The sequence below is a fragment of the Xenopus laevis genome, chromosome 9_10L (assembly GCF_017654675.1).
Source record: "Xenopus laevis strain J_2021 chromosome 9_10L, Xenopus_laevis_v10.1, whole genome shotgun sequence".
Taxonomy (NCBI): domain Eukaryota; kingdom Metazoa; phylum Chordata; class Amphibia; order Anura; family Pipidae; genus Xenopus; species Xenopus laevis.
In genome coordinates this window covers 6,637,735-6,885,099 of record NC_054387.1, presented here as the reverse complement: position 1 = coordinate 6,885,099, position 247,365 = coordinate 6,637,735, and the positions used below count along the sequence as shown (strand labels likewise).

General features: G+C 41.9%; 5 protein-coding genes across 14 annotated transcripts; 2 read left to right on the top strand and 3 right to left on the bottom strand.

Moving 5' to 3' along the window:
• Nucleotides 1-27,872: 27,872 nt before the first annotated feature.
• MGC82392 (protein) lies at nucleotides 27,873-38,741 on the bottom strand. 2 transcript variants are annotated; one of them, NM_001093321.1, is given in 8 exon segments: nucleotides 28,286-28,721; nucleotides 28,844-29,186; nucleotides 32,645-32,762; nucleotides 33,354-33,563; nucleotides 34,602-34,720; nucleotides 35,681-35,792; nucleotides 35,926-36,084; nucleotides 38,534-38,741. In NM_001093321.1, coding segments are annotated over 7 exon segments (1,029 nt in total). In that variant the 5' UTR covers nucleotides 38,672-38,741; the 3' UTR covers nucleotides 28,286-28,721; nucleotides 28,844-29,013.
• LOC108700862 lies at nucleotides 38,733-40,145 on the top strand. 3 transcript variants are annotated; one of them, XM_041575868.1, is made up of 2 exons: nucleotides 38,733-38,869; nucleotides 39,249-40,145. In XM_041575868.1, the coding sequence occupies exon 2, from the start codon at nucleotides 39,377-39,379 to the stop codon at nucleotides 39,821-39,823; it is 447 nt and encodes a 148-aa protein (XP_041431802.1). In that variant the 5' UTR covers nucleotides 38,733-38,869; nucleotides 39,249-39,376; the 3' UTR covers nucleotides 39,824-40,145. The 3 variants fall into 3 exon arrangements, with proteins under 3 accessions (XP_041431802.1, XP_018090370.1, XP_018090369.1); XM_018234881.2 differs by lacking the exon at nucleotides 38,733-38,869 and adding an exon at nucleotides 38,921-39,015; XM_018234880.2 differs by lacking the exon at nucleotides 38,733-38,869 and adding an exon at nucleotides 38,953-39,107.
• Nucleotides 40,146-45,925: 5,780 nt separating this feature from the next.
• On the bottom strand, nucleotides 45,926-144,064 carry LOC108700861 (potassium voltage-gated channel subfamily H member 6). Of its 6 annotated transcripts, none has more exons than XM_018234878.2 (16): nucleotides 143,863-144,064; nucleotides 136,254-136,353; nucleotides 100,924-101,154; nucleotides 74,950-75,108; nucleotides 72,912-73,126; nucleotides 64,959-65,384; nucleotides 60,875-61,274; nucleotides 60,063-60,262; nucleotides 56,515-56,562; nucleotides 51,105-51,357; nucleotides 50,481-50,674; nucleotides 49,317-49,416; nucleotides 48,877-49,164; nucleotides 47,749-47,929; nucleotides 47,159-47,357; nucleotides 45,926-46,802 (listed from the first exon to the last, which is right to left on the bottom strand). In XM_018234878.2, exons 1-16 carry the CDS (start codon nucleotides 143,926-143,928, stop codon nucleotides 46,533-46,535), a joined length of 3,330 nt encoding a protein of 1,109 aa, XP_018090367.2. In that variant the 5' UTR covers nucleotides 143,929-144,064; the 3' UTR covers nucleotides 45,926-46,532. The 6 variants fall into 6 exon arrangements, with proteins under 6 accessions (XP_018090367.2, XP_041432416.1, XP_041432417.1 ...); XM_041576482.1 differs by having other exon boundaries at nucleotides 48,877-49,167; nucleotides 143,863-144,059; XM_041576483.1 differs by lacking the exon at nucleotides 56,515-56,562 and having other exon boundaries at nucleotides 48,877-49,167; nucleotides 143,863-144,057.
• Nucleotides 144,065-157,762: 13,698 nt separating this feature from the next.
• Nucleotides 157,763-244,382, bottom strand: LOC108701765 (angiotensin-converting enzyme). Of its 2 annotated transcripts, none has more exons than XM_041575978.1 (25): nucleotides 244,361-244,382; nucleotides 190,695-190,862; nucleotides 188,625-188,718; nucleotides 188,135-188,278; nucleotides 185,259-185,450; nucleotides 183,998-184,095; nucleotides 183,739-183,911; nucleotides 176,071-176,294; nucleotides 174,860-175,004; nucleotides 173,523-173,621; nucleotides 173,178-173,300; nucleotides 172,172-172,383; nucleotides 171,549-171,685; nucleotides 171,069-171,227; nucleotides 170,660-170,750; nucleotides 169,671-169,814; nucleotides 169,220-169,411; nucleotides 167,972-168,069; nucleotides 166,733-166,902; nucleotides 164,365-164,588; nucleotides 163,133-163,277; nucleotides 160,595-160,693; nucleotides 160,076-160,198; nucleotides 159,431-159,612; nucleotides 157,763-158,306 (listed from the first exon to the last, which is right to left on the bottom strand). In XM_041575978.1, exons 1-25 carry the CDS (start codon nucleotides 244,361-244,363, stop codon nucleotides 158,092-158,094), a joined length of 3,654 nt encoding a protein of 1,217 aa, XP_041431912.1. In that variant the 5' UTR covers nucleotides 244,364-244,382; the 3' UTR covers nucleotides 157,763-158,091. The 2 variants fall into 2 exon arrangements, with proteins under 2 accessions (XP_041431912.1, XP_041431911.1); XM_041575977.1 differs by lacking the exon at nucleotides 244,361-244,382 and adding an exon at nucleotides 196,760-197,042.
• LOC121397894 lies at nucleotides 178,455-182,727 on the top strand. Its single transcript, XM_041575981.1, has 2 exons — nucleotides 178,455-179,914; nucleotides 182,250-182,727. Exons 1-2 carry the CDS (start codon nucleotides 179,043-179,045, stop codon nucleotides 182,251-182,253), a joined length of 876 nt encoding a protein of 291 aa, XP_041431915.1. The 5' UTR covers nucleotides 178,455-179,042; the 3' UTR covers nucleotides 182,254-182,727.
• Nucleotides 244,383-247,365: the final 2,983 nt, after the last annotated feature.

Sequence of the window (247,365 nt, the reverse complement as noted above, 5' to 3'; positions counted from 1 at the left end):
GGCTTTCCTATGTTGCAATGGTTTGTAGAGTTTTTTGAGTTGAAATATCTCTTTTATTGTCCACACTTGGCCAAGGCCTCCCTTAGTTCTCAGACTACGGATATATGAAAACTTTGCCCTATCAGCCAAACATAGGGCAAATTAGATGTCTTTACCCCAAACCTTACTTCAAGCTGGGCTTCCAATAGTTTCAAGAATCTCACCCTAAGTGGACTTCAGGTTGTCTTCCCCCAACCACAGCTTTGGGCCTCTTAGTGGAGCCCACCCTATGTTTGGGAACCACTACCATAGAAATACAATGGAGTTCTCCAAGGAAAAACAAACCTTTAATTAAAAAAAAACCTATACCCCCCTACCCTACATAGACCCGCCTCCCTCCCAGCGTAGGTGCTACCCAGGGCAAATGCCCCTTACTCTTTACTTATCCCTCAGTGCAGATTCTGTCCAGCAGAGTTCATGGGCGCCATCTTCAGCCGCTTTGGAATGAGACCGGCGCTTTGGCAATTTTCTCGAGTTTCGTTGCATGCGCAGTTGTCGCAAAGATTTCCGAAGAGAAGAAGACGACGTGTGGGGTGGGCTCCACTAAGAGGCCCAAAGCTGTGGTTGGGGGAAGACAACCTGAAGTCCACTTAGGGTGAGATTCTTGAAACTCTTGGAAGCCCAGCTTGACGTAAGGGGCATTTGTCGGGGTAACAGCTAGGCTGGGGGGGAGGAGGAAGGGAGGTCTATGTAGGTTAGAGTGAAAGGGTTTTTTTTTATTAAGGGTTTGTTTCTCCTTTAAATTCAACCAGCATTTGTATGAGTGTCAGGAAGAAGCATGAATGAAAGCCTAACACTAAACATAGCTGCTTGTTGCCAGGGTCACAGACCCAGAAATGAAAACCAGTTGCAGAATTACTTCCTTGAACTTCATTTAAATGTCCTTAACGTTAACCACGTCATCCTGCCCCTGTATTGGGCTGCTGGGAGTTGTAATACCAACATTTGTCATATTTGTTGGATGGTTCCCTGGAGCATATTTATAGGTGAGACCCCATAAGCCTCAGGTGTTACTTGTCAGGATCCCAAGTAAGAATCTTCACTCTCCACATTAGTAGATGTTTTTCCTACATCAGCACCGATTTCCTATCGTATCCAGGCAACGAGGTGTTTAAGTTACCTTTAAAAATGATGTATGGAATCACGCAGGGCTCAATCCCTGCCCACCCAGGCTGCAGAACATTATCTGTGCCAGACGCAGGCGAGTTCCCTTTACAGGAGGATTTGAGATGATTGGCCCATCATCAGATCAGAAGCAGCTCCGAAAATCCATCCCTGATACCTGGGAGGAAAGTGCCTGTAATGTCACATTAGAACATGCCGGCTGTGCTGATGGCTCCCCTATGGGGGAACTCGGAGGAAAGGAAAATTAATCTTGCGGAGAAGATCCATCCCCAGACACACGGCGGTCTCTCCGCTCTCCAACATATCCAAAAAACACGTTCTTTTTATTACTATTTTCCACCATATAAACATATAATCCCATTGTTAAGTGCTTAATTTTTTATCAATTTCCCTTTATTCTTTTGATTCCCTCTTCTGTTATATCAGGCAGAGATGGTGTAAGACGCTTATTTATTTATTGCCCTTATTTATTAATTGCCCTTATTTATATAGCGCCCACAAGTCTATGCAGCGCCTTACAGGGACATCGTTTTGAGTTCCCACCAGCCCCAGTGGAACCAATATAATAAACATAAATATATATATATATATAGTATAAGAGACACAGATGGGAGACCTGCCCTGCAGAGCTTACAATCTAAATGAAATGTTGCTCATTTTCATTTGTTAAACAATGTTCCAATGGTAGACTATTCTGACCCGCGCCCAAATTTTTTCAACGCGGCAGATTTTTTGCCGTCTAAATTTATTCACTGGTGGAGAAATGCGGAAATTTTCCGCAAACTTGCGCCCTCCGAATTTATTCGCCCATCAATACACAGGTCCCATTGCTCTCTCACCCAGGGGAGGAGGAACGTGAGGGTGTTGTGCAACTACATCTCTTATGCTGTAGTGTATTAAAAAAAGACATGCAAGTTAGGGAGTAGTAAGAGGCCCTGGCCACCCTATGGCAGGGAATAAGCCCCTTCTAATGCTGCTCTCCCAGGTTTCCATGCCCCAGGGAAATATAAATACTCCTTTAGTGTCTTCTCTTTACATACAGTCATCTCTCCTCCCGTCCATTTCTCCTATTTGATCTCATACACAGACCTACAAGGCCAAATGGTTGGTTGAGGAGGAGGAGAGCCCAGTGCCACCCAGTATCCCAGTGGGCCAGTCCAATACTAGACAGAATGGTAGACTGGGCTTCAGTAAGAATCCAGGGTGAATGCCTCTAAACTAGGGTTGCCACCTTTTCGGTTTTGACCCGAACAGTTCGGCTTTACTAAGGCCTGTTCGGGTCTCAAGTTCAGCCTAGTGAAAACCGAACAATAATCTGGCCAATAAAGGAATTATCAAGTAAGATTAATTTCTTATTGCAAAAAAAAAAACCCAAATCAATCACAAATATTATTTTTCTAAATTAGCATTTCTGTATTTCAGAGCTCTCTGGATAACCGATTTCTGTATAATAGATCCCATACCTGTAATTAAAAGGTTACTCATATGGCAGAATATAGATAAGAGATAGGGTTGTCCGGTTTACAACATTGAGAAAACTGGATGGAAATCCAGCCAGTTGCATCAAAGTGATACAATCACCCCACCCTGGCATCATCATGGTGGAACTGGGCCGACGGGACACTGGAATGGGCCCCCGATCAGCCGGAACTAAAAGAAAAATAAGTGTATCGCGATGTAAAAGGCCCCAAACGCGCCAGTCCGACACTGGGCATCAAAACTCCACCTACTTCATTATGCCTGCCTCTTGTGTCATCACTGCTCCACCCCCAATGCTGTCTGCCCCACCCCTTTGTTTGGGTTTAGGCGCCGGCAAAGGTGGCAACCTTACTCTAAACCCCTAAAAAAAGGGGTGAAATCAGCCAAACTGGCAGATATAATGCAATTAATGTATTTAAAGAAACAGGCTTAATGCCTCCAGTAGCCAAAGGCAAAGTTGCTTTAATACTCAACCCTAATGGACTACAGCTCCCAGCATGCATTGCTTCTTGATAACCGGCTGGGATTTGTAGTCCTGTGACATTTCGGTGGAGTAACCCTTCCTTTAGTTATTCAACAGTTTAAACAAGATAATTAATACCACCGAAGAGGCGCGGGACCCCCATTAGTAATAAACCCCCTGAGTGCTATGGCTCTAAACGGTGATTATTTCATAGCGAGATCCAGGTCATAGAATTAGTGGGGGTCAATTAGGGACACTTCGGGCGACCAGTTCAGCTCATTAAATGGCAATTATCTGCTTAAATAGCCCTCATCCTCTCCAGTGAAGTGTAATAAGCGCATGAAGAGCTCAGATACAAGACCTGGTCAGGACGGCTCTTCAAAGGCATCAATTAGCCTGAGCCAATTATTCAATTTGGTGGCCAGAAATGGATATTACACCCCTCCACACACCGCGCTGAGCTGACATTTACCCAGCGGCACATTTGGAAACGATAACTTTTTAATTACTAGGAATGTGATGAAAATTAGAAATACACAGGTATCTGCCCAACCTGTAGCCTGACAGCTGTTACTAACTGCCATCTCTCAGCAGTCCCCAACAGGCTGTGTTATCCCCTGTGCATAACACAGCACCCCCCCCCAGTACATGATCAAACACCTTAGGGACCCCTAGCAACAATTTCCAAATGCCAACAAACCCCCAGAACAAACCCCTACCAGGCTCATGTCCCACACGAGGGCACAGGGCAGGCAGAGCATGGCACACACAGGGAGCAATGGACAGACAGAGTATGGCACACACAGGGAGCATAGGACAGGCAGAGTATGACACACACAGGGAGTATATGACAGGCAGAGTATGACACACACAGGGAGCATAGGACAGGCAGAGTATGGCGCACACACAGGGAAGGCAAAATACAGCAGGAGACTTCTAAGGACCATTCTAAGCTGAACAAACCCTGGGCCCCATTCCTCTGTTCATTGACTTAACAACAGTATCAGACTCCCCTCTAAGTGCCTGCACAGAGGGGTACCAATGGGTTATCTCAACCACCACTACTACCTGGAGAAAAACCTGTGCCTCCTCATTCTTGCCATTCCTAGTGTGGGTGTTGGGGTGCCCAAGGGTGTAGGTCTCGGGGCCAGGGCAGTGTGCTGGTGACTGTGGCGCATTTGTGAATAATGGGGGCCACATATTAAAAGTTATTGCCTTCCTTTCCACCTCCTCCCAATTTACCCCTCCCACTCTCTATTATATTCCACCTACTTTCTCTCCCTTCCACTACTTCTTGTATCATCCTCTCTTTTCTTTTCTCCTTATTGCACCTTTTCTCCTTCTTGTTTTTCAGTATTCTCTCTATTGTGCTAATAAAACAGTCTTTTTTTCCTTTTCCCTTTATTTTCTGCTCATATCTATTCCACCCCTGGGTTCTTCCATTCTTGTCTTTCCTCTTTCCCTTTTGCTACAGCTTATTTTCCACCCCTTATCCCATTCCCGTCCCACTCCCATTGCTGTCCCCACTCCCATCCCATCCGGCACAAGGACAAACAACATCACTGCAGTCTCAAAGCTCAGCCTTTTCTTATTAAAGCAGCGGCAGTTCTCTCAGGTGCAAGGAAATTATATATTACGGAGTCTCTTTACAGCATCCCCAGGGAACTCAATTTATGACTGCTGGCAAATATTTCAATATATGTCATTTAATGGGAGAGGTATTTCTGGGGAAAAAACAACCGCAATCTGCAATAAGAGTATACATTTTCTTTTTCATTTTGTCCTTCTGCATTGATTTACCGAACCTCCACCTTGGTTTTACTTTGCCTTCACTGTATGTCGGCAATCGGAGTCATTAGTAAATCTGTGCTATATTTACTGTCTGCTTTTTTTCTCTCCTCTCCCATCAGCTAATTCTAATCAGAGTCTGGACAACAGTTTCCCGGCTGTGCCAGTTTGGGTCTGTGCTGGAAATAATGGGTATTAGCCCTTTGGTTTTTAATAGAAAAACAGAAGTATTGGATTGCTCAGGGCACATTATACTAACAGCAGTATTTAATGACAGCTTTCTATTCTTAGCCAAGGAACAGTTTATTGGTACTTAATGAGCTGCACAACAGACAAGTGATTGACCTTTTCAATGAGGTTTTCACGCTACAGATTTCTCACCCCAGGCTCATAGCAATGTCTTCAGTCATGTTCTCCTAGTTCTCTACAGGTGCTTCAATAGGACATCTGGGTCCCACTGAGCAATGGTTGATTGGAAGAATATATGAAAGATTAGTAATGTCCTCAAATTTGCCTCTGCTTGTTGTCTCACATCCACACTCCCTTCCCAGAGACAATTATCCACTGTTACTATAGACACCATCTCTCCCTACTATACCTGCTATCCCACAGTCACACTCCCTTCCCAGAGACTATTATCCACTGTTACTATAGGCACCATCTCTCCCTACTATACCTGCTATCCCACAGTCACACTCCCTTCCCAGAGACTATTATCCACTGTTACTATAGGCACCATCTCTCCCTACTATACCTGCTATCCCACAGTCACACTCCCTTCCCAGAGACTATTATCCACTGTTACTATAGACACCATCTCTCCCTACTATACCTGCTATCCCACAGTCACACTCCCTTCCCAGAGACTATTATCCACTGTTACTATAGGCACCATCTCTCCCTACTATACCTGCTATCCCACAGTCACACTCCCTTCCCAGAGACTATTATCCACTGTTACTATAGGCACCATCTCTCCCTACTATACCTGCTATCCCACAGTCACACTCCCTTCCCAGAGACTATTATCCACTGTTACTATAGACACCATCTCTCCCTACTATACCTGCTATCCCACAGTCACACTCCCTTCCCAGAGACTATTATCCCACTGTTACTATAGGCACCATCTCTCCCTACTATACCTGCTATCCCTCAGTCACACTCCCTTCCCAGAGACTATTATCCACTGTTACTATAGACACCATCTCTCCCTACTATACCTGCTATTCCACAGTCACACTCCCTTCCCAGAGACTATTATCCACTGTTACTATAGACACCATCTCTCCCTACTATACCTGCTATCCCACAGTCACACTCCCTTCCCAGAGACTATTATCCACTGTTACTATAGGCACCATCTCTCCCTACTATACCTGCTATCCCACAGTCACACTCCCTTCCCAGAGACTATTATCCACTGTTACTATAGACACCATCTCTCCCTACTATACCTGCTATCCCACAGTCACACTCCCTTCCCAGAGACTATTATCCACTGTTACTATAGACACCATCTCTCCCTACTATACCTGCTATCCCACAGTCACACTCCCTTCCCAGAGACTATTATCCACTGTTACTATAGGCACCATCTCTCCCTACTATACCTGCTATCCCACAGTCACACTCCCTTCCCAGAGACTATTATCCACTGTTACTATAGGCACCATCTCTCCCTACTATACCTGCTATCCCACAGTCACACTCCCTTCCCAGAGACTATTATCCACTGTTACTATAGACACCATCTCTCCCTACTATACCTGCTATCCCACAGTCACACTCCCTTCCCAGAGACTATTATCCCACTGTTACTATAGGCACCATCTCTCCCTACTATACCTGCTATCCCTCAGTCACACTCCCTTCCCAGAGACTATTATCCACTGTTACTATAGACACCATCTCTCCCTACTATACCTGCTATTCCACAGTCACACTCCCTTCCCAGAGACTATTATCCACTGTTACTATAGACACCATCTCTCCCTACTATACCTGCTATCCCACAGTCACACTCCCTTCCCAGAGACTATTATCCACTGTTACTATAGGCACCATCTCTCCCTACTATACCTGCTATCCCACAGTCACACTCCCTTCCCAGAGACTATTATCCACTGTTACTATAGACACCATCTCTCCCTACTATACCTGCTATCCCACAGTCACACTCCCTTCCCAGAGACTATTATCCACTGTTACTATAGACACCATCTCTCCCTACTATACCTGCTATCCCACAGTCACACTCCCTTCCCAGAGACTATTATCCACTGTTACTATAGGCACCATCTCTCCCTACTATACCTGCTATCCCACAGTCACACTCCCTTCCCAGAGACTATTATCCACTGTTACTATAGGCACCATCTCTCCCTACTATACCTGCTATCCCACAGTCACACTCCCTTCCCAGAGACTATTATCCACTGTTACTATAGACACCATCTCTCCCTACTATACCTGCTATCCCACAGTCACACTCCCTTCCCAGAGACTATTATCCCACTGTTACTATAGGCACCATCTCTCCCTACTATACCTGCTATCCCTCAGTCACACTCCCTTCCCAGAGACTATTATCCACTGTTACTATAGACACCATCTCTCCCTACTATACCTGCTATTCCACAGTCACACTCCCTTCCCAGAGACTATTATCCACTGTTACTATAGACACCATCTCTACCTACTATACCTGCTATCGCACAGTCACACTCCCTTCCCAGAGACTATTATCCACTGTTACTATAGACACCATCTCTACCTACTATACCTGCTATCCCACAGTCACACTCCCTTCCCAGAGACTATTATCCCACTGTTACTATAGGCACCATCTCTCCCTACTATACCTGCTATCCCACAGTCACACTCCCTTCCCAGAGACTATTATCCACTGTTACTATAGGCACCATCTCTCCCTACTATACCTGCTATCCCACAGTCACACTCCCTTCCCAGAGACTATTATCCCACTGTTACTATAGACACCATCTCTCCCTACTATACCTGCTATCCCACAGTCACACTCCCTTCCCAGAGACTATTATCCACTGTTACTATAGGCACCATCTCTCCCTACTATACCTGCTATCCTACAGTCACACTCCCTTCCCAGAGACTATTATCCACTGTTACTATAGGCACCATCTCTCCCTACTATACCTGCTATCCCACAGTCACACTCCCTTCCCAGAGACTATTATCCACTGTTACTATAGACAACATCTCTCCCTACTATACCTGCTATCCCACAGTCACACTCCCTTCCCAGAGACTATTATCCACTGTTACTATAGACACCATCTCTCCCTACTATACCTGCTATCCCACAGTCACACTCCCTTCCCAGAGACTATTATCCACTGTTACTATAGGCACCATCTCTCCCTACTATACCTGCTATCCCACAGTCACACTCCCTTCCCAGAGACTATTATCCACTGTTACTATAGACACCATCTCTCCCTACTATACCTGCTATCCCACAGTCACACTCCCTTCCCAGAGACTATTATCCCACTGTTACTATAGGCACCATCTCTCCCTACTATACCTGCTATCCCTCAGTCACACTCCCTTCCCAGAGACTATTATCCACTGTTACTATAGACACCATCTCTCCCTACTATACCTGCTATTCCACAGTCACACTCCCTTCCCAGAGACTATTATCCACTGTTACTATAGACACCATCTCTACCTACTATACCTGCTATCCCACAGTCACACTCCCTTCCCAGAGACTATTATCCACTGTTACTATAGACACCATCTCTACCTACTATACCTGCTATCCCACAGTCACACTCCCTTCCCAGAGACTATTATCCCACTGTTACTATAGGCACCATCTCTCCCTACTATACCTGCTATCCCACAGTCACACTCCCTTCCCAGAGACTATTATCCACTGTTACTATAGGCACCATCTCTCCCTACTATACCTGCTATCCCACAGTCACACTCCCTTCCCAGAGACTATTATCCCACTGTTACTATAGACACCATCTCTCCCTACTATACCTGCTATCCCACAGTCACACTCCCTTCCCAGAGACTATTATCCACTGTTACTATAGGCACCATCTCTCCCTACTATACCTGCTATCCCACAGTCACACTCCCTTCCCAGAGACTATTATCCACTGTTACTATAGGCACCATCTCTCCCTACTATACCTGCTATCCCACAGTCACACTCCCTTCCCAGAGACTATTATCCACTGTTACTATAGGCACCATCTCTCCCTACTATACCTGCTATCCCACAGTCACACTCCCTTCCCAGAGACTATTATCCACTGTTACTATAGACACCATCTCTCCCTACTATACCTGCTATCCCACAGTCACACTCCCTTCCCAGAGACTATTATCCCACTGTTACTATAGGCACCATCTCTCCCTACTATACCTGCTATCCCTCAGTCACACTCCCTTCCCAGAGACTATTATCCACTGTTACTATAGACACCATCTCTCCCTACTATACCTGCTATTCCACAGTCACACTCCCTTCCCAGAGACTATTATCCACTGTTACTATAGACACCATCTCTACCTACTATACCTGCTATCCCACAGTCACACTCCCTTCCCAGAGACTATTATCCCACTGTTACTATAGGCACCATCTCTCCCTACTATACCTGCTATCCCACAGTCACACTCCCTTCCCAGAGACTATTATCCACTGTTACTATAGGCACCATCTCTCCCTACTATACCTGCTATCCCACAGTCACACTCCCTTCCCAGAGACTATTATCCCACTGTTACTATAGACACCATCTCTCCCTACTATACCTGCTATCCCACAGTCACACTCCCTTCCCAGAGACTATTATCCACTGTTACTATAGGCACCATCTCTCCCTACTATACCTGCTATCCCACAGTCACACTCCCTTCCCAGAGACTATTATCCACTGTTACTATAGGCACCATCTCTCCCTACTATACCTGCTATCCCACAGTCACACTCCCTTCCCAGAGACTATTATCCACTGTTACTATAGACACCATCTCTCCCTACTATACCTGCTATCCCACAGTCACACTCCCTTCCCAGAGACTATTATCCCACTGTTACTATAGGCACCATCTCTCCCTACTATACCTGCTATCCCACAGTCACACTCCCTTCCCAGAGACTATTATCCACTGTTACTATAGGCACCATCTCTCCCTACTATACTTGTTATCCCACAGTCACACTCCCTTCCCAGAGACTATTATCCACTGTTACTATAAGCACCATCTCTCCCTACTATACCTGCTATCCCACAGTCACACTCCCTTCCCAGAGACTATTATCCACTGTTACTATAGACACCATCTCTCCCTACTATACCTGCTATCCCACAGTCACACTCCCTTCCCAGAGACTATTATCCCACTGTTACTATAGGCACCATCTCTCCCTACTATACTTGTTATCCCACAGTCACACTCCCTTCCCAGAGACTATTATCCACTGTTACTATAAGCACCATCTCTCCCTACTATACCTGCTATCCCACTGTCACACTCCCTTCCCAGAGACTATTATCCACTGTTACTATAGACACCATCTCTCCCTACTATACCTGCTATCCCACAGTCACACTCCCTTCCCAGAGACTATTATCCACTGTTACTATAGGCACCATCTCTCCCTACTATACCTGCTATCCCACAGTCACACTCCCTTCCCAGAGACTATTATCCACTGTTACTATAGGCACCATCTCTCCCTACTATACCTGCTATCCCACAGTCACACTCCCTTCCCAGAGACTATTATCCACTGTTACTATAGACACCATCTCTCCCTACTATACCTGCTATCCCACAGTCACACTCCCTTCCCAGAGACTATTATCCCACTGTTACTATAGGCACCATCTCTCCCTACTATACCTGCTATCCCACAGTCACACTCCCTTCCCAGAGACTATTATCCACTGTTACTATAGGCACCATCTCTCCCTACTATACTTGTTATCCCACAGTCACACTCCCTTCCCAGAGACTATTATCCACTGTTACTATAAGCACCATCTCTCCCTACTATACCTGCTATCCCACAGTCACACTCCCTTCCCAGAGACTATTATCCACTGTTACTATAGACACCATCTCTCCCTACTATACCTGCTATCCCACAGTCACACTCCCTTCCCAGAGACTATTATCCCACTGTTACTATAGGCACCATCTCTCCCTACTATACTTGTTATCCCACAGTCACACTCCCTTCCCAGAGACTATTATCCACTGTTACTATAAGCACCATCTCTCCCTACTATACCTGCTATCCCACTGTCACACTCCCTTCCCAGAGACTATTATCCACTGTTACTATAGACACCATCTCTCCCTACTATACCTGCTATCCCACAGTCACACTCCCTTCCCAGAGACTATTATCCACTGTTACTATAGGCACCATCTCTCCCTACTATACCTGCTATCCCACAGTCACACTCCCTTCCCAGAGACTATTATCCACTGTTACTATAGGCACCATCTCTCCCTACTATACCTGCTATCCCACAGTCACACTCCCTTCCCAGAGACTATTATCCACTGTTACTATAGACACCATCTCTCCCTACTATACCTGCTATCCCACAGTCACACTCCCTTCCCAGAGACTATTATCCACTGTTACTATAGACACCATCTCTACCTGCTACTACTATTAGTTTCTTGAGAAATATCAGTCAGGACTATGGCATTTACACTAATTGGACCTCAGTAAGGGGAATGGGCACTTTAAGTGCCAAGTAAAAAGAGAAAATGTAATGACACACAATTGTCTGTACACTAAATATTTCACATCCATTTCACGTCTCATTTTCATTCCTGTCCAGTCAGGGCTGGGAAGTGGCAATATCTTCTGACAAATACAAAAAAAAAAAAATCAAATGTTTTGCCAGTGTTTTTCAGCTGTTAATAACATTTCTCTTTCTCAAAAGTCAGAAGAAGATGATTTAATAGATTGTCAGGAAACCAAACAGCAGCAGAAACAAGAAGCGCAAGACAAGATGTCAGTGTTGCAGGAATGCAATTACCAGCTGCGCCAATGATTCGGTTATAAAGGTTATAAATATTTTTCTGTTTTTTACACTTAATTGAACTACCTGACTTAGTTTAAAGTAACACTAAAGGGTAGAACTCCACGGGTGACTTTCAATGCGATACCGTCCGCTCCAACGTGCTGAGACTAATCACAGGCGTCATGTGATGCGCCGAATCTAAAATAAGTAATAGGAATGTTGGATGTTACAACTGTCGGATGAAGACGCAACATGCAGCGTTCACATCTGACAGTCGCGTTCTGTCTAGTGATGGGCGAATTTGTGTAGTTTCGCTTCACCCGAAAACGGTGAAAAATTCTCAAAACGGCGTCGGCGTCTCGTCTTTGACGCCGGCGTCCGTTTTTTACGCCAGCGGCACAGTCGTTGGCGAAAATGTGCCAGCGTCCATTTATTTTTACGCCGGCGAATTTATGCAGCAGTTTCGCGGGAATTCACCGCAAAATTAGCACCTGGCGCATAAATTCGCCCATCACTAGTCGTGTCAGATGCAGCGACAACATCCGACATTCATATTACTTACCTTCGATTCAGCGCATACGACATGAGTCCTGCGATTATTCTCAGCAAGTCGGGAACGGACGGTATCGCATCAAAAGTCGCCCGTGTACTTGTGCCCTAAAATGTGGCATTGACTCAAAGTGCTACTTTAACTTAAAGGAGAAACAGACCTTTCATATCAGTGTCACTCCCAGCATTCTCCGGTGTTTTTTAATGGTTAAAGCATAATGAGTGCAAAAATAGAAATACATTCGGAAAGCAACACTGCACCTTAAAACGTATAGCAAGGGGCATGCTGGGAGCTGTAGTCCAATAAGATATTGGAGAGGCGGTGCTGCTATGGATAGTCTGTTCCCAATGCTCTCCATGGTGCTGAAATGTTCACATCACAAGCCAATATTGGGTTTATTTTAGTTATATAGACAGTCCAATATGGGGGGGGGGGGATGAGGGTAATTTACTGTGTGGGGGAGGTACCGCTTACAGCCCAAATTCTGGCTACTCCCACATTTAGGCAGGGACGATGCTCTTCATTCTATTTAATAAGCACAATACAGAGCCATGAGCAAAAACTGCTTCTACTGGTTGTAGAAACAAACACCATCGGTGGTGAGAGACAAAGCCGGTCCATTATATAGTGAATAAAGTACCCCCTCTTGTAAAATATAAAGATATTATAAGTTACAGAGGAGTTTCATGACCATATAAAAGTACGAGGCTGAAGGCCGAGTGTTTTTATACAGATCATGGAACTCCGAGGTAACTTCCAATATCCTCATATTTTGCAACTGGGGGTACTTTATTTATTATAATACACAAATTTCAGTCATGTGACAGAAATGACATCAGAACTCACCGTTTATAACTGATGACATCAGAACTCACCGTTTATAAGGATATAATTTACAGGATATTCATGGCTTTTGTGTATCATAAGATATATCTCTATATATATATATCTCTATCTATCTATCTATCTATCTATCTATATATATATATATATATATATATATATATATATAGATATATATATATGTCCAGAAGGTACCCGCACTCTAACTCCAATATCCGTTTGTGGGTGCTGGGTCAATGGAGATTGTATAATTCTTATAGAGGGACCGGCACTCCAGATTCTCGTGTTGAAAGAACTCTTTTATTTATTCATCACTGGTCCACCACATCAGGATGCACCAGTGATGAATACATAAAAGAGTTTTTTCAACACGAGAATCTAGAGTGCGGGTCCCTCTATAAGAATGACGCTTGTTGTATGCAGAAGCTCAATTAGACAAGCCATGGGCGAGGTCCAATACGGTTCACTTATAAGGCTTGGGAACCACAAGCTGTTCTGGTGTCGGCACCCAACACCAGAACAAATGGCAAGCACCCTGGTCTCGGCTCGTGCCGACCACCTCCCACTAGACCACCAGGGTGAGTCATCAAACCTTTTTAGACATACGACACAACAGATCTCCCTTAAGTGCAAAATAAGGAAAACAGACGCCATCATTGGGCTCAGTAGGCTTACCATCATTCATTAGAACATTTTCCAGAGCCCTAACAAGGGTGGAATCTTTTAGCTGTTCAGATTTTATCTATGGGACCTTAAATCAGGGAAATCCAATGGGAGCTCTAGAGAGTCTTGTCTCCCGCTACCTGGACTAGGCCCTGGAATTTCCTCAGTATCTGTCCCAGAATCTCCTGCCAACACAGAGAAAGGGAAAACCAAGAGCTCCGTGATCAAGTCACTGGAAGTATTACTCTCGAGCTTGCAACTTTAGACAGATCATCAACCCTATTACGGCATCATACAAGAGCTTAGGTACAACCCCAGCAGGATAAGTTATGGCCCCCACGGGAGTCTGGAAGTTCATTGTCACCAAGAGATACTCCCTGGAGTCCCCATGTATTCATTACACAGTAACTTTTCCTTCCTGACCACTCACACCAGAAGTGACCAGATTGGCTTTCACTAGGGTAACGGAACTTCCAGAATCCAATGAAGCCTTAATTTGTTTATCATCAAGATACATTATACACATTGGTGACTCCTGAGTTGGTTTAGACTGAGAAGTGGAAGCAGTACAAGCAAAGGACTTCTGTACCTGTGGGAAAGAAAAATCACACTGCACCGGTTCATCAACAACAGGACAATTTGCAGCAATAGGTCCCACATTTTGACAATGAAAACATTTTATAGCCTCCAGATTGTCTTTTAACGGGTACCTGACCCCTAAGCTTTTCTGAGTCACCCCAGATCCTGTACCCATTCTTTCTGCTCAATCCAGCAACAGTCTATTCCTCCCAACACCTCTCTCCCATAAGTCTTACTTGGGGTCACGGGAGTCCGGATCTTTGCTGTTGGGTTGTGTAGCGACGATCTTGGATCTACCATATCCTCAAGCTGCTAGTATCTCTCAACCACTTCCACCATCTGGGATTCAGACTTTATATCAACATGGCTCACCTACATGCGAAGTGGTCCCAGTAGGGCCCTCAGGAACCTGTCCATGACGACTCTCTCCACAACCTCAGAAGCTGAAAGGATCTCTGGCTGCAGCCATTTCTTTACCAGCCCAGAGGTCATGCATTTGGTCGACTTGTAGATCCAATTGTGGACTCTTTACGCTTGTACCAACGTGGTAACCCCTAGGCATACCAGTATTTCAGCTTTGAGGTTATCATAATTCAATGAAGTCAAAATAGACCTTTTGGGGTTCACCTATGAGGAATTTCACCAGAAGCCCCATCCACTGCTCCTTTGGCCATGACTCTCTCTCTTAAGAAGTATTCAGGAATCGCTCCACATCATCCAGCGGTGTCATGTTCTGTAAGAAGGGGCTAGCTCTTATATACCCCCTGAGGTTACTAGGGGAAATGGCCAAACCACGGAGGTTCTGGAAATTAGCTCAGCCACAAGCTGCTGTTGAACTTCCAGTGCATCTTTCAAAGGAGCAACCTGGGCATTTGTAGCTACTCTTTCCACTTGCATTTGCTATTTGTTTCTCTCTGGGCAATAGTCGCTTGCTGAAAGGCTCCATTTGTCTCTCTCTCTGGATAGTATTTGCTTCCAGCAACTGCATCACGACTCCCATCATGTGTACAACAATGTGTTACAAGACTTAGTCCAGAAATATTGTACTGGCCCTTTAAGACTCTGTGCTTTAAATTTTGTCTGTGCCGGTGCATTATCCACCATATGTGAGATTCAGGATAGCCAGGATCAGTAGCCCAGCACAAACGCTAGTCAAAGGCCACCTTGAACAGTTTTATACAGCTTGGCTGGCTTTTATTGCAAACAAAAATAAACAGGCTCAGCCCACTTGTTTCAACACAGGAATATCAGTCTCACTTAAACACTGATGTTGGTGTATCCAAAAATAAAAATGTCCGGCACTTACAGCATTAGTAGTATTTAGTCCCAAGTTTGGACTCACTCCACAGTCTCTTAGGAGGGTTATTATCAAGTCCTTCCTCCAGTCACTTGGTGATATTTCCAATTGGTGTAGCTCAGTATTAAACACTCAGTCTGTTCCCCGGCTCCTACACAAACACACACAGTCCCACACTGGGAAAGCTCATTCAATCAGCCCACCTGAGTGCAAGAAAACCTGGACCGGCTACACGGCCTGGAACCATTCTGATAGAAACCTGGGACAAACATAAACTGTGTCCAGGACTTTCCCAGGTGTCTGTCAGTCATTCTGTTACAATATATATATATATATACAGTATATATGCACAGGATGAATGGGAATTGTCCCATGCTGTTAACAGGTTCCTAGCGTAATAATCCAGCCTTGCAGTCACCATGTCCTTTTGTTATCCCTAGAGATCTGCTAATGAAACGTTCCTTCTACAGAGGAAGCAGACCCTATGGCTGCAGGGGGGCCCCAGGAGGTATAGAGGGCCCCATGATGCCCTAATTCATATAGAACTGGGATCCCCAATAGTGATGGCCGAATTTTTCCCCTTTCGCTTGATTGAAAGATTTTGATGCCGGCGTCAATTCGCAGGTGTCAAAATCGACGCCGCCGACCCTAAAGTCAATGGGCGTGCTTTTAATTGTCGCCGATGTCGAAATTGTCGTAGGTGAATTTTCACTGCAGTTTTGAGAATTTATTGGCCGTTAGCGAAATACCTCGCAAATTTGCGCCTGACAAATAAATTCGCCCATCACTAATCCCCAACCTTTTGAATCCATGAGCAACATTCAGAAGTAAAAGGAGTTGGGGGAGCAACACAAGCATGAAAAAATGTTCTTGGGGTGCCAAATAAGGGCTGTGATTGGCCATTTAGTAGCCCCTATGTGGATTGTCAACCTGCATTGAGGCTTTGTATGGCAGTACATCTGGTTTTTATACAACTAAAACTTGCCTCCAAGCCTGGAATTTAAAAATAATCACCTGCTTTGAGGCCACTGAGAGCAACATCCAAGGGGTTGGAGAGCAACATGTTACTCATGAGCTACTGGTTGGGGATCACTGATATAGAAGTTAAATAAATATTGGGAAAACAGGGACAACCTCTTGACATAAAGGTTGCCTGAAAAAGAATTTGCTGTGGGGTCCAGTAATATCCAGTTACACCACTGAACCCTACTCTATTCCTCATACTGAGTCCTTGTTTCATTTCATTTCCGCATCCACCCGCCCCAGCCTTTTATATGCTGAGCCCCATGTATGTCCCTTCCAGGGTCTATTCAGCATAACGTCTCAACATGACAGAACAAGCGGTAAGTAGGATCCTCCCAATCCTTCCAGCTGACCTGTAAATGTCTTCATAAATGTCTATATCTTCAGAAAGAGCAGCATCAATGGAAAGACTCAATGGTGCCTCCTCTGAGCCTGATCATGGATAAGCTTTCAGGACTTAAATATGGCGGGTGGTGGTATTGTCGTACACAAGGACAACCCGCCCTCTCCTATATTTCATTTGTATGTCTTGGGATTGTCAGTTCTTCATCTACATTGAGAAGAGTAACAAGTGCAACCAGAGGCAGATTAGGGAGATTTCCTTTCTACCATCACCCACTGTATGGAAGAATTAAATTGGGCCAAATCCGGATAATCTGATAATTTTGTCCCCGGGTCAATGATTAGATCATAATGGGAAGGCAGGGAGAACATCAGGAGAAGACATCATTGCGTTGGTCCTACGGTATTTACTGATCTGTCTAATAGATTTTTAGCTGTTGGACAGGCTGTCGGAGGGGCAGAAAATGCCAACTTGGTCTGGAAGGGTCAAGTCGGCTGGTTTTATTGGCCCAAGTCTAGTGATGGCCACAGAAGGGAGGAGAGGACATTATCAGACAGGGGGTCTGGGCCCACCAGGCTGCAGCATCAGGGCCCCCCAGCCTCCAGCCCCAGCTGCAACCCCCATCCACCAGCCCCCTGAACCTGAGCATACATTTTGGAAAAGATGCAACGTGATCGGGGCCAGTAGTGGAGGTCAGGGAATGGGCCAATTTGACCCTGAAGGAAGAGAGAAATGGTGCTGGTCTCACAGTAATCCCTAAACCTCTACTGCCTCTACCTCCAATCCCTAGATCCAACCCTGAGACCAACCTGTTATTTCAAGGAGTTCTGGCACACGAACTTGAACTTTGCATCACTTTTTCACATTCTCACCTTTTCCCTGTACGTTTCTCCCACCCCCGCCCCAAATCTGTGCAAATGTGAAGCTTCCTGAGGCTCCAGCACCCGCCGGCTCATTTAATCCATGTACAACTGCATAATTGAAACATTTCATCTCCCAAAGGGCAGACGCCTTGTCGACTCACATTTGCCACATCCCGGTGAGTGCGTATGTGAGACCCGAGTCACTTACACTCGTATTCACCGTCTCATACGCTTCTCACTGCTTTTCACTTTCAGCCGCTCCCTCAGGGGCAATGCAGCGCGGGTTGGTGCCTATTCTCGTTATTATTGCCATTGGCATCAAGGTTCATATTTACCAGGCAGGCGGTGGCGCTTCTCATCTTGGCACAGCAGGTTCTATGAAACGCCAGGAGAATATAACTGAGAGGTAGAGCTTTCTGGAGGGTACTGATATCAATCTTTATATGGGATAATACAGGTCTAGTAACCCATAGCAACACATAGGCAGCATTTAAAAGCAAGAATCTGAATGGTTTCCATGGGTCACTAGACTTGGGTAAGCACTCCCCAAAACGAAACTCAAGCGGCACAAAGACGACAATGGGGGCGATTGTGGGTACATTTGGGATAGTCATCGAAAAGCTCCCCCTAGAGCCACCTGTTATAAAGCATAAGTGCTGTCACCTGCTCTTGCTAAGCCCAGGGCAGAACCCAGGGACCACCGAATTAATGGGTTTAATATAAATACAAGGTTATAACATACAATTTCCTCTATGCAGAAAACTGGCTCCACTTCTTATATCCTTGCAGCGCCCCCTTGTGGTTCAGTAGTTTCCGAACTACATTTTTCTTTTTCATCTGTAATAAAATTTGCTCTTTGCTCATTAAAGGAGTTGTTTGCCTTTAAATTAACTTTAAGTATGATGTAGAGAGGGAAAGTCTGAGATAATTTGCAATTGGTTTTCATTTTTTATTATTTGCGGTTTTTGAGTTATTTAGCTTTTTATTCAGCAGCAGCAATTTCAGCCGTCTGGTTGCTAGGGTACAAATTAACATAGCAACCATGCGCTGATGTGAATAAGAGACTGAAATATGAATAGGAGAGGCCTGAATAGAAAGATGAGTAATAAAAAGTAGCAATTACAATACATGTGTAGCCTTACAGATCATTTGTTTTTTAGATGGGGTCAGTGACCCCCATTTGAAAGCTGGAAAGAGTCAGAAGAAGAAGGCAAATAATTAGAACACTATAAAAAAAGAAGGAACAAAGACCAATTGAAAAGTTGCCTAGAAATGGCCATTCTATAACATACTAAAAGGTGAACCCCACCTTAAACAAGTGAAAACCATTATTTCCTGTGCAACACTTTAGGTTTTATTTTTGTCAATTTTATTATTATTTTTGCCTAAAATAAAATATAGCATATATATATATATATATATATATATATATATATATATATATATATATATATATATATTTATAGTAAAGTAGATCCCTAGATACTTGCCTGACACACGGCTGGGTCAATTAACATCATTATCTGACTGGTTAATAGCATAGATGCCAACTAACCCCACGTCATTAGGGAGATAGTGATCCGTTCTGGACTTTATTTCATGTTCCCATTTAGGGCAGAGACACACAATGCGATTTGGGAGATTAGTCGCCCCGGCGACAAATCTCCTCTTCTTCGGGGCGACTAATCTCCCCAAACTGCCTCCCGCCGGCTAGAATGTAAATCGCCGGCAGGGTATCAATTGGAGCGCTTCGTTTTCCTCGTTTCCTCGTATGGCAGTTTTGGCGACTTCAGAAAAAGAAATGCTCCGAGTGCCATCCTGCTGGAATTTACATTCTAGCTGGGGGAGATTAGTCGCCCGAATCTGAGGAGATTTGTCGCCGGGCGACGACTAATCTCCCGAATCTGAGTGTGTGTCTCTGTCCTTAGAATGAAGAGGAATTTAGGCTTAGGGCTCTTATGGACGTTCGGTTTTTCTGCGTTCAGCCGCAGGGGAGCGCAGGAATAGACGCATTACATTTTTTCCAATGGGGCTGTACTCACACAGGCGCATGTAGGTGCCGAACGCAGGAAAAATGCAGCATGTTGTGTCTCTACCTGTGTTTGGCGCCTACACGCGCCTGTGTGAGTACAGTCCCATTGGAAAAAAACGTAATGCGTCTATTCCTGCGCTCCCCTGCGGCTGAACGCAGAAAAACAGAACGCAGGGGAGCGCAGCTACAACCGCCCGTCAGTAAGAGCCCTTAACGATATCCAAAATTATCCCCCTAATGACATGGGGTTAATCGACATCTCAGCTATGGTTTAACCCCTTTAGGTACAGATGTTCCGACAATGGCAAGTCATAACAATACAAAGATCGGGGCTTTAGTTCCCCTTTAAATGCACGTGTCTGTGGCTGAGCTGTCGGCAGCAATAAGATGAACATTGAGACGGGGCTCGAGTCTTTTTCTGCAGCGACAGCACATTTGGAAAGGGCAGCCGCAAGGAAGGGGGTCAAGTTTGCTTTTAGCAGCCGACCCTGCCACCCAGTGAGTTTATTCAGTAGATTCGGGGGGGACGTGATGTGAATTCCAAACCCACGACTCTCCCATTGCTCTTATCAAGTACCACATTGACATTTACCCTGAGCTGCTGCTCTTCTTGCTCCTCATTATATGTCCTCTTCTGTACAGCTATGGGACCTGTTATCCAGAATGCTCGGGACCTGGGGTTTTCTGGAAAACGGGTCTTTCCATTATTTCAATCTTCATACCTTAAAGGAGAACTAAACCCTAAAGTTAAAAAACCCTCTCCCCCTACCCTACATAGTCCCCCCTCCCTCCGGCCTAACTGTTACCCCGCGCAAATGCCCTTTTGGGTTTTTTTTACTTTAAGGGTTTTAGGGTTTGCTTCTCCTTTAAGTCTACTAGAAAATCATATAAACATGAAATAAACCCAATAGGCTGGTTTTGCCTCCAATAAGGATTAATTATATCTTAGTTGGGATCAAGTACAAAAAGGAAACCACTTTGATTTATTTCATTAAAGTGGAGACTATATGGGAGATGGCCTTCTGGTAATTTCGGAACATTCTGGCTAATGGGTTTCTGGATAACAGATCTCATACCTGTATATACTAGTGGCTTACCTGCTTACAGTACTTCGTACAGGTATGGGGCTTGTTATCCAGAATGCTCGGGACCTGGGGATTTCCAGATAAGGGATCTTTCTGTAATTTGGATCTTCATACCTTAAGTCTACTAGAAAATCATATAAACATGAAATAAACCCAATAGGCTGGTTTTGCTTCCAATAAGGATTAATAATATCTTAGTTGGGATCAAGTTCAAGCGACTGTTTTATTATTACAAAAAATTTGGATTATTTGGATAAAATGAAGTCTATGGGAGACGGCCTTTCCGTAATTTAGAGCTTTCTGGATAACGGATGTATTGCTTTCTACTCTACTGTTGTGTTGCAAATCTGGGGCAAAAGTTGCATCATGGGAATTTTGACACCGACAAAATTGGCACCGGCGTCAAAATTCATGCTTTGCGAATTTTCCTCCCGTTTCTCTGAAAATTCGCGAATTTCGTGGCAAAGCAAAACAGGACAAATCAGCCCATCACTACTCCCCAACTTTTTTTAGTTTTGAATGTGGCTTCTTCTTTAAAGGAAAACTATAACCCCAAAATGAACACTTAAGCAACAGTTTATATCAAATTAAGTGGTATATTAAAGAATCTTACCCAACTGGAATGTATATTTAAGCAAATATTGCCCTTGTACATCTCTTGCCTTGAACCCTCATTTTGTGATGGTCTGTGTGCTGCCTCAGAGATCACCTGACCAGAAATAGTGCAGCTCTAACTGTAACAGGAAGAGATCACCTGACCAGAAATACTGCAGCTCTAACTGTAACAGGAAGAGATCACCTGACCAGAAATACTGCAGCTCTAACTGTAACAGGAAGAGATCACTTGACCAGAAATACTGCAGCTCTAATTGTAACAGGAAGAGATCACCTGACCAGAAATACTGCAGCTCTAACTGTAACAGGAAGAGATCACCTGACCAGAAATACTGCAGCTCTAACTGTAACAGGAAGAGATCACCTGACCAGAAATACTGCAGCTCTAACTGTAACAGGAAGAGATCACCTGACCAGAAATACTGCAGCTCTAACTGTAACAGGAAGAGATCACCTGACCAGAAATACTGCAGCTCTAACTGTAACAGGAAGAAGTGTGGAAGCAAAAGACACAACTGTCTGTTAATTGGCTCATGTGACCTAATGTGTATAGTTTGTTGGTATGTTTGTGTGCACCGTGAATTCTACGATTCCAGGTGGCGGCCCTTCTTTTTTAAAATGGCAGTTTTCTATTTAGGATTACCCAATGGGACTTACTACTAAAAAGTATATTATTATGATAATGGTTTATTTACATGAAGCAGGGTTTTACATATGAGCTGTTTTATGCAATATCTTTTTATAGAGACCTACATTGTTTGGGGGTATAGTTTTCCTTTAAACTACCCCATGATTTCACTACAGATCCCCCCTGTATAAAGTCACATTGTGGCCCTAGTGCTTCTCTAGAATGAAGTGCATGTCTCCCTCATATACTCCAGGCAATGAATATTTTCTTACAGCTCCTGTTGGTTTTGCTCAAGCTCCGCTGTCACCTTGTCTCTCCTGCTGACACTTTATCAGGCTGGAGGCATCAGACTATAATAGCACATGGCGTAATACTGCAGTTTAATGGAAAGCTTTGCCGGCTGAATATACATCACACAGACAAGTAGTTATTGCACAGCACAGGGCTCTCTTCTACCCCATCAATCTTTTTTTAATGGGGAGAGAGCAAAAACTTGCCCAGTATATCTACATAATACACAGCGAGATCTTCTCTTCTTAACTATCAAACCTCCACCAGTCAGAGTCAATCAATCCCAGGAAACTGCTGTTGGGCCCAGTGTTATTTGCTCTTCTTTCCTTTTCAGGCAAAGTCTCATTTTATCGGCATCTCCAGTGCAGAACACTCAGTGGGAACAGAGATAGTTGCTCCCCTTACACTTTCCTTCCTATAGGAGTAACCTCTGCTCTGCCACTTACTCCAGTGTGTATCTGTATAACAGAACATTCTGTCCCAGTGGCTGCACAGATCCTATCTGATCCCCATTGTAAGCAGCAGTCCTGTCCTGCTTTATGGCAGCTGAGATTCTAGCTATCTGTATAACAGAACATTCTGTCCCAGTGGCTGCACAGATCCTATCTGATCCCCATTGTAAGCAGCAGTCCTGTCCTGCTTTATGGCCGCTGAGATTCTAGCTATCTGTATAACAGAACATTCTGTCCCAGTGGCTGCACAGATCCTATCTGATCCCCATTGTAAGCAGCAGTCCTGTCCTGCTTTATGGCAGCTGAGATTCTAGCTATCTGTATGACAGAACATTCTGTCCCAGTGGCTGCACAGATCCTATCTGATCCCCATTGTAAGCAGCAGTCCTGTCCTGCTTTATGGCAGCTGAGATTCTAGCTATCTGTATGACAGAACATTCTGTCCCAGTGGCTGCACAGATCCTATCTGATCCCCATTGTAAGCAGCAGTCCTGTCCTGCTTTATGGCATCTGAGATTCTAGCTATCAGAAAATCATGTAAAACCAATGTTATAATTAGTATTGTGTACAAATGAAATACACTGCATATTTGTAAGATTCATATTTACGGCAAGTGGATGAAGAAGACTTTTATGTCCTGACACAAAGAAGAATAATTCCTGGGCCGACACATCATTAATGTTAGTTGTGTGGGATTGTGTAGCAATAAAGAGCCTGAATGCATTTCCAGAGAGGAGAGGACAATACACATCTCATTATTCACACACTCACACTTTGCCCTTGGAACAATTACATTGTCGCTGCCGATGCTCCAGCAAGTGAAAGAGGGAATAAATCACACGAGCTGTTCATAAAACGGAGAAAAAAATGAAATGATTTAGATAATGATTTAGTATCGCTGTGTAAGGGCGCCCTCTTGTGGTTTTATATGTAAATGCAATAGAGAGAAACTTAGAATCAGTGAAATACCCCCTAATCCTCCTTTATTCTCCCTTCAGACTGTTATCCTTCTCCATTTCCTTCTATAAAGGCTAAGAAAATAAAAAATAATAAGATAATTAGCTATTCTAATCCCTCTATACCCCCTAATCCTCTCTAGCCCCCCACTTCTAACCAGAACCTTGTCCGACCTGGGGAGCAATCAGTCTGTCCCTATTTATATTTTACACTCTCTGTATTGAGCTCAATCACTTGTTTTCTACCATTGGTGCTTTTAACTGTCCCTCTGAGCTCCTAACCAATAATCTGTTTAGGGCTCCTAGTGGGCGGGACTATATTCAATTATATGTTATCATGGGGGTAGATTTACTGTACTCCATATTCTTAGGACAGCAAATATCAGCAGAAAATCACATTAAAGCAGTAGGTTTGGGTTTTAGGTTCCTAAAGGGACATTATTGACGTGGAGAAAATACAGAGAAGAGCAACTAAGCTAATAAAGGGAATAGAACGACTCAGGAATGGCCAAGTTGGGGTTGTTCATAGTTACATGATAAATAATTATAAAGATACAAGGGGTCCTACAATAAACACTCTAATGATTTACTCACCAGCTGATCCTTCCAGCAGACGCGAGGGATCCATTGAGATTAGAAGAAAGAAGGTTCATCTTTAATATTCGGGAAGGGGTTTGTTACGAGAGCTGCACGGTTGAGGAATTCTCAGTTGTAATGGCGGATACATTAGACAGCTACAAGAAAGGGTTGGAGAAAAGTGAGAAAATACAGCGTTACCGACTAGCGATGGGCGAATTTATTCGGCAGGCGCGAATTCAATGCGAATTTCCGCATTTCGCGGATTTGCCACAAAAATTTGCCTGCGTCAAATTTTTTCGGACGCCGGCGACATTTCCGACGCTGGCGACAATTAAACAGACACCCATTGACTTTCATTTTTCGCCCGTAACGGGACAAATTCGCCCATCACTGTTACTGACATTAGCTCAGTACAGTTGATCCAGGGTCTGATTGCCCCATATGTAATAAAAAGCACTAAGTTTGCCGAAGAGCAGTAACCCATAGCAACCAATAAGATGTTTGCATTTAAACAGGTGACCAGCAAATTCTACCTGCGAATTGGTTGCTATGGGTTACTGCCCTGGGCAAATTTAGTGCCTTATATTTCATAATCCCCTCTCGAAAGCAAATTAAAATGGCTTTGGATGTTTTTTTACATCCCTTTGAATCATGTAGCACTTAAGGAGCCTTCACCTTGATTCTGGTTAAAGGGGAAGTAAAGTGTAAAACAGAATAAGGCTAGAAATGGTGTATTTTGTATACTAATCATAAACATTAACTTACTACACCACAAGCCTAATCTAATAAATGATTTATGTTTTCAAAGTTGGCCACAGGGGGTCACCATCTTGTAACTTTGTTATACATCTTTGCAAGACCAAGACTGTGCACATGCTCAGTGTGGTCTGGGCTGCTTAGGGATCGTCATAAATGATCAAAACAGCACAAGTCAAATAATAACTGCCAGAAGCCGATACAACAAGACTGATTAATAATCAGAATATACAGACTGCACTGGGTCCTGTGTTGTCATGTAATCTAATGTGGGTTTTATAGTTTTTGTATTGTTTAATACAAACTTTCTCCAACTCTGCAGAACCAGTGGCTGCAGCAAAATAATCCTCCAAATAGAATCCCAGTTTATCTGTTTAAATCTGGCTCCATGATCTTTCCAACTCCAGCTGCAGGGACAAACAGTAAAGGGGATGTAAAGACAAAAATAAAATCCAATACAAATCTCTACACAGTCACCGACTGCTCTACAGGGAAACAAACAAAGCTGCTTGAGTTCTGCATGGCTGGGAAGTAAGGCGGGGGCTCCCCCTGCTGTACATAAGTATGATTGTTTCCCTGCAGAGCAGTTAGGGACCGTCTGACAATTCCTATCCACAGCAGTAAATGAAGGGAGAATTTCACTGCATACAGTCAGGTTTCTTATAAAAACAGTACACATTTTTTAATTAAAGTATATCAGAGATAGGTTTCTTTTTCATTAAAGAATGTAAAAATTGGATTTTATTTTTTTGCCTTTACATGCCCTTTAAGCCCTATTTTAACTGCATTCAGCATTGGCGCTTTGAATGTAAAGAAGAAGAAAAAAGGACCAATTGCAATTAGTCATTTTCATTACTGATCAGATAGAGCTAGCTTTCCAGTTCTCGGGCAAGAGAAGGTTCAGGGTTGTACCTGTACCATTTACTCTTTTCAGGTTCCTTCCCATCCAGCTTGTCAATCAACTAACCAATTGTAGAAAGGAAGGAGTGGGAATGGTAAGTTGATTGACACCAAAGCTCTTTCAGCCAATGAGAAGGCTTAGATTTCTGTTCCTCTCGAGGCCAATGTTCCCATCTCATGCGCTTCCCACCAAGTCTTTATTGAGATACAATTTGTACTGGAAGTTGTAGTTGCAGAAATGCTGCATTAGTTATCAGGGAATCTGCAGTAGGAATAGAGATGGAGGGATCCCTAATAAAAGGCACTGTTTGCCCGGGGCAGTAACCCGTAGAAACCAATCAGGATGAAGCATTTACTGGTCACCCGTTTCAAAGCAAAAATTCAAAAGAGGGATTTCACACTCTAAATCAAAATAGAAAGTATTTATTACATAAAAAAAATAGTAATGAGTATGTAATAAATATTTTCTATTCTGATTTAGAGTGTGCAATGTCTATACTAATTTTGGAGACTCACATGGGGAGTCTCCGGAGGATTTGCACCTCTTATTGCATTTCTACCTGTTTAGAAGCAAATATCTTATTGGTTGATAGGGGGTTACTGCTCCTGTGCAAACTTAGCGCCTTTTTATTACATATGGGGTTGTGTTTCTATTACTTCATCATTCCTACCCCTTTTTATCCCCCACTTGCAATAGTTTCCCTTTAAAGAGATTCTTTAAAGTAATAATTCCCTCTACAATATAAAATGTCATTCCTGAACCAGCAAGTGTATTAGTTGTAATATTGGTGTGTAGGTGCATCTCAGCTCATTTTGCCTGGTCATGTGATTTCAGAAAGAGCCAGCACTTTAGGATGGAACTGCTTTCTGGCAGGCTGTTGTTTTTCCTACTCAATGTAACTGAATGTGTCTCAGTGGGACCTGGATTTTACTATTGAGTGCTGTTCTTAGATCTACCAGGGAGCTGTTATCTTGTGTTAGGGAGCTGCTATCTGGTTACCTTCCCATTTTTCTGTTGTTAGGCTGCTGGGGGGGGTATGGGAAGGGGGTGATATCACTCCAACTTGCAGTACAGCAGTAAAGAGTGACTGAAGTTTATCAGAGCACAAGTCACATGACTGGGGGCAGCTGGGAAACTGACAATATGTTTAGCCCCATGTCAGATTTCAAAATTAAATATAAAAAAAATCTGTTCGCTCCTTTGAGAAACGGATTTCAGTGCAGAATTCGGCTGGAGCAGCACTATTAACTGATGTGTTTTGAAAAAAAATAAATAAATACATTTTTTGTTTTCCCATGACAGTATCCCTTTAATCTCTCCACCAGGTTTTCATAGGGTCCCTCATTCATTAGGGATGTGTTTTATCCAAAATACAAGCAAGAAACAGCCTCCCAAGCCCAACCAGGAGTACAGAGTCCATATCGAAAAAGGCAATATGTGAAATCATTGCTCTGCCAATCACTGTAGGGAACCTGATTGTCCTTTAATATCAGACAATATAAAGAAACAGCATGTCAGCACTACAAATACACACATATATGTGGATAATAAACTAGGGATCCACTTTTTTGGATTTGGCAGGTACCCCCTGAATCCTTTGTGAAAGATTCGGCCGTATACGGAACCCTAATTTGCATATGCAAATCAGTGAGGGGGAGGAAAATAGAGGCGCGCACGAAAGTTTTTTACTTCTTTGTTTTGTGAAGGAAATTCATATGATTTGAAGGATTCGGTGATTCAATGCATCCCTATAATAAACACGTCATATTACAGGACAATAGTCACCATCCCACCCACAATCCCCTCAAACAACTGAAATAAACTCTGGGCAAAGTACAGCTAAGTGACCAGAGAAGGGAACCGCCCACTTTTTTTTATTTTTTATAATGTCGGTTAGAAAGCAGGGGCTGATTTACTAAGCAGCACTAATTCCTTCATGTAAAAGAGTTGCATCATATACTGTAAAAACAGACAGACGGACTCAGTTAATCTGGACAATAACGTTTAGTAGTGAGAGCCAATGAGCTCCTGGAGTATAATGAGGATCTTCTGGTGTAGACCAATGAGAGGAAGGAGAGCCAATGAGCTCCTGGAGTATAATGAGGATCTTCTGGCGTAGACCAATGAGAGGAAGGAGAGCCAATGAGATCCTGGAGTATAATGAGGATCTTCTGGCGTAGACCAATGAGAGGAAGGAGAGCCAATGAGATTCTGGAGTATAATGAGGATCTTCTGGCGTAGACCAATGAGAGGAAGGAGAGCCAATGAGATTCTGGAGTATAATGAGGATCTTCTGGCGTAGACCAATGAGAGGAAGGAGAGCCAATGAGATCCTGGAATATAATGAGGATCTTCTGGCGTAGACCAATGAGAGGAAGGAGAGCCAATGAGATCCTGGAATATAATGAGGATCTTCTGGCTTAGATCAATGAGAGAGGAGAGCCAATGAGCTCCTGGAATATAACAAGGATCTTCTGGCTTAGACCAATGAGAGGAAGGAGAGCCAATGAGTCCGGATGTATAAAAAGTGAGGGGCTCGAGGTGCGGAAGATCCTGTAGTAAAGGGGCAGGAGGAGGAGGAGTGGGCTAGAAGCAATAAATAAAGTCAAACTCGCAGGATCTCCAGGCAGTTGTTATAACAAATGGCAATCCAGTCAGGCTGGGTACTAGCCCACTGCACGTTGTTGATTTCACCCTCGGCTGTGTAGGCCAATATGGGGTCCTCGATGGCTCTTGGCATCTGCTGAATGTCCCAGATTAGGGCCTGATGATCGTCCGCTGCAAAGAGAACAGGGAATATTTCTGTTAGTCAGGATGAAACTGGAACCTGATTGGATATCACATAAGTAACAGGACACTGGTCAGTTCATGGCTATACCTCATTTATCCCTAATGTTCTTAAAGGAACAGTAACACACTTAAATTAATGTTTTAAAGTAATGAAAATATTATGTACGGTTGTGCTGCACTGGTAAAACTGATGTGTTTGCTTCAGAAACACTACTATAGTTTATATAAACAAGCTGCTGTGTAGCCATGGGGGCAGCCATTCAAGCACAGGATACACAGTAGATAACAGATAAGTACTACTATAGTTTATATAAACAAGCTGCTGTGTAGCCATGGGGGCAGCCATTCAAGCACAGGATACACAGTAGATAACAGATAAGTACTACTATAGTTTATATAAATAAGCTGCTGTGTAGCCATGGGGGCAGCCATTCAAGCACAGGATACACAGTAGATAACATAAGTACTACTATAGTTTAAATAAATAAGCTGCTGTGTAGCCATGGGGGCAGCCATTCAAGCACAGGATACACAGTAGATAACAGATAAGTACTACTATAGTTTATATAAACAAGCTGCTGTGTAGCCATGGGGGCAGCCATTCAAGCACAGGATACACAGTAGATAACATAAGTACTACTATAGTTTATATAAACAAGCTGCTGTGTAGCCATGGGGGCAGCCATTCAAGCACAGGATACACAGTAGATAACAGATAAGTACTACTATAGTTTATATAAACAAGCTGCTGTGTAGCCATGGGGGCAGCCATTCAAGCACAGGATACACAGTAGATAACAGATAAGTACTACTATAGTTTATATAAACAAGCTGCTGTGTAGCCATGGGGGCAGCCATTCAAGCACAGGATATACAGTAGATAACAGATAAGTACTACTATAGTTTATATAAACAAGCTGCTGTGTAGCCATGGGGGCAGCCATTCAAGCACAGGATACACAGTAGATAACAGATAAGTACTACTATAGTTTATATAAATAAGCTGCTGTGTAGCCATGGGGGCAGCCATTCAAGTGTCGGATTTTCAAATAAGATGATTATTAACTATAAGAATATTCAGGTTTATTAATGATAACGTATGATTATTTTACTCAATAGAATACATATTCATGATTGATATTATGCACATTTGATTAATCATATAGTGGTGAGAAATGAATGTTATATTTTGTTTTATATAAATTAATGTTTAGTTGGTAAGAAACTTCTGCTCTGAAAAGGATGTTTTATCAGACTCCTAACACAGGTGTATAACCTTTGTGCTTAAAGGTTGTATAATCCTTGGTGTCTGTGTGAATAAGATGAGAACACCTTGAAGGATTTTACAAACTATCCACAGTATAGAGCACACCTGTATGAGAGGGTAATAATTAATTAAAGACCAGACCAACTTTGAATGGCTAGTGTGTTCACAAGTATATTGTATGTGTACTGAAGGTATTAAGGAATCATAAAGTATTGTTTCAGTCTCAGACAATGTCAACAATAATGTGTAACATCAAATTAAGAAAGGTCAAAGGCTATTATGTATTTTTTAGATATTTTTAGGTCACGATGTTTGAGGCAATAGTGCCATCTACAGGTAGTGTAGGACATCACGCCCAGGGGTAAATGATTGACATTTTACAAAATATTTAGATTAGATCAGGTGATAGTTTAACTTTTGGAGACTACCCTTCAATTCCAATTGGTTAATTAATCCCAGGGGTTGAGTTTTAGACAGAAAGGAGGGATAAATTAGGAGACACTGGGATACAGAAAAAAGGAAAAAGAAAAAAAAAGAAACTAAAGAGGATAAGAAAAGGAGGGCTGACTGAAGAAGAAAAACTCTACATCTGAAAGAAAGAGAAGGAAAGAAATCTAAAACTACTTGGAGACTCTCAACTATAAGAAGACTCATTCTCCAACTAAAAAGAAAAGAACCAGTGGGTTTTAAAGATCCAGAAAGTGAGATCAGGGTGACATCACAGGCCAGTGAAAACTCTACATCTGGTAAATATACATTTTTGTTATACTTTTTCTCGATTAAGTTGTATGCTTGGATATTTATTATTCCTATGTGTATTATAGTCATACCCTAAACATTGACTTTCCCAGAATTGCAAACTGGGAATAATCTGTTTAATTTGGGTCCATTCTATTTTTTCATTAATATATATATCTATATATGACATCCAAGTTAACGATTTAATGGGGAAATAGGAAAATTTAAGGACAGAATTCCTTAGCAAATCAGAATCAGTCACATATTCCTCCTTTGATTCCAATACCTTATTATTAATAAGAGTGTATATTGTCTTGTGGATGCTCGCCATATTAATGATTTTGGTCTTATCAATTAATATCTGTTGATAAATTTTATCTTGTGTTTATATTAAGAAGTATTTGGTGAATTTTAAAAGAAGTGATAATTTGATTTGTTATCATTATATATAAATAAATTAATTATTTTGTTAAATAGTTGTCCTGATTTTTCACCCTTTGTACCAATTGATTGGGAAAGCTCGATATCGAATTCAGAGTTGGGCATATATTATTTAAGACTCCTCCTGTTTATTACTTATAAGGAGCCTTAAATTCTTTTAAATAATTTTATATAATTTCATTAAATATTCGCACAAATAGCCCGCCACAAGCACGGGATACACAGTAGCTAACAGATAAGTACTACTATAGTTTATATAAACAAGCTGCTGTGTAGCCATGGGGGCAGCCATTCAAGCACAGGATACACAGTAGATAACAGATAAGTACTACTATAGTTTATATAAACAAGCTGCTGTGTAGCCATGGGGGCAGCCATTCAAGCACAGGATACACAGTAGATAACAGATAAGTACTACTATAGTTTATATAAACAAGCTGCTGTGTAGACATGGGGCAGCCATTCAAGCACAGGATACACAGTAGATAACAGATAAGTACTACTATAGTTTATATAAACAAGCTGCTGTGTAGCCATGGGGGCAGCCATTCAAGCACAGGATACACAGTAGATAACAGATAAGTACTACTATAGTTTATATAAACAAGCTGCTGTGTAGCCATGGGGGCAGCCATTCAAGCACAGGATACACAGTAGATAACAGATAAGTACTACTATAGTTTATATAAACAAGCTGCTGTGTAGCCATGGGGGCAGCCATTCAAGCACAGGATACACAGTAGATAACAGATAAGTACTACTATAGTTTATATAAACAAGCTGCTGTGTAGCCATGGGGGCAGCCATTCAAGCACAGGATACACAGTAGATAACAGATAAGTACTACTATAGTTTATATAAATGGTGGCTAAACAAAATAAATGATGAATGTAAATGATAAAAGTGCTCATCAATTTTACATTCACTTATTTTTAAGGTTTACTTATGCTTTAAATAACCCCCCAGTTGAATTTTGAGTATATCCCCATCAAACACTCACCTGCAGTACAGATGTGGCAGGATGAATGTGGGGCCCATGCAATGCCGTTGACACAAGCCCGGTGGTTGTTGAGTCGGGCTACTGGGGTGCAGGGCACTCGTACATCCAAGATGACCACCTGAAAAAAGAACAAAAATGTATGTTTAATACAATACACACTGGCAAGTACAGATAATGTCCCTTTTGGTTTAGCCCAAACTACACAGCCCCTCCCACCATAATGTATCACAATGGTACAAACCAGACTGAGTAAGGGACTCTATGTCCTATATGTCAGCAGCTCCCTGTGCCAAAGGGGTGGTTCACCTTTAAATTAAATTTAAGTATGTCCTTCTTCTTCTGATTCTTTCCAGTTTTCAAATGGGGTCACTGACCCCTTGAAAAAGACAAATGCTCTGTAAGGCTACACATTTATAATTATTTCTTGTTTTTAGTCCTCATCTTTCTATTCAGGCCTCTCCTATTCATAATCCAGTCTCTTATTCAAATTATTGGGTCATTAGGATTCTAGCAACCAGATTACTGAAACTGCCAACTGGAGAACTGCTGAATAAAAAGCTAAATAACTCAAAAACCACAAATAATAAAAAATGAAAACCAATTGCAAATTGTCTCAGAATATCCCTCTCTACGTCATACTAACAGTTAATTTAAAGGGGAACAACCCCATTACACGTTACGATATACTGTATAAGTGGCCCCTCCTCACTTCCATTCCATCCATAGCCATGGTGGCCAGATAGTTGGGGTCCTGCTTGTTCCAACACAGTCGAAGTAGTGGGTGATGCTGGGGGTCCTCGTAGATGATCGTGCTGTGCTCCAGGTGCCGCAAGTCAAACATTCGCACGGAGCCGTCGGCCCCCACTGAAGCAAACATGTCTCGACCCCCTCCGGCACGGCTGAATGCGATGTCATACACCTGTCACATGCAGAAGGGTGAGATATTCATATTAAAGGCACAGCGAGAAATATCTAATCGTTCATATGAGGCGTTTGGGTTTCCTCTAATGCTCCTTCTTTTACTGCTCTGATGTCGTATTAGCTCCTCCCCTAGTGGTGCTATTAAAGGGATACTGTCGCGGGAAAACCTTTTTTAAAGGTTAATAGTGCTGCTCCACTGAAATCATTTTTTCAAAAGAGCAAACCGATTTTTTTACATTTAATTTTAAAATCTGACATATTGTCAGTTTCCCAGCTGCCCCCATGCATGTGACTTGTTCTCTGATAAACTTCAATCACTCTTTACTGCTGTACTGCAAGTTGGAGTGATATCACCCCCTCCCTTTTCCCCCCCAGCAGCCAAACAAAAGAACAATGGGAAGGTAACCAGATAGCAGCTCCCTAACACAAGATAACAGCTGCCTGGTAGATCTAACAACACTCAATAGTAAAATCCAGGTCCCACTGAGAGACATTCAGTTACATTGAGTAGGAGAAACAACAGCCTGCCAGAAAGCAGTTCCATCCTAAAGTGCTGGCTTTTTCTGAAATCACATGACCAGGAAAAATGACCTGAGATGCACCTACACACCAATATTACAACTAAATACACTTGTTGATTAAGGGATGCAATTTTATATTGTAGAGTGAATTATTACTTTAAAGAATCCCTTTAAAGGGAAACTATTGCAAGTGGGGGATAAAAAGGGCTAGGAATGGTGAAGTAATAGAAACACAACCCCATAAGTATGACCAATATTACAACTAAATACACTTGCTGGTTCAGGAATGACATTTTATATTGTAGAGGGAATTATTTGCAGTGTAATTTAGAAACAAAAACGAAATCATAAGGGTATCCGTTTAAGATGTCACCATAGCAACGCATCCAGTGGAAAGAATGGAATAAAAGCAGTGAGATTTATATGAGGAAGTAAATGAGAAGACATTACATTATAGGATATCCCCTAAACACTAACTATCATATTTCCCACCAATAAAGCGAGGGGCTTCTCACCTCTTTGTCGTGGGCAATGAGCTGCGTTTTCACATGTCCCGACACCAGATTAACTCTCCCAAGGACCTGTCCCGTCTCCAGACCCCAGATTGTGCAGGTCGTGTCAATACTCGAGGTACCTGAAGATCAAAGGAAATCCTCTTATTCTCTGGTCCAATGAAAACTCCTAAACCCACAACTAAATCCTTCACTGGAGACCTGAGTGCTGGAGGGATCGTTTGATATTCCCTGACATGGACACTAAAGTCTGTTGGAATTGGACTGTATTAAAATATACCGGTATGGGACCGGTTATCCAGAATACTCAGGACCTGGGGGTTTTCGGATAACAGATCTTCCCCTAATTTGGATCTTCATACCTTAAGTCTACTAGAAAATCATATAAACATGAAATAAACCCAATAGTCTGGTTTTGCTTCCAATAAGGATTAATTATATCTTAGTTGGGATCAAGTACAAGGTGCTGTTTTGTCCCTACAGGTATGCGATCTATTATCCAGAATGCTCTGAATTACGGAAACGCCGTCTCAAATCGACTTAATTTAATCAAAAACTTCTAAAACCATTTCCTTTTTCTGTGTAATAATAAAACAGTTGCTTGTACTGGACCCCAACTAAGATAAAGGTATGGGGACCTGTTATCCAGAATGCCTGGGACCTGAGTTTTTTTCATAATTTGGATCTTCATACCTTAAGTCTACTAGAAAATCCTTTATGAAATCATAAAATAAACCCAATAGGCTGTTTTTTTTTCCTTTAATTATATCTTAGTTGGGATCAAGTACAAGCGACTGTTTTATTATTACACAGAACAAAGAAATCCTTTTAAAAACGTTTGGATTATTTGATTATAATGGAGTCTATGGGAGACGGCCTTCCCGTAATTCCGAGCTTTCTGGATAACGGGTTTCTGGATAACGGATCCCATACCTGAACTATTGTTCCAGGACAAACGAGTCCCGTGTGAATGTCAATATTTGGCCATAGACATGGCAACTCCGGCTGACTCTACTAACTGTTTGGCTATCGTCCAACTGTTTTACTCAGTCTCTACTTGGCGGCTCTTGGATTTTCCTCACCCAGCAGGTTGGGATCGACTTCATTCCAATCAAAAGAGGTGAGGGGGGCACAGAAATCCGAGTTCTTGTTGTTGTTCAGCAGACACTCTAGACGGGTCTCGGTCTCCCCGACCTGTGATTAGAGACGGAATCAATTAAACATGGCTGCCGGGGTCTCTCCCAGAATTCATTGCTCGTTAATTAACAATTCATTAATTGTCGGGTGCCGTATCTTGGGTCTGTGATCAGTCCCGGCTATTACTTACCCTCCAGATGCGCAGGTAGTCCCCGCTAGTCGCTAGCAGATCCGGATAAACTCCTTTGGTGTCGGGGATCCACATAAGTTTGGTCGTGGGATACGGGTGATCGAATGTGTTCCTGCAGATGAACTCAGAGCTCTCCTCATCCAGTCCTACCAGCTGCACCTAAAATATCCCGAGACAGGTTGGTAAATACTGGGGATGCACCCAATCCACTATTTGAGATTCGGCCGAATCCCCGAAACTCTTTGTGAAAGATTCGGCCGAATACCGAACCGAATCCTAATTTGCATTGGGGGCAGGAAAGGAAAAGGGTGAACAATTGTTACACTTCCTTGTTTTGTGATGAAAAGTCACGTGATTACCCTCCCCGCCCCTAATTTACATATGCAAATTGGAGGTGGGGAGGAAAATCGGGACTTTTTGTCACAAAACAAGGAAGTAAAAAATGGTTTCCCCTTCCCACTCCTAATTTGTATATGCAAATTAGGATTCGGTTCTGCTGGCCAAATCCTGCTGAAAAAGGCCTAATCCTGGCCAAAACCTGAACCAAATCCAGGATTCGGTGCATCCCAAGTAATCCACTATTTTGAACTCGACGGAATCCCCGAATCCTTTGTGAAAGATTCGGCCGAATACCGAACCAAAAAGTCACATTTTTCCTCCCGTCTCCAATTTTCATATGCAAATTAGGATTTGGTTTCGGCCAAATCCTGCTGAAAAAGGCCGAATCCTGGTTTTAGTGCATCCCTAGTAAATACAGACAGTGGCACGAAGCAAATCAAAATGGGCAGGACCTGAGCCACTAGCCACTCCCACTGCCAATCATTTCCATTTACACAGCAAGCATTTATTAAAGGGGTTGTTCACCTTTAAATTAACTGTTAGTATGATGCAGAGAGGGATATTCTGATTCAATTTGCAATTGGTTTTCATTTTTTATTATTTGTGGGTTTTGAGTTATTTAGCTTTTTATTCAGCAGCTCTCCAGTTTGCACTTTGATCCAAATTCCCCTAGAAACCGTGCATTGATTTGAATGAGAGATTGGAATATAAATATGAGAGGGACTTGTAAATAAAAAGTAGCAATAAGTAGCAATAACAATAAATGTGTCGCCTTACAGAACATTTGTTTTGTTTAGATGGGGTCAGTGACCCCCATTTGAAAGCTGGAAAGAGTCAGAAGAAGAAGACAAATTACTAAAAAAGAAAAAAATGAAGACCAATTGAGAAGTTGCTCAGAATTAGTCATTCTATCACATACTAAACGTTAACTTAAAGCTGAACCACCCCTTTAACTGATAAAACCTGCCGACAGCCTCTAATAAATGGGGGTCACCTGAAGCCTGAGATTTGCCCAAATAAAGGGATGAGAAATCCACTGGGAGTGCGACATGATCAGGAGCAGAGAACATTGGAGCAGCTCATAGACCTGAATTCTGATCTAATCGTTGGCGCAGGGGGCGGAGGCTTTCAGACATTTTAGCCTCCTGTCAACAAAAGTCATTTACCTCTAAATCCTCATTTACAACTCCCCCCCCCAGCAAGAGGATTTGAGGCCCCTGCTTGGGAGGGCAGCAGTTTGGGGGGGACCCTGTTTGGGAGGGCAGAAGTTTGGGGGGACCTTGTTTGGGGGGGCAGTAGTTTGGGCGGACCCTGTTTGGGAGGGCAGAAGTTTGGGGGGGCAGTAGTTTGGGGGGACCCTGTTTGGGAGGGCAGTAGTTTTGGGGGAGGGCAGTAGTTTGGGGGACCCTGCTTGGGAGGGCAGCAGTTTGGGGGGGACCCTGCTTGGGAGGGCAGCAGTTTGGGCGGAGGACCCTGCTTGGGAGGGCAGCAGTTTGGGGGGGACCCTGCTTGGGAGGGCAGCAGTTTGGGGGGACCCTGCTTGGGAGGGCAGCAGTTTGGGGGGACCCTGCTTGGGAGGGCAGCAGTTTGGAGGGGACCCTGCTTGGGAGGGCAGCAGTTTGGGGGGACCCTGCTTGGGAGGGCAGCAGTTTGGGGGGGACCCTGTTTGGGAGGGCAGAAGTTTGGGGGGGCAGTAGTTTGGGCGGACCCTGTTTGGGAGGGCAGAAGTTTGGGGGGGCAGTAGTTTGGGGGGACCCTGTTTGGGAGGGCAGTAGTTTTGGGGGAGGGCAGTAGTTTGGGGGGACCCTGCTTGGGAGGGCAGCAGTTTGGGGGGACCCTGCTTGGGAGGGCAGCAGTTTGGGCGGAGGACCCTGCTTGGGAGGGCAGCAGTTTGGGGGGGACCCTGCTTGGGAGGGCAGCAGTTTGGGGGGACCCTGCTTGGGAGGGCAGCAGTTTGGAGGGGACCCTGCTTGGGAGGGCAGCAGTTTGGGGGGACCCTGCTTGGGAGGGCAGCAGTTTGGGGGGCCCTGCTCTAAAACAAACACAGAGTCTGTAGGAGGGACAAATCGCTGCATAAATAAAACTAATTTGTGTGCGGGTTTTACTTCCCCTTTAACAAATGGCAAAGATCTGGTCTGATCGTTCCCAAGAAGCAGGATCAATCCATGTTCCACTCGCAACGTCCATAGAATGACAGGGCATGCTGGGAAATGTAGTCCCCCCCCCCCGAGTGTTTATCCCCAGACACTGAGCGCAGATTTCTCTTCACCTTATTGTTATATTCCTCCACAAAACTCCCCAACGCCAAGCGGAACCTCTTGTCCGGCCTCACGCTCCAGTTCATCGCATAGACGGTCCATGGCGCCTCGTACTTATAAATCTCCTTCCGTTTCCCGTGCAGGGACATGTCTGCAGCCGCTCTGTACAAACCGACACCGGGAAACAGTCGTAAACGAGCTCTCCGTCCCCGCCGCTTCTTGGGATCAAAACAAAAACACCAGCCAATCGGAGCATTCAGACCACAACAATCACTCTCTCGGTACAGCGCAGGGTGATTGGCTGCTTCTATCCCCTTCCCACGCTTTGATTGGTTAGGGCCGCAAACGTGAGTGTTTTTCCTTTCCCGAGAGCTGATTGGATCATGCCACTTGTCTATACGTCATTTCCTGTGCGTCCGGTTTCCCGTGCGTTTTGATTGGTGTATGCGAGCGGACATCCTGTATCAGAAAGAGGCTTGAAACGCGAATAAAAGTATTTTCCTTCATAAAAACCCTCTATGGAAAGCGTAGCTGATTCTGTCTTTACATTCCAGGGACTGGCTGTCCTGCACAGTTTGGGTTCTGGTAACAGCCCCGTTTTTTTGTTTTTGTTCCTAATTATGACAAGAAAGTTAAAGATGACCAATTGCACAGAAGAATTATAATGGATTGATGTGGGACTTTATAGAGAGTTACATGTATTCACTGCTCTGTGTGTTTCTGCAGGTCGGTGTCAGGACAGCGGTTTTTAGGAGCAGGAGTCGGATATAAGAGTCTGTTGTCCCTGTAGAACTTTGGAAAGGAAAAAAAAATCTAAGTCTGATCTAGAAAACATATCCTTGTGGAAGTGCCTCATGCCTCGAACAAAAGAGATTCCCGAGGACCTCCGACAAACTGTTATTGAAGCTCACCAGGCCGGAAAAGGCTATAAAACTATTTCCAAAGAGTTTAAACTCCATAAATCCACCGTCCGGCATATCGTGCACAAATGGAGGCAATTCAACACCATCGTCACCCTTCCCAGGAGCGGCCGCCCGGCAAAGATCACACCAAAAGCAAAGCTATTAATACTCCAGGAAATCTCAAAGGACCCGGGGCTAACGTCTAAGGAACTAAAGGCCTCTCTTGAATCGGCCAATGTCAGCGTTCATGATTCCACCATCAGGAGAACACTGACCAACATTCGCATGCATGGAAACGTTGAACTACAACCCGAGAAGAACACCGCTGCCCCTCTGCGGTTTGCCGAAGACAAGGTGGATACGTCATGGCTGTCGGAAGAATGTTCTGTGGACGGATGAGACCAAAAGGAAACAATTCAAATTCCTCCAAGCTGAAGAACAGAACTGATCAGCAATTACCGGAAGTGTTTAGTTGCATAATTGCTGCCCAATAGAGGGCTATGTGTATATACAGCCTTGTGGGGGGTTTTTTTCAAGATGTTATTCAGGTTGTACATAAGGGTCTTTTCTCACTCTGTAACCTAAAGATATTGACGGTATCAATAGAACTGTAATAATGATGATTGTTAGATTTATGATTATCTTAGGTCAAAGTTGTCTATCGAAACATTAAATCACTTGCAGTTACTAAACATGTAGGGTTTATCCCACTTGTAACAGCCTTGTTGTGCTGGTTTCCATTCTCCTTGATCATTATCTTACCCATGCACTCTTTGCTAGATTAAATATATCTGTGTGTCTGTAGATGTAAGATCTTCCCTGTTTACAGAGATATCAACATATGCCATGTCATCAGGGTTATAATGGCCAACTGCAGACATTTTTGGCGACTTTTATGTCATCTTATTGTGAAAAGGCAAATGAACTTGGATCTGTGTGTTTAATACCGGCACTCACCTCTCCTTCATAGCACAAGCCGGTTGCTAATGAAAGGAATAGTATAGTGAAAGGAATGCTTTACTGCATTATAACAAACTCAGACCTCGGCGCATTTCGGTCCACTAGAGCCCGTTATCAGGATAGATATATATATATATATATATATATATATATATAGATTAAGGATGCACCGAATCCAATATTTTGGATTCTGGCGAACCCCCGAATCCTTTGCGAAAGATTTGGCCAATACCGAACTGAATCCGAATCCTAATTTGCATATGTAAATTAGGGGTAAACATTTTTTACTTCCTTGTTTTGTGACAAAAAATCACACAATTTCCCTCCCCGCCCCTAAATTGCATATTCAAATTAGGATTTGGATTCGGTTCAGATGGGCAGAAGGTTTCGGCTGAATCCAAATCCTGCTGAAATATATATATATATATATATATATATATATATATATATATATATATATCTCCTTGAAAAAGGTCCCATTGAGGACCGAAACGTTGGAAATGCATTTGTGAATAAAGCACATCAAACTTCTTCTTGATAAATAAGGAGTGCGAGTCCATTTACTACTATATATATATATATATATATATATATATATATATATATATATATATATATATATATATATATATATATATATATATATATTCAGGTATGGGATCCGTGATCCAGAAACCCGTTATCTAGAAAGCTCCGAATTATGGAAAGGCTTAAGAGGATGACACTTTGCTCAATTAAGTTTTATTGTGATAAACAGGTTTATTTTATATTGTGCATTTTAGAAACGTTTTCTATTCTCTATCCCATGGCGCTTGACATTGTCACTTACCTAGTTTGTTAATAGTCTCCAGGGAGAACATAGGTAACAAGTGAAGGAAGCAATATTATCATTAGTAAAATGCACTATTAACTAAAATAAACCCCATACCCCTGAACATTTAAAACCTAAATCAGGTGTCTTGAAATGGTCTTTTTTTGGGTGTCTTCGTGCATTGTATCTGATAAAGTCCCCAAAAAACATGACTACTGGACTTGTCACATACAATCACACACAAACACAAATCCACGCAGACAAAAAGGCTGAATCAGCACGTGCCACAGCATGTGAGCAGTAACCGCACCAAGGCTTCAACCCGTGTTACTGACCATTCACTCGCCATTCATAATTTGGGGTTGATTCGATTGGGAGTTGAAAGGCAATGGCTTTCTCAAATGGGGAGCTCTCTCATATGTTGGGGGACTAATTGAATCAACCCACCCCTTTCACTTACACATTCACAACATGCCCAGTTTACTGCTGCCTAATTAGGTGACCTCGCCTCCTAACCAAAGCCTTAAAATATCATTTTTAAAAAATTCTTACCCCACTACAGACCCTAATCCTCTCTATGTATATCCTAAAATATTCTAATATTTGATAATAAAGTATTCTAATACCCCCAATCCCCTTCTATAAATCATAAAAAATGTGTTTTTTAATAAAAATGTAATAAATAATAAATTAATAATAATAATTTATAATAATAATAAACTAAACATTTAATAATATAAATAAATAAGATTATAAAACATTCTAATCCCTCTATATCTCAACACTGAAGGCGTTCTCCGATGTTGCCATTGTGCCAGAAGTTCTAGGCGTTGTAAAGAGTTTTGATTTCATATGTGTCTATAGGGAACTCTTCAACCAAGGCAAGTAGTATAGCAGCTCCCATGTATGTGATATTGACATTATGTCTCGTGCTTATAGCATGTGATATCCTTAGGTTACTGTCTAATGGGGAAAGGTATAATTGTCTTGCGTTGTCCTCTATCTTAAATGAAATAAATACTGCAGCCCGGTTCAGAGTAGCAATGTATTAAGAGAATGTTGGAAGAGTTCCTTAAAGGAAAACTATACCCCCAAAATGAATACTTAAGCAACAGATAGTTTATATCAAATTGAATGACATATTAAAGAATCTTACCAAACTGGAATATATATTTACATAAATATTGCCCTTTTACATCTCTTGCCTTGAACTACCATTTCGTGACTCTATCTGTGCTGCCTCAGAGATCACCTGACCAGAAATACTACAACACTCAGGGCTGGTCCTATCACATGTGGGGCCCAATTGGGACCATGTTGGCGGGGCCCCTAGACAAAGTGTTGCTGGCTACTGACACACCAAGTATTTAGGAAAATAAGGGCATACAGGCACAAAATAGAAAGGAAAGGGGCAGACAAGGTAACATAATAGGGGCACACAGGGTAAGAGAGAGAGGGAGGAAATAGGAGAGTGGACTGGGCCAATTAGTTTGGGGCTGGGCCGATTCAGCTTGGGAGCAGGCTTGGTTGGATTGGGGGCAGGCAGGGCCTATCAAGGTTGGAGGAAAGCTGGGCCTATGAGAGTTGGGGGCAGGCTAGACCTATGGATTTGGGGATGGGCTGGACTCTCAAAGTTGGGGGCAGGCCAGGCAGCATCATGTGCTGAGGGAAATATTATCTGTGCTGCCCTGTGGTGCGGGGCCCCCAGAGGTGCGGGGCCCAATTGGGCCCAATTGGTCCAATTGGCCTAAGGCCGGCCCTGACAACACTAACTGTAACAGGAAGAAGTGAGGAAGCAAAAGGCAGAACTCTGTCTGTTAATTGGCTCATGTGACCTTACATGTGGTTTGTATGTGAGCACAGTGAATCTTACGATCTCAGGGGGCGGCCCTTATTTTTTAAAATGGCAATTTTCTATTTATGATTACCCAATGGCACATACTACTAAAAAAGTATATTATTATGATAATGGTTCATTTACATGAAGCAGGGTTTTACATATGAGCTGTTTTACTCAGTATCTTTTAATAGAGACCTACATTGTTTGGGAGGTATAGTTTTCCTTTAAAGAGTAGTGTTTACAGTGACTGCTGTAACTGTTGAAGGGTAGGGGCGGGGGAGTATGTTATACAGAGTAGGGGTGCACCGAATCCACTATTTGGGATTCAGCCGAATCCCCGAATCCTTGGTGAAAGATTTGGCCGAATACCGAACCAAATCAGACTCCTAATTTGCATATGCAAATTAGGGTCAGGAAAGGAAAAAGTGGGGAAAAAATCTTCTTTTGTGACAAAATGCAAATTAGGATTCAGATTCGGTTCGGCCAGGCACTAGGATTTGACCGAATCCTGCTGAAAAAGGCCAAATCCTGGCCGAATCCCGAACCGAATCCTGGATTCGGTGCATCCCTAATAAAGAGCACTTTGCAGGCTGAGCTATTTCACATTAACCTCTTGCTAGGGAGTCCTGTACCTTCCAGCAGCCCAAAGCGGAGCTCAGTAAAACATACAGCCCTGTTAAAAGAAAAAAAAAACAGACTTCCATTTGGCAAAAATGCATGTTTATTATAAGTATTTTTTTTTTCTCTCTCTAAAACTCCAAAATAAAAAGTTTCACAGTTTTTTTTTCTAAAATGTTGGGTTGACTGTGGGTGGATGGAACCATATGAACAAAACAGCTGCGATCTGAAGTGGCTACAGTCACAAAATATGCCCGAGATCCCAATCACAAAAGCAATGCATTCTGGGAACTGTTATTAGCATCACTATTATCCCAACACTCTCGTTGAGTCGGAAGTAACTCTGTTTTTGTTTGTGTTTTAAATCCAGACCCCACAGATCTCACTGCAATTTTTATTCCAATAGTGATCCGGGTCGCAGCAGCCAATTATATTACCCTACATAATCCAAATCGTATCGGATGCCTGATGAAGGGAAATGATAGGAAGCCGCAAGGGAAGTGGTTCTGTAGAATTTATTCCTTTGTAGCAATAGGATCAGACAGTTTGATGATGTCTGGACAACCCATGAGCCTGTGTCCAACCTCTCTGCGTCTAAACTTCAAATTACTGCAACAATTCTCTCTTTATATTGGCGCCTATGGAGATCAGCATCTACCGACTCAGGGAAAAACACTCGAAAAGTATGCGCCTAGACTGGTTATAGAATTATGACTGTATTTTATACTGGCCACGACAGCTGCATGGCTGATTTCTGACTACGGCTATGGGATCCGTCGTCCAGAAAAGCTCAGAATTACGGGAAGGCCGTCTCCCATAGAATACATGTTAATCAAATAATTGACATTTTTAAAAATAATTTCCTTTTTCTCCGTAATAATAAAGCAGTGGCTTGTTCCTGATCCCAACTCAGATATAATTAATCCTTATTGGAGGCAAAACCTATTGGGTTTAATTAAATATTAAAGTAGACTTAAATTATGGGGATTTGAATTATGGAAAACCTCAGGTCCCCAGTTTTCTGGATAACAAGTCCCATACCTGTACTTGTCAGCCACGTGGAATGTGGATTTTATCTTTGAGAGCAACATCCAAGGGGTTGGAGAGCAACATTTTGCTCACGATCATTGGATCACTGGTCTAGTGGGAATAAGAAATTGCAGCAAACCAGTTAGGGTTGCCGCCTGTTTGGTTTTGACCCAAACAGTTCAGTTTTCAACCTTAAAACCCGAACAATAATGTGGCCAATACATGAAAAGCATTTAAATACTAAGATACTCACCTAAACATGGCTTAGTTACTATCAAGTACAGTTCATTTCTTTTTTTTCTAAATTAGCATAGCTGTATTTCAGAGCTTTCTGGATAATTGATTTCTGTATAATAGATCTGATACCTGTAATTAAAGCATTGGGTTTAATCACCGAGCAGAATATATCAAGAGATAGGGTTGCCACCTGCGTGGTTTTGAACACTTATTTATCAAAGTCCGAATATATCTCAATGTTTTCTGCTACAAACTCCGAACAAATCCGCCTGGGTTTTTTTTACTCTTATTTATTACTTCATTTTCCAGGGAATTTGCTTTGCAGGAAAAACTCAGATTTTCATTTTTTTGTATTTTTCAACCGAAAATTCAGATTTCTTATGCTTTTTGCCCCCAAAACTTCGGGGTATTGCAGAAAACCCAGCGCACATCAAAAAATCATTGGGACTTCTCCCATTGACTTATGTGCAACCTCACAGGTCTGAGATGCCGGATTTTCTGATTTGGACTTTTCCATCCTTGGGTTTTAATAAATTCCGAAAAAATTTTGATTTTTTTTTTTTTTTTTTTTAAAAATCACAACTTTTTCGTGATTTTTGCATTCGGGGATTAGTAAATAACCCCCTAAAACATTGAGAATACTGGATAGAAATCCAGCCAGTTGCATCTAAGTGATGCCCTGGTGTCACAACTCCACCAACACCATTGTGCCCACCTCTGATGTCATCATGCCTGTTCCTACATCACTGCCCCACCCCCAATGATATCTGCCCCGCCCCCTGTGTTCGGGTTTAGCCATCAGCAAAGGTGGCAACCCTAAACCCAGTTATTAGACTGAAACTGCATTAGTGGTACCATATTTCACCCCCAGACAACGGTTGCCATCTTGTACCCTTTCATAGCAGACACATACTGAATCCACATTTTGCATGATGAATAAGTATTTAATGTAGATACAAACTGTGCAGCTTGTATCCGAATGAATTGCTCATTAGCCAGGCCAATCTGGAGTCAGTATCTGTTCTCTTTTAATGGGGTGAGGCAGCAGCTCTATCCACGACAGCCAGGGATATAAACCTGTGAAGGCAAATATATGGCTTTATCTTTCCATATATTTCCAACATGCAGTTACACATATCTTAGATTTCCAAGTAGCAAAGAAATATTTTCATATATATATATATATATATATATATATATATATATATATATATATATATATATATATATATATATATAATCTATAAATGCGATATTATGTCATATAACATTTTAATAGGAGTGTCCTTGTGTGGAACCGAATGCTTTTTTCTGTAGCCGGATTTCTGTACTGACCAGTAGCTGATTGTTATGGCATTGGCCAAGAGCCAAGATCATTTATAGAAGTCTAGCGCAGGTATCTAACATCATTTAGGAGGTGGGCATGTATTGCCCCGTCGTTCTTCATCACCCAACAGACATGGCCTTTAACAAAATTCTATTCTATGCTTAGACTGTTGGTAGTTGGGAAGGTGGGGGATCATTTCATGATGAGACTTATCTTCTCTCTCCCTCCTTCTTTCTCCAGCACAAGGGAAAAGCTTTAATTCAGTAATAATCAGCTTCAAGTGGCCCTAACTTCCTGGAAGTCCCGGGTCTGAAAGGTGTCTTTGAAACTCCTGATCCGGAGAAGAGGAGCATTCCAAGTTCTCAGGCAGAGAAGGAAATCGGAAGCCTCCATGCATTGGCTGTGAAGTGTTTCCCGGGGGTTGACCAATATGGGCTGGGGAATGTCCATTCCCAGGGGGGGAAATTGAGGTTTCTTGGGAACCGGTGTGAAGATTTAAAGTATTGGGTTTAATATTCAAAGGCTCCACGTCAATGTAGTCAGTCAAACAAGGGCTCTGGCGGAGACAGAAAAACAGCAGCTAAATACAAGAAACTGCTACAAAATGGGCCAATGTGTTCTTCATACAATGCACCTAATTTTAAGGTTTATTTTAACAGCCATCTAAGCTAGGATGACAGCCTAGAGGGCAGAAGTGCCGAAAAAAGGTAAATCAGGATCTACCATTAGATTTTGAGCTGGTGATCAGTAGATCATTGCCTCAGTTAGACTGTAATCCCTTACAGTGCTGTAGCAGTGCTAGATTTTTATGGGGTTGCTCGTTAGTAATGTCTGGGCACCCCTATCATAGTGTAATACATACTCAATGTGGGAAGATGCAGAGCACAAAATGTGAATGTGATGAGCACTTACCTGAAGAGAAGATACAGGGGACTCTGGGGGTATTGAAGGACTGCTCTGCACTGGCTCGACGCTCTTGGATGTTGTTTGATAGAGCCCCAGGTTCTGGGTGCTGGGGGAGACTGAGCTGTATGCAGGGGGTATCTGGGAAAGTTGTCTTTGCAGCAGCTGCAGAATGATACTAATATCAGAGGACATCCTAGTCTCCAACCTGCAAAAGAAACAAGCAGGATTCAGTGCCATACCAGTTTCTGGTAAACTGTTCATAACACAAATGGAGGAACTGTAGGAGGTGATAAAGAAGCTAAGCGGATAGACTATGGCAACATAAGCTGGCCATACAAATTTACCAAAAATATGGTCACCAACAACGGGACTACGAGCCAGCGAGGACTGCATCAACTCGTCTATGTGGTAATCAGGAGGGCCCACTGGAGGTCTCCATACATGAGCAGATAAACTGCCAAATCCTAAAAAAAACCTAAATGGCACGTATCTGCAGATTAAATATATACCCATGTATGGACATCTTTAGTTAAGCCTGAAACTGCAGGATGAGCCACTAACAGAAGCTTGAGAAGAACTAGCCAACACTGATTTACCTCTCTAATTGCGTTTGGAGGAGCTCTAGACGGGATTCGAGCTCGCTTGGTCGGTCGTCTGGGCTAAGTGGGGGTTCCAAAGAATTGTGCACCAGTGAAATGTGCTGATGGGTCTCTGAGCATCCTGCCGAGTGTCTTTCACCCCAAAAACTAAACAAATTGGGAACTTCAATAGGGGCGGCTGCAAAGAGAGAGATTGTTGGAAGAGGAATGAAATATTTAAAGGGGACCTGTCACCCACAAAAAATATTCCAAATCCTATTTTATCACATTAGTCAAGCAGCATGAACTTTAATTACACTGTATAAATTATTTAAATCTTGTTTCCTTTTGTCTGGGAACTCATAATTATAACAAGCAGGCAGGAGCCATTTTGTGGACACTGTTATTAAGACAAGTCTTGTATCATCTCAGAGTCTTGTTTGTGCACCAGAATGGGGGACCTGATGTCCATCCCCATGTCCTGGTTACACAATTAAACGGTGAAGAGAACAGGGGAATGTGGGGAGATCAGTGACATCTAGGAAGTGCTGAATGGAAAGTGAAAGTAATTTCCAGCCTAAGGCATAGAGGAGGGGCAGATACTATTTGATTGACAGCTGAGATTTTTAAATGAGTTTACAACAGCTACGGATGCTTTAATAAAAAATAGAAATTGGATAGAATCATATAAATCGAGTTTTTCTCCCGAAAAAAACCTTGAATGCCAGGAAGGCCATTGACATCTCCAAATGGTTTAACGAACTTCTGCCATTGACTGGTCCATGAACTCGGCAGGTTTTAGGTGGGCGAATATTCGAATTAGGAATGTTTCCGTGGTTGAGCTGTGATCAATCTCACATTTGAAGAAGGGGATTAAAACTTCAAATGTGTTCATTTGGATACCCAAAAATGAAAATTCTAATTTACTTTTCGCCCCTTAATAAATCTGTCCCTTAATGTTTGAGTTGCCCAATGTAAAGTTTCCTGCTGCAAACACCACATTCAATTCCTGCTGGTCTGAAAAAAGTGATTTGAGGAATATTTTTTTAGTAAACACCCGCTATATTCATTAATATTGATAGCGAAGATAGACACAATATGATATGGTGAAGAACACAGAAACAGCCCACCCACCATAAAACGTACCTGAATATGTCTCCACACTATCCAAAACTTTCCTGCCCCCTTCCCTGCTACTAATATTGGCTGTGACTAAATTCACCACAGCAGGAATAAACTCTTGCTTCTCTGCAGCGGGTTCTATGTCCCCTCGTGCCGAATTGAGAGGCTTGGTCTCATCATCACTGTTCTGGGAGCAGGGTGTGGTGCTACTGGCCATATCCTCCCACTGCTCCCGACTCATCGGCCTCTGCATGTTGGCGAGTTCTGAGAATGTATGGTACGGTTCTGCATCCGAATTCACCTCATCCACCCCTTCTGGGAGAAGAGAAATAAAGAGAAGTGACAGGGACCCTCTATGTTTTGAGTTCAAGTTTCAGTGCTGAATGGAGAAATGACTCAGTCTTTAGTAAACCTGCTCTAGTGAGTGTGAATATGAGTGTATGAGATAGCTGCTTGTTTCTCACCATGCTTCTTCTGGCGCCGCCCTGGCTGCTTGCATCTGCGATTGCGCCCGTAGGTACAGTTATACTCTTCACTTTCAGGGGATCGGGGAATGTTGTCCGTCTGTAGAATGACGGTAGAGAAACAAATTTACTGCAGTGCAATGCATGTACCTAACTACTCCCTTCCTATGACGCCAATGATGACTACACTACTACTACTACTAGTAGTAGTAGTAGTAGTAGTAGTAGTAGTAGTAGTAGTAAAACACTGTACGTGCCTAGGCTCAACCTCTGACTACATTGCTTGTAACATGGAGGTAGGTAGAAGACAAGATCTCCCAATACAATTTTCCACATCCCTACTGTTTGGCCTCTTAAAGGAGAAGGAAAGCTACCAAGGCAGTTTATTGCCAATTGATTAGCCACAACAGTGCAAGCTAGAACACCATTTTTTCAAAAAAAATTTCAGTAGAATGCATGTACCTAACTACTCCCTTCCTATGACACCAATGATGACTACACTACTACTAGTAGTAGTAGTAGTAGTAGTAGTAAAACACTGTACGTGCCTAGGCTCAACCTCTGACTACATTGCTTGTAACATGGAAGTAGGTAGAGGACTAGATCTCCCAATACAATTTTTCACATCCCTACTGTCTGGCCTCTTAAAGGAGAAGGAAAGCTACCAAGGCAGTTTATTGCCAATAGTTTAGCCACAACAAGCTAGAACACCATTTTTATTCTTTAGAATGCTTTACCATACCTGAGTAAACAGCTCTAGACACTGTCTCTGTTTGTTTAGGATAGCAGCTGCCATATTAGATTGGTGTGACATCACTTCCTGCTCATAGCTCTGAGCTCAGATTACAGCAGGGAGGGTGGAGAGAGCAGCAAACTGAGCATGCTCAAGCCCTAGCCCTGGAGGTTTAAGCTGAAAACAGGAAGTCTGATACAGAAGCCCATGAGTACACAATAGAAGGAAAGAAATGTGCTGTTTATTTTGACAGGGGACTCAGAGCAGCATTACTTTGAGGGTTTACTGGTGTATTTATATAGACCTTTCTGATAAAGCTTACTTAGTTTTAAACTTAGTAAGTAATATCAGTCTTGCCCTAAATTCCTCCTCTTTAGTACCCTGCCTGATCAGCACGTCTATACCGCTTGATCTTCCCCCAACCTCCTCACATCTCTGAGGTTGAAAGTGATCTCCAGGTTACTCCAGAAGCTGTCGGAGAAGATTGGGTACATATCCAGGACCTCCAGAAGGTCTTCCCTTTGGATCTTGTGAAGGTCACAATATGTCAAGGCTCTCACGTCTGCATTGGACTTTCCAGGACGGGCATACAGGTTAATTGGCTCACCAAAGATGTCGTTCTTTCCTAAAACAATAAAAGAGAATCTCGAGTTTAAGAGATGATGTTTCCTGAAACCTGTCCTTCGAATACGTTTTTATTAGACTTCCATCAAGGGCTACAGGACATCCTTACAAAAATATTGTGCAACTCAATAATCCAAAGCAGAACTATATATTCAAGGTAAGTTCTGACTGTAAATTGCTGAGGGTTAGTGGCAAGGAGGAAGGAAATAAGACCAGGAACTTTAAGGATTTAGATTTGGTTTGATTGAACTTTAAACTTCTGGCCAAATCCAACTCCTTTTCAAAGTTCTTGGCTACTGTGCATCCCTTATTACATTACAGAAAACCAATGTGGACCTTAAATAAGAGGCATCACTAAATGTTCATGTTGCTAGAACAATGTAGGCAGGTTTCAGTTTTGTCATGCATGGAAGAAAACTGGACTTTAGTACCCAAAATTGCCACCACAATGTCATCTCGGAGGATCTCTATGGAGCCACGGGAGATGAAATAGAGAGTGGTCAGCACATCTCCGTAGTGGACCAATGTGTCTCCAGGAGGGGCATGTGTAGTTCTGAATTTCATGGCCAGTGACCGTAGGCATCCCTTTGTGGCACCACGGAATGCTTTGCAATGCTGAAGCAACGTGCGGTTGAGATGCAAACAAATGTCTGCTTGGAGGCACTCGGGGAATCCTTTCAGCACCTGGAGGAACAGGAAGGGATGAAGATATGGAACAGGTAAGAGAGAGATGGAGCAAGAGGTGTGGGGAAGAAGACAATATGCAAAGTTCAGGCTGATTTACCATTGCCCCCCCATGTTCAAGTTATGTTGCAGTATCTTCATGCTAAAAAAATCAGTATAAAAAATATGGCCCTCAATGCAGAAGATCATGCGGCACAGCTGCTTTATGGGACATCTCTACCAATTTCACCCTTTTTCAATTTCCCTATCTAGATATAATAGGAGCTCACAAACATGTAGAAATCCTGACAAGCAAATAGATGTATTTCTATCTTGCACTGGATGCTACACCATGTGGCACCAGCAACCTATTGTAAAGTGAACCAGATGCAACTAAAAAAATATATTATGGCTGCTGCAAAATTCAGGAGGACCAAGTAAAGAAGAGCTTGGTATGAAAAAGTATAGAGAGAGATTGGAGAGCTAGAAAGAAACAAGTGAAAATGTAAAAGAATAATAATAAACGGTATACAATACATCATGCATCAGTGAAATAGTGGCAAATAGTGAAAGAGCAAGTGCAAATTTTTTGACAATTCATCTCCATCTTTAGAAAGTGGGACAGGAGACAATATTTCTGAGATAACGGGATCCTCTGATAGGAAAATATGGCAATAGCAATAATTCGCTGCTTACCAAGAATCTAATATGGATTCCAATACTATTTATACAGCTAGAGGCACATTTCTCAAAGGTCGAATTTCAAATTCATGTTAGTTTATTAAAAACTGCAATAAATTTCGAAATTCGACCGATCGAAATTTATTTAAAAAATCAATTTTTTTAAATTTGTTTTTTTTTTAATTTTTTTAAATTTGGTTGAATGTAAGCGACCCGAAAACCCGAAAATTCGAATAAAAAAAAACTCGAAGGCTGCGAACAACTGTCTCCCATTGACTTAAACAGCAATTCGGCAGGTTTTAGGTGGCAAATAGTCGAATTTGAGTTCTTAAAGGGACAGACTATGATTAATTTATAAAATCGAATTTGAATTATTTTAAAAAATCAAATCTAATTGGAATAACTCTCTAGTGGAATTTGACAGTTTTGACCATAAAAAAAAAAAAAATGAAAATTCAATTTTCGAATTTTCAATTCGACCCTTGATAAATCTGTCCCCTAATGTACATATCCTTAAAAAAAAACACAATGTTAAGAATAAGTAGCACTTTATGCATAACATCAACTTCATGTGAGAATTGCAACAGGGACAACACTGAACAAAGACTGCCGACCCAGGGCTGGTTGGAGCCCAAGAAGTAAAGGGCATCTCACTGATGTGGATCCATTATCCGGAATCCCAGTATCCAGAATTACGGAAAGGCCATCTCTAATAGACTCAGTTTTAATCAAATAATCCAAATTTAAAAAAAAAAATATTTATCTGTAATAATAAAACAGTATATTGTACTTGATCCCAAATAAGGTATAATTAATCCTTTTTGGAAGCAAAACCAGCCTATTGGGTTTATTTAATGTTTACATGATTTTTTTAGTGGACGGAAGGTATGGAGATCCAAGTTCCTAAAAGATCTGTTATCCAGAAAACCCCACGTCCCAAGCATTCTGGATAACAGGTCCCACACCTGTTTTATATAAAGATGTTTGTATATATAGATATTTTGGGATGGGGGCTGTGAAAAGGCTACTAAGATTGTTGTAAACACAAACCTTATGCGTGCTTTGCACCCTTTAATCCTCTAAAGCCATTTCCAGCTTTTCTCTAGCCTAGTGATCTTCAAGTTGGTCTTCACCTAACAGAACATTCCTCATTCCCATTATTCATACCAATCTTCAGTCTAATACTAACAATAATTTCCCCAACTGATCCTCCAAAAGATTTGTAGTCAGGCTATTCAACAGATTAGTGAGTAGCCATCTCCACAGCAGTGTCATGTATAATTAAAAGTGGCTTTCCAGACCTTTTCATTATACAATCTTCAGTCTAACTGGTTTCCAGTTTGAGTTCTTTTAACCATTACTTTAATTTTGTGGTCGCTGGTAAGTCCTCCTTGAATGTCCAACATTTTCTCATATATTAAAATACCAATGTATCAGCCATTTAGTTCCACCAATGTATATAACTCACCCAAATCCCACTTTAACTTCTGTGCTAAGCTTCCAGGGCTCTCTAGAAGAACAGACACTTTCCCTAAATTTTATTGGCCTTCTAGCTGAGCCCCCTGGACTCTGCTCCAGCTTTCCAATGAGATCCAGTTCCACAGTTTTCTTCCAGTTCCACAATTTGTTATAAGAATTCCTGCAGAGCAACCTCAAGATTTTGGCAGGGGAAGAAGGTGTCAAGACAACAACTCATCTAAAAATTCTCATGTCTTTCTGGGTTGGGAATATTTTTTATGAGAATTTTGGTGAACATTGTCTACTCATGCTTTGGCAAGCATGACCTCTTGTGTGTACGAAGCCAATGAAACTATTCTATTTGTGCCTGGTGTACATCCAACCTCAAACTATTTAGATATAGATGTAGCCATGGGGACATCTATACATGGAGCATTAGTGCTCACTAAGCTGAATTAGTTTGGGCTAATGATGAGTCAGTTAGCATTAACAGATACCTGCAATGGGCAAGATAAAGCAATGTGCAAAAATGATTATGCTTTTCTCTGTCATTTCGTCAATTGTATTGACAATCAGCTTCACACCCTATGCTACTTCTGTCTGGTCATTATAGTTTTCCTTTGTTAAAACAATAAATCCCTAATATTTGTTCATTGATCTTCATTCGATGTCCCGAAAACCATTGTCATCTGCAGATTCCAGATGTCTACTGCATTGTGCCATTGTTATCTGAATATAATCATGCTTATTCTCTAAAAAGAATCTATTATTTCAGAAAATGCAATTGACTGGGGAGCAGATGAGATGGGAACATGTGCCTCTTGAGGAATAGAAATCTGCGCCTTCTCATTGGCTGAAAGAGCACAAATAGGGCTTGACCAGAACCAAGGCAAGTGAATGGTCAGTAACATGGGTTGAAGCCTTGGCTCACATGCTATGTATTTAGTGAGCTAATTCAGCTTTTTTTCTTTGTGGATTTGTGTTTGTGTGTGAGATTGTGAATTGATGACACATCTAAGTCTAACTCTGTGGTTTTTGGACCTTGAGGTTCATTTGGTCCCCTTAGAACAGTGATCCCAACTAGTAGCTCATGAGCAACATGTTGCTCTCCAACCCCTTGGATGTTGCTCTCAGGGTCCTCAAAGCAGGGGCTTATTTTTGAATTCCAGGCTTGGAGGCAAGTTTTAATTGAATAAAAACAAAGTATACTGCCAAGTAGAGTCTCCTGTAGGCTGCCAGTCCATATAGGGGCTACCAAATAGCCAATCACAGCCCTTATTTGGCACCCCAAGGGTCTTTTCCATGTTTGTGTTGCTCCCCAACTCTTTTTTACATTTGAATGTGGCTCCCAGGTAAAACAGGTTGGGGACCCCTGCCTTAGAATATAACAAGCCACAGTTCCCCAAAGTACTAATACTTTCTGACTTTCCTGCTGGATATTCAGAAGTAACTTCACCGTTTATTTACATAGAGTTACAGAATAAGAATAGGATTAGAATTACCAGCTCACAATAGCTTACAATCATGATATACATAGATAAGTAATGTCTAGCATTACATCAGATCATTAAACAGGTTTTTCTTTTTCCAGATGGACTATTTTACTTAAGAAATATCTCTCTACCAATGGAGTTGTTGCTTGCTGATATAAAATGTGAGAAGGGACAGGTATAGTAGGCATTTAGAGCAAGAAAAGTAGTTCTAAAAACCATCAAGCGAGTCGGGGGTAAAAAGAGCAGACAGGATAGAATGAAAGCAAAGGGAAACAGTGGAAGAGGAGCCATCATAAGTGAAAGGAAAACGGGGAAAACCCCAGAGAAATGGTAGAGTGACAAAATTTAAGCAAGCGATATTTTTAAAAAAATTAGAGCACATAATATAAAGTATATAAAAGAATACACAGAGTTGGAGAGGAAAACAAAGTTGGATATACAGTGTTGGGATCCATTATCTGGAAACCCGTTGGCCAGAAACCTCTGAATTACAGAAAGGCCGTTTTCCATAGACTCCATTTTATCCAAATAATCCAAATTTTTAAAACTGATTTCCCTTCTCTATGTAATAATAAAACAGTCGCTTGTACTTGATCCCAACTAAGATATAATTGATCCTTACTGGAAGCAAAACCAGCCTATTGGGTCTATTTCATGTTTAATAGATTTTCTAGAAGACTTAAGGTATGAAGATCCAAATTACAGAAAGATCCGTTATCTGGAAAACTCCAGGTCCCGAGCATTCTGGATAACAGGTCCTACACCTGCAGTAGAAGAAGAAAGGAGCAGCAGGAAGAACTAAAAAAAAAGAAACGGAAGAGCAGGACACAAAGTACAAGAAAAGTAAAAACAGATGAGAGACAAGTAGGTATGGGGCGAATAGTGGGACAAGATGTGAAAATGAAGGTGGGCAGCATATGTATTTACTACGAGTAATTGCTTCTCTGATTACTTTCATTAACATAAAGTATACAAGGAAGTCTACACTAACAATATATATATATTGAGATAAATGTTTTATTATCCCTGGTTACCATGTATGTTAATATCTTATATTAATCTCGAATATTTATACCCCACACTCACTTCCACCCTATTGTTCTGCAGCTTGCTATAGTTATTATGAATCGATATATTTATATATATATATATATATATATATATATATATATATATATATATATATATATATATACTGTATATGGAACATGGTGGATCACTCACCAAACAAAAACACAGCATGCCTGGGTGCAGGTAAAATGTATACAAAATAACAAAAAAATACCACAATCAACAGGCTCAGAGTAATTGATTTTAATAGATAAGCAAAAGGAATCCCATTCTTCTTTTTTTGCTTGTCTAATCAGTTACTCTAACTGAGCCTGTTGAGTGCTGTACTTTTTTGTTATATATATATACTGTATATAGAGGTCATCAATGTTGTGAAGACCGTGACCTCGCCTGAGGCATCATACCATTATATCAATCTACCCTGCCCCCCACCCCCAGAGTCCCATGGAGAAGGGAGGAAAGTTTATGCCCTTGCCTGGCAGATGATCTTGGCTTGGGATCCGGACGGAAGTTGCATTTTAGCCTTTCAAAGGGAAGAGAAATCATGAGGTCTGTGCATGATCCCAAGAGAGAGAGAGAGAGAGCACAACATCCAACATCCAACACAATGCAGACACGATTCCTAAGGAAACTGCATGAATTCAATGAACACAGGAATCCTGTAAAGACAAGATCACAGCACACACACACACACACATACAACTACTACTACTTCTACTATCACTATTACTCACACAATTCCATCAAGTGATTCCTGCACACACACACACATATAAGACATGGGTACACAACTCTCTTGAATATCACATCAGGGTTAAATGATTACACACACCCAAATGACAAAGGCCTATTCGTTTGGAGCAACTCATTCCCACTCAGATGTCTATTTACTATAAAAATCGTTTAGAAAGAGTTGTCTAAACATTTATATACACAACTGGTACACATCCAGACACAAAACTTTCCTTCAGGCATAGTCCAGACACACGTTGGATGTTTATGCAGTAAAACAGTTCTTATACACACCATATAATGGCCAGGCTGAGATTGCAGCCTCATTGGGCGTTTCTCATAGACCTGATGCCCAAGCAAAAATTATTGTTATACAGTGATATTATTGTGACACAGAAATACGGTTTCCAATCACATGCAAGATTCCCAGACATACCATAGATAGGATTCCATTGAATGTGGTGATGGTTCCCTATGGAATGTTAGACGAGGGCAATGGAGGTGCAACGTTTGCTCCAGGTCTAGAAAGCCACAGCAACCAATGGAGATAAAGCTTTTATCCTTTTAGCTGCTGGTTGCTATGGGTTTCTGGAAGTGTGGCAACTGTTATGGCATTGTTAGTATGAATGGCAGTCATCTACTTTATGTGGATCTCCAACTTAATGCAACTTCCATCGCCTCCCAGCTCCACAATCCAGATCTGCAAAGAGTGCTAAAGATTCTAGACTATACTTTGCAAGCAAAGGTTCCCTTGAGAAGATTTAGATAGTGAGAGACTGATAGATAGATGATAGATAGATGATAGATAGATAGATAGATAGATGATAGATAGATAGATAGATAGATAGATAGATAGATAGATAGATAGATAGATAGATAGATGATAGATAGATAGATAGATAGATAGATAGATAGATAGATGATAGATAGATAGATGATAGATAGATGATAGATAGATGATAGATAGATGATAGATAGATGATAGATAGATGATAGATAGATAGATAGATAGATGATAGATAGATGATAGATAGATGATAGATAGATGATAGATAGATAGATAGATAGATAGATAGATAGATAGATAGACTGTAGATAGATAGACTGTAGATAGATAGATTGTAGATAGATAGATAGATAGATAGATAGATAGATAGATAGATAGATAGATAGATAGATAGATAGATAGATAGACTGTATATAGATAGATAGACTGTAGATAGATAGATAGATAGATAGATAGATAGATAGATAGATAGATGATAGATAGATGATAGATAGATGATAGATAGATGGATAGACTGTAGATAGATAGATAGACTGTAGATAGTTAGATAGACTGTAGATAGATAGATAGATAGATAGATAGATAGATAGATAGATAGATAGATAGATAGATAGATGATAGACTGTAGATAGATGGATAGATAGATAGATAGACTGTAGATAGACAGATAGATAGATAGATAGATAGATAGATAAAGTCAGATCAATAGAAAGACAAATCAAACACATTTTAGTACTATTTTCGTGAACCATATTGAATTCAGTAGCTAACCTGTTTCGATTCTTAGGGCAGAAGCTTCAATATAAACCATCTGAAACAATCCACTATACAAAGTTCTTCAGTTGGAAGAACTTTGTGTAGTGAATTGTTTCAGATGTGTAGTGGATTGTTGTGCCGATTAACACTGTTGTTATCATCACAGCTCATGAGAGGACCACACATTGACCAATGACTACACAATTTATTTTAAAAAAAAAAAAAGCTTTATGAAACCATTGTGGGTCACCAGCATTGGGCAAACATATGCTTCCTGATCATATCTTTCAATGCTACCTAAAGAATAATAATAATAATAAATGCATTCACAAGCCATTTTGCAACACAGTCAACATTGATTGACTTCACCCTTGTCTAAACCTGTCAACGTTCTCATGCTCTGATTGGCTGCATGAATGGTTCTATAAAGCACAGTTTCACAAACTGCTAAATAAAGGCAATTTAATCATGGTCGGAGTGCTGTCATTGGGATAGCTGTATAGAAGGGTTCTTGTCCTGAACAACTGAAGTTGAATACTCACAGCCCAAAAACCAGTTGCAACTGGCACTCAAACCCCTGCCTAAAAATCAAGAAAGTAATACGGGGCACATTTATCAAGGGTCGAATTTGATTCTATTCGAATATTAGACTATTTATTAATCGAATATTTAAAACTCGAACAAATTTTACCGACTCGAAAATTAGAATCAAATTCGATTTGAGTTTTTTCTCTGAAAAAAACTTGAATATCAGGACAACCATCACCAAATTGATCCCTGGACCTCTTCCAACTATTTATACAGTAATTCGGCAGGTTTTAGGTGTCGCATAATCAAATTTGAATTTTTCAGGTATGATAAATCTTGAAAATCGAATTTAATTTTTTTTTAAAGAACTCAAATCAAATTAGGATAATTCCCTAGTCGAATTTGACCATAAAAAAATTAGAGAATTCAAATTTGAAATATCAATTCGACCATTAATAAATCTGCACTCAGTGTGGTGTAGGGTAGTAATGCCACTGGCCCTTTCAAATATCGTTCAAACCACATTGTAAATCCCGGTTCTAAATGAGACAGCTCAGAGGAAGTTAATTACAGAATTTCCTAGAACGGAGAGGCGTCTCTGTGGCACACGGAACATAAGTACCTGGATGTCACATATTGAGTGCTTCTCCCCAGGCGCCCTCTTTTTTTATTGATTCCTCCAGCTTTGCTATTATTGGGCTGCCCTAATTGAAATGGATTGGTCCACTGCCTCCAGAATGTAATTCCTTTCAAACCCCGTTGGTTTGAGTTCAGGAAGTTGATCAATAGCAGCCCTTGGGGCAGCAATGTGCCACTCACTTTGGGAGAGTGCTGTGACCCATAACATAGACATTCACTATCTTTGCTGTACCGTACCCAGTGCAACACATTCACATCTCCTAGGACATGAAATCTTATCTGCACCCGAAAATGGTTCTGCACCTCCAACTGGTATGACTGCGGTGCAACTATACAACGTAGATGTGTTTGATAAGGCAAAGTTTAAAGTATAGAATGAAATGCAATTTTTTGTTGCCTAATGTTGAACAGAGGAAAGGAGCACAGAGACCTGCGGTGATATAAATAAAGCAGAATGCATTGACATTTCCATCTGCTACCCCTTTTCTGATGCAGGATTGTAAATCCCAGCAGTAATACTACATTCTTGCTCACAGGTTGGAGCAGAGCTTGTAGTAAGCCTTTGGGGCCATTGAACTTACCGCATTCATATCAATCCCATTGGTGTATGACCAGGCATGCTGAAAGTACTCTTCCAGTCGCTGCCGTAATGGGTTGGGGATCTGGTGGAAACGTATAAACTCCTTCACACGCAACATCTGAGTGTGGTATCGCGCCGTGCCCGAATAAAGACGCTGGATAATGGCAGAGACGTTCCCAAAGATGCTGGCGTACATAAGGGCTGAAAAAGTAAAGATAAAAAAAAAATATTATATGTTCTAACTACCAGAACTAGGTTTTATCATAGGTCCTTTCAAATGCTTTAAAATTCTATATGATCACCCTTAAAGGAATAGTTCAGTGTAAAACTAAAAACTGGGTAAATAGAGAGGCTGTGCAAAATAAAAAATGTTTCAATATAGTTAGCCAAAAATTTAATGTATAAAGGTTGAAGTGACTGGATGTCTAACATAATAGCCAGAACACTACTTCCTGCTTTGCAGCTCGATTGGTAACCAATCAGTGACTTGAGGGGGGCCCACATGGGTAATAACTGTTGCTTCTTGATCTGAGCTGAATTGCTCAACTGCAAACTCACTGAACAGTTATGTACCATGTGGCCCCCCGATAAGTCGCTGACTAACTCAGAGTTAGAGAGCTGAAAGCAGGAAGTAGGATTATGGCTATTATATTAGACATCCAGTCAATCCAGCCTTTACAGATGAATTTTTTGGCTAACTAACTATATCAGAGACGTTTTTTATTTTGCACAGCCTCTCTATTTACCCAGTTTTTATTTCCACACTTTACTGTTCCTTTAAGATGTCATACTTCATGCCTCCGAAATACTTACATCCAATGAGCATGACGCAGATAGAGAAGATCTTCTCTGAGTTGGTGTTGGGAGAGACGTTGCCAAATCCGACGCTGGTTAGACTGCTGAAGGTGAAGTAAAGGGCAGTCACGTACTTGTCCTTGATGGAAGGCCCCGAGCTAAGGTCTGTATCGTTGTAGCTCTTTCCAATTTGAGCTGCGAGATTGTCCAGCCAGCCAATTTTGTGCACCATGAGAGGGCGCTCTACGTTCCCAATGGCATACCAGATACACGCCAACCAATGGGCAATGAGTGCAAAGGTGCACATAAGAAGGAATAACACAGCTGCTCCATATTCGGAATACCGGTCAAGCTTCCGGGCCACACGCACCAATCGCAATAGTCGTGCTGTCTTCAGTAGACCAATCAGAGTGGTGGTCTAAATGTATAAAGATAACATATAGATTTGTGGTCTTAACAATCAACCAACTGAATGAACTTAAAGGTGCACTGTCACTTTTCTCTGCTATTGGCTTCAAGGAGATATAAGTTATACAAATAATATATAGTGAATAAAGTACCCCCTCTTGTAAAACATAAGGATATTAGAAGTTACCGAGGAGTTTCATGACCATATAAAAGTACGAGGCCGAAGGCGAGTGTTTTTATACAGGTCATGAAACTCCGAGGTAACTTCTAATATCCTCATATTTTGCAACTGGGGGTACTTTATTTATTATAATACACAAGTTTCAATGAGTCATGTGACTGAAATGACATCAGAACTCACCGTTTATAACTGATGACATCAGAACTCACCGTTTATAAGGATATAATTTACAAGATATTCATGGCTTTTGTGTATTATAAAGTGTTAACATATAATAAATATAAATAAAATCCGACTGTCTGCTAGATATAAAACTAGAGATACTAATATATTAGAAACTTAATTTAGACAATGGTCTGGCATATACAGTACTAACCCAGCATGGGATTCAATGTCTTAAAAGTTTGGAAGCTGTTTAAGACTTGCTGGAACCAGGGCAGCAACACTGAACTGCTTTAGAGCAGCTCCAAAACTTTAGCAGAGGCTCTTCCAGCAGCCTGGAACAAAGTGTTTGAGAGTGTTCAGTAGCCAACCTAGAGCCAATATTAAATAGCCGATAAACCCAAAGCCAAGGCAACCCTAGTCTCTTGGGCAGCAAACTACACATTACTTCTAAACAACAGCCTTGTATTCTCGGCTATGTATCCAAGAAGGTCTCCTAAAGGTCTTCATGTAAGGTCCTCCTTACACAAACCCAACTTAGAAGATGATACAATGTGATCTATTATAAATGTTGAAATACACCTTCCTCCATTTTCTGAAAGTCCTTCTCAATCCTTCGCCATCAGGAGTTATTCTCATGGAGTCTGATTACGTTCCTAATTGTATAGTTTAAAGTTCATAATCCTGCATTTATCTACTGCTGAGATGCCAAAACAGCTCAACTGTTCAGGTCTCCGTTACAACATTGTGTAATCTGTAAGTACTAAGGCACTGCCTTTAAAGTCATTGATACAAAGTGACTCCAGAGTAGAACCCTGCGTTTACAATAGTCCAACTAGACAATAAAGACTATGCTTTGTGCATACCGTATATACTCGAGTATAAGCCGAGTTTTTCAGCCCCCAAAATATGCTGAAAAACGCTACGTCGGCTTATACTCGGGTCAAGCGCAAAAATGGCATCTAAGAATAGTCGCCGGCGCCTAGGAATAGTCGCCGGAGTCCAAGAATAGTCACCGGCGTCCAAGAATAGTCTCCAAGAATATTCGCCGGCGTCCAAGAATGGTCGCCGGCATTCAAAAACGAGACGTCGGCACCTCCAATGGGAGCAGAAACCCTCAATTTTTTGATTGAAACTTACCAGAAGCTGCTGCATTTCTCACCCTCGGCTTATACTCGAGTCAATAAGCTTTCCCAGTTTTTGGAGGTAAAATTAGGTACCTCGGCTTATACTCGGGACGGCTTATACTCGAGTATATACGGTATGCTCCTTTATCTATAAACCTTTAGAAACCGGACCCAACTGGAAACCCTTTTCTTCATAATAATCAAGTGCACTGGATTGCCATTCTAGTTCTAGTCGCTGCACCCTATAAAGTCCCTATGAAATGAAAGAGAGTTATATAGTGCTACTCATCTTCATGGAACAATCAGAAATAATAAGTTCCATGTATTCAGCTCATTTTCTGTGCTGCCTGTGCTTTCATGCACAAAAAGAGGGGATTTGGCAATACAGATTTTGCATTGAAATGAAGAGTTGGGCTCTGTTGCCTACAGTAATCAGTAGGGGGGAGTTCAAGCTACATGTGATCTGAAAAGATAAATTAAAAACAATAGGTGGAAGCCAATATAAAAATCTATACCAGCCTCAATAGTTCTTTAATGTACTTGTCATGGTATACGAGTCCTATGGGGTTGGATCTAAATTCAGCTCTTGAAGTACCAACATCCTGATTCAAATTGACTGGTGTTAATGAAGCCGAGTCACGGAATGCAGCTAATTCTAATAGGACATTGTGCCATATATAGTGTAAAACCACCGCTGGAAGTAAAAGCTGCCTTCACATAGTTGGAATAAATAGAGATTGTGATGGTATGGGTGATGTGTATGTGTGTTAAAGGTGATACTAAACTGATTCAATTCCTGGCACAAAATAATACTAATTATATTAAGATGAAGTCACTTTTTTTGCAATTTGCCGTCTCTGTGTTCTACAGAGACATGACTTCTTTTTCTGCATTGTCTATTCAACAGACACAGGGGTCATTGCAATATGAAATACTAGTGGCCTATGAACTGGCCAACCTGTTGTGACACAACTCCCAGGGGCAACTATGCAGAACAGTTGCAGGTATTAAGCATGATGGATACAGTATATAGTAGGGAAAGATAGTAGAGGTATGGTGACATGGAGACATTATGGCAGAATGGTGACAGCAGAGCAAAACTGCATTGCCCAACCTTCAGCCCTTCAATTGTCATTAATATTGGCAGCTCCCAGAACTCATTGTGGGTTGATGTTGTTTTAGTTTAAAGGGATACTGTCGGGGCAAAACATTTTTTATTTAAAACACATCAGTTAATAGTGCTGCTCCAGCAGAATTCTGCACTGAAATCCGTTTCTCAAAAGAGCAAACTGTTTTCTTTATATTTCATTTTAAAATCTGACATGGGGCTAGACATATTGGTAGTTTCCCAGCTGCCCCCTGTCACTTGACTGATAAACTTCATTCACTCTTTACTGCTGTACTGCAAGTTGGAGGGTTATCACCCCCTCCCTTTCCCCCCAGCAGCCAAAAGAACAATGGGAAGGTAACCAGATAGCAGCTCCCTAACACAAGATAACAGCTGCCTGGTAGATCTAAGAACAACACTCAATAGTAAAATCCAGGTCCCACTGAGACACATTCAGTTACATTGAGTAGGAGAAACAACAGCCTGCCAGAAAGCAGTTCCATCCTAAAGTGCTGGCTCTTTCTGAAAGCACATGACCAGGCAAAATGACCTGAGATGCACCTACACACAGTAGCGTCACTAGAGGAGGCGGGCCCTGGTGTGTGATGCGCAGCCGGGCCCTGCCCCCTCCATACGGCCACATTTGGCCGCATTTGTCAGTGGCGCATGAGCTGCCGGGGGGCCCTGAGGGGGCCTGCTCCCCCGGTAGTTCCGCCACTGCCTACACACCAATATTATTACTAAAAAATACACTTGCTCATTCAGGAATGAAATTTTATACTGTAGAGTGAATTATTTGCAGTGTAAACAGTGTCATTTAGAATTAAAAACGACACAGTGAAAATCATGACAGAATCCCTTTAACAACTTTAGGCCATTATAACTTAGGTTGTCTCTCAAATCCGTTTTGCCCAGGGCTCTGACACTACTGAAGACAAGCCTCCCCATGCTCATCCCTAGAAGGGAGTAAAACATGTAACCACCACCACTGCTCAGCAGAGCAAGTAGTAGTTGATATCAGGTCACTGTATGACATAGAAGCTAATTTGAGCTGCATGCTTTCAACCATGCTTTTGAAGATAGATATGGGGGATTACACTAGGACTCACTACTCACCTCATCTGACCCAGTCCTGTAGATGAGCAGGTCAAAGGGTATAGCTGCCACCATATCAATGAGGAACCAGCCTTTGAAATAATGGATGGCAATCTTAGCCGGGTGGCTGACCACCTCATCATTTATGTTAACGTAAGTGGTGCGGAAGTTTATGATAATATCCACAATGAACATAATGTCCACAATCAGGTCCACGATGTTGAGCGGGTTGCAGGAGTAGCCGCACTCCCAGCTCCTCTCTTCCTCCTGGTTGTTTAGAAGGAAAGCGGCTGAGTAAGGGGTGAAGACAGCGGTGTAGATGACCAGCAGCAGGATTAGCCAGTCCCACACTGCTTTGAAAGGGCTGTAATGGAGGATGGTCCATCGGTGAATCCGCGGCGCCTGCAGCTTGTATTCCGGCAGCACGTCAGCCCCCAAGGAAAGAACCTGTAGATGAGAAGGGGTCGTTTATATCAAGCAATCTTTTATTTTTTTATACAAAAAAGTGATTACAAATAGGGACAAGTGAATCTCTACCATTTCGCTTTGCCAAAAAACTCACAAAACTTCGCGAAATGCATTGAAGTCAATGGGTGTTTTTACGCCCAACATTTTTTCTTGCTCCAAAAGCATTAGGGTGGTGGCACACATGAAGATTTCGGGGAGATTAGTCGTCCAGCGACAAATCTCCCCTACTTCGGGTGACTAATCTCCCCAAAATGCCTTCCTGGCGGCAGGATGTCATACATTTCCGAAGTCGCCTGAAGTTGCCTCACAAGGAAACTTCGGGCAGCTTCGCAAATCCGAAGCGATTCGTATGCCATCCCACCGGCGATTCTTATTCTTGCGAGCGGGAAGGCATTTCGAGGAGATAAGTTGCCCGAAGAAGAGAAGATTTGTTGCTGGGCGACTAATCTCCCCGGAATCTTCACGTGCGCCAACCCCCCTTGAATGTCAATGGGTGTTTTTTCTTATAGCGACTTTTTTTGTCCTAATACATTAAAGTTAACGGGCGTTTTTTTTTCTTATGATGACTTTTTTCTCCTAATGCATTAGGGTGGTGGCATACGGGGAGATTAGTCGCCCAGCAACACATCTCCTCTACTGTAGGCGACTAATCTCCCCAAAAGTCTTCCTCATTTGCCTCACGAGGAAACTTCGAGCAACTTTGGAAAACCGAAATGATCCGTATGCCATCTACCTGGAAAGTCACATTCTTGCCAGTGAGAAGGCATTTCTGGAGATTAGCCACGCGCAGTAGAGGAGATTTGGTGCTGGGCGACTGACTAATCTCCCCATTTGCCACCACCCTAATGCATTAGGACAAAAAAAGTTGCCATAAGAAAAAAAACGCCCATTGATTTTATGGCTTCAGATTTCTGAAGTTGCCCGAAGTTTCCTCATGAGGCAACTTTAGAAATGTATGCCATCCCTTATCTCCCCAAATCTGTGCCACCCCCCTTAAAGTCAATGGTTTTTTTCCTTATGGCGATTTTTTAGTCCTAATGCATCAAAGTAGATGGACTTTTTTATCATGGCAATGGGCGTTTCTTTCTTATGGGCGTTTTTTCTGAGCGAATTTTCCTGCCGCAATTTTTTGCCACAATTTTGAAAAGAAATTCGCACTTGGGGAAACTTGGAATTTCGCCGTGAATACATGGCTGGCGAATAATTTTGCTCATTACTAATCATTGCGTCAGAGGCATGGAATTCCCATGAATGGCACCTTCTTCAGTTCTGCAGAATGGCATTTCCTTTCCTAGATACACCTGAAAGCCCATCTTGAAGTCTATTTTGAGATTTGGGACGTATTTCATGTCCTAGATGTTCTTGAGACTAGTGATACGTTGATATTTTCTCATGTCATGAGCTATGGAGGGTCGAAGGTTCAAGTGGGACTTGAACAGAAATGTTTGGAAACCAATGCTGTAAAGCTTCCCAAAGGATGACAATCAATAAAGGGGATATCACTATTATATAATCATTGCGTCAGAGGCATGTGCTAAATTGGGAAGTTTTGATGGCCGGGTATTGCAGTGGGTCAGTATATACTGTGCATATTGGCCAGGTTGCGGGTAATAAATACTAATGTGGGCATGGATCAATCAGCAGGTCAAAAACAAAACAGGCTTGGTGCCCAGTAGAGCAAAAAGCAGAATTTTTTCCCTTCCAGAACCTATTGTTCCTGAACGCCCTCTCTGGCCCAGTCGCGGCAAAAAAATAGGTACGCACACGCAGCGGCGGCAAAGGAGGAGGGGCAGTCTGAAGGTGGGTTGTGGCTGGTGGCCTGGAGTGGGCTTTGGAGCAGGGGCGACCCTGTGCACACTCAACTGTCAGAGGTCTGTCTCATCATGCCCCTTCTCTACCTCTCCCCACCTGTCTGCATGCTGACTTTTTTTTTTTTGTGAAGGGCAGGGAGTTTAAAGGAGAACCACACCCTAAAAAATTAATATGGCTAAAAAGTCCATGTTTTATATAGTGAACTTATTGCAACAGACTATAGTTTCAGCTTGTCAATAGCAGCAATGATCCAGGACTTCAAACTTGTCACAGGGGGTCACCATCTTGGAAAGTGTCTGTGACACTCACATGCTCAGTGGGCTCTGATTGGCTGTTGAGAAGCTAAGCTTAGGGCTCGTCACTAATTATCCAGCAGAAAATGAGCTTCCCTGGCTGTAATATAAGCTGATGCTACAGGTTTGCTGATTATTAAATTCTGATGCTAATTGCACTGGTTTCTGTGCTGCCATGTAGTAATTATCTGTATTAATTACTAATCAGCCTTACATTGTGACATTTCTATTCTATGTGTACTGTATATTGTGAGTGGGTCCCTAAGCTCAGTAAGGGACAGCAGCACAGAGCATGTGCAGTGGATCAGCAGAAAAGAGATGGGGAACTACTGGGGCATCTTTGGAGACACAGATCTTTACTGCTAAAGGGCTGTGGTTGCCTTGGGCTGGTACAAAAGCACAAAACATAATGTACAACATTTCTACCTCCCTCTTTAGTTAGGCTTTAGTTCTCCTTTAAAGAGGTGGAAGGGCATGGAAAAAGCAAACCATAAAAAAAGACCTCCCCGCAATAGTCTGAACCCCCTGTTGCCATGTGGTGGTGGGGTCTGATATATACAAGATGATAACAGGTCACGGGAGCGCTCTAGAATCCAAGCCATAAAGCAAAGCAATACTGCCGTCTTTCACCAGAAAGAATACAGAGACAGTGCAAGTAATAGGAAATATGCACCCACATACTAGAACATGAAGTAATTATACCCCCTTTTCTCAACTAAATAGATAGTAACACCTAAGGGCACCGAATACTGTAAGCACAGTGGGAGCTGCTATGCTGCTTGCTTTGGTTGAGGAGATCTATGTAGGCAGCTATAGAGAAAAACCTCTAGATATGACCATTAGATGCAACAAAAAAACACAGCAACATGTGTCCATATAAAAGGCTCGGGGCTTATTCATAAACACTGGGCAAATATGCACCTGGGCAGTAACCTATAGCAACCAATCAGTGATTAGCTTTTTTCAGGTTTTTTCTGCAGGTTAAAACAGTGAAAGCATCATCTGATTGGTCGCCATGGGTTACTGCGCAGGTGCAAATTTGCCCAGTGTTTATAAATGAGCCCCAGAGGGTCTCATTTACTGTTAGCCGGGTACAACATCACTCACAAACATTTGCATGTAAAAACGCCATGAAATAAACTTTACTCGCTTTTTTTTTTTTTTGCATCTCATGGCCATTTGCACATTTCTCCCTGAATAAGACGGGGTGCACTGCTGGGCAAGTAGTTGTTCTTTGCACCCGCCATTGCCCAAGAGTTGTGTTCAGTTAGTCCTTGGAGCGAGGATGAGCGAGGATGGACACTAAGGGCTGGGTGTGCCCTGGTACCTACCTTTACACTCAGTTTAATGGCTCCTACCGCAGTCCAAAGTCAGGATCTGATGAAGGCAAACACTTTCACCCCAAGCTCATCCGAGCACCCCCTCCCACCAGCACAATAAATGAGCACCTCAGTGGAGCGGAATTGTCTGTGATGCTCAGTCAGATGATCAGAACAATAAACAAGGGGACACCAAACTCTCGACGCAAGTGTGAATGTGTCACAGCTAATGTGCAGCGCATTATTTTAACCTTACTTGACGTATAAAAAATAAATCACCCTCCTGCAGTTTTTGCAAATTCTGAGTGTCACACATATACCCCCCCAACCCTTGCCCCACCGTGCGCTCACTTACCGGCTTCAGCTGAGTTCTCAGGCTCATTTCAGATGTGTTCCTCCGAGATCCATTCATATCTCTGCCCTACATGACTTCACTGGATAAAATACACTTATACCTCTCTCTACAGCCCCAACCCCTCCTGTCATTTATGTAACCCCATGCCCCTCCCTTACATCCCTTCTCTCCTGTATACATCCCCCCGGCACACAACTTTCTCTCTCCCCTCCATCATATCTAAAAGGGCCAGTAACACCCAAATCAAAATAAAGAGTATAAGCAACTGGTCTTCGGTATTTATATATTTTTTTTTAATAACTTGCCTTCTTCTGACTCCAAGTTTGAAGGGTCACTAACCCCATCTAAGGCTACAAATGTATTGTTATTGCTGCTTTTTATTACTCATATCAGGGTCGGACTGGCCCAGCGCGACACCGGGAAAAAAACCCGGTGGGCCCCGCGGGGCCAGACCACCTCTCCCAATCTCCTGACCCTACAAAAAAAGATAAAATTTCGGCACCGCGCAGCGCAGTTCACGCATTCGCATGGCTCCTTTTGCGTATTCACTGCATCGCAGTAGGGGGTCCGGAGGGGTTGGCCCTGGGCCCCTCAGTCCAACTCTACTCATCTTTCAATCCAGGCCTCTCCTATTCATATTCCAGTCTCTTGTTCAAATCAGTGTGCATGGTTTTTAGGGTAATTTGGATGCTAGCAACTGCTGAAATTACAAACTGGAGAGATGCTGAATAAAAAGCCAAATAACGCAAATACCACTAATAATAAAAAATAAAAACCAAAAAAAAAAACTGAATTTGAGGCCGTTGCACCCAAATTGGACGCCGGCGTGATGAATTGAACGCCGGCTTGCCCAAGTTGGACGCCGACCCCTCCGATCCCCCTCCCCCGACCCCCCCCAGTCCTTGGAAAAAAAATTGGCTCTTTTTTGGTCCCTGGGCCAAAAAAAGTTGGGGACCCCTGACCTACATCATACTAAAGGTTGAAGGTAAAAAAAACCTTTAACAGAAAGTCGTACACCATAAAAATAAACGTAATATTATGCTTTCTTATGGTTTTACTGTTCCTGGTACTCAGCACTGTATATATGGGATGGCAGCAGCCTGGAGGTGCAGGATCGGACTGAGGGGGTCCACTGGGGCTGTTGCTTTGGGGTCCCCACACCCCCGCAGGCGATTCTTCATTCAAGCAGATGGAAGGCAGACCGGAGGCAGTTCGAGGAGATTGTCTCCACGCAGAAGAGGCGATTAGTCGCCAGGCGACTAAATCTCCACGAATCTGGCCATCTGCCCCAACCCTTAGGGTCAGGGCACATGCTCAGATTCGGGGAGATTAGTCGCCCGGCACTTCGTTTTCCAAAGTCATCTGAAGTGGACTTCTGAAAACGAAGCGATCTGAGTGCCACCCCGTCAGCGATTTACATTCTAGCTGGCGGGAGGCAGTTCGGGGAGATTAGTCGCCCTGAAAAAGAGGAGATTTGTCGCCAGGCAACTAATCTTCCCGAATCTGAGCGTGTGCCCTGACCCATAGAGTTTTTACGATTTATAGAGGGGGATAAGGGTCTGTGGGGGAATGTAGGAGATTAGTGATATATTCCCTATAAATGTAGTCTCTTCAGTCAATATTATTATAATAAAATGAAGCAATGCACCATATACCCCAAATTACCTTGCCCTTCCACTGATCCTGACACAGAAACACACTCTAAATCCCATGTTAACTTTGTGGTGTGGGGTTTGGGAAGTCATGTTCTTATTTCAGAAGTTCATTCTAGACCTATATCCCCAAAATTAAAGGGCTTCTCAATCATATCTCAAACTGTTGAGTTGTAGCTGTTTAATGAGGGGCAGTAGGTCTGAGCCAGACTTGGTCACGTGAACAGACACTGGGATACAATACAGCAGCCCAATGTACAAAAGAATATTTTTGAACATGGACTTTATTTCTTAAATAGTTGGGAGGCATGAGGCTAATTTTATTTAAGCTTTAGTAGATGTTGGTTATATTTGGCAATGCATATGGTCCTAACTATGATATCTCTGTACCTTTGTGTTCCCCTAGGTTGACCTGAAGATTGGGTTGACTCTTTTCCCCCAACAAACTCTGGGGGGAGCCGGTACTGTGACGTAACAGCGGTGGGGCCATGATGTTATTGGGAAGGACTGTGATGTGGTGGGGCTGTGACATCAGGGGCGGGGCAATGACGTGGCATTCAGCGATTGGCCTGTCGCCCCATCAATCTCAGGAAATTCTGCCCGGTTTTCCTAATTTGGAAAACCAGGCAGCCAGTTTTGACCGGAATAGTCCTTCAAAAAACCGGGCTGTCCGGGTCAAAACCAGACAGGTAGCAACCCTACCTGAAGACTAGTAGGTAAATATCTAATGCAACATGGGATAGGTGTTCTGGAGAGACCAAGGTTGTCCACAATGAACTTCCATTGAAATAGAAGCAGATTTAACATTCCTAAAAAGTGGAGCATTGTAATCCACACCATACCTCCCAACATTTTGGAAACATAAAGAGGGACAAAAGTGGAGCTTAACAAATTGTTTTCAACCACGCCCATTTTTATGGCCACACCCCCTAATTACCATGTCCATTATTTAAAATGTAGTAGGTTATGAAAGTTTGAACACATTTTTATGGTTTTTATATGTTATTACAGTTGTGCTATGAAGGTGAATTGCCCTTTAAGCTGTGAGCCTTCGTTCTCATCTTACAAAAGTATCTCAAGTATGTGTTCTGGGCTCTCTGCCAAGAGCCAATTAAGTTAGAAACTTTGTATCATTTTCTGGCTGTTCGGTGCAGCAGATCAAAGAGAAACCCAGTACAAATCCGGGACTGCGGGTTGAGCGGTCAGAAGCGGGACAGCTGGGAGGTATGCTACACAGTTAACCAATCAGTACTAATCAGGGTCGGGCTGGGCGTCATGGCCGCGCTTGTCCAGACCCGTTCCCTGCTCAAATATGTCATCACTGACCCTGATGCCAAATGAAAAAAAAGGTATAAGCGCACGGGGTGGGGAGTAATTGGGAGGCAGGTTGCAGCACAGACGGGGGACCAGAGGGGCCCCCTAAGAAAACAGCCCTTGTGGGCCCCGGGCCCCCCATTTTGACCCTGCTATTAATTCCTTTGCATTTTTGAATGCATCTGGTGAATACCAGCAAATAATAAATGCCGTTAAATACAAAACCACAAGAGGGCACCCTCACACCGCGATGCCCCAAATAATAATCGTATATCAGTCGTGATATATATAAATCAATAAATCTAGATTTACATCAGATCATTAAAGGGTTTATTTCATATAAACTGTTTTATTTCTGAAATATATCTATCTATCTGTGGAATTGTTGCTTGCTGATATTACACTGTAATTAAACGCCAGAAGGGCAGAGATAGTATATAGTATATAGTTCTGTTCAAATTAGGGATGCACCGAATCCACTGTTTGGCCGAATACCGAACCGAATCCGAACCCTAATTTGCATATGTAAATTAGGGATGGGAAGGGGAAAACATTTTTTACTTCCTTGTTTTCTAACAAAAAGTCATGCGGTTTCCCTCCCCACCCCTAATTTGCATATGCAAATTAGGATTCGGATTCGCTTCGGCTGGGCAGAAGGATTCGGCCGAATCCGAATGCATCCCTAGTTCAAATAGCTGTAAAACCAACCAGAGGGTTAAGTGGGAAAAGAGCAGGCGGGATATAACCAATAAGGTTCTTACCTGGGTGACTTTCTCTGTGACATTCTGGGTCCTCTCAAAGGCATTGCTGGGGGCCACAATCTCAATCTCCGTGGTGGAGGCAGAACGATGTTTCTCTAAATTAAATTCTACAAAGTTCAGAGTGAACTGTGGGATCTGACTAATGGTCCTGTACTTCATGAAGTCGGACTCTGATGTGGAGGAGTTTAGGAAGTTGGTCTTCGTTTTGGATTTCTCTGTAGAAAACAGACAACAGTTATTTTAAAGGGGTTGTTCCCCTTTGATTTAACTTATAGTATGATGTAGAGAGGGATATCCTGAGACAAGTTGCAATTGATTTTCAGTTTTTTATTAGTTATGGGTTTTAAGTTATTTAGCTTTTTATTCACCAGCTCTCCAAGTTTCCACTTTCAGCAGTCTGGTTGCTAAGGTCCAAATAACCCTAGCAACCATGCACTGATTTGAATGAGAGACTGGGATATGAATAGGAGAGGCCTGGATAGAATTTGAAAGCAAGAAAGAGTCCAATTGAAAAGTTGTCTATTCTATAACATACAAAAAGTTAACTTAAAGGTAAACCACCCCTTTAAAGTAATTCAAATATAATGTTCTGTTTACCTGCACTAGTTGCCTTCAGAAACACTACTATAGTTTATATAAATTAGCTGCTGTGTAGCCATGGGGGCAGCCATTCAAGCACAGGATACACAGTAGATAACAGATAATTACTACTATAGTTTATATAATCAAGCTGCTGTGTAGCCATGGGGGCAGCCATTCAAGCACAGGATACACAGTAGATAACAGATAAGTACTACTATAGTTTATATAAACAAGCTGCTGTGTAGCCATGGGGGCAGCCATTCAAGCACAGGATACACAGTAGATAACAGATAAGTACTACTATAGTTTATATAAACAAGCTGCTGTGTAGCCATGGGGGCAGCCATTCAAGCACAGGATACACAGTAGATAACGGATAAGTTCTACAATAGTTTATATAAACAAGCTGCTGTGTAGCCACTGTATATTGTGAGTGGCTCCCTAAGCTCAGTAAGTGACAGCAGCACAGAGCATGTGCAGTGAATCAGCAGAAAAGAAGATGGGGAGCTACTGGGGCATCTTTGGAGACACAGATCTTTACTGCTAAAGGGCTGTGGTTGCGTTGGGCTGGTACAGAAGCACAAAACAAAGTACAAAATTTCCAGCTGCTCTTTTGTTAAGCTTTAGTTCTCCTTTAAGGAGAATTTGACCCCAAATCACTGGGGGGCGGGGGCAATTTGTTAGACACCCCAAGTTACCCAACCAGCTAACCTTCTATCTAACCAGGGCCGGCATTACTGTCAGCTGCCCAAGCAGAAATGAGAGAACAGGGAAAACGCTGGAGTTCAGCAATGAAGAGAAAGCAAATACAGAGTAGAACAATTGTCTCCGGATACTGGGGAAATACGAGCTGGAGAAGTGACTGATAGATAAGCTAATACTATGAGACTGAGAGAATGGAAACTGGCAAGAGAACCTCGACAGGGAGTTGTCTTATATAAAAGCAGATCCAAGTAGGACACAGGACTCCGGCAGAATCGGATCCTCACAAACCCTTTATATGTGATAATTACTCTGTTAATTACTGTTTTCTCTTAGATGTATCCTCCAGACCCTTTATTTCTAAACCCTAGAACAGTGATCCCCAACCAGTAGCTCGTGAGTAACATGTTGCCCATTGACCCCTTGGATGTTGCTCCCAGTGGCCTCAAAGCAGGTGATTATTTTTGAATCCTTGGCTTGGAGTCAAGTTTTAATTGCATAAAAGCCAGGTGTACTGCCAAATTCAACCTCCTGTTGGCTGCCAGTCCATATAGGGGCTCATATTTGGCACCTCCAAGAACGTTTTTCATGCTTGTGTTGCTTTCCAACTTTTTTTACATTTGAATGTGGCTCACAAGTTATTAAAGGTTGGGGATCCCTGCCCTAGAGGCATGTTGTATACATTGCTACCTTTACAGAGATACAGTAATAGTTGACGTTTGAATCCAAAACATCAGCACCTCTAGGAGTTTACCTGAGCGCAAGGCAGCTCTTGTCAGTCGCTGATGAAGAGTTCTGTTGGCCTTCCTCGCCAGGAGCAATGCCAGATCCTCAAAGTTCAGGATGAACATGATGACATCTCCCTCCTCGTTCTTCACTGGAACGACATCCACCAAACATCGCAGACAGGAGCCTACAGAGAACATGATCGGAAGAATTACTAGTAAGCAACGCCATAGCTACGGAGTCATCAGATGGTCCAAAACAAGGGCACAGCTCATGATATACTGCCACCAAAGAATACAAGATATATAACTAGTCTATTAGGTGACTGAGCTGCATTTCAGTCTATAGTTATACACACTGTGCCCAGATCTTTTTGCCACATATTATCCAGAGAACCTAGTGTACTAAGTCAGCAACTGCCATATTTCTATGTATATACAGGTATGGGACCTTTTATCCAGATTGTTTGGGACTTGGGTTTTTCTGGATACTGAATCTTTCCACAATTTAGATCATCTTCCCTTAACTAGAACATCATATAAACATTAAATAACCCCAATAGACTGGATTTGCCTCCAATAGGGATTAATTATTTCTTATTTGGGATCAAGCACGAGCTACTGTTTTATTATTACAGAGAAAAAGGAAATCTCCCTCGTCTCCACCACCTCCTGGGTCCACCCTCCCTCCCACCCTCTGCCACCTCCTGCGTCCACCCTCCCCAGGACCGCCATCAGAAATCGCAGGGCCCCATATGACAACATTTCCTGGGCCCCCTCGGCTGCGCCCACCGCAAACCCCACCCACAGGTCCGCCCCACCACACAGTAAAAAAAAACAAAAAAGATATTGGTGGCCACAAAAAACATTTGTGGCCAGGGCCCCCCCATTTAAAAATATTGGTGGCTAGGACCCCACATGAGGGGAAAAAATTGGTGGCCAGGGCCCCCCCTCCACATTATAAGAAAATTGGTGGCCAGGGCCCCTTAAACATCCATGCCTTCCCAAAGTCAACATCTCTCATAAACACGGGGGGCCCGGCTAATCAAGTAAGTGTGGCATGGCCGGGCCCCCTTACCCTCGGGCCCCCTACAACTCTCCCCTGATGGCAGCCCTGACCCTCCCTCCCACCCTCTGCCACCTCCTGGGTCCACAACTGGGTCCACCCTCCCTCCTCTCCCCCTGGGTCCCCCTCCTCTCCCCCTGGGTCCCCCTCCTCTGGTCACCTTCTGGCTCCACCCTCCCTCCTCTACGCCTCCCCCTGGGTTTTCCCTCCCTCCTCTCCACAATCCCCAGGGTCTGCCCTCCCGTCCGCCACCCCCACTGTCCCCCAGTAACTTTGAATATACTACTCTCCAGATCTGTTGTTTCCCTGTGTTTTCAAGTATGAGAGGTGTATCCACCCAGGTAAATTAATAAAATAAATGGCTTATAAACTTCTCACCGGAAAGTTTCGTTAATTAAGCTAATGACAACACAGAACCTGCAGATTATAACATAACCAGCCCCTGGGGGGACAGAGGTGTTTCACGTCCCCTGGTTACGCACATATAAAGTGGCTCCCTGATGTGTGTACCTAACAAACTCTGCTGACACTGCACCAACACGATGCCCAGCAGCTGCGGAAAGGATGTTTTTGTGTGTTTAGGTTTATTAATACACAACAGTGAGCCCTAAATGGCTACAAGCTTAACTGGAAGAAAAAAATCATCATCACTTCACTGATTAAAAAGAACATTATGCTCTCTTTATAGATTTTTTTTAATCCATCTATTTTGCTTTAAATCTATTCTGGCATTCTATATAGACTTCCATTGCATGGCACCATCTAGTGGTCATCAACAAGAATCGCCATTCTCATATCCCCCTATATAACACAAGGCACCAAGTTTGCCCAGTAGCAGTAATAATAATATATTAGAAATAATAATCACAATAATTTAATTTTTTAATGATTTCCTTTTTCTGTGTAATAATAAAACAGTCGCTTGTACTTGATCCCAACTAAGATATAATTAATCCTTATTGGAAGCAAAACCAGCCTATTGGGTTTATTTAATGTTTATATGATTTTCTAGTAGACTGAAGGTATGGAGATCCAAATTACAGAAAGATCCATTATCTGGAATACCCCAGGTCCCAAGCATTCTGAAAAACAGGTCCATACATGTACAGTCTAATTAGGATTAGTTAGATGAGTAGGCATCGCTTACAACAGCCATGTTTGCAAAATTCATATAGTTGACCAACCTATTGGCTCATGAGACAGCTAGCCAGATATTGTGCCATTTAGCCATCTATACATAGCTATCAGCCCTTACATACATATAGGAAGTAGAGGAGGAAGAGGAAGAGGAAGGCAGGGGAAGGTAGGGAAGACTGCAAGAGAATGACCAGGAGAGAGAAGGAAATACAGAGGAACTGGACTGGAGAGGGGACTTCTGCTGATGTTGGGAGTCACTGTAGAGAGGACAACGCTGTGATGAAGGTGAGCTGCATGGGGTCAGTATATATATATATATCAACACGTTTCTTTTAAAAGTCATATAATTAGTAGGGAGCAGCTGGCAGAGAAATTACAAGGTTCATGCCAATTTACTTGTTTACTCCATAAGAATTGCTATTAATTTCCCACAACTGTGCCCACTCCAAGTCATTTTTCAGTCTGGTAATAAGCACGATGAACTGTGTTTATTACCAGAAGGCGACCAAACTTTTGTTTTTGTGATCTTGCAGACTTATTAGGGCTCGTTTATAACCCCAAGTGCAATGTGAAAAGTGCATGGAGTTTTTTTCCCCAATTTCCAGTGTAATTGGGGTTGCAAGGGGTAACTCTAGGGTCTCCCTGTTTAAACTGAAACTCTTGCAAAAAAATTCACAGAAGAGCCACAGCAGCAGCATTGAGTGCAAATATACAGAAGTGGCTTTGCAACAGTCCCCTAAGTTTGCTCATAGTCTGTACAGAGAGATCCCATAAAACTATGGCAGCATAGGTATTCCCCTGTACTAAGCACAATTCAGCAGGAACAGTCCCCTACGTTTGCTCATAGTCTGTACAGAGAGATCCCATAAAACTATGGCAGCATAGGTATTCCTCTGTACTAAGCACAATTGAGCAGGAACAGCCCCATACATTTGCTCATAATCTGTACAGAGAGATCATATAAAACTATGGCAGCATAGGTATTCCCCTGTACTAAGCACAATTCAGTAGGAACAGCCCCTTAGTTTGTTCATAGTCTGTACAGAGAGATCCCATAAAACTATGGCAGCATATGTATTCCCTGTACTAAGCACAATTCAGCAGGAACAGTCCCCTAAGTTTGCTCATAGTCTGTACAGAGAGATCCCATAAAACTATGGCAGCATAGGTATTCCCCTGTACTAAGCACAATTCAGCAGGAACAGTCCCCTACGTTTGCTCATAGTCTGTACAGAGAGATCCCATAAAACTATGGCAGCATAGGTATTCCTCTGTACTAAGCACAATTGAGCAGGAACAGCCCCATACATTTGCTCATAATCTGTACAGAGAGATCATATAAAACTATGGCAGCATAGGTATTCCCCTGTACTAAGCACAATTCAGCAGGAACAGCCCCTTAGTTTGTTCATAGTCTGTACAGAGAGATCCCATAAAACTATGGCAGCATATGTATTCCCTGTACTAAGCACAATTCAGCAGGAACAGTCCCTAAGTTTGCTCATAGTCTGTACAGAGAGATCCCATAAAACTATGGCAGCATAGGTATTCCCCTGTACTAAGCACAATTCAGCAGGAACAGTCCCCTAAATTTGCTCATAGTCTGTACAGAGAGATCCCATAAAACTATGGCAGCATAGGTATTCCCCTGTACTAAGCACAATTCAGCAGGAACAGCCCCCTAAGTTTGCTCATAGTCTGTACAGAGAGATACTAATTGTAGTATGAGGGCAAGCATGCAAACACTCCTCTTTTTGACACATTCTTTTAATCAAATATTTTGAAAGACAATTACATACATATATATATATATATATATATATATATATATATATATATATATATATATATATATATATATATATATTCCCAAACAATTCAATGTAACAGCACTGCATTATTTCCCAGCAGGGCCAATAGAAAGGTCTCTCTTTAGAAATGGCTAAGAACTATCTCCATGCATCATCACAGCAGGTAACGGCATAAATAGCAGCCTACAAACCAGGACCGAATAAACAAAATTAAAAAGATGGAATATCTAACGTTGCAAACGAAGGATAAAATTGACAATTACTACAAAGTCTGGCAGGCAAGGACAATATCCCCTGGGGACGCATAACTAAGTATCATAAATAATCCAATAAGCTCACGCTGCAGGGATGGAAGGTGTTTTAACTCGTTGCAGATTTGTTGAATTCAAAACAGAACTGTTTTCCAGGACTTCCAATGTATTTTTACTGCACTTCTGCCCTGCTGAAGGGATTCTGTAAAGTTCTTTGTATATTATTATTCTAATAGGAGCCAACCGGAAGACATGGTTTTACACATCTCTTACACATGGAGAAGGAAAGGTTAAAACTAAGTAAGCTTTATCAGAAAGATCTATATAAATACACCCGTAAACCCTCAAAGTAATGTTGCTCTGAGTCCTCTGTTAAAAGAAACAGCACATTTCTTTCCTACTATTGTGTACTCATGGGCTTCTGTATCAGACTTCCTGTTTTCAGCTTAAACCTCCAGGGCTTGGGCTTGAGCATGCTCAGTTTGCTTCTCCCCTCCCTGCTGTAACCTGAGCTCAGAGTTATGCGCGAGCAGGAAGAAGACTCAGGCAGGAAGTGATGTCACAGCAAGCTAATATGGCAGCTGCTATCCTAAACAAACAGAGAGAGCTTCTAGAGCTGTTTACTCGGGTATAGTAAAGCATTCTGCAGAATAAATATAGTGTTGTAGCTTGCACTATTGTGAGTAAACTGGTTTGGTAGCTTTCCTTCTCCTTTAACTTCCCCTTCCCCTGTTTGGAGCTAGTTTCCTATACATATGAACATTGTGGGTACAAAATTAGGACTGGATTAGCAGCCCTGTTGGCCTTCACACACCCCAGTCCGACCCTGCAGTGATCCCGCCCAGTGGCGTAACTATAGGGGAAGCAGACCCCTATCTCCGAAAAAACTCAAATAGTCGAATTTGAGTTCTTAATAGGCCAGGGTATGATAAATCTCGAAAATCCAATTAGAATTTTTTTAAATACTCTAATCGAATTTTAACAATTCCCTAGTCCAATTTTAGAGCTTTGGCCATAAAAAAAAAACTTGAAAATTCACATTTTCAATTCGAACCTTGATAAATCTGCCCATTGTTCTCCTCAACACCTAAAGACATTTTTCTTGGGGTATGTATTTCTGTATATGTATATATATATATATATATATATATATATATATATATATATATATATATATATATATATATATATATATATATATATATATAGATAGATATATATATATATATATAAAGTATATATATATATATATATATATATATATATATAAGTATATATATCTATATATATATATATATCTATATATATATATATCTATATATATATATATATCTATATATATATACAGTATATATATATATAGATATATATATATATAGATATATATATAGATATATAGATATATATATATATATATATATATATATATAGATATATACTGTATATATATATATATATATATATATATATATATATATATATATTTGGATTAGCGATACATTTTAAACTGATGAAATAACTTTCCATTTGGAACTTTTCCTACTTGGCATGCTACCGTAATTAAAAAGGAACTTGTTTTCTGTTGAATCCACAGCCAACAGGATTTGCACCATTGGTCCCCTGACACATTTATCACAGATCTTTGCACACCAACAGCACATGATAAATGATGGTGCATTGGGGCGCACTCTCAGACAAACAATAAATCCATCATTGATGTACACTTGAGTGCAGATGTGAATAGAGGAGAACGCCCACTTAAACATTTAGATGCAAATCATACCCAAGGGACGTATCCATGCACGACTGTCACTTGCTTACACATATGGACTGCAGTAAAAGTGATGACGCAGACCCGTGTTGCAACAAAGATCCAACACTAGGGGGCAGTTTTATTAAGGGTTGAATTGAAAATTCTAATTTTTACATTTTTTGGTCATAACTCGAATTGCAAAGAGTTTTAATTCAATTTTGAATTTCGAAATTTATCATACTCTGGCCCTTTAAGAGCTCAAATTCGACTATTCGCCACCTAAAACCTGCCGAATTCATGGAGAGGTCCAGTTACATAGTTACATAGTTAAATTGGGTTGAAAAAAGACAAAGTCCATCAAGTTCAACCCCTCCAATTGAAAACCCAGCATCCATACACACACCCCTCCCTACTTTTAATTAAATTCTATATACCCATACCTATACTAACTATAGAGTTTAGTATCACAATAGCCTTTAATATTATGTCTGTCCAAAAAATCACCCAAGCCATTCTTATAGTCATTAACTGAATCAGCATCACAACATCAGTGACCAATTTGAAGACGTTTGCAGTCTTCCTGACAAGTTTAATAGTCTGTAAAATTCGTCCGAGTTTTACACATTCGATTTTTTTAATAAATAATCGAATATTCGAATTTCAAGTAAAATCTAATTCATGTGAGTTAAAAAAAAAACTTGGGAATTTGAAATTCGACCCTTGATAAATATGCCTCTAGAAGTCTTCCCCAGAGGCACCATCAGAAATTTTTTTTATAGAAAAACTCCATCTCATGAACCCAAAAGAACAAGGTCACTTGCTTCTAACCTGCAGGACAGATCTGCCCCTAAAAGAATGTTGTTTTAATACTTTAGAGGGGAAGTATACATCTTTATTTTAACAATGTGGGTTCTAAGAAATGTAAAAATGAATATTTATTAGGGATGCACTGAATCCAGGATTTGGTTTGGGATTAGGGTTACCACCATTTGAAACGGTGGAGACTGGGCAGGGGGGCGGGACCATGACATCAGGGGCGGTGTCTGTGTGAGGGGGCGCGGCTATGATGTGGCAATTGGCCAATTGCCATGTCAATCAAGGGAATCCTGCCCAGTTATTTATTTTATTTGGAAAACTGGGCAGAAAGTTTTGACCCGGCAGCCCTTCAAAATACCAGGTGGCAACCCTATTTGCATATGCAAATTATGATTCAGTTTAGGTTTGGTATTCGCCCGAATCTTTCATGAAGGATTCGGCTGAATCCAAAAAAGTGGATTCGGTGCATCCCTAATATTTATGTTGATTTAAAATGTGCAAATGATAGACGATTTAACGGCATTTTACCTACTATGCCCACCCAAGCAGGATCTGCAGAGTCAGTGTTAGTAAAGATAATGAGCTCTCAATAATGAGCTTCTCCCACCCCCGCTGTCTAAGACAAGACAGATAAGCAGGAATTCATTAAGCAGGAGGTGCAGCCCAATTAACTGGACTTGCATTGAAAAAATATGATCTGACTTTTTAGTTTAAGAAAAAAAATTGTTGAATGTGAAAAAAAAAAAAAGACGTAGGGCAATAGAGGAATGGTTTTATCCTTTAGGGCAGAGAATCACTGGAAGATTCAGAGAGATTTAGTTGCCCGGCGACTCATCGCCTTTTCTCCGGGAGACTAATCTCCTCGAAAAACCTTCCCGCCGGCTACAATCGAAATCGCTGACGGGATGACACTCTAAGCACTTCATTATCCCTAGTCGCCCATAGTTTCCTCGTCGGGCAACTTCGGGCGACTTTGGAAAACGAAGCAATGCGAGTGCCATCCCGACGGTGATTTCGATTCAGCTGACGGGAAGGCTTTTCGGGGAGATTAGTCGCTTGAAGAAGAGCCAATTTGTCGTCGGCCAACTAAATGTCCCCGAATCTTAGCGTGTGCCCTTACCCTAATGAGCATGTGCCCCAGGTCACTCATTGGTGTCATTTATAAACCGGGTGGTAATCCATGTCAACCTATCAGATGTTTGCTTTTACTATTTAACCTGCAGCTGTCTGAGACAAGCTAATCACTGATTGGTTGCTATGAGTTATTGCCCAGGTCCAATTTGCCCAGTGTTTATAAATGAGCCCCAAAGAGCAGGGCCACTCTTTGATAAATAAGCCCTTACAATCACACAACCCCATAATGATTTTCTGGCTGTTCCCCCAACCCCCAACGTTGCAGCATCCCAGGATTCTTCAAGCCCTATTTTAAACACAACATGGCCCGGCTTAGTTATCCTAAACCAGTCGCTAATCCCAGAGGGCTGAGTGGATTCTCCGCTGTATTTCCAGCTGTCAATTATGTTTATTCATTAAGGAGGAATTTCCAGGCAAATGTGCTTGGAATCTATGCAGGGAATCGGGCCGGGCAGCGCAGTGACAAGGGGGGGGATAAGGCAAGAAAGCTCGGCATTAGACTGGAAAATGGAATGGACTGAAATGGGTAAGGGGTAATAAAAAATAAAATAATATAATATGCTTTTGCACTTCATCTTTAGTATTTACCCCTCTTTTGCTAGTGGTAGGGGAATAAAAGTGCCAAATCTGCAATATCCTAAAAAATATCAATGCTATGCTTCTGTACAGGTATGGGACCTGTTATATGGATGACGGATCTTTCCGTAATTTGGATCTTCATAATCTACTAGAAAATCATATAAACATTACATAAACCCAATAGGCTGGTTTTGCTTCCAATATGGATTAATTATATCTTAGTTGGGATCAAGTACAAGCGACTGTTTTATTATTACACAAATAATTTTAAAAATGTTGGATTATTTGGATAAATAAAATGTAGTCTATGGGAGACAGCCTTTCCGTAATTGGGAGCTTTTTGGATAATAGGTTTTCCGGATAACGAATTTTTAAGGGTAAAAGCATTATAGAACATAAACAATGTAAGACAATTCAAAATTTTGATTTTTTTTCCGACCTGCTGCCCCATGAGCAATGGATAGAATGTTTTAGAGGTCACGTGACCCTCAATATCGTTCAGGACCTGTGTGACCCCTCCCACAACGCTGTAACGACCTATGAGAAGGTGCGAATGAGCCAGGGGACATACTATGACCGATGTGGAAAATCTGTCTCTCTCTCTGTCTCTCTAACCTCATCATCTGATTAATTTTTCATATTAAACCAAAACAGATGGGCCTGAGATTAAAAAGAAGGTACAGAAGGATTTAGCTGAGCTCGGCTCTCACTCCCGTCATATCTCAGCAGAGTTAAACCAGCAGGGTGGGGTGCTCCTCGTCTTGTTATGGGTTTAACTCTCTCTCTCTCTTTATTAGAATAATGCAAAGCAGCGGAATGAGGAAAAAGTAAAAAGGTAATGCATTAAGCCTGCAATCTGCAAAGAAACACAGGCCAAGCGGAAATGACATTGTGCTTGGGCTGTAACCCTTTCCTGATCCTGAATGGTTGGCAAGCAATGGGTTGATGTCCCCAGATCTTTATTAATTCTGGGTATTTGGTGGCATCCTGAGGCTTAAATCTTATAATGAGTTACCAAAAGCAAAGCCGTGGCTTTATATCCTCCGAGTGGACTCAGGTCTTGCGGCATAAAGAAGATTTAGTAACGAGAGTGCAGGCAACTTTCACCTTTTATTATAAAGCCAATCGGATTAGTTCCGGAGATGAAGCCTCCTAAGCACATGAGCACAGTCGCTGCCCTTTGTATTGTTCTGTCATCTCTTCGGTACCTACACTGACTGCCTGGTTATTCGTCTCACATTCTGCCCAGCACTCCTGCTATAACTTTGTATATACATAAACAAGACCAGTAACAAACACTTTTTACAGGATACTTATTTTTTATGCCACATCTTCTTTGCTACCTCTTCTGGGTAGGACTGGCTTTGGTTATATGGTGTCACGGCCGGCACCCAATACCAGAACAAATGCCAAGGACCCTGGTCTCGGCTCGGCTTCAGCAGTAGTGTGACCACCTTTGGGCTTCGGGAGGAGCCCTCAGCTTAATTGGGTGCCACCTGGACTTAACGAGGGGTACAAGGCGAGGAGTTCTGGCAGGCAAAGGGGCACGACCGGATAGCAAGAGTCTTTGGGCAGAAGGTCAAGGACAAGGCGTCTGGTGGAAACGGAACAGACCGGATCAGGACAGGCAGATAACAGAATCGTCAGGCAGGCAAGGGGTCAAAACCAGATAATCAGACAGACCGGATAAGGCAGAAGGATGGTCAGACAGGCTGGGTCAAGGCCGGCGGATATCAGAATCGTCAGGCAGGCAAGGGTCAAACCAGGTTGTCAATCAAAGGGTTAAGCAGGAATCGTTGTCGTAGGCAGGCAAGGGTCAGAATACAGAATGCAGAGTAGACAGGAACAGTCAGGGTCAAACACGGATAATCAGTCAGGATAGCCAATTCAGGAACAGGTAGCAAAAAGCTCAGGAAACCTCAGGATATGATCCTATAATGGGCACCAGCTACAGGTCTGAATGGGCCTTAAATAGGGATCTAATTGGCGCCAAAACGTGAGCAATTTCGCGCTGTTGCGCGCCCTAGGGATCCAAAATGGCGCCGGCAAGGACAGGAGCGGCGCAGCTGGCATCCACCCCAAGGAGAAGGCGTGGACCCCGCTGCCCACTAGACCACCAGGGTAAGTTTCTTACATATGGCCCCTAGTTTACCAATACAGTTCTCCTAAATTTCTTGTACAGTGGTTCTGCTGCTTTGCCTTCAGCCAATGGAAGAGTTTCAAAACTAGACTTCTTGTTCATGCAATTTGTTCACTCTTCTGGAAAGGACTGGCTCAATAGGGTGCCACAAAATCTTCCAGTGGAACCAGGCTTCAGTGGACCCTCTAGTCTACCAAACCAGTTGCCTTCAATTCCCTGCTCCATGGCTTTGCACCCTTACCATAAGCCAATGGAGGACACTCAAAACCAGACCACTTGTTCAGTCTATCCAACTCATCTTCAGGGTAGGACTGGCTCACCAGGGTGTCACAAAATCTTCCAGTCGAACCAGGCTTCAGTGCACACTCAAAACCGAACCTCTCTTTCAGTCTATTTAACTCATTTTCTGGGTAGGACTGGTTCACCAGAGTGCCACAAAATCTCTCCATGGAACCAGGCTTTATTGCCCCCTATAGTCTACCAAACTACTTGTCTTCAGTCTCCTGCTTCATGGCTTTCCACCCTTACCATAAACCAATGGAAGACACTCAAAACCGGTCCTCTTGTTCAGCTGTTTAACTCATGTTCTTGGAAGGAGTGGCTTGCCAGGGTGCTACAAGATCTCACAGTGGAACCAGGCTTCAGTGGCCCCGCTAGTCTACCAAACCACGCGTCTGCAATATCCTGCCCATAGGCTTTGCACTAATACCTTAAGCCAAATGAAGGACACTCAAAAATACTGCACTGCATTGTGTGGTTTGCAGTGCACTTGAGCATCATTGGACGCGGGGTGCACCCCTCTTCCAGCACCCCCCATCCCAGCCGCACCACCTCTTCATCCCCTCCCCAACCAGCATATACCTTCTTTTCTCTGCTGTTCTTGATTGGGGTGGGTGGGAGCGGGTCTGGACTAGGAGTCAAAATAGGCCCTGTCATTGCAAGTAGAGAGAGGCCCAATCAGCTCCCCACCAGCCCACTAAATAGTGACATTCTATGGCATCTTATGGCATTTGCCAGAACCCACAGATTGCCAGTCCAGGCCTGGGTGGGAGTGTCAGGGAGCACACAATCTAATGCGACCATGGGGATCGGGTCTGGACCGCCTCAGCCGAACCCTACTCTTGAGCATGGTTACTTTCAGAAATGCATCTAGGGTCGTACAGTACCAATCATGGGCCCCTATAAGATATGAGTTCATTAGTCCCCCATGTAAACTGATTAAAGCTGTAAAGAAATGTATGTAGAAGACATGGAGAAAACTATGACAGAAAATTGATCCCTGGACAGATATTGGTAGGGCGGCAGGAGGTAAGAAGAGAAAAAAGGGATACAAGGAACAAAGACTGACTCATATTATAGTGTACCTTTAAATAAAATTACCTATTGGGGTTTAATTTTCATTAAAGAGTATTTTTGCTTTCCAGTAAAATTGCCTGTTCCTAAATCCCTATACAGTACATTTCTACACCACAGGCAAATAGGACTGAATTGTACATTTAGCTTGCTGGGCTCAGTCCGCTGGATTTGGGACAAGCCTACAAGTCTCCATGCATTTTTCATATTCCAATTTGTCAACTGCCATTCCTCAGTCTAAATCAGGAGCTGGTTAGTTTCCCAGGGGCAAAAAACGCTTTAATGGTTTAAAAAAAGATGAAGAAGAAGAAGGGAGGAAAAGATGGATGACAGTGTGAATATTTTTAACTATTTAGTAGCCAGAGGCCATTATTTACAAACTCTCACAAAGACTATAGTAAAGTAGAGTAGGTGGGGGGGGGTGAAAGAAATGTGCTAAAATGTCAGAATGGCCACTAATTGGGCCTGTTGGGACTTCTAAGAGGAGACAGGCCCAGTGCGCCTGTCTTTAAAGAACAGATACACTGGGTCCTATTTACTATACAGATGATAAATTGCACTGGTTTGGATCAGACTACTACAACTTACAAGACAGATACTCGTAATATAGATTTTGAGTATTGATACTTACGTGTAATTACATTGTCCAGTTTTGCATCTATGTTGGTAAATCAGCCCCACTACGTTATATAATCTACCTGCATTAGATCTTAAAGTGCAATATTTTGGTGCCCAGTAACTAAGGGTTATTATAATCCTTTAAAAAAAAATAAAATTAACTTATTGTGGAACTTTACTGAGAGCTTTTAATTATTCATGTCTGTTTCTGCCCTAGTGGAGTTTACAATCTATTTTGCCTGCTTCAGAAACCAGGGCAGATATTATCAATTGATAGGCTATGGCACCCACATTTAGCAATTCCAGCCATCTTCTTCCCCTGCTCAAAACATGAGCGGGGTGGGAGTAGCCAGGGGGAGGTGGGGAGTATTTGCTGGTGGAGCAGGGGGATAGGGAGAGTTGTGGCTGGGGAGGGGCCTGGAGGGTTGTGACTGAGGTGGGGAGGGGTCCAGGAGTAGTTTCGGGTGGAGCATGGGGCCAGGAGCGAGGTTGTGGCTAGGTTTGGGGACCTGGGAGGAGGGGTTGTGACCAAGGCTAGTTGCAGGTGGCCGGGGGGGTTGTGGTTGGGGTGGTGGGCTTGGACATAGGAGCAAAGGCAAAGGCCAGGATATGCTGAGGAGTTATTTATGAAATAAGGATCCATTATGCTGGGACAATTGTAGAACCCACTTGAAATTAACTGAACCAAAGCCACATTCCCCTGGTGGTTCTCGCTACCCATATTTACCTTACCAAGCGCCTTCTTAAAATTCTTGGAAAATGGAAGTGGCATTGCAAATTCTCCTGCACCCTAATTGCTCCTCAGTCTGGTCGCACTCTCTTTAATGAGTTGGGCACTGCCCACTTGCCAAGTCATATGAAAATGAATTACTGATCTAACTTTGATTTTCATATTTTATATATACCTGGTAAGAATGGGGTGCACAAGGACCACCAGGGCTGCTACCCCAGGGGCCAAACATCCCAATCTAGGGCCCCTGACAGCCCCCCTTCCCTCTGCGCACCTTTATACTAACTTTCCATGCAATAAGTGGAGGGCAGCAGCAGGGAGCTATGGTGGAAGGCAGGCAGGGATCCAATCTGGGTCGACGGGGCCCATGAAGCCCAGAGCCCATCTTTTTTTTCTGCTGGCCCAGTTTGACCCTGTATATATATATATTTTCTTTTATTTTTTTTATTTTGTAGGTTCATAAGCTCAGGTAAGTGCTAGCAGCCCAGAACATGTGCTGGGAATCAGCATTATCATACCTCCCAAATGTCCCGTTTTCAGAGGGACAGTCCCTCTCTGGACAGCTCAACCCGCAGTCCTGCATTTTTACTGAAAAGCCTGACTTTCTCTGCACTGAACAGCCAGAAATAGAATAACGTTTCTAACTTAATTGGCTTTTGGCAGAGAGCCCAGAGCAGTTAACAGGTGCAAATATGATACTTTGTAACAATTTTGAGATAAGGAAATACTAATGCACTGAATCCACTTTTTTGGATTCGGCCGAATACTGAATACTTTGCAAAAGATTTGGCCGAATATGAACCGAATCTGAGTGGGAAGGAGGAACCATATTTTACTTCCTTGTTTTGTGACAAAAAGTCACATGATTTCCCTCCCTGCCCCTAATTTGCATTTGCAAATTAGGATTCAGTTCCGATGGGCAGAAGGGTTCAGCCGAATTACAATAACAATTTCTAGATAAGCAAATAAGTAACAATATAAGATAACAGGTCCCTTGGGAAAAGTTAGACTCACAGCTTAAAAAGGGCAATTCACCTTCATTAGCAAAAAAAATCCACAGAAATATGCTCAAACTTTCATAACTTGGCAAATTTTGTAAAATGAACATGGTAATTAGGTGTGTGGCCACAAAAATGGGCATGGTCAAAAATGTCACCGCGGAAATTTTTTCCCGACTTTTTATTTCCAAAATGTTGGGAGGTATGCATTATCAAAGGTAGTGGCGTAACTATAGAAGAAGCAGACTCTGGACTGCAGGGTATAAGGTATATTATGTCTAGACATTGTTTTTAGCTTTAGCTCTCCTTTAACTTTATCAAGCAAACAAACCCGCAACACTTTAAAGTACAGTATATCTTTTTATGAACGCCGGATCTGTCCTGTAAAAGCAAGCATCCCTGCTCCATTAATGCCTTTGTCAGAACAGAAATGGAATTATAATAAAAGCAACGGGCAACGACAGTATCAGCTCTCACAAATTACACGCGCGGGCGGAAACAATCAGTCTTTTTAAAAAATAAAAAAAAACACACAGCGGGTGATACTGCAAAGAATGTTAAATAAGGATTTTTTTTTCTTAAAGTATTTTCTGCAAGACGGCTGGATAATGATGAGGAATTTAATTAAAACTAGCCTAATCTTTGTATAACACTTCCCTTAAATGTCACTCTCGCTGGCAAGCCGCTGAACATACAGTATAACAAGTAGAATAATGCTAAAGTAATAATAAATAATGGAAATGAACAGATCCAGAATGCTCGGGACCTGGGGTTTTCCGGATACCGGATCTTAACGTAATTTGGATCTTAATCCTTTAAGTCTACTAGAAAATCATATAAACATTAAATAAAGCCAATAGGCTGGTTTTGCCTCCAATAAGGATTAATTATCTTTTAGTTGGGCTCCAGTACAAGCTATTGTTTTATTAAACAAGAAAAAGGATTATTTGGATAAAACGGTCTATGGGAGATAACTTCTCCGTAATTCAGAGCTTTCTGGATAATGAGTTTCCGGATAACAGATCCAATATCTGCAATACTAAAAATATAGCCTCACAATGAATGGGAGATGGGAAAGTTATAGGTAAGGCTTGCTTGCCCTTTAATTGCTACCCACAAGACCTCACATAGAATATGTTTGATAGCATGTGGAGTTTACTTTAGGGAAATCTAAACAGAAGCAAATGCATCTCATTTACAATGTGCATGCCTCCTAATTAGCGCTGTGCATCTCAATGAACATCTTGTATCACTAAGTCTGATTTAAAGGGAAATGCACCTTAAAATTCACATTTGGTAAGTTCTAGGGCGGTGGTTTCCTTTTTTATTGAATATTATGGGGTGCTTTTTGTCACTGCTGTTAAAACTGAACGCCCTGGTTTTTCAAGGGGGTGTCCTGTTCAAAACATTCTGTCTGGCTCTCAAACTACACCAAAAATAGTTGGTTTTTGAAATTTTAATTAAAGTTTATCTTTTATCTAAAGTTTATTTTACTCACGAGTATACTTCGAGCGACTTCGGAAATGGAATCGCCGCGAGTGCATTGGCGCAGGCTCTTTTTCATTAAAGCCGGCAGAAGACACAGGGAAACAGTTCTGGGAGATCAGTCGCCCCAAAGAAGAGGCGATTAGTCACCGGGCGACTAAATCTCCCCTATTTCCAGGTGTGCCCTTACCCATAAAGAAAGGGAATACAGACAGAAAAGCGCAGGGCAGGACACGAGCATGTGCAGAACACATGGCAGATTGCACCCATATGCACTGAAATATGTAGCGTCTAAAGCTGGCCATACATCCCAAAATTTGGCAAGCCAGTCTGGACAATTGCGCATTTGCCGGCGTCTAAACCCAATCAAAGGGGGTGGGGCTGATAGCATTGGGGGTGGAGCAGTGATGACATAAGAGGCAGGTACAATGAAGCAGGAGGAGTCATGACGCCCAGGGTCAGACTGGCACATTTGGGGCCCAACTACGCAAATTCACTGATGCGCATTTTTCTGAACGCTACCTTTTTCGCTAGACTTCTTTCGCCACCTCAGACCAGGCGAAGCGCAATAGAGTAGATAGGGATTGCTTCAAAAACAGTTGAAGTCCCAAAAGACGCTGGCGTTTTTTATTTTTTTTCATGGGTGATAGGCTGAAAAAGATCGAAATTTTTTTTGGGGCTCCCCTCCTTCCCCCCTACATTTCCTAACTCATGGCACCTTAACTATACAGTGGGCACATGTGTAGGGCAAAATAAACATTTTATTTGATATTTTGATGGTTTCCCAGGCTTGTGTAGTGCTGCTACGTATACTTCCATTGTAAATTCAATTTGGCGCCGTATGCAAATTAAGCATTGCTAGCGTAACTTCGCTTTGCCTGGCGAATTAACGCTAGTGCAACTTCGCAACCTTTCGTTTTCCCCTGATTTTTGTGAATTTGCATAGCGCTGGCGTGTACCTTCATCTTCTCATGGCTGCAATCGAGGCCCAGGTGGGAGGCCAGTGGGCAGCACCATGCAAGGCTTCAGTAGTGGAGGGGGTCTGGGTAGGCGGGACCCGCCAGGTTTTTTCCCAGTGTCCTGCCGGGTCCAGTCTTACCCTGTTTCAAGTCACCACATAGGAAAACAAGAATACTCGCCATATGTAAGGAAACCATTATTCCATTAGGAACATTGATCCATAACCAGGGCTTCTGCTGAACTGCAATACCCACCACTTCTCAAATACCAACAGATATTGAATTACAGTTGGAGATGTACATGGAGCAAACATCACACGGTGCAGCCAATATTCATTTTAAAGGACAAGGGCATGCTAATTCTCTAATTAAATGGAATGGTATGATGGAACATGGTGACCCATAACGGACGAGCCATCAACAGCAGGAGAAAGTTTGCTCCACCTGTAATTTCGGAGGAAATGGGAACCTGGAAGTTTCCTGCCCACACTTGATTAGCTGTGTATTTAATAGGCAATCATACTATTTTTAAATCAGTTTTTGTTGATTAATTGAGTGAGACGATAATGCAATCTACCCAAGGACACAGTCATTTTTCTCCCATAGCGCAAGCTGCTCAGCATTTAATTTGCATCCGTTAATTTGCTCCTCCATATTCTGCTCATTTTTCAGGTTTCGGAGAGATGTTTCTCAGCTGTATAACTGCATTGCCGGAACGACTCATGAACCAAATTCAATATCTTGATAGCCGCTTGCTCCCTGGGTCGCCTATAATTCCCATCTGTTGCTGCGCGACCATGTTATAGTAATCATTATGTAAGAGGGAATTATCTTGTGTATATAACATAACAGATGCCCTTGAAACAGCAACTGGGCCAGACGAGGCAAATCTGTTGTCCATATCATTGCCCCGAATTGAAGGCACATATTGAGACCGTGGCACAGGATTGGCTCTTTATAAACATTGAAACGTTCACGCTGTGGCACCCCCTCTCCCTGGGATTTGTTGCACTATCACGTATTAGTGAGGACAAGTCCTTGATAGGAATCAGCAGTACATACTGTAAATGTCAGGTCCTGTTCTCACAAAGCAGAGCTGCCATGCTTATCCGCAAGAATATACTTTATATTCAGAAGAAACAGTAGCTTAGTGGCACCAAGAAAAATCACTGTCATAGGCGACTCCTGAAGCATAAGCCTGATCCCATAGACTAGTGGAATCAGGGTAACGCAAGGTGGTCCTAAAACCCATGGCATGGCCAACTAGGAGGACCCTTTTCAGATCACTGAATGCTCACTGCACATCTTACTTGAAGGGTTAAGTTGTAAAAACTGGGGGAATGGCATATATTGATGGGATTGTGTGGTCCTAAACTGGGTAACTACTGTCTAGAGCAGGGATCCCCAACCTTTTGAACCCATGAGCAACATTCAGAAGTAAAAGGAGTTGGGGAGCAACACTAGTATGAAAAATGTTTTTGGGGTGCCAAATAAATGCTGTGATTGGCCATTTGGTAGCCCCTATGTGGATTGTCAGCCTACATTGAGGCTCTGTTTGGCAGTACACCTGGTTTTTATGAAACCAAAACTTGCCTCCAAGCCTGGAATTCAAAAATAAGCTCCTGCTTTGAGACCACTGGGAGCAACATTCAAGGAGTTGGAAAGCAACATGTTACTCACGAGCTACTGGTTAGGGATCACTGGTCTAGAGTAAGCCTGTATACAGGTGCTAAGTTAAAGGGATACTGCCATGGGAAAAACATTTTGTTTTGAAATGAATCCGTTAATAGTGCTGCTCCAGCAGAATTCTGCATTGAAATCCATTTCTCAAAAGAGCAAACAGATTTAAATAAATTCAATTTTGAAATCTGACATGGGGCTAGACATATTGTCAATTTCCCAGCTGCCCCAAGTGTGTTTGTGCTGGAGCCGACACAAGGGTGAAGAAGGAGGATACTGCTCGCGGTAGAGGCTGAAATCAGCTGATTTCGGCCTCATCTGGCCCTTGCCCAATAACATATCTCTCAACTGTCCCACTAATATAATTAGCTGGCCTGGTAAGATAATAGCCAATGGACAACCCTAGGTGCCTTAGTAGTGTTTTTACATTACAGGGAGGACTATTTTTCTGTCCCTATAGTTTATAAGAGTCATTAGGGTGGTGTTTTAGCAGGGCAGGGAAAGTACACAATCAGTAACATGATGATGATGATGATGATGATGGGGAAGAGCAGCAAATCTATGAGTGAGTTAAACAAGGTCACCCCAATGTTATTGATTGGTAAAGCCCAGCAAGCATTCTGCCACTCTATTCAAGGTAATGAAGTCATCTTGGGGATGTTTTCACTAGATGTGATATTGCCTTTGTAGTATGGCTGCTCCCTTTTTATATAAACTCAAGGCCGCCCTGGCTGCCGCTGAAGTGTTAATGCAATTGTTTCTGTAAATTGAGGGAGATTAGATAAGCAGCTTTATAAATAGGAAGCTGACAGGTACTGTTCTCCATCAATTGACTCCTTTAGATGCTGTCACACGTTACAGGCCTCCCGAAACAAAGAGAGAGCTGAATGGGGAAGGCAAATGCTTGATTGCACAAGATTTAAAGGAGATGTGAGATTGTAGATACACTGGCGTGCATTTAAATGCAATTTCTTCATCTTCCCGTGATGCAGCAGATAAGATATCTCAGCATTTCAATGTGGATTTTCAATGTTAGTTGCTGCGATTCAGGGAGATTAGTCACCCGGCGACAAATCTCCTCTTCTTCGGGGCGACTAACCTCCCCGAACTGCCTTCCCGCCGGCTAGAATGTAAATCGCCGGCGGGATGGCACCCGAAGTTGCCTCGTGAAGAAAACGAAACACTCCGAGTGCCATCCCACCAGCGATTTACATTTTAGCCGGCGGGAAGGCAAGTTCGGGGAGATTAGTCGCCCCGAAAAAGAGGAGCCTAATCCCCTAAGAGAAGACATTGGCATTAAAGTGGTTGTTCACATTTATGTTATCTTTAAGTATGATGAGAGTGTAATAAAGAGTAGCAATAATACAATACATTTGTAGCCTTACAGAGCATTTGTTTTTTAGATGGGGTCAGTGACCCCCATTGGAAAGCTGGAGAAGGCAAAGAATTTAAAAAAAACTATAAATCATACAGTTGAAAAGTTGCTGAAAATTAGCCATACTAAATGTTAACTTAAAGGATAATCACCCCTTTAAGAACCAAATAGTTTAGGGAGTAAATTTTTTTTTGGAAACGCTACATACTGAATTGCTGTTATCTTATGATCGATATCTGCATTCTGTACAGGTTCCCGTATTGACGGAGGATGTTATGTGATAGCCAATTTCGTATTCATTTATTAAGCGAGATTCTTCCATTTGCAACTCTGGATCACTGAGAGACCGGACTTGTGTGATTATTATTGTGTTTATTATTAAGTTACCAGGAGCTTTACAAATGGGATGGCAGAATGCACGATAATAAATGCAAATTCAAACAAAGCCGAGTCCCTTGCCGAGGCCTCTCACCGAGTGAGATATAAAGTAATTATGTTCTTGGATGAGAGCAACGTGGGACCTGTTAGAGGGATATAGATAATATTTTCCCTACAGTAACGTAACTAGAGGGGGGTGGGTCCTGGTGCGTCACGCTCAGCCAGGCCCCCCGCCGTGCGCAATTTTCCACCCAGATTCCAGTGGCGCGCGAGCTGCCAGGGGGCCCTGAGGGGGTGCCGGTTATGGCCCGCTCGCACCCCCTGCTCCCCCGGTAGTTCCGCCACTGTTTCCCTACAGGCCCGGACTGGCAATCTGTGGGTTCTGGCAAATGCCACAGGGGCTGCTATAAGGTGCCATATTTAGCGGGCTGTTTGGACCTCTGTGTGGCCTGATTGGGCCTCTGTGTACCTGAAATGCCAGGGCCTATTTTAATTCTCAGTCCGGACCTGTTTCCCTATGAATGTTTGTTTGTAATGTGGCTTTATTGTGTCTTCAACAGGACCATGGTTTTTACTCTAGTGCCGTTTGCTTAACCTTGGGTCCCCAGATGCTTTGGACTACAACTCCCAATGTGGATAAAAATCATGGTTTCTGTAGGATGAATCCACAACTCCACAATCTGAAATGAGGTCAGATATAGCCAACCTGCCCATTCACTCATTAACTGCTCAGGCTCATTCTCCCCTACTTGATACCTTTTATCTTCCTTCCTAATTCATCTGCCCCCTACTCACGCTTTATATCTAACACAAGGAAGAACATGGCTGACATTTCACACGTAAAGGTTATACCCTTCTGTGATCTTTCCACCGAAGGACAGATTTTGTGTTCTGACTATTCAAGTGCCCCTCGTTTACCGACAAATGCCTCTGACATTATGAAATCGGTTATCTATGGGCTGAGGGTGTGTAGAGACGCATTGGCCTTTTCCATGTAGTGGCAAAATGAAAGAGAACATAATTCTGAGAAAGTTCCCAATATATATTTATTAACAATTTCAGTGGCTGTATATGTTATATGTAATTGCAACAGAAGTTTTTGTTTCTCCCTTTCTGCACTGCTGGGTCTGACTTTTGATACTATATCAGATACCAGCTCTACGTTGTTTGAAGAGTCAGAAGTAGCTGTGCAAAAAATAGAAGGTGTCAAATAATATATGAGGGAGTGCTGACTGCTTATCTTTGATGGATGGATTTGTTTTCAATAGAAACTCTGGCCCCAGTAGAGGGGCATTAGGCACACACCTCTTCTACCTACACTTTCTGGCCTGTCTTCAATTCTGGAGGATGATAGTGGGGCCAATGGGAAATACTTCTGCAGGTTGCTAGTGAAGCAGGGGGAGAGGAAGCGATCAGGAGTGGGTCAGGGGGATATACCAGTGATAGGTGTCAGGGGACGATGGCACCAGGGGGCTTGCCTAGGGAGATGTTCACTGTTGGCCCCCCACTGGGTGGGGAAATGGGCAGCCTGAGTGGAGAAATGGGCAGTCTGGGTGGGGAAATGGGCAGCCTGGGTGGGGAAATGGGCAGTCTGGTTGGGGAAATGGGCAGCCTGGGTGGGGAAATGGGCAGCCTGGGTGGGGAAATGGACAGTCTGGGTGGGGAAATGGGGAGTCTGGGTGGGGAAATGGGCAATCTGGGTGGGGAAATGGGGAGTCTGGGTGGGGAAATGGGCAGCCTGGGTGGGGAAATGGGCAGCCTGGGTGCGGAAATGGGCAGTTTGGGTGGGGAAATGGGGAAATAGGACCTCGCACACCCTGCCCTATAGGTGGTTCAGAGATGCCTGGTGCACACAGGTAGAGGTTGGCCACCTCCTAGTAAAAGTCCAACAAAAGCAAAATCCAATGGCACACATGTCTGCTGGAACACCAAGTGTTTATTGCAGAGTGCAGTGCCATTGGCTTTTGCTTTTTTTGTGGGGAAATGGGCAGCCTGTGTGGGGAAAGGGCAGATCTAGGGGCACATTTACTATTGGTCGAATATCGAGGGTTAATTCACCCTCGATATTCGACCATCGAAGTAAAATCCTTCGACTTCAAATATCGAAGTCGAAGGATTTACTGCAATTACTTAGATCGAACGATCGAAGGAAAAATCTAACAATTTGAAGGATTTTAATCCATCGATCGAACGATTTTCAGAAATTGCAGAGAAAGCTCATGGGGAAGGTCCCCATAGGCTAACATTGGTGCTCGGTAGATTTTAGGGTGCAAAGTAGGTGGTCGAAGTTTTTTTTAAAGAGACAGTACTTCGACTATCAAATGGTCGAATAGTCAAACGATTTTTAGTTCGTAGTCGAAGGTCGAAGTAGCCAATTTGATGGTTGAAGTAGCCAAAAATATACTTCAAAATTCGAAGTATTTTTCATTCTAATCCTTCACTCAAGCTAAATAAATGTGTCCCCTAGTGTAAGAAGACAAGTCTGAAAGGGTTTTAACTGCAACTAAATTGTCAATATATTTCTAATACCGGTGCTGGCCCAGCTGGTGATTTACCGTCTACTATGTACTATTGGCTATTATTTTCTCAGTTGGGATTGCAACATTTACTGTTGAACTGTTCTAGGGGAATTAGATTGCAAGCTCACATGGGGTAGACCTGATGAACAATCTATGTAAGGTACCATATATATGCAAGTATATTAAGGATAAAAATAACCATGATCCCATCCCCTGGTTATTACCTTATAGCAGGAGTGCCCAACTGTTGAGATACATTCAAATATAAATAGATTTGGGGAGCAACACACACGAAAATAGTTCAGTGAGTGCCAAATAAGGGATGCGATTGGCTATTTGGTAGCCCCTATGTGGACTTTCAACCTACAGGAGACTATGTTGGCAGTATACCTGGTTTTTATGCAACCAAAACTTGCCTTCAAACCTGGAATTCAAAAAAACACCTGCTTTGAGGCCACTGGGAGCAACAGCCTAGGGGTTGGTGAGTAACATGTTGCTCACAAGTCGCTGGTTGGGGATCACTGCCTTAAAGAGAAAGTTTTTAGACGAAAGGGTAAATTTTATTGACTCCTTTTCCTCCCACAGTTTCTTTTTAATTGCACTGTTCTGCCCTCTTTAAAAAAAACAGGGATTCTCAACCTTTTCCCTCTGAGGAACCAAATGAAAAGGGCAGTTTCCATAAAAATGACATCTTTGTATGGTGAAGACAGTGATATCTATCAGCCTGCTCACTGTGCTTAGATATTCAGCCTTGTGGAAGGTAATAAATGAGTCCCTTTTTTAAAAAGGGCAGATTTCTAAGCACAATTTCAGTTTTGCTGTTTCTCTGAATTTCTAGACAGCAGCGGGAGCAGCAGGGACGGTTCTTCTTTATCACCCACAGTTGGGAAGTTTCGGCAGGAGGTGGGGTGCGGGGAATCAGACCTGCTTAATAGTTCTGTGACACCGTAAGCCTCTGTACAAAGGCAGACAAAGAAGGGAGCCGCTCTCTGTGCCTTTCCTAAAGACATATTGAGGCTGAAAGATGGAGTACCAACTTCACCCACAGATCTCTGTGTTAAAGGCAATTATTTTATGCTAATTTTACCTAACTGGGAAATCCATCAAGAAGCATGTCTCCGTCTCTCCATACTATATATAGATATGTTTCCATTTTCTGCGGGGAAAGGAATTATGCATTTCTTTATGTAAAGCCACCGGGAAGCTTGTAACTCCTACCCATTTCGTTTTTAAAGACTGTGCACCCTTTAATACACATTTATTCCATTTATTTATCCTTTATAGACAGGGGATAGACAAGTGGGTGTAACATGTTACATATTTATTTCATTCTGTAGAGATTTGTCAACTTTCCTCCCGTGATTACATTACCCAAATACTTTCAACGGGTTGGTAAAGTCAAAGCCCACTGTGTTTCCTGATGAGGTGTCCACCAGAGGTCAGTGTTTCATTTAAGTCTTTGGTTTACGGGTTCCCCTTTAGAGCAATTTTGGCTTCTATACAAATATTAACAGCTACTTTGAACTGTGTATTAAACTATTTATAGGTACAATATCTGCCATGTACATGTGGGTTTACATTTACTGAATGCTTCTGTCCATAACTAATAAGTAATCGCATTAGCATCTGTAAGCAATAGAGCTTAATTATATCTATAAGATGACTTTGCATATATCATCATTATCTGCTACCTTTTCCTACTTTTATCAGGAATTCCTCCGCTTTTCTTCCTGGGCCCCAGAGCTGGTTTTAGGGTAGGAGATCTGAATTGTGTCCCTCTCAGGATTACTTGCTGTCCTTTTCATCAAACAAGCACTTTGTTAATAATTTAGCAGTGCGTTCCATATGTAATGGCTTCCTGACATTGTCAGCATAAACTCTAGGACAATGACTCTGATCTACACCCAGAAGTTACTGTCCAACCACAAGTTTCAGTTTTACAGGAGAAATAACGTCTAAATTATAATATGGCTAGAAATGTTGAAGATAGAACTTACTGTACCAGCAAAAGAGATTTATCAGCCCTATACCGGTAATGATCTAGGCCTTTAAAGTTGTCCATGGCAGTTCCCCATCGTTGGCCATCTTCAGGCCATCTTTTGAGTGTCAATGACATTGCACATGCTCAGTATACTCTGGGCAGCTTTTTAACTTAGGGGTTGTTAAAAATAAAGAATAAAATAAGGTTATTACAATGCTGCATAATACAAGGTACTCAGTGTACAAATACCCAGCACCCTGGAACACCCACATGTGATGTACATCTCCCAGGATGGTTTAGAGATGAAGGGTTGCACCACAATATCTCAGCTAGTGAAACTTCAATGGCGTTGGGCTTTTTCTAAGCCTTATGGGCACCAGAGGCTTGGGCACCACTAACATCTTATCAAGCTCTGAAATGCATGCACTCAATTCTTCTCAAGGCCATGTGAATAAAGAGATCACTTTTCCCATTTGCACTTTTTGTAGTTCGGGTTGCTTTCTAGGAAAACGGTCTCAGGAGAGTTTACTTAAAAGCAGGCATGACCTTGGCATGGAATCTCTTATCCTTTTAACATCATATGTGTGCATACGCAAGCCGCAATCTGGCTTTTAAAGACAAATGTGTCAAATGTGAAAATGCCATTGCTTGTTTGCGTATAGTGCTCAGATCTCCTAAGCTACCAACCGGCATACATTACAATGAAAGTCAATGTATGTGCCGTAGAGCTATCATCTATATAAGCCCCTTTTATGGGAAGCTTAGAAGTGTTTAGCTTTATCTACTGTGACTAGATAAAGTCCTAGGAAATTACGTGAAATATCGACACAATGCCCAAGTTGGCAGCTTTATATCTTCTACCCAAAGGGGAATTATTAACATTACTGTATGTTACAGTATGTAGGGAATAATATGCACCCATCCCCCTTAAAATATAAGGATATTAGATGTCCATGGTACAAGGTCCCAGTGCTTTTAACAGGTCATGGAACAACTACCATTTACAAAATGGTACATTATTTTGTATGAGTCTTCTGACATGTCATATCACCGATTATAACATCACCATGAACTGATGAAGACTCTGGAATCATAACACTAAAAATAAACCTTCTCTATTTCCAAAAGCCTACTTCGATGGAGACATCAGGAGAAGGACATATCTGTGATTCAAGGTTGATGCCTTTCATTGATATATTGAGCTGTGTGCTCCTAAATGGGGCAGCCAAGGTTCTCTTACCTTCTTTTCTGTAGTAGAGGATCTCCAGCTTGCGCTCCTCCGACCCCAGCAGAGCCTCAGTAAGTTGGGTGATGCTGTTGTTTGTTGTCTCTGGGCCGGTCAAAAAGTCACATGTGCAGGGTCTCTGCATGACTTCCACCCTTGAGTACCCAAACATGTCGCAGAAACCATCATTGCAGTAAATAATGGCACAATTGTCCATTTGGGCATTGGCAATCAGAAACTTGCGACCTGCAAGAAGAAGGGGACATTCAGAACACTTTATTGTAGAAAGAATTTCGATAACACACTGTGCATTAGTTGATAACTGATGGCAAGGGTATGGATATAGGCAGTGTTTTATACTATGTGGATATTATACAGTGATATCCCCAACTAAACCAGATAATTATCTATCTATATATTTACTAAACGTCATTCCTAGTTTTTATTAACATGAGCTAGATAAAAAAAAAAAAAAAAAATTTATTCTGGGAATAACTGTGGCTTCATCTGTATTTTCCTATCATGGTGAGCGTTGAGCACAATTTCTGCCCTCATTTACCCTTTGTATGGTGAAACTCTATTCTCTCTGATACACAAAAGAACTGCTTGGAGCAGCTTGAAAACTTTACAGGTAGCAAACACCATCTGTCTTTTATGCAGAGCCCATTTTTCATACAGTACGGACTTGCTCAGAAATACAGAATCACGCAGTCCACACCTGAGGAGATTGTCTCAGAATAAACCTAGTCGGGAGCATTGCCGTGAAAGCTAACAGAACCAAAACCAGAACACAACTGTAATATAGATTAACCCCACGGCTCAATTGCCTTGCTATTGTGACTCTTTCAGTTTGGTTGCTGGTGACCCCACCAAAACCTGAATCAGAACATGTTTTGGGTTAATGGCCACCTACACGTGGTGAGGCAATACTTTATTGCTATCAACCAGTGTACTTATATTTATCCATTTTTCCACATAACTGGTTGACTCTTAGCTTAAGGCTTGACAGTGGCATGCTTGGACTCTCATGAGCCCCAGTGCAATGCCTGAGCCCATACCTTCTCTTTATCACCCCAAAGACCACCAGTTTCCAAATCCCACCTTCTCTATCTACCGCACTACTCAACCAGTACCAATTCATACTCTAAGAAACCCACTATCACTTGCTTAGCTGGCTGTCAAATTCATGAACTCAAATGGGGTGCCTATCTATACCAGCTCTGATCTCCAGGATATTTTGGATACAGAGCAGAAAATGGATACAGAACACAGGACTTCTGCTCTACAGCTATAGTCAATTGCTACAAAACAATAGCGGTCCCACAAGCACCATGTTGTGTCCATTTATGTGCCTACAAATCTTTGTTTGTAGAATGGTGCCAAGTCTGTCAATATTATAATAGTCTAATACGGATCTTTTATCTCATTGAAATGCTAGCTAATGAGCACTTTAGTTATTACAATCGCACAACATAGTGTAGATTCTGGGACCCAAGTCTACAAATGTCAAATGAGAGGCCGGAACATGTAATTTTTTGAATTCTTTGAAGAAGGTTCAGCGTAGTAGAGGACAACCTGTTATATGAAGATCTCTGTGCTGATGTGGTATAGGGTTCCAAATATCAACTTTAAATAAGTTATTTTAAAAATTATTTTTGCTTAACTGCCCTTGGTGTTATGATATTTCATGTGTAACTAATGGAAGGCAAGTCTTGCCAATCATAAGGGTGTGATGCCATGAACCAAAGCAGATAAAGCTGAGAAACCTGAGGAGCAGAACTCTGCTGCACAGTGGGTTTATTACATGACTGTATTACTGTACAAGGTACACAGCCCCTGTACAATAAAACGCCAATTACCAAGAGCTAAGAAGACAAGACAATTTATTGAAATGGATATAATGATCAATTTAAAAGCAAAGATGGTAGAATATTAGCTGGGTGTCAAGCATGCCTACAAACATTGAGCCAACAACTAGATTAAAAAAGCTAATTACTAGAAGATGGTCTCATTCTGATACCACATTCCTTGTTGCTATTTGGGCCACTGTGAGTCGCTGACAATAGGAAAGAATTGCGAGTGACAGCAGAGGGCTGTATTTTTTTATTTTTTTTTATTTGTTGTAGAATTATGGAAATTCTCCTGAGGTGATGTGCTAACCTCTGACCAACTGTCATCGCCAATTTACTAACTTATTTATGAAGTTTCCAGTTAGGAGCAAAACAATGTCCATTGAAGTCAGCCTCCGTTCACCAGCCTACAAAATTCTGGGAGATCATCCCAAGCTATCTCGGGTTTCACCTAACATATAATTTTTATGGTTTTCATAAACTCCAATGTTTTATGCAGAACTTCATTGACAATGGGAAGTAGGAGAAAGGGACTGAACAGCTAAAGAAATAACTTTTAAAATACCGTTTGTCTAAGAAAATCATCTGTAATTTTTAGTAAATTGAGCTAGTTTTATAGAAAAATAGTTAAAGGGATACTGTCATGGGAAAAAAAAAATTTTTCAAAATGAATCAGTTAATAGTGCTGCACTGAAATCCATTTCTCAAAAGAGCAAACAGATTTTTTTATATTCAATTTTGAAATCTTACATGGGGCTAGACATTTTGTCAATTTCCCAGCTGCCCCTGGTCATGTGACTTGTGCCTGCACTTTAAGAGAGGAATACTTTCTGGCAGGCTGCTGTTTCTCCTTCTCAATGTAACTGAATGTGTCTCAGTGGGACATGGGTTTTTACTATTGAGTGTTGTTCTTAGATCTACCAGGCAGCTGTTATCTTGTGTTAGGGAGCTGTTATCTGGTTACCTTCCCATTGTTCTTTTGTTTGGCTGCTGGGGGGAAAAAGGGAGGGGGGTGATATCAGTCCAACTTGCAGTACAGCAGTAAAGAGTGATTGAAGTTTATCAGAGCACAAGTCACATGACTTGGGGCAGCTGGGAAATTGACAATATGTCTAGCCCCATGTCAGATTTTAAAACTGAATATAAAAAAAACTGTTTGCTCTTTTGCAAAATGGATTTCAGTGCAGAATTCTGCTGGAGCAGCACTATTAACTGATTCATTTTGAAAAAAAAATTTTTTCCCATGACAGTATCCCTTTAACAATGTTTTTAAAGTGTAGAAACATTTGCACTTACATATGAAATGAAAATACTTAAAGGTCCTTCCTTTCTCTCAAAAGGTCATGGCGGAAATGGGTAGCTCTAAAACAGGGAACTGAGACCAAAGTGGACAGGGGTCCTATCTGAAACCCACCACATCACTGTGGAAGCAACCTTAAGTAATAGGTATGTTCCATTATATTTCCCAAGCCTGACTAATTTTGAACATGCCCATTTATGCCTAGACACCACCTTGATATAATGGAAACCCCACACAACTTACTGTAAGCCCTGTTGGTTTAGGGCCCCATGATTCTGGACCAGTCCACCTACAAGGAGACAATTGGGATGCATGCAACACATGTGTAGAGGCAGGTCTTTAGTGCATAGGAGCTGATGTAAGCTTCCATAGACTGTTTTATATTGGCCTTGTGTGGGCCTTTATATACTTCAAATGCCAGGATCTATTTTCAATCTCAGTCCAGACATGGATAAAATAAAGATAATCCATTGTTGATGCCTGGCACTATATTGTACAGACTCTCTCCCCACCAGATAGGAAAGTTCTTTCCATGTATTCATCTTACCAAGGTAAGAAGAACTTCCCAGAAGCCACAGAATGAGCTCAGTCAGTTTCAGTCTTTAATGGTATAATACAAGCCTTTTATTGCTACAAAATATTTGCCCGGCTGTCCATTTTTAGGATGGTAATTGCGTTTGTTTCAATTTTGCATCAATAGCTGTTAGAGCTTTTATTGTTATCAGAGCTTTTTGTCAGAAATTGCTTGAACAAAACGTTCGTAAAATGGTGATGAGAAACGTTGGGGAAGAACAAGGCTCACCAGGGACAGTGAAGGTGGAGGATAATGAAAAATAAATGCGAGAGTTCTTAATGATCAAATATGTGGGAATAACAGTATGCAAAACACTTAGATATACTAATGCTGTTTTTCGAAGGCATATTTTAATGTTTAACATACATAGAGATCTATTTATAAGCTTTGACTCTGGTCAAAGTTTCCAGATTTTTACGTTTTTTAACTTTTCTCATTATAAAACATCATGTTTTATTCCAATACAACTTCAGCCATCTTTTCTCACTTCTCGTTAGTAATCGAAAACAGTGACTTCCCTAACACATATAAATCAATCGTTTTTTGATGGGTGGTTGCATAATTTTGGAGGCATTTGCACATTTTACAAGTAACTCTAAATTTCCATTACTATATCATAAAGACTTTATGACCACAAATAACTCCAACATCACCAGAAACTTCCTTGAAGCTTTAGAAATAGGCATTTCCAACATCAATATATCTCAGGCTATACCAGAGAGTTAATCCACATAGTTCTTAAGTAATTAGGAAGACATGGATCAGATTTTTACATTTTATTTCAAAAGTGGTTGCATCTTTTGGTCTTCTCGGGAAGAAGTGTGGAATCAAAACACCCTTCATTAGTGGCATCTACTTCCAATCGATGGTGAACAAACCAGCATTCATTTCCCAAGCTGCCCATATTTGATGACCATGGTTTAACGGAGAAGTCAAGGGTGATCCAAAATGGTTGCCCTTCTGTTCTCTTCTGATCCTTCAGCTTTAACAAACAAGCACTTGTTTGACTGGGAGATTGTGGATGACGGAGAGTCTGGGAATTTCACAGGCAACTAAAAACTATGTTTTCTGAACAACTCAGCTGGTCAACAGTATAGAGAATAGATTGTGTTGCGTTGACCTGAAGACCTGGCTGAGAAGGATATGTAGGGTAAAAACAGATTCAGAGTTGGGGAGAATCCAGTATTGTATGTAGTATGTATTTGAGATCAAGCAAGGTGACAATGAAGAATAAAAGGTTTCTGAAGAAGGTAAGATTATGCGTGGGGCTATAATGAAAACAGAATGTAGTTCACTGAGGCTTACAATGTAATAGAAGATGCAAAAACTCAACCTGGCATCTTACAATTGGTAAAAAAATGGTTCCTATGGTTTACCGTGTTTTAAAGGTTTTCCTCAGGGGAGACAAATAATGTGATGACCTAAAACTTTGTGTAGATTCAGTTATGGTCATCAAGAGGGATCATAGGGACCCATATCTAGGTCCTAGCCCGCAGGTTAAGAATTCCTGGTGATGTCACTCTAAATATTGAGCTGAAACCACTTTCACGGAATACTTGGACAGATGGTCAGACACAAGTGATGAGACACTTTCCCTAAACTCAATAACAAGCTATAAAAATATAGTCTAAAGAGGGTGAAGGCCTGAATGAGTGGTTGCCAAAGGTTGGGCAGAGGAAGGAATATCTGGTTTTCAGAAGAAACATATTTATGGGGACTAAGGAGCTGGGCATACGTTCAGTGTGATAATGTGTTTGAGAGATATGTTGCTGTGGTGTTCTTCACTGCAATGTAAAATGGATTTGGGAGCAACAATATTTTATTCTGCTTTAGACATATTTTGTTTAAAATAGCCAGAAGCCGTCCGAGATGCAATTACAGATCTGGTCAGAATATCAGGATTAAGTTCAGGACAAGTGAAAAAGATATACTGGATATGTCATAAGCACAAATGTGGTAAGAGAAACAGAAGGAGAGAGCCAAAAAAGGCAATATAAAAAGAGAGTGGAGAAGCAGGCTCAAGACTAACTCACAGGGCAGATCAATAACTGGAGGAGGCATTGTTTAATAAAAGTGACACTTAAGGTGGAATTGGAAAGAGAGGAGAAGATGTTTAGAGTTACAAATAGGTCTGGGAGGTAGGAATATGAAATAACACACTAAGGGGCAGATTTATCAAGGGTCGAATTTTGAAGTAAAAAATACTTCGAAATTCGACCATCGAATTGAAATACGTCGAATTCGAATTCAAAGTAATTTTCACCGAATTTGGCCATCGAAGATAAAAGTAAAATCATTCGAACAATTTTAGCGTACGATTTTACTTCAATGTGTGAAGACTTAGAAAATGGTTGTAAAAGGTCCCCATAGGCTAACATAGCACTTCGACAGGTTTAATTTGGCGAAGTATTGAAGTCGAAATTTTTTTTAAAGAGACAGTACTTTGATTATCGAATGGTCGAATATTTGAGCAATTTTTTCATTCAAATCGAAGTCAAAGTAAATTCAAAGTCGTAGTATCCTATTCGATGGTCGAAGTATCCAAAAAAATTACTTTGAATTTTGAATTTTTTTACTTTGAAAATTCCCTCGAATTCATTTCGACCCTTGATAAATGTGCCCCATAGTGTTTTTCAGAGTATTTGGAACCTTGGGGGTTTTATAAATACATGTTAAAGGGGTGGTTCAACTTTGAGATAACTTTTAGTATGATGTAGAGGGGGATATTCTGAGACAATTTGCAATTGGTTTTCATTTTTTATTATTGAAGGTTTTTGAGTTATTTAGCTCTTCAATTTGCATTTTTAGCAATCTGTTACAGGTATGGGACTCGTTATCCAGAATGCTCGGGACCTAGGGGTTTCCAGATAACGGATCTTTCCGTAATTTGGATCTTCATACCATAAGTCTACTAGAAAATCATGTAAACATTAAATAACCCCAATTGGCTGGTTTTGCTTCCAATAAGGATTAATAATATCTTAGTTTGGACAGTTTACAAGCTACTGTTTTATTATTACAGAGAAAAAGGAAATCAATTTATAGATTCATTTATTATAATGGAGTCCATGGAAGATGGCCTTTCCGTAATTCAGAGCTTTCTGGATAATGGGTTTCCTGATAACAGATCCTATACCTGTACTAGGGTGCACATTTCCCTAGCAACCATGCACTGATTTGAATAAGAGACTGGCATATGAATAGGAGAGGAGCAGGAATATCAAGTAGCAATAACAATACGGGGCCCATTCACCAAGCTCGAGTGAAGAAATAGAGGAAAATAGAGGAAAAATAGTTCGATTTTCAAATGTTTTTTTTGGCTACTTCGATCTTCGACTTCGAATCGAACGATTCGAACTAAAAATCGTTCGAATATTCGACCATTCAATAATCGAAGTACTGTCTCTTTAAAAATTTCTTCGACCCCCTAGTTCGCCACGTAAAACCTACCGAGGCCAATGTTAGCCTATGGGGAAGGTCCCCATAGGCTTTGTAAGGTTTTTCTGATCGAAGGATAATCGTTCGTTCGATTCGAAGGATTTAATCGTTCGATCGAACGATTACTCCTTTGATCGTTCGATTGAACGAATTGCGCTAAATCCTTCGACTTCGATATTCGAAGTCGAAGGATTTTAATTTGGCAGTCGAATATCGAGGGTTAATTAACCCTCGATATTCGACCCTAGGTAAATGTGCCCCTACATGTGTAACCTTACAGAGCATTTGCTTTTTAGAAGGGAGTCAGCGACTCCCATTTGAAAGCTGCAAAGAGTAAGAAGAAAAAGACAAACAACTATAAAACTATATATAAAAAAAATTAAAACCAATTGAAAAGTTGCTTAGCATTTGCCATTCTATAACATACTAAAAGTTGCCTTAAAGGTGAACCAGCCCTTTATTAATAATAATAATATCTGCTATAATGATAGCTGAAATCATGGCCAAATAACACCACAGTAGTGCTGCTTTTTTTTAAATGTATTTTCCACAATACAATATATAACCATGAAAGCTTTCAGATCTCCTGTTAGTGTAAAGGTGGCCATACACCATACACTGAGAGATCTGCTCGTTTGGCGATGTCGCCAAATGAGTGGATCGCTCCCCGATATGCCCACCTTGAGGTGGGCAATATCGGGCTGATCCGATCGTGGGCCCTAGGGCCCAACGATCGGATCCTAATGAATAGCAATGGGCGGTAGGATCGCGGGACCGCATCAACGAATAAATGTGGCTGCGATCCGACGGGATTTTTGGTCCCATCCGATCGAGATCTGGCCGACTTTCGGCCAGATCTCGATCGGTGAAGCCCGTCGGGGGGCCCCATAAACGGGCCAATAAGCTGCCGACACGGTCTGTCGGCAGCTTTTATCGGCCCATGTATGGCCACCTTTAGTTACCTTTCGGTGTCCTTGGACCCTGTTTACAGAATATCTGTTTTGGCTTGAAAGTCTTACTCTGCTTGATTACTGACTGGAAGCAGCATCGTGCAATTGTATGCAATTTTCATTTACTGAGATCGGACCCATTTTATAAAAGAGAATTGCAATTGCAATATCTGATTGCATCCCTTTTAAGACAATAGTGCAATAGTGCCCCCAGTGGTGAATTCATCGCAAGAGTAGGATACTTGTCCTGCTTTTAGAACATCTGCCTTTCAGACAAGACAAATCCATTGTGTTACTTGGCAAGAGAAGCCACTTACAAGTTCCATTGTATTAAAAAGCCATAATCGGGCTATAATGTCTCTTCAAGGTGCTTTCTCCAGTTACACATTCGTACATAAGGGGGATCACTTATAACCGACAGCAGGACCGGTCGTAGAAACAATAACATCAGCCGCTGGCATCAGGTTTTACTTGGGGACATCATGAGATTATAGCATTTGGCTTCTGATTGGATGAAGCCGGTAAGATCGCCTCAGCCGGATGTCTGTAAATTTCACTTTGAAAACGGGGCTGGGTATTACAATTATCCAATTTCATCTAAAAGCTCCTTACTGCTCTATTAGGTCAGCGGTGCTTGAAAAGAAATTGCTTTCATATTAAGGAAACACGTGTTTCTCCGAAGCTCAGAAATAAGTGTGGCTGCCATCGAAAACCCTTCCCTCGTATAATCCTTTATTTATACTGCCCCAACATATTTTGTGGCATATTGGTCACTGCCCCAGTGGAGCTTACAATCTAAAGTCCCTATTGTGCAGGTTGGGTTTCCATCACTCTCCAGGTTTGTTCGACTATTCTAGAGATTTGCAGTGTGTCTTTAAAAGTGATATTCATGTAAGCACGGGGTACAATGTCAAGGTTTCCCCCATAGATAGAAAGGGAAGATAGGAACAATAGAGTAACAATAGAAAAGTTTAGGACTGGTGGTAGCAATGGCGTAACGGTTACTGGGCCCCGCAGCACCATACCCGAATATCTTGTGAAAGATCATTTGCAAAACACCTGCATAAGAAATGGCCAATCAGTCAGTACCTAGAAGTTCCAATTGGAAGAATTTGAAGGGGTGAAGCCGATTGTAGAAGATTTATCAGATAATTATAAAGATAATTATATAGATAATAATAGTAGTAATAAAAACAAAAAAATTTGCACCTTAATTTGACCTATTCTCTATCAATTTTCCTAATGGAAATATTAAGATTTGATCGTATAACTATTTACCAGCTTTAGCTTCTCTGCAGGGCTGATACTACAGATGCCTCCTTACTAGTGATGTGCGGGTCAGGGTTTTCCTGACCCGCACCCGACCCTAACCCGCCCTGCTCCAGCCCACCCGCACCAGTGCTTCCGGGGTCCTTTTATAGACCCACGCCAACCCGCCCCGCCAATGACGTCACAATGACATCACAAAAGGGGCGAGCAGACGCAAGACTATTAAACCGGAAGTCGGAAGACGGCATTTGAAGGTGGCGCGAGGAGCAGTGCAAGGTCGACCCGAACGACCCGCGTGTCACTACTCCTTACCACCTCTGTCTTTCCCTGCCATGCCTAAATAGCCAGTGGTTCGCAGGTAGGCTGGTTGCCATCTCCCATCATCTTCAACAGAGATTCTATTGTGATTAAAATGTCATAACAAGCAGCCAGAAGTGGGCCTGGCCTAGTCCAAAGGTGTGATATTAAATCAAATAGGGGCGTGATCAGTCCATAAATGGAACTTTCCTTACCAGGGAGAATTTTCATAGATTTTCTCATAACCTGTAGTTAAGAGTCCATATATATCTGTAGCAACGTAAGTAGAACCCTGTACACAAGAGAATTCCACTGCAAAACATGAGGACTTCAGTGGTCCTTTAAGGATCACTGACATCCAACAAGATGAGCCCACCACACAACGATAATGCACCCTGATAATACACATGCACGAAATTCGTCAGGCTCTTTGTACTTGCATATGTTCCTCTTACAAAGTCTACTACTTTTTCACAATGCCTAGGGGGTTAATTATCAAAATCCAAAAATATCTAATTATTTTCTGAAATATACTCCGACCAACTCCCCTTATTTAACAATACATTTTCCCGAAAAATTCCAGTGCAGGAAAAAACTCAAAAAAAAAATTATGAAAATCGTCAGAAAATTCAAATCACATGAATTTTTCTGATTTTTGCCAGAAAACCACAAAATCTTCAGATTATTGCACGAAACCCAGCAAAGATATCTTCGAGACTTCTCACTTTTGATGTAAAGGGATACAGTCATGGGAAAACATGTTTTTTTCAAAACCATCAGTTAACAATGCTGCTCCAGCAGAATTCTACACTCAAATCCAAACTGAAATTCAAAAGAGCAAACAGATTTTTTTTATATTTAATTTTGAAATCTGACATGGGGCTAGACATATTGACAGTTTCCTAGCTGCCCCCAGTCATGTGACTCTGATAAACTTCAGTCACTCTTTACTGCTGTAGTGCAAGATGGAGTGATATCACCCACAACCTTCCCCTCTCCCCAGCAGCTTAACAAAAGACCAATGGGAAGGTAACCAGATAGCAACTCTCTAAAACAAGATAACAGCTGTCTGGTAGATCTAAGAACAGCACTCAATAGTAAAGCCAAGTCCCACCGAGACTGATTCAGTTACATTAAGTAGGAGAAATAACAGCCTGCCATAAAGTGTAGGGACAAGTCACATGACTGGGGGCAGCTGGGAAACTGACAATATGTGACAATATGTCTAGCCCCATGTCATATTTCAAAACTGAATATAAAAAAAATCTGTTTTCTCTTTTGAGAATTGGATTTCAGTGCAAAAGTCTGCTGGAGTAGCACTTTTAACTGATGTGTTTTGAAAAAAACATGTTTTCCTATGACAATATCCCTTTAAATACAACCTTGGCAGGTCTGCGATGCCCGTTTTTCGTGTTTGGACTTTTTCCATCCTCGGAGTATAATTAATCTCAAAAAAGTTGAATTTTATAGTAAAAAAAAAAACTTGAATTTTCGAGTTTTTGGCATTCAGACTTTAATAAATAACCCCACTAGTCTCTGAGAATGCCTGGCCAGTCTCATTACGACAAGAGCTTAATATGCATATTGGAAAGTAAGAGTTAACTCTCTCTCTCTGTCTGAGCAAGTGTTGGAGAGGTTAATGTACAAACACAGCTGACAAGAGCTATCATCCTAGCTGGGTAAAGCACCCGGTCTGATCCTGCCGAGATCCCTGTGAGTGCAGGGCCAGCCATCTGTTCCCTTTACCGCTGGTTGTAATTAAACGGACAACTGAAACAGCAGCGGTACTTCAGCTCGGTGCTGTATTAGCGGCTGTCACCTGTGCTTTGTACAGAATCCTGAGAGGGTCATCCATCAAGGTCTCCGCGCTGCTAAACCAGCACAGTATTACGGCATTCGCTTGGCAGAAGAGAGGTGCCCTGCCAGCAGAGAATACATTCCTTCCACCAATTTATAAGCTGGTGCTGTGAGAGGTCATTTAAAATAATTACGCATGCTTAATGAGGAGGTTCAGATTCAAATATGACTTTTGGTATGTAAAATAGCTTGTTAGGCCTGCACCCATAGGAATTTATCATCCATTATTTAACCCCTTAAACATCAGTTACATAGTTAGTTACATAGTTAAATTGGGTTAAAAAAAGACAAAGTCCATCAAGTTCAACCCCTCCAAATGAAAACCCAGCCCCATACACACACCCCTCCCTACACTCACATAAATTCTATATACCCATACCTATACTAACTATAGAGTTTAGTATCACAATAGCCTTTGATATTATGTCTGTCCAAAAAATCATCCAAGTCCCTCTTATAGTCATTAACTGAATCAGCATCACAACATCACCCGGCAGTGCATTCCCCAACCTCACTGTCCTGACTGTGAAGAACCCCCTACGTTGCTTCAAATGAAAGTTCTTTTCCTCTAGTCTTCGTCACCTCTGGTACGTTGATTCTCTTTATGGGTAAAAAGGTCCCCTGCTATGTGTCTATAATGTCCTCTAATGTACTTGTAACGTGTAATCATGTCCCCTCACAAGCACCTTTTTTCTAGAGAAAACAACCCCAACCTTCTCCCCTCTAGTCTTCCCTCCCTCTAACCAGTTTAGTTGCACTTAGTCTCTGCCCTCTCTCCAGCTCATTTATATCCCTCTTAAGGACTGGAGTCCAAAACTGCCCCCATACTCCAGATGAGGCCTCACCAGGGACCTATAAAGAGACATAATTATGTTTTCATCCCTTGAGTTAATGCCCTTTTTTATACAAGAACTTTATTTGCTTTAGTAGCCACAGAATGACACTGCCCAGAATTAGACAACATGTTATCTACAAAGACCCCAAGATCCTTCTCATTTAAGGAAACTCCCAACACACTGCCATTTAGTGTATAACATTTATATTATTTTTGCCAAAGTGCATAACCTGCATTTATCAACATTGAACCTCATTTTCCAGTTTGCTGCCCAGTTTCCCAACTTAGACAAATCCCTGTGCAAAGTGGCAGCATCCTGCATGGAACCTATAGTTCTGCACAATTTAGTCTCATCTGCACAAATAGAAACAGTACTTTCAATGGCCACCTCCAGGTCATTAATAAACAAGTTGAAAAGCAAGGGACCTAGTACAGAGCCCTGCGGTACTCCACTAACAACACTGGTCCAATTAGAAAATGTTCCATTTACCACCACTCTTTGTAGTCTATCTTTTAGCCAGTTCTCTATCCAGGTACAAATACTATGTTCCAGGCCAACATTCCTTCATTTAACCAGTAACCTTCTGTGTGGCACTGTATCAAATGCTTTAGCAAAGTCCAAGTAAATCACATCCACTGCCATCCCAGAATCGAGGTCCCTGCTTGCCTTCTCATAAAACAAAAATAATAGATTTGGGAAAACTAAGAAGCAGAGATCAATGAACCTCTGCCTTAGGAGTGGAAAAGACAGCACAGAACTAGACATCACAACACCACTGCCTAGTTAAATGATTATTTCCATTCACATGAACAGAACGCGCAAAAATAGTGGCTGGTACTTTGTAACTTATTTAACAGTGCTGTGGATTCTACATTGCTGCCATTTAAAGGGTTAAACACAGTTGCTGCAGGGGAATGCAGGACACTTATACAAAGGGTTAAGAAATCAGAGGGTGTCAAGTCAACTGGACAAAGTTCATGGTTTTACCTTAAACAATCCTCAGCCACAATGTACCAACTTTTGATATTAATGAGCCTTCAAAATTTTGTCCACCATTATTGAGGAGATCATCCTGGTCTGGATTTGAGACAGGACCCCTCAAATCGTAGCTTCCATCATGCTCGTCCACCCCCCCCCCAATTTGTTGCTCCCATCCTGAATATCCACTTGCATGCACCACATCTACAGCCACCACAGACTGCTAAGAAGGTAAAAGGAGTAGCACAAGGACTCCATATTAAATGGGGTGAAAAAAGTTGAAATGGTGTATTATATTGCGGTTCAGCTGTAGCTACCACCATTACTAGTCTTTAGGCATATTCAACTTTATGGTTGGGGGCTTCCCACGTGATTAGGGTGGACCAGGGGCATATCTATTCATGCAAGGGGCTTTCTTCTACCATTGGAGACCAATTTTACTTGCTGGAAGGGCCCACATCCCAGGTGACCAGTGGGCTAATAATTGGGGTTCCCTGGGGGTGGCCCTGCTAACCTAGCAGAATGGGGCCCCAGGATTACAGACAGTGGCACTAGTGCAAAAGGGCCCAGATATTACCTTGCTTGTTCCAGAGCAGGGGGGCTGATATTAATGCATGAAAATTTTTTGCTGTCTAAAATTCGCTCTGCCCCATACAACAGTCCCCAGCCCCTTGATGTTGGCGCTGACCAACGGGTGCTGACAGCTCTGCCTTTTAAACCTAATTTAAGCAACAGTCACACCCAGACAATTGGCCCACCTGCTATAATGTCTCAGATCTTGCTTAATCCATTGCCTTTTATTTCCAGGCGTAGAGCGGAGCACTCAGAGGTTACACCAAAGAGACTGCTACACAAGGGAATCAGTGATGGAGCTACCATCCCATTTGGGGACATGCAGTGTAGATACCAATGCTGCGCTCTTATGTTTTAGCCATCTATTTTTGGTTATCCATTGTGTTTTTACTAGAGGCCTGATTATATGGATATTTCCAAGAAGAATGAAGAGTGGCACAAACTTGTTAATGATGAATTCTTCACTCTGATGAAGGACTGGCTCTTGTCCCCAAAAATGTGCTCTTGTAACCTTTGCTGATAAAAAAAAAAAACTAGGACTTGTTCACACACAGGAGTTCTAGTAGTCTATAGTAACTAATAAGCAGACAGCAGTCCTGTCCTTCTTTGTGGCAGCTGAGATTCTAGCTATCTGTATTACAGAGCATTCTGTCCCAGTGGCTGCACAGATCCTATCTTATCCCCATTGTAAGCAGCAGTCCTGTCCTGCTTTATGGCAGCTGAGATTCTAGCTATCTGTATTACAGAGCATTCTGTCCCAGTGGCTGCACAGATCCTATCTGATCCCCATTGTAAGCAGCAGTCCTGTCCTGCTTTATGGCAGCTGAGATTCTAGCTATCTGTATTACAGAGCATTCTGTCCCAGTGGCTGCACAGATCCTATCTGATCCCCATTGTAAGCAGCAGTCCTGTCCTGCTTTATGGCAGCTGAGATTCTAGCTATCTGTATAACAGAACATTCTGTCCCAGTGGCTGCACAGATCCTATCTGATCCCCATTGTAAGCAGCAGTCCTGCCCTGCTTTATGGCAGCTGAGATTCTAGCTATCTGTATAACAGAACATTCTGTCCCAGTGGCTGCACAGATCCTATCTGATCCCCATTGTAAGCAGCAGTCCTGTCCTGCTTTATGGCAGCTGAGATTCTAGCTATCTGTATAACAGAGCATTCTGTCCCAGTGGCTGCACAGATCCTATCTGATCCCCATTGTAAGCAGCAGTCCTGTCCTGCTTTATGGCAGCTGAGATTCTAGCTATCTGTATAACAGAACATTCTGTCCCAGTGGCTGCACAGATCCTATCTGATCCCCATTGTAAGCAACAGTCCTGTCCTGCTTTATGGCTGAGATTCTAGCTACAGTATCTGTATAACAGAGCATTCTGTCTCAGTGGCTGCACAGATCCTATCTGATCCCCATTGTAAGCAACAGTCCTGTCCTGCTTTATGGCTGAGATTCTAGCTATCTGTATAACAGAGCATTCTGTCTCAGTGGCTGCACAGATCCTATCTGATCCCCATTGTAAGCAGCAGTCCTGCCCTGCTTTATGGCAGCTGAGATTCTAGCTATCTGTATAACAGAGCATTCTGTCCCAGTGGCTGCACAGATCCTATCTGATCCCCATTGTAAGCAACAGTCCTGTCCTGCTTTATGGCAGCTGAGATTCTAGCTATCTGTATAACAGAGCATTCTGTCCCAGTGGCTGCACAGATCATATTTGATCCTCATTGTAAGCAACAGTCCTGTCCTGCTTTATGGCAGCTGAGATTCTAGCTATCTGTATAACAGAGCATTCTGTCCCAGTGGCTGCACAGATCATATTTGATCCTCATTGTAAGCCGCAGTCCTTCCCTGCTTTATGGCATTTGGACCTATATACAGTGTTTACTTTGCTGCTGGAATCTGAGTGCTTCCCATGCTTATTTATGAGTAAGGCAAAGTAAAAATTCTATTACAGCTAGGGTTGCCACCTTTTCTTGAAAAAAATACCGGCCTTACTATATTTTTACACATTTCCCCTATTAATAACATTGGGATCAAGCTTAATTTTTACTGGCCAGGCCGGTAAAATACCGGGCAGGTGGCAACCCTACTTACAGCTTTAAAATATATATATATTTTTTTTTTAATATAGATAATAACATAAAACAGCACTGATAAAAGGGAATCTGAATTAACAAAAATATAATTAAGGAAAATGATAGGATGATTGAAAGCCTTTATCATCAATCGCAATAAAAAAAGGTTCATTAAAAAAACCCACATAAACGCATGGCTCTTTCGTGCACTGGTTGAAACCGAGATAGAAGATGTTGCACATATGTTTTAAAATGCCCATGTGAACGAGCAGTAAGGATTCCTCATTAACAAGCTTTGCATTCTCTGGATTCTCATGAACAGACTGGGATTATGGCCGGTGGCCAGGGGTGATTGCACAGCGATGCTGAGAGGTCTCACTACAAGCTACAAAGATCATGTACCAAGCACGTTTGTAGCTGTAGTTCAACTGGGCGAGTGTATGAAAGGCTTTTAGGGGATTCCTCTAATAAAAGTGACATTACGGGTCTGGATACGGTGAATTCATGATGGGTAATGTATTTACGAGATTTTATGGCCACTGGGCCTCTACCTCTACAGGTATGGGACCTGCTGGAATGTTAAGAACACAGGGATTTCCGGATAATGGATCTTTCCATAATTTATTCCTTATAAAGGGGCTGTTCAACATTGAGTTAACTTTTAATATGATGCAGAGAGTGATGGACAATTTGCAATTGGATCTCATTTTTTATTATTTATGGTTTTCGAGTTATTTAGCTTTTTAATTCAACAGATCTCCAGTTTGCAGTTTCACCAATCCAGTTGTTAGGATCTGTTACCCTAACAACCATGCACTGATTCGAATAAGAGACTTAAAAGGTTAAGTATAAGTAATAAAAAGTAACAACAACAATAAGGGGCACATTTACTTAGTTCAAATGAAGGATTAGAATAAAAAATACTTCGACCATCAACTTGGCTACTTCGACCTTTGACTATGACTTCGACTCGAACGATTCGAACTAAAAATAATTCGACTATTCGACCATTCGATAGTCGAAGTACTGTCTCTTTAAAAAAAACTTCGACCACCTACTTCGCCAACTAAAACCTACCGAGCACTAATGTTAGCCTATGGGGAAGGTCCCATAGGCTTTCTAAGTAATTTCTGATTGAAGGAAAATCGTTCGATCGATGGATTAAAATCCTTTGAATCGTTCGATTCGAAGGATTTAATCGTTCGATCAAACGATTATTCCTTTGATCATTCGATCAAACGAATTGCGCTAAATCCTTCGACTTCGATATTCGAAGTCGAAGGATTTAACTTCGAGGGTCGAATATCGAGGGTTAATTAACAATTGATATTCGACCAATAGTAAATGTGCCCCTAAATGTGCAGCTTTACAGAGCATTTGTTTTTTGCCAGGGTCAGTGACCCCCATTTAAAAAATGGAAAGAGTCAGAAGAAAAAGGCAAATAATTAAAAAAAACTATAAAAAAAATAAATTACAAAGACCATCTAAAAAGTTGCAATCTGTGTGAAACAGGGCAGAAGGTAAGACTCAATGCAGGCACCTGTACATTAAAGGGTAAGTGGGCTACTTTTACAAAAATACAATCCCTCTGGTAGCCCACTCTTCTAGTGGAGGTAATCATTTTTTTGTGATATGTGTCCTTTAACCAAGTTTCTTGACAGGGCTGTGAATAATGGGATCCAACCATTTTGGGAAAGGGGTGGGGTTAATTTCAGAATCAATTGCAGAATAAATCAGTGTAATTATATAAATTGTATATATGCTATGCCAATAACATTGCCAGACAAAAAGCAGTCAGCACAGCACCTGCATTATTTCATCTCTCTCTTTATGTCAGCTAGCTCTGACAATGATAGTGATAAAGGTCTGGTGATACCCTGGAAAGGAGTGAAGATTGACACTCGGCACCAAAGTTTCTTGGCTCAGCTCTGGGGGTCTGTACAATGTAACATGAACAGAAAGAGAACGTCTGTGCAATGATGTATGGTCATGTAGAGATGTCTGAGCATTGTAACCAAGGAGGACTCAGAGGGGAGTAATATTTTTTATGAAAATAAATAAAATCTTGTTGTTGAATATATTATTGCTCTCAAAAGCCTTCTGCCCCCAAATGGGTATCTAGGTTATCGAATCCTAGGAATAGTTATTGAGATATAGAATATCGAGTTTATAAGTGTAGAGGTTTGTTACATGGATCACCAGGCAGGAGTTGGGAATGATTGGGATGATGATTGAAATGGCCCTATATATGAAATGTGATTCACATACACTTTTAAAGTGTATGATAATGACCCTATATACAGTATATGATTGATGTAAGGCATTCAAATGTACGGGAAGGACCTGTATACAGTATATGATTGCTGTAAGTTATAACGATGTATGGGAATGGTCCTATGTACCATATAAGATTGCTATAAGGTATTATGGTATATGGGAATGGCTCTATATACAGTATTTGATTGCTATAATGTATTATTGTGCATTGGAATGTCCTTATATACAGTATACAATTGATTTAAGGTTTTACGGTGCATGAGAATGGCCCTACATATAGTATATGATTGCTATAAGGCATTAAAATGTACGGGAATGGCCCTGTATACATTATAGGATTGCTATAAGTTACAATGGTGCATGGGAATGGTCCTATATACAGTATATGATTGCTATAAGGTATTATGGTTCATGGGAATGGCCCCACATACAGTATATGATTGATATAAGGTATTATGGTGCATGGAATTGCCTTATATATACAGTATATGGTTGATATAAGGCAATATAGTGCATGAGAATGGCCCTATATACAGTATATGATTTATATAGTGTATTAAGATGTATGAAAATCACCCTATATACAGTATGATTGCTATAAGTTATAATGGTGCATGGGAATGGTCCTATATACAGTATATGATAGCTATAAGGTATTATGGTTCATGGGAATAGCCCTACATACAGTATATGATTGATATAAAGTATTATAGTGCATAGGAATGGCCCTATATACAGTATATGATTTATATAGTGTATTAAGATGTATGACAATGGCCCTATGTAACTGCTTGACAAAAGTTATTGTTATAAGGTATTATGGTGTATGGGAATGGCTCTATATACAGTATTTGATTGCTATAATGTATTATTGTGCATTGGAATGGTCTTATATACAGTATACAATTGATTTAAGGTTTTACGGTGCATGAGAATGGCCCTACATATAGTATATGATTGCTATAAGGCATTAAAATGTACGGGAATGGCCCTATATACAGTATATGATTGCTATAAGTTACAATGGTGCATGGGAATGGTCCTATATACAGTATATGATTGCTATAAGGTATTATGGTTCATGGGAATGTCCCTACATACAGTATATGATTGATATAAGGTATTATGGTGCATGGAATTGCCTTATAAATACAGTATATGATTGATATAAAGTATTATAGTGCATGGGAATGGCCCTATATACAGTATATGATTTATATAGTGTATTAAGATGTATGACAATGGCCCTATGTAACTGCTTGACAAAAGTTATTCTGTATCCGGAAGTAGTGCTATAATCCAGCACTTTGTTCATAACCAAATAACTCTTCACATTTCTGTGTTGTGTCTGCACTTCCAAAGCTGCAAAGAATCTGAAAAACATTATTTTCAGTTGGCCTTATAAAGAAAATGGCAAGAAATGATACTAAATATGCAAATAAAACACATCATTGTGTTATTTATATCCCAGATCTCCTCTAGTTGTTTCTTGGAGCAGCTGTCCCAGCTGTCTGTTTTTAATGTATAAATGATTGGTTTTTTTTATGGTTTAATGTGCGCAGGAAAGAGGGGGGGGCTTATCAAAACCTCAATATATTATCACCCATTTAGGGAGTAATGTATTCATAGGAGAACCCATAAAATGTCAAGAGGATTTAACGCCCACAGAAGCCAAAATCCTTGAAAAGTTTTAAGGGGACGATATAGAGATCAGTCATGTATTACAGTGACTAAAGATTATCTAAAGAGATGGGACAACAGATGGTGACAGTAAGTGCTGTCTAGCCTGTGGCCTTATAGTTATTGCTGAAATACAACCCCCAGCACCAAAGGGGAGTCATTTATTAAGGGTGGAAAGTGCAAAAAACTGTGCAAAATGTTGTGCATTGGGCAGCCAAACCTTGCTGCAGGTGCAGAGTGCAGCTAGACTTAAGGTGGCCATACACTATAAGATCCGCTCGTTTGACAAGGTCGCCAAACGAGCAGATCATAACCTGATATGCCCACTAACGGCTGGACGTAATTGGATGAATCCGGACGTTGGGGCCGAATGATCGGATTACAATTCTACGAATGGGCTCCGAAGGGTCGCAGGACCACATCAACTAGCCAATGCGGTCCTGGATCGTACAAAAAATCAAACTTGACCAATTGATACATGGCTGATTTTTGGCCCGATATCGATCGGGAGGACCCATCGGGAGCCACCACACATGGGCAGATAAGCTCCAGAATCAGTCTAAGTATAGCCACCATTAGTGTGAGCACTTAGCATCTTAGCTTTGCACCCCTAAGTGTCTAGCATTTGTGTCTGGGGTCAAAGTAAATGACCTCTGCTTCTCTAGCGCAGAGAGCTCAATTTTGCTCTCTGCGCTAACGAACCCGTTGGCAATCTCTAGGTAAGTGCGATGGGCGGGGGGCGATATTCCGAACTCAGTCGGCAGTAATAGCTGAATGCGTCTGGTTCCCATTAAACTTAACCTGTAATAAAAGTTTAAAATTTAAAGCCAAAGCCCAGGATTATGCTAATCACAACCAGACTCTCCCACAGCAACCTTATGAGTTAAATAATTATCAAGTTTATCAAGTATCATTGGCCAATCAGGTTGCTTATCAGCAGGGAACTGAAAACTGTTGTGATTTTCTGCCCTCCCAATGTTGGAGTCAAAGGGCAGTTCTAAACTGTTCTCTTAAGATGGCCATACATGATAAGATCCACTCGTTTGGAAAGGTCGCTAAAAGAGGAAGGGTGATATCAAAGGAAGGGTGATATCAGTTAATCTGATCATTCACCATAGTGCCAAACAATCAGATTACAACAAAAGAAAAGGTGCCAACGGGATGAGGACCACATAAACTAGCCGATGCGCAAAAAGCCGATCAACAGAAAAAAATCAAACTTGCTCAATCGATATCTGATATCAATCAGGGAGACCTGTCAGAACAGCCCCTACACAGGCAGATAAGCTGCCGAATCAGTCTAAAGGACTGGCATCGGCATCTTTAATCTGCCCTTGTATGGCCACCCTTAAGGTCCCCATACATGTGCAGATATAAACTGCCGACAGATCAATTCAACATATTAATTCGGCAGTTTATTGAGCTATGTGTGTGGTACTCCGACGGGCTTCCCCGATCAACATCTGGCCAAAAGTCTAGGACCCATGATCTTATCAGTCCAATATCTCCCCCCTCAAGGTGGACATATCGGGGAGAGATCCACTCATTTTGCGACGTCGCCAAACAAGCAGATCTCTACATGTATAGCCACCTTTAAGATGGCCATAGACGTGCAGATTTACCCTCATATTGGACAAACGATTGTTCGGTGCCAACTAACCATTCAGATCAAATAAAGTAGTAAAAGAACAGATCAGCTGATGTTCTGCCCCTGACAGCAATCGTACGAAAGTTATGTCCGACCAAAGCTGGTGACAGTCTCCCACTGATGTCGTCAGATCGGCAATACATGCAGAGATATCGGTAGCCTGCAGAAATTTTCTAACCTATCCGTTTGTCTGAACCATCAATCTCCATGGGACGAAAAATGTCGGGACACTCCACACACGGCCTGAAAAACGTACGGAATGGCCATTTAAATCTGTTTTAACTCTCAAATGTGCAGTGGTGCAAACATAGCAACTCAATTGAATTGCATCTCAAATTAAATCTCATCCATGACTTTTCATGAGATAAACCTTTTTCTCGCTGAATTGAATCTGGACCAATAGATGAAGCAACGGTGATATTTCCATAGGAAGGTTCCCCCTGACTATCAGGGAAGATAGCTCTTAGTGTAAGTTTAATTATTAGCATTTATTATATAGCCCTGACATATTACACAGCACTTTGCAGAAACACTCACATCAGTTACTGTCCCAGTGGAGCTTACAGTCTAATTTCCCCATCACAGCCAAGAACACATGCGCACACTAAGGTCAATTTCATCATCAGAAACCAAGTATTCTGCCTGTATGTTTGTGGACATAACAGAATGATTACAGGCAAAATCACATTTCCTGCTCACATTGAGCCGATTCCCCAGGCAGCAGTGTTGCTTGGTGATTCACTGGAGTGATTACATTATACATTTCTGGGAGGCAGTAGATTCCCTCTGTGGCTGCCAGTATTCTAAGAACTGGTTTGTGCTTTGCTATATTTGGGAGAAACAAGTCAGATATTTAGTGTACTTTGTAAACAAACTGGAAACTCAAGAGCAATATTACCAGGGAGGTTCCTCACCGCTTATTGGTATCAGACAGAAATACAACTGTTGCAATGACACAGTAATCCTTTAACAGATAATGTAAAACTAATTGTTAGGGATCCACTACTGCTTTGTGGGGTTTTACGTGTATTGCAGCTCCCCTATAATCAAAATGTCGTAATAATTTGACCATTATCATTATTTAAAAGGATACAGTCATTAAAATAAAAAGGGTAATAACTGACCAAAAAACTGTGTTGTTATAAGTTGTCCTTGAATATGATGATTATAATGCTCATCTTGCAGTGTTGTCTTGTTTAAAGGCTGAATCCTAGATATATTTGTGGTGTCAGAGGTATAGTCACACAAGCTGGTCTCACGGTTCTGGAACGAGCTAATTTCCGATTACACCCAGTTATGCCTTGACTCCAGTAAGTTATGCCTCCCCCCAAAATGTAGAAATCCAATGTGGGTTGACAGCTCTGTTTATTAAGTAATTGTAATGTATTAAAAGGCATTAGTGTTGTACAGGCTGGAACAAAACCCAAAGAGCATGCCGATTAGTTCTTTGCAACACTCCTCTAGTGGGTTATGAACCGACTCTGCCCACTGCTCTCTAACAAGGCGCCATCGCACCCCAGTCCTTCATCATCCCACCTCTTGCCTGGTTACTCATTTTTTGTCCAACCCAAAAGTTGAGAACCCTACTTTTTTCATTGCAGAGTTATGACGCAGTGCCGGGCCAAGTCAGCCAGGAGCCTTACGCAGCCCAGTTGGCACCTCACCGATGCTCCCTAGGCATGTGCCTCTCCTGCCTACCCCATGTTACGGCCCTATTACGAAGGAATATTTGAAACTTTAAACAAAGGAGTTGGAGGGATAAGGAAGGTCAGTTAAAGAAGACCAAAAGGGAAAAATGTCTCAGGGCAGGGTCAAAACCCCTACTACTGCCCATGGGTCACTCTCTACTGACAGCAGTTTCTATAGGGCAGGCTGTTCATCCCTGCTGTGCAGGCAGACATATATTAAGTCCAACTAGGGTTCTACACAGGGTTATGATATGGGGCCCCCTAAACCTTTCTTGTTGTCAGATACACATTATTATCATCATGACATATCTTAACAGCCAGTGTCGGACTGGGACACCAGGGGCCCACCAAAAACCTTAGACCAGCAGCCCACTCTCAGTACTATTATTCTTCCTCTCCTCACTCAGCCTCTATTCCCCTAGTCTATTTTCTTTACATACTATAATCTATTATTCCATCTATTTAGCCTCTTTCTCATAGAAATAGGGAATGGCCATGAAATAGGCCAAATGTTTAGCAGCATGAGGGTCACTGACACCTGGTATCCTGGTATGCCGGGGGGCCAGTCCGGCACTGATAACAGCACTTTACAAAAATTAAACATCATTCCCTGCCCCAGGGGAGCTTAGGGAGACATACGCTCAGATTCGGGGAAATTTAGTCGCCCGGCAGTAAATCGCCTCTTCTTCGGGGAGACTGAATTGCCTCCCACTGACTAAAATCTAAATTGCCTGCGGGATGGTACTGGGATTGCGTTGTATTCCAAAGTCACCTGAAGCTTCGGAAAACAAAGGACACCGATTGCCATCCCGCTGGTGATTTACATTCTAGCCGGCGGGAGGCAGTTCGGGGACATTAGTCGCCCTGAAGAACGAAGCACACCGATTAGCATCCTGCCATCGATTTACATTCTAGCCGGCGGGAGGCAGTTTGGGGAGATTAGTCGCCCAGAAGAAGAGGAGATTTGTCGCTGGGTGACTAATCTTCCCGAATCTGAGCGTGTCTCTGCCCTTACAGTCTACATTCTATCCTATAGCCTGATCTGGGTTGGCGGGGCCCAAATGAGCCCGGGGCCCACCGGGTTTTTTCCCGGTATCCCGCTGGCCCGGTCCGACCTTGAGTGTGGGAGGAAACCAGAGTTCCCCGGAGAAAATCCACACAATCAAGGTAAGAACATACAAACTCCTTGCTGATACTAACCTGGCTGGAATTGAATCTAAGACCAAGAGCTGCAAGTCAGAAGGGATAACATTGCGTACATGCATTTAAGCATTGGTCAGTAGTGCAGTAGTAATATTACTAATGATTGGCTCTCCCGATACTAGTGGGGCCCTCTAACTCTAACAGGCATTGTGCTCAAATCTGCTCAGAGTACAGGCTGCTGATTAACTGGTGCAACCACTGCAAGTGAATGGAGGGGGTTGTGTGCCGCCACCTTGATATGTAGAGCAATGATTAAAGTATAACCTATTTCTTCTCCAGTCTCACTCATACTATTTGCAACAGGCCTAGGATGACATCCCAAATGTGAGAGAATGTAACAAAATATTACAGGCCTCTTTTTCCTCTTTGCTGCACAGGGTACATTTATTCGGTAGTCAGGAAACAAGAGACGGATTAAAAACAAAGGTCATTTTTTTTTTCAGCACCATAAATACACACCTGCTCTCCCGTAGCCAAGGTTTTTCTGAGCGGTTGTCATGGGTTAATTACTTTACCCGTGTGCTAAGGGGAACTTGTCACAAGGTGAAAAAGAAAAATAAGGCTCAGACATATCTGTACCGCTGGGAAGCTTCAATAGGCTTTTTGTTATTCTTTCTATGGCTCCTGACAGGGGAGATATTTAATATGGATTCCAATAATAGCAAGTGCCGCTGCCATTAATCTTACTATATTTCTTACTCATTTCGAAATCAAAAAGTTTTAATGAATTGTTATTACCTTTATGGTGTATGAAAGAAGCAAGGGATGACTTCATCAACACTGTAACCTCTTCTACCATTTCTGGGAGGCTGTTCCTGGAGAGAACAACTCTTTTTCTTTTTACAAACTAGATCTTTTATAGACTCTCGCAAAGGAAAACTATTTTATGATATTAAGTAGGTTTTGTAATCTATTTTTTACGCTTCAAATAGGTACTAAGATATGAGATCAAGTCATTAAAGGGGAAATCCACCCAAGAAATGTAATTCTAAGCAACTTCCTGATGTGGTCAGGCCACACCTGATCATGCTTGCTGAGGATTTTGTATGCAACTTCTATGGGTTCCAATGGCAGGGTAAACAAAGGGGTTAGGTGCAAATTACTGACATTATGGGGCAGATTTATCAAGGGTTGAATGGTAAATTAGAATTTTCAAGAGTCAAGATTCACACATTGGAATTTGAATCCCCCTATTCTAATGTAAATTAGAATGTGAGACTTATTACACCTTGACCATGGAAACAGTCCTAATTCGAATATTCGCCACCCATAACCTGCTGAGTTTATTAACAAGTCAATGGTTGAGTCATTTGGAGATTTTAATAGTCTTCCTGATATTCTAGGGGGTTTTTTTGAGAAAAAAAAAACGATTAATATGAATCCAATACTCGAAAAAATTTTGGGTCGGAACCATTCAATCGAATATTAGACATTCTAATTTTTTCTTAAATAACTTCCCAGTTGAATTGTGACTATATTTGAATTAGGAATGCACCGAATTCACCGAATTTTGGATTCGGCCGAACCCCTGAATCCTTCGTGAAAGATTCGGCCGAATACCGAACTGAATTTTAATTTGCATATGCAAATTAGGGGCGGGGAAACATTTTTTTTACATTGTTTTGTGACAAAAAGTCACACAATTTCCCTCCCCGTCCCTAATTTGCATATTCAAACTAGGATTTGGTTCGGCCGGGCAGAAGGATTCGTCCAAATCCGAATCCTGCTGAAAAAAGTGTGTATCCGAAACCTGATCCAGGATTCGGTGCATCCCTAATTCAAATATTAAAAAATTGAAAATCGACCTTTTGATAAATGGGCCTCTACGTGACTCGGTTTTTATTGCAGGTGACCAGGTGTTGGCTGAATATTTAAAATACTTTATTCCAGCCTAGCATCTTCCTAAAGACAGTCCTGTGACGGTTAGGTGATTGTCGTCTGCTCCATTTTTCATTTGTGGCCACTAAATATAAATAAGACTTTTGGATAAAGGGCAACTGATCCTGCTAGGTGTCTTGCGAAACAAGTGCTCTGATACTCAGGGGCCGATTCACTAAGGGTCGAATATCGAGGGTTAATTAACCCTCGATATTCGACTAGGAATTAAAATCCTTTGACTTCGAATATCGAAGTCGAAAGGATTTAGCGCACATAGTTCGATCGACGGATAATTCCTTAGATCGAACGATTAAATCCTTCGAATCGAACGATTCAAAGGATTTTAATCCAACGATCGAAGGAATATCCTTCGATCAAAAAAGTTAGCCAAGCCTATGGGGACCTTCCCCATAGGCTAACATTGACTTCGGTAGCTTTTAGATGGCGAACTAGGGGGTCGAAGTTTTTTTTAAAGAGACAGTACTTCGACTATCGAATGGTCGAATAGTCGAACGATTTTTACTTTGAATCCTTCGATTCGAAGTCGTAGTCGAAGGTCGTAGTAACCCATTCGATGGTCAAAGTAGCCCAAAAAAAACTTCGAAATTCAAAGTTTTTTAACTTCGAATCCTTCACTCGAAGTTAGTGAATCGGCCCCTCAGTGTATCTCAAGGCTCTCTGCCATAAAGCAAGGCAGGCCTGGTGCTGCATTAGAAAAAAGGAAATAGAAACAGTCACATTACAGGAAATAAACTCTCCCTGGCATCATTTCAGCATCAGAATATTTATTTCCCTATTAGATCATCAGTATTAATAGAGTTTGGGAGGGGAATGTCATCAGGATGTTGCTATTGAGTGTCACTCAATACCGTTAAGTACAATTTTGGACAGTGTCCTTTTGCCATCGTGAGAGCAGAAAGGGGATTGGGGATGGATGAACTGTAGGGACTTCTGAACATATTGCAGTAGTTCAACTATGGTTATCTGCAATGACACGCCTAAGGCTGGTATTATGAGAGTTGTAGCTCTACAATTACAGTACAACACAGTAAAGGAAATGTTTATTTAGCTAAGATCAGGCTGGATTGTCACCTGTTTACTTAAAGTTCCCCTACATCATAATGCTTATATTAATGATATTATTTGTATTCTATTAGACTGTCAGCTCAGTGGGAACGATTATAATAAGACAGCCCCCATCTTCAGGTCTGCCCTGCCACCATTCCTATATGGGGTTATCTCTCAGTAAAGCTGTCTACAGCCCCTCCTGGTGTTGCCCATGTCAGCCGAGAATATATCCACCCTGTGTTACCAACTGTTTTTATTGCATAATGAGCTTTAAAAACATGAGTAATGCTAGTGTTTGCAAAGATATGGGCATCAGGATGGGGGTAATGGGATCCTAGGTTCGATTCCAGCCAGTACACTAGGTGGGTTCATTGGCTCCTCATTAAGTTGACCATAGTGCATGTGGGTAATTGAATTTAGACTGTAAGCTCTACTACAACACAGAATGCTGTATGATCTCTGTAAAGCCCTGCAGACTATGCCAGCGCTGGTTAATAATATAATATAGCATCCCATCTGAATAATTATTGCTTACCTCTGCATGACACACCCTGATCCGTCAGCCCCACCATAACACACACTCATTGAATGTCATATATAGATAGATAGATAGATAGATAGATAGATAGATAGATAGATAGATAGATAGATAGATGATAGATAGATAGATGATAGATAGATGATAGATAGATAGATAGATAGATAGATAGATAGATAGATAGATAGATAGATAGATAGATAGATAGATAGATAGATAGATAGATAGATAGATAGATAGATAGATAGATAGATAGATAGATAGATAGATATAGATAGATAGATAGATAGATAGATAGATATAGTTACTGGCGGCAAAACCAAGAACTCTAATTGAGAACAAAAAAAGTGTTTGTTCCATTTCCGGGACCAGAAGAAAATTGCATAAGATGCCCCTAGCCCACTTAAACTATTGCAATTTCCATAAGTAACCAAAACGTATTAATACATCTGCTTATAATAATAAAGAGAAGGATAACCAGCAGACAATTGCATTCTAAGACAATGATTCACAATAGAACACACCAGAGAACAATGACATGAATTCTATTTGTATAACTGCAACCTGATAAAACTTAAAGTGAAAAATGAAGGCAGAAACGAAGAGAAACAGATGCTGAGACAGGAATAGTGAAGATAAACTGGATTATTTCAGAAACAGTACAGAATTTTTAAATGATTATATTTAGAAAGTTTCTTATATCAGTATGATGAAGCTAATATTACATTTTCATTTTCGCGATAGTTCCCCTTTAAGCCAAACTTCCCCTTTAAAAGGAAACCATGTATCGGTTCATGGTAACGCCTGCTCCTGTAGCATTCGCTAATTAAACTAGTTAATTTAAATTACTCCAAAGTTGTTTATGTGTGTGGTTGTGCCAGCCAGCCTTGGCACTGCATATCTGTGATGTCTGCCTATTACTCACAATGATTACTTGTTGAATAGAGGAGTGCTCCCTTTCTCTCTCTCTCTTTTGTGTCTGGGCCAGTCATTCCGTTCAGCCTTCATTTGAATGCAGAGAATTTATTCCACATCCTCCACAGTCACATGTTAGTAATTTAGCCACAGCCATTCTATTATTTATATATATATATATATATATATATATATATATATATATATATATATATATATATATATATATATATATATATATATATATATATATATATATAGTTATATGAATACATACTGTATATCGAAACATGCTACTTACTTTGCCCTTCAAACTTCCGTATGATGGTGTCCAGATAAGTGTTCTGTGGGGCCACATGCCCTCTCCGTACTGGCATATTGAAAACAGCTCTGTCTTCTCCTTGCCAACCTAGAAAAAGTTAAGGATTCCTGCTGGCAGAACCACAGAGCAAAGTCCTTTTATAGAAGAGGAAACCTTTCAGGCTCCATAGCACGTCCAAATCCCCAAAATCAGTGTCCCCCAGAAGGAGAGAATTGTAATATCCAAGAGCCCACCTCCAGTCTTGGTGGCACAAGGACAGGGAATCTCATATTAACCTGGATGAAGTTGGCAGTTACTGTGCAACAAGCAGGACTGACACGAATGACGGTGTATGATGACAGTTTTGTAGGGATGGGAGAGGCAGTAGGAAGGAGATGCCAAATATGCTCCCCCTACCTTCAACATAAACATGTGCCACAGGAACAGAGTTGTCAGCAGCAACAACTGTTAAAGTGACGGTCTCTCAGACGTCCTAAAAAAAGCCTTTCCAAAGTCCCCAAGGAGGTCAGGGATCAGGAGAGCAATTGATGGAAGGAGAAGGCAGCTGATGGCTGTGAGTCTCTCCCTCCCTGAAGCTCAGCCTTCTCCCTCTCACTCAGATCAATGGGAAGATAGTGGGAGCTGTCCTCACTCTGTGGTGCTGAACGTGCAGAGAGTAATCCGCGGTTGGGGGCGGAGTGGGTCTGCTCTCTCCATCAAATCCGGCATCACGTTGCATGTACGGACAAGACTTATTTTCCCTGTTTATATGGCAGTTAGGAGGAAATCCCTTTTGCTAACTCTTCAACTGCCAGGCACATCCGATGACACTCAGACAGGGGAAGAGGCTACAAACAGAAGGAGAGCTTATACATTTATATGAATATATAGCAGTGAGTCTCTTTTTTTTAGGGAAAGCCTCCCTAAATCTTCAACATTCTCCTCCTATGTACTTCAGGTTCCCATTAGAAATGCACTTAGTTACGCGGGGACTTTAAATTTAAGCAGTTGAGGGTCCCTTGTCAGAGACTAGGATTGTTTTGCCTCCAATAAGGATAAATTATATCTTATTTGGGATCACGTACAAGGTACTTTTTAATTATTTGAGATCGCCTTCCTGTAATTTTCTGGATAATGGGTCCCATACCAATAGTATCGAATGCTTTTGTTTTTAAGATAAATCATCCAGCATCCCTTATTACCTGTTATTTAACTATTATGTGTTCTGTGCTGGAAGTGAATATATACAGTATATATTATCTGTTGAATTGGTGCGGTTCTGATAAGTTTAATACTGTATGTTTCTGTTCCCTCTGTGCCTGCCTGATAGGGAAATGTGTCATTAATTCAATAATCTAAGGCAAATAATTATTTGGCATGGGCTGCCTGCTCCTTCCATAAAACTAATCTTTCCCCTATTAATCTCCCAGTTAGTTACTTATTAATGATTACAAACAATTGCATGTGTTATTTTGGAGACATAGTTTCTCACTCTGCTAACAATAACTGGCTGACAAAGCCAAGCAGATTTAGGAAAGGCTGTAAAGGTACACTCAGCTGGAAGCCTTTGGAGAGGGGACCCCATCATTTCTGTAACTTACATCTATGCACATAGCCCCTTGTACAGTATTTACAGGTGGGAATATCCAGAGTCAGACTGGTGTCAGGATACCAGATAATCTCCTGGTGGGCCCTAAAGGTCAGGTTCTGTAAAGGGCCCTAGAAGGAACATCCTACTGTACATTACAGCTGGGCAGTCTCATTGGCTGTGTGTTTGTTTTCACATTGCCCTCAGGCCCCTTGAATAATGTGAGTGATTGGGGAGCTGGATGCAACACCCATGGGCATCACAGATAAGATTGTTTAGACCAGGGGTCCCCAACCTTTTTTATCTGTGATCCACATTCAAATGTAAAAAGAGTTGGGGAGCAACACAAACATGAAAAAGTCCCTTAGCATGCCAAATAAGGGCTGTGATTGCCAATTTGGTATCCCCTATGTGGACTGGCAGCCTACAGGAGGTTCTACTTGGCACTATACTTATACTTATATTACTTCCAAGCCTGGAATTAAAAAAAAAAAGCACCTGGTTTGAGGACCCTGAGAGCAACATCCGAAGGGTTGGAGAGCAACATGTTGCTCATGAGCTACTGGTTGGGGGATCACTGGTTTAGACATACAAATGGACAAATACACAGACCGATATGAACAGACTTAGAGATGGTAAATATAGTCAGGCATATACAGATAATACTGATAGAACAGTTGTTACATAGTTGTAGTGCATGCAATGTGAATGTGAAATCTACAAAATTATAAACAATTTAAAGTTACATGCACTCCCGATGGAGGATCCCCTTTCCCTGGATCTTGAGGGGTAAAGGGTAGGGTAAGACTTTATTTTGAGACCTTAGATTGAGAGGATTAACTAAATAAGTATTGGTCTTTGGTGTTGCACTTCCTTTTTATTGCTCCAAAACATCAACAGGCACTTGCCTCCCTCCCTCTATATCCACCTTAATCTCTCACCTCCTTCATGTGGGATTGTGCACAGGCCGCTAACATATGTATCTTCTTCTCTGGTGGAAGGGCATTGAATCTGTACCCATACCCCATTTGGCTTTAAGGCCTATAAAGATGCTGCATGAACAGAAGTCCTTATCTGGCCTTAATGTATGCTGCCCCACCTGATGGTAGAATTTCAGAACCTGACAGCACATTTACTTGCTAAACCTGAAACCTCCTTTCTTATAGCCTTGACTTGGCTGTAGTAGTAACAGACTGCTTTGGATATTGATCTGTCTGTAATGTTGATATACGCAATGGATTCCAGTCTGGTTGTAGCAGTGAATGTCTGCCCTGGATTTTGCTCTGGTTGTAGTAGTTATTGACTGCAACGGATTCTCTTCTGACTGTAGCAGCTATAGACTATAATGGATTCTCATCTGGATGTAACGGCGAGAGACTGCAATGGATTCAGAACTGACTGTTGCAGTGATCAACAATGGCTTCTGGTCTGGCTTTACCAGTAAACAGATTTTGGTTTATCTGTAGTGATAAAAGATTGCAATTGATTTTGCCGTAGTTGAAGAGGTGGCTTCCAACAATGGACTTACTGTACCAGTGACTGGCTGCATTGGATTCTGATTATACAAACTTGCATGGCCATAGCAATAACTGAAGAAAGTATTCTAGCTTGCCTGTAGCCAGGAGAGACTTCAACACAAAAACCCACAAACAATATCTGATATTTCAAACACCAACAAGGGAATAAATTAATGACTATAGGATGCAATTATAAGGGAGCGGCAAGGAATTCATGTTTCTGCTGCCCCTTAAATCATTTCGAAAGCAATTTCATGGCTGAACAAACTGAAAGATGATTCATAAAAGTTTTTGATAGGGAGGGGTTGCTGAACTATACTGCTATTTTTTTTGCTAGTTCTCTGTATCTGTTTCAGATAAGTTTTTCTTATTCCGGCTAAAAATGTATTTCCTTTTCAGGCCATTTGTCACTGCCAGATCAGTCTTGGTATAGAATACAAACACAGGAGCTGGGGCAATGGCTCTTTTATTAAGGAGTTCATGTAGGTTAGTAGTTAAGAATATAGGATTCTTTAGGCCGGGACCTTTGTGTCTGTATCTTGTGTGGAGAAACTGCTGCTTTGTGGTAGGGGGGGGGACCAGATCAGGGATGTATTTCACAATAAAACAACAAAATGTTTTTTTGTAGGAAGGGTGCTCAGTCCTTAAGCATTATCCCAGATTATCTAAGAATAAGACCCTCTGTAGATGATTAAAATAGAGTAAGACCTTCGTAATATCGCCGTCCAGGATTTAATGTCTTTTATTTGCCTTCTAGACAAATAGATTCCCAGGAATTCCATGGCTATTATAATTATGGGCCACAGGAGGGAAAACGGAGGAGGCTTTTAGAGGCAATGAATAGCTCGGAGTAAGAAGACCAACTCTAAAACACAGACTGGTATAGTTCCAACGTAGCCCTACAGTCTTCTGACTTCCAACAACAGCCATCATTTAAAATAACAACCCCTATATTACCAAAGGCAATATATATTCCTAGTTCTGAACATCTTAGCAACACGATATGATTACAAATCTTCTCCTTCTCCTAGTAGTGCTGCGCTTAAAATCCCAGGGAATTCCCTACCACTCAGCTGAACTGAAGAACTCCAATTGCTTTAGCCTTATCATTAGTAGATACTTCACTATATGCCCCTTCTGAAATGATTACAGAGTAATATTGACAAGCAAACATTGGAACAGTTCTCTCAGTGTGTTAGATAATGACAAGATTATCCTCAATGAAGGATAATTTCCGATCTGTACTTAATTATGAAATGCCTAATTAAAGAGTCAGGTTTAGGGAAGGTATGGGTCCCCTTTAAACACTGTTGCACAGTCAAGGCCTCCCTAAATACTGATGGGTTACTACTCACTGTACAAGCCACTATATAATAGAAGAAGTGCAACCAGGGCACCATTGAGGGGAAGGAATAGGCAAGAATTAAGTGAGGCTCTAAGAAATCAGAGAGCCAAGTACAAAAAGTACAGGTTTTTGTCGTGAGAGGTGGAGTATGGGCAGGTCAGGGCATGGCTGGAAAGGCATATGGGGCCCACCATTACTCAAGGCAACCATGCACAACACTAGTCAGTAATGTTTTCCCCAGGTCAAAAAGGTCAGAGGAACAATGTAAGTGAGAGGTTCTTCTAATGAGAAGAATTGTACCCTCAGCAATGTGTTCTTGATCTTATCCTGTGATGCTTTGTTCACTGGATTCATTAAACATCTTTTATCTTGTTGAAAATAGCACCTCCTATCTGCTCTGCCCAGTGACAACATCTGCAATAATGTGTGATGGCTTTAAAGTGGTTTTACTTAATCAGCTTGGATGAGCCAGTTATTCTCCCTTACAAGGTGCTGCAAATTACACCCTAAACTTTAACACTGCAGGTTGCAACGGACTTCATTCCGTTTACCAAAGCGGATCATTTACATCTGGAATTGGGGGGGAAACACTGCAGTGTGGGTAAAACCATGCTTTTGTTTATAAAACAGCAACTTGTTGTCTGATGCTTATTATACAGTTACAGGTCACTGGTCTGGTACAATTACTGCACTTTCTAAACTTTACTCCAAAAAGTGGTAGCAATCTTGTACATAGATAAGTGTAACTATAGAATTTGGAATCACACCTTGTGACTGCGGGGGGGACCAGGAGGTATAGGGGCCCAGTGATTAGCAGTTAATGCCATATACCCTAAGTTTTAGGGGGCCCCAAAATGATTTTGAAGCCGGGGCCTGTCACTTATATTTATTAAATTCTTTACATAGGTCATTTAAATTGATTGAAATAAATGGAAATCCCTTTTCCCTGCACAACTTCTGTGTACTGATTCCAGTGAATCCGGTGATTCCGAGTGATGACGCTACAAAAAGGAGATCTATTCTCAGAATGCTCAACTTATTTTCTATCCTGTAACTACAGAAAATGAAGGTGTGTTGTGCCCTAAAGCGCCGCAGCTCAAAGACTGTATTTATCTTTGTAAATAGGCCCCTGAGAGAGGCAGTAACCAGGCAGATTTGCTCATTAGGGAAAGATTTTTACATTTATTATAGGCATATACTACACCAGAGGGGGTGAATGGTACAAAAAATATATTTAGGGTAAAAGAAAAAAAAAACAAATAAACAGAGGTCGGTGTGACATTGCCGGGGTTATCTGACTCGGGGGAGATAGGGGAACGAATAGCTTAACATTTAGAGAAATGAAGGCTTATTTATAGATATCCCCCCAGGGAACTACTGGGGCTAGTGCAGAAAGACAACGTAGCCCCGTCTGACAAAGATATAAGGATAAATCCTGTCATATCATAAAACATATACATCATACAGAGAAAGGACAAACTGGGAGGTCTCTTGGGATAATGTCATTCCAATACAACTTTGACATGACTTGTGCTCACAATACAAATGATGATCAATTATCCTTAATTTGAATCTCATTTGATTACTGCAGTGCTTTTCATTGTAGGAGCGAAAGTTATAAGAAGGCTTAGCTAAGGCAAAGAAAACAAAAGCACTGATCATGAAAAACACAAATATCTGTATTAGATAATTGAGTACATGCCTTGCAGCACTGGGGTCCTAGGTTCAATCCCAGCCAGGTTGGTGGATGTTTTCTCTGGGTCAGTGTTGGTTTCCTCTAGATGCTCTAGTTTCCTCCCGAACTGCAAAAATTAAGAGGAAGGTTAACTGGTCCCTGACAAAAATTGGACAGTAGTGTGTCAATGTGATTGGGACCTTAGATGGCAAGCTCCATTGGAACAGGGACTGTTGTGTATAATCTCTGTAAAGCCCTGTATAATATGTAGATCCTATATAAATAACAGCTAATTAAACTGTAGAGCCCTGCAGAATATGTAGACCCTATATAAATAACAGCTAATTGAACTGTAAATCCCTGTAGAATATGTAGACCCTATATAAATGACGACTAATCAAACTGTAAAGCCCTATAAAATATGTAAAGCCTATATAAATAAGGGCTAATTAAACTGTACAGCCCTATAGAATATGTAGACCCTATATAAATAGCAGATAATTAAACTGTAAAGCCCTGTAGAAGATGTAGACCCTATATAAATAACGGCTAATTAAACTGTAAAGCCCTGTAGAATATGTAGATCCTATATAAATAAAGGCTAATTAAACTAATAATAATAATAATGACAATTTGCCTTTAATCAGCTGAAATTGTTGGGGAGGTTGGAATCAGTAAGCAAACTGTAATCAATGCAGAGTAATTCTACTGGGGGATGTTAAAGGGCAATGGTCACTAAAATAACTTGCCTGTTAACTTTGAAAAGTGTAGCCTGAAGGGCAACAGAATCAAAGTTTTAAGTAATTAAAAGTCAGAAATGGAAAATAGTAGTGTGTGCCCTTGATGTTTGATCCTATCCGTGGACTTTAAATGAGGGGAGACAAGGGTTGATTCTTGTGCCTTCTTGATCCCTTATAAACTGTATCTAAAGTGTAAAAAAATATATTCTGGTTATGACTTTCCTACATAGGAGGCATAAATCCTTTTAGTAGAATCCATCTGTATGGTTGCCACACTATGGCTGCCATCATGCTATAATCCTTGATAATATGATGAAAAAGGCAACATCTGGGTGAAACAACACTGCTGTGGAAGGAATAAATGCCCTTTCAATTGGATCATTGCATAAGGAAAGAAAATAAAAGCCTAAGCAGCTTTCCAACGGACATCAATTAAAATATGTCAGTGGCTTTAAAATGATTTGTAAATGTAATTTCAATCGTTTTGCAATTCCGAGCAGTGCAGTGAAAATGAGTCACTGGCTTCTGCTATATTGTTTCAGGAGTCAGAACCAGCAGTGAAAAACCCCTGGTCCCAAGCATTCTGGATAACAGGTCCCATACTTAACAAAACTTAGCAGAACTGATTATTATGAGAGGGTGTCCACCAATCCACAGGCTGCTGTAACATGTGAGACAAGTGGTTTAAAGGCCATAAATGCTATTGTGCATATATGATGAAGTTGTGTTATTTAGTTATTTGGATGGCCAACAAAATAGCAAAAGAAAATAGGAAACAAAATACAGGTATGGGACCTGCTATCCAGAATGCTCAGGAGCCAGGGTTAGACGGAACACCAAGGAAAATCCTGGTGGGCCCAAGCCCAGCCCAAACATTAAATAAATCCAATAGGCTGGTTTTGCCTCCAGTAAGGATTTATTATCTTAGTTGGGATCAAGTGCAAGCTACTGTTTTATTATTACAGAGAAAAAGGAAATATGTTTTCAAATTTTGAACTATTTAATTAAAATGGAGTCTTTGTAAGACAAACTTCCCATAATTCAGAGGTTTCTGGATAACGGATCTTATACCTGTATCATAAACAATTGAAATTTAGAGTTTTAGTTTCCCTTTAGGGTAAATGCACACGCTAAGATTCGGGGTTTTCCGAAGTCGCCCGAAGTTTCCTCATGAGGCAACTTTGGGAAAACGAAGTGATCCGAGTACCATCCCGCCAGGGATTTAGATTATAGCTGGCGGGAAGGCTTTTCGTGGAGTAGAGTCGCCGGAAGAAAAGGCGATTTCTCGCCGGGCGACTAAATCTCCCCAAATCTCAGCGTGTGCCCTTACCCATAATTGTGTAAAAAGCTCTATTATACAACATACTGTAGAGTTTAAGCTCTGCTTGGAGCCATTTATATCCCAAGGAAATATTGCGGCAGCATGAAAATAGAAGAGCAGTGAAGAGGTGATCAATCAAGCGCCAGATATAGACACCACGGAGGCTTCATTAGATCATTGGAAGTGTCGTTCCTCTACAGGGGAGAGCGGGGACTAAGTGACAAGATAAAATATGAGCCAGATCATAGAGACCAAGATCAGCTCTCTACCCCCTCTCTCTGCTCATGTCTGATCTTGGGAGAGCCACCATTGCCTGCTACATAACGCACCGTGACTTAAGGCTTTGGTAAAATCCATGTAAGGCTTGTAGTACAGATTTGTTATCGGGTCTTATACTTAATAATTGCTTTTGTGCTGGATTTGCCTTAGGGGAAATAAATCACTTTCTATACTGTCTATTGGCTTCAGATTTAAATAGGCAATAAAGGCACAACATAGTATCTTGTGCTTGAATGGCTGCCGCCATGGCTACACAGCAGCTTGTTTATATAAACTATAGTAGTACTTATCTGTTATCTACTGTGTATCCTGTGCTTGAATGGCTGCCCCCATGGCTACACAGCAGCTTGTTTATATAAACTATAGTAGTACTTATCTGTTATCTACTGTGTATCCTGTGCTTGAATGGCTGCCCCCATGGCTACACAGCAGCTTGTTTATATAAACTATAGTAGTACTTATCTGTTATCTACTGTGTATCCTGTGCTTGAATGGCTGCCCCCATGGCTAAACAGCAGCTTGTTTATATAAACTATAGTAGTACTTATCTGTTATCTACTGTGTATCCTGTGCTTGAATGGCTGCCCCCATGGCTACAAAGCAGCTTGTTTATATAAACTATAGTAGTACTTATCTGTTATCTACTGTGTATCCTGTGCTTGAATGGCTGCCCCCATGGCTAAACAGCAGCTTGTTTATATAAACTATAGTAGTACTTATCTGTTATCTACTGTGTATCCTGTGCTTGAATGGCTGCCCCATGGCTACACAGCAGCTTGTTTATATAAACTATAGTAGTACTTATCTGTTATCTACTGTGTATCCTGTGCTTGAATGGCTGCCCCCATGGCTACACAGCAGCTTGTTTATATAAACGCTAGTAGTACTTATCTGTTATCTACTGTGTATCCTGTGCTTGAATGGCTGCCCCCATGGCTACACAGCAGCTTGTTTATATAAACTATAGTAGTACTTATCTGTTATCTACTGTGTATCCTGTGCTTGAATGGCTGCCCCCATGGCTAAACAGCAGCTTGTTTATATAAACTATAGTAGTACTTATCTGTTATCTACTGTGTATCCTGTGCTTGAATGGCTGCCCCCATGGCTACACAGCAGCTTGTTTATATAAACTATAGTAGTACTTATCTGTTATCTACTGTGTATCCTGTGCTTGAATGGCTGCCCCCATGGCTACACAGCAGCTTGTTTATATAAACGCTAGTAGTACTTATCTGTTATCTACTGTGTATCCTGTGCTTGAATGGCTGCCCCCATGGCTAAACAGCAGCTTGTTTATATAAACTATAGTATAGTATAACTATAGAGGTGCCACCTTTCAGGTGTTGAAATTCCAGGCAGGGGGCGGGTAATGTTAAGGGGCAGGTTGAAGGTGTTTAGGAGACATCTTGTGTTTAGGAGTGCAGGCAGGGTGATGACACTGCGGTCACTGACCAACAAGTCATTCATTACAGAGTCCAGTCAGGACAACACTGAATCCTAATACATAGATACTTTGCTCAGTCTGCTCCCCCTACTCCATCTTTCTAATATTTTATGAATTCTGATCCCCCTTCTGTCCTATTCTCTTTGCCTGTCTCTGTCCCACCACTTGCTTCAATTTCCCCTTTCCCTTGTGCTATGTTCTTAACCTCTGATTTCCCCCTATTTTATCCTGCTCTCTTCATTTTTATTCCCCATTTCTTCTGTGGCTGCATCCCTGACACTTCTTTCCCTCAGGTCTGCACCTTCCATTCCAACTTTTTACCTCAGAGTTTTAGTTTGGTACAGCTGCAAAGAGATTGGTTAGGCTGGAGGGAGGTTCAAAGTTCAGTCACTGAACTAGCCAATCCCTGCATGGCCGTACCGGGACTTAAAGTTGGAGGGAAAAAAAAGCATTATGGGAAGCTGCAGACTTGAGAGAAAATGGCAGTGCTGCAGATCATGTCAGAGGACAAAGGATACTAAGAATTATACACACACAAAAATAAGTGATATAAGTCTCAACCTGTTCTGTTATTTATGGGGGCCGAGATTTTTAAACAGATGACCACTAAATACTGCTTATTAGTTGCTATTAGTGTTTAGACCTGTAGCAAACATTGAACCTTTTATTACACAACCCCCTTAAGTATGATATAGAGAGTGATATTCTGAGACAATTTGCAATTGGTTACCATTTTTTATTATTTGTAGTTTTTGAGTTATTTAGCTTTTTATTCAGCAGCTCTCCAGTTTGCAATTTCAGCCATCTAGTTGCTAGGGTCCAAATTACCCTAGCAACCATGCATTGATTTGAATAAGAGACTGGAATATGAATAGGAGAGGCCTGAATAGAAAGATGAGTAATAAAAAGCAGCAATAACACTAAATGTGTAGCCTTAGGGCTCTTACAGGTGGCCGTTTTTGCCTGCGCTGCCCTGCATTGCGCTTTCTTCCATTCAGCCGCAGGAGAGCGCAGTCAATTATTTTGAAGGTAGCTGTACTCACACAGATGCGTCGAACGCAGGTGATATACAACATGCTGCGTAGCAACCTGCGTCCGTGTGAGTACGGCCACCTTCAAAATAATTGACTGCGTCTACTCCTGCGGTCCCCTGCGGCCGAACAGAAGAAAGCGCAACGCAGGGGAGCGCAGGCAAAAACGGCCACGTGTAAGAGCCCTTACAGGGCATTTGTTTTTTAGATGGGGTCAGTGACCCCCATTTGAAAGCTGGAAAGAGTCATAAGAAGATGGGAAAGACCTATAAAAAAATAAACAATGAGGACCAATTGAACTGACCTTTCTATAACATACCAAAAGTTAACTGAAAGGTGAACCACCCCTTTATAGATAGAGAGCACATTCACAAAGATCCGAGCTACCTTGCACAAGGGCAGTTGCCAACAGCAACCAATCAGGTCTTCACTTTCTTTTTCTAGTGTGTAGTACATTTGTCAAAACTTAATTGCTGATTGGTTGCTATTGAGAGCTGCACTTGTGCAATTTAGTAGCTACGTTCGTAAATCAGCCCCCGGGTGGGCCAGACAATTTCACCCATAGTGATGATTACAATCAGCAGCACCGCATTCACATAAGAAAAGAGTACAGATGGGAGAAAAGCCACAGAACTTGGGGGTTTCAGGCAGCAGAGAAATGAACCCTTTAAATGCAGGCAAAAACAGACAGTGGAGTTAGGGTCTCAAAAAGCAGGTATGGTCCCCCCTAAACTGCATAAATACACAAATATATCTCAATAAGTATTTGCTAGGTATGGGAGCCAGTATCTGGAAATCCTTTGTCCGGAAAGCTCAGAATTATGGCAAGGCCGTCTCCCATAAACTCCATTTTATCAAAATTTTATCAAAATACTGTGATCCAAATTTTAAAATCCCAATATTTCCTTTTTCCCTGTAATAATAAAACGCTTGTACTTGATCCCAACTAAGATGTAATTAATCCTTATTGGAAGCAAAACCAGCCTATTGGGTTTATTTCATGTTTACATGATTGTCCAGTAGGCTTAATGTATTAAGATCCAAATTACAGAACGGTCCGTTATCCACTAAACCCCAGGTCCCGAGCATTCTGGATAACAACTTGTACCGTATCTGTTAATTATCTAACACAGTCCTTGCATGTTACATGTTTAACTTGGCCGCACTATCCAGGGGCAGCTAGTGCTGCCATAGCAAAGCAATATACAGGTATGGGACCTGTTATCCAGAATGCTCAGGTCCTGGAGTCTTCCGGATAACAGATCTTTCAGTAATTTGGATCTTCATACCGTAAGTCTACTAGAAAATCCTTTAAACTTTAAATAAAGCCAATAGGCTGGTTTTGCTTCCAATAAGGAGTAATTATATCTTATCTGGGATCAAGAAAAAGGCACTGTTTTATTATTACTACAGAGAAAAAGGAAATTACTTTTTAAAATTTGGATTATTTGGATAAAATGGAGTCTATGGGAGACAGTCTTTCCGTAATTCAGTGCTTTCTGGATAATGGATCCCATACCTGTGCATTGTACAGGGACTTACAGAAACAAAATGAATGACACAATAGCGGCTGCAGCTGATCTGTACTCAACATATCACCCAGCTGAGTTAGAGGGATACAAAAGTGTATTTCGTCAGGTTATAATGACAAAATATTGACTTTTTTCACCCCCATGAGAGTGCTAGCTCTGTTGCATCTGTGACATAACTATATTTGACCTTGCACTTCTATTTTTGCCTCTCTCCCACCCCACAGAAGCAGAACATTACAAATCCCCTCACTCATGCAGCATCATGCGACCAGGTGAGGTCCAGGTGTTTCTGGATAAAGAGAAACGAAGTAACAAGAATGAGGCTGCAGCTGCCTGCCAATAATATCCCGTTATCAGAAGAGAGTGGCAGAGAATCGGCACATGCTGGGATCCATAGATTGAGGGGAAAAATGTCCTCCACTCCACTTTTTCTTTTTTTACACTGCGACACTGAGCAAATAATGTAACCCATGCATGGGGCTCCCCTGGTACCAGAAGAAACCTTGCTTCGGGAGTTAAGCTGCCCATAGATGTTCAGATTTTTAAAAGATCTGATCGTCATCGTGGACCAAGATTATCTCGGAACGATCGTACGATGGTACGAATTGTCCATCAACTAAAAAGACCAATTTGCCAGGAAAACAAAGGGGAGCTGCCTGCTTGGCCCTGCAAACATAGATAGATTGCACTGGGACCGACAAAGATTTTTTAACCTGGCCGATCAATTTCCTGACAGATGTCGGCCGAAAAATCGTAAGATTTTCGATCACTCAAATCCACTAACCGCACAATAATTTCAAGGATTGGTCGGACTTCGCTAAAATCGGTCATTCGTTAAGAGAAATCTTTGCGTCTATGGGGACTTTAACTCACTGCGCTAATCCTGCTCACAAAACAATGGAATTATACAGCTTGTATCAATACACCAGGACAGATAAGAACATATGCTGACTTTTTTCATTTCTTCAGATTTGTGCCACATGTTTTACTTTTTTTATTTCCCCTTTAAATCTGAGATATGGCTTCGGAGTTTGGCCTAGCAGCTTGCGGCTCTCTTCCCAGTGTAAAGTGCCATTTTTATGAGATTTTATGTCAGGACTTTTCTGCAATCAAGCCGAATAAGAGAATGTAAACATTGTTCTTTCTAGCCTATCAAAAAGTTGGGCACACTCGTGAGTGAACCAAAAGAATGGCTACAGTATTTATTTTATGGTGCACCTCCTTTCCAGGGCTTAAAGAAGATGGTCCATTGGATGCACAAGGTAAGTGTTCTGTATTGTACATACCTGTTTTAAATGCACACAGATTTGTGATAGGGCGATGGAATATAATGGTGATTTTGCCAAGAGCATTTTTTTGCAGCACCAAAATCTCCAAATTCACTTTGGGTCCCCACGTGTTGGAAGTTGTATTTCAGCCACATCTTGGGAACTCCTTTAAAGAGACACTAAACACAACTATGCTTCTTAACCTCACTTTGTTGCTGCAAATCACCAAATGCTTTCACATGTTAAGGCATGCTGGGAACTGTCTCAAGCAACAGGGTTGTATTCTTAAAGCGGTATTCAGGAATAAAATTTTCCTCCGCTCTCCAGAGCCAGCAGTTGTATTAAAGGTGTGGTTCACCTATAAGTTAACTTTAAGTATGTTATAGATGAGCCAATGCTCTGTAACTTTCAATTGGTCTTCATTATTCATTTGTTAATAGTTTTTCTAATTATTGCCTTCTTCTTCTGACTCATTCCAGACTTATAATGGAGGTCACTGATCCCATCCAAAAACATCATCTGTAAGGCTACACATTTCTTGTTATTGCTACTTTTTTTATGCAGGCCCTCTCCTATTCATCTTCCAGTCTCAATGCATGTTTGCTAGGGAAATTTGGATCCTAGCAACCAGATTGTCGAAATTGCAAAGTGGAGAGCTGCTGAATAAAAAGCTGAATAACTCAAAAACCCCAAAACACTGCAAATTGTCTGAGAATATCACTCACTACATCTTACAAAAAATTAACTCTAAGGTGACATACTGAAATGGGAAATTATCTTGTATAAATTATATGTATAAATAATCTGTAGCTTTCTCATTGATTAATTTTTTTTCCCATGCATGAATTAAAATGATGTCCGCTTCTGCAGAGAACTGTGGGAAGGTGATGGATGTGTTTAATTTACCTTTACAGGGGTTATTCACCTTTAAATGAACTTTTTTAGTATGATGTAGAGAGTGATATTCTGAGACCATTTGCAATTGTTTTCATCTTTTATTATTTGCGCTTTTTGAGTTGTTTAGTTTTTTTATTAAGCATTTCTCCAGTTTGCAATTTTAGCAATCTGGTTGCTAGGGCCCAAATTACCCTAGCGACCATGCATTGGTTTGAATAAGAGACTGGAATATGAATGAGAGGCCTGAATAGAAAGATAAGTTATAGAAAGTAGCAATAACCATAAATGTGTAGCCTTACAGAGCATTTGTTTTTTCGCTGGGGTCAGCAACCCCCACTGGAAAGAGTCAGAAGAAGGTAAATCATTAAAAACTATAAAAAAGAGAACATGAAAGCCAGTTGAAAAGTTGCTTAGCCATTCTATAACATTCTAAAAGTTAACTTAAAGGTAAACTACCCTTCAAGAGCATGTTTGTGTATATGTATATATACTAAAGTTACTCGGGGTCATTTATCAACACTGCCCATGGGCAGTAACCCATGGCAACCAATCAGATTGCTGCATTCATTGTTCTACTTGCAGCTGGTTTCAAAAAGCTAATCACTGATTGGTTGCTATAGGTAACTGCCCATGGGCAAATTTGCCCAGTGTTGATAAATGAGCCCCACTTTGTTATAGTGGTTTGAAATCATACTATATCCTCATTGTTGGTGAGGCTTTTAGCAGCACCCTTTAAACCTCTTTGCATTTGCCTTGGTGATTTTGACCACATGCTGTTGCTTAAAAATCTTCCCCCTAAGACACTTCTTGGCAACATCAGTTTGATATGCACAAATGGCTTTTCCAGGGGGTATATTTATCAAAAAGTGAAGTTAGAGATCGCCACCGTCCTCTAGAGTGAAATTCTCTATTCATTTCTATGGGGTTGTGAAAGGCGTATTTATCAAAGGATGAACTTTCGCCCAACCATAAATACTCTTTTAAAAATCCCATAGAAATGAATGGAGAGTGGTGGAATTTCACTCTAGAGGACTGTGGTGACTTCACTTTTTGATAAATATACCCCCAGGACTGATTGAAGTTCCACATTGTGAACTGCTTTGCACCCAGAAAATGTACATAAAACAAGATGTGGGGTATGGGGCAGAGAGGCCGTGAGTTGGCAAGTGATATGATTAATTCTTTGGTGTAGCAGGAGCATGTGTTTCAGAGACTACTCAGAGATTCAGTGGCAGACATAGCAGCTGTCCGTTCATCATTAAAGATCACCAGGTCTTTTGGCCGCAGACTTTCTGACTGCGTTTTAATAAGACTTGGCTCCGTTTGGTGTCCCTGACCCAATTATATGCCAGTGACACATTTTGATTAATACAGTTAGAGAAAGTTTGTTGGTAGCACAGTCCATCGCTTGTTTGGACCTCACAGATGTTGGGACAGATGGGTGTAAAGCCTGAGCTTGTTGTCATAGATTGACTTCAATTCTAAATTAATTTCTTTCTATTACATAATGTGATTTAATTGGTGAACTTTGCCTTTTGCCTATGCTACAGGGCTGTATTGGTTTTGAAGATTAAAGAGGAAATAAGTCCAGTGTTTCCTTAAAGAATTCATACCTAGAATCGATCTCTATTGTTGCGAGATGGCTTCTCCGAGTATGCTGCAATGCATGACTGGACCCTATAGTTAGAGGCTCACATTTAAAGGGCACATATACATTTCCTACTGACTCTTTTGCACCCCCTAGTGCTCAAAAATAGGCAGACTTGAATATAGATGCAAAAAAAACCCATAGCGCTAGCTGATCATCTCTGCTAGTACTGGTTTTCATTTAATGGGTATCGAAAATATTGAAATAAAATTGCCATTTTTGGTTTGGTTGCCAGCATGACAGCAAGCAGACCTATGGGCCTGGAGGACATCATCTCCCATTAGGGTTGCTTGACGCAACAGTGGAGGGCCGTGAAGCTGAGGGGGTTGGGCAGTGACATCAGGGGAGGGGCTATAATCGGCGATTGGCTGACCGGCGTGTCAATCATAGGAAATCCTGCCCAGTTTTCCTAATTTGAAAAACTGGGTTAGGACACTGCGGTGACAAGGCCGGCATGTAGGGTTGACACCTTTTGCCAGCAGCAAGACCAAGCAGAGGACGGGCCCAGTGATGACAGGGGTGGGCAGATGCCATCAAGGAGTGGGGCAGTTGATAATCCGGGGGCATGCCTGTGATGTCAATTGGCTAATCTTCGCGCCATTTATTTAAAAGACTTGTCCGGTTTTCCTAATTTGGAAATCCAGACAGGCACTTTTCACCCAGCCCTCCTGAAAACAGGCCCGGACTGGCAATCTGTGGGTTCTGGCAAATGCCAGAGGGGCTGCTATAAGGTCCCATAGAAAGTCAGTATTTAGTGGGCTGTTTGGGCCTCTATGTGGGCTGATTGGGCCTCTGTGTCCCTGAAATACCAGAGCCTATTTTGAATTCTTAGTCCGGACCTGCCTGCAAACCAGACTTTTCAGGTGAAAACCGGACAGGTGGCAACCCTACCACCAGTTTATGGACTCCCATTTTCTCCATCCAAACTCCATTTTCTTCGTAAGTCAAGTCTGTTCATAGAGCTATTAAACATGGCCTCATGTGCAGTTCATCTATTAAACCCTGAAACTCTGGTTATGTAGATCAGCCTGGGTGCAGATCCCAGAGGATGCTGGGAAAGTGAATAGGCTCTTCTTTGCCCCATAAAAAATGTATCGAAGACCATTATCTATAAAAAAAAATCCCCAATTTTCATATATAAGTTGACCTTTTGGAAAGTGGCCTGTTACAATACAAAATGTATAGTACAATAAACAGCTTTGGTTTTAATAAACCATAGCAACCAGGCAGCATTTACTATGTACTGTCCAACTGACAGTCACTATTTATTGGGCCTGTATGGGCTGTTCCGGTTTTTGTATGCTTGAAATGCAAGGGCCTATTTTGAAACTCATTTCAGATGTAATACGCTTGCATATTTTGGTAAACTGCCGCCTCTGTTCTTATATGTTGTGGTAGACTGCTCTTGTACGTTAAAGGACACTGCGGGGGTTGCTCTTGTTTTTTGGGGTTTTTTTGGGTTATTATTTTTTGGCCCTGAGGAAGACCACTTTGGTAGAAATGCATTGGGCTAATATAATTTTTTGTAAAAATTTTTTTTTTGATCCAGTCGTTTGATTTTATGGTTATTCTAATTTTGGAGACTCACCTGGGGAGCCTCCTTTGGATTTGCACCTCACACGCACTTAACGGGTGTTCGCCTCCTAACTTCATATTTCTACTTGTACTGGACTTGTTTTTTGGCCCTGAGGAAGACCACTTTGGTAGAAATGCATTGGGCTAATGTAATTTTCTAACTTCATATTTCTACTTGTACTGAACGCAACACTACGGGTTTTGCTCTTGTACTGCTTTGAGAGTCAGGTGATTGTGCTGTTTACATGCAATATGGTATTATAAGTTCATTCAACTGGCACTTGAAGGGATCGAATTTTTGGTCGGTCAACAATACACACCACAAAAAGGAAACTTAAGCCCAAAATCTGCAACATGGACCTTATGATAAACAAGATTCTATGTCTGGAGAGATGTGATACAGGTATGGGATTTGTTATTCAAAAAGTTCCAAATTACAGTCTCCCATAGACTCCATCATATTCATAATCCAAATTTTTAAAAAATATTTCCCCTTTTTCTGTAATAATAGAACAGTACCTTGTATATAAATATAATTAATCCTTATGGGAAGTAGAGATGTCGCGAACTGTTCGCCGGCGAACTTGTTCGCGCGAACATCGGGTGTTCGCGCTCGCCGGAAGTTCGCGAACGTCGCGCGACGTTCGCCATTTTGGGTTCGCCATTGTTGGCGCTTTTTTTTGCCCTCTCACCCCAGACCAGCAGGTACATGGCAGCCAATCAGGAAGCTCTCCCCTGGACCACTCCCCTTCCCTATAAAAACCGAAGCCCTGCAGCGTTTTTTCACTCTGCCTGTGTGTGCTGAAGAGATAGTGTAGGGAGAGAGCTGCTGCCTGTTAGTGATTTCAGGGACAGTTGAAAGTTTGCTGGCTAGTAATCGTTTTGATACTGCTCTGTTATTGGAGGGACAGAAGTCTGCAGGGGTTTGAGGGACATTTAAGCTTAGGTAGCTTTGCTGGCTAGTAATCTACCTTCTACTGCAGTGCTCTGTATGTAGCTGCAGTGGGCAGCTGTCCTGCTTCTGATCTCATCTGCTGACTGCTGCAATAACAGTAGTCCTTGTAAGGACTGCTTTTATTTATTTTTTTGTTGTTTTACTACTACTACTACTACTACTACTATAAGAGCCCAGTGCTATTAGTCTAGCAGTGTTGGGGAGTGGGACTGGTGTGCTAATCTGCTGCTCCTAGTAGTTCAGCAGCACCAACTTTAATTTTTTTTTTTTAATATTCATTTTTTTTTATTTTACTTTTTTTATTTTACTACCGCTGTAGTAGTGTATAAGTTGACCTTTTAGGCATTATTTGCCCTGTAGGCATTATTTGCACACTGTTTTCTTCAACCCGCCATCGAGCTGTGTGACCTTGTTCACATTCTGTCTAAATATCCATAATATTACCGTCTCCAGAAAAAACACCGGAGTCACTTTTTTCAAGCAGCCATAATATATTTTACGTAATCCGTATCCACCGCTGTAGTAGTGTATACGTTGGCCTTGTAGGCATTATTTGCACACTGTTTTCTTCAACCCGCCATCGAGCTGTGTGACCTTGTTCCCATTCTGTCTAAATATCCATAATATTACCGTCTCCAGAAAAAACACCGGAGTCACTTTTTTCAAGCAGCATTCATATATTTTACGTAATCCGTATCCACCGCTGTAGTAGTGTATACGTTGGCCTTGTAGGCATTATTTGCACACTGTTTTCTTCAACCCGCCATCGAGCTGTGTGACCTTGTTCCCATTCTGTCTAATATCCATAATATTACCGTCTCCAGAAAAAACACCGGAGTCACTTTTTTCAAGCAGCATTCATATATTTTACGTAATCCGTATCCACCGCTGTAGTAGTGTATACGTTGGCCTTGTAGGCATTATTTGCACACTGTTTTCTTCAACCCGCCATCGAGCTGTGTGACCTTGTTCCCATTCTGTCTAAATATCCATAATATTACCGTCTCCAGAAAAAACACCGGAGTCACTTTTTTCAAGCAGCATTCATATATTTTACGTAATCCGTATCCACCGCTGTAGTAGTGTATACGTTGGCCTTGTAGGCATTATTTGCACAGTGTTTTCTTCAACCCGCCATCGAGCTGTGTGAGCTTGTTCACATTTTGTCTAAATATTGATAATATTATCGTCTCTAGAAAAACCACTTGAGTTACTTTTTTTCAAGCAGCATTCATATATTTTACGTAATCCGTATCCACCGCTGTAGTAGTGTATACGTTGACCTTGTAGGCATTATTTGCACACTGTTTTCTTCAACCCGCCATCGAGCTGTGTGAGCTTGTTCACATTTTGTCTAAATATTGATAATATTATCGTCTCTAGAAAAACCACTTGAGTTACTTTTTTTCAAGCAGCATTCATATATTTTACGTAATCCGTATCCACCGCTGTAGTAGTGTATACGTTGACCTTGTAGGCATTATTTGCACACTGTTTTCTTCAACCCGCCATCGAGCTGTGTGACCTTGTTCCCATTCTGTCTAAATATCCATAATATTACCGTCTCCAGAAAAAACACCGGAGTCACTTTTTTCAAGCAGCATTCATATATTTTACGTAATCCGTATCCACCGCTGTAGTAGTGTATACGTTGGCCTTGTAGGCATTATTTGCACACTGTTTTCTTCAACCCGCCATCGAGCTGTGTGACCTTGTTCCCATTCTGTCTAAATATCCATAATATTACCGTCTCCAGAAAAAACACCGGAGTCACTTTTTTCAAGCAGCATTCATATATTTTACGTAATCCGTATCCACCGCTGTAGTAGTGTATACGTTGGCCTTGTAGGCATTATTTGCACAGTGTTTTCTTCAACCCGCCATCGAGCTGTGTGAGCTTGTTCACATTTTGTCTAAATATTGATAATATTATCGTCTCTAGAAAAACCACTTGAGTTACTTTTTTTCAAGCAGCATTCATATATTTTACGTAATCCGTATCCACCGCTGTAGTAGTGTATACGTTGACCTTGTAGGCATTATTTGCACACTGTTTTCTTCAACCCGCCATCGAGCTGTGTGACCTTGTTCACATTTTGTCTAAATATTGATAATATTATCGTCTCTAGAAAAACCACTTGAGTTACTTTTTTTCAAGCAGCATTCATATATTTTACGTAATCCGTATCCACCGCTGTAGTAGTGTATACGTTGACCTTGTAGGCATTATTTGCACACTGTTTTCTTCAACCCGCCATCGAGCTGTGTGACCTTGTTCCCATTCTGTCTAAATATCCATAATATTACCGTCTCCAGAAAAAACACCGGAGTCACTTTTTTCAAGCAGCATTCATATATTTTACGTAATCCGTATCCACCGCTGTAGTAGTGTATACGTTGGCCTTGTAGGCATTATTTGCACACTGTTTTCTTCAACCCGCCATCGAGCTGTGTGACCTTGTTCCCATTCTGTCTAAATATCCATAATATTACCGTCTCCAGAAAAACACCGGAGTCACTTTTTTCAAGCAGCATTCATATATTTTACGTAATCCGTATCCACCGCTGTAGTAGTGTATACGTTGGCCTTGTAGGCATTATTTGCACAGTGTTTTCTTCAACCCGCCATCGAGCTGTGTGAGCTTGTTCACATTTTGTCTAAATATTGATAATATTATCGTCTCTAGAAAAACCACTTGAGTTACTTTTTTTCAAGCAGCATTCATATATTTTACGTAATCCGTATCCACCGCTGTAGTAGTGTATACGTTGACCTTGTAGGCATTATTTGCACACTGTTTTCTTCAACCGCCATCGAGCTGTGTGACCTTGTTCACATTTTGTCTAAATATTGATAATATTATCGTCTCTAGAAAAACCACTTGAGTTACTTTTTTTCAAGCAGCATTCATATATTTTACGTAATCCGTATCCACCGCTGTAGTAGTGTATACGTTGACCTTGTAGGCATTATTTGCACACTGTTTTCTTCAACCCGCCATCGAGCTGTGTGACCTTGTTCCCATTCTGTCTAAATATCCATAATATTACCGTCTCCAGAAAAAACACCGGAGTCACTTTTTCAAGCAGCATTCATATATTTTACGTAATCCGTATCCACCGCTGTAGTAGTGTATACGTTGGCCTTGTAGGCATTATTTGCACACTGTTTTCTTCAACCCGCCATCGAGCTGTGTGACCTTGTTCCCATTCTGTCTAAATATCCATAATATTACCGTCTCCAGAAAAAACACCGGAGTCACTTTTTTCAAGCAGCATTCATATATTTTACGTAATCCGTATCCACCGCTGTAGTAGTGTATACGTTGGCCTTGTAGGCATTATTTGCACAGTGTTTTCTTCAACCCGCCATCGAGCTGTGTGAGCTTGTTCACATTTTGTCTAAATATTGATAATATTATCGTCTCTAGAAAAACCACTTGAGTTACTTTTTTTCAAGCAGCATTCATATATTTTACGTAATCCGTATCCACCGCTGTAGTAGTGTATACGTTGACTTTGTAGGCATTATTTGCACAGTGTTTTCTTCAACCCGCCATCTAGCTGTGTGTATTATCGTTTCCAGAAAAACCAACTGAGTTTTTGTTGTTGTTGTTGTTTTTTTTAAAAATAATGCCAGGCAAAGGCAGGCCGCCACGCAGAGGCCGTGCTAGGGGCCGTGCTGCTATGCAATCCTGTGGCCCTAGCAAATTTCCCAGTTTTAAAAAGCCAATGACCCTGAACTCCCAAAATGCTGAAGAGGTAGTTGACTGGCTTACACAGCACACCCCATCCTCTACCGTTTCTAACTTTACCACAACATCCTCCTCATCCTCCACTGCTATGGCCACCCCACGTAACACTTCCTCCACCACCGGTGCCCCTTCTTCACTGGGGTCAGAGGAGTTATTTTCCAATGAGTTTCTTGAACTGAGTAATGCGCAACCATTATTGCCAGAAGAAGATGAAGGAGATGAGGACCTTACACCAGATTTAATTCTGGCAGAGAACACGATAGAGATGGACATAATGAGTGATGAGGAGGAGGTCCCCGCTGCTGCTTCCTTCTGTGATGTGTCAGAAGAAATTGATGCATCTGAGGAGAATGATGATGAGGAGATTGATGTTTTGTGGGTGCCTAGTAGAAGAGAGCAAGAGGAGGGTAGTTCAGATGGAGAGACGGAGAGTCAGAGAGGCAGTAGGAGAATAAGACTTAGAAGAAGCAGGGAGGACAGCCCGCAGGGATCAGCAGGGCAACAACATGTATCGGCACCTGTGTTCAGCCGGCCAACGCACCCGCCATTGCCGCCAATACCGCCAACTCCGCCAACTTCTACTGTTACCGCCAGATCGCACACTTCCAAAAAGTCAGCAGTGTGGGATTTTTTTAATGTGTGTGCCTCTGACAAAAGCATTGTAATTTGCAATGAGTGCAGTCAGAAACTGAGCCTTGGTAAGCCCAACAGCCACATAGGTACAACTTCTATGCGAAGGCACATGAGCGGCAAGCACAAAGCACTTTGGGAGCAACACCTCAAAGGCAACAGGCAAACTAAAAGCCACACTCCTTCTGGTCCAGCATCTTACTGCTCTACCTCTGCTCTCCTTGACCCGTCTGAACCACCCTCCACTCCGCCTTCCACCTTGACCACCTGTTCCCATTCCCAGTCATCTGCCACCAGCCAAGTTTCTGTGAAGGCCATGTTTGAGCGTAAGAAGCCAATGTCTGACTGTCACCCCCTTGCCCGGCGTCTGACAGCTGGCTTGTCTGCACTCTTAGCCCGCCAGCTTTTACCATACCAGCTGGTGGACTCTGAGGCCTTCCGCAAATTTGTAGCAATTGGGACACCGCAGTGGAAGGTACCCAGCCGCAATTTTTTTCTAAAAAGGGAATACCACACCTGTACCAACATGTGCAGAGCCAAGTTACCGCATCTCTGTCACTTAGTGTTGGGCCAAAGGTCCATATGACTACTGACGCATGGTCCTCCAAGCATGGTCAGGGCAGGTATGTCACCTACACTGCCCACTGGGTGAACTTGGTAATGGCTGGGAAGCAGGGAATGGGTAGCTCAACAACAACAGTGGAGTTGGTGTCACCGCCACGGATTGCACGCGGTTCTGCCACCACCTCTACTCCTCCATCGCTCTCTACCTCGTCTTCTTCTTCTTCTTACTCTGCTGCTGGTCCTCCTTCTCCTCCTCCACACCTGTGCACCCCCAGCTCCCCCTAGGCTATTCGACGTGCCAGGTACGCCGTTGTCACGCTGTCTTGGGATGACGTGCCTGGAAAGCAAAAACCATACCGGATCTGTACTCCTGTCATCTCTGCAGTCACAGGCCCCATCGGTGGCTGACCCCACACCAACTGCAGATCGGAAAAGGGGGGTGTGTGACAATGGAAGCAATCTGTTGGCAGCGTTGAGACTAGGCAATTTAACACATGTGCCCTGCATGGCACATGTGTTAAATTTAATAGTCCAACGTTTTGTCTCCAAGTACCCAGGATTCCAGGACGTTCTCACCCAGTCCAGAAAGGTGTCGGCCCATTTCAGACGTTCCTACACAGCCATGGCACGCCTTGCTGACATTCAGCAGCGCTACAACATGCCAGTCAGGCGTTTGATTTCTGACAGCCAGACTCGCTGGAATTCAACGCTCCTTATGTTGGAACGTCTGCTGCAACAACAAAGGGCCGTCAACGAGTACCTTTTTGAACTGGGTGGTAGGACTGGATCTGCACAGCTGGGGATTTTTTTCCCCCGTTACTGGGTGCTTATGCGCGATGCCTGCAGGCTCATGCGACCTTTTGAAGAGGTGACAAATATGGTCAGTCGCACCGAAGGCACCATCAGCGACCTAATACCCTTCGCTTTCTTCCTGGAGCGTGCCGTGCGACGAGTGACAGATGAGGCTGTAGACCAGCGTGACGAGGAGCTGGAAGCGCACGATTTCTGGTCGGAATCACCAGAACGAACCCAGGCACCTGCTGCAACGCAGGGAGAGGTGCCAGAAGTGGAGTCAGAGGAGGAAGGTGGCTTTGTGGAGGAGGAGGAGGAGGACCAACAGGAGCAGGCTTCCCAGGGGCTAGTGGTGACCTTTTGGGGACCCCTGGTCTTGTACGTGGCTGGGGGAGGAGACCGTGGATGATGCAGTCCTTGATAATGAGGAAGCGGAGATGGATAGCTCTGCATCCAACCTTGTGAGAATGGGGTCTTTCATGCTGTCATGCCTGTTGAAGGACCCCCGTATCAAGAGGCTTAAGGAGAAGGACCTGTACTGGGTCGCAACGCTACTAGACCCTCGGTACAAGCATAAAGTGTCAGAAATGTTACCAACATACCACAAGTCCGAAAAGATGCGGCATTTACAAACCAGCCTGCAAAACATGTTGTACAATGCTTTTAAGGGTGATGTCACTTCAGGAACTCATCAACATTCCAGGGGCAGAGGTGCCAGTAATCCTGCCACGAGCACACCTGCAAGGACAAAGCCCTTTGGCCAGTCTGTAACGTCAGACATGCAAATGTTTTTCTGTCCAAGGCAGCGCCACAACCCTTCTGGATCCACCCTCAAAGAACGCCTCGACCGGCAGGTAGCGGACTACCTGGCATTAACTGCAGATATCGACACTCTGAGGAGCGATGAACCCCTGGACTACTGGGTGCGCAGGCTTGATCTGTGGCCAGAGCTGTCACAATTTGCCATGAACCTCTTGTCTTGCCCAGCCTCAAGTGTGCTCTCAGAAAGGACCTTCAGTGCAGCAGGAGGATTGTAACTGAGAAGAGAACTCGCCTAGGTCACAAAAGTGTCGATTACCTGACCTTTATTAAAATGAATGAGGGGTGGATCTCGGAGGGTTACTGCACGCCGGAAGACTTGTTCTGACTTCTATGCAGCTGTCCTTCTCTTCAAGCCTCATGACTCCACACACAGCTGTCCTTTAGCGTCCTCCTCCTCCCTCCGCCACCGTTACAAACTAGGGTGCAAACCCTACTGGTTTAATTTTTTCTGGCCTCTGTGCTTCAGTGGCTGCAACCAAAAAAACTGGGCAAACAATGTCTACAAGGTCAACGTATGGCAAAAAATGACTATTTTCAGCATTTATATGGCATATTTTTTCTGGCAACTGTGCTTCAGTGGCTGCGTCCAAAAAAATGCATATTTTCTGCATTTATATGGCATAATTTTTCTGGCAACTGTGCTTCAGTGGCTGCGACCAAAAAAATGCATATTTTCTGCATTTATATGGCATAATTTTTCTGGCCTCTGTGCTTCAGTGGCTGCAACCAAAAAATTTATATTTTCAGCATTTATATGGCATAATTTTTCTGGCCTCTGTGCTTCAGTGGCTGCAACCAAAAAAATTTATATTTTCAGCATTTATATGGCATAATTTTTCTGGCAACTGTGCTTCAGTGGCTGCGACCAAAAAAAATTACTATTTTCAGCATTTATATGGCATATTTTTTCTGGCCTCTGTGCTTCAGTGGCTGCGGCCAAAAAAACTGGGCAAACAATGCCTACAAGGTCAACGACGTTGACCTTGTAGGCATTGTTTGCCCAGTTTTTTTGGCCGCAGCCACTGAAGCACAGAGCCAGAAAAAATATGCCATATAAATGCTGAAAATAGTAATTTTTTGCCATACGTTGACTCAACGTATATGGCAAAAAATGACTATTTTCAGCATTTATATGGCATATTTTTTCTGGCAACTGTGCTTCAGTGGCTGCGACCAAAAAAATGCATATTTTCTGCATTTATATGGCATAATTTTTCTGGCCTCTGTGCTTCAGTGGCTGCAACCAAAAAAATTTATATTTTCAGCATTTATATGGCATAATTTTTCTGGCAACTGTGCTTCAGTGGCTGCGACCAAAAAAATGCATATTTTCTGCATTTATATGGCATAATTTTTCTGGCCTCTGTGCTTCAGTGGCTGCAACCAAAAAAATTTATATTTTCAGCATTTATATGGCATAATTTTTCTGGCAACTGTGCTTCAGTGGCTGCGTCCAAAAAAACTGGGCAAACAATGTCTACAAGGTCAACGTATGGCGAAAAATTACTATTTTCAGCATTTATATGGCATATTTTTTCTGGCAACTGTGCTTCAGTGGCTGCGTCCAAAAAAACTGGGCAAACAATGCCTACAAGGTCAACGTATGGCAGTTGTTTAAAGAGAACAGTAGATTACTAGCCAGCAAAGCTACCTAAGCTAAAATGTCCCTCAAATCCCTGCAGACTTCTGTCCCTCCAATACAGAGCAGTATCAAGCAGATTACTAGCCAGCAAGCTTACTATCATCTGTCCCTGAAATCACTAACAGCTCTCCCCCTACACTATCTCTTCCAAGCACACACAGGCAGATTTTTCAGATACATTTTTGCCCTTGATCCCCCTCTGGCATGCCACTGTCCAGGTCGTTGCACCCTTTAAACAACTTTAAAATCATTTTTCTGGCCAGAAATGTCTTTTCTAGATGTTAAAGTTCGCCTTCCCATTGAAGTCTATGGGGTTCGCGAACCGTTCGCGAACCGCTCGCATTTTTGCGCAAGTTCGCGAATATGTTCGCGAACTTTTTTTCCGACGTTCGCTACATCCCTAATGGGAAGCAAAACCAGCCTATTGGGTGTATGATTTTCTAGTAAACTTAACGTATGAAGATCCAAATTATGGAAAGATCCGTTATCCGGAAAAACCCAGAGCATTCTGGATAACAGGTCCCATATGAAATATATGCCTATCCTGTGCACTTAAGTAGATCTTATCGGGAGATAAAATACTGTGTGTGTGTGTGTGTGCGAGACTATTGTTTTTTAAGTAAATATAAAAGAACACATTTTCACAACACAATTTATTGCTCCTGTTGCTGGAGAATAGATCTGAACAGATCTCGCTTCCCGTCATCCATTTATTTAAATAGAATCTCATCCAACAAACCCCATACCCTCCCCTCGGTTCCCTACAGCACCTGTAGAACAGTACATCCTTTTAATCATAGCATTAAAGGCGCTAGTGGATTGATTTTTTTTCCCATGGATTAAATTCTTTGCATAGTCAAAAAAAAAATTTGGCCCTGATGGAAGTCGCACGCTATGTGTCCACACATTTTGGAATGCCAGAGGTGGTCCCTACCACTGAGAAGCCTATACTTCCAATCAGTGGTGCCTATTTCAGCTCCATTTGAGAGCTGGACATCTTGGCTCTGCTTTTCATCTTTGAGTACATCACACCAAAGATTATAGTGGTGATGACCAGGACGATGCCCAAAGCCAGCAGAATCCATTGTCCAGCAGCTGCTTGGCCATTGCTGACCGCCATTCCCAAGAAGTCAGAGTTAGAGTTAGACTCTTCAGATGGTGGGAGAGGATCAACAGCTTGCACTAAAAAAAAAATGGTTTTAGGTATAAATTCACTGTAAACCAACAAGGCTGCTAATGCTATCCATTTAAAGGGATCTTGTCATCGGAAAACAACTTTTTTTAAAAACGCATCAGTTAATAGTGCTACTCCAGCAGAATTCTGCACTGAAATCCATTTCTCAAAAGAGCAAACAGATTTTTTTATATTCAATTTTGAAATCTGACATGGGGCTAGACATTTTGTCAATTTCCCAGCTACCCCTGGTCATGTGACTTGTGCCTGCACTTTAGGAGAGAAATGCTTTCTGGCAGGCTGCTGTTTTTCCTTCTTAATGTAAATGAATGTGTCTCAGTGGGACATGGGTTTTTACTATTGAGTGTTGTTCTTAGATCTACCAGGCAGCTGTTATCTTGTGTTAGGGAGCTGTTATCTGGTTACCTTCCCATTGTTCTTTTGTTTGGCTGCTGGGCGGAAAGGGAGGGGGGTGATATCACTCCAACTTGCAGTAAAGAGTGATTGAAGTTTATCAGAGCACAAGTCACATGACTGGGGGCAGCTGGGAAATTGACAATATGTCTAGTCCCATGTCAGATTTGAAAATTAAATATAAAAAAAATCTGTTTGCTCTTTTGAGAAATGGATTTCAGTGCAGAATTCTGCTGGAGCAGCACTATTAACTGATTCATTTTGAAAAATTATTTTTTCCCATGACAGTTTCCCTTTAACTAGTTCTACATGTCTGTGCTTCATTTGCCAACCACGTCCCGTGCCAAATCGAATCTATATATTCTTGGTTTCCTATGATCATTGTCAAAGGAGACCTAGGAAGACGTTTGAGAAATACTGTATTGCTTTAAAATATTGCCCTGATGTTGCTGGACTACAGCTCCCAGCATTTGATAACCCTTGATCATATTTTTAACATATGCTGGGATTTGTAGTCCAGAAATAATTGAATAAAGTGCCATTCAGCAACACTGTGTTTGTTGGGGTAATGTACACTTGATAAAGGGCACGCTCGCCTAAAAAATGTAGTGCGGTACATTACAAATAAATTAAATGTGCACCTTCCTCCATTGTTCCCTATTCAGCAACAGTGTTTAGATCCTCTGTAGGTGTATGATAATGGAGAGGGTATATTTACCTGGGGTCCAGTTGTATTCTGGCCATCCTAAGGTTTCGCTGTTCTTCGTATTCTCCTTGATAAGCCAATCAGTCAGGGGCTGGAAGTATTTGAGAAGGGCGTGAGCAGACATGTTCCTCTGCCCAGTAATTAGTTGCATAGCTTCTGGCCAAGGTTTGCTGTTACCCAACTTCATGGCATCTCTGCACAAAAACACACATTAGAGTTTAAGTTTGGATTTAATCCCTCTGATATCACATATAAAAGGAAAGAGATTCAGTTTGGGATGCAGATATCAATTTCAGTAGAAGACATGAAGTGGCCGTACACAGGCCAACATTGGCTACCTACTTGGTCACCCTACTTTGAGTTTGCAGTTTATTGACCCGTGTCAAAATGACCCATAGTTATGTGTCTGGGGATTAGCTCAATATCTACTGGTCAGGTTAGAAAATCCCATCAGGCAAAGTTGGTAAAGGGCCAATAATGCAGTTCTCTCCCAAAGAGCCACTTATGATCCAATAGTTAGGTCCAATTGCTGGATTTGGTCTAACCTATATGTGTGGTGTATGGCCATCTTAAGACTGCAGATCTAAGGCGTTTCTAGCTCTGAACACCCCACAAGAACCCCATTGCTAAGTTACCCGCATTTCACAGGACTCTTACCCAAGTAGTTTTCCGGCCTCTGTGGATCGATAGATATCGCACTTGTGTAGAGCTCCTTGTTGATTGGCTGCTTTACAAAGAGCTTCATGAAACTGGAACTGTATGACGAAACTGATGAAGTACCTTTAGAAAACAAAAAGCAAGAATGTGATTGGCTACTATTTATCACAGTGTAATCACTTTCAAAGGATTCTTTGGAAATATTCACCGCGGCCATGCCTACACCGGGTTCCACTCTTTTATAGCATTTATCAACTTGCTGAGCATCTCTGGATTCTTTGTATATTATGTCTTATAGCAATCTGCTATTAGGTCTATCTCCTACCCACCCCCTTTCTTATCTTCCATACACCTTTTGCAATAATCCCCTTGCACGAAATAAATTGATGGGGGAAAAAAGGGTTTTGGGGGTCAGTGAGGTAGTATCCGTGGCAGAAGGGACTATCAGGTCATAAAGACTGAACTGAGCTTGTAATCACCCTGTTGAGGTAGGAATAAGTTCTCAATCTGTTTTCATACCTGATGTAGGGTACACTGGCTGGAATGTGGAACTTAGCACCTGGATCAAAATCATTTTCACTCCTTGGTACTGGAGGAACTAAGCCCTGATACTTCAGTCTGTTGAAAAAAAAAAATATGTTAGACAGGTTCCTTAAGCAAAGCATAAATGAAGGGGTTTAGTACAGAGAAATACACCTTTTTTGTTAAGATGTTGTGCCTGATGTTGTCTACAGCAATGTCCAAATGAAGGTGGGGGGGTCATTGACCCCTGCCTCTACTACTTATTTTAGAGATCAGTAGCCAGAGCACTGCTAATTCTGCACATGCTCATTTCTTTCTTTCCTTCTTTCCTTCCTCTTGCAATTTTACCTTCTACTGGGCTCATCTATAACATGCAGTGTTCCTGCCATGTTACTCTCCGATATTTCCACTGTACACCCAGTTTCCTACAGGCACCTTGTCTAGAGACTTGGCTAATGACTCCCTCTCATCATTTCTCTTTACAATTATCTTTTTCTTTATAATCCTTTTATCAACCCCCCTTATTTCCACATCTTATACCATTTCCCCTGGAGCCACATTACAGGTTTCACTACAGCTTTTGTTTTGAACATAAAAGAAGCCGCTCTTTCCTGCCATTACTGTGCTTGTTCTATAAAACAAATGCACAGAGAAGGCAAACGCATTTCTCTATTTCACTTGTAACTTTTGCATAGGGGGCTGAATGTGATTTTCAAAGAGAAAATATACCACCCCTTTTTGAGCTCATTCAGTTGGGATTATGTAAAAAAGCTGCAGAAACACTATCTGAACTCCAAAATGTGGGGAATATTATCCCTTTAAATATACCACGGAAAAAAAAAAAATCTAGAGAAACTGTTGTAATTTTGTGGTTGCTGTTTTTGTATATTGGTATAAATCTTAACTAAAACCCCCAAAAAGTCATTATTTTATTTATCCTATTAGAAAAAAAAATCATAGATGTATTATCTACCTGTGCCATTTTTATTAGGACACAGTTTTGGTTCATCCAGTGCACCTTTTGGCTCACTCCTGTAGCACCATTACATACCAAAAATTCTCTACTCGCAGATAGTAGATCTTAAGTGCATGCTATTTACACAGGATGGAGTTTGTTTACGCACGGGTCTGTTTATACCAGGAACAATTCGACCTCAAGGTTCTCCCTACCTGTACCTTCCCATAGCAAACCTGTCCCCTACTAAAAGTCTCTGCAAACTGAAAGTGACATTAGTAATGGGGACAGGAAGGAACCCGAAAGGAAGTACAAAAATCTGGGGTGCATCATCTAATGTGGTCTCTAATGTCCTGGCCAGGCAGGTATTACTTTTTTAACATTGAATATTTAGCAATAAAGTATAATTATAAGACGTCACTTGTATGTCCACCACCATCTAGCCTTTTGCAGTCTTACTATTGGTGTAACTAGATGATTCTAAGCCCCACAGCAAATTAATTTTAGGGCCCCCAACATATCCAGAAGTTGACCTGTTTTACCAATATATGTTGAAATTGCTCATTAATTAGTGTCTCATGGGGCCTCCTGGGCCCCCCTGGGAGCATGGTCTGTTTCCTCTGTAGTTACATCCCTGCTAGTACTAGTATAGGCTCATTTGGATACAACTAGTGCAGAGGGAAACACAATTTGGTGAATTAGAATGCCATAAACACTATGGGGTAAATTAAACTAAGCAATTCGCCAGCGACGTCATCGCAACACTTCGCCAGACAAAAATTCACTCAGACAGTGCTTACTAAAATGCGAAGTTGCGTCCACGGCACCGAATGCTGGTGAATTTCTAGCATTACTTCGGCAATGCGAGCAAATCCTATAGCAACTTCGTTAGAGGTTTTAGCTCAGGCTAAATTGCATACGGCGGGACATGTAAGTTAAATGGACGTATATGTTGCAGCAAATATTACACAAGTCCAGGGAACCTTAATAAAGACAATAGAGTTGTAATAATGCCCTACACACGAGCCCAGTGTATAGTTAATGTTCCATATGTATGGGGGAACCCGGTTATCCAAAAAAAATTTTAAGGACTTTTGCAGGCTATCACTCTAAAAAAAGAAAAATACACCAGCATTTTTTGGACTTGGAAAACATTTTCCACTAAAAAATATGATGTAAGCTGAAGAATGAGGAAAGTCTATGTACTCCATTACACTTCGCCTGGTCTGAGCTGGCAAAGGCAAGTCTGGCGAAAGACGTAACGTTCAGTAAAATCTGCATCTTAGTAAATTTGCGGAGTAACGTCCATTCGCCAGAGCGAAAATTCGCCTGGCAAAAGAGTGCAAATGAGCACCAGTGTCTGTCTCTTTCACTAGCGAATTTATACCTGTGCCCGTTAGTAAATCCACAAAGTACCTAAAAAGGTAACGCTGTTGAATCGTTGCCAGCGTTAGTCACTTCGCCCTTTAGTAAATCTGCCCCTATGCTTTATATCTTGAATGGCATGTAGGCCATGCAATAGTTTTGGGGTTAAGATCAGTGCATAAATCATATCAGATTATTTGTATGTGCCATCTAACCTGAGGTTCCACCACTGTTGGTTGTATTCTGAATCTGGTGTTCTGCCATCAAAGACCTTCCAGCGCCACTGATCCATCAGGAAGCCAAATGGAAGGAAGGCAATTTTATCCAGCGCAATACTCATCAGATAATTAATATCGCTCTCTGGATGGAGATAAAAGAGATTGTTATTGGAGCATATAAGTGCTTTTGCTAATTGTCCCTTGCTTGGGAAGACCAGGGCTGCTGCTTGCTTCCTATAAAGTAGTCATTTCCTGCAACGGGTGTGTTAATTACATAAGTGTTTTCCATATAATGGGCTAATGATTCATTTTACTTAATGATCGGGGCTGGATTATAATAAAATGATGGAATTCAAATAAATTACTGGAGCACTTGAGCAATCTGGGGGCCACAGAAATCTCTTGAATTACATGGATACAGGTAGTTCTGCTTAAAGGGATACTGTCATGGCAAAAAAATTTTTTTCAAAATGAATCTTTTGAGAATTCATTTCTCAAAAGAGCAAACCGATTTTTTTATATTCAATTTTGAAATCTGACATGGGGCTAGACATATTGTCAATTTCCCAGCTGCCCCAAGTCATGTGACTTGTGATAAACTTCAATTACTCTTTACTGCTGTACTGCAAGTTGGACTGATATCATCCCCCCCCCCCAGGCAAGTTAGAGTGATATCACCCCCTCCCTTCCCCCTCCCCAGCAGCCAAACAAAAGAACAATGGGAAGGTAATCAGATAACAGCTCCCTAACACAAGATAACAGCTGCCTGGTAGATCTAAGAACAACACTCAATAGTAAAAACCCATGTCCCACTGAGACACATTCAGTTACATTGAGAAGGAAAAACAGCAGCCTGCCAGAAAGCATTTCTCTCCTAAAGTGCAGGCACAAGTCATATGACCAGGGGCAGCTGGGAAATTGACAAAATGTCTAGCCCCATGTCAGATTTCAAAATTGAATATAAAAAAAATCTGTTTTCTCTTTTGAGAAATGGATTTCAGTGCAGAATTCTGCTGGAGCAGCACTATTAACTGATGCGTTTTGAAAAAAACATGTTTTCAGATGACAGGATCCCTTGAATTGTGAGTGTTGGACAGCCAGCTTTCATACACATGATGATGTCTACTCAAAATTACACACCCAATCATCTTATAGAAAATATGGTAAGCCCCAATTTGGGCAGAATAGTTTTATTTCCACTAGCCAGAATACTGCATGCATTTTCTGACCTGCGTTGTCCTCCACCTTATCCAAAAGTCCAATGCTCTGCAAGTGCTTTGGTGTAGAGACTGAAAGAGCAAGAACATCCCCAATCGCTTCATGGAAACCTGGGTTGGCTCCCTCACGGAACAAGATAGGCTGATCTTTGTACTGGAGGAAATACTGGACGTGTCCCATCTCATGGTGGACAGTGATGAGGTCGTCCATGTTAACCACTGTACACTGTTTAATTCTAAGAAGAGGAAAGCCACATTAGCGTAGGTAGTCTCACAAATGTATAGATAACTAAAAAACTAAGGTTTCCTTTGCCTTTTTTTGGTCTAAAATGTATTTCATAGCACCCCTAATGAGAATTTAAACCCAGTGGAGCCAATGTGCCACCATGCCAGTTATTCATCAGAATGACCAATATGGTTATTCTGATGATGACTAAAGGTGGCTGTTCACAAAAAGATCTTTGGCCGATAAGGCAACATATGTTCTGGGCCATATTGGGCTGATCTGTTTGTTTGTCCCTAGGGACAATTTTTTTTTTGAAACCCTTTGCCTCTGGCCACTTGGGGCTATCAGCAAAACCTCCCCCCAAAGAGGTCAATGACTCTTGAATAGCTTTGAAAATGGGATTTTAAAGGGGGATTAAAGCCTAAGTAAAGAAGTAGCTAAAAATGTTGTACATTATGTTTTGTGCTTCTGCACCAGCTAAGGTTGCCACCTGGCCGGGATTTTACTGGCCTGGTCGGTAAAAAATATGGTTGATCCCAATGTTATTAATAGGAAAAAAGATAAATATATAGGAAGGCAACCCTAGTCACAGTCCAAGGCAACCACAGCCCTTTAGCAGTAAAGATCTGTGTCTCCAAAGATGCCCCAGTAGCTCCCCATCTTCTTTTCTGCTGATTCACTGCACATGCTCTGTGCTGCTGTCACTTACTGAGCTTAGGGACCCACTCACAATATACAGTACACATAGAATAGAAATGTCACAATATAAGGCTGATTAGTAATTAATACACATAATTACTACATGGCAGCACAGAAACCAGTGCAATTAGCACCAGAATTTAATAATCAGCAAACCTGTAGCATCATCTTATATTACAGCCAGGGAAGCTCATTTTCTGCTGGATAATTAGTGACGAGCCCTAAGCTTAGCTTCTCAACAGCCAATCAGAGCCCACTGAGCATGTGAGTGTCACAGACACTTTCCAAGATGGTGACCCCCTGTGACAAGTTTGAAGTCCTGGATCATTGCTGCTATTGACAAGCTCAAACTTTAGCCTCGTGTAATATATCACTATATAAAATATGCCATTTTGAGCCACATTCATTTTTAGGGGTTAGTTCTCCTGGTGTTGCACTTTGTTCTTAAACCCAGAATTTAGGCTGTCTGTGAATATTGTAAATGCTGCATTTGACCCAAGTTTTTAAGGTATCCTTTAACACCTCTAATTCCCACTCTGGTTTATACTCCTATAACAATAAAGTCATTGTTATAATGGTTGCCCAACTGCTGAAATGGCTGTGAACACTACATTGTTATACTGCATAGTATTTTTGCTAATCAAGTCCCCTCCTGGGAAATCCTGTATAATTTTTGTGTCGTTTCATGAGCTTCATGAATCATCCCCGCTCTGGGGTGTGATGTGAATAGAGAAGGCAATCTGTTCCATCAGAGAAGCGCGGTAACAGCTTGTTTACAATTTGGAGAGTGCTAATCAGGCACCATGTAGAGTAAAAGTAGAGTATGCTGCTTGTGAACTGTTAGATTCTCTGCAAAGATACCAGGCACAGAATGGTAGAGACACAACATATGTGATGCATGTGTTAACTGATCTCTGATGTATGTCAGTGGGTTGGTGCCCATAGGAATAGAGGCCAGTGCTGTAGACTAGGGCAACCTTGTGTATAAACATGTATACACACATATTCATAGCCATGGAAATCTCAAGATCATTAACATAGTACTACTCTAGGAGTTACACCATCTCTCTCTCTCTCCAGTCTCCTCTATTCCGGCTCTTTGGGCAATGAATAGGATGTACCTGAAATCTCTAGGCCTGGAAATCTCAATCATAGTCCTACTCTAGGAGTTTCTCTCTCCCTCTCTCTGTCTCTTTCCCTCTCTTTCCCTCTCTTTCCCTCTCTTTCCCTCTCTTTCCCTCTCTTTCCCTCTCTTTCCCTCTCTTTCCCTCTCTTTCCCTCTCCCTATTCCAGCTCTTTGGGCAATGAATAGGATGTACCTGAAATCTCTAGGCCTGGAAATCTCAATCTTAGTCCTACTCTAGGAGTTTCTCTCTCCATCTCTCTCTCTCTCCCCCTCTCTTTCCCTCTCTCCCTCTCCCTATTCCAGCTCTTTGGGCAATGAATAGGATGTACCTGAAATCTTTGCGGTTGTAGAAGTCCCAAGCAGAGGCATGGCACACTACTTCTCTGTCTTTAGGCTTCTCAATCATGGATTTGTCCCAGAATTCCTGGGGCATTGGTAGAAGCCCCAGAGACTTGAAGAAGTTGTCAGATTCTTCAAACATCCTTTTTGGAGTCCAGTTCTGTTTTATGAGCATATGATAATTCATCATGAATACAAAGCATGAATAACGCAATAAATTCAATCACCATGTGAAATTTAACAGAAGCCTATTGAGAAATTTGGAATAGATTAAGGGCAGGACTTCACGGACGATTCTGCACCGATCCGGCCCGCTTCGCAAAAACGCAGGCATCACGTCAGATGAGACGGAAATAAGGTAAGTAATTCTATTGTCGGATCGTGTGGCAGCGTTGATGCACACTGCGTCTGCATCCGACAGTCGTGTTGCATCAACAATGCGACACAATCCGAAAATAGAATTACTTACCTTATTTCCGTCGCATCCGACATGACGCCTGCCTTTTTGCGCGTCGCCAAGGCCCGGGCCTAGGGTGGCAGGATTGCCATGCTGCCCAACCACACCCACATTGGTTAAAAAATACTGGAGATGTGCTGCAGATACAATAATTTTTAAAATTTCCTGTGCTCCAATTCCCATTCCTCCGGCCACGATAATGAAATCTGCACAAATAAAGGGGAGGGGACGGGGCTCACGAATGGCAGTGGGCCTAGGGGTGCCCACTATGTAAATCCAGCAGAGAGTATGATGTATTATAGTCCTCAAGGACTCTGAGGCCAACTAGGCAACTAGTCACTTACACTTCAGCACATTTACAAGCTTCCATCTTATGATGATGTCTCAAAACAAAAATGTTATTCTATAAGTCAGGAGTGCCCATACTTTACTAATGCAAGGTCTACTTCTAGTGATGTTGTCCCATTATGATCTACATCCATAATAGCATTGTTAGAGAGAATTTATATTGCTATATTTAAGAAACAACTTTCTTATGTAACCATAAGAGAATAAATATCTGAATGAAACAGATGGGTAATTTAGACAAGCTGTTTGTTAACAGTGTCTTGAGATCTGCTGATCACCAACTAAAGGTGATCCCGATCTACATTTTGGACACCCCTGCTATAAGTTGTTCGGTATCTAAGTATTAAGAGGAGTCTATTACTACTTTTGTTTAACCTCACAGAGCTTTATAGACTGCCCAGTCCCAACCCCACATCAAACTCACCTTAGCAATCATTGCTGGAGTGGCATCTACTTGTGCAGCATTGGGATATGGTACCAATAAGTCATAAATGTTGGACCAGGACTGTGCCCACATGTTACCTAGAAAGTCATAACATGGCAAGTTAACATATTACAAAACTTAGATCCTTATGCTTAACAATCATATATTATCATCCTGAATATAACGGCATTAGCTGAAGTCTCCTAGAGGAGTATCATATAGTTGCCTTCTTGGTGGCAAACTAGTAGTTGGCATTTAGTGGTGGTGGTTACCATATCTTACAAAAATGGATTGTGCAATAGTTAGACTTGGGGCTTCCTGCAGTGTTTCAGTAGATCTCGGCATGGCAGATGGCCGAGATTTAGCCCCATGTGGCATGAGCCTTAGTAATGGATATTGGACATAAACTGTATGTCTTGCTAGACCTCATTCCATTCACATTCTGCGGCTGGTTTCTGATTGAGATGGATTGGAGTTCTGTATTCTGTAGTCTATTCTATACTGTGCTTGTTTACTAATGGCAGGTGCAAGGGATAGGGGCATTAATAGCTCAACATTGTGTCCATTGAAATTCTGTTTGCCTTCTGCATGGGCCTACCTACACTCTTATGGAAAAGCATACTGCACCCCTATGCCTGTACGAAGTCTAGCAAGCAAATTCAGTGGAAGACTTAAGCAGTAAAGTACAGGGACTATGCTGTGCCTTATGTTCCTTGGCACTTCACGTGGTGCCATTTAATAACATATAAGTGAAGGACATTCAAGAGGATACCAATATCATGCCCACGTGTTACTTCTTACAAGGCAGCTGCAATTACACCCTATTAGGTGCCCATATTCATTACCCAGTGCAACTTCTTATGCCTCTGTAATCAAACACAATGATTTGTATAGTATAGTGATGAGTACAATTAAACTGTATTTATGGGAAAGAATGGTTCATTGTGAGTGAAGTACATTGCTATTGAGACCAGTTATTTGCTCTTTGCCTGTCCCAGTAAATAAGCCCTTTTATGTCACAATGGACAAAAGCAGAGGGCTAATATCAGGACCAAATTCCCAAGAGGCGCAAATTATGTGAGGATTAGTAAAGGCAATATAATTTGCCTCCTACTAAATATTCTTGCTCATATTCACATTGTGCCTCAAATATCCAGCAGGCAACATTGTCCGACTAAGTGATGGGCAACATGCAACCAGAAGACTAAATGCAACATGGGAGACAAGTTTAGGAATATTTGTTCATACCCAAAAGATGAGCTGGAATGGGCCCCTTTAGGTTGATTTTTTTATCTCCATACTTCTTGTAAAGAGCCCTGCGCACATATGCATGCAAATTGAGGTAGAGAGGCTGCAACTCCTCATAAAGTTGTTCAACGTCAGTTTCAAGTGTTGGGGTCTCATACCAAGATCTCCAGTATGCACCATTGTCCGCATAACCTGCAGGATAAACAAAGGGAAATGACACTGAGTAGAGAAAGAGGTAAATCATTAAGACATATTGGGAGAGAAGATTTTTATATATAAAAGGGAGACACAAAGGGTAGTGGAACGTGGGGCGATTTTGGCCACTTTAAGCTAAAACATTCATCCTGAAACAATCCTCATAGACGTACAAGGTTGCAATACAATACTTTGGTGGATGTTATTTGGTGTTTTTCAGGACACTTGAAAATCATGAAGTCCTAAGTGCCCTCACCATTGAGCTGAGCAGCTTTGTTGGTCAGTTCTACGTATCTCTTGAATTTTCCACGGATTTGTTTGCCTGAAGCATCTCTCCACCCTTGCCAAGCAAACAAAAGCTCATCATAGTCCCTTGACTTGGCCAAAATCTCTGTTAAGTCTGTAAGAAGATAGAGAGAAAGTTATTGGCCCATGTTGGCTCCTATCCTGTTTCAATCCAAAGTTATCCTTTTTGTGGTTGGAACGATATAACCTTTCTATTTGCAGTGCACAATCCAGAGTTGACTTCTGGTCAGCACCTAAACTAAGGTCATACAGTGAAGAACAGAAAGGAGAGTTTTGGGACATACTATTGGGAGCTAATTATTTGTAAGTCATGGTGAGGGCTAGACAAAAAGGGATGTCCACTTTAAAACAGACTAAGAACTAAACTAATTGATTAAGAACACCTTGGCTCATGGCACTGCTCAAAATATCCTCCTTCCTGAAAAACTGGACTGATATTTATATTATGTTCCTATAACCATAGTGACGACCTACAACAATCATAAAAGTGTAATTTCTGCTGTACCTGCACTTTCACAGGATGGCACTATCCGGAAGATTCTGAAACATCTCTATTTTTATGTGATATGCACGTAAAATTTCAGCCAATGAAACTGTGCCATCCAAGAGTTTACATGTCATGGGGTAATGTGCTCTTTTACATGCTTTTGGACTGATTTATTATAAAACAATTGTGTCCTACAAATAGTTCTAGTGCCATGTTGGGCAGACTGAGGCTATAAAAACATTTTTTAAAAACTATGTGTGGGCCTCTAGTTGCACAGCCCAGTGATAAAGGAAGGGAGAATAATTGTGAGGCAGTTGTTAGGGCCAATGAATACAGTGGCGTAGAATTCTTCATTTGCTCATAGAAACCAGTCAACTCTGGGACTTTTCGACTTTTAGACCTCATAATGCTTCACTGCTGTTAGCAGCACCTCACGGTGATCTTACACTAACCTGGATCAAGGGGAAGGCAGTCCTTGTTACCATTCCTGCACACTTTGGCCACACTATAAATAGTCTCCATGTCGGACAGGATTTGATTGTACTGAAACAACATATAAAGAAGGCATTTTAGCATCACACAACAGCAATGGCATCTACTATCCAGAAATGTTTTATCCAGAAGGCTCTGGAATAAGGATATGCCATAGTCATCCCTTCCTGGTTATACTTGCTAGCTTTGCATTTTGTTGGTAGCATGGCTTTGCAGCCAACTTTCTATCTACCTTTACCGACAATTCAGGGATAAATCCTGTATTCTCTTGCTTCAGTGTGGAAGCACACGTTTTCTGTAGGTATTCAACTGCCCCACATTACGGGCATTCCCTTTGAACCCAACACCCCACCACCCTCACTGCTTCACCTCTTTCTGTTCCACCTCTGGAAGAGCAGCTTTATCGATCTCGCTGAGCTTCCTCAGTATGCGCTGTGTCTCTGGGCTCTGGAAATCACTGTAATCATAGTTTCTTGCCTGCATTCCATATTGCAAAGTGTGTGCCGACATGGCCAGGTTTTTGTCCAGCTAGGGCGGAAATGAAAAAGCAAGAGATCAGATTTTTATGAGATTTTGGCTCTTGAGCTCATCCTAGCCATTAGACTATTCCAAATGCAATTTAACTTGATGTTTAGACTTGATGCACCATTCTGGAAGCTATGTAGATATGTCTTCACCACTCCAGGCTTTTGTCATCCCCTAATCATTTTTTGGTGCTTGACAAATAACATTGAAACCTTTGTAACCCCCTACGCCCAAACCAAACAACTGTGGTTTAGTGTACGTCATTCCTGTTGACGTGAGTTTATTGTTTTAGGAAAATAACCCTATATGTCAGTAAGGTCTCACCATGACATCCTTGTTGGCCTCGGTGATGTTTGTGTTGTAGGCCCATGATGCCTCTGCGTATTCATACCACACCACCTCCGCTGACTTGTTGTAATTAGACAGGAATGTATCGGCTTCTTTCTCATTTGCTATTTTTTCTGAAAACAAGGATAACCATTCTGATGTTAATGCTGGTATTCTTTTCTTTATTCATTATATTAGTAATTTAAACAGTGGTTTATAAGTCAATGTTAGTGCACATTATACCATTTTCCAGAACAAATTCAACAGTTGGGTTGGATTAGTTTGGCTTGAGACAGAGTGAACATATAGAAGACAAAGGAGAGGGAAATAAAGGAATATAAATGTTGATATAAGCCCCATTTCCCACCAAAGTCATTTAAGTGACATTTTATATCTGAAGGAGAGTTTTATTGGGAGCCGTCTGAGAGGTTGTGATGAAGTAGGAGAGAAAAATGTTAAGTGGTATAAAATATTATGTGGGATAACTGGTCTCACTTTTCCCATGCATTAACCTCCCTGTACCTATAAATACAGTAACCACATATCTATAAAAGGTATACACCGGTTTGGATATATCGGAGTATCGGTGGCATTTACTTTCAAATCTTCAGTGGTCTTACCAATATCTCCTGGATATCCATCAGGTATTGGGGGTGTCCATGAAAATTCTGGCCAGCCAAGAATCTCGTTATTTTTGGTGTTCTGCTCAGTCAGCCACTTTGTGACAGGGGTGAAGTATTCAAGCAAAGGTCCAACATCCATCTTGTCAGTACCTGTCATGTTCTTTAGAACCTCCTGCCAAGGCCGGGAAGATCCTGACCGGAGGACATCTCTGGGATTGAACATAGAATTCAGGATTAGATGAAATTTGGTTGATCACAATGGAGCAGATATTCACATACCAAAACAATCTGGCCTTTATTGCCCTAAGAAAGAACTTTCAGACCAAATGCCTCATTTACCCCTATACTCCCTGCCAACTGCAACAGAGATCCGTTTTTTTCTTTGTTATAGGTCTATTCAGACTATACAATTAGACGGAGACACTGACCAAGTCTTTTAGAATACCTGGCACTATATACTCTTGATAACGAGTAGTTTTAATAGATCCATGAGATTCTTGTAGAGGCCTGAAATAGTCACTGTCCATGTTTACAGAGAAAATGTTTAATATTTGTAGTTAAGTTTTGTTTCCATTTATTTATGCTTAAGGTGCCCATAAATGCAGATATCCACTCCTTTGCCTTGAGGTGGGAGATATTGGATGAACCCAACAATTGGATCACAACGCTGAAAATACAGGCGGTCAGATTGAGGAAAACGCCAATGAACTTGGGTCTGTCGGCAGCTTATATTGACCCGTGTATGGTCAGCTTACATCTGCTACTTATAAACCATAATAGAGCATTCCTTTCCTGCATTTTTTAATATCTTAACTTCACAGATTCCACATTACTAAGCTATTCTACTTAGAAACCTACAGCAAGAGAACCCCTTGACATTCCATGTGGAAGTGTTGTCGAGCAGTAAGTATCCGTCTCTCACTATAAAATCAAACCCCCAATTCATCTGTCCAGAAAAACACAAATACTGGATGCGTCCACGTTATCCAGAGCATTGTCTTACCCAAGAATTTTGCCAGCCTCTTTAGACCTGTAGATGTCACAGGTATGCAGGGGACCTGTATGATTGGCAGCTGCACAGAGAGCCTTGTGGAACTGGAACTGCAGCACAAAACTCACAAAGTACCTGAAATAAATGATGGCAAGTTGGAGCACTGGTGAGGGCAAGTAGAATTGTGCGATTATATAAAATACTTATATAAAATCAAACATTGCTCTCCAGACTCAATGCACAACATGGGATTGATGGCAACTTCATTGACACTGCTTATGACCCTTTGCTGCCCAATTTGTGCGTTCCGTCTTCTGGCTAACCTATAAGTGGCACTTTGAAACTCCTACTCTTTACCTGATGTAAGGTGTGTTGCCTGGAATATGATACTTTGCTCCTGCGTCAAACTGAGCATCATCTCTTGCGATTGGTGGGCAAATGCCTTGATATTTTGTTCTGAAAAAATAAAGGCGGTTATTCGTGTTGGCAGAAGTTCCCCGGAGCCATGGCAAAATGTTTATAACAGACCCTCTATCAGAAAAATTGTGCCATAATCCGTGTTACACACATGTTCCAACAATGAACTTTGTCCAGGCCCAGATTTGTGGAAAGGCCACCTAGGCCCGGATTTTAGGGGGGCGGCAAGCTGCTCAACCACACCCACATTGGTTCAAAAACAATCATTTTTTTTAATTTCCCATGCACCAATCCCCATTTCTCCGGTCCAGATTATGAAAATTTGCACGAAGGGGAGGGGACAGGGGCGACAAACGGCAGTGGGCAAGGGGCGCCCACTTTGTAAATCCAGCACTGACTTTGTCAGGATAATTTTACCACTTTTTTACCAATTTTACCACACTGTTGTGTATTCGTAGTCGGCAATAAAAGAATTTTCACAGCAAGAATTTCACAGCATATTGTTTATGCTATGTGAGTGCTCTCCTCCATTTCCAAGATTCAAGTTTACTGTTCAGGATATCGGTGACCCGAGGGGAATGTTGCACTCCTGCATTTGGATTGAATAGCAGTGCGTTTGGAGATCCTACAATTCCTGAACTTTGTAACAGACGCTCTATCGGAAAAATTGTGACATAATTTGTGTTTCGCACATGTTCCAACAATGCACTTTGTCAGGACAATTTTACCAGGTTGCTTATCCTTCAGGAGCAACATAAGCAAAGCTTACATTGGGGAGTGCTAACATATTTTAGTGCTCTAATAAGCAGAGCTGCAAGTATAGGGGGTTGCAGGTATAGTCTGGAAAAATAGCGTTAAGATGTTTAGGAACAACAGTTGATGGGCCGTAGGGAAAAAGAGACCTGTTCTGTGTTAATATAGCTGGGATGGTGACCCCCTGCAGCCGTGGGAAGGGTGAGGAACCAGGAAGCTCATTTATTTATAAGATTTATCCCCCCCTGCAATGGTTCCATGAAGTTGAGATGGGGTAGAAAAGGATTGCATGTTGCAATTATAAAACTAATACTTATTTAATAAAAAGGTTGATAAACTCTGGTCTACAGTAGCAACATGAGCGAATCCCAACCCTTTCCAGTTACCACAGAAATCCACAACCAATTAGCTTTAATCCGTCTTCCATAATCAGAATGTTGAACGCCTGATTGCTATGAGTTACTGGACCAGGGCTAGAGCATTTTTATGCTTGATGCCCCCAACTTTTCTAAGTGACACCTTACCGAAGGTTCCACCAGTCATAGTTGTATCTGCTGGGAGGTGTGCGGCCACTGAAGACATTCCATCTCCACTGATCAATCAAGTAGCCAAACGGCAGGAAGGCAATCTTCTCCAGAGCCATTTTCAACAGATAATTGATATCACTTTCTGCCAAAAGGGGAACAGAGCAAACGATGAGTTTGTCATCTGGTTGTTAGTGTTAGTGACCCTGGCAACCAAGCAAGATTGAATTGGTATTACTTGTTAATGTCCTTTCCATACAAGCCCTCTCCTATTCATTGGCAGTGCCAAGGTGCCCATCAAGCATGTTCTGATCGAATATTTGCAAGTGCATATGTTGGCGCAATGCAACTCTGGAATCACCGGAAGCTTGGAAAAGGACATTAATTGTTATTAACCCCATAAATTAAAGTGAGGGCATTCTAACTTGACTGTCTATACTGTGATTTATATATCTCTTTTGGACATTTTAGTGCATTACATGCTGCTAGCAAGGGATGCAATTTAGCATGCGCTTGCAGTTTCACTACATTTTTTTTTTGTCACTAGAAAATGAGGCTTAATGTATAATATTTTTATATGAGATCCAACTTTTGTTCATTACTTAAAGGAATCTGTCATGATTTTTATGATGTCGTTTTTATTTCTAAATGACACTGCAAATAATTCACTCCACAATATTAAATGTTATTCCTGAACCAGCAAGTGTATTTTTTGTTGTAATACTGGTGTGTAGGTCGTTTTGCCTGGTCATGTGCTTTCAGAAAGAATTGCTTTCTGGCAGGCTGTTGTTTCTCCTACTCAATGTAACTGAATGTGTCACAGTGGGACCTGGATTTTACTATTGAGTGCTATTCTTTCTTAGATCTACCAGGCAGTTGTTATCTTGTGTTAGGGGGCTGCTATCTGGTTACCTTCCCATTGTTCTGTTATTAGGCTGCTGGGGGGGGGAGGATGGGGGGTGATATCACCCCAACTTGCAGTAAAGAGTGATTTAAGTTTATCAGAGCACAAGTCACATGACTAGGGGCAGCTGGGAACCTGACACTATGTATAGCCCCATGTCAGATTTCAAAATTAAATTTAAAAACATCTGTTTATTCTTTTGATTAACAGATTTCAGTGCAGAATTCTGCTGGAACAGCACAATAAGTTTTTTGTTTTTTTTTAAAAAAAACATTTTTCCCATGACAGTATCCCTTTAAGCCTTTACCTGCATCATTAGTGACAGTATCAAGAAGCCCAATTGTTTTGAGATGTCCTGGGGTGGAGACTGAAAGGGAGAGCACATCTCCTATAGCCTCATGGAAGCCTGGGTTTGCCCCCCGGCGGTATGTGACCGGTTGATCCTTGTACTGCAGGTAATACTCCACGTGTCCCATCTCATGGTGCACAGTGAAAAGCTGCTCCATAGTCACTGTAGTGCACTGCTTTATCCTACAGGAAAGATTGTGAAATTGAGACTGAGAATTAAGCCAAGCAGACATTCTGCCCTATGGAAATATGCTTACAATTATTTACTAGCCAAAATAAAGTTTTTGGGTGGAGTTTCCCTTTAAATTAAAGGATAGGGATAAAAAGAACAAAAAATGTTAGTGTTCCTTGTAAATAAAAATATCATTTTTGTACCAATGCTTATACTTTATCCATTAAAAATGATTTATATTCGGTTTTCTGTGCTTTTCCCATATTTAAACCTTGGCCGCTAGACAATTTTCTGTAGCCGCGGGCTGCCTACTGAGCTAATAAATGCTAATATATGGCAGCTCACAGAAATGTTTAATAGCACTTCTCATCCCCATTGTCAGACCTGCTGTCACCTCTCAAACTGTGAATTCCACTGATCTCCCACTGGATCCCTCTGATGGGCCCTTCAAGTCATAAATCCGTTAATGTGCCAGCGTGGAAAAGTACCACTTTATAGCAAAATACACTTGCCTCTCTCATGCTAAACAACTTGTTCTTTGGAGATAAGCACTAGAATATGCTTATTGGGAAGTTAAAGCGGTAGTTCCCCTTTGAATTAACTTTTAGCTCTCCAGCTTGGAATTTCAGCAGCTGTTTGGTTGCTATGGTCTTATTTACCCTAGCAACCAGGGCAGTTCGAATAAGACTGGACGATGAATAGGAGAAGTAACAATAATAAAATTGTAACCTTAGAGAGCAATCGTTTTTTGGCCTATTTGAAAGCTGGAAAGAAGCAGAAGAGGAAGCCAAATAAATATATTTAAAAAAATACCAGTTGCAAAGTTGATGGGAATGGGACAGTCTATAACATACGTAAAGGTGAACCGCTCTTTTTTTAAGCTCAAAAACTAAGTTAAGTTTAAAATTAAAGGGATTGTTCACCTTTGAATTAACTTTTAGTACAATGTAGAGAGTGATATTCTGAGACAATTTGCAATTGGCTTTCATTTATTATTATTCCTGCTTTTTGCCTTATTTAGCTTTTTAGTCAGCAGCTCTCCAGTTTGCAATTTCAACCATCTGGTTGCCAGGGTCCAAATTTCACCTAGCAACCATGCAATTATTTTTGATAGTTCTTGAATTATTTGCCTTCCTCTTCTTGTGACTCGTTCCATTTTTCAAGTGGGGGTCACTGACCCCCATCTGAAAAAAACGAATGCTCTGTAAGGCTACCAGTGTATTGTTATAGCTACTTTTTAATTAGGGATGCACCAAATCCACTATTTTGGATTCGGCCGAACCCCCGAATCCTTCGCTAAAGATTCGGCCGAATACCGAACCGAATCCGAACCCTAATTTGCATATGCAAATTAGGAGTGGGAAGGGAAAAACATTTTTTACTTCCTTGTACAAAAAAATTGAGATTGACTGGGTAATGGGGTAACTCCAACTCTCTATCTCAGTCAGACACCTCCGCTCCAGGTGCAGCAAATGAACCAAAACACTCAGTAAGACCGAGAGAGAGCACACAATGCAGATTAACTGCTAAGTGGTTTATTCTTCACAACATGTTTCAGGCTACACGCCCTTTATCAAGTGTAAAACAAACTGATTGTTCACAAACATTTAAAGGTGTAGACAGGAAGTGAGGTCACACAAGGCAAATACAAATGACCTTAAATTGATACAGTAATTACCATATAATCACATTTTATATAAATAAAGTATTATCATAATATCCAAATATAAAGGTATATAAAAAAATATTTAATAAAACACCATTAGATGGAAAAGTGAATTGTAAAGAGGCCTTTGTAGAAAAAACTTTTTTTAAAAATTTTTTTATAAAAAGATTTTTTTATATAAAATCCATACATAGTACTGCCCACTATTAGGGCCTGCTATGAAAAAGCTTGATTGTCCTGTGTTACTTGTAAGGAGGAAGGAAAAGCCCGGTAATCTTACCAGTAGCCGTACAAATTAATATATTGTATCTATCTTGAACACAGAGAAATTTATCTGCAAAGAGGAAACAAACACAGTATCAGTTTCAAACAATAAGTAACCTTGTAACAACATTAATTTAAAGGAAACATTTCACACTCCAGCTGTCGTTCATACCCTTTGGCTGTAATGTGTCGAGTCTCTTAATCCAATAGGCTTCCCTTTGTAGTAATCTTTTGCTGGTGTTCCCACCTCTCTGGGAGGGGGTCACTACTTCTACAATTGCCCATTTTAACTGAGATTGGTTATGAGAAGCAGAGTTAAAATGTCTAGATACTGTAGTATCTGTTGCTGTTCCTTTTTTAAAATTACGAATATTGCCCTTATGTTCCTTAATACGAATTTTTATTGATCTTTTCGTTTGGCCAATATATACTAGACCACACGGGCACTTTAGCAGATAAACAACACTGCTTGTATCACATGTGGCATAGTGCTTCAGCTTGACCGGTGTACCCTGTGTCGGATGGCGTATCACATCCCCTTTGATAATAGAGGAACAACAGTTGCAATTTAGGCATGCAAATGTGCCGATTTTAGGTGTCCCTAAGAACCTTTGAGTTCCTTTTTGGGGGGGATTAACCTCGGAAGGACACAATAAATCACGAAGGGACGAACCTTTTTCTCGGTCTTACTGAGTGTTTTGGTTCATTTGCTGCACCTGGAGCGGAGGTGTCTGACTGAGATAGAGAGTTGGAGTTACCCCATTACCCAGTCAATCTCAATTTTTTTGTACAATTGTTTTCCGCTGGACTGGTGAGAAGGGGCCTGAATATGTCTGAGGATTCTATCCCTTCTACAGCAACTACGTTTGCTTATGACGAAGAAGATGTGGGAAGGATTTTGAGTAAGATTGAAGCAGTGGATCTGCTTTCAACACAAGAAACGACCACTATCAGCACAGAGAAAGAATTGTTTAACCTACGACGAAAAGAGATTCACACCAGCCTACATGTGAGTTCACTAGCTGAATATTTAAAGGTAAAAAGAATACCAAGGGGTTTGAGACTCGATATCAAACCTAATCTGTGTGCAGAGAATACTTTGTTACAACAGCGCTGGTTTGAAATATGTAACAAATGCAGTCAGGACTTAATGTTACTTACTGTTGAAACATTAACTGTTAAGCTACAAGATGTCCGTACAGCTGTATCCAATACCCAAGAGAAGCTTGTGAGGGAGAAGGGAAAAGAACAGGCGGAAATGGCCCTTCGTGAGCAAGATCACATGCTCTCTAAACTACGTGACACTATCATTAATAGGAAGCGCAGCAAGTTTGAACGCGACGCACGAGATTACAAGGAAGGCCGGGAGTATAGCTGGCGAGATGAAAGAAGGATGCAGCGCACCCTACAAAGCCCCCGACACGGCCAGGCAGACTACCCGCAACCATATGCGAGGACCGGAGAAGGAAGTACTTATACTCAGCCTCCCTACACGAGACGTAAGAGATACCACCGACGAGGTCCGTTCAAAGCACCAAGGGAAATAACATCCAGTAGTGAAGACTGCTCCGTATCATCTGCGCAATCATCTGCCGGTTTTTTAGGACCAGCGACGATGCAGACAACGGAGAACAGACCACGCAACCCGAAAGCGCCAAACGCAAGGGACGACTACCCGATGAGAAATCGGAAGACAACAAGGTAAATGACCTTGTAGTTAATCTATCCTCTTATGTGTTGAATAAATTTGAATTGCAGGTACTGAATAAGGGGTTAGGTTTTGTACCTACTCACAATATTGACTTTGCCACTTGGGACATTGATTTCCAGAAATTCCTGAGGAACATTAAGCTGAAACTGCATTTTGGGCCATCTTTAACCACAGAAGGCTCTGTAACTAATGAGTCCGCTGATAAATTTAAAGGTTTTAAAAATGCTAGTTCTTTTGTACCAGAGGTTAATAATGAATTTCTTTCTGCTTTTGAAAAAATAGTCACATATGAGGTGAAACAGACCTGGAATAAAAATACATCGTTAAAGAAAAACTTATCTTATAAAGAGAGGTCAGCGTTACAAAATCTAAAAACTAATGATCAAATAATAATACGTAAAGCTGACAAAGGAGGGGCCATTGTGGTCATGAATAAGGATGCTTATCTAGCAGAAGCCTTTAGACAATTGAATATGCCTGGCCACTATGAAAAAATAGTAAACGACCCCACCAATCTAATAAGAAAAGAAATTGAATTATTTGTATCTCAAGCAGTAGAAAATGGTGTCATCCCAAATAATGTTAAAGATTTTTTATGTAAAGAACATCCAAGAATACCTGTTATGTATCTTTTGCCAAAAATACATAAGTCCCTAGAAAACCCTCCAGGAAGACCGATTGTGTCAGGGATAGACTCTGTATTAGAACCATTTTCCAGGTTTGTTGATAATTTTTTACAGCCTTTGGTAAACAATATTCCCACCTGTCTAATAGACACTACTGATCTATTGTGTAAGCTAGGGGACCTAGGACCAGTGGGGGACAATGTCAAACTGTACAGCATTGATATACAGAGTCTCTATACTTCCATCCCACAAGATGAAGGTATTCGTTACGTGGAGGAGGCTCTGTTAGAGACCAATATCTCCCATCACTTGCTGTTCTTTTTGCTAGATTGTCTTTCCCTTGTTCTCAAGAGGAATTACTTCAGGTTTTCTGGAGAATTTTATTGGCAAAGACAAGGGACGTCGATGGGAGCGGCAGTCGCTCCATCATTTGCCAACATTTTTGTCCACAAAATTGAAAAACAGTTATTTCTAACTGAACCGTATCTACAACATATTGTTGGATATTACAGGTTTGTGGACGATATTTTGGTACTTTGGGAAGGTACAGATCTGGCGTTTAACGAAATGGTTGCTTGCGCCAATACAGCACACCCTACCATTAAGTTTACCAGAGAAACAGGGGGACATTGCATAAATTTTCTGGATGTCACACTAACCATCACTAATGGCTATATCAGTACCAGTCTGTATCGAAAAAGTACTGAAAAAAACAATGTTTTATTAGCCTCCAGTTTCCACGCCCCTAAAGTAATTAGAGCTATCCCCAAGGGTCAGTTCGTAAGGGCACGGAGGATTTCCTCCGAAGAAGGGAACTATACTTCAGCGGTGGAAACGCTAAAACAAAGATTTGTAAAACGTGGCTATAAAACTAGGGATATAGAGAACAGTGCCATAGAAGTGGGTAAACTGCCTAGAAAAGATCTGTTAACATATAAGCCTAAAACTAATAAGAAAGTGTTCCCATTTGTAAGCCAATACAACTCCAATAGTAAAGCAATAGAACGTATCATTTGTAAATACTGGACAATTTTGCAACAAGATAAAACCTTAAAGGGTGTTTTGCTTAATCCACCGATGTTCAGTTATAAAAAAGGTTCGTCCCTTCGTGATTTATTGTGTCCTTCCGAGGTTAATCCCCCCCAAAAAGGAACTCAAAGGTTCTTAGGGACACCTAAAATCGGCACATTTGCATGCCTAAATTGCAACTGTTGTTCCTCTATTATCAAAGGGGATGTGATACGCCATCCGACACAGGGTACACCGGTCAAGCTGAAGCACTATGCCACATGTGATACAAGCAGTGTTGTTTATCTGCTAAAGTGCCCGTGTGGTCTAGTATATATTGGCCAAACGAAAAGATCAATAAAAATTCGTATTAAGGAACATAAGGGCAATATTCGTAATTTTAAAAAAGGAACAGCAACAGATACTACAGTATCTAGACATTTTAACTCTGCTTCTCATAACCAATCTCAGTTAAAATGGGCAATTGTAGAAGTAGTGACCCCCTCCCAGAGAGGTGGGAACACCAGCAAAAGATTACTACAAAGGGAAGCCTATTGGATTAAGAGACTCGACACATTACAGCCAAAGGGTATGAACGACAGCTGGAGTGTGAAATGTTTCCTTTAAATTAATGTTGTTACAAGGTTACTTATTGTTTGAAACTGATACTGTGTTTGTTTCCTCTTTGCAGATAAATTTCTCTGTGTTCAAGATAGATACAATATATTAATTTGTACGGCTACTGGTAAGATTACCGGGCTTTTCCTTCCTCCTTACAAGTAACACAGGACAATCAAGCTTTTTCATAGCAGGCCCTAATAGTGGGCAGTACTATGTATGGATTTTATATAAAAAAATCTTTTTATAAAAAAATTTTTAAAAAAAGTTTTTTCTACAAAGGCCTCTTTACAATTCACTTTTCCATCTAATGGTGTTTTATTAAATATTTTTTTATATACCTTTATATTTGGATATTATGATAATACTTTATTTATATAAAATGTGATTATATGGTAATTACTGTATCAATTTAAGGTCATTTGTATTTGCCTTGTGTGACCTCACTTCCTGTCTACACCTTTAAATGTTTGTGAACAATCAGTTTGTTTTACACTTGATAAAGGGCGTGTAGCCTGAAACATGTTGTGAAGAATAAACCACTTAGCAGTTAATCTGCATTGTGTGCTCTCTCTCGGTCTTACTGAGTGTTTTGGTTCATTTTTTACTTCCTTGTTTTCTGACAAAAAGTCACGCAATTTCCCTCCCTGCCCCTAATTTGCATATCTAAATTAGGATTCGGGTTTGGTCGGCCAGGCAGAAGGATTCTGCTGCAAAAGGCCGAATCCTGGCCGAATCCCGAACCGAATCCTGGATTCAGTGCATCCCTATTTTTATTATTAAAATTGTTATTTAAATTCCAGTCTCTTATTCAAATCAATGAATGGTTGCTAGGGTCATTTGGATCCTAGCAACCAGATGTCTGAAACTGCAAACTGGAGAGCTGCTGAATAAAAAGCTAAATAACTCAAAAGCCACAAATAATAAAAAATGAAAACAAATTACAAATTGTCTCAGAGTATCCCTCTCTACATCATACTAAAAGTTAATTTAAAGGGGTGGTTCACCTTTAAGTATTTTTTTTAGTATGTTATAGAATGGTCTACTTTTATAGTTTTTGATTTATTTGCCTCCTTCTTCTGACACTTTCCAGCTTTCAAATGTGGGTCACTGACCCCATGTAAAAAAAACAAACGGTCTGTAAGGCTACACATTTATTGTTATTGCTACTTTTTATTACTCATCTTTCTATTCAGGCTTCTCCTATTCATATTCCAGTCTCTTATTCAAATCAGTGCATGGTTGCTAGGGGAATTTGGACCCTAGCAACCAGACTGCTAAAATTGTAAACTGAAGAGCTGCTGAATAAAAAGCTAAATAACTCAAAAACCACAAATAATAAAAAAATGGAAACCAATTGCAAATTGTCTCAGCATATCACACTCTACATAATACTAAAAGTGAATGCAACCCCTTTAAAGGTGAACAACCCCTTTTAACTGCACTAGCCCTGCAAAATCTAGCTAATTGTTTACTATGGGTATCTTGTTAGGGTAAAGCTTTGTCAGTGACATGAATCATTAGACCTTCTAACTGCCACTTCATGCTACAACATGTCTTACCGGAAATCCTTACGGTTGTAGAAGTCCCATGCAGATGCGTGGCACACTACCTCCCGTCCATCTGCTGGCTTTTCCAACATTGACTTATCCCAAAACTCTGGTGGCATCTCCAGCAGGCCCAGGGAGGTGAAGAACTCCTCTGAAACTCTGAACATATGGGTAGCGTTCCATCCCTGAGGGACAGAAGTAAAAGAGCCCCTAGTTAGAAGAACCAACCTCAGCTGTTTCACCCAAAGGTTCTGCATACTAAAACCATTACCTTTTCCCTCATTGTATTCGTGACATCTATATTGGTCTTGTCTGGGAAAGGAATCATCATGTCATAGATATTATTCCACTGCTGGGACCACATGTTACCTGCAAAAAGCAAAGAGCCATAGTTATATGAGACTAGCCGTGGAAGTGTACTACTGAATCAACCACCAATTCCTCTAGCTCAGTGATCCCCAACCAGTAACATGTTGCTCTCCAACCCCTTGAATGTTGCTCTTAGTGTCATCAAAGCAGGTGCTTATTTTTTAATTCCAGGCTTGGAAGCAAGTTTTAATTGCACAAAAACCAAGCATAGAGCAAAGTAGAGCCTCCTGTAGCTGCCAGTCCACATTGGGGCTACCAAATAACCAAATACAGCCCTTATTTTGCACCCCAAGGTGTGTTTTCATGCTTGTGTTGCTCCCCAACCCTTTTTATATTTGAATGTGGCTCACAGATAAAAAAGGTTGGGGATCCATGCTCCAGTCGGTAATGTTCCCAGGTCATCCCGGATGGCTAATTAGCTATTCATTTCAATGCAGACTGCACAGGGTTCATTAAAGGGATTTTTATGGTGTAGTTTTTATATGTAAATTACACTGTTTACACTGCAAAAAAATCACTCTACCATATAACATTTCATTCCTAAACCAGCAAGTGTATATTTTTTTTTATTTAAAATATTGATGTGTAGGCAGCCATTTTAGGTCATTTTGCCTGGTCATGTGCTTTCAGAAAGAGCCAGCACTTTAGGATGGAACTGCTTTCTGGCAGGCTGTTGTTTCTCCTTCTCAAAATAACTGAATGTGTCACAGTGGGACCTGGATTTTTTACTATTGAGAGCTGTTCTTAGATCTACCAGGCAGCTGTTATCTTGTGTTAGGGAGCGGTTATCTGTTTACCTTCCCATTGTTCTGTTGTTAGGGGGGGGGGAAAGGGAGGGGGTGATATCACTCAAATTTGCAGTACAGCAGTAAAGAGTGATTGAAGTTTGTCAGAGCTCAAGGCACATGACTGGGGGCATCTGGGAAACTGACATTATGTCTAGCCCCATGTCAGATTTCACAATTAAATATAAAACAAATCTGTTTGCTCTTTTGCGAAATGGATTTCAGTGCAGAATTCTGCCGGAGCGGCACTATTAACTGATGTGTTTTGGAAAAAAAAACATTTTCCCCGTGACAGTGTCCCTTTAATGTTAGATTATTGGGGATTAAGGGAGACTATATTACTTCCACCGCAAATTCAAGTTCCTTCTGTTTTCTTACCAAGAAGATGAGCTGGAATTGGTCCTTTCAAGTTGATATATTTTGCTCCATATCGCTCGTACAGTTTCCTGCGTACAAAGGCATGCAGATTGAGGTATAGAGGTTCTAGTTGTTGATATAGACCTTCCAGGTCCTCTTCAAATGTGGGAGACGCATACCAAGAGCGCCAATAGGCTCCAGTGTCCTTAAATCCTGCATGGGAGGAAGGGAAAGGTTGTAGGTTACATTTCGGTGGCTCCATAGCATCAAAAACCTCCCCTCTGCCTTATAAAATGACATTTTATACACCAGGATAACTTGCACTTGAAATGCTGTGACTAGCAGCTATATCCTTGTAATGGCTTCAGCAAGTCATCAATTACAGATCTAGGCCACTAGGTGGAAGCATGGAACCGAGACAAGATCTGATTATCTGTCCTGAAGGACTGCAGGTTGGGCATCATAATAATATTTTGGTCTCATATCACCATCTTTTTTTTTTTTTTTTAAAGAATTCTCTTTTTATTAAGCAACTATCAGTACATACATTTTGTGTTCATGTAGTTACATTATGTTGCACATTTCCAATAAACATAACTTAACTTTAAACAGTATAAACTTCATTTATACATATTATTTCAGAAGAACTGTACAATTTACATTACTATCCTGATCTTTGTCCATTCTCTCTGGATCACCATTGATCTTTACTATATCGGTTATCCCACAGCAGCATTTCCTTCCCAGAGACTATTATCCACTGTTACTATAGGCACCATCTCTCCCTACTATACCTGCTATCCCACAGTCACACTCCCTTCCCAGAGACTATTATCCACTGTTACTATAGGCACCATCTCTCCCTACTATACCTGCTATCCCACAGTCACACTCCCTTCCCAAAGACTATTATCCACTGTTACTATAGACACCATCTCTCCCTACTATACCTGCTATCCCACAGTCACACTCCCTTCCCAGAGACTATTATCCACTGTTACTATAGACACCATCTCTCCCTACTATACCTGCTATCCCACAGTCACACTCCCTTCCCCGAGACTATTATCCACTGTTACTATAGGCACCATCTCTCCCTACTATACCTGCTATCCCACAGTCACACTCCCTTCCCAGAGACTATTATCCACTGTTACTATAGGCACCATCTCTCCCTACTATACCTGCTATCCCACAGTCACACTCCCTTCCAGAGACTATTATCCCACTGTTACTATAGGCACCATCTCTCCCTACTATACCTGCTATCCCACAGTCACACTCCCTTCCCAGATACTATTATCCACTGTTACTATAGGCACCATCTCTCCCTACTATACCTGTTATCCCACAGTCACACTCCCTTCCCAGAGACTATTATCCACTGTTACTATAGACACCATCTCTCCCTACTATACCTTCTATCCCACAGTCACACTCCCTTCCCAGATACTATTATCCACTGTTACTATAGGCACCATCTCTCCCTACTATACCTGTTATCCCACAGTCACACTCCCTTCCCAGAGACTATTATCCACTGTTACTATAGGCACCATCTCTTCCTACTATACATGCTATCCCACAGTCACAGTCCCTTCAAAGAGACTATTATCCACTGTTACTATAGGCACCATCTCTCCCTACTATACCTGCTATCCCACAGTCACACTCCCTTCAAAGAGACTATTATCCACTGTTACTATAGGCACCATCTCTCCCTACTATACCTGCTATCCCACAGTCACACTCCCTTCCCAGAGACTATTATCCCACTGTTACTATAGGCACCATCTCTCCCTACTATACCTGCTATCCCACAGTCACACTCCCTCCCCAGAGACTATTATCCACTGTTACTATAGGCACCATCTCTCCCTACTATACCTGCTATCCCACAGTCACACTCCCTTCCCAGAGACTATTATCCACTGTTACTATAGGCACCATCTCTCCCTACTATACCTGCTATCCCACAGTCACACTCCCTTCCCAGAGACTATTATCCACTGTTACTATAGGCACCATCTCTCCCTACTATACCTGCTATCCCACAGTCACACTCCCTTCCCAGAGACTATTATCCACTGTTACTATAGACACCATCTCTCCCTACTATACCTGCTATCCCACAGTCACACTCCCTTCCCATAGACTATTATCCCACTGTTACTATAGACACCATCTCTCCCTACTATACCTGCTATCCCACAGTCACACTCCCTTCCCAGAGACTATTATCACACTGTTACTATAGACACCATCTCTCCCTACTATACCTGCTATCCCACAGTCACACTCCCTTCCCAGAGACTATTATCCACTGTTACTATAGGCACCATCTCTCCCTACTATATCTGCTATCCCACAGTCACACTCCCTTCCCAGAGACTATTATCTCCACTGCTACTATAGGCACCACTTTCAGCGGAATGCTTTAACTCCCCTTTAAATGATATATACACTACCCAGCAATCAGAAAATACAATGAAAATACTTTCCAGTACTAGTGCTACAGCAGTCATCTTCCCTCCCATCTAGCCCAGAGATGTATCTGATCTTCAGGGTACCCCCTAAGAGACTGATCTGGGTCCTTCTTGGAGTGCCAGACCCATAGTTTAGGAACCTAGAGTATAATAAAACCTGGCACAGAGGGGTGGCACTATCCACCAGGCCTGGACTGGCAATCTGTGAGTTCTGGCAAATGCCAGAGGGGCTGCTGTAAGATGTCATGGACAGTCTCTATTTGTTGGGCTGGTGAGAGGCACTATGGGCCCCTGTTTACTTTAAAAAGGCCAGTGTCTATTTTAACTCCCAGTCCAGTCCTGATTAAAATTTAAGACAATGTCTAGCCAATGTGCAAAATCCTGCTAAGAAATCAACTTGATCTTATTTACCATCCATCCTGTAAGCATCATTACTGAGCTGCACAAATTTCAAGTATTTCTCCTTCAGTGGAATCCCTGCAGAGTTATGCCAGCCGTCCCAGGCATAGAGAAGCTTTTTGTAGCTCCTGGATGTTGCCATGATCTCTGTTAGTTCTATAGGAAAAAAAATACAATGGTTCCTTATCTCATAGCAGGGATACTAATTCATACAAAATGTGGTCATCTGTTATAGTTCCATGATTACCCAATATAGTATATAAGCCACTAAACTTTAAATTATGTCCCCATTAATTGTGGTCCCCATTCCACTGCTTTTGGCCAGCCCCAGGGTTTGGCAACCACAGTAATAAAAACAGGCTGTTTCAATATTAAGCAGACAAAGAAAGTAGTTTAGGGCTGTAATTGTCCATCAATCAAGTGGGATGTGAAAAAAGAAGTGCAAATGACTATCTTTACAAACTAGCTAATCGCATAGGGTTCTGGGTTCTATGAGCCTTACCTGGTTCCAAAGACCAGCATTTCTCATTCGGATTTGGAGGGCACACTTTGGATGTTGAATAGATGCTATCCATCTGACTGAGAATAGTGTTATACTAAAGAGCAGAGAAAACAACATGTCGTTATTTCTCAAAATGTTCTGAATCCCAGAATGCCTTAATCTAGTAGCCTAATATACATGGTTTATCTATCGACATATTCTATGAGTCATGATGATATTGAGCATATAACAGAAAAGTTGAATGCAACTGAAGGACAGATACTACATTTCACTAAAATAAGAACAAATCATTTTGGCTCCAAGTAAAAAAATTAATTACAAGTACTAGTAGTAGTAGTATGTCAATGCAAATGAAAGGCTTACAATTATGTTATGTTTGTCCTAATAAAAGCCTGTTTCACAATATATATATATATAATAATCTCAGCTGGATGAGGCTGATAGAATTCATAGCTGTACAGCTGGGCATCTCTAGATAAAGGCTAAGTGAACCCTCTAAGGCAGATAGGAACGCAAGCAGTTAAATGAGATATCTGTGCATTTGTGCGAAGGGTATGTGTCATGCACAAATGGAGCTGTATTTCTATTTGTTCCCAGTGAGATAGTGAAATTTGTCTTGCCGGCAGCGAATGTTTCTCTCTTTCACAGATCCAGTGTGCCATGATCGGGCTTTTAAATTCCTCATTTAATGCTTCAATTACTCCCTCTCGTTCTCTGAAGGACTCTGCCAATCTCAGGCATTTCTACCCATCAGTCCATCACTTCTTTCAGCTTGTCAAGGTCAACTTTAGCCATATCCCTGGAGCAACAGCAAGTAGAGACACATAGGGAAGGGGGTGGGGGTTGAATGATGAGCTGACACCCAGCCCTCTGTCAAATCAGCCTTATTATCTCTTATTCATAAGGGATAAACTATGCCATAAGGTCCAGGCAGTGGGCCTGCTTCCTAAAAGTTAACCTTCCTACACAAATTCAGCATTTAGCTAACTTCGATAAATTGGTTGATTTCAAGTATTTTTCTTATTTTCTTTTTGTCGTACTGCTGTATCCCTTGGCTGCTGTCAGTTTCCAACAACTGCTCCTGCTCAAGTTTGTTGCTAGGGTTACCGACCCCAAGAGTAAATGTTGCTGAAGAGCCCACTGAAAGCCCTTCATGAGGGAGAGATGCTGATGACAAATAATAGACAGAGACTATAATTCAAAGAGTAAAGAGCCTTTTCATTAATATGTGTAGGTAATGGAAAGGGATTTTTTTCAACTCCGTACATTAGAAGTGGTGCGAGGAATGGATATAAAAAGAATGTTTCTTCTAGCGTTGACCACAGATGGGTAGAGCCACTCATTCCATCTACAGAAGGGACGAGTCACCAATTCCATCTACAGAAGGCTAGAGTCACCCATTCCATCTACTGAAGGGTAGAGTCACCCATTCCATCTACAGAAGGCTAGAGTCACCCATTCCATCTACAGAAGGCTAGAGTCACCCATTCCATCTACGGAAGGGTAGAGTCACCCATTCCATCTACAGAAGGGTAGAGTTACCCGTTCCATCTATGGAAGAGTAGAGCTACCCATTCCATCTGCGGAAGGGTAGAGCCACCCATTCCATCGACAGAAGTGTAGAGCCACCCATTCCATCGACAGAAGGGTAAAGCCACCTGTTCCATCTAGGGAAGTGTAGAGCCAACCGTTCCATTTACAGAAGGGAAAAGCCATCCATTCCATCGATGGAAGGGTAAAGCCACCCGTTCCCTCTACGGAAGTGTAGAGCCACCCGTTCCATCTACGGTAGTGTAGAGCCACCTGTTCCATCAACGGGAGTGTAGAGCCACCCGTTCCATCTACAGAAGTGTAGAGTCACCCGTTCCATCTATGGAAGGGTAAAGTCACCCATTCAATCTTTGGAAGGGTAAAGCCACCCGTTCCATCTATAGAAGGGTAAAGCCACCCATTCCATCTACAGAAGTGTAGAGCCACCCATTCCATGTATGGAAGGTTAGAGCCACTCATTCTATCTACGCCACCATTCCATCTACAGAAGTGTAGAGCCACCCATTCCTGATACCTCACCTCCTCCCTCATTGAAATGTTCAGGTTTGATGCTCCAAGGGTCCTGATAGAACTGATGATGTTCTTGAGCAGTGGATCTGAGAAGTTCTCCCACACATCATTGAACAGTTCCTTGGCCTTCTTACCCCATGCCTCATTAAACTCCTGCTCCTCCATGGAAGCTAGAATCTGGAAATCACAGGGAGATATTTTAAAAAGACATTATTTTTATTCAAGTTTATTCATTTTTTAAATTAGCAATTCTCACAACATAAAGAAAGACAGATATAACCAATGTATACAAAGCAATCATTGTCGTCTCCTATTATTTCAGAAATATGTTGCAAGCATTTTAGGATGAGAAGTAGAGATCAATTTTAAAGGTTAACAATGTTTCCATTTACTATTTTATTGAAACTTCCTAGAAGATCTCAACTAGCTGATTGTGTTAAGTTAAAATTTGCCCTTGCTGCTGTTAGCTTGCGTATTTTTTGCAGGCTAAGAAAAGCAGATCTTCCTTATTGATTTCAATTATAGTGACCATTGAAGTCTGAACTGGTTAAAATTGAATATCTGCTTAATTTCTTGCTTATCTAATGGTATCCTGTTTACTTACACTTCCTTGCTAAAGCCATGTCTAATGGGGTTACATACAGAGATATGTGCTACTGTCAGTTGTCTGACTGTCATCTAATATAGGGAGACATATGTGCAATTCTGGTTTGCCAATATCACTCTGTAATTGAAATGTGGTAATGGTGTTATAGGTGGTGAAGTAATATTTTTCATAGAATATAATGCTAACAATGTTTTTATGGATGTAGATCCTAATGGGACATCACTAAAAGTAGACCTCGCATTAGTAAAGTATGGGTACTCCTGTAGTAAGTGGTGGGTTTGCTCACATATCTATACTATAATCCTGATTGTACAAACTCCCTGTGATTCTAGTAGCCCTCGTTCTCCCATCCAATTAGTGCCTTGCGTTCTGTTGATTACGGCTCGTTAGCTCACTACTCAGGAAAATCAACTTGTTTTCACTTTCCTCCAAAGATATATTTTTTTTAATCTCTTTTTTTTTTTGTGTGTGTTTGTCCTATTTCTCCTCCAGCCGGATATCCCGTAAGGCTTTCGAAGCCTAATTGCAGTCTTTATCTGCACGGCTTCCTCTCGGCTGGAATGCATATCTGAACTCATATTGTTACTTTTCTTTCTTGGGGCTCTTTGTCTCCACACTAGACAAGTGAAGGTTGTGTGTACAAAGGGCAGCATTATTGTACTTGTGTCTCTTAGTTTGCCTAACTAAAAGTGGCATTACAAGGGACAAAGAAATTTTAATAGTGTTATCATATTCCCTGACCATCAGTTGTAGAAGACTCGTATTAGTGACCTTTAGACGAAGGGTAAGCAGGCAATGGGTTAATCAAATTTGAAGCACAATATTTGTATGTTCTTCCCACGACTGTGTAAATTTTGTTCTTCTTAGCTCTATAGCAGGGGTCCCCAACCTTTTTTACCCGGGAGCCACATTCAAATGTAAAAAAGAGTTGGAGAGAAACACAAGCATGAAAAAAATCACTTGGGGTGCAAAATAAGGGTTGTGATTGGCTATTTGATAGCCCCTATATGGACTGGAAGCCTACAAGAGGCTCTACTTGGCACTATACTTAGTTTTTATGCAATTAAAGGAGAATTCAACTTGTAACTAAAAAAAAGAACCCTACCGCCTACCCTACGTAGACCTGCTTTGAGGCCCCTGAGAGCAACATCCAAGGGATTGGACAGTAACATGTTGCTCACGAGCTACTAGTTTGGGATCACTGCTCTATAGAATCCTCAAGGAAGACATCAATAATCTTGCTTTTTCTCCCTAGCTCTAAACACCCAAACAGCACAGTATCCTCCCTTCTGAAGCTTGGTTGTACAGTATACTGCTGATCTTAAAGGGATTCTGTCATGGGAAAAAAATATTTTTTTCAAAATGAATCAGTTAATAGTGCTGCTCCAGCAGAATTCTGCACTGAAATCCATTTCTCAAAAGAGCAAACAGATTTTTTTATATTCAATTTTGAAATCTGAGATGGGGCTAGACATAGTGTCAATTTCCCAGCTGCCCCAAGTCATGTGACTTGTGCTCTGATAAACTTCAATCACTCTTACTGCTGTACTGCAAGTTAGTGATATCACCCCCTCCCTTTTCCCCCCCCAGCAGCCAAACAAGTAAAGGTGGCCATACACGGGCCGATAAAAGCTGCCAACAGACCGAGTCGGCAGCTTATTGGCCCATGTATGGGGGCCCCCGACGGGCTTCCCCGATCGAGATCTGGCCGAAAGTCGGCCAGATCTCGATCGGATGGGATTAAAAATCCCGTCGGATCGCGGCCGCATCTGTTCGTTGATGCGGTCCTGCGAACCGCCCATTTGCGTTTGCTAGGATCCGATCGTTGGGCCCTAGGGCCCACGATCGGATCAGCCCGATATTGCCCACCTCAAGGTGGGGATATCGGAGGGAGATCCGCTCGTTTGGCGACATCGCCAAACGAGCGGATCTCTCCATATATGGGGACCTTTAGAGTGATATCACCCCCTCCCTTTCCCCCCAGCAGCCAAACAAAAGAACAATGGGAAGGTAACCAGATAGCAGCTCCCTAACACAAGATAACAGCTGCCTGGTAGAACAACACTCAATAGTAAAAACCCATGTCCCACTGAGACACATTCAGTTACATTGAGAAGGAAAAACAGCAGCCTGCCAGAAAGCCTTTCTCTCCTAAAGTGCAGGCACAAGTCACATGACTGGGGGCAGCTGGGAAATGGACAAAATGTCTAGCCCCATGTCAGATTTCAAAATTGAATGTAAAAAAATCTGTTTGCTCTTTTGAGAAATGGATTTCAGTGCAGAATTCTGCTGGAGCAGCACAATTAACTGATTCATTTTGAAAAAAATGTTTTTTCCCCATGACAGTATCCCTTTAATATGTGGGACACCAATGAGATAACTGACGTAGTTCTAGTAGGGTTGACTCTTGTTGACTGATTGTTGCTAGGATCTCACAGGTGACATCATTGTCAGCATTGCCTTATCTGATATAACCAGCTCAGATTTGTAGCTACTACCACCACCACCAAGTATTGATATAGTCAACTCTTGCTGTCCCAAAACCACAAGTGAGTGCTGCTTGAGAAATGCCGCCTGCAGCGTTCCCCAGAGAGAACTAAGACAAGAAGATTGCAGGTGACTTTTAGGGTAAGGGCACATTCTGCCATTTCGGGGGAGATTAGTCGCCCAGCGACAAATTGCTTCTTCTTCAGGCGACTAATCTGATCTAAATTGCTGGCAGGATGGCACTTGGAGTGCTTCATTTTCACACTCGGGTGACTTCGGAAAGCAGAATCGATCCTACTACCATCCTGCCGGCGATTTACATTCTAGCCGGTCGGGAAGGCAGTTTGGGTAGATTAGTGGCCCCATGAAGAAGCGATTTGTCGAGAGGCGACTAATCTCTCGAAATAGCAGCATGTGACCTGGCCCTAAGGGACTTTCATATCTGACTCCAGTGATTGATATAAGAAAGCTCAGCTAGGCAAAGGAACACATATTGTCGTTATAGGAAAGTGTAGCTAGATAACCACAGCAATTGCCATACATAATAGTCATACTTTTATTTCTGCTATACGTGAATCTATCCTCAGCCTCATGCAAAATATTATCCTTGCAAATAAGGAAATCAATGAAAGGGGGGGTAGCAACGACATTAGGGGCTAAAAAGCAGATTCTGTTTCCGTAATCCTGTTATCACAATGGCACAATGTAACTCACAAACTCCGGATAAATGTTTTGCTTATCATGATAACGACAAGCGTAGAATGTCCCACTGCGAGTAACTGGAAAACAAAGGGGCTTATGTATTGGCAGCTCCTCGTCTGTTACATTATACCTTGACCCCATTGCAGGAGACATGAGACTCTACATGTTTCACCAACATTTACATTTCCAACCCACACCCATTTACCATTTTCCCGGTGTAAACCAACTACATTGACTTAAAGTATGAGACCCCTGGCCTTTTATTTCGGTGTACAGTGAATTAAACAGGGCAACCAGAAAGGGAGAATCCCATCAAATCTTTCTGTATCAGATCAAGCCAGACTGATGCCACTGCAATTAACACACATTCCTGTACAGGACCTTTGTCCTGCCGACTCCTAGAATCCTCATACATCTCTGGCAATAACTAACATTTATTAAATGATTTAAAGGAAGACAGAGCAGTTTAAAAAAAAAATACAAAGTTATATCCTTCGTTGAAAAAAAAATATATAAAATAAAAGAATATAGAAATAAGAAGAAAATTGTATTCTGATTAAAAAGTTGTATTTTCTCGATTAGAGGCAGGGGTTGTTTGCCAAGGTGCAATTAATTCAAAATCTTTGCAGCAAAGCCATAGTCCAAGGATTTCAGCAAGAAAGTCATCTTTACTACAGGCTCCACCTAGTGGCAGAATGCAGTGTCATTTATCTGTATGGATACTGAAACTTCTTTAAAATTGTAGTTATGGCCACCCAAGGGCCCAATATCCTGGCACTTTTTGTTTTGATGAAACTGGGGTTTGTTTGTTTTTTGGATCCCAAAGATCCTAGCCCGCTAACAAACACTATAGGAAAGCAGGCTGCCATGTGCTTCCAAAGAGAAAAGTTGAACAGCAACCCCAAAGCAGGGGCGTAACTACAGAGGAAGCAGACCCTGCGGTTGCAGGGGGGCCCAGGAGGTATAGGGGCCCCCATGAGGCCCTAATTAATGAGCAATTTCAATATATATTGGTAAAAAAGGGCAACGTGGTTATGTTGGGGGCCATAAAATGAATTTGCTGCGGGGCCCAGTAACATCTAGTTACGCCACTGCCCCAAAGTACCATCCCCAAGATCTGATGAGGAAAATAGGCATTGGCTGATCAATAGTCTTTCCAATAAGATCTATTCTTATCTGACAGGACAGTCTGCCTATCAAACATAACCTTCATATCACATTATTAGGTCTCCTATAATCAAAGTGATCAATTGAATTGTCTCATTCTAGATTCTCTGATTAATTTTCCTAGTTATATTTCCATTCATAGCAATCTAATCCAGCAAAGTATATCTCTGGGCACTATCACCACCTGCACCATGCAATCCACCTGCACTGCAATCCACCTGCACCCTGCAATTCACCTGCACCCTGCATTCCACCTGCACCCTGCATTCCACCTGCACCCTGCATTCCACCTGCGCCCTGCAGTCCACCTGCAATCTCCCTGCACCCTGCAATCCACCTGCATGGATATTTTGAGCCCTACTTGGGGTTGTCTGGTTATCAGGTTCAGACAGATGGGAAAAGTGGAAATGTCAGGACTTTACCAAACTCACTTCCCACTCCCTGCAGCAGATTGCAAGCTCTTAGGTCTAGTGGCTAAATCAGGCACACCCCTTTATGCCAATGGAATACTTGCATAAAACAAAACATAAAGCCTCTCACTGTCAATGGGTGCAAAGATTATAGTGCTACTACTGGGTGTTGGAATCACTACACATACACATATATATATATATATATATATATATATATATATATATATATATATATATATATATATATATATATATATATATATATATATATATATGCATCCAACAGTTACAGGATGATAAATCCCAGCTGTATTCGAAGAGCTGTAACTCCGAACATGATAGAGGTTTGTTATTACAGTGTAAATGTAATAAACACCCCCCTGCCCTTCACCCCCTCTAATAATGAGCCTTGTCTTAAAACAAATAAATAAATTAAATACACTAGATAGCGAATGAATACGAGTGATCAATTCACTTATCTGCGAACAGGAGAAATTCGGTACATCTCCTCTGTGCACACACCAAAAAAAAATCCTAATACTTCCATGAAAATCTTTGCAAAATGACTAAATTTCTCCATTCAAGAAAATTCCTGTTCTCCTGGATTTGCAGCATATGGGAAAGGAATTTTAAAAAAGTGATGATTTTCACATTTAATTTGCAAATTATTATAACTATTCTGTAAATATTGTTGTTACCTGCTGCTGGGAGTTGTATTCAGTCAGGTTGGTGTTATATGCCCAACTGGCTTCCACACTCTTGAATAGGATAGTCTCTGCTGTGCTGTTGTAGTCATCGGCAAATGCTCTGGCACCAGCCTCATCCTTGGGGTAGTCTTTCGGCAGGTAGGAGCTGTCCAGGGCTGAAGCGGTGCCCACCACCAGGAGGAGCCCCAGGAGAACCCCCCTCATGGTTTGGGTGCCTCCAGGTGCTGCTGTGAAATGCATAATCCCCCCTCCCCCGGCTGATAGAGAGAGCGAGAGAACCACAGCAGGGCTGCAAGGTTCTTATAAAGCAACGGAGAGACCCAGCCCACTCCTGCTACCTCCTCACACTGATAAGGCTCCATCCTGCCGGCCGAGGGAAGCACAGGGGCAAAGGAGGGTTTTATTGAAGGCTTGGGGAGGCTAACGCAATATAGCATGGATCTATGAGCAGGCAGTGTAAGTCTCCACTTCAATCATCAGCCTGAATAACTGCCAAGCATTTCACTTTCACTATGGTAGTGCCAGGCAGATGCATATGATGAGTCCTGGTCCTTCATATGATGAGTCCTGGTCCTTTAAATCAGTTTTACTGAGCTTACATGGCTTGTTGGTTCTAGCTGTGGGTAGGGTTGCCACCTTTTCTGGAAAAAATTTCCGGCCTTCCTATATTTTTGCGGTTTTTCCCTATAAATAACATTGGCTTCAAGCAACATTTTTACCAGCCAGGCCAGTAAAGTACCAGCCAGGTGACAACCCTAGCTGCGGGCTGCAGCACAATGCTGAGCATGGGTACCTTGGGAGAGCAGCTAAGGGGGGAATCGCTCCTCAAAGCCATTGAAGAACATCTGTTGGAGCACCTTGATGGGTTGAGTAGCTTTACCTTTGCAGTGGTATTCCCTTCTCCCCCACCCCCCATGCAAAACAGGTTTTGAGACCCTCCTTCATGCCCTGGATACCCCTGCACGTCTTGAAAACTAGCAGGATAACTATGTGTTCATGTATTTTTAAGCTCAAAAGGGAATCGGTGGTGTAGCTAGCAGGGGGCTGTAAGTGGATCCAGGGCTGGATTTACATAGAGGATGCCCCTAGGCCCGCCCCCTCCCTTTTCACACAAATTTTCATCATCAGGATCGGAGTAATGAGGATTGGCGCACAGGAAACCGATTGTATCTCCTGCGCATCCCCAGTGTTTCTGAACCAATGTCGTTGTGGTTGGGCATAGGGTTGCCACCTTTTCCTAAAATTTTTATTGGCTGGTGGGGGGGGCAGGAACAAAAGGGGGCGGACCATGACGTAAAAGGAGGTGGTGGCGTGAAGGAAAAGAGGGCAGGCCGCACCACAGAGATCGCCAGAAGGAGGACAAAAGTTACCTTTCTAGGGAATTGGGGGCCGGGCCAAGGGGTCTTGTTAAGGGTATTTTAAATTCCCAGGCAGCTACATTGCCGGTAAATTTGTAATACGGGCAGGGGCGATCCTACCCAATTTACCGCCCGAGGCGGCCTTCGTTTTTGCCGCCCCCCCGCCTTCAGCACCAGACGTCGGTCGGCAGGGGGTCCACGTCGCTAGTGCAGATAGCGCAATTGTGCTCTCTGCATCTAGAAATTCGGCTCTTTGTTACCAGGAGCGGCATTTTTGCCGCCCCTGGCAACCAGGGGGGTGCTGCGCCTGAGGCGAGTGCCTCAACTCGCCTCATTGGCGGAGCGCCTCTGAATACGGTGTTTTTGCCGCCCCTGGCAACCAGGGGGGTGCTGCGCATGAGGTGAGTGCCTCAACTCACATCATTGGCGGAGCGCCCCTGAATACGGTGTTTTACCGACTAGGCCAGTAAAATACAGGCCAGCTGCAAACCCTAGTTGGGCAGCATGCAGCCCCATAAAATCCTGCTGCCCTAGGCCCGGGCCTTGGTGGCCTTTCCACAAAGCCAGACCTGAGTGGACCCGCAGACTGAAGGGTCCCAGGCTAACTTCCACCCCATGTAACCTACATCTACTCTCCTCCTCTCCTTTTCTGCCAACATAGAATATACTGCCTTCATACCTTCCTGGAAGCACAGGCTACATCATGTGTACTGACAGCCCATACAGGACTGTGGATGAAGTAGGCATCTTATTTGCAATTGGGGCATCCTGCCCAAAGAATATCTGGCAGGTTTCAAAATCCTGAAGCCAAGGACAGCATCAGCTTATTCACGTGAACGTTACCTGATGGGTCTTCATAGGCCCGTGGTATAATCTGATTGTTGACCCCTGGACCAACTACCAGATTGACCTGATTTGGCCTGGCACAAAGTGGCCAAATCAGCAAAGATCTGCTAATTCGGTGATGAAGCTCGAGTCAGGTTTGGATCTACCCTAAGTCACGTAGGGCTTCTTCTGACCATATTGTCCTCCAAACTGTGATCTTAAGGTGGCCATAGATGTAACATTGCAATCTTTCTTGGAAAAGATCTGATAGAGCTGAATTGTCACATATACAGGTAGAAACAATCGAATTCTACCTGTATCTGACGATTCAGCACTAACAATGGGCGATGTTCTGATGCCATCAAAGGCACCCGATTAAAATTTGCCGTCCAGCACGATCTTCGAGCCGACTGGTATCCAAGTCTTCTGCCGATATCGGTCAACTCTTATCCCACCATACACGCACCAAATATCGAAAGAAAATTAGTTTCGTACAATATTATCTTTGCGTCTATGGCTTAGCAGTATGAATTGTGACTTTCATTTTCAGTTTAGCTCTGTGGCCGGTGCCTTTTGCCATCATATATTCCTCTGTAATAGGGGATCCCTAAGTGTTTGCTCTTATTTCCCTCAAGATTAGGGCCAGGATTTTAATTATTATATTTAATAATGCAGATGAGTTGCTTTGATACATGCTTTTGTTGTTAATGGCAATAATGCAACAGTGATTGGCCCGGGGAGAAATCTGGTTCAGATAAGGGGGGAATTTGTGTCCTTTCCGCTCATGTTCCTAAATTATTTTCTGTCTTTTGGCTTCTTATTAACCATTTCATGTGGACCAATATAGAGGTGTATGTGTTGAGGCTGAATTTTGTGTATTCTTTCACTGTACATTCCCATCTATTATGATAAAACATCACAACTTGTTATAACTAAGAGGAAAGAAATTACCTAAGCCAGTGGTTCTCATCCTGGCTGGCTTGGAATGGTGGCATGGGCTTAGATTGAAGTATCACCGATATTTAGGTCACCATTTAATAGGCTACGGGCAGACTGGTCAAAGGTTGGACAAGTAGGGCCTTTTATTGATAAAGTCTGCCAACCACAGCTTTAAACTGGATTCATGGGGAAGTTAAGTGAGCAAAATTTGCACCCTCTGACCCAGGCCTTTCAGTTCTACGCTTAAAATAATTTTTATGGTGTAGTTTATATTTCTTAATTACACTGTTTACACTGCAAATAATCTACCATATAAAATTTAATTCCTGAAACCAGCAAGTGTATTTGGTTGTAATATTGGTGTGTAGGTCCATCTCAGGTCATTTCGCCCGGTCATGTGCTTTCAGTAAGAGCCAGCACTTTAGGATGGAACTGCTTTCTAGCAGGCTTTTTCCCAATGTAATTGAATGTGTCTCAGTGGGACCTGGATTTTACTATTGAGTGCTGTTCTTATATCTACCAGGCAACTGTTATCTTGTGTTAAGGAGCTGCTATCTGGTTACCTTCCCATTGTTCTGTAGTTAGGCTACTAGGGGGGAGGGGGGATATCACTCCAATTTAGGGGGCTGCTATCTGGTTACCTTCCCATTGTTCTGTTTTTAGGCTGCTGGGGGGGGAAAGGATGGGGGGTGATATCACCGCAACTTGCAGTACAGCAGTAAGGAGTGACTGAAGTTTATCAGAGCATAAGTCACATGACTGGGGGCAGCTGGGAAACTGACACTATGTCTAGCCCCATGTCAGATTTCAAACCTAAATATAAAGAAATCTGTCTTTTGAGAAATAGATTTCAGTGCAGAATTCCGCTGGAGCAGCATTATTAACTGATGCATTTAAAAAAATCCCAAGACAATATCCCTTTAAGTTCAAAGTATCCCTTAAATGGGCTTAAAGGGGCACCTTTCACTCCAAAAATGTTTAACCTACAGGAGGTGTGGGCTAATGAACCATAAAATGCAAGGTTCTATGCCACCTACACTGGGATGGAGCTTGGCATGTGGGCAGCCATGTTTGGTCACACACATATGCACAAAATGAGTAAACTGGGTGCGACACCCCTCATGCTTAAAGGGATACTGTCATGGGAAAAAAAAAATTCAAAATGAATCAGTTAATAGTGCTGCTCCAGCAGAATTCTGCACTGAAATCCATTTCTCAAAAGAGTAAACAGATTTGTTTATATTCAATTTTGAATTCTGACATGGGGCTAGACATTTTGTCAATTTCCCAGCTGCCCCCAGTCATGTGACTTGTGCCTGCACTTTAGGAGAGAAATGCTTTCTGGCAGGCTGCTGTTTTTCCTTCTCAATGTAACTGAATGTGTCTCAGTGGGACATGGGTTTTTACTATTGAGTGTTGTTCTTAGATCTACCAGGCAGCTGTTATCTTGTGTTAGGGAGCTGCTATCTGGTTACCTTCCCATTGTTCTTTTGTTAGGCTGCTGGGGGGGAAAAGGGAGGGGGTGATATCACTCTAACTCGCAGTACAGCAGTAAAGAGTGATTGAAGTTTATCAGAACACAAGTCACATGACTTGGGGCAGCTGGGAAATTGACAAAATGTCTAGCCCCATCTCAGATTTCAAAATTGAATATAAAAAAATCTGTTTGCTCTTTTGAGAAATGGATTTCAGTGCAGAATTCTGCTGGAGCAGCACTATTAACTGATGACAGAATCCCTTTAAAGTCTTAACATTACCACCCAAACCGGGAGCACCCTCCTGTAATAGATAACATGGCGCTAGTTCGGAACATGTTTTGCCTAAAATATTTTTATACTGGACACATTTTTAAAGATAACAACATATATAAATGGATATATAGGAGCCCCTTTGAGTTTCCCTGAGCAGACCCCTCATTGTGAAACCCTAGGAGCAGACCTGATGCCCTTGTGGTTTCTGGGATTAAAAGTCATTCTTTAATATAAACCATAAAGATATGAGAATAGAATACCTTCTTGACTCTGCCTGCGTTTCCAAGAGCACAACATACACGCAGGGTTCCTTTTATTGTGTGGGTTTGAAAAGGAAGCACAGAGAGTCATCGTGCGGGATCCAAATGAGAGCAGGGAGAAGCGATGGAGTCATTAAGTGCTCGGTTGCCAGAGAGACCTGGAATTGCTCGGAGGGTCTGCGAGGTAGCTCAGGTCAAATGGCGTATCACAAAGCCAAAGCGCAGAAGAGGCAAAAGGGTGGGCGGAAATGTAAAAATAAATTTTTTCGTTCTTGTTTGTTCCTAAATCATCCAAAGTCCCAGGCTATAAGTGTCCTTATTATACTGAGGCATTTTGGAAGTAGAGGGCATCATCATCTGAAAGCTGGTTTAGAACACACAGTTGATACAACCTGCAAACTCCCCCACAGATAGAAGGTTCACTCAATGCTTAAAGGGGAACTATCACGAAAATTTAATATCAGCTTCCTCATACTGAAGTAAGAATCTTTCTAAATACAATCAATTAAAAATGCTGCATTGTTTCTGAAATAATCAAGTTTATCTTCACTATTCCTCTCTCAGCATCTGTTTCTCTTCATTCTGTCTTCATTGAGGAGTTGGGTGTCAGACGAATGATCCAATATATCTTCTATGGGAGGCTCTCTTTACTAACAGATGTATTAAAGCTCCCTCAAATAACTGACCCCAGTACAAACAAAATCTAACAAAAGAACTGTACAAATTCTGCATGTAGAGAGACAGGATGTCTGGTAATTTTAATAGAATGAGCTTGAATACGTCTAGGCAAAAGGAGCCTCCCATATAAGATATATTGGATCATTCATCTGACACCCAACTCCTACAAGAAGACAGAATGAAGAGAAACAGATGCTGAGAGAGGGATAGTGAACTTGATTATTTCAGAATTTTCAACTGATTATATTGTTTCTGTATGATGAAGCTTATATTAAATTTTAATTTCAATAATTTTCCCCTTCAATAATGGCCCAGTGATTAGCTTGGCTGCCTTGAAGCACTGATTTAACAGATTCCTAATAAAATTGACCAATAATAACGATGCACCTGTATGATTGGTACATCAACATTAAAGCTAATTTATCGGCTTTTCTAGACTGGGAATGTTGAGTTTACAATCTCAGCACACCCAGCCATGAAGCTTCATAGGCATCTTTAGCGGTGGTGGGACTGGAGCCCACGGAAAAGCAGACTTCGTGTATGACCCCATACCTGTTGTTGATATAGAACTTAAAGCACTCTTTGCCAACAGTCTTATTTTTAGCCCCGGCATGAGGTTCCATAGGCATCTTTAGTGGTGGTGGGACTGGAGCCTAGGGCAAAGCAGATTGACCCCTAACCTGTTGTTGATATAGAACTTAAAACACTATGGGGCCGATTCACAAAGGGTCGAATATCGAGGGTTAATTAACCCTCAATATTCGACTGGGAATTAAAATCCTTCGACTTCGAATATCGAAGTCGAAGGATTTTAGCGCAAATAGTGCGAACGAACGATCAAAGGATTTTAATCCAACGATCGAAGGAATATCCTTCGATCAAAAGGCTAACATTGAGTTCGGTAGCTTTTAGATGGCGAACTAGGGGGTCGAAGTTTTTTCTTAAAGAGACAGTACTTCGACTATCGAATGGTCGAACGATTTTTAGTTGGAATAGTTCGATTCGAAGTCGTAGTCGAAGGTCGTAGTAGCCCATTCGATGGTCGAAGTAGCCCAAAAAACACTTTGTCGTTTTTTTTACTTCGAATCCTTCACTCAAAGTTAGTGAATCGGCCCCTATGACTCTGAAGATTTTCATTCATCCAGGTCATGGTATATCTAGTATAAGAAGTTCTAAAACAACTAGTTTCACTACTCATCCGAGCAGCTTCTTCAGTTCAACTGACTGGTGTGGGAAGTCCTCGGCATATAAATTCTTCCACTAATCCAATCACTCTAGTCTTTGCCAACAGTGTTAGGGTCCCCACTGGCCCCACTGTGGCCATGTTGTCTTGAAGTTTTCACCTGTAGCCATTTTATCCTGCCCTACAATACCAACTGTTCAGCTCTCCTACTATTAATAACCAATAACCCCTGTTAAGTATCACTAACCATAGGACCAGAGAGCTTCCATAGCATTGCATTTGTTTCTGGGAGAGACACTATCATATCCAGGGTTCCAATTCATCTTCATCGTAATGTCATAGGAACCTTAAATTATAAGGGGCATGGGGCTGATGTTCATACAATGGACATACAATCCATTTCCAAAAAAAACAAACCATTGGGATGCTGTATAAGATGTAAATAAAAAGAGAATCGGATGATTTGTAAATCATTCAAACCCTATATTTACTTGCAAATAGAAGAAAGACACATCAGATGTTAAAACTGAAAACGTTTGTTTTCTGGAATATATATGCTTGTTTTAAATTACGCGCCAGCAACAGGTTTCGAAAAAGTTGGGACATGGGCATGTTCCTCACTGTGTTGCATCAGTTTTTCTTGTAACAACTCCCTGTAAATGTTTGGGACTGAGGCGACCAATGGCTGTAGTTGAAAGTAAAATTTTGCCACATTAAGATCCACCCAACAGTTCTGGGTCTATTTTTTCATTTCATAATGCACAAAGGGGGTTAGGTCATAAAAGGTCCTAAGTTTGCCCAGGAGCAGTAAGCCACAGCAACCAATCAGCAGGAAGCATTTAAAAGCAAGGACCTTATTGGTTGATATGTTAACTGCTCCTGGGCAAACCTAGTGCCTTTTATTACATATGGGGTCAAGTGTCTTCAATGGGTCACAGGACTGCACTGCAGGAGGCTAGTCTAGCACCCAGACCCTTACTAAGGAGCCATGCTGAAATACAAGCAGAATGTAGTTTAATATTTTCTTACTGAAATAGACAAGGACTTCCCTGAAAAAGATGTCATCTAGCAGGCAACATATGTTCCTCCAAACCCGTACATATCTTTCAGCATTGATGGTGCCTTCCCAGATGTGCTAGCTATCCATGCCACGTGCATTAATGCACCCCCATACCATCACGGAGGCTGGCTTTTAAACTGTGTGCTCATAAGCCAGATGATGGGTGTCCTTGGTTTCGAAAAATATAATTTTCATTGGTCAGACCACAGGGCAGTTTTCCTCTTTGCCTCCATTAATCTTAAATACGCTTGGACCCAGAGGATGCGGTGGAGTTTCTAGATTTTGCTTTTCTTTGGTTTCTTTTTTACATGGCAGAGTTTTAAGTTGAATTTGTGGATGCACCGACAAACTGGGTTGTAAATAAAGGATAATAATACAGTGCTCCTGGTTTTTCAAGTAATGTGGCAACGCTATCATAGGGAGACCAAACCCTTACAATAGGGCAGTGGTTCCCAAACCATGGGACTAATTTGGAAAGAATGCCCATGTGATATTCTAGATTCTCTTGGAAGTCCAGCTTGAAGGTCAGGTAAGGTAAAATTTGGTAGAGTATGCCAATTTGCTCTCCTGGAATTCCAACATTGAAAGTCTGTCAAGGTGAGATTTGAGAAGAATGCCCATGTGATCTTCTAGATTCTCTTGGACGTCCAGCTTGAAGGTTAGGTAAGGTAAAATTTGGTAGAGTATGCCAATTTGCTCTCCTGGAATTCCAACATTTAAAGTCTGTCAAGGTGAGATTTGAGAAGAATGCCCATGTGATATTCTAGATTCTCTTGGAAGTCCAGCTTGAAGGTTAGGTAAGGTAAAATTTGGTAGAGTATGCCAATTTGTTCTCCTGGAATTCCAACATTGAAAGTCTGTCAAGGTGAGATTTGAGAAGAATGCCCATGTGATCTTCTAGATTCTCTTGGACGTCCAGCTTGAAGGTTAGGTAAGGTAAAATTTAATAGAGAATGCCAATTTGCTCTCCTGGAATTCCAGCATTGAAAGTCAGTTAGGGTGAGATTAGGGACGAGTATGTATCTTCTGTTCTAGATATTTTTGGACTGATGGCAATGTTTTCCTGTTGTATAAGTGATGGGAGAGTTTATTTGCCAGGTATGGATTTGCAGTGAATTTCCGCACTTCACTGCCCGCAGCTGCAAAAATTCGCTTTAACAAAAAAGAAAATCTGTTTTTTGTCACACACATAAAGATTGTTGTGCGTCAAAATTATTCACACCCCATCAACTTAATGTATTTGGTCACGAGATTTGCGTGTATAAAAATTGTCACTCTCGTCAATTGTCACCCTTCAAAAAAAATTTGACACCCATTGACTTCAATGTGTTTCGTAGATTTTTCGCTGTTTCACAAACATTTCCAGCGAATCGTAACAGGACAGATTCGCCCCATCACTATGTTGTATAGCAACAAGGGGGGGGTGGGGATGGAACAGATAAAGTCTGAGAATTACTACATTAAGGAATGCACTAAAGGTGACTATAGACGCACTGATTATAAAAAATTTTTTTAAAAAATTCGTACGATATTCAGTGTGTGTATGGTGGGAGATGAACCAACCAGAAAATTTTGATCGGTCTCCTTTAAAGGCCTGAACAGTGGACATTGTTAGTGCTGAATTGGAAGAATTCTATTGTTTCTATTATCTGACCATTCAGCGCTACAAGTGTGTATTGAAATGAATGATCTCTCCTGGAAAGACTCCATCCAGCAACTGATAAACAGGGTGTCAACAGTGTGTGTTAATGATCAATAAGACAGTGAACTTGATGTGTTGATTAACTTTACTCCTGCCTTTGTGTACTCTGATACTTTTAGGGACAAGCTGGCAGCAAAGGTGATCTTTGCACCAATGCACAATATATACTTGAGTAAATGCACAATATACGTGAGAAAATGCACAATATGCGTGAGTAAATGCACAATATGCGTGAGTGAATGCACAATATGCGAGAGTAAATGCACACTGTACGAGCGTAAATGCACAATATGCATGAGTAAATGCACAATATGCGTGAGTAAATGCACAATATGCGTGAGTAAATGCACAATATGCGTGAGTAAATGCACACTGTACGAGCGTAAATGCACAATATGCGTGAGTAAATGCACAATATGCGTGAGTAAATGCACAATATGCGTGAGTAAATGCACAATATGCGTGAGTAAATGCACAATATGCGTGAGTAAATGCACAATATACGAGAGTAAATGCACAATATGCGTGAGTGAATGCACAATATGCGAGAGTAAATGCACAATATGCGCGAGTAAATGCACAATATACGAGAGTAAATGCACAATATGCGTGAGTGAATGCACAATATGCGAGAGTAAATGCACAATATGCGAGAGTAAATGCACAATATACGAGAGTAAATGCACAATATACGAGGGTAAATGCACAATATGCGTGAGTAAATGCACAATATGCGCGAGTAAATGCACAATATGTGCGAGTAAATGCACAATATGCGCGAGTACTTGAGTAAATGCACAATATACGTGAGAAAATGCACAATATGCGTGAGTAAATGCACAATATGCGTGAGTAAATGCACAATATGCGTGAGTAAATGCACACTGTACGAGCGTAAATGCACAATATGCGTGAGTAAATGCACAATATGCGTGAGTAAATGCACAATATGCGTGAGTAAATGCACAATATGCGTGAGTAAATGCACAATATGCGTGAGTAAATGCACAATATACGAGAGTAAATGCACAATATGCGTGAGTGAATGCACAATATGCGAGAGTAAATGCACAATATGCGCGAGTAAATGCACAATATACGAGAGTAAATGCACAATATGCGTGAGTGAATGCACAATATGCGAGAGTAAATGCACAATATGCGCGAGTAAATGCACAATATACGAGAGTAAATGCACAATATACGAGGGTAAATGCACAATATGCGTGAGTAAATGCACAATATGCGCGAGTAAATGCACAATATGTGCGAGTAAATGCACAATATGCGCGAGTACTTGAGTAAATGCACAATATACGTGAGAAAATGCACAATATGCGTGAGTAAATGCACAATATGCGTGAGTGAATGCACAATATGCGAGAGTAAATGCACACTGTACGAGCGTAAATGCACAATATGCATGAGTAAATGCACAATATGCGTGAGTAAATGCACAATATGCGTGAGTAAATGCACACTGTACGAGCGTAAATGCACAATATGCGTGAGTAAATGCACAATATGCGTGAGTAAATGCACAATATGCGTGAGTAAATGCACAATATGCGTGAGTGAATGCACAATATGCGAGAGTAAATGCACAATATGCGCGAGTAAATGCACAATATACGAGAGTAAATGCACAATATGCGTGAGTAAATGCACAATATGCGCGAGTAAATGCACAATATGCGCGAGTAAATGCAGAAAATTCTTGCCTGCGTAAAAATTTGTATATATATTGATATAGCACTTTCAAGATACGCAGTGCTTTACTGCAGTTATAGCAAACAGGGAATAAATGGTGGATAACAGACAAGGATTACAGATACAATAGGGTTAGAAGGACCTAGAGATTAGAGTTTACAAACTAAAAGGTTAGGGTACAATTGAGACATTAGGATTATATAAACACTGTCATTTTTGATACAGCAATGATTAATTAAGGTACATCGAATAGGCCTCTTTAAACAGATGGGTCTTTAAGGAGCGCTTGAAAGTTTGGAAAGAAGGAGAAAGTCTGACAGCTTGTGGCAGAGAGTTCCAGAGAAAAGCAGAAGCACGAGAGAAGTCTTGTAGATGAGAATGGGCAGAAGTGACCAGAGGAGAAGTGAGGGAAGATCAGAAGCAGAGCGTAAGTTTCGTGAGTGTATTTGGAGATTAGAGATGAAATATAGGGAGGGGTTTCATTATTAAGGGCTTTGAATGTGAGTGTAAGTAATTTGATTCTAGAAGAGATTGGGAGCCAGTGAAGGGACATACATATGGGAGCAGCTGATGTTGAGCGGCGAGATAGATGAATGAGTCTAGCGGCCGCATTTAGAACAGATTGTGAAAGGTGACTTGTTGGAATACCTGTGAGGAGTAAGTTGCAGTAATCAAGGTGGGAGATGATGAGAGACTGAATCAGTGTTTTAGTTGATTCTGAACTGAGATATGGTCGTATTCGAGCAATGTTGCGCAGTTGAATACAGCAAGATTTTGCAAGTGTTTGAATGTGTGGTGAAAAAGACAGATGAGAGTCTAAGATAACTCCTAGGCAGCCTGTGTGGTGGAATGAAAGGTGGTGTTGTTTACTGTGAGTGATATCTGAGGGACAGGGGAAGATCTTGGAGGAAATATGAGTTCTGTTTTAGAAAGGTTCAATGACCTCAATGTGTTTCGTTAAATGTTGCCGTTTCGCGATTTTTTTCGCAAATTTTTCAGCAAAGCGAAATGGTACAGATTCTCTCATCACTACTGATCCATTGTAGCCATGTCTTGAGTTAAAGGGGCCCTGACCAAAGGTTGGACATTGAAATGGGACATAAACTGAAAAGGTTTGACAAACGTTGCTCTTTCCCCTAATTCACAAGTGTGGTTTTAATGGTCAGCTTCGGTTTGAAGGCAAATACCACAGGGCTAATTTTGAACTAATTAGACACTCACATTTATTTGGATGACGCTGTATACATTTAAAGGGGAAGTTGAAAGGATGACATAACATTTCTATATAAACAAAATCAGACATTTCTTTGTCTTTAAGAAAACAGGAGGTCAAGTTTAGTTTTTGACGGGAAGTAGACCATTATCACATCAAATATAATGGTTGCTGGCAGGTCCATCAAAGTCCAAACAAAAATATCATCTAGGGTGGTATTTGTCTTTGGCATTGAGCCTTTCGCTTTTCTCTGGGTTGCACATGAGCCAATTAAGTGTTTTTGTTTTGCTCTGTGAACTTATGTGAACCTTGAATCTATTTTTCTAAGGTGCAGCTTTTCAATTAAAAAAAAGGTTTAGGGCTCTTACTGACGGGCGGTTGTAGCTGCGCTCCCCTGCGTTCCATTTTTCTGCGTTCAGCCAAAGGGGAGCGCAGGAATAGACGCATTTAGCTTTTTCCAATGGGGTTGTACTCACACAGGAGCGTGTAGGCGCCAAACGCAGGTAGAGACACAACATGCTGCATTTTTCCTGCGTTCTGCGCCTACACGAGCCTGTGTGAGTACAGCCCCATTGGAAAAAATGTAATGCGTCTATTCCTGCGCTCCCCTGAGGCTGAACGCAGAGAAACGGAACGCAGGGGAGCGCAGCTACAACCACTCGTCAGTAAGAGCCCTTATTCGGGTCAGTTCTAATTAGTGGGCAAATTTGCAGCTGGGCGTAACCCATGGCAACCAATCAGATGTCTTCATTGTTGTAACTGCAGCTAGATGAGAAGTTAATTAATAATGACTGATTGCTAGGGGTTACTGCCCAGGTGCAAATATATCTGTAAGTGTAATTGCTACTGGAATTAGTATATGCCCTTTCCTATTCTTTGCACTACTGATCCTTAATACACTAAACAATATAGAACTAGTCAGCTCTGCTCTAGCCATGACTCCAGTTTCCACAATGCCTTACACACTGACATTCAAACCATTGGAGTATGCTGAATAGCTACATGTTTTCAGTGGTACACAGTCGGGACCAGCAGTGCGTAGACTACAAAGTGGCATACAGAGATTGGTTACAATAGCAATTATATTTACTAATAAATCCTTGAAGTATTTAATTTAATGTAATCTTGGAATCTTATTCCTATTATACTACATACATATTCCCCTAGCTCTTTATAGAGATTATACATCATTCCCATCAGTCCCTGCCTCAATGGAGCTTACAATCCAGGGTCCCTATAACATCTGTAGCGTGGGAGGAAAGCATAATACTCAGGGGTCATACAAACTCCTTACAGAGGATCAGGACCGCCATTAGAAATCACGGGTCCCCGTACAACAATTTTTGGGGCCCCGCCCACACTGGCGCCCAAGCCCCACCCCATATACCGCCCACTCCACATCACAGTTAATATACCACATAGACTTAAAAGTAACCCCCCCACACACACACACAAGTTATAAAAAGCTATGAATGGTCAGGGCCCCCCATAAAGTTAAAAAAAAAAAAACATCGGCGCCAGGGCCCCCCCATAAAAGTTTTTTAAAAAATCATTGGTGCTAGGGCCCCCCTTTCAAGTTAAAAAAAATTGGGGCCCCAAAAAAATTTTTTAAACTGCTGTTCAGTAGAATTGAACTCAGGGCTTCAACTTCACCTCCTTTCGTGACTTCGTGAATTTTCGGCACTTCCGGACTTCAATTTCGGCTGTTTTCTTGACTTCGGGTCTTTTCGCTGCTTCGGGACTTCGGCTTCGGCTGTTTTCGTGGCTTTGGGTCCTTCGGCTGTTCGGCTTTTCGGCACTTCTACATTTGGGACTTGCGTAATGGCCACACTGCTCGGGCGCTCGTAAGGGGGGCCGGATTTTTCAAAACTGCAGCACTGCCGGGCCCCTCTTCATGCCCGGGACACTTGTCCCCCCTGTCCCCCCCTGATGGCTGCCCTGCAGAGGATGCATAGGTTGTCATATATCTATATATTTCCAGTGTTTTCTAATAGAAAAATCAGCTGCAACGTTTTTGCCTCACAAGGAAGCGTTGGACGACCTCAGAAAACTTAAGCGATACGAGTGCCATCCTGCCGGCGATTCACATTCTAGCAGTGGGAAGGCATTTCGGGGAGATTAGTTGCCTGAAGAAGAGGAGATTCCTCCCCGGAACGCTTCATGTGCCACCACCCTTATGTGATGCAGTAAGTAACTTGTGGCCTAATAATGGTAGCCTAAGGATGGTGGCAAACAGTGAGATTAGTGGCCCAGCGACAAATCTTCTCTACTTTGGGCGACTAATCGCCCCAAAATGCTCCTGCTGGCAAGAATGCAAATCGCTGGTGGGATTCAATACATATTGCTTCGGAATTCTGAAGTCAACCGAAATTTTCTTGTGATGTAACTTCGGCGACTTCGGAAAAGGAAGTGATTTGTTTGCCATCCCACCGGCGATTCGCATTCTTGCTGGCGGGAAGGCATTTGGGGAGATTAGTCACCCGCAGTAGAGAAGATTTGTCACGGGACGACTGATCTCCAAGTCAGTCAAGCAAATAATAATGGATGATGTGCTTCCCTATACTCATACCGGCACCGTTTTATGGTCCACTGTATGGCCAAAAGTGTGGACACTTGCCTGTCCACCATCTCCTGGAGATCAGGCTTTGCTTGTATCAGTGCTTACATTGTATCAGTGCTAACATACATTTCACAGGTGTTGAGTTGGGTTGAGCAATAGTAAAAAAGGGAAAGTTGTGCTCACCATTACATTTTTAACTCTTGAGGGTGCAATGAGATTTCGACCACATCCCTCACCTAACTCCTATAGACAAAGACAAAAGTTCCTCTGCACTCAATATATTGATAATGGGTTAAGGCAGGCCCGGACTGGCAATCTGTGGGTTCTGGCAAATGCCAGAGGGGCTGCTATAAGGTGCCATAGAAAGTCAGTATTTAGTGGGCTGGTGGGGGGCTGTTTGGGCCTTTGTGTGGGCTGATTGGGCCTCTGTGTACCTGAAATGCCAGGGCCTAGTTTAATTCTCAGTCCGGACCTGTATTAAGGACAATGAAACATTTTGAACTACCATTGACCTTGATATATCGAGAATGGATTGAGTACAGAGGAAGAGAGAGGACCTTTTGTCTATTTGAGTTGGGTTGAGGCCAAGGCCAGGGCTCTCTTAAGGCCAGACAAGTTCTTCTATATCAACAAATCAACCGGCATTCGTCGCGAAATATACATTCAGCTCTTAATATTTCCATTTTGAGAAGCCATAAGTTAAAAATCAAAGCTGAAAGTTGTACTGGAGTGTGCCCTGAGTTTCCTCCCTGTAAATCTGCAGCCGGATTTTTAGCCCTGGCTCACACGCGTTTCCCTGAAATATTTCTTGTCAGGAAATAACTTAACCAATAGTCTTCGCTGTAAATAAATGATTTTTAGAGCGAGTTCCTATTGTCTCCTGGGAAAATCATTTTTCTGTGCAACATTTTATTGGTCGATAAATCTGCAGCTTGTACAATTGGAAATACATCCAGCAGTGTTTAATTTGCGCCGTGCCGCACTTTATTTCTGTTGTACTCCCAAAAGTCGTTCATTAAAAAATAAGCCTCACAAGTTAACCATTGTGGTTTAATCAGTAAAGGTATGCCCCATCCATAGTGCATCTATATGGTGCAAGGAACTCGTTTAATAGAAAATATATCGGATTACTAACTAGAATCTGTCTTGCATTTCATTTCTCTTCAGAGTTAAAAGTTAAATATATGGGGGCAGTATTGATCACATTTAATGTCTACAAATTCCTTGTGTCAGCAGATGCATTCTTCAAAGACAGCGCACCTCTATGATAGACTGGCATTGTAGACTATAAATAATACTAACGTTTCCAAAAGAGAATGTTGAATATTCATATTTTTCAGCTCAACATAGGATAATTGTTCTCTAAAAAAAATGAAACCAGTTCTCTAATAACACAAATCCCTCATCCCTACACCAATCTCATAGCTTTGCATTCATCTCCCAAAGCTCCCTCTGTCTCTCTAACATTACAAGAGTAGTATATCTGAAGTAAGTTCCCGGCCTACAAATTTTCCCTTTGTTTTCTAAAATAATTTTTAGGTTCTTCAAATAAAATTGTCCACTCACTCTACCACATGCTGAACCCTACCACTAATAAGCATTTCAGTATGTAGGGTTCTTGTAATAGATTATACTAATCACCTTTCTAATAACTGAAGTTCCTACTACTACAACCTGCCTTTCCATCCTATCATCCTCATCCCCTATCCTGTACAAGAGTGGTCACCGTAGGGTTGTCACCTTTTCCAGAAAAATATACCAGCCTTCCTATATATTTATCTTTATTCCCTATTAATAACATTGTGATCACTGACCTTCCTATATATTTATCTTTATTCCCTATTAATAACATTGGGATCACTGACCTTCCTATATATTTATCTTTATTCCCTATTAATAACATTGTGATCACTGACCTTCCTATATATTTATCTTTATTCCCTATTAATAACATTGGGATCACTGACCTTCCTATATATTTATCTTTATTCCCTATTAATAACATTGGGATCACTGACCTTCCTATATATTTATCTTTATTCCCTATTAATAACATTGGGATCACTGACCTTCCTATATATTTATCTTTATTCCCTATTAATAACATTGGGATCACTGACCTTCCTATATATTTATCTTTATTCCCTATTAATAACATTGGGATCACTGACCTTCCTATATATTTATATTTTTTCCCAATTAATAACACTGGGATCACTGACCTTCCTATATATTTATCTTTATTCCCTATTAATAACATTGGAATCACCGACCTTCCTATATATTTATCTTTATTCCCTATTAATAACATTGGGATCACTGACCTTCCTATATATTTATCTTTATTCCCTATTAATAACATTGGGATCACTGACCTTCCTATATATTTATATTTTTTCCCAATTAATAACACTGGGATCATTGACCTTCCTATATATTTATCTTTATTCCCTATTAATAACATTGGAATCACTGACCTTCCTATATATTTATCTTTATTCCCTATTAATAACATTGGGATCACTGACCTTCCTATATATTTATCTTTATTCCCTATTAATAACATTGGGATCATATCACTGACCTTCCTATATATTTATCTTTATTCCCTATTAATAACATTGGGATCACTGACCTTCCTATATATTTATCTTTATTCCCTATTAATAACATTGGGATCACTGACCTTCCTATATATTTATCTTTATTCCCTATTAATAACATTGGGATCACTGACCTTCCTATATATTTATCTTTTTTCCCTATTAAAGGAGAAGGAAAGGTTAAAACTAAGTAAGCCTTATCAGAAAGGTCCATCTAAATATACCAGTAAACCCCCAAAGTGGTGCTGCTCTGAGTCACCTGTCAAAAGAAACACTGCATTTCTTTCCTTCTATTGTGTACTCATGGGCTTCTGTATCAGACTTCCTGCCTTCAGCTTAAACCTCATTGCCCTGGGCAAGAGCATGCTCAGTTTGCTCTTTTTCCCCACCTCCCTCCCTTCTCTACTGTAATCTGAGCCCAGAGCAGGCAGAGACTCAGGCAGGAAGTGATGTCACACCATGTTAATACTGCAGCTCCTATCCTAAACAAACAGAGAGCTTCTATAGCTTTTTACTCAGGTATGGTAAAACATTCTACAGAATAAATATAGCATTCTAGCTTGCACTATTGCAGCTAATCTATTGGCAATAAAATGCCTCTGTAGCTTTCCTTCTCCTTTAATAACACTGGGATCAACCATCATTTTTAACAGGTAGGCCAGGTGGCAACCCTACCCCCATGAGCTACATTCAAATATAAAAAGAGTTGCGGAGCAACACAAGCATTTAAAAAGAGAGGCCAAATAAGTGCTGTGATTAGCTATTTGGTAGCCCCTATGTGGACTGACCACCTACATGAGACTCTGTTTGGCAGTACACCTGGTTTTATGTAACCAAAATTTGCCTCCGAGCCAGAAATTCAACAATAAGCACCTGCTTTGAGGCAATTGAGAGATACATCCAAGGGGTTGGTGAGCAACATGTTGCTCGCAAGCCACTGGTTGGGGATCACTGCTCTAAGCAAACCCATTTAGAACTGTCCTCCCAGGGTTGGACTGAGCCGGCAGGACACTGGGGACAAAAACCCTCTTCTGGCCCTCTGCCGTGATCTCCCCTACTGGCTCCAATCGTGTTGTGGAGAAGGATAAAGGTTCACGAGGGGCTGGTAAGGTGTGGGGGCCCCTGAAGTGACAACCCTGGTAGGCCCCAGACTCTCAGTCCATGTGTCCTCCCAAGCACCCAAAATTCTTTTAGGGTCCGGGCACACAGGCAGGTTCAGGGAGATTAGTCGCCTGGCAAAAAATATCTTCTTCTTCGGGGCGACTAATCTCCCCGAACTGCCTTCCCGTCGGCTGAAATGTAAATCGGCGTTGGGATGGCACTCGGATAATTTTATTTTCCGAAGTCACTCGAAGTTGCCTCACAAGGAAACTTTGGGCGACTTCGTAAAACAAATGGCTCAGAGTGCCATCCCGCCGGCTATTTACATTTTAGCCAGCGGGAAGGCAGTGGGGGGCAGTTATGGGAGATTAGTCGCCCCAAAGAAGAGGAGATGGGAGACGAATCTCCCCGATAGGGCCGGATTTACATAGCGGGCGCCCCTAGGCCTGCTGTCGTTCGGCAAACCCTGTTCCCTCCCCTTTATTCATGCAAATTTTTGGAGCAATAGGAATTGGTGCATGGGAAGTTTTAAAAACTATTTTATCTCCTATGCATCCCGGGTATTTTTCTGAACCAATGTGGGTGTGGTTGGGCAGCATGCCGCCCCCTAAAATCCTGCCACCCTAGGCCCGGGCATTGGTGGCCTTTCCACAAATCCGGGCCGAATCTGCCTGTGTGCCCTGACCCTTAAAGTTAATGTTGCCTTGAACTCCCAGCACTCCATTGAAAGCCAGTGGATTGGGTTCAGCAGGCATTGGGCATTCCAACCAAATTCATAATACTGCTTCCCTCAACAGGCTGAAATCTTGTCATTTACATAGAAATAATACTTCTTCTCTGGCTGTAATTACATTATTGATTTAAAACAAGTCTATTCATTAAAAGGCAGATAGTCCCTTAATAAGGTAAACCATTATTTGTTAAGGATCTGTCGTTTGTCTTGTATTGTTTCTTTGCTAGTTAATTGTCGGTGGTAGACTATCAGGGCAGGTGGAAATCATGGTCAGTACTTGAGAAATGATGGTTCTTGAATGCAAATGACTGTGCAATATGTCTAATCATTCCTTGCCTTATTTCTTTATCTGGGAAGATACTGGAAAAGGTTCCAGAACCAAAAAAGGAAAGATGTTTTTCTTAGTTCAGCACTTTCTAAACTCTGAGCACTTTGTCAGCAAACGGAAAATCTACAGCGGTGCCTTTGGACGGTGGGTCCCTATCAGTGTTTTATGGCTGCTAAAATAAAAACCCTTCTGTTGTGAAATTCTCAGTGGAAATACTGCGTTGCTAAACATGTTTTTCTGATATCCTCCTGGATGACAAATACCATAAACACCCTCACTGCAAGTAATATACTCAATAAACACATTACCAGTAGCAACAATAAAAAGGTCAATTCCAGAAGGCACATTTCTGTTTTTTTATTTATATTTGCATAAAACAAAATAGAAATATAGTTTCAATGTGAGGGTGAGACACACACGCATCAGCTGAGAAACTCGCTCAGGGACCCCAGTGGAAAAACCTTCCCAGAAGGAATGGCAGCAGCTATGAAACCAGAAGTAGTCAATCATTTTGAACCTACAGAACATCAAGGGTGATGTGCTAAGCAGGGGTGCTTCGCCAATGAGGCGAGTTGAGGCTGTCGTCTCAGGCGGGAGCGCCCCACTAGCTATCAGGTTCGGCAAAAATGCTGCTCCTGGTACTTTAAGAGCGAATTTCCGGGGGAGGGGGGGCAGCAGCAACTGCTGCTGCCTCAGGCGGCAGAGGGGCCAGGATCGCCCCTGGTGCTTAGAGACGTCTACTATCTTCCCAATCACAGTTGCTCATGTTAAAACATCCAGAGACAAACAATAGAATAAGAGGTTAGGGGATCTGCACAAACAAGGAACCAGAGATGATTTCAGGGTCCATTTAAAGGTTAACTGATGTCCATGAATAGTATAGCTTAAATTCATTTAGGGAGGCTTAGTTGACAATTTAGAACCTGATTTAAAGGAGGCTCTTTCAGCCACTCATATGTTTCACTGTAACATAAATTTGATCGCTAACCAGTCCTGATGGTTCCTTGATGGTACGGAGAAGCAACAGGCTTGAATCCTGAAAGTGTAATTCCTCCACTTCAGGTTATCCTTCTGGGTAGATCCATGGAAGAACAATAATCGCACAGGAACACACTATAACTTTACCGACTGTATTAGGGTGTTTAAATAGTAATTAGAACCATATTCTCTTTCAACTTGGAAAGGAAATGGAGGAGATTTCTGCTGCTGAATGTGAAAGGACATGTGTCCAGAAAGTCTTAAGGTGGCCAAAGATACATTGATAATATCATACCAAATGAATTTTTGTATGATATTCGGTGTGTGTGTGTGTGTGGCAGGAGATGTTTATGAAGATTCACATTCATCCAGGTCATGGTATATCTGTATAAATAAGTCAAATTAACTAGACTTGTGTTTTTAACTAAAAGACCTTTCAATTTGAGTAAGCCAGTCGGATGATGGTGAAACATCTTCAACAGCAAGTCCAGTTGATTTGACTTATTTCTGCAGATATATGGATGGAGACAAGCCAACCAATATCTCCAGAAGACTTGGATATCAGTTGGCTCATTGATGGGGCTATTTGGAAAATGATGGACACGTGTAAGTGAATACAGGATCTTGAGGTCCTGCAGCATCTCCATTGAGCATAAAAGAAAGTTCACCGTCTGCTAATGAAATCTGTGCTATGGGTGTAAGGATAATAATTCAGTTGTATGAAAAGAGCATGATTTATTTTTTGAAGTACCAAATTCAGGTCAAGGAAAAACATTATCTATTCAAATTTGAAGTAGGTGCATCATTAGTCATATAGTAATATCTGTAGAGTTGCAGCACTTCTTTCAAATAACCAGATACCGTATATACTCGAGTATAAGCCGAGTTTTTCAGCCCCCAAAATATGCTGAAAAACTCTACTTTGGCTTATACTCGGGTCAAGCGCAAAAACGGTCGCAGGCGCCCAAGAATAGTCGCCAGCGTCCAAGAATAGTCGCCGGCGTCCAAAGTCGCCGGCGTCCAAGAATAGTCGCCGGCGTCCAAGAACAGTCGCCGGCATCCAAAAATAGTCTCCAAGAATATTCGCCAGGCATCCAAAAACGAGACGCCGGCACCTACAATGGGAGCAGAAACCCTCGATTTTTTTATTGAAACTTATCAGAAGCTGCTGCATTTCTCACCCTCGGCTTATACTCGAGTCAATAAGCTTTCCCAGTTTTTGGAGGTAAAATTAGGTACCTCGGCTTATACGCTGGACGGCTTATACTTGAGTATATACGGTAGTAATCATGACAGCAATGGGAGATTTGGTCTCTTGGGGGGAGAAAAATAACAAACAAGTGGGGGGGGCAAACATCTGAAAATGCCCTTGCATTGCTCTAAGTGTTTGCCTTGTAAATGCCTTGTGTGTAACTGCTCTAAAACAAAATCAGCATCTTAATATAAACTATAGGATTTCATTTGAATTCGAGTTCCTGTGCAGGTTCAGTAATACACATACTCCTATATGTAATAAAAGGCACTAAGTTTGCCCAGGAGCAGTAACCCATAGCAGCCAATAAGATGTTTGCTTTTAAACAGGTGAAATGTAATTTCCAAGGCTGATTGGTTGCCATGGGTTACTGCTCCTGGGCAAACTCAGTGCCTTTATTACATAACTGCATTTTACACATATATATAGTTCATTATATATTGAAACATTATTTGGCAGCATCTCCCCCATTTATAAATACTTGTGGAAGTTCAAATGAAATATTGTCCATGGTAAAAATGAGCTGCCTGATCTAATTGAGCAAGTAAATATGTAAACAGTTCTGCATACTCTGACCAAGTTTTATGGTTATACAGATCTGCTGACCAACACTAAAATATAGTGTTGGGTTTTTTTTTCATGTCTCGTTCCACCTGCTCAAAGTCTCACGCCAGATTGTGTTGATCTGATCTGGGGTTAATAACATTCAGCCTGACGTTGATGATATCACTTGAAATTGGTCAGACTTACTGGTCGATAATTTCCTGCTTGTCTCCTGTAGAATAATGTTTATTTAATACATCATTTTTTCCCCTGTCCTCAATGATGGGCCTTCTAAATGTTTTCTGCTATACATTTTTCCAAAATTAGTTAGTTTTACAGTCTTCAGCATTGGCTTTTTTTTTTTGAATGCTTTAGTTCACAGATACTTACACATTATCAATTTTTGCTAATGCTGTCTGTTTTATACCCTAAAATGTAAATAGGTAGGTTCTTTAGAGGCAGCCATACAGAGGCTGATCGGTGGATTTCGGCTCAAAATGCAAAGTTTCACGTCTCTTCACTGAAATCCACCGAAATCCATTGTTCGCGTTGGAGCCAACACAAGGCTTCCGAACATGATCACAGAAGAAGATTCTGCTAGCAGGCAGGGACTGAAATCAGTCGGCGGAATTCAACAGGCTGATTTCTGCCCCAAGACTTAAAAAAGATTTTAAGTGCAAAATTCTGCACTGAAAAGAGCAAACAGATATTTTTTATATTTAATTTTGAAATCTGACATGGGGCTAGACATATTGTCAGTTTCCCAGCTGCCCCCACTCATGTGACTTGTGCTCTGATAAACTTCAGTCACTCTTTACTGCAAGTTGGAGTGATATCACCCTCCCCCTTTCCCCCAGCAGCCTAACAACAGAACAATGGGAAGGTAACCAGATGGCAGCTCCCTAACACAAGATAACAGCTGTAAGGCCACACGAGGAGATTCGGGGAGATTTTGTCGCCTGGCGACTAATCGCCTCGTCTTCTGAGCGACAATCTCCCCGAACTGCCTCAGCATGTTTTCCCATAGGCTACAATGAAAAGTCGCCTCAGTGAGGCAACTTTGGGTGACTATTGAAAACGCATTGCCACGTGTGCTTTAGCGCAGGCGACTTTTCATTGTAGCCTATGGGAAAACACGATGAGGCAGTTCGGGGAGATTGTCGCTCAGAAGACGAGGCGATTAGTCACCAGGCGACAAAATCTCCCTGAATCTCGTGTGGACTAACCCTAAGAACAGCACTCAAAAGTAAAATCCAGGTCCCACTGAGACACCTTCAGTTACATTGAGTAGGAGAAACAACAGCCTGCCAGAAAGCAGTTCCATCCTAAAGTGCTGGCTCTTTCTGAAATCACATGACCAGGCAAAATGACCTGAGATGCACCTACACACCAATATTACAACTAAATACACTTGCTGGTTCAGGAATGAGATTTTATATTGTAGAGTGAATTATTTGCAGTGTAAACAGTGTCATTTAGAAATAAAAACATCATAAAAATCATGACAGAATCCCTTTAAGTTAACTTTTAGTATGTTATAGAATGGCCAGTGCTTAGCAACTTCTTATTTGCTCTTCATTATTTAAAGTTTTTTTATTATTTAATTATGTCTGGTCCTGTAAGAAATTTGACATTCATTTATAACCTCACAGGCCCCAGATGGGGGCAGATACAATGCCAGTGTATTTCACTGTATGTAGAACGTGGCACCATGTGATGAGGCAGCAGGCACGTATGGCCCAGAGATATATTTGTGTTACATCCCAATAAAACCCGTATCTCACAATGTTTCCCTGTCGCCTTCTCTGTCAGTTCTGCCCAGTGTCTGACTGTCACTTCTCATTAGTCTGTTCTGTTGGGGTCCTGTCATCCGCCTGCTTTTTTCCTGACATTGGAGATTGTATGGTGAGTGGCACTGACAGTACCATTGTGCCTGTGCTGAAGAGTTTAAGGTTCCGGGTTGCCTTTTGATTTATTTCCAAGGTGCTTGTTTATTAGAAACTAATGGCACAGTAAGATCTGTTCTGGCAGTGGAAGAGTTAATAATAATGTTTATGAAGAATTGTGTTATCATCCATACACTATTATTTGTGCACAAATTGTTCAAACTCATAAGAGCTGTTGTGAAAGGCTGTGGTGTGTTTGGGTTTATGATGTTGGCACCAGGCCCGGACTGGCAATCTGTGGGTTCTGGCAAATGCCAGAAGGGCTGCTGTATGGTTCCATAGAAAGTTACCATAGAGTGGGCTGGTTGGGGGCTGTTTGGGCTGGTAGGGGGCTGTTTGGGCCTCTGCGTACTTGGAATGGCAGGGCCTATTTTGACTCCCAGTCCAGGCCTGGTTGGCACAGTCCAATAGCATCTCTGTATTGCTATGAGCAAATCTGGCTGTTCCTGCTGAACTGTACTCAGAGCCACCATCAGTATAGCGCGTTATACAGGCCTTTCCCACACAGACAACACAAATTATTAGTTTACTAGTGAGCTGGGCCCCCTGGTGCTTAGTACAGGGGAATACCTATGCTAAACTATGGGATCTCTCTGTACAGACTACGAGCAAACTTAGGGGACTGTTCCAACTGAATTGTGCTTAGTACAGGGAATACCTATGCTGACATAGTTTTATGGGATCTCTCTGTACAGACTATGAGCAAACTTACGGGCTGTTCCTGCTGAATTGTGCTTAGTACAGGGAATACCTAAGCTGCCATAGTTTTATGGGATCTCTCTGTACAGACTATGAGCAAACTTAGGGGACTGTTCCAACTGAATTGTGCTTAGTACAGGGAATACCTATGCTGCCATAGTTTTATGGTATCTCTCTGTACAGACTATGAGCAAACTTAGGGGCTGTTCCTGCTGAATTGTGCTTAGTACAGGGGAATACCTATGCTGCCATAGTTTTATGGGGTCTCTCTGTACAGACTATGAGCAAACTTAGGGGACTGTTTCTGCTGAACTGTGCTTAGTACAGAGGAATTCTTATGCTGCTAAAGTTTTGTGATACCTGTCTTTAAAGGATAACAGTGTTATTTACAACTAGTACATTGATACCCAAGAAGTGATATGATTGTGACCAGCTATCACTTGGGGAGGAATTTGGGAGGGCCCCAAACAAGGGCTAATAAACTTCCTACTTGGTCTGGAGGGGCAGAGCTTTTGTTGGCCTGTGTATGGCCAGCTTAAAGTTGTCCATACACACACACCGATATTCTCATATGGTGGGAGACGGGGCAATCGATATTGGCAAAACCCTTGGATATTGGTTGTCTCTTTCAAAGGCGCCCGAACATCAGCAAAGCTGAATTGTCAGATAGAATTATTTTGTTTCTAGCTGCAATATCTGCTCTAACGAAGTACAGGTATGGGATCCATTATCTGGAAACCCGTTATCCAGAAAGCTATGAATTACGGAAAGTCCATCTCCCATAGACTCTATTGTAATCAAACAATCTTTAAAAAATGATTTCCTTTTTTCTCTGTAATAATAAAACAGTCGCTTGTACTTGATCCCAACTGAGATATACAGTAATTAATCCTTATTGGAAGCAAAACCATCCTATTGTCTTTATTTCATGTTTATATGATTTTCTAGTAGACTCAAGGTATGGAGATCCACATTACGGAAAGATTTGTTATCTGGATAACCCCAGGTCCCGAGCATTCTGGGTATGTGGTCCCATACCTGTACCTTGATTGTAATGTGTATGGCCACCTTAAAGGATAACTAAACCCTAAAATTAATGAGGCTGAAAATGGCATATTTTATAGAGTGAACTTATTGCACGAGGCTAAAGTTTGAGCTTGTCAATAGCAGCAATGATCCAGGACTTCAAACTTGTCACAGGGGGTCACCATCTTGGAAAGTGTCTGTGACACTCACATGCTCAGTGGGCTCTGATTGGCTGTTGAGAAGCTAAGCTTAGGGCTCGTCACTAATTATCCAGCAGAAAATGACCTTCCCTGGCTGTAATATAAGCTGATGCTACAGGTTTGCTGATTATTAAATTCTGATGCTAATTGCACTGGTTTCTGTGCTGCCATGTAGTAATTATCTGTATTAATTACTAATCAGCCTTATATTGTGACATTTCTATTCTATGTGTACTGTATATTGTGAGTGGCTCCCTAAGCTCAGTAAGTGACAGCAGCACAGAGCATGTGCAGTGAATCAGCAGAAAAGAAGATGGGGAGCTACTGGGGCATCTTTGGAGACACAGATCTTTACTGCTAAAGGGCTGTGGTTGCCTTGGGGTGATATAGAAGCACAAAACATCATGTCCAACATTTCTATCTACTTCTTTAGTTAGGCTTTAGTTCTCCTTTAAGTCAAACGTGGCTGCACATTCATATTTGGTGGCCAGTCTGGGTCCCCTCATCCATTGCTTTGGGTCCCTTCTAATGGGAGTCCTAGAGTTTGGGGACGTTTGGGCCTCTCTCAGTCCTTGGGTTGATGTGTGTGTCTCCCCATATCCCAGAGAATTCCTTGGTACAAAGGTAACCTTTCTGCTGCTCATTAAGGATCGTCTGTGTGCTGTTGGAAATGCCAGGGAAGGTTGCTGAGATAATATCATAAAATAAATGAGCGCAGAATGGGGCTGCTCACTAATTAAAATATCATTTAGACTCTCGTTGGGAGGAAGGGGGGATGGTGCTTGCCTCTAGTTACATTATAATCAGCTTAATGCTGATACAAATTAACAGGGAGCTCGTACTCCCACCCCCCTCACCCCCTGCCTCACTGACAGCTGTACTGCTCTTCTTGCTAAAGGTTGCCTGAGTATTTCATGTCCCCTGGCGAAATTAAAGCCACTACTTCCCATGACTCCCCCCCCCCCACATTCTCGTTTTCTTATCTCTCCTGCCGAGGGGGGCTTAGGATCGTGCCTCTGTCACTGCAGTCTGTTCTATACTGAACATTGATGTGGGGTCAACAGAAATTAAAGGGGAACAATTGCAAAAATTTAAATTTCAAATAAGCTTCAGCATACTGAAATAATAAACATTCAAATTAAAAATTCTGTACTGTTTCTGAAATAATCAAGTCCATCTTCACTATCCCTTTCTCTTCATTTTCTCTAATCATTGATTAACAGTTAGATCCAATATATCTTATAGGGGGGCTCCCTTTGCCTAGAAGATGTAGTAGAGCTCACTCTATTAAACTCACCAGACATCATGTCTCTCTACATGCAGAATTTGTGCAAAAGGCAGTTATTTTGCATAGTGTGTATATAGCATAGTGTGTATATAGCATAGTGTGTATATTGTATAGTGTGTATAGTAGAACAGGGTAATAATATATGCTCTGTCCAGCCTGCAGCCTCCATGTCTCCTAAGAGCTGAAATACCACGAATAGAACGAAAAGAGACAAGCAGCATGTGAATTCTCACTTTTATATACTGCTGCAAATAGGAAGTTGCTGTGCAATCTGAGTCACCATTAAGAAACCGTCATATGATGATTGTTTCAGAAATACAACAAGCTACAGGGAACTCTGAGTATCACTCATATATATATATATAAGGGATAATGTACCCCCTACTGTAATTGATAAGGATATTAGAAGTCACTGAGGGGTTCTGTGACCATATAAAGGCACAAGGCTGCAGGCTGAGTTATACAGGGAACTCTGAGTATCACTCATGTATTATAAGGGATAATGTACCCCCTACTGTAAATGATAAGGATATTAGAAGTCACTGAGGGGTTGTTCTGTGACCATATAAAGACACAAGGCTGCAGGGAAATCTGACTATCACTCAGGGATAAAGTACCCCGAACCCCAAAATCCACTGGCTGAATTCAGCCCTACCAAATGCAGTAGTCTCCTCTTTTTTTTTCCCGCATTGAATCTGCTCAGCTGCAACAAATTTTGGCTCAAATTCCAAAGACTCGCTTTTCTTTATTAAAACCCACCAAGTCTGTCCACGATGCACAAGAGAGAGGAGGCTACTGCCCGCAGTAGGGCCATTATATTAAGTACAGATAATGCTTATAGTGGCACTGGGAAAATAGTCTCTGGGAAGGGAGTTTGACTGTGGGATAGCAGGTATAGTAGGGAGAGATGGTGTCTATAGTAACAGTGGATAATAGTCTCTGGGAAGGGAGTGTGACTGTGGGATAGCAGGTATAGTAGGGAGAGATGGTGCCTATAGTAACAGTGGGATAATAGTCTCTGGGAAGGAAGTGTGACTGTGGGATAGCAGGTATAGTAGGGAGAGATGGTGCCTATAGTAACAGTGGATAATAGTCTCTGGGAAGGGAGTGTGACTGTGGGATAGCAGGTATAGTAGGGAGAGATGGTGTCTATAGTAACAGTGGATAATAGTCTCTGGGAAGGGAGTGTGACTGTGGGATAGCAGGTATAGTAGGGAGAGATGGTGTCTATAGTAACAGTGGATAATAGTCTCTGGGAAGGGAGTGTGACTGTGGGATAGCAGGTATAGTAGGGAGAGATGGTGTCTATAGTAACAGTGGATAATAGTCTCTGGGAAGGGAGTGTGACTGTGGGATAGCAGGTATAGTAGGGAGAGATGGTGTCTATAGTAACAGTGGATAATAGTCTCTGGGAAGGGAGTGTGACTGTGGGATAGCAGGTATAGTAGGGAGAGATGGTGTCTATAGTAACAGTGGATAATAGTCTCTGGGAAGGGAGTGTGACTGTGGAATAGCAGGTATAGTAGGGAGAGATGGTGTCTATAGTAACAGTGGATAATAGTCTCTGGGAAGGGAGTGTGACTGTGGGATAGCAGGTATAGTAGGGAGAGATGGTGCCTATAGTAACAGTGGGATAATAGTCTCTGGGAAGGGAGTGTGACTGTGGGATAGCAGGTATAGTAGGGAGAGATGGTGCCTATAGTAACAGTGGATAATAGTCTCTGGGAAGGGAGTGTGACTGTGGGATAGCAGGTATAGTAGGGAGAGATGGTGTCTATAGTAACAGTGGATTATAGTCTCTGGGAAGGGAGTGTGACTGAGGGATAGCAGGTATAGTAGGGAGAGATGGTGCCTATAGTAACAGTGGGATACTCTAGTCTCTATAATCTTATATTGTTTGTTAACCAGATAAATAGAGAGCAGGCAAGATTGTTTTCTTTTATCTTTTGGCTTTCCCCCAAGTGACTTTCCAGACAGAAGGCCAAACAGTAGTGTATTAAAGCAAGTGTTTTGAAGTCCCAATTGTTAATGAGTTAGCCTTGCCTCTATTGGAAATCTAGATCAAACCTCTAAAGATGCTGTATAAGACAAATTGAATAAATATGCTGATATATAACAATTAGCAATTGATTGATCCTGTTATCTATTTTTGTAATGGGGCAAACTAATAAATGCCATAATATAGAGCTCAGTGACTTATTATCTCAGGCTAATACAACAGACTGCAAAATGAAATATGTGTTTATCTCAAGGCACCTGTGTACAGAGTCCATCAGAGCTATCTAGATTACATGTGGACCAGAGAACATAGATCAACTTGTGGGTGGGATGACCTACTGTAGGTCTGAAGTCTTTTTGGTATGATAGTGCTTAGAAAAATTGAACACACGATAATTTTGCCCATATAAACTTTGTGAAAACACTGGGAAGGTACTGTGGAAAAGAGGGTATAGTACGGAGAGGTGGTGCCTATAGTAAGAGTGGATAATGGTCTCTGGGAAGGGAGTGTGACTGTGGGATAGCAGGTATAGTAGGGAGAGATGGTGCCTATAGTAACAGTGGATAATAGTCTCTGGGAAGGGAGTGTGACTGTGGGATAGCAGGTATAGTAGGGAGAGATGGTGTCTATAGTAACAGTGGATAATAGTCTCTGGGAAGGGAGTGTGACTGTGGGATAGCAGGTATAGTAGGGAGAGATGGTGTCTATAGTAACAGTGGATAATAGTCTCTGGGAAGGGAGTGTGACTGTGGGATAGCAGGTATAGTAGGGAGAGATGGTGCCTATAGTAACAGTGGATAATAGTCTCTGGGAAGGGAGTGTGACTGTGGGATAGCAGGTATAGTAGGGAGAGATGGTGCCTATAGTAACAGTGGATAATAGTCTCTGGGAAGGGAGTGTGACTGTGGGATAGCAGGTATAGTAGGGAGAGATGGTGCCTATAGTAACAGTGGGATAATAGTCTCTGGGAAGGGAGTGTGAATGTGGGATAGCAGGTATAGTAGGGAGAGATGGTGCCTATAGTAACAGTGGATAATAGTCTCTGGGAAGGGAGTGTGACTGTGGGATAGCAGGTATAGTAGGGAGAGATGGTGTCTATAGTAACAGTGGATAATAGTCTCTGGGAAGGGAGTGTGACTGTGGGATAGCAGGTATAGTAGGGAGAGATGGTGCCTATAGTAACAGTGGATAATAGTCTCTGGGAAGGGAGTGTGACTGTGGGATAGCAGGTATAGTAGGAAGAGATGGTGCCTATAGTAACAGTGGGATAATAGTCTCTGGGAAGGGAGTGTGACTGTGGGATAGCAGGTATAGTAGGGAGAGATGGTGCCTATAGTAACAGTGGATAATAGTCTCTGGGAAGGGAGTGTGACTGTGGGATAGCAGGTATAGTAGGGAGAGATGGTGCCTATAGTAACAGTGGATAATAGTCTCTGGGAAGGGAGTGTGACTGTGGGATAGCAGGTATAGTAGGGAGAGATGGTGCCTATAGTAACAGTGGATAATAGTCTCTGGGAATAATATCCTTTTATTTTACAATAGGGGGTACTTTATTCACTATATCCAGGCATTATCAATACTTAAGTTACAGTTGTACTAGTCCCTGTCTATGGAGTCTGTACCTATATGTGTTGCCCTGTCAGTATCTCTAGATGTATGAACTCATTAATAGACCTTGATCTGAGAAATGATTCACCTTTACAGCACTGTAAAACAAAGTCCATCTTGGCGTGTGGAGAGGAGATTATATGATCCTGGTCATCCTGATGAAATGTGGAGCAAATAACAGATTACCGAATCTGAATATTTGCACAAAAACATGGGGGGAAAAAATGTACCCAGAATGCCCTTGTCCATTGCAGGCTTGTACGTCAGTACCCAGATCTGTCGTATAGTGTCTGTACATTATCATTCAATCATTAAAGGGATACTGTCATGTGAAAAAAAAATTTTTTTCAAAATGAATCAGTTAATAGTGTTGCTCCGGCAGAATTCTGCACTGAAATCCATTTCTCAAAAGAGCAAACAGATTTTTTTATATTCAATTTTGAAATCTGACATGGGGCTAGACATATTGTCAATTTCCCAGCTGCCCCAAGTCATGTGACTTGTGCTCTGATAAACTTCAGTCACTCTTTACTGCTGTACTGCAAGTTGGAGTGATATCACCCCCCTCCCTTTCCCCCCAGCAGCCAAACAAAAGAACAATGGGAAGGTAACCAGATAGCAGCTCCCTAACACAAGATAACAGCTGCCTGGTAGATCTAAGAACAACACTCAATAGTAAAAACCCATGTCTCACTGAGACACATTCAGTTACATTGAGAAGGAAAAACAGCAGCCTGCCAGAAAGCATTTCTCTCCTAAAGTGCAGGCACAAGTCACATGACCAGGGGCAGCTGGGAAATTGACAAAATGTCTAGCCCCATGTCCGATTTCAAAATTGAATATAAAAAAATCAGTGCAGAATTCTGCTGGAGTAGCACTATTAACTGATGAGTTTTGAAAAAAACATGTTTTCCGATGACAGGATCCCTTTAAGAACATTCCTCTGCAATATAGAGCCCCAAGTGTGTGTGTGTGTGTGTGTGAATGGGATAAGGACCTTAGATCGTAAGCTCCACTGGGACAGGGATTGCTCCATCTGATTTAATACTGTATGTTAGGCATGACTTTTGCATGTTTATATCTAGTCGTCTTCTTCTTCTTAATTGTGCTGTTTCCTAGTGCACACACCCCGGACACCTTTGGTGGTGGGGTTTCCTATTGAAAATGTATTTCCAGCACGGATTCCTGTATATTTTAGCTGCTTTCCTGTTTCAGGTGAAATTATTTCCTATGTAAGGTCACCCCTTTAAGGATGTTTGTTTTCATTGCGGTGGACGTTCCAAGTGGGTTCTTGTGTCATCCTCTGGGTTGTTGTTTGTTTACATTTTTAAAGGGATACTGTTTTTTTTAAATGTATCAGTTAAGGTCAGCGATATACGCCCAGACTTGGGGAAGATTAGTTGCCCAGCGACTTTGGGGTTACTAATCTCCCGCTGGCTAGAATGTAAATCGCTGGCATGATGGCAATCGGAACGATTTGTTTTCCGAAGTCGCCCGCAGTTGCCTCACAAGGAAACTTCGATTGACTTTGGAAAACGAATCAATCCGAGTGCCATCCTGCTGGTGATTTAGATGCTATCCAGCTGGAGGCAGGTCGGGGAGATTAGTCGCATGACTAAATCTCCCCGAATCTGAGCATGTGTCTCTGCCCTTATAGTGCTGCTCCAGCAGAATTCTGCACTGAAATCCATTTCTCAAAAGAGCAAACAGATTTTTTTGAATTTAATTTTGAAATCTGACATGGGGCTAGACATATTGTAAGTTTCCCAGCTGCCCCCAGTCATGTGACTGGTGCTCTGATAAACTTCAGTCACTCTTTACTTCTGTACTGCAAGTTGAAGCGGTATCACCCCTCCCCGCCCCAGCAGCCTAACAACAGAACAACGGGAAGGTAACGAGATAACAGCTCCCTAACACAAGATAACAGCTGCCTGGTAGATCTAAGAACAGTACTCATAGATGCATAGATGTGTATGATAGACGCTTATATCCCATTGTGATGATGGTGGAGACAACATGGGTGGTAATTAGGGTTGCCACCTTTTCTGGAAAAAAATACCGGCCTTCCTATATATTTACCTTTTTTCCCTATTAATAACATTGGGATCAACCATCATTTTTACTGGCTAGGCCAGTAAAATACCGGGCAGGTGGCAACCCTAGTGGTAATTGTTTATGGGTGTTCATTGTGATGGATAAACCTTGTACATTTGGTGATCCCCAAGCTCTTTCTTCTAGACCAGGGTTGGACTGGGCCGGCGGTATACCGGGAACAAACCTGGTGGGCCCCGGCTCTTTTGGGCCCCGCCGGCCCAGTGAGGTGCAGGTTGTGGCTGGGATGGGGGGGACTCTGTGGCTAGGGATGCCACCTTTTATAAAAAAAATTACCGGCTGCTGGGGGCGGGGCCTCAAAGGGGCAGGACGTGACATCCAAAGGGGCGGAGCTGGACATCAAAAGGGGCGGGCCACGCCACGGACACCACGGACGCTAGAAGAGGCAAAAGAAAAGGTAAGTTGCAGGCGATTGGGGGCAGGCAGAGGGCTTCTTTTGATCGTATTACAAATTTACCGGCAGCTACATTGCCGGTAAATTTGTAATACCGGCCCCAGCCTTGGCAGGTATTTTACCGGCTAGGCCGGTAAAATACCGGCCGGGTGGCAACCCTATCTGTGGCTGGGGGGTCCGGGGGAGAGGGGGCTCTGCACCTGGGGGGCCCGGGGGATGGTGTGTGTGTGGCCCGGGGATGGTGTGGGGGGCCCTGACGCTGCTGGCGCAGTGGGCCCCCCAGTGCAACGCTGCTCTAGACGGACATGTCCCCTGAATTATACCTTCCAGCATTTTGAGCCCTAGCCCTCCTTCATAAAAAGCTAAATATGGTGCAGTTTGTTCATTTCTGAACCCAGGGCAAAGGCATTTTTAATGCTTCAGCTATGGTGGAACTACAACCCCAGCTCTGCTTGATGGATTCTCTGGATGGGTGGTACTTGGGACTCCTACAGGTATAGTTTTATGGAATTTGTAAGCTCCCAATGCTGATCAGAAGCATCTAGATGAGGATCCAATAGGGTTACTACTACTAGTAATAACCCCTAAATGTAACACGTGCGGGTACTACTATAATATCTGCGCAGGATTTGCTCAGAAGTTGATTGGGCCGAGTGGAAGCCATCATTTGATCTCTTGGGGACCAGTACAATGGCATCAGCCCCAGACTGTATACACGGATGGACAGATGGAACTTACTTACACAGCACCAGATTATTTTGGTTGGGGAGGGTCGAAGGAACATTCTGTTCCCATGATTAACCCCAGACAACTGCTTTATTGTCATTGTACTTGCACTTTGTAATAAGTAACAAAGAATAACATAAACCCGAGGTTAATAACTTCATTTGTGTTTTTATGGCGCTAAAAAGGGAATTGTTTATTGCAGAGAAGAAATGGGGTCACATGGGGCACATCTGCACTTTATGGCGTCACGCAGATATGTAGCCTGCCAATAGCGTGATAAATAATTGCCTGATTCTCCCTGTGATTGCACTGATAATTACACAAAGTCCATGCCTCTATGAATCTGGCATGTATCGCATAAACAAGTGGAGGAGCATTTGTATCCTACGCAACTAGGCGATATATACAAACCCGAAGACCCTGTGACTGCTGAGAGGTTTCAGCACTGACGCTTTTTCAGTTAATATAATAGGTCTTACGCCTAAATTTTAGGGGTGCCCTAAAATGTCATACCTCCCAACTGTCCCTTTTTCGGAGGGACATTCCCTCTTTTGACAGCTCAACCCGCAGTCCCTCATTTGTACTGGAAAGTCCCTCTTTTCTCTGCACTGAACAGCCAGAAAAAGAAACAAAGTTTCTCACTTCATTGGCTTTTAGCAGAGAGCCCAGAACAGCTAACAGGTGCAAATAAGATACTTTGTAACAATTTTGAGACACAAAAACACAGTTTAGATAAGGAGAAATATTTTCAAACTTTCATAATATGCCAAATTTTGTAAAACAAACATGGTAATTAGGGGGAGTGGCCACAGAAAGGGTGTGGTCAAAAAATTGTTGCGCTACGTGCGGAAAAAAATTTTTTGTCCCTCTTTTCATTTCCAAAATGTTGGGAGGTATGAAATGTGTTGCCCAGTAACTTCTAGCTATATGCCATGACTGGAGATCTGCAGAGCACTGCCCTGCTATAGAAACACCTGGAGAGATGTGTATTGATACATTGCACCAACTCGGAACATTAGGAACACCAAAATTGTATGGATTCTCACCCAACTTTGACCCCCAAAGAATGTACTAATTTCTCAACCTACCTTCTGAATATCTGAAATTTCTAAACCCCTTTCTGAAGTTTACCTAAACAAAATGTATTTGCCTCAGCAGGAACCAGGGCCCGGACTGGTAATCTGTGATATCGGGAAGATGCCCGAAGGGCCGCTCCATTTACTGCTGAAATGGGCCGCTTCTGTTATGTGTAGTAAAACTGTAGTCGGTCTCGCCCGGCAGCGAGGAGCACAAACTCGCTCATCATTGTGACAGCTGCCTAACATGAAGGATGAGCCCCTGCTAACCTGCCCACCGGAGTGCCCCGGTCTCGGCTCTACCTGGTGCCGTGCTGGTTGCAGTCTAATGTAACAGTGCAGAGTGGAGGTGAGTGGTTACACTCACAGGAATGATACCTCCGCTGCCTAGTGATTGCTGTTGTTCCAGGGGAGCCAGGCAGGTTGTTGCCGTCTGTGGAGCCGCTTGCTGATTCCTGTCTCGTTATCAGCAAGGGCAGCAGTCACAATCATGGGGCCCCATTAGGGGGTAACCACCAGTATTATCTATTTCAATACTGGCCCATATTGAAAGAAAATGGTCAACTAAGTTCCACAACTCTAATCTGCTCTACCCATGGCTCATTACACACAGAACAATCTGCCTAAACTTTATCCATGCCCTCAAAAGCTCACGATTCTTTGGTCTGCATATTTCACCTTTGCTTTTCTTAAACTTCAAGTTTTCATGCTGGATTCTGCAGAAGTTTATGCCGTCTACTCTCAGATTATCTCAGGAAAGAAAAGATACGCGAGAACTAAAGCCCTAACTCTTTCCTTGTAGTATTACATTATACATAGAATTGCCTCTGTGCCACCCCATTATCTATTCGACTGGTATTATACATAGAATTGCCTCTGTGCCACCCCACTATCTATTCGACTGGTATTATACATAGAATTGTCTCTGTGCCACCCCACTATCTATTCGACTGGTATTATACATAGAATTGTCTCTGTGCCACCCCACTATCTATTCGACTGGTATTATACATAGAATTGCCTCTGTGCCACCCCATTATCCGACGGGTATTATACATAGAATTGCCTCTGTGCCACCCCATTATCCGACGGGTATTATACATAGAATTGCCTCTGTGCCACCCCATTATCTATTCGACGGGTATTATACATAGAATTGCCTCTATGCCACCCCACTATCTATTTCACGGGTATTATACATAAAATTGCCTCTGTGCCACCCCACTATCTATTCGACGGGTATTATACATAGAATTGTCTCTGTGCCACCCCACTATCTATTCGACTGGTATTATACATAGAATTGCCTCTGTGCCACCCCACTATCTATTCGACTGGTATTATACATAGAATTGTCTCTGTGCCACCCCACTATCTATTCGACGGGTATTATACATAGAATTGCCTCTGTGCCACCCCACTATCTATTCGACTGGTATTATATATAGAATTGTCTCTGTGCCACCCCATTATCTATTCGACTGGTATTATACATAGAAATGCCTCTGTGCCACCCCACTATCTATTCGACGGGTATTATACATAGAATTGCCTCTGTGCCACCCCACTATCTATTCGACGGGTATTATACATAGAATTGTCTCTGTGCCACCCCACTATCTATTCGACTGGTATTATACATAGAATTGCCTCTGTGCCACCCCATTATCCGACGGGTATTATACATAGAATTGCCTCTGTGCCACCCCATTATCCGACGGGTATTATACATAGAATTGCCTCTGTGCCACCCCACTATCTATTCGACTGGTATTATACATAGAATTGCCTCTGTGCCACCCCATTATCCGACGGGTATTATACATAGAATTGCCTCTGTGCCACCCCATTATCCGACGGGTATTATACATAGAATTGCCTCTGTGCCACCCCATTATCTATTCGACGGGTATTATACATAGAATTGCCTCTGTGCCACCCCACTATCTATTCGACTGGTATTATACATAGAATTGTCTCTGTGCCACCCCACTATCTATTCGACTGGTATTATACATAGAATTGCCTCTGTGCCACCCCACTATCTATTCGACTGGTATTATACATAGAATTGTCTCTGTGCCACCCCACTATCTATTCGACGGGTATTATACATAGAATTGCCTCTGTGCCACCCCACTATCTATTCGACTGGTATTATATATAGAATTGTCTCTGTGCCACCCCATTATCTATTCGACTGGTATTATACATAGAATTGCCTCTGTGCCACCCCACTATCTATTCGACGGGTATTATACATAGAATTGCCTCTGTGCCACCCCACTATCTATTCGACTGGTATTATATATAGAATTGTCTCTGTGCCACCCCATTATCTATTCGACTGGTATTATACATAGAATTGCCTCTGTGCCACCCCATTATCTATTCGACTGGTATTATACATAGAATTGCCTCTGTGCCACCCCATTATCTATTCGACGGGTATTATACATAGAATTGTCTCTGTGCCACCCCACTATCTATTCGACTGGTATTATACATAGAATTGCCTCTGTGCCACCCCACTATCTATTCGACGGGTATTATACATAGAATTGCCTCTGTGCCACCCCACTATCTATTCGACTGGTATTATACATAGAATTGCCTCTGTGCCACCCCATTATCTATTCGACTGGTATTATACATAGAATTGCCTCTGTGCCACCCCATTATCTATTCGACGGGTATTATACATAGAATTGCCTCTGTGCCACCCCACTATCTATTCGACGGGTATTATACATAGAATTGCCTCTGTGCCACCCCATTATCTATTCGACTGGTATTATACATAGAATTGCCTCTGTGCCACCCCATTATCTATTCGACTGGTATTATACATAGAATTGTCTCTGTGCCAGCCCATTATCTATTCGACTGGTATTATACATAGAATTGTCTCTGTGCCACCCCATTATCTATTCGACGGGTATTATATATAGAATTGCCTCTGTGCCACCCCACTATCTATTCGACGGGTATTATATATAGAATTGTCTCTGTGCCACCCCATTATCTATTCGACTGGTATTATACATAGAATTGCCTCTGTGCCACCCCACTATCTATTCGACGGGTATTATACATAGAATTGCCTCTGTGCCACCCCACTATCTATTCGACGGGTATTATATATAGAATTGCCTCTGTGCCACCCCACTATCTATTCGACGGGTATTATATATAGAATTGCCTCTGTGCCACCCCACTATCTATTCGACTGGTATTATACATAGAATTGCCTCTGTGCCATCCCATGGGGGGACCCTGAAAGTTCCTCAGCAGGGGCCCCCACAAACTCTATTTACGCCACTGTGTGTGTTTCACCTGCTGATGTAAATAGGAGATAATTATTCTAAAAGTAATAAGCACAGTTGCTATGCTGTACAGTTGTCCTATTGCACCTGCCACGCAACAATACAGGTACGGGACCCGTTATCCAGAATGCTCGGAACCTGGGGTTTTCCGAATAACGGATCTTTCAGTAATTTGGATCTTCATACCTTAAGTCTACTAGAAAATCATATAAACATGAAATAAACCCAATAGGCTGGTTTTGCTTCCAAAAATGATTAATTATATCTTAGTTGGGATCAAGTACAAGTTACTGTTTTTATTATTACATGAAATCAGTTTTAAAAATTTGGATTATTCAGATAAAATGGGGTCTATGGGAGAAAGCCTTTCCGTAATTCACAGCTTTCTGGATAATGGGTTTCGGATAATGGATCCCATACCTGTATTATAATACATGTTCGCGTGAAAAATCATCCTGTACCAGGGCCCGCCGGCAAGTAGTTACCCCACTGTTCATCTGAATATCTGCATGCGGTAGGGACTGATTTTAATAGCATTCTCCCTAAAGCTGCCCATACACGGGCCGATAAAAGCTGCTAACAGAAAGTCAGCCTGATGTCGATCGGGAAGGGTTAAAAATACCGTCAGATCGCAGACTGCATCGGTTCGTTTATGTGCTCCCGTTATTCGACCACCCGACAAATCGCCGGGCCCTATATCGCCCACCTCACGCTGTTAATTGATTTATATAGGCAACTGCGCTGATGAATTATAGCATATATGGCACTATATCACAGTTGTTTTGAAAATCATTTTTATCTGCATACAAGGAGGGTGAACAGACCTACGAGGTGGTATATATATATATATATATATATATATATATATATATATATATATATATATATATATATATATATATATATGTTTTAACCCAATATATGTGTGGCTGAGTACAGGAGCATTGTGTGTTTACATGTGGGCTGCTTTGATTTTTTTTTTTGCCCGGGCTGCTTTTTACTCCCAGTCCGGCTCCTCTGTACTAAGCACAATTCAGCAGGAACAGTCCCTACGTTTGCACATAGTCTGTACACAGAGATCCCATAAAACTATGGCAGCATAGGTATTCAATGTACTAAGCACAATTCAGCAGGAACAGTCCCCTAAGTTTGCTCATAGTCTGTACAGAGAGATCCCATACAACTATGGCAGCATAGATATTCCCTGTACTAAGCACAATTCAGCAGGAACAGCCCCTACGTCTGCTCATAGTCTGTACAGAGAGATCCCATAAAACTATGGCAGTATAGGTATTCCCCTGTACTAAGCACAATTCAGCAGAAACAGTCCCCGAAGTTTTCTCATAGTCTGTACAGAGAGATGCCATAAAACTATGGCAGCATAGGTATTCCCCTGTACTAAGCACAATTCAGCAGGAACAGTCCCCTAAGTTTGATCATAGTCTGTACAGAGAGATCCCATAAAACTATGGCAGCATAGGCACAATTCAGCAGGGAAATATACGCACAGTGTCCCTTTAAAAGCTGAGAAAACATTACCAAGTCATTTTCCTTCCTGAAGAGACAGATTTGACTTCACTTGATAACAAAGGAGCACTTTCCCATTATTAATGTCAATGTAAAATGTGCGCTTATCAGAGAATCGGTGGAAGCACTTTAAGTAACTAGAAAGAACAATTTGCTTTAGCAGCAGAGGAAATTCTCCAGGAATGGGAGGTTATGTTACAGATAGTGTTGGTGGCACAGATATAACTAAACCAACATGGGACTAGCATTTGTCTTATGGAATTCAGTCTGGCATTTCCCCTTTAAATCTGCTCCTCATAAGCTTCGAGGTCTAGTCCCACCATGGAACTGCCTGCTCCCATACACTTACTCTGGCCATAGATGTGCCGATTTTAGCCTCATATCTGACGAACGATCGTACGGCTCAATCTTACGACCTGCAACTAATCATTCACATTAAATAAAGTCATAAAAGAACGAATCAGACGACGTTCTGGCCGTCACAGTAATCGTATGAAAGTTATGTCTGATAATATATGCAGAGAAATTATCGTTCACCGACATAAATCTTCTAACCTGTCCGAACGACTAAACGACCGATCTCTATGGTACGAAAAATGTCTGGACAATCCGCACGCAGTCCGGAAAACATACGAAACTCATTTTCGTGCAACTTTATCTTGGCGTCTATGGCCAGCTTTAGGCTGGCCAAGTAAATTGCTATACAAGTACTTACAGATGGAGCAGACTTTATCGATGCATCTGGCGAACACTGTACCCCATTCTTTTCATTTTTAAATAAGGGCATAGCTGTCTGTGTGCCAGATATGAGACTGTGTTGGAAAGCTGTTGTGCTTGTTCTTTCAAATGGGAACCGATCAACTTTTCCAGCATAAATTCATTATCCATATCCAATGCATTTAAAGTTACATGTAAATGTAATTTCAATTGAAAAGCAATGTCTGTCCCTTTCTCTGTTCTCTGTTTCTGACTCTTGAAACCACGTCGCAGGAGTTTCAAGAGACATTCGATTGATTTTCCCTGTCTGTGTCCAATCCTGGCCCCCAGCAGCAGGGCCGGAACTAGGGGGAGGCAGAAGAGGCACATGCCTAGGGTGCAATGGTAGAGGGGCGACATGTACTTACCTCTTCTGACACCTTCCCCCAGTGTCGGACTGGGCCAGTAGGATACCGGGAAAAAAACCCGGTGGGCCCCAGGCTCTTGTGGGCCCCAGGCTCTTGTGGGCCCCGGCGGCACAGATTCTCTTCTCAGTGGCGCGACCCCTCTTTGTCGGGGGTCGAGGTAAAATAAAAATTTTGCGTGTGTGCACTGACGCGCATATGCACAAATGCGAAGCGGAGCGCCAGAGCAGAAGGGGATGCAGAGGGGGGCCCTGGGGCAGTAGCCCCGGTGGGCACCAAGCCCCCCAGTCCGACCCTGCCTTCCCCTAGTTCCCTAGTTCAGACCCAGGGTCGGACTGGACCGGCGGGACAACTGGAAAAAAGCCTGTTGGGCCCCACCTCTTTTGGGCCCGTCGGCCCAGACCTGCTCCCTGCACTTCCTCCTTACCTCCCCAAACCCCGGTCGTGCCGGCAAAAGGTATGCACGCACGGGGGGGTGGAGTTGATTTTCCAGCGGATTGGACTTTGCGGCTGGGGGGCCCAGGGAATGGTGTGGGAGGCCCCCGAGGCTGTGACCCAGTGGGCCCTGGCCCCCCCCAGTCCAACGCTGTGGTGTACAGAAGCTACGGCAGCTGTTTCTTCCGCAAGTGAGTGTGAGCATTGCACTAGCCCTTCCTTGGCACATGTGCATTAGTGCTTTCTCTGCACTTGAGCTCTTCTGTGCATGCACAAGCAGTGGGAGGGCGACATTGTTGCCCAGGTTGCCTAGGGCCCAGCACTGTCAAGCAGTGTCGGACTGGGGGACCCAAGGCTCAGCAGGCCTGCAGCCTCAGGGCCCCCGCACCATCCCCTAGACCCCCCAGCCGCAAAGTCTTCTCTTCCCTAACCCCTCCCTCTCCCCCATGTGCACGCACCTTTATCCATCGTGTTAGGGACGCGACCGGCTACAGGAGGGGGATGGAGTCCAGGGAGTGGGTCTGGGCCTTCTGGGCCCAAAAGAGCCGGATTTTTTTCCCAGTCTCCCGTCTGCCCAGTCCGACCCTGGCCCCCAGTATTTCATAGGAATGAGTGAGTCCCAGCATTTATCTGTCTTCTCTATGTGTCCATTTTTTATTTATCTAATGGCAGAGACAGTACATAGAGGGACATTGCTTCCCAGCTGCCAGGATACAATTGAACAGAAATAAAGAAGTTACACAGTTCAATAAGAAGTATATGAAGCAGGAATGCAGGTATTTGTGCTGACCTAGCCACACCCCAGTAATATAATCATACATACCTCCCAACATTTTGGAAATAAGAGGGACAAAACATTTTTTTTTTAACCACATCCATTTTTGTAGCCACAACCCCTGATTACCATGTTAATTTTACAACATTTGTCCGGTTATGAAAGTTTGAACATATTTCTGTGGTTTTTTTTTTGTTTTTTTTTTAGTTATTGCAGTTTTGCTAATGAAGGTGAATTGCCCTTTAAGCTGTGAGTCTAACTTTTCCCAAGGGACCTGTTATCTTATATTGTTACAATTACTTATTTGCTTATCTTGAAATTGTTACAAAAGTATCTTATCTCTGACTGTTCTGTAGTGATGTGCTGGTCAGGGTTTCCCTGACCCGCACCCGACCCTAACCCGCCCTGCTACAACCCGTGCACACCCCCACCCGCTTTTGGGGTCCTTTTATAGACCCGCGCCCGCCGAGGGGCAGGGCGAGCAGACGTGAAACTATAAAACCGGAACCCGGAAGTCGGATGCTGGCATTTGAAGCTGACCCGCCACCCGCAAGGAGCATTGCAAAGTCGACCCGAACCCGCCCGCGGGTATCGGGTCGGCCCGCACATCACTACTGTTCTGGGCTCTCTGCCAAATGCCAATCAAGTTAGAAACTTTGTTTCTTTTTCTGGCTGTTCAGTGCAGAGAAAAAAGGGACTTTCCAGTACAAACGAGGGACTGCGGGTTGAGCTGTCAAAAGAGGGACTGTCCTTCTAAAAACAGGACAGTTGGGAGGTATGAATTATAGAACAAATGGTGAGCCAGTACCTGTGTAATGCAGCAAACAGGGTGATCCCAACTTTATTACACGGTGCTCGTGACACTTCACACATGATCAAACATTTTGGGACCCTCCCTCAGTGAGAGATACGTATGTTATTTATAGGAAACCAAACCACCAATGAAAATAGGTGGAATGGGGAAATAACCCAATCATATGGACTTAATGAACTGCAAACGTTGGATTCGGTATTGGACTATAGCGCATACCCTAAAGTATATTTGGTGATTGGGTTAGTTTCCCTTTAAGAGCTATTGCAATTCACTGTGAGGTTTCCTATAAATAAAATATAGTCTCACTTGTTCACTTTCACTGAGGCAGGGCCGTGTGGTCTTGAAACTTTTGATCGTGTGCGAAGTGTCATGTAATAAAGTTGGGATCACCCATCATACAGGTATTGACTCTCTCTTTGTTCTTCAAAAAAAATAAAGTGTCAGGTTGGCATCCCACCTCCTTTCTACGCTGATAAGGTGCCTCATTGTCCGTAAAAAGTGCATCACTGAACAGAACCCATATACTGTGTCCCCAAAACGTATACTCAAATTACACAGTGTAGCTACAGAGATCTCAGTGCTATGTCACATGAATCCTTATGTTTTTCATCTGATCTTTGAAGACAGGCAGTCTTTCCAGACCCCAACAGCAACTGCCAAGATACGGACACATAACCCTATTCCCCAGTTCAACATGACTTTTCATTATTTATGGAGGGTGGTACTTGCCTGGCATCTAGAGCTCACATGCAGTACTGCCGGCAGATACATAAATCCTTTTTATTAAAAAACTAAAGTTTACTAGGAATCTGAAACCCCCATGTATTCCTTTATTCCATGTGGCTAATTAACCTAAAGGCAAGTCCCTGCTACAGAGAAGAGGGGCCTCTGCCAGCTCTAGCAGACTGGTGCCCACATTTCAAGGGAAGGAATTAGATCCATCTGTCCAACCCATACCTCCCAACTGTCCCTTTTTCGGAGGGACAGTCCCTCTTTTGACAGCTCAACCCGCAGTCCCTCATTTATACTGGAAAGTCCCTCTTTTCTCTGCACTGAACAGCCAGAAAAAGATACAAAGTTTCTCACTTAATTGGCTTTTAGCAGAGAGCCCAGAACAGCTAACAGGTGCAAATAAGATACTTTGTAACAATTTTGAGACACAAAAACACAGTTTAGATAAGGAGAAATATTTTCAAACTTTCATAACCTGCCAAATTTTGTAAAACAAACATGGTAATTAGGGGGTGTGGCCACAGAAAGGGGTGTGGCCAAAAATTGCTGCGCTACATGCGGAAAAAAATTTTGTCCCTCTTTTTACTTCCAAAATGTTGGGAGGTATGCCAACCTGCAACCCTTTCAGCTACTACTATACTAAAACCGCAATTATTCTCATAGCAGTCTTTCAATGGGTGCCAAATTATATAGAGGGGGGATTCTGACTCTCTTAAGTGGATTTCATGTCATGATTTTTATGATTCAGTTTTTATTTCTAAATGACACTGTTTACCCTGCAAATAATTCACTGTACAATATAAAATGTCATTCCTGAACCAGCAAGTGTATTTAGTTGTAATATTGGTGTGTAGGTGCATCTCAGCTCATTTTGCCTGGTCATGTGATTTCAGAAAGAGCCAGCACTTTAGGATGGAACTGCTTTCTGGCAGGCTGCTGTTTCTCCTACTCAATGTAACTGAATGTGTCTCAGTGGGACCTGGATTTTACTATTGAGTGCTGTTTTTAGATCTTATTAAAATATTCAGAAATACAACAACAAAATGACTAAGATAAGGCTTAGTAAGATTATGTCAGACTACGAGTATTGGGGTGTCCACTAAATTGACAATATGAGAACAGAAACACACAAGGGACTTTTTACTCCACAATACAAGTGTCTGAAACGATCTACAAATAATAAAGATAATTACACATCAAAGTAAAATAAAAAGCGATTTTTCTCACCACCATGCCATACCGATCAAGTGGAATTAAAAAAGATTTAAAAAGTAAGCAGCGCTGCATGTGAAGCTGAAGGGATCCCTTCTTTGAGGACATAAACCCCAAAGGCTGATTGTGTTAATCAGCTAAGGGAAAAATTAGCATGCTATTGTATAAGATAGTAGGTAGTCCGTTGGTAATAGAGGACGTAATGAAGAGGCTTTGGAACAATAAATGCAGATTTGCAATTGTAAACTCCTTAGGTTGATTATATTCGGTTAGATAAATCCATATTGATCCTAATGAGGAGAAAGTTCCAAAACTTGAAAACAAAGCAGCATGCATGCATTCCCCAATTGTTCCAAAGCCTCTTCATTCTTCTTCTATTACCAACGGACTACCTACTATCTTATACAATAGCATGCTAATTTTTCCCTTAGCTGATTAACACAATCAGCCTTTGGGGTTTATGTCCTCACAGAAGGGATCCCTTCAGCTTCACATGCAGCGCTGCTTACTTTTTAAATCTTTTTAATTCCACTTGATCGGTATGGCATGGTGGTGAATAAAAATCGCTTTTTATTTTACTTTGATGTGTAATTATCTTTATTATTTATAGATCGTTGCAGGACAAGAGGAAGAGGAGTTAAGTCGCCCCAAAGAAGAGGCAATTAGTCGCCAGGCAACTAAATCTCCCCGAATCAACTGGTGTGGACTGACCCTAAAGCATTTGCATCATGAATATCAGTAGAAACATTATCAGCAACATTTTCATTCAGCAATTCAGATATAATAGGAAGCCTTTGTATTGCCATATCACCTCCCCCACTTTTAAACTCATCAAAGTGTTTCTTAGGGCAGGGGCACACGGGCAGATTTGGGGAGATTTAGTCGCCTGGCGACTAATCGCCTCTTCTTTGGGGTGACAATCTCCCCGAACTGCCTTCCGAAAAATCGCCTGCGCCAATGCACTTGCGGCACTTCGATTTCCAAAGTCGCCCGAAGTTTCCTCGTGAGGCTACATCGGACGACTTCAGAAATCGAAGCACTGCGAGTGCTATTGTGCTAGTGTTTTCTCAGTATAGCAGGCGGAAGGCAGTTTGGGGAGAGCCTCGCCCCAAAGAAGAGGTGATTAGTTGCCAGGCGACTAAATCTCCCCAAATCTGCCCGTGTGCCCCTGCCCTTATTGTAATAAAGCTCTTTCCAGGGCTCAATGATGTCCAGTATATTCTTGTAAATCCACATCCTCAAAGTCCTTATTTAAATAAGCCAGTTCTCGCATAGCTTTAACCCTTTTTTGCCCTTTCATTAGCTTGAGAGCCTTAACGAGCTGATCTAACCCTCTGGTCAGCACAGACTGCTTAGTCTCAAGGCATTTTAGTTCATTTAGTTGATTAATAAGTTTGTCATATTGTATAACAGTCCCCGCCACCACTCCCAGAGTCTTTCAAAGTAGAAAAAATAAAAAAAAATATGCAGAATCAGAAGAAAAAAAACTCCCCAGTGTTCACAGAACTTTGTCTTCCCAAAGTTTCTTTCCTGCTATAATTGCAACTAGGGTTGTCGCCTTCTCTGGAAAAAAATACCGGCCTTCCTATATATTTATCTTTTTTCCCTATTAATAACATTGGAATTAACCATCATTTTTACCAGCCGGGCTTGTATAATACGGGCCTACTTGCAGCAACAGTCTCAGTGTCCCCTCCCCCCTGCTTCCCACCAGCAGTAAAAGTTTTAGCAGTAACAGTCTCAGTAGTAATAATCTCAGTATTAACAGTCTCAGCAGCATTAGGTAAGTTAGCACTCACCATTCTATCAGCCCCTGCAGAAGGTGTCTCTCTCCGGCTTGCGGCTCCTTCCAGCACTCAGCAACATCCTCCATTGCCGCAGCTGATTCCAAATCTCGCGAGACTTCCTCCTCACTAGCCAACGAGACTTCGTACACGCCCGGGTTCGACGTCTTTCCTGCAGCTTTGCAGCTCCCCACAATAGTTCCGGTACTGGCGTCCTGCTCCGGGTGTCTCTCACAGCTTCATCTTGTGATGAAAAGTAAAACAAAATAAAATAAAAATAAACTGCTGGGGATGTGAAACTGGGGGTGGGAAGGGGATAGAGACATTCCAAAAAAAAAGAAAACTATCTCCCCCCAAGGGTTTAGGGATAAATACACTTCACAGAGCTCACACACCTGCGTCCTCCCAGTATGAGGTGATATCAGTCCAACTTGCAGTACAGCAGTAAAGAGTGACTGAAGTTCATCAGAGCACAAGTCACATGACTGGGGGCAGCTGGGAAAATGACAATATGTCTATCCCCATGTCAGATTTCAAAATTGAATATAAAAAAATCTGTTTGCTCTTTTGAGAAATGGATTTCAGTGCTGAAGCACTATTTACTGATGCCCACCAATCCCATGTCAGTATGCCTTTAAGGTGGCCATATAAGGGCAAATTTAAGATGCAGATTTGGTACCTTCAGACTAATATGATAGCTTATCTGCCTATGTGTAGGGTATATATATATATATATATATATATATCTTGATGGGTTGAAAAAAAATGGGGGGGGATGGGTTAATGGGGGGGATGGATTTAAGCTACATAGTGATACACACTTGCCTAATACCTTGGCCTCATATTAATGAGCACAGACTGGCAGGAACCATATGGGAAATTAGCATTGTACCAATAGTCACACTGGTATAATTATGCTTGCAATCTAATGAGCTGATGGGGGGGTTACATGGTCCTCTGCTTTTGAGACAGCCATGAAAAGCACAAAAGTCCCAACAAGGACACAGAAATCCCTAGGGCTGATGAGTAACAGTTTGTCACGGGCAATGTTAAAACTCTGACTTGAATTTTGCCTGGAAGATACAGTGAACCCTTAAGGACACTGTCCTACTCCTAAATATGTCCTCTAGCTCTAATAGTCCCATGTAACACACTCCCCGACCCCCTGCCTCCCTCATGTGTCTCTCATACACTCTACATTCAGTTACCAGATTCTAGAATCTCTCTATTCTGGGTGCACTGATTTTATACCCAGTTTGCACATCAAGGCTGCCATGGGGGATGTTGGGAAATGTAGTTCAGAGAGGGTTGAAAGGCCACCGGTTGGGTAGGAAGAATGAGGGGAAGGAGCATGAGTATATATATCCAGGACTTCATAATGAGATCAAGCAAAGTGAAGTTTATTTGTCAACGTTTCGGTCCAGTCTGGACCTTTCTCAAGACATATATATGATGGAAATCATGGAAATCAAACAAATTCTCAGGTTCTTTCTATGTTTCCCAGAATCCCCACTTAGGGTCAGGGCACACGCTTAGATTCGGGGAGATTAGCTGCCCGGCGACAAATCTCCACTTCTTCGGGGCGACTAATCACCGGGAAACTTCAGTCGACTTCAGTAAACAAAGCGCACTGATTGCCATCCCGACGGCGATTTACATTATAGCTGGTGGAAGGCAGTTCGGGGAGATTAGTCGCCCGAAGAAGAGATTTATCGCTGGGCGGTATCTGAGCGTGTGCCCTGACCCTTACACAATGGGAGGGCTGATAAATTTGTAATTTATATTAACCCTCCTGCAGAGATTATCAAACAGCAATCCAGATTATCAGACAAGTGCTGCAAAGTTGGTAAATAGCAGTTCAGCACTTGGACAGTTCCTGAGCTGACACTTCTCAGCAGGGAGGGAGCTCATACTACAATATATATGGCAGCCTTAAAGGGTTGATTCACCTTTCAGTTGACTTTTAGTATGTTATAGAATGACTAATTCTAAGCAACTTTTCAACTGGTCTTCGTTATTTATTTTTAATTATTTGCCTTTTTCTCATAACTCTTACCAACTTTCAAATGAGGGTCACTGACACCCATCTAAAAACAAATGCTCTGTAAATCTACACATTTAGGTGCCCATTTACTTGAGTGAAGAAACTTTGAATTTCGAATGTTTTTTTTTGCTACTTCGACCATCGAATGGGCTACTTCGACCTTCGACTACGACTTCGAATCGAACGATTCGAACTAAAAATCATTCGACTATTCGACCATTCGATAGTCGAAGTACCGTCTCTTTTAAAAAAAAAAAAAACTTCGACCCCCTAGTTTGCCACCTAAAACCTACCGAAGTTAATGTTAGCCTATGGGGAAGGTCCCCATAGACTTTGCTAGCTTTTTTAGGTCGAAGAAAAATCCTTCGATCGAAGGATTAAAATCCTTCGAATCGAATGATTGAAAGGATTTTTTCGTTCGATCGTTTGATCTAACAAATTGCGGTAAATCCTTTGACTTCGAAGTCGAAGGATTTCAATTCGGCAGTCGAATATCGTTGGTTAATTAACCCTCGATATTCGACCTCAAGTAAATTTGCCCCTTTTTGTTAGTGTTTATTGCTCATCCTTTTACTCTGGTCCTCTCCCATTCATAGTCTGGTATCTTGTTCAAATCAGGGCATGGTTGCTAGGTTAATTTGGATCATAGCAACCAGATTGCTTGAATGGCAATTTGAAGAGCTGCTTAATAACTCGAAAAATCACCAATAATACATTTAAACTGTAACCTTTGCTAGGACAAGTGAGATCCAAGAAGTATTAAGCATTATGACCCTTGTTTTGCACATTGACCTATTGCTACCCTGATATATCATCACCCACTCATTTGGTCTGGATTTATTCTGTCTTGTGTTTTGGAAGGAAAGACCTGATTGGAGTCGAACAGGGGTATGTTATAAATGTGCATTCTATAATGTCTGTGCAGTCAATAAAATTGGTGCAGGCAGCAGATGAAGGATTTCTATTGGATCATCTA

Excerpts from the sequence above, each read along its gene's own strand:
- MGC82392 (XM_041575659.1), bottom strand. The coding sequence starts at position 38,671 with ATGTCCCTGCACGGGAAACGGAAGGAGATTTATAAGTACGAGGCGCCA. Across the intron at positions 33,564-34,601 it reads TCATTGCCCACGACAAAGAG|GTGTATGACATCGCATTCAG; the intron begins GTGAGAAGCCCC and ends TGCATGTGACAG. Across the intron at positions 32,763-33,353 it reads TGGCTATGGATGGAATGGAA|GTGGTCATCTTGGATGTACG; the intron begins GTGAGGAGGGGC and ends TTCTTTTTTCAG.
- LOC108700862 (XM_041575868.1), top strand. The coding sequence starts at position 39,377 with ATGCCTCGAACAAAAGAGATTCCCGAGGACCTCCGACAAACTGTTATT.
- LOC108700861 (XM_041576482.1), bottom strand. The coding sequence starts at position 143,928 with ATGCTCTTGGCAAAATCACCATTATATTCCATCGCCCTATCACAAATC. Across the intron at positions 60,263-60,874 it reads CTGCGTCATGCTCATTGGAT|CCCTTATGTACGCCAGCATC; the intron begins GTAAGTATTTCG and ends TTACTTTTTCAG. Across the intron at positions 56,563-60,062 it reads ATGGGATTGATATGAATGCG|GCTAAAATGCAACTTCCGTC; the intron begins GTAAGTTCAATG and ends TCCCTTTGAAAG.
- LOC121397894 (XM_041575981.1), top strand. The coding sequence starts at position 179,043 with ATGTCTGAGGATTCTATCCCTTCTACAGCAACTACGTTTGCTTATGAC.
- LOC108701765 (XM_041575977.1), bottom strand. The coding sequence starts at position 197,008 with ATGCATTTCACAGCAGCACCTGGAGGCACCCAAACCATGAGGGGGGTT. Across the intron at positions 175,005-176,070 it reads TACTGTCACTAATGATGCAG|AAAGTGATATCAATTATCTG; the intron begins GTAAAGGCTTAA and ends CCCTTTTGGCAG. Across the intron at positions 170,751-171,068 it reads CAGAGGTGGAACAGAAAGAG|TACAATCAAATCCTGTCCGA; the intron begins GTGAAGCAGTGA and ends ATGTTGTTTCAG.